The sequence below is a fragment of the Pseudorca crassidens genome, chromosome 12 (genome assembly GCF_039906515.1).
Source record: "Pseudorca crassidens isolate mPseCra1 chromosome 12, mPseCra1.hap1, whole genome shotgun sequence".
In the NCBI taxonomy this organism is placed as follows: Eukaryota; Metazoa; Chordata; class Mammalia; order Artiodactyla; family Delphinidae; genus Pseudorca; species Pseudorca crassidens.
Window position 1 is genome coordinate 73,847,707 of NC_090307.1, and position 285,684 is coordinate 74,133,390.

General features: G+C 48.2%; 7 protein-coding genes, 2 long non-coding RNA genes and 1 other non-coding gene across 31 annotated transcripts in view; 3 read left to right on the top strand and 7 right to left on the bottom strand.

Moving 5' to 3' along the window:
* Positions 1–18,255: 18,255 nt before the first annotated feature.
* LOC137203733 (uncharacterized) lies at positions 18,256–22,028 on the top strand. Its single transcript, XR_010933269.1, has 3 exons — positions 18,256–18,435; positions 20,008–20,143; positions 21,471–22,028. It is a non-coding gene; the product is annotated as an uncharacterized lncRNA (long non-coding RNA).
* A 2,481-nt stretch (positions 22,029–24,509) lies between these two features.
* Positions 24,510–30,871, top strand: FICD (FIC domain protein adenylyltransferase). Of its 4 annotated transcripts, XR_010933270.1 has the most exons (6): positions 24,522–24,689; positions 25,158–25,250; positions 26,094–26,440; positions 27,223–28,807; positions 30,005–30,091; positions 30,184–30,871. XR_010933270.1 is itself a non-coding variant. In XM_067700468.1 (4 exons), the coding sequence occupies exons 3-4, from the start codon at positions 26,140–26,142 to the stop codon at positions 28,296–28,298; spliced, it is 1,377 nt and encodes a 458-aa protein (XP_067556569.1). In that variant the 5' UTR covers positions 24,522–24,689; positions 25,158–25,250; positions 26,094–26,139; the 3' UTR covers positions 28,299–29,635. The 4 variants fall into 4 exon arrangements, 2 of the variants coding, with proteins under 2 accessions (XP_067556570.1, XP_067556569.1); XR_010933272.1 differs by lacking the exon at positions 30,005–30,091; XM_067700468.1 differs by lacking the exons at positions 30,005–30,091; positions 30,184–30,871 and having other exon boundaries at positions 27,223–29,635.
* A 102-nt stretch (positions 30,872–30,973) lies between these two features.
* SART3 (spliceosome associated factor 3, U4/U6 recycling protein) lies at positions 30,974–80,140 on the bottom strand. 10 transcript variants are annotated; one of them, XM_067700447.1, is made up of 23 exons: positions 79,680–80,139; positions 72,379–72,515; positions 68,029–68,145; positions 66,942–67,110; positions 64,178–64,594; positions 55,814–55,940; positions 54,248–54,352; positions 52,088–52,272; positions 50,724–50,829; positions 49,097–49,221; positions 44,419–44,574; positions 43,584–43,722; positions 42,993–43,100; positions 42,222–42,299; positions 42,045–42,103; positions 40,986–41,095; positions 38,012–38,157; positions 37,091–37,167; positions 36,337–36,505; positions 34,232–34,692; positions 33,556–33,708; positions 32,590–32,780; positions 30,974–31,924 (listed from the first exon to the last, which is right to left on the bottom strand). In XM_067700447.1, the coding sequence occupies exons 5-23, from the start codon at positions 64,487–64,489 to the stop codon at positions 31,762–31,764; spliced, it is 2,970 nt and encodes a 989-aa protein (XP_067556548.1). In that variant the 5' UTR covers positions 64,490–64,594; positions 66,942–67,110; positions 68,029–68,145; positions 72,379–72,515; positions 79,680–80,139; the 3' UTR covers positions 30,974–31,761. The 10 variants fall into 10 exon arrangements, with proteins under 10 accessions (XP_067556548.1, XP_067556549.1, XP_067556550.1 ...); XM_067700448.1 differs by lacking the exon at positions 72,379–72,515; XM_067700449.1 differs by lacking the exons at positions 66,942–67,110; positions 72,379–72,515.
* ISCU (iron-sulfur cluster assembly enzyme) lies at positions 65,874–72,351 on the top strand. Its single transcript, XM_067700470.1, has 5 exons — positions 65,874–66,050; positions 67,566–67,679; positions 68,563–68,673; positions 70,223–70,301; positions 71,819–72,351. Exons 1-5 carry the CDS (start codon positions 65,937–65,939, stop codon positions 71,902–71,904), a joined length of 504 nt encoding a protein of 167 aa, XP_067556571.1. The 5' UTR covers positions 65,874–65,936; the 3' UTR covers positions 71,905–72,351.
* Positions 80,141–89,959: 9,819 nt separating the features above from the next.
* TMEM119 (transmembrane protein 119) lies at positions 89,960–100,199 on the bottom strand. 4 transcript variants are annotated; one of them, XM_067700464.1, is made up of 4 exons: positions 100,025–100,199; positions 99,047–99,111; positions 98,058–98,228; positions 89,960–92,103 (listed from the first exon to the last, which is right to left on the bottom strand). In XM_067700464.1, the coding sequence occupies exon 4, from the start codon at positions 92,089–92,091 to the stop codon at positions 91,243–91,245; it is 849 nt and encodes a 282-aa protein (XP_067556565.1). In that variant the 5' UTR covers positions 92,092–92,103; positions 98,058–98,228; positions 99,047–99,111; positions 100,025–100,199; the 3' UTR covers positions 89,960–91,242. The 4 variants fall into 4 exon arrangements, with proteins under 4 accessions (XP_067556565.1, XP_067556563.1, XP_067556564.1 ...); XM_067700462.1 differs by lacking the exons at positions 98,058–98,228; positions 99,047–99,111; positions 100,025–100,199 and adding exons at positions 93,365–93,451; positions 96,229–96,307; XM_067700463.1 differs by lacking the exons at positions 98,058–98,228; positions 99,047–99,111; positions 100,025–100,199 and adding an exon at positions 96,229–96,348.
* Positions 100,200–102,859: 2,660 nt separating this feature from the next.
* SELPLG (selectin P ligand) lies at positions 102,860–136,154 on the bottom strand. Of its 2 annotated transcripts, none has more exons than XM_067700466.1 (2): positions 115,018–136,154; positions 102,860–111,524 (listed from the first exon to the last, which is right to left on the bottom strand). In XM_067700466.1, the coding sequence occupies exons 1-2, from the start codon at positions 115,067–115,069 to the stop codon at positions 110,137–110,139; spliced, it is 1,440 nt and encodes a 479-aa protein (XP_067556567.1). In that variant the 5' UTR covers positions 115,070–136,154; the 3' UTR covers positions 102,860–110,136. The 2 variants fall into 2 exon arrangements, with proteins under 2 accessions (XP_067556567.1, XP_067556568.1); XM_067700467.1 differs by having other exon boundaries at positions 109,409–111,524; positions 122,427–136,154.
* Positions 136,155–136,306: 152 nt separating this feature from the next.
* Positions 136,307–220,290, bottom strand: CORO1C (coronin 1C). Of its 3 annotated transcripts, none has more exons than XM_067700458.1 (11): positions 220,134–220,290; positions 189,038–189,237; positions 167,114–167,236; positions 147,541–147,670; positions 144,768–144,949; positions 143,467–143,586; positions 142,362–142,466; positions 140,738–140,883; positions 138,711–138,768; positions 138,364–138,609; positions 136,307–137,266 (listed from the first exon to the last, which is right to left on the bottom strand). In XM_067700458.1, exons 1-11 carry the CDS (start codon positions 220,234–220,236, stop codon positions 137,147–137,149), a joined length of 1,533 nt encoding a protein of 510 aa, XP_067556559.1. In that variant the 5' UTR covers positions 220,237–220,290; the 3' UTR covers positions 136,307–137,146. The 3 variants fall into 3 exon arrangements, with proteins under 3 accessions (XP_067556559.1, XP_067556560.1, XP_067556562.1); XM_067700459.1 differs by lacking the exon at positions 220,134–220,290 and adding an exon at positions 219,712–219,836; XM_067700461.1 differs by lacking the exons at positions 189,038–189,237; positions 220,134–220,290 and adding an exon at positions 219,712–219,828.
* Positions 220,291–222,557: 2,267 nt separating this feature from the next.
* Positions 222,558–222,630, bottom strand: TRNAE-UUC (transfer RNA glutamic acid (anticodon UUC)). Its single transcript has one exon. It is a non-coding gene; the product is annotated as a tRNA-Glu (tRNA).
* Positions 222,631–242,522: 19,892 nt separating this feature from the next.
* On the bottom strand, positions 242,523–244,338 carry LOC137203740 (uncharacterized). Its single transcript, XR_010933273.1, has 2 exons — positions 243,798–244,338; positions 242,523–243,667 (listed from the first exon to the last, which is right to left on the bottom strand). It is a non-coding gene; the product is annotated as an uncharacterized lncRNA (long non-coding RNA).
* A 1,518-nt stretch (positions 244,339–245,856) lies between these two features.
* The window catches only part of SSH1 (slingshot protein phosphatase 1), a 62,080-nt gene continuing 22,252 nt past the window's right edge, over positions 245,857–285,684 (bottom strand). For 2 of the 4 annotated variants that reach the window (XM_067700473.1, XM_067700471.1), the window contains exons 3-15: positions 279,257–279,360; positions 275,527–275,591; positions 274,960–275,081; positions 270,244–270,312; positions 269,095–269,160; positions 266,318–266,512; positions 265,054–265,147; positions 264,200–264,328; positions 261,707–261,753; positions 259,866–260,012; positions 258,119–258,319; positions 255,267–255,810; positions 245,857–251,981 (exon numbers count right to left, since the gene is read on the bottom strand). In XM_067700473.1, coding sequence (XP_067556574.1) covers positions 250,755–251,981; positions 255,267–255,810; positions 258,119–258,319; positions 259,866–260,012; positions 261,707–261,753; positions 264,200–264,328; positions 265,054–265,147; positions 266,318–266,512; positions 269,095–269,160; positions 270,244–270,312; positions 274,960–275,081; positions 275,527–275,591; positions 279,257–279,360 — 3,010 coding nt within the window. In that variant the 3' untranslated portion in view covers positions 245,857–250,754. Of the gene's footprint in view, positions 251,982–255,266; positions 255,811–258,118; positions 258,320–259,865; positions 260,013–261,706; positions 261,754–264,199; positions 264,329–265,053; positions 265,148–266,317; positions 266,513–269,094; positions 269,161–270,243; positions 270,313–274,959; positions 275,082–275,526; positions 275,592–279,256; positions 279,361–281,400; positions 281,478–285,684 lie in introns of those variants that run through there. The other 2 variants (XR_010933274.1, XM_067700474.1) reach the window with 2 other exon arrangements.

The window sequence follows — 285,684 nt, forward strand, 5'->3', positions numbered from 1 at the left end:
GTGGGGAACCTCCACCTCTCTCCCTTGGTAGTGTTTAGATGGAGCTGAGCCTGCCTCCATCTCCAAGGTGAGCCCATGACCCAGGTCTGGCCAATCAGAGTGATTCAGTGGTAGGCATGCGACTCAGGCTAAGCCAACGAAATACAGCCATGAGACGTTTGCTAGAACATCTGAGGAAATGGCTTTCCCTTTCTTTCTGGCTTACTAAACTAGTAAGATAAAAGTCTGGTGCTACTGGCAGTCATCTTCACTGCTGTGTAGGGAGAGCCTGCCTAAGAGCACAAGCCAACCTAGGGGAAAGCAGAGATAAGAGACAAAGAGACTAAGTCACAGTGCCTTCTGGTGGACACCTGGATCCAGCCATGCCTGAAGCCAGGCCCTGGAGTTTTCAGTCCCTTAAGCTAACAAATCACCTTGCTTCAGCCAAACTGAACTGAGCTTCTGAGGTTTTCATTCAAAAGAAAACTGATTCACACACTCTGGCTTTGTCCCCAAGATGAAGACAAGGAATTGGAGGAAAATCCCCTCTCACACTCAGACACACAGGCAAGGACATTACTGGCTTCAATAAATTCCAGAATGTCAGAGCTGGAAGAGCCACCTCATTATACAGAGGAAGAAACTGAGGCCAAGAAAGTGGACTTGACTTTCCCAAGGCGACACAATAAAGTGACCAAACCAGGACTCACACCCAGTTCAGAGTTCCTCCCTTTACCTGCCGGCAGTGAAGGCATCCAGCCACGTAACACATTCGAGGAGCCATGCAACAGCATCCCCCCAGAACACACCAAATCAAAGTGGGACCTCCCTCTTCCCGTCACACTGCCTGAAATGCCACCAGAGAAACCCATTGCTCTCTGTCTTCTGTCTTCAAGATGCATCTTTTACAAATGCATAAACCCAGGGAAGGAATTACACCTGGGCTTATTTGTAGAGGGACACAGCTAAAGAGATTGTGAATTATCATTGGGCGGCTTTACAGTGGGGAATGGGACCACGACTGGCCTTTCCATTTTCACAGAAGGATTTGCCTACAGCAGACTGAAAGCAGAGCTGACACATCTTTGGGAAGGCCATGCAGAGGGAAGAAGGAGGTAGGAGGAGCCCATGGTCAGAGGGTGCCAACTTCCCCGGTTCGCCTGAACTCAGATGGGCCAGCTAGAAACATGAGCACCACACTCTGACACAGGCTCTAGACCACACACCCCTTCCGGTAAGAGTCTGAAGGACTCAGCAAGCCCTAGTCACTCTTTCTCGGTGGTGAGAAGGGAAGAGAACATCATATTTTGCCCTTAAGAAATGGGCATCGGGCTTCCCTGGTGGCGCAGTGGGTGAGAGTCCGCCTGCCGATGCAGGGGACAGGAGTTCGTGCCCCGGTCCGGGAGGATCCCGCTGGGCCTGTGCGTCCGGAGCCTGTGCTCCGCGGCGGGAGAGGCCACGGCAGTGAGAGGCCCGCGTACCACAAAAAAAAAAAAAAAAAAAAAAGAAACGGGCATTGACATCTCTTTACATTATTAGAAAAAACGCCCAGCCAAGAAATAAGCCACCACTTTTATTTATAGTATATTTCCCAGAACTCAGAGAAATGCCGTGCTATTCTGCATAGACTTCAGACCAAAGCATAATTTATCACAATACATCATACGTTACAGTACATGAAACTCCCCCTACCTTATAAAAAACATACAAGGAATTTCTCGCTCTTTACATAAATTACTTAAGAACATTCCTGTTGAACACATCATTTTGAAAGGATTTCCATTACTTGGAAGAGCTATTTCCGTCAGTGGTGATCTTTGCAAAGGCTCAGGGAACAATTAAAATGGGAAAGTGAGAAGGAACAAAGCACTCGACAGGAAACGACCCATCCCAGATCAGCCCAGAACAGGATGTGTTGTTCTAACCACAAAATAAGTCACCTCCTTATTGAATCCAGTCTTTCAAAGTGGGTGATAGAAGTAGGAGCAATATTGTCAACAACCTAAGGGCAAGGACTGTATCTAATTTTGTTCACCATTGTATCCCTGCCACATCATAGATGCTCAGTAAATGAGTTGAAGGAGGGAGGGAGGGAGTCTATACAGAATGCAAATGTAGCTGTTATCTACTGCTATAATAATGCTATGTAACAAACATCCCCAAACTTCAATGATTGAAAACAACTATTTTTATTACTGCTCACAAGTCTGCAGGTTGGCTGGCAGGTCTGGCCTCAGCTGAGCTCACCCACGTGTCTGGCAGTCAGCTGGCTGTTGGCTGTTGGCTGATGGCCTCAGCTGGAACAGCTGGGCTCTCACACGTGCCTCTCACATGCACATGCCTTTCATGTTCTGGTCTGGACACGTTTGCCGGCTAGCCCAGGCACATTCTCATGGTGACTGCAGGAGTCCATTAGAGCAAGTGGAAATAGGCAAGCACTTTTTCCAGCCTCTGCTTGCATTATGCTTGCTAACATGCCATTGGCCAAAGAAAGTCACACAGTCAAGCCCAGAGCCAGAAAAGGAGGGGAGTGAGCATTATAAAACGAACTGCATAAATACAGGTAGAACATTAATTGGGACCATTAATGCAACCAGCCTACCACAATATTGATGCCCGATTCCCACAAACGCCCACCCTCACCCCAAACCCCACCCCACATTCAATGATCTTAAGCTCATGAAAAGAGAATAGAAAACAAGACTTTACTGACCCCCTTCTCCATATGGAAAAAGTAAGACCCCACAGTCAGGCTCTTCAATTCGAGTCATGTTTAGTTAAACCAGTAGTTGTAAATCTTAATATCTACAGGGACAGGCAGGTACTAATTGCTGAGCCAGACCAGGCAGGGAATGGGATGAATCAGAGACCATCACCCTGTTTCCCCAGGGGTGGAACCTCTGCCACCCAGGCCAACAAGCCTCACAAGAATACAAGCCTGGGGCCGCAGCTCATCTGATTACTTCAAGAGAAGCTGGAACTAGGCATTTTTAAGTGAAATCCTATTTTCAAATTAGCCACTATTTTAAAAACTTTTAAGCATAATCCGGGCCCCCCCCAGAAAATATAGCCATGAGGCAGACCCAATTGTTAGGTCTGCGTGTACCAGCTCTGATTTCAAACATTGTATTTTGGGGATCTTTTTTTTTTTTTTTCAGTATGCGGGCCTCTCACTGCTGTGGCCTCTCCCGTTGTGGAGCACAGGCTCCGGAAGCGCAGGCTCAGCGGCCATGGCTCACGGGCCCAGCCGCTCCGCGGCATGTGGGATCTTCCCAGACGGGGGCACGAACCCGTGTGCCCTGCATCAGCAGGCGGACTCTCAACCACTGCGCCACCAAGGAAGCCCTATTTTGGGGATCTTAAGCTCAATCTTGAGTTTATTGATTTTGCTTCACCGTGAGTGAAAGGTCAGATGTTTTCCAAGGAAATGAAGGCAGGAACAGTGTCTGTCTTGTTTCCCACTCAGTTCCGCAACTCTGAACAGGGCCTGGGATGTAATACTGGTCGGGAGGAGGATGGCGGGTGGGGGGAGAAATTAACACAGAGCATCTCCTACACATTATGCAAGCATTTTACGTATGTGCTATGGACCGAATTGTGTCTACCCCACCCCCCAGCAAAAAGTTCATACTTTGAAGCCCTGTGACTGTATTTGGAGATGGGGCTTTTAAGAAGGTGATTAAGTTAAATGAGGTCACAGGATGGGGCCCTGATCTGATAGGATTGGTGTCCTTATAAGAAGAGGGAGAGACACCAGATCCATCTCTCTCTCCCTCTGTCTCAATCTCTCTCCTTTACCTCCCTCCCTCCCTTCGCCCTCCCTTCCCCTCCCTCCCCCTTCTCCTGCCCTCTCCCCCCACCCTGCTCTCTGCCCCCCTCTTCCGCCCCGTGTACACAGAGGAAAGAGCACATAGCTAGAAGACGCCATCTGAAAACCAAGGAGAGCACTGTCACCAGAAACCAACCCCGTCAGCACCTTGATCTCAGATTTCCAGCCTCCAGAACTGTGAGAAAATGTATTTCTGTTGTTTAAGCACTGCCCCTGCCTGCTGCTCTGCCCCAGTCTCTGTATTTTGTCCTGGCAGCCCCGGAAAACTAATACAATACATAATCCCAGTTGATTTAAAATATAGAACAAAGGCATGAAATAGATAAACCCTCAACACAGAGAAAGGAAAACACCTGACATTTGTGTCTTATTTTACAATTTACAAAGCCCTGGGGCAAGGGGTGGGGGGGACAAGTAGTTGCCTCCGTTTCTCAGATGAGAAGACTGGGGCTCAGAGAGGCTCAGAGACTTGCCCGAGGTCACACAGTGATAAGAGAACACGAGTCAATCCAGAATTTTTTGATGTCCAGTCTTTCCAGTACATCCCGTCTTCTACCTTAAACCTGGTCTGTACCAGACTATGTTGGTGCTCTGCTTAGATCCAATCGGATCCCTTTTTACCTTTACATTCACTCCCACCGGCCAGTCCCTGGGACTCTTCTTTGGAGCACCGCCCTCGGCTGCTGGAGTTTCTCTCCTGGCACCTGCAGGGGCCAGAACTGCCCAAGTGTTTCTCCCAGGCAGCCCTTAACTGATGACTGCCAGGTGCATGTGTATGGAAGCCCAGCTCTCTTCCTAGGCATTGGGTGACTCTAGGATGGGACTCACACACCAGGGCTCCCCTGTGGGATCAGGCTAAGGCTTCCCTCCACGGGACTTTGCTGAAGTTGTGCCTTGTTTGGCATCCTCCCTTTCCCGGCCCTGCCTTCCTCACTCCCCTGGGACACGTAAATCCTTGTCTCCAGGTCTTCTGGAAAAACCAACCCAAGACCAAGTCCCCTTGGCTTTATTGCCATTTGGGTGAAAGACCTGGGCTTTTGCCCCAGTTTGTTTTGTTTTTGTATACAGATTCATTTGTATTATTTTTAGATTCCACATATAGGTGATATATAGTGTTTGTCCTTCTCTGTCTGACTTGTTGCGCTAAGCCAAATATTCTCTAGGTCCATCTATGTTGCTGCAAATGGCATTATTTCATTCTTTTTTATGGCTGAATAATATTCCGTTGTATATATACACCACATCTTCTTAAGCCAGTTGTCTGTTGATGAGCACTTGGGTTACTTCCATGTATCTTTTAAAATTAGAGTTTTAATTTTTTTCTGGATATATATCTAGGAGTGGAATTGCTGGATCATATGGTAGTTCTATTTTTAGTTTTTTAAGGAACCTCCATACTGTTCTCCATAGTGGCTGCACCAATTTACATTCCCACCAACAGTGTACGAGGGTTCCCTTTTCTCCACATCCTCTCCAACATATATTATTTCTTTGGAAAAATATATATTTAGGTCTTCTGCCCATTTTTTGATTGCGTTGTTTGGGGTTTTTTGATATTGAACTGTTTGTATATTTTGGAAATTAACCCCTTCTTGGTTGCATTGTTTGCAAATATTTTGTCCCATTCTGTAGGTTTTGTTCATTTGGTTGATGGTTTCTTTTGCTGTGCAAAAGCCTTTAAGTTTGATTAGGTTACATTTGTTTATTTTTGCTTTTTTTTCTTTTGCCTTGAGAAACTGATCTAAGAAAATATTGCTATGATTTATGTCAAAGAACGTTTTGCCTCTGTTCTTTTCTAGTTTTATGGTGTCATCTTAGATTTAGGTCTTTAAACCATTTTGAGTTTACTTTTGTGTATGGTGTGAGGGAATGTTCTAATTTCATTGTTTTACATGTAGCTGTCCACCTTTCCCAGCACCACTTGTTGAAAAGACTGTCTTTTCTCCGTTGCGTATTCTTGCTTCCTTTGTTGAAGATAGGTGTGTGGGTTTATTTCTGGGCTCTCTGTTTGGTTCCATTGATCTGTGTGTCTGATTTTGTGCCAGTACCATGCTGTTTTAATTACTGTAGCTTTGTAGTATAGTTCGAAGCCCAAAAGGGTTATACCTCCAGCCTTGTTCTTTTGTTTCAGGATTACTTTGGCAATTCTGGGTCTTTTGTGGTTCCATATAAAGGGAGGACTTCTTAAGCATGATATAAAATCCAGATATACAAAGAAAAACCCTGACATATTTGACCACATCAAAATTTAAACCTCTATGTAGCAAAATTAAATAAATAAATGAAACAGTGCAAAATAACCAACAGAAAAAGTAACTGCAACATACATGACAAAAAAAGCATTAAAAAAAAAAAAGTCCTTCAATCCATATGAAAAATTGTAGAAACCTAACCGCCCCAAATTGAGGTAAGGGCGTACAAGTGCAATTTCAGAAGTATACAAATGGCTTCTAAACTAATAATCAAAGATCCATAAGTTAAAACAGTGAAGTGCTAGCTTCCCCTTGTTCACTTGTCAAAAATTCTAAAGGTTAATAATATTCAACATCAGGGAAGCTATGGAGTGCAAATTGCTTAGCAGCTTTGAAGGACAACTTGGTGACAGTGATCAAACCGGTAAGTGGGCAAACCCTTCAACCCAGGCATTACACCACAGAAAATTTATTCCCCAGAACTATTTTCACAACCAAAGACTCTTAGGTACAAGGATGTCCACTGCAGCACTGTTCATTAGAGTTGTGATGGTTACTTTTTTAATATAAATTTATTTATTTATTTATTTTTGGCTGCGTCGGGTCTTCGTTGCTGCGCGCGGGCTTTCTCTAGTTGTGGCGAGCAGGGGCTACTCTTCGTTGCGGTGAGTGGGCTTCTCATTGTGGTGGCTTCTCTTGTTGCAGAGCACGGACTCTAGGCATGCGGGCTTCAGTAGATGTGGCTCGCAGGCTCTAGAGCACAGGCACACGGGCTTAGTTGCTCTGCGGCATGTGGGATCTTCCCGGACCAGGGCTCGAACCCATGTCCCCTGCATTGGCAGGCGGATTCTTAACCACTGCACCACCAGGGAAGCCCTGATGGTTAATTTCATGTGTCAAATTGGCCACGGGGTGCCCAGATTAAACATCATTTCTGGGTGTGTCTGTGAGGGTGTTTCCAGGTGACATGAGCTTTGGGATCGGTGGACTCAGTAGAGCAGATTGCCCTCCCTGGTGTGGGTGGGCATCATCCAGTCAGTTGAGAGACAAAAGGCAGAGAAAGGGGGACTTGTCCCTTTTTTCCTGCCTTGCTGAGGGAGCTGGGACATCTCATCTCATTTCCTCCCGCCTCGGGCTGGGATTTATACCATAGGCTCCCCTGGTTCTAAGGCTGGATTACACGACCAGCTTGCCTGGGACTCTAGCTTATAGCTGGCAGATCGTGGGACTTCTCATCCTTCATAACTGGGTGAGCCAATTCTTCATAATAGATTATAGATAATGAGATAGATGATTGATGGAGAGATAGATGATTGATAGAGAGATAGAAAGATAGATAAAGGATAGATGATAGGAAGAAAGAAAGGAAGGAAGGAAGAAAGACAGGTAGACAGACAGATAGATGATTTACAGATGACATAGATATGAAAGAGAGACAGCTCTCCTACTAGTTCTGGTTGGTTCTATTTCTCTGAAGAACCCTAATGCAATAGTGAAAACTGGAAACAGTTTCACCAAAAGCAGTGTCTTTTGCACATGTGGTTGATTTAGGAACATGATCTCAGGGAGCAGGGGTGAGAAGCGATGCAGTGAACGGGAAAGGAGGAAAAGTCGACACAGGCTGCAGTATCAAGCTGGCCACTCCCACCTGTGATGAGGGGCTCACCCCCACACACACACCTCTACCTGACCAACTCTTTTCCCTGCTCTCTACCTGGCTCACTCTTTCCTTTTCCTCCTTTAAGGACCAGCATAAATGTCCCCTCGTCCTAGAAGCCCACCCCTCCCCCAGTCATCTGACATAAAGCCCATCACTGCACTGTATTCTCTCTCATAGCACCTGGTTTGTAGTAATCACAGGACACCCTCTGAGTTTACTTATTACTGTCTGTTAGTCTCACTAGGACAGATCCACATCCTGTTCACCACCATATACACAGCCCTGGACTGGTACATATTAGACACCGAAGATCTGTCAAATGAATAAATCAGTGAGGTCACAGTTCAGAGGTCATCAGTGGTGGGCTTTCGGCGCCCCCTGGAGGCTGCCTTGGGCGGGTTCCCTAGAGCAGGTCCTAAGATAAGAATTTGTGCAAAAGTGGCGTGCTAAGAATTTGTGTAAAGGTGATGTATTAGGGAATGTTCCCATGACAAACCAGTAGGCAAAGTCACATGGAAGGTAGCCTTCACTCAATCCCCCAGGGAGCTCTGGGGACATTGCAGGTCACATCTTAGAGTTGACCAGGTCAGAGGCGAGGGAGCTGAAGTAGTTATCCCCCCTCCCACACATCTCTGTCATTGATTAAGGGCTGCGCACAGGGTAGGAACATAAAGTCAAGCAAAACGGATTCTGGCAGTCTGAGGGCAGTGTGCTGGCAAAGAGACACAGGTGCTGGTTGTTGGAGAGATAGCACTGGAAGGCAGTGTGCCTAAAAACAGTAAAGGGATCCAGGGATGCTAGCAGGGCACTGATTATGATTGCTGCAGAGGCATTAGGAAATGGGCAGAGTGTTTTGGGGTTGGCAGTGATCGGGAGGTTGCTGTTAGCATATGATACCCAAGGACCAGGGATGCTAAAGACTGTACAGTACCCCACCCAACCCCACACAATGAAATATCGTCCCACCCCAAATGTCACCCCCATAATGAACATTTATCTGCTTCCAATCTCTCATTTGACAGATGAAGACATTGAAGCCCAGAGAGGGAAAGTGACTTGCCTAAGGCAGCACAGCCAAAAAAGACACAAAGCTGGGGGACAGAATGCTGGTCGCTTCACAGTAGCCCTTGATTCTTAATTCCTCCTGAAACCTAAAAGAGAACATTCTAAGCTTCAAGTGCAAAATCCCTTCTGGAATTCTAGAGGGGGCAGCCAATCCCATGTCCTGGCTGAGTGAAGTGAGGAGAAATCAGACTTGAAGACCTCGGAAGCTAGTGCCCAAAGCAGAAGTACAAACACAGATAAGGGAGACAGTTTTCACCAGACAAATTCACACCCTGCTCAGTTTAGACATTAAAACGAACTAACTTAATTTCATGCCATATGCAAATCCTTACCAGCTGTTGGCTCTGTAATCACAGGAGATTAAAGTAATAACTAAACAAGAACAAAAACGCAGCAAATACAGGCTCTGGGCAAGTCCTTTGACAGCGGGTTTTATGTTCCTGGAAACTAAGCAAGTACAGAGCATTTATGGCGGACATCTGGAAGTAGCTATGTGGCCAGACGCCTGCCATCTCCTTCACAGAAGTGCTTGCAACGATAATAAATAATGGCTAAGGACTGATGTGGCCGTCGTGTACCCTGAGCCCTCACGGACCGTGAACATTTCCATCCAGATGCCACGGCTTCTTTCCCATTGTCAAGGTTCAGCTCAGTCCAGCCATCTGACCAAGTACTCAGAAGGAGCCAAAAGGTGTCTCGGGCTCAGTGAGTTTGAGTCCCACCCCCTCCCTCCCGCCCCGGAACCAAAGGGGCAGGAAGATGGCTGCTGGGTGGGACAGGGCGGGTGGTCTTCCAACCTGAGGGCCCCAGTTCTTCTGACTGTCCAAGCTAATAATCATAAAAGCCAACATTACCAAATGCTCACCGTGGGCCAAAAGCCAAGCACGCCTTCTGTGCATTATCTCAATGGTTCCCAAAGTGTGGAGGATAATTTAAAGTCATTGGTTCATTTATTCACTCAACGAACATTTGTTAAGCACCTGTTATGTGCCAGGCACTGCGCTGGAGCGCTGTCTGCAAGTGAAATGCACAAAAAAATTTGGCCTTGTTTAAGAAGTTTAATTTCTGGTGGGACAGACACTTTTTAAATACAGTTACAACGTGTGTTGTAAAAACACTTCGCGCCCGTGATGTCACCAACATCGTTGCCTTAAGATGAAGCTCTGTGTTTAAAAGTTGATTTCAAGAAAAATGTTAAGTAAATAATAAAACAGTTGATTCACAGGTGGGCCAAAAGTGTGATGGGGTTTCTTTTCCCATACAATCCTGATATAGGTTTTATTGTTAGTCCCACTTTGCAGCTAGAGAAACTGAGGCTCGGGCAGGTGGAGTAATTCGCCTGAGGTCACATAGCTGGGACATGGTGGAGTCCACATTTGAACCCAGGTCAGTCTTCAGAGCCAGTGTTTTAACCTCCAGGCTGAACCAAGGCGATCCATCAGGTGGCCCGTGTCACTCTAACGTCAGCTCCCTGCTGTCAGCTACCAAAAATCCCTTCGCACATGGCTTATATCTCATGAAGGAGCAGGAAGGGCCAGGGTTGGGGGCATCGGAAGAATCTGCTCCCTTCCATCCAGCTGCAACCCCGGGGGCTAGTTTGGCAGCTGCATCTCCAGACAATGAATTGTTCTTAAAGAGAATGGAGACACCTTTGTTGGAGAAACTATGGAGAACCTTAAGGAAGCAAAGAATAAAAACTCTGAAAGAAGCCAGTCACAAAAGACCACATATTGTGTGATTCCGTTTCTAGGAAATGTCCAGAATAGAGAAATTTATACAGACAGAAAATAGATCACCAGGGGCTGAGGGAGGATGGTGTGGGGAAATGGGAGTGATAAAAGAGATGGGGTTTCTTTGATGGGGGGCGATAAAAACTTCTAAACTTGATTGTGGGGCTGGTTTTACAACCCTAAATATACTAAAAACTATGGAACTGTATACCTTTAAATTGGTGAATTGTCTGCTCTGCGAATTATATCTCAGAAAAGCTTCTTTTTTTTTCCTTTTTTAAGTTGCTTTGGCTCTAAACTTATGCATCCAATTCCTCCAAACCCTCCATCATCTCCCTGATTAGGGCTGCACTTATTTCACAATAATTTTTAAAGAACATTTCCTCAATACCTGAATGAGACCCTTTGATGTCCCTCCAAAGCCCTCCTAGGAATTCTTATCTATTTGAAGGAGAGGACTGCATTATTAAAATCTTAGCTTTCTTGCCTACCAAGGCACCCATATCAATTTCCATGTCTCCACGTTACTATGGCAACAGGAAGTTTTCAGGAGAGCTTTAGGGGTGTGTCCAAAGGGACGGTGATCTGCACCCAGGCGGTCTGCAGCCTTCTATCCAGCATCCCCCAGGTGCTGGCTGCCTCGCTGACAGATGCTGCAGGAAGGGCAGCCTGGAATCAGGTGAAGCAGGGAAATCTGGGGATGCAGGCAGTGGCACCTCAGGGTCCACACTCCATGCTGGCCTAGTGCACCCTGAGTCACCATCACCAAGCGGGAAGAGGAGAGGGTGTTGGTCACATCTTTTAGAAGCTGTGGTCTAAAGCAGCATCTTGAGTACCGGAGCCGGTCTCCATGTCAACACAACCATATTTTTAGGCAGGGGTAGGCAGCAACTCTGGCCAATGAGAGGAACATGGCCGGAAAGCTTTCATTCAGCAACAGCTGGGGGAAAGGCAGTTGGTAACTGGGAGCCCACTGTTCTCACAGGTGGAGAAGGTCACACATGCAGAAGCCCAGGGGACCTGAAGTCCAGGCTGTCGGGCCGTTGGGCAGACCTCTTGGGACTGAGTAGGGGCAGGGGCAGTGGGAGTAGGGTAGGCAGCCTCCAAGATGACCCCCAGTGATCTTCACCTCTTGGTGAACCTTAGGTAGTCCCCTCCCACATTGCACCAAGCTTGGTCTGTGTTGTGACCCAGAGAGCTAGGCAGAAGTGACAGTGTGTGACTTCCAGAGCTAGGTCATAAAAGACATCATGTTCTTCAACCCCAAACTTTGGGAGGACGTGGCCACCATATTGTGAGGAGGCTCAAGCAGCCCTGTGGAGAAACATACACGAGAGGAACTAGAGGCCCTGGCCACTGGCCAGCCCCATGAGTGAGCCACCTTGAAAGCAGATTCTCAGCCCAGTTAAGGCTTCAGCTGACTGCAGACCCAGAGTGGACATTGTGACTGCAATCTCAGGAGACACCCGGAGTCAGAACTATCCAGCAGAGCTGCTCCCAGATTCTTGATACACAAACTATGTAAAAAATAATAGAAGTTCATCGTTGTCTTAAGCTGCTAAGTTTGGGGACTGTTTGTTACACAGCAATGGATAACATACAGAATGGATCCAGATGCCCCTAGGATAGCCAGAAATTGAGAAGAAAAGATGGCTTTTTAAGATAGTTCCCTCCTTGCTCCTCATTCCCTTTCCAAAAGTACTTTTACATAAGAAAGGGATGTACTGGGACTTCCCTGGTCATCCAGTGGTAAAGAATCCACCTTCCAACGCAGGGGACACGGGTTCCATCCCTGGTCAGGGAACTAAGATCCCACACGCCCCTAGGCAACCAAGCCTGCACACCGTAACTACTGAGCTCGCGCGCCTCAAATAGAGAGAGCCTGCGTGCCGCACACTACAGAGCCCACTCGCCCTGGAACCTGCACGCCGCAACTACAGAACCCACGTGCCCTGGAGCCTGTGTGCCACAACTAGAGAAGAGAAAACCCACAGGCCACAACTACAGAGAAGCCCATGCACCACAATGAAAGATCCCGCATGCCTCAGTGAAGATCCCACGTGCCACAACTAAGACCTGACGCAGCCAAAAAAAAAAAAAAAAAGTGATCTACTGGTGTATAAGGAATCCAGAGTTTTGGATTTGTGTCCTGGTTCAGTCCTTCCCCTCTATCAGCCTCAGTTTGCCCACCCGTAAAATTGAGGAGCTGAAGTGTAACTTGTCAGCTCTGCAATTACAGGGTCTCAAAGTGGTTAAAATCTGAGTTCTGAGTCAGGAGGACTGCTTGTGAACCTTGGCTCTGCCACATGCTTGCTGTGTGACTTCAGGCTAATTCCCTAACTTCTCTGAGCTTCAGTTTCACCTTCTATAAAGTGGGTTTAAGGATATCTACTTCATGGCATCGTTACAAAAATCCAATAAAATAATACATATAAACTACTTAGCACATGGTAAGTGCTTAATGAATGGTAGTTATCACTACCAATAATGAGATAGTGTGACAGCTACAATTATTTCCACTTATAGTTAAGATTCAGAGAGTTTGAGTGGTTGCTTCTGGGTGGGGGTGAGGGCAGCAGGGTTACAGGGATTGATAGACTTGAGGGAACTTTGGAGGTTCCAGTACTCTTCTGTATCTCCTAAGGAGTTTGCATTACATAAGCATCTACATTTGTCAAAATCATCAATGGTGGACCTAAGATTTGTACATTTTATTGTACTTTTTTGTAAGTAAACAAATACTGAGCTCTAGATAATAATAAAAATGCTGAAGTATTAGGGGAATTGGGGAGGACTTTATTGGTCTGGAGCAGGCCAAGGTAGGGGGTGTATTTTTAAAAGTTCCCCAGATGGGGACTTCCCTGGTGGTGCAGTGGTTAAGAATCCGCCTGCCAATACAGGGGACACGGGTTCGAGCCCTGGTCCAGGAAGATCCCACATGCCGCGGAGCAACTAAGCCCGTGCGCCTCAACTACTGAGCCTGCGCTCTAGAGCCTGTGAGCCACAACTACTGAAGCCCGCGCACCTAGAGCCCGTGCTTCGCAGTAAGAGAAGCCACTGCACTGCAACAAAGAGTAGCCCCCACTCGCCGCAACCAGAGAAAGCCCGCGTGCAGCAACGAAGACCCAACGCAGCCAAAAATAAAAATAAGTAATAAATTTATTAAAAGAAAAAAGTTGCCCAGGTGATTCTTTGAGAAACTCTGCGCGAAAGAAACTTCCACACACGTGCCCCAAAAATCATACAAGAATTTCACTGCAGTGCTGTTCGTAATGGGGAAAGATTGGACGCAATCCAAATGCCCATCAACAGGGAAATGGGAAATTGCTGTATATTCTTTAGGAGTACGTACATACGAATGAAAGCAAGACGCCGTGCATGGGTATAGTAAGCTTTAATTCAAGCGAGTGGCTACCCCTGGGAGGGGATGCCATGGGGCTTTGATGGGGGAGGGGATGCCATGGGGCTTTGCAGGGTGCATTGCTAATACGATACGGTATTTCTTAAACTGGGTGGCAGGCACACAGGTGCTTGTATTATCCATGCCTTCTGGGTGTCTGAAATATTTCTTAATTTAAAAATAGATGTGCAGAGAAAAATGTCTTGCATATTCGTGCATGGAGTTTTTTCGTTCTTGTTTTTTTGGGCCAGGCCACGCAGCTTGTGTGATCTCAGTTCTCCGGCCAGGGATTGAAGCCACACCACAGCAGTGAAAGCCCGGAATCCTAACCACTAGGCGACCAGAGGACTCCCTGTGCATGGTATTTTTTTTCTTGTTGTTGTTTATTTGTGCCTTCTATTACATCTATAATAATCCCATCTTGCTTTTCAGAAATAAAGTCATTGGTTAGTTAGTAAGAAAAACAGGTTTTAATTTTTTGGAATTAAGATATATGGCTTCCCCAAATGACTCGCTCTGAGAACAACACTTCTGAGTGTTGCATGTCTGAGATCCATTCGATGGTGAAAATCAATTCAACACCGAATGACACGAGAAACATCCTAAATCCAGAGCATGAGCCATCAGCCCAGGGCCACCTCCACGGGGTCTCCCAACCCCTGTCTCTCGGGGGTGATGCCTCAGAAACTGGGCCTGACCTTATGCTGAGTATGTATAAGAAGAAGAATTGATCAGTAGTCAGGGAGGAGGGCTGCTGGGGCCTCTTTTTTGACAGCAGCATTAGGTTGGAAGAAGGGGGAAAAGAATCCAGGCAAAGGAATAAGAGGAACCTGCAAGGGAGGAGAGAGAACCAGTGTAGGTGTATTTTCTTTTAAATGAAGGTGAGTCATTTGGAATTCGACTCTGCCAGGAGGAAGCACTTGACTGCTGTTTCTTAAAGACGCAGAAGGTGTTTGGTTTTGTTTGGTTTTGTTTTGCATAATGGACACATTTCCCAGGCGGCCACTTTCCAGGTTCTTTGTCAAGTGTCAAGGTAAGCTTTTAGAAAACTCCTCCATGGACCACGGGGAGGCAATTTCCACCCAATACAGAATGCTTAGGATGGACAAAGCCCACTTTTCAGTATTGCTTCAGGGACCATATTTTGTGCACAGCTGAATGTAGACAAAATAGAGAAAGAAAAATTGAGTGGATCTCCTGACAGGGGGATTGAATGGAGGAAGTGATTACAGGTGAAGTACTGCCCCCTGATGTCCACAGACAGTAGTGCAGCCATTTGCTGAGATGCTCTTTTGTGGTATTTCTTCCTGTGTTCCCTACCACCATCTCCTGCAAGTTTGAAAAGCCTGCAACAGGGATTACAATCTGGCAGCCCGCTTTAGCCAGTGGGCAGACAGGCCAACTGTTTAAAAAATAAAGACATTTTGCTTTAAAATCTAGGCCTGACACTTCTTTGGAAAAACTGGAAAATCTGTCAGCTTTTGGGCTGCACCCCAGCATGGTAAATGTAGGCTAGAGCTGAGAAGCTGCTGCCCACTTTGGACAAGTGTTCTCACATTCTCCACACTCCCCACCTCTCCCTAGTGTCTCACTTCCAGGCAGTATTTCTCATTATCAGCTCTCATATAGCTTCTAGGTTTGCTACCATGGTCTAAGCTCATTCAAGAGTTTACACTTGGCGTTCCAAGGAATGGAGAGAGGATGGTGCCTTTAAAAGCAGGTGATTACATCACCTTATGACTGGGAGGGGACGGAGGTCTACAAGCTCCATGACAGCCCACTCAGCAACGGTAAGTGCCCTGCTCAAGGTTATCCAGCCAGTAAGTGGAGGACCTGCATTTGAACACACACGTCCGTCTGACCCCAGAGCCTCGCTGCTCTCCACTCCATCAGCTGTCCCCCATAATTAGCTGGCAGAGAAGGCCCTCCTCTGGGGAAGGTGTTTACAAGGACATCACTGCTTGTGCCATCCGAAGTGAAATTCGGGGCATTCCAAGATAACAATGTTCATGGCCTTTGTTCAAAAGACAGAAACAAGAAGCCCCAGAAATAACCACCCTCCTGATTGTGTATCTTAAAAACTCCATGGTTTGTCCCGCTTTGGTTATTTCTTGTTCAAGCCAACAAAATTTCTCAGCATCTGCTAAGTGCTGTGCTCCATGCCAAGGGCTGGGAGTTGGGGGAAGTGGAGGCCAGTTAGCACATATAAACAGGGAGCCCAGAGGGCAAGGGCCAGAGCTGTTGGGTCCCTCACCTTGCAGTGTGCCCCCTTCGTGACAGTAACCTCTGGCCTGGGCCTGGACGCTTCCCTTTGAGCTCTGGGTCAGTGGCTTCCCTAAACTGGAATCAGATTGAGACCCAGAAGAGGACAATGGGGTCTCTCCCCAGTGGTTGGAGTGACCTAGCTGCTTTGACAGTTTCTTCTGCAGATAACAAAGCAACGATGACTTGGTGTCTTTTCTGGAAATAATTGCAAGAGCAGATACTTATCAAGTGTTTGTGCCAGATGTCCTCACACAAAACCCTATGAGGAGGTGCTGTCAACACACCACCCCCGTCTTACAGAAAAGCAAAGGGGAGATGAGCGAGGTCAAGTCACCTGCTGAATGTAACTCAGCAAGTAGCGGAGCTGGGATTTGAACCCAGGACTATGTGGCTCCATCGGTGACACCCACAACCACTGCCCAGTACTGGCGCCCCAGGGGGACTGTATATCACGGAGGAAGGAGGTCAAATCTTGAAGTGTCAGGCCTCCTGCAAATCCCAAACTTGAGGGCAAAAGCGAGGAAGCCTGTTTGTCCCCATTTTGCAGGTGGAGGAACTGAGGCCTGGAGTCACTTGCCCAAGGTCACACAGAGCAGAGGTGACAGAGTCTGAATTTGAGCCCAGGTCTCCCTGACTCCAGAATCTGTACTGCTAACATCTGAATGCTTAGCATTTCTGGGCGTGTCCTGAATGTTTAATTTCAATATTTGTGAATTAAGATAAGGTTTTTCAGCTCTCTGCTTCCAGGAAAAATCCTCTGTCTCTCTAGGAAGCAAGAAACAGCCAGGCTCTTCTCGAGAGGGTGCAAAGTAAAAAGTCAGGAGGAAAAGAGAGAAGCTGAGACACGGGGGAAGAGGGCAGCCCTGGTAGCACAGAGAGGAGGCTGGGAACGCCAGGCTGTGAAGTCAGACTACAGGCTGGACAGGTGTAAGCCATCAGCACCCTCGTTTGACGCCAAGGGAAACTGAGGCCCAGGGGAGCAGCCCCAGGTGAAGCTGTGGGTTAAATCCACTCCACATGCCTCCACTAATGGAGATCGTTGGAAGACTTGTGTGTCCTCCAAGCAGCACGGAGCCTAAATAATAACGTTTGCCCGAGTTGTTTTCTAGGAACTTGGAGTCAGCTGTGTGTAGTTCGAGCTGAGCCGGTTAAGACTGGATGGGACCACCCACCCTTCAACGGGGATGGGTGAGGGCCCCTTTGAACTTGCCCAGGCCTGTAGCTGAGTTACAACTGCGTAGAACTATCACAGCTATTTCCGATCACCCTTCCCCACGCTCCCCACACCTGGAGCCGCCCTGCTGCTTTGCTATTCATCCCATAAACACCCTGAGCCCCTTGCTTTGGAGGAGGCAGATTGGAGATTTGTTCTCTCACCTCCTTTCTTGACTGCCTTGCAAGAAATCGTCGAACCCAAGTTCGTGTGCCCAATGCACGGTGAGGCCAGCCAAGCCAGAACGTCGGAGGTTGGAGCAGAGGAAGGTTTACTGCAGAGCCGAGCAAGGAGAATGGGCGGCTCATGCTGAAAACATCCCAACTCCTGTTGGTTTTCAGGGAAGAGTTTTTAAAGGAAACCTTTGTGGGGAGGCCTGCAGGGTGCACGACTTTCTTCTGATGGGTGCACAGCGAGGTGGTCCAGGGACCCTGTGCTCAGTGTGAAGCCCCATCCTGCGCCGGGTGGGGGCCTTCGTTCCTGTAGAAGAACCAGAGGTGTGTATCCCTTGAGGAGGAACTAGGACTCTGATTATCGCACTATCATTTCTTTACTGAGCCTCCTTTGTTTCTGCATTCCCTTCTTCCTCTAATTAGGGAACGTCTAGGAGGCTGAAACCTCTTTCCTACACATAAGAAATGAGGGACACGGAAAGGCTTCTGGACCCAGGAGGGCTCTCTTTGCTGCACATCTCGGCATCTCAGCGTTTTGGCTTTTGTGTGTCAGGCAAGAACCTGGTTTGGGAGTAGATTTGGGGGACCATCCAGGAGGTGAGTCCAAACACACCTATTACCTGTGACTCGTCAGCCCCTCACTGGTGCTGGGAGCCTGTGGACGAGTCCCGGCAGCTCCCAGTCTGATCGTGTCAGGGACCCTCCCCTGGATCTCCCCAGCGAGGTGCCACTGACCTTTGGTGCTTATTTTTGTTTTGCAACAGAGATGGTTTGGGGGCTTGGGAGTCTGGAAGACATCTTTGGGGTGATTAATCTCGTTAAAGAAACACACCTGTGCATGGATTGTCTTTGCAGTGATCACCCAGTCATGGGCTGGAGGCCCACCTGGTAGGATTTTGGAGCCGACATAAAAGACTCACAGCTACCAGGTACTCCATACCTGGGGGAAAGGCCTGGGGCTCTGGGTTTTGGTCTTGTTTGTTCTGGTCTGGTCTTATCTATGTCCGTCTGTCTGATGGCCCTGTTAAAGGTGGGCTACTGGGGCCTGAGCTTCTTGGTGCCTGTAGCAAGGACCCTTAGAAGGATTTCGTTGCTGTAACCACCTGGAAGCAAAGCCCCTCCAAAATGAGAAATGTTAACTCAAGTCCCCTGTGCAGCCCTCTCGCTGCATTCTCCCAAATTGGGAGACTTTGAGTAATGGATCCATGGAAAAGAAAAAAATGGTTTGTTTTGTTTGTTTAGTGACACTGCACGGCCACAATATCCTTTAGACTCCGGAGCAAAATGGTCTGAAAAAGAATCCTTAAATTACAATTCTACAACTAGATTTAGTTTGTAAATGGGAAGAAGAACGGGATGAGCTGCATTATATACAGTCTCTGACGTTGTATCAGAGTAAACCTATGCAGAGGAGATACAGGGTTATGGTCCAGCAGGAAGGGGAGACAGAGAGACCTCTTCTGCTCGATTCAAATGCAGGGAGGACCACTTGCTGTGAAGTCAGTCAGACACTGCGACGGCTCCTTCTCTATCCCCAGACGATGGTGTTCCTGCTTTTTCATTGCCAGGGTCTGAGCCACAGCCTCAGGCTCGAGTTCCGCCCCCTGGTCTCCAAGAGTCAACAGATAGGAATGGTCTCCCCCTCCCGTACCTGCCAGGGAGCTACCCCAGCTCGGGTGGGGCAATCTCCCTAAGCTGAGTCCCCACTGGGGGTGTGGATGCTGAGACTGGGTAGCCTGTGAGACGGATATGGGTCCACTCTCCCTTTTCAACTTCAGATTTAGTTAATTGGGAGAACTATATGCCAGCTTACAGAGACGGCCCAAAGAGAATGGAAGATCTTCTTTCACCGATCTTTGCAACCCCCAGCCCAACCTGGGCAGATGTTCAAAATTCCCTGTGGTTAGGTCCAGTGGTTAGGGCGCTCCGCGCTCCCACTGCAGAGGGCACAGGTCCCATCCCTGGTCAGGGAACTAGGACCCCACGTGCCGCGCAGCATGGCCCCCCCCCCCCAGACAAAAGGTTCAGGCAAAGTTTATGAAGTACCCTCCTCATTTCAGAAGGACATAGAATGGTGCTGGATAAAGCCACGGGAGAGGCAGATCAGCTGCACACGGAAATCGCTGGTAACCCAGTATGAGCCATGGCAAGTGTACCAACAGCAGACCCCAGTTGGGAGGTGAATGCTGGGGATGGGCTAGAACTTGAACGTCATGGAGACTGCATTCTTGGAGGGTTGCCAAGAGGGCGCCAAGCCAAAGAAGCCTCAGTGAAGTACAGGAGGTAAAAAGGAAACCGAGTGAGGGTCTTCCAGAATTTCTAGACTGGATCTTTAAAGCCTACAGGCATTATACAGGTATAGACCCTGAGGCTCCACCGAATTTAAAGATGGCTAATATAACTCTTATTGGTCAGAGCACCCCTGCTATACAGAGGAAATGACAAAAGGTGGAAGGGGCTTTAGGGATGCCTATGTCTCATCTTGTTTAAATTGCCTTCAGAATTTTTCATGGAAGGGACCAGTTCAGGAGAAAAGGGAACGATGGAGAATAAAACTGGCCACTCCACTGGTGACTGCCTTGACACAGGGAAGAGCCGGACCAAATGGATGACCCCCCACGAGGGACTCAGCAAAAGGTAAGAGGCCCCAAGCTCCCACTTGAATGGTGCATCCGATAGTGGGACCCCACCAGCGTGCATATTGTAAACAGGAGGGACCCTGGAAAAGCGTCCCATCCTCAGTAAGACTTAAAGGTAAACAGTTGGTGTGCCAGGTGATGAAGAATGACAGGTTGATTGACATCTATACACTAATATGTATAAAATGGATAACTAATAAGAACCTGCTGTATAAAACAATAAAATTAAAAAAAAAAAATGACAGAGGTTCTTCTAAATCCCATCGAGTCCATCAGTATCTCGCATGTGGAGCCCCGGATGACTGTGCCTGTGTGGGGAATCAGCCTTTGGATTTTCCGATTGATACGGGGACCACTTACTTTGTCTTAAACACCTGGCCTTCCAAACTTTCTTCTGAGACTGTTAGTGACTGGGGTGATGGGAGAAACCTTGAAAAAGCCCCTTCTCCAGTCACTAGACCGTCAGATGGGGAAACCCGTCTGAAGCACGGCTTTCTACGCATGCCTGAATGCCCCATTCCCCTTCTGGGACAAGACTCACTAAATGCCAGGGTTACCTTTGCATCTGGGCAAATAGACATTCATGTACCCCCTGAGCAGGCTCGCCCACTGCAGACTCTAGTGTTCCAACCCCAAAAGACAGCCTGTGACCATTCCGGAAGAGATACTGCAGAAGGGGAGCCAGGAGGTGAGAGGGGATGGGGGTCCTGGGAAGAGAGCAGAGACTGCTACGCCTGAGACATTCACCCAGTGATCCCTAACCCACACACCCTGCTCACTACTTTGTCTGGAGGCTTTTGTTCGTTTCCCATATTGGAGTCGAAGGATGGCTTTTTTTTTTTCTTTTTGCATACCCTTGGGTTCTGACTCCCAAGAGTTGTTTGCCTGCAGATGGGAAGGTCTAGATACAAGAGTTAAAATACAGTGCTCCTGGACACTGCTTCCTGGGGGCGGGGGGATGGTTTAAAAATTCCCCCACGATGTTGGGAGAAATCCTGGCAAAAGATTTGAGGGAGCTTCCACTAAGGAAGGGATCCCTGCTCCAGTATTGTGGATGATCTTTTGATTTCCAGTAAGACAAACGCCTAGGACCAGAATACAGTGTTGACTTTGAACTTCTTGACTGAAAGAGGCTATCATGGGTCCAAAAAAAGGGCAGAGTTCTCAGCCCTCTGTTAAATACTTGGGTTCTGAACTCTCACAAGGATAGAGAGACTTGCTCCCCGATAGAATGGAAACTCTAGACCCCCGGGGATTCCTGGGGGTGGCCGGGTTCTGCCCCATGTGGATCCCCAACTTTGGACTCATAGCAGAACCCCTCTTAGGAAGCTCTTAGGGGAGACGAGGAACCTCTAGACTGGAATCTTGGAAGAATAAACATCTGGAAAACCAGCTCCATCCTCACTGGACCAGACCTTATGAGGAACATGATGGGGAAACAGAAACCATGCTTTTGCTGCAGGAGAAAAACTGCAACCAAGATCATCCAAACCTTGGCTGGTTCCAGACCCCCAACAGTGACTTCTCCAAGGGGGCAGGTGAACCCCTTCATGGATCTTAAGTTTCTTTTCAGAAAGAAGCTGCAAGAAGGAAATCCAGGTGAGTGGGATTGCTGCAGAGGTGGCTTTGGTAATTCTCAGAAGGCAATTTAAATAACTTGTTAGATTACCAGAATGATTGTTCTCTTTTGTTATGCCTTCTCTTGGCTTCTAATCTCCCAGGCTTGGAAGGACAATTCAGTGATTACCTACTTTTGCCAAAGTTTGAGAAGTGCTAATCCCTTTAGCTGCTGGACTTGTGATCCAAAACCTTTTTTCTGTATTGGATCATTCTGTATTGGATCCCTTGACTGTGCCTGTCATTAATTTTTTGACTCTCCCTATCTTCACTGTGTCTTCAGATGTAACATATCAGATTAGGCTAATAGAATTTCCTGTCCCCTGTTTTTTCTTGACTAAGCTGAAATTTGGTCCTCTCCTCATGTCCTTGGATTTTTAAAGAGCTGGTGTCTACCCCTGGCAAGGTTCTACTTTGTCAGGATATTGTAGAAACTGTACTTAATTTTCCCAGGCTATGTCCCTTCCATATTTAATATCTAAGAATGTCAGATGTCTGACATTCTGTGTGCCCCCCTCAGGGTACATCTTCGTCTGTGGTTTCAGTTACCAATCTTGGGCTTATAAGTGCCTTGACAGCTGGTGTGTAGGTAGTAATTGTTTATTAAAATCAAAATGTTAACTTGAATCCAGGGATAAGAGAATATTTTCGAGTGAGTACTAAGCAGTTTGATTCCACAAGCTGCACCTCTTATCAGCAGGAAGTAGCCAGAATGGTTTTTGCCTTTATTCCTCAAGATTAAGGAATGATCAAAAATAGGGGGAACTGCCACCGTGAGTTAAATCCATTTCACCTGTTTCCACTAAGGTTGTTTAAGACTTGCCTGTCCTCCAAGCAGCCCATAGCTAAACAATAAGGTATTTGACCAAGTTGTTGTCTAGGAACTTGGAGTCAGCTGTGTCTCGTTCAGCTGAGCTGGTTGAGACTGGATAGGACCACCCACCATTCACCTGGGAGTGGGCAGGGGTCCATCCACCATTCACCTGGGTATGGGCGGGGGGTCGGTGACCTTTTGAACCTGCAGAGGCCTGTAGCTTACGCCTGTGCAGGATAATTATCACACCTTTTTCCAATCACCTGCCCCCTGCTCCCCATGCCTCCGCCTTGCAGCTTTATTCTTCATCTCCTAAATATCCGGAGCCCCTTGCCTTCAAGGAGAGGCAGATCAGAGATTTGTTCTCCTGTCTCCTTGCTTGGCTGTCTTGCGAATCAGTCCTCTTCGTTGCAAACCTCAGTTTCTCAGCATTTTGGCTTGCTGTGCATCGGACAAGAGGAGCTTACTTTGGTGTCAGGCCTTCTGCAAAGCCCAAACTTGAGGGCAAAAGTGAGGTAGGCTGTTTGCCCCCATTTTACAGATGGGGAAACTGTGACTCGCTCAAGGGAACACACAGCCAAGGTGACAAAGTCTGAATTTAAGCCCAGGTTTCCCTGACTACAGAATCTGTACTGCTAATATATATTTTTTTTGACTCAGGTACTATAGCATTTCTGGGCGTGTCCTGGATGTTTAATGTCAATATTTGTGAATTAGGGCTTCCCTGGTGGCGCACTGGCTGAGAGTTCACCTGCCGATGCAGCGGACATGGGTTCGTGCCCCGGTCCGGGAAGATCCCACATGCCGCGGAGCGGCTGGGCCTGTGAGCCATGGCCGCTGAGCCTGCGCTTCCGGGGCCTGTGCTCCACAACGGGAGAGGCCACAACAGTGAGAGGCCCAGGTACTGCAAAAAAAAAAAAAAAAAAAAAATGTGAATTAAAATGGAGCTTTCAGTTCTCTGCTTCAAGGAGAAAACTTCTCACTGTCGACTGAAAAACAAAACATACAACCTGAAAGTTGAATTGTTCTTGTTCAGGGACATTACTGACGACTGCAGAGTCTTCTCAACTCTGAAGAACTGTTCCAAAGAGGTAAGGGAGGAGCCAGGATATGAGTTTTTGCGGGGGGGGGGGGGGGGGGGCGGGGGGGGGCGGGGGTGCAGTTGAACACTCAGAAGATTACTGCTAATCACAAAAAGCATCTCAAGTGAATGAGTTTAGTGCCTTTCTATAAGAAGATGGAAGAATGTAGGCTCATTGAAATTGTTCCTTTGATATGCATCTTAATTATCTAGAACCAGTATCCTGTTTTTTTCCATCTTGAGTTGCACCTAGGGCACACAAACCCTCTGGGCAGCTGCAACGTAGGATGGCTTGAGGGATGGCCATAATCCATTGTCTACCAGAATGGCAGGCAAAGTTCTTTGCTTGCCGAAATGGCAGGCAACATTCTTTGCCCACACCGGGAAGCAAGAGAACCAGCCAGGCTCTTCTCAAGAGGATGTAAATTTAAAAGTCAGGAGGAAAAGAAGGTGAGAGACGGGAGAAGAGGGCAACCCTGGTAGGACAGAGAGCAGGCTGAGAACGCGGGGTGTTAAGTCAGACTAACAGGGTGGACAGCTGTAAACCATCAGCATTCTCACTTTACACCTAAGGAAACTGAGCCCCAGGGGACTGCGAGAGGGGCCCGCGGAAGGAAGAAACTTAAGGGAAAGACAGTTGGAACTTCGAGTTTTCAGGCCGTACCCAGAGCGCCCCAAAACCGCATAGGCGGGGATTTTCCGCACCTGGGGCTCCCGCTTGTCGCTCACGCCCCGCCTCTCCTATTGCTTATTGGTCCTTTCGGGCACGAGACCAATACAGGAGTCAGCCAATGGGAGTGGCCCACGGCGCGTCTTTCCCGGGAAAGCGGAGGCAGAGCGGGAACCCGGAAATGCGAGGCGCAGACAAATTGAGGAAGCCAATACGCTGCGAAGAGGATGGCGGGCCGGCCAATGGAGAGTCGCCGAGGGCGGGGCCACGGGCTGACGGCAAAGGTCTCCGGAGCCGGCGGCCAGCCGAGACTGCGAGTGCTGAGAAGGCGACAGCAGAGCAGGGCCCGGTAGTGGCGCGAGGTGAGGAGAGGGTGAACCGGGAAGGGTGCAGCGAGCCCTGGGTGGGGTTCGGAAAGCGGCGGCTTCTCAGAATGACCTTAGTCCAGTGTCCTCGCCTCTTGGAGCCTGTTTCCCCCTTCCTAGCTAGTGAGGGCTGAGAGATTCATGCCCCCAGAACGCTCGTCCTCCTCGGGAGAACTCCAGCCCCGCCGAGGAGCCCGCGCCGACCACCTGGACGAAGCAGTGACCCACACCCTCTTCCGTACCTCCCCATTAGAGCTCGTACTGCGCCTTTTCAGATGTTCTGTATCAACCGGCCAGGCTCCCCCAGAAACCTTATCAGTCAGTTCTGGGTCTTGGTCCAGTACCAGGAGCAGACGGGATCGGGTACTTGGGCCCTGGTTATGATAAAAGAGGTGAAGACCTGGGTACTCTGGGCCCAGGTGCACTGGGAATTCGTTCCCGAATGCCGCTGTTTATTCCCTGCAGGTTGTCTGGGAATTGACTTGCTCTCTGTGTATCAGTTTCTCTCGTCTGTAAAGTGGAGCCTAGGGGCTGCTTTCCTCCGTGAGGTGGTGAGGGGTAAGTGAGATAAGGCATTGCTAGCACTCAGCTCAATGCCCCGCACACCGTAGTTGCTTAATAAATGCCTATTGTTAGTATGATGGTGTTTGCAGACCCGATCCCTCCACTCCCACTGCCAGCCCCAAGCACCTGCTCATTGTCACAGAAGGCAAGTGGTCACCCCCTCTGGCCCACAACCTGAGTTCCTCTTGAGATGCTCAGACTGCCCTAACTCTAGGCGGGATGCCTCCTGGACAGGCCAGGAAAAGAAGGCCAGAGCGGGGAACAGCATTGTGGCTAATACCAAGGTGAGGGCAGGAAGAGCTGACTGCCCAGGTGGCAATAAATCAGGCCTTCAAACAGTTGTACTTACCAAAGAATGAGCCTCAGAACTACCTTAGCTGTTCTGGACATGTGTGTTATGTGTCTAGGGCACCCAGTGTTTGGGGTCAGGGGCCACAGATTTATGTTTAAGTGGGGAGGCTTTTGAGCCATAACCCAAGGCCGTCACTTGCTCACTGGGTGACTCTGGGCGAGGGCCTTCACCTCTCTGAGCCGGTCTCCGCTGGAGAATGGGGCAGCCTCAGTTCCTGTTGAAGATTGCAGGGGAGGGTACGTGTGAGGTCCTTAGGGTTTAGCACAGGGTCTGGCACGCAGTAGGTGTTTAATAGCAGTTGGGTGGCAGCACTGTTTTTCAGTCACACCGCCCTGGAGGCAGCACCTAATCCTTGCCTCACCCCCACCCCCTGGTCACAGTGAATTAAGAACCGTGGGGTCTCTAAGCCTCCCCTGAAGCCAGAAATGTGTCATCAAGGTATCGGTTCCCCTGCTTCACCTCCTGCAACTCCTGGTTCCTTGCAGATCCTGCCACTGTGGACATGTGCAAGGGGCCCACCCCTGGGTCCAGATGACACTCATGTCGATGGCTTCAGTGATGGCAGTGACTGAACCAAAATGGGTCTCAGTCTGGGGCCGCTTCCTGTGGGTGATACTGCTGAGCATGGCGCTGGGCTCCTTGATGGCCCTGCTGCTGCCGCTGGGGGCCATGGAGGAGCAGTGTCTGGCTGTCCTCAAAGGCTTCTACCTGCTCAGGAGCAAGTTGGACAGGGCCCAGCCTACTGTCACCAAGTGCACCAGACCATCCACGGAGCTCAGTGTCACCTCCAGGGATGCAGCACCGCTGGTGGTCAAGACCAAGGCCTCTGCAGGTAAGACTGGCCATCTCGCCTCGACGCTCGCGAATCCCACAGGTATTTAGAGGGCCAGCTACGTCGTGTGTGCGGGGTACAGGGTCAGCCCTGAGCTCCTAGCCAGACAAGGTGATAGGTGGCTGAGACACATGTGGTGATACGGAAGCAGAGGGAGCCGTAGGAGCACACAGGAAGGCTCCCTGGAGGAGGGGATGCCTGAGGAGAGACCCAAGGGAAAAAGGTTTGAGGGGAGAGTGTTCCAGGCAGAGACCACAAGGTAGGAGAGCCCTGGGCACTTGAGGAACTAAAAGAAGTCTAGGAGGTGTGGCTGGCACTGGGAGTGGGAGGGCCAGCAGAAAAGGGCCAGAGGTACCGCAGGGTCCAGTTGAAAACCAGGGCCTAAAGGGGCAGGGGTGGAGGCAGGGGGAAGAAGGGACCCGCACCTCCAGAAGAAATCACCAGAACGGCTGCGAGCTGGAGCAGAGGTAGGGGAGGCCCGCCTGACAGGAGCTGCGGCCGTAGGAGAACACAGCCACTCAAGGACGGCAGGTCAGAGGAGGGGGCCAAGGAGCCCGGCTGCTGCCCCCACGGTAGAGAACGGCTCTGGGGCTGAGTGGACAGCGACCAGCACAGGGCCCCACTGGGCTGTAGGAAACAAACCTGTCTGCACATACAGGTATGGGAAGGGCATGTACAACATGGCTGGATAGAGCCCCCTGAGGCCATTGAGAAGACCAGCTGTCAGGGGTGACGCCGCCCCTGAACGTCCTCTGACCCACACCTCTTTGACTCTTTTCTAGCCAGCAAGTTAGAAGCCAAAGCAGCTTTGAACCAAGCCCTGGAAATGAAACGCCAGGGCAAGCGGGAGAAAGCCCACAAGCTCTTCCTGCACGCCCTCAACATGGACCCGGGCTTCGTGGACGCGCTCAATGAGTTCGGCATCTTCTCAGAAGAGGACAGGGACATCATCCAGGCTGACTACCTGTACACCAGAGCACTGACCATCGCGCCCCACCACAAGAAGGCGCTGGTCAACCGCGACCGCACGCTGCCGCTGGTGGAGGAGATTGACCAGCGGTACTTCAGCATCATCGACAGCAAAGTGAAGAAGGTCATGTCCATCCCCAAGGGCAACTCGGCACTGCGCCGGGTCATGGAGGAGACGTACTACCACCACATCTACCACACAGTGGCCATCGAAGGCAACACTCTCACCCTCTCAGAGATCAGGCACATCCTGGAGACCCGCTACGCCGTGCCGGGGAAGAGCCTGGAGGAGCAGAATGAGGTCATCGGCATGCACGCAGCCATGAAGTACGTCAACACGACGCTGCTCTCCCGCATCGGCTCTGTCAGCATCAGCGACGTGCTGGAGATCCACCGGCGGGTGCTGGGGTACGTGGATCCCGTGGAAGCTGGCCGCTTTCGCACGACCCAGGTCCTGGTGGGCCACCACGTCCCGCCCCACCCTCAGGAGGTGGAGAAGCAGATGCAGGAGTTCATACAATGGCTCAACTCGGAGGACGCCATGAACCTGCACCCGGTGGAGTTTGCGGCCCTGGCCCACTATAAACTCGTCTACATCCACCCCTTCATCGACGGCAACGGCAGGACCTCGCGCCTGCTCATGAACCTCATCCTCATGCAGGCGGGCTACCCGCCCATCACCATCCGCAAGGAGCAGAGGTCCGAGTACTACCACGTGCTGGAGGTGGCCAACGAGGGCGACGTGAGGCCGTTCATCCGCTTCATTGCCAAGTGCACGGAGACCACCCTGGACACCCTGCTCTTTGCCACCACAGAGTACCCTGTGGCACTGCCAGAGGCCAGACCCAACCACTCTAGGTTCAAGGAGACGCTGCCTGTGAAGCCCTAACGCTCTAAATCCTCCCTTGGTGGCAAAGGATGTCCCGGGGGGGAATAAATCCAAGAAACTCAGCAATTCTAGAAACCTAGTCATCTCCCAGAGTAAAAGAAGATGGGTAAGAAACCTAAACATTCTTTACCTCCAAATGCTTCTTTAAAGAAGAAAACTAAGTTATTAAGCCTTGTCCCTAAGATAACTTATAATTGAGCCCAGTTATTTATTTCCCTCAGAGCTGGTTAAATGTGTGCTGTCTGTGCTGGTGGCCCCGATCCTTGGGGTGGCCCCAGCAGGCTTTGGGGGCATCAGTGCTCCTTGTGTGACCAGAACACAGGTTCTGGAGCAGAATCTGCACTGAGGTGGGGTCCGGAGGAGTAACCCCTTGCAGCCCTTTCTGGAACCGGCAGCGAGGGTCTGTGACTACCTGAGAGAAGTCCGCACGGCTGAGGAGAACCCGGTCGCAGTTGTGAGAAGTGACTGAAAGCTTCCTTTCGTACAGGCGTTGGCTCCCCTACCAAGAGGTTAGTGTTGTAACTAATCCTTACCGGTAGAGCAAATTTGAGATATGAAATGAACTTTTACAGTATATCTAGTTAGATACCTCGCTTATTTCGAGGAAGGTTCTTTGAGCCATAGTTTGCAAACTCCGGTACCAGAGGCTGTTACTTTGCCACGTCGGCCGTTTCTCTAATTAAGAACAGGGGCGTGGCTAGCCTGGGTGCTTTGCTGGGTGCTTTGTATTGTTTCTCACATCTGCAGCAATTCAGACCAGATGTTTCAGTCTAAAGGTTCTTCTGGGTTTGTCACCTAACAATTAAATCCTGCTGCAAATCTGAAGACAGACGCCTCGTCAGTACCCAACAAGCATTTGTGAGGAGTCAGAGCGCCTGTTCACAGGAGCTGAGAACACTTTTGACCACAGCCAGGATGCGTCCCTTTAATCCACTCACCTGCCCCACAGCCACTGTCCCCTCAGGGAAGCAGAGCAGATTGCCTTGGAGTGGCCTTATGTTCCTAGCGACTTGTTAGAAGATAAACTGTTACGTGTAACTAAAGCCAGGCTTCCAGGTTGGCTGCTGCTGCTTAGTCTGAAGGAGCACGGAGTAATTTTCTGAAAGATTAGTAAGTGAAAAGATGTATGAAATGGCCCCAAGGGATAGTTATTCAAACCTTGATAAAAAATATTTTTGTATTGGTATGCTGCCATAAGGTACTTCTTAAACCTTAACTCTTCTAATCGTCTTGCTCTTTATAAGCACACCAAGGAAGCCTGACTGACAGAAGTGCTTGCTTTGTACCAGAGGGAGAAATTTGCACTTTAGCTATGTGAAGGGTATTATTTTAACAAATTACTATGTGAAGGGTATTATTTTAACAAATTACTAATAAAGTATTTTGTTACATAAATGCCTGAGACTTTGCTACCTTATTCAAGAGATGTTCCCACCCATCTATCCTAAGGGGGAAGGAGGGATTCTTTCAGAACTTTAGCGGTATTCTTTATATTGTTCTGGGAGAAAAATAGATCCAAGATGGTAATTATTTCAACAGGACACCGAGACAGAACTGGTTGGTTACGTTGACAGGGATGTATCGCTGATCTTGCACTAAGACACGAGTAGCTGAAATGGTTTTTCATGTATCAATACCATCAGTTTCCCCCCCCCCCCCCAGGACTACATAAACCCACTCCTACGTTTCTGAAAATCTATTTCTAGAACAGTCAACACCCTGCACCTGAATCGGGTCCTGCTCGAGTCTGAAAGGTCCACCTCTGTAACAAGCCCCTGTGGACATCTGAGAGGGTGAGGTCAGATGTCCACCACGTGACCTGGATTACTAAGGAAAGGTCCATGGCCCCTTGGTCCCCAACTGACCCACATCCTCTCACCCACAGAACGGGCCTCTCTGCAGGGAAGTGGATGGCCGGCCACCCCAGAGAACACAGGTTCTTCTGACTGCTCCACAGCCGCTGCTTGAATTCAAAAACACCTAACGTTCTGTGCAGAAGATAAAGATGAGGTACAGAGAACCTATCAATTAAAAAACTTATTTACAAAACAACATGAAATTGGAGATCTGCCTGGATGGTTGATAACATTAAGGTATTACTGCTAATGTTTCTAGAAATGATAAAAACCAAGGCCTTTAAGTCCTTAGAGATACATGCTACAGTATTATTAGGTGACTATCCCTCCAGAACACAGGATACAAGAGGGGCAGGAGGTGGAGATGAAGACGGGCTATGAGCTGAGCAATGCTGAAGCTCGATGACAGGCACACGGGGCTTAGTTTACTACTTATCTGTTTCAATTGTTAAGTTAAAAAATATAGGAAAGCCTGAATGATGCATAAAACCTTTAGAAACAGATAAATGAGCTGATTTTCATGACATAGGAAAGAATTCCGATTTTTTTCCCCAGGGTGCCTTTTATAAAGTCAGTTTCCCTACTGAACTGCTCACTTTCAAAGCAATAAATACTGGATAAAAGATGTGGGTAAAAAAGCTTGAAAGCTGTTAAGTGCCAAACTGCTGTAAACTGAAGTTTAAAACCGAAGATATCACAGCAGAAATGGTTTAAATCAAAGTGCCAAGCGGATTTGACTTACAAAAGTTCTATTTACACACCCATTAGGTAAACCAAGGTACACCCATTTCAAAATACATATTTGAATGCACATCTGAGTACCTTTCGACAAGAAGTTTTTAAGAGAACTTCAGTTTAATAAACAAAGCTAAATGGGGAGAATTTAAGTTTGCACTCGACAATGCTATTTAAACAAAACCACAGGGCTGAAACTCAGTATTTAGACGAAGACACAGTTCACTAGTCACTAGGCAAAGAAAAACGTCCATAGCAGATGGCGCACAGAATTCCTATACAAATGTCACAAGTATTTTGCTTTTAGGAAACAAAACAGTGGGTTGACGTGTCATTTACAAATACGTAATATAAAAACGCACCGCCCCCGTGAACAAAAGCCCATCAGATGTTTTATGTGATGCCCCTTGCCCCACCCCTTTACTAAAATAGGCCATTCTGGTGAATTACTAACATCTGCCTTTCTGTCTTTTAAAAATTAAAAGAGTGACGGGCACATGTGCTGTGCAGGGTGTAAGAGAAGTGTCTTATAAAAAGGGGACCAGAGGTGGCCAAAAATATTTGGACAAGGGGGATCTCAAAACGGTGTGTTCGCGTTTCACATCTGTTTCTCACTCTTTAAGACACATCTTAGGAAACTGCACCCTGCGCCCAGCCTGTGGAGTGACCATTTTCATCCTCTCGCCCTCAATATGAGGGAGCACTTAAAGCCTCTTTTTTCCTTGGACACCCTTTTCCCGTCCTACCTAAACCAGAGCAAGCGTGTGGTCACAGGCGCTGCACTGGGTCCTGCACAGCCAGGGCACAGCTGGGCACCGGGCGTCTTCCCGGCCAGCATCAAGTAAGGCATTTCCCTTCTCGCACAGTCCCACTCACTTTCTCAGAAGCAACTTGGCAAAGTCGGCATTGGACATCTTGGGTACCTCGGTGGCCGCCGGCGGTGGGGCAGGGCCGTTTTCAGCCTGGGCTGCGGTGGCGCTTGGGCGTTGCAGGGCGCGGGGCAGCAGAGAGAGCTGGGTCCTCCCCTTCCCCCGCCTGGAAGAGCAAACAATGCACGGACCTTCTGAGGCGACAATTGATGAAAATAAGCCAGGACGGTCTTAGATCACCGCAAGGTAAAAGGTGAAAAACAAAAACCAAGAAGGGTAATAAGACGAGCCCTGTTCTCCCTGACTTCGGCTATCAGGTAAAAATCACTTTAACCAACTTCGCCTTTTCTGCAATTTGGCGAGGGCCACGTCTGTGTAATACCGTCACACATAGGGTGGATAAAAATGGCTGTAAACTTACAGACCTCACCAAATAACCTCGCACCCTGCTGCCTCATCCCTGTCGGGTGGGAACAGAGCTTCTATCTGGATTACAGGTGGAGATATAGATTAGCACGGCAAGCACATGGCTGTCAGGTATGGAACCTACACATGGATTCACCTGCCAAAGGGGACTTTAACGTAATCACTGTCTAAATAAATCAATCACCAGTGTAAACCGGCGAACACGAGAGAGGGTCCCACTTCCAGACTGGCCCTCAGCGTGGACTTGCTGCAGACACCCTGCCCTGGGAACGAGCGTGAGCGCCCCAGGGACGCCAGGCCCTGACCTCCCGTCTGAACTCACTGTGCTAAGGGGAAACTCGGTCACCGTGGTGCAGGCCAGGACGAAGTCTGCACCAAGGAGCACACAGAGCACACAACACTTACGCTCCGTAGATCTGCCGCGGCACCATGGCGCCCCCCGGGGCTTTCCTTGCCTCTGGCTTCTCCGGAGCCTTCCTCTGAGGCGGGTTGCTGATAGCCACTTTGATGACGTTCTCTTTGATAGTCATGCCATCCATCTTCAGGACGGCCTGAGACGCCTGGGATTCGTTTTCGTACTCCACGTAGGCCAGGCCCTGAAAGTTTGCAAAAGCCCGGCCAGGTGACCCGACCCTTGGGTTCCCTCCCCACCACCGCCATCCTTTGTCTATAGGTCTCACAGCCCTAGTCTCCCTCCCTATTTCTGCAACTAACTTCAGATAACTTTTTAAGTTCAGTGCATCTTGTGCTTGCTCCAGCCAAAAAAAGAAAGAGAGAGAGGGACCAGCATAAATCTAGCAAATGGATGAGGTGTCCTGGACACAGGTGAGCCCCGATATCCCTGTGCCTGGGGACGCCCTTATTCATATTCTTCAACTCTCGATTAACCTGGATAAACGGGACGGGGGTTGAGAGGTCAACCAAACTCTTCTTAAACAACTACTCAAAACGTCGTCAAGGATTTCACAAGAGATTGAGGGGACCGGAGAAGGGGAGGACGTGGTAAGGGGGAAGCCAGTGCAGGGACCTGGGGAGATGGCCAGAGGCCTAGTGAAAAGTGGGGTCCGGGCAGGAGGGAGGAGACTGCAAGGGGGGGCACCTCACCCCAAGGCCCCACAGCCTAGGAGCTGCACTGGAGCCCCTGCTAATTCGTGGTAGTTTTTCTTCAAACACCCTGTTCTTTTAAGTACAATGAGCCACATCAGGTTCATCTGACTCCAAATGCAAAAGGAACCTAGCGCACCTATCCTTCTGTTAACTTCTCGTCTGCTTCCTAGTAGACAGATCAGAACCCACTCTAGAACCAAGTAACCTCTGAACAAAGGCTCGCCCAGACTCCGGGAGGCGACTGCCGTCTGCCCAGACGCTGACCTTGGGTTTGCCGGCCCGGTTGGTGACCAGCCGGATGTCCTTCACAGTGCCGTGGGCCTTGCAGATCTCTTCTAGTTCCTCTTTCGTGCAAGAGAATGGCAGGCCCGAGACGAACAGCTTGTGTTTCTCCAGGGCAGTGCTGTACCTGAACACCTACAGGGAGGAGTGGGGAGAGGAAATGATGACCCGAGGCCCAACCCAGCTCCCCACGACACAGGGTCAGGCCTCGTCCACAGGTCTGGCCCAGCCAGAGCCGGCTCCGGGTGGTGGGAACTGTCAACTCGCCCTGGGCAAGTCACTCAACTTCTCGAAGCTTCCACTTCCTCCTCTGTAAAATGGCAAGTGAAGCCACTTTTCCCAGAGCCTGGGTGACGACCCAATGAGGTGACATACAAAACACCTGGCACAGTCCCGTCACTCCTAACCCTCCAGCGGCAAGCAGCCATCACACAGTCCCTAACTGGACCGTCCTCTGTCAAGTAATGCCGGTTCGAAGTGACCCAGCCCCGAGTTGAGACCTCAGTGAACCACAACAGAACTGACCCGGTTAACGCGGAAGTTTCGTTCTTAACAAATGTTCCACGTGTATTCTAAATATGAGTTGCTGCAGGAAAAGAGCGCTTACCCCGTCCTACCGCAACCCTACGTAAAGGCGTGCTTTATTCCACAAACCTACCTTGAAGTCTGGGTTTTTGCTCTTGTCCACACAGGGGGAGACAAACATTGGCCGCCCCTCAACGGTCTGCCGATCCAGCTCCAGGGCCCGCAGGGCCACCGCCTCCTCTTTAAACTCGACGTAGCAGTAGCCCCGGAAGTCGCCACGGTTGCTATAGATGGGGCGGACCTCGACCACATCCCCGCAGGCCTCGAAGAGCGGCCGGAGCGTGGCGGCAGGCTCCTGCAGGCCATAGGGCAGGTTGCTGACGAACACGGTGACGCCGTCCTTGCTGCTGTCGTGCAGCACCCTGGGCACATCCCTCCTTCGGGCGGCCGCCCGCTGCTCCTTCTGCTCAGAGGGAGGCTCTGCGGCCGCAGGGGCGCTGCTCCCAGAGAGGCCCGGGTCGGCTTCTGGGCCCAGCTCAGCTTCCCCAGTGGGAGGAACGCTGTTCTCCACCCTCCTGCGCTTGGAAGGCTGCTCTACAATAGGTCGGGAGAAAAGCAGTGACTATTAGTTAACTAACCCCTTCCTGTCAGTGTAAGCGGAGCAGCTGGCAGGGAAAGGGCTCTTCCCCCTATACGCCCCGCCCCCCACCGCCCTCTGCCAGGTCTCTCTTGACCCGCCTGACTCATCCCACTCCCTTCTGGGCCCCAGTTACATTCGTGTGAGGGGACGAACTCAGGTGCAAGTGATAACCTAAGTCCTCATCGGCCACGCTTAATCATATGAGAGGTCAGTGGGTCTCCAAGTTGGGCTGGCAAATCCCAAGGACCCCCATCCTAGACAGCCCAGGGCAGCAAGGGGAGGATAGAGCCTGGGGACCGCGTGTAAACAAGCACCTCCGGTGACACTGAAGTATGTGCTCCCCGGGGCACGCCTGGAAGCAGTACAAAGTGGTGCTACAGTTCCTACCCACGTTCACGATTGTCTTCTGTCCTTCAACAGAACTTAACATTATACTCCAACCCACTCTTCCCACTGCCTCCAGGGGGACAATACTGAAACCCAACTGGTGAGGGTCCCCTGCTTCCAGACCTTCCCATCAGTTTCCCACTGCCTTCCCGATGGAGCCTGACTGTGGCACGCTGCACTCCAGGGCACTCTGACTGGGCCTGCTGGCCTGCCTGCTGCCCCAGCCTCACCCACCCCAGCACCCAGCCCTCTGCCATGCATCAGGGCCCAAAGCCAGACACTTGCTGCTCGGAGAAAATGCCAGGCTGTTCTGTGCCCTGTGCTTTGCTGACCCTGGCTGGCTAGCCCCTTCCCTTCTTTGTCACACTCCTCCCCCAGATGCCAAGGTGCAGCATCACTTCCCCACAAAGTCTTTCCTGCAGGGCCTCTAGTGTTTTCCCTGGCCTCCACCATGATTCACACCTACATCTCCCCAAGTCCCTATTACACGTCACTGCGGTCACAGGTCCCGTTTGCCTTCCCCTGCTAAACCAGAAGCCCCAAAGCGCAGTGAGCTACCCACGATCATTTCTGAAGGCCCCGAAAAGACTCGGGGAGAAATTCTTAGTCAACTGAACAATGACTCCATTACTATCTCCCTCTGGTTGACAACTCTGAACTAGAAAAATGTTTAGTGTCCTTTAGTGTCTAGAGACAATTCTTTACCTTGACTGGTTTTGCTGAAACAAATCTGACCCACACCTGCCCACGCCTGAAATGCCAGGGGTGACAAACACTGGCTGGAAAATTCTACCTGTCAAAACCATCAGGTGGGGACAAGTAAGGCTGGTGTCACTGCAGGGCCCGGCTGCGGCGGCGGTGCGGGGCGCCAGGGCCTGAGGATAAGGCAGTGTCCATGCTCGAGGAGTGACGGGACAGGGTGGGGTGTGGGAGCCCACGGAGGGAGAGGAGGCACCACTCAGGAAAAGGGCGGTGGTGTCAGCAACAGGGTAGGGAGCGAAGCCCAGGGAGTGCAGGCAGGGCTGTGTCTGGCACAGGGCCTTGGAGTCAAGCTGGGGAAGACGGCACCCACGTAGAGGGCAGGCAGGGACAGGGAGGGTGGTGGGCACCTTGCAAGCAACTTATTCTCAAATGCAAGAAGGTTCTCCGTGCTGCTCTGCGCCCTGTCTGGAGCTCCGGGATGTCCCAGGTGACATCCGACCAGGCCTCACCTTCCTCATCGTCGCCCCACTCTTTTTCATCATCCTCATCAGCTTTGCTCTTGTCCGAGCCTCTGGTCTTCTTCTTCTTTTTCAACGCTTTCTTCTCTGCCCGGGCCCTCTTCCGTTGTTCAACCTTTTCTTCCTCTTGCTGGGCGAGGGCTGCTTCCTTCTCTGCAGCCTGGAAAATCGGGATATGACGCATCACTGTACGTGGCGATTACATGAAGTCTACTGACTCGTGATGGAAGAGGTGGGAGCACAGGGAGGATGGCCACCGCCCGGGAGAAGGGAGGCGACCAGGAAGAGGAGGAGGAGGAGGGCTGCTCCCAACCTCCCCAGCCTCTTTAGGCTTCTTGGGAGCCGCATCTCAAGTCTACGGTATGTCTCACAACATCCCCATGAATGACTCACCAAAAGAAAGGAAAAAAAATCTATGAAACTGAGGCCCTGATTTATTTGGGGGTGTTCACGCTCCAATCGCTAGGCTAAGTATGTCAGGCTCCTTTTTTAGCTTCTTCGTCTATTCCAATAACCTTTAGGGCCAAAATTCCTGTTTTGGATTTGTATCTATCGTTGGGGCTAAAGTTTTAAGCCGATCTAAAAAGACAGGCTTAAATGTTGATTCAAACATTTCATAGTTAATACTCTGAGTAAAAGACATTTCTCAGGACGACCCCAAAGGTTCTGACAAGGAACATTCATACCAAACACAGTCAAAATAGTTTTCAGAGGTTCAAAGACTTGAAATAAAGAGCATCGTTACCTTAATTCTCTGCTCATTAACGCGAGCCAGTCGAGTTTCGGTTTTCTGAACAGCTATATCCCAATCTTCTAAAGTACCTTGAGAGGAAGAGAAGCAAACTTTCACTTCTTCAGATTTTGAAGGATATAATAATAATATAAAATTTTCTCACTGTCCCGCACCTCCAGAAGAAAGCTCTTCCATCGAACAGTAGCAACTGGAGAACCGGCTCCCCGTTTAAGAAGATTTCATTAGTATAGGTTTCAAGTTTCAGAATTCAAATAGTCCTTCCAGGTGTGTTTAGAACATCCGTTCTCTTTTAGAAAAGAGACTTGAAAACCAGAATAGGTTCTATTATGGGCTCTCTGTGGCAAAGATTATGAAAACATTCTAATGCAAAAGGTACAAGACACCTGTACTAAGACCGAAAGATTTTAAGAGCTCCTCAAATGAGAAATGCTGGGGTGTTTTCTTACTGTTGTTGCTGTTTGGGTGTCTATCTCCAGTTCTGAGGGGTTCATACCCCGAAATCCAGACTAACGCCCATGGAAACTCAACACTGAGGCTCTGAAATCACGAGAGGCGCACACGTGACCAGGGAGCGCATTTCGCCGTGTGCCTCTCGGCGCTGTGCTGGAGCACAGTCTCTCCTGATTCCCAGGGAACCCTTGGCAACGCCTGCAGGTGGTTCTGGTGGTCAGGACTGGGGGCAGGAGAAGCGCTACTGGTACCTAGTGGGTAGAGGAAGGCCAGGGATGCCGCACACAACAGCCCCCACCAAAGAGAGCCTTGAGAGGCCTGCGCTAGAGCATCGTCACGGGCCCCCTGGCACGTGGAGTCTGAGGAGGGCTACAGGACTCCCCCCTCTCACTGGCGAGCACCGCCTGACGGTCGCATCAGAGAGGCCTACAGACCTGAAACCAAATGGCAAAAGGGACAGACCCCAAGCCAGAGGCAGCGCGCCGAGGTCCCCACCTTCTGTCCTCTCCATGGTGAGCAACACCTCACAGACGTGTTCTGGGTAGTCGCTGGTGCACTGGACGGCCCGGTGCAGAGCCTTCCTGCAGTGCTGAGTGTCACCGTGGGCCCTAAGGCGGAAAACACACAGTTGGGGACACCAGCACACAAAGCGGAAGGCGCAGAGGGAGGGCTGTCTTCACACAGCTAACATGCGTCAAAGCCCACCGCTTCTGAGATGCCGTGCTCTTTGTGCTACTGATACTTTTAATGCTTTCTCCTTTTCCCAGAGAGCCCCTCTAGTCAAAAATGAAGGCTTTCTTCTAAGCCACTCTTTCCCTTAGCAAGTCAGTGCTAGTGGAACGCACTGGGGACAGTGGTCCTCAGCCAGGTGTTCTGCCTTTACTGCATTCACATGTGCAACACATGGGGCAATCCAAGAGCTGTGGGTGACTTGATAAAGTCCCTAGAGAAATTCTAGGACACGGTCCCACTCGAGGGGAGAGACACTGACAGAGGGGACTGTCAGATTTCATGCCTAGAGTCAGATCTTCCTACACTGACATGGAAATATATACTGCTCATCAGGATAGTATATCTAAAACAACATTCTGTTCATCCCAGCAGTTATGAGATACTTATGTTCTCATTTCTGTTTTAAAATTTTTTATAAATATACATAAACATTGTAAATACATATTAGGACACTCAGAAAAAATTTAGAGCAGCAGTTCAGACCCCTGAGGGTCTCTAAGACCCTTTCAGGAGGTCTGCAAAGTCAAAACTACTTTCATAATAATACCAAAACATTTACTGGACTTTTTCCACTGTGTTGACATTTGCACTGAGAGTGCAGAAGCTACAGTGGCTCTTAGCACAAACCAAGACAGTGCACACCACGTTAATATTCTGTGTGACAAATGGGATGCACACATCAAAGCACCTCTTTATACCCAAGTACAGTGGCTGTAGCAAAGAAATAATGGGCTACTGTTTGAGTTGCAAGCTGGACTAGTTACTTTTTTTCATGGAACATCATTTTCACTTGAGAGAACAGCTGAGTGACAAAAACTATGGTGATTCAGACCTGGGTATTTGCTAGACATTTTCAAAAATTAACAAAGTGAGGCTATAAGTTCAAGGAAAACCACTTAAGAGTTTTTGTTGACGGTGATAAGACTGGAGCTTTCAAGTGAAAATTAGAGCTTTGGAAAATTTGTATCTGTAGAGCTTTGGAAAATTTGTATCTGTCACCGTGAGTCTGACAGCTTCCTACTTGTAAGGCTTTTCTACAAAGATCAGTGCAGATATAACAAATGGGATAATGAAACACATCAATATTTGGAAGAGCTGCAGGACTTAATGAGTCAGCATTTTCCACACACACAACGCATGTCACAGAATCATGCGCGCGTAAAAGGTCTGCTCAGTGCAAAACAGACCAATGGATATTAATGCAACAGAGTGAAAAATTCATTGATATGGCTTCAGATTCCAGAATGCAAATGACTATGACTTGTTAATAAATTTTGCTGTAGTGTGAAAGAAGAATATCTGCAATTATCTGAAAAATATCCCCTTCTCTTTCCTAACCTCTTATTTGTGTGAGGCCAAATTTCCTTCATCTTCAATGAAAACGTCACAACAGAGGGGACGCAGAAGCAGACGTGAGAATCGAGCTGTCTGCTACTGAGCCAGACTAAAGATACTTACAAAAGTATAAAACCAGCCCACGTTCTCACTGCATTATTTTGGAGTTTGGAAAGCAGTCCTTTCTCATAAAAATGTTAAATGTAATGAATTTATTGTGAATTTTAAATGAGTATTTTTTAATTTCTCGGTTTTATTTTCTAACATGGTAAAAACATTAATAAATATACCTCACATAAACAAAAGCTTTTGAGGGGGTCCTCAAATTTTAAGAGTGTAAAGGGGGTCCTGAGACCAAAACATTTGAGAACTGCTGATCTAGAGGAATATTCAAGAAGTTTTAACAGTGATCTTCTCTGGGGAAGGATTTTAAGACTTTCACTTTCTTTCTCACATTTTTTTAAATGTTCAATTTTAACTTGAGCACATAACTATTTTTTTTTTTTTTTTTTTTTTTGCGGTACGCGGGCCTCTCACTGCTGTGGCCTCTCCCGCTGCGGAGCACAGGCTCCGGACATGCAGGCTCAGCGGCCATGGCTCACGGGCCCAGCCCTCCGTGGCATGTGGGATCTTCCCGGACCGGGGCACGAACCCGTGTCCCCTGCATTGGCAGGCGGACTCTCAACCACTGCGCCACCAGGGAAGCCCACATACTATTTTTTAAATCAGGGATAAAAAACCAAAATGTTCAGAACAGAAAAAAGATGTATTTATAGATATGCAATGTCCAAGATATACTGAATTTAAAAGCTGGTCATATTCTTTATACCTTCTCCATGTTATAAACATTATTTAAAATAATTTTAGAGGTTTAGAAAATGTATACTATAACTGCATCATCATTTCTTAAAAATTTAAGCATAGGAAAGTCTCAAAGAACATACCCAAACCATTAACTAATGGTGGTTGTATGTGGGCCTGTCACTGCAAAAAAACCTGGGTTTTTTCCTCTCTGCTTTTTAGTATTTCCTACTTTTATAGACAACGCAAATACAAAAAATAAACAGCTCCCCCGAAAGTCAAATAAAACATTCATCTCCAAAAATCAAAACAAACCAAAATAAATTGAAAGTAATGAATTATACTCCAATAAAGATGTTAAAAAAAAAAAAAAGTAATGCGTGGCTCTAAGAGCCCAGGCACAGAATATTATCTTTGGTTCTCTGTAGCCCTGTCCCATAAACCCCCGCCACCGAGGAGAGACAGGAAGATAAAGAGAAGCAGTGTACTGCAAGCAGGCCCAGGCTGCATAGGCAGGGGGCGTGCGGGTCACATCTGACAAGCACCGCCCCCAATCCCGGCCGGTTACCTTTCCAGGTTGTAATACTCAAGCCACATGTTGGCATACTTGGCGTTCCCTTTGGTCATGATGCTGTCCCAGAGCTCCCGGGCTTTCTGCATGTTATTGCACAGTCGAGCCTGCACGCATTAGCAGACTGAGTTAGGAGAGGACTCAGACCTTATGATGGTGACACTTGTTACAAAACACTTCAGACGCACATGGCTAAAAACCTCCCACCCCAAAACTATCAGCGTTACTTAACTCCCTGGACACTCATGGGCCACCCCCCACGACAACAGCCCAGCCCAAGCATGTCAGCCTTTTTGCAGCAACAAGCCTCAGGCTGCCTGCCCACGTTCGCCTCGAGAACCACACTTGGGAGCCCACAGGCACTCACGACAGTACTGGCCAGGCGTTTTTTATTTTTAACGAGCTTAACTGTAAGTGTTTTATTTGAAGGGCAAGGCAGAGAAAGAAAGATGGATCGAGGAGCAGATGCCGGCTCTTAACTTCTGAGCCGCAGTTGCTGCATCGTTAACATGGTCTCCACACAACCATCCCACCCACCAACTACCTGATACCTGACTCTCCCCCAGAGGACAAAACGTTAGAATTTTACAATCCTACGAGCTGATTATGGGCAGGGTTCACGTCTTACTCACCTTGGGGTCCTTGGTTCAGCAATAACATTCAACTCATTTTATCCTCTGATTATTTGTGAAACTGTCTGCCTTCCACACTAGCTTAAAGCCTTACTAGCACAGGGACAGGGTTTATCTCATCCCCCGGCACACAGGGATAGGCCTGGCAAGCGGCTCATGCTGGGAACGTGCTCAACAATGGGGCACAGCGCGGGAAGGGAACACACAAGTGAGTGCCTGGCATTCAGACAGCCGCTGCGCAACTTTGAGCTGGGAGCTAGGATTCTCCCTAAGATAGAAACGAATGTGTGTCAAGCAAGGAAATAAACATGAATCCTTACAGGGCCTAGACCGTCACCTGGGATCCTGACTCAGCTTCGGTCACACTATCGGACAAAGGTCCCTCAAAGGGGGATGAAACTGACAATGTGTCAAAAACACTTACCTCAATCCGAGCCCAGTTCTGCATGATCAGGCAGCTTGGATCTCCACTCTCACTGAAACCTTGAAGAACAGAAGTAGACGAAATCAGAAAGTAATTGAGAGGCAAAGCGCCTCTGACTAAAAAGGTACACGGAGCAGAAGAGGCAGCACGAGCGGCCGCGGCGGGAGGCCCACTTACGCTCCTCCACCTCCTGCTTCAGGTACTCCAAGGCGCGGGCGAACGCAGACCGCAGCTCCTCCAGCTCTTTACTGGAGTCTGTGAGAAAGTGCAGAGAGGTTCGGCTCGAGGAAGCCACATGCCACGTCTGGTTTGTTCTTTTCAATCCTACACTGAAGCTCCCTGGCATCATGCTGGGGACACGGAAATAAAACTGCCAGGCCCTGCCCTCATCACACAGTGGGGGGAGGCAGATACAGGAAGACAGCACATCACAGACAGTACGAGGACAAAGGTGACACGGGCGCCATGTGCGGGACCACAGCAGAGGGGGTCTCCCCGAGCCGGCAGAATGGCTAAAAGCTCCCTGCATGAGGAAGCAAGCACCAATTGGGGGTGGGGGCGTGTGGTTCTGGTTGCTCTTTTTTTTTTTTTTTTTCTTTTTTGGAGGAGGAGAGGGGAAGGCAGGGGATGCCATGGACGTTCAATGATTTAAAAGGAACGCAGCAGTCCCATGTAAAGAACTATTTAGGATACACAGAAGGGAGAGAAGGGAGAAATGAGACTAAAGAAGCTGGCAGGAGCCAGTGTAAACCATAAGGACCATTACTCTCTCCCTTTACAATACACGGCATGATTCGTTACAAACTGAAATAGCTAAAATTTCTGAGAAAAAAAAAGTTACCAATATCACTTGCCCCACCATGAGATATCTGGGCAACTGGGACATCCTACCAAAACACATGTTAAGGAAAAACTCAGTTCTGATAGGAAACACATAAACTTCAATACCTTGTTTGAAATCGACCCTTCTCCTCAGGTAATCAAGGTACGCCTGCCAAATCTCCACATAATCAGTGGCCTGGATGAAGCCAGCACTCAGAGCTTTCTCGAAGGTCACTGGAGTCGAAGAAAAAGCCAGGATTTGTGCCAATTCAAAAAGAAGTTATCAAGATGATTATAAAAACTGCTACTGACTATAAAATTCCATATGGCTTAAATAGTAATAATGGGATGCAACACAAGTGAAATGAGCTAGAGAGAAATGTTCAAAAGAAAGGCTACTACAGTGGTGTACAAACTGTGTTCTAGGAAGGGCACAACCCACAAGGTGCCCTGCATTAAAGTGCTCCAGGCCAAGTGAGTTGGTGAAAAGACCATGACTCCCTGGAAGATCACAATGAATATTAAGACGTTAAAAAGTTCTAATAAGTCAAAAAATACAACTACTTCATATCTCCCATTTAGAGCCCTTCTTGTCACTAATACCCGATATCCCAGAGTAACCGCCTGGGGAACGCTGATTTAATAACTTTTGTCACAGCTCAATGTTTCTGACTCGGGACAAAAAGCTTAGAAGTCTTCCCACAAAAACATCCGCACCCGAAATCACTCGATGATCAACTCCATGTCTTTCCATGGCCAAGAGGTACCGACTCCACAGGGCAACTGTCCACGGGCAGTTTCTAACAGCGCGACTGTGTACAGATAAAACCAAATCCTTTACTTTCAGCTGCCGATCCTATGATAAAGAATGCCAGGGTCAGGAGAGAAAATTTTATTGTTAAGACTTCACCATCCATGAGACATTCCCAGCACAACCGACAAAAGACATTTCCTTAATATGACTGGTTTCTTCAACAAAAAAATCACAAGGGGTTTTGCAGGAAAAGAGGAGAGAGGTGGAGAGGGGAACCTACAGATCAAAGAGCTTTAAGAGACACCAGCCAATCCTAATGTATGGATCTTGTTTAGATCCCGATTCAAATCTGTTATACATGCACAGTGAAATATTTACCATCAAAATGTGATTTCTGGATTTGCTTCAAAATAACGTGGAAGGGAGGAAAATAGGTAAGGAACCTAGTAAGACTGTAGATGAAACTAGACTAGTGCCATTAATTAAGTGTTGAACCTGGGTGATGGTTAACTGCAGTTTCATTTTACTAATGTGTCTACATTTATGTATTTACGTTGTTCCATGATAATAAGTTAAAAGAAAAATTAATATGTTATAAAGTCCACAATAGTAAGGCTATGCAAGAATTTTTTTACAGTTATCAGTTTAAAATAACTTAAAACACCAGGAGACTTCCTTAGTGAGTCAAGCAGAGAGAAGCAGCATGCAGCTAACTACTGGCACTCTTTCTGATTTTCTTTAAATGGAACCTAAATTGGTAAAAAATAAAGTGAGATTAGAACAGGTAGGTTATCTTACTAGGTACTGACTGTAACGAATCCATAAGTCTGGGACAAGGCAGTTCTCGACCAGAGCGCGCTCAAAGATCAGCTGAATGCGGGCGGGGTCTCCAATTTTCATCTCAAAATCGATGTATGCTTGATATTCAGCCAGCCTGGGTGCTTCGGCTTGCAACTGGGGCAAAGGAGAATGGCAGTGAAATTGGAATGAGCTATGTGACACTGTCAGAGAGCACACACAGCTCCGTAGTAAATTTTGGTGAGAACGGCCACACCAAGATAAGAATCACCAATCCCCACTCTCAGAACCTCTGCATATCAGGTCTATAAATTGATGAGCAGAAAGTGAATCCAAAGTGCCTCTTCATGGCAATAGTTACAAAGGCTCCGTAAACCCTTTTTAAACTCCATCCCCAGACCACAGGGAATTTAAATCTCCCATCAATCAGGAACTGAATGAAAGAGAAACATCTTTGCCAACGACCACTGCTAACCATCCTTTCAAAACAGATATCACTTTCTGGGCCTACTGAGTGGGGTGAATGCAACCATACCAGAGTTACTTGGTGCCCTGTGCTATTTCAGGTTCGTCACTCCAAATACCAGCTCCTGCCAGAGTACAGGTATATGCAGGAGATGGAGGAGGCTATGCTCAATGTTTACTGATCCAAAGGCATACAATTAAAATTCTTTTTAAACAAAATCCTCTTATTCAACTTGTTTTCTCCTCAGCCACACTCTGCTGAAGGTCAAAACAAAATTCAACTGCCTGAGGATTTCATGAATGAAGCTTTGTGAAATGCAACTAAATACCAATCATTTACATGTGAAAAAGGGAGAGGGAGCACATGCAGACCAGAGAGAGAGCACGCATGCTCTGAACTTAGAAAGATGATATTGGAGACTCAGTTTCTACTAATAATGACAAAATCAGTTACCCAAACACACTGTGCCACTGAAAATACTAGATTAAATATTAAAAAAAAGCTTCTTGCAAATCAACAACAAACTGGCCAAGAAACAAGAAATACTGCAAACAAAATCTAAGTGAAAGTGGTTAAGCTAAGGGAAGGTTAAGCTTTTGCCAGTTTAAGAGATAATATTAAGAATTTGATCTTGGGACCTCCCTGGTGGCACAGTGGTTAAGAATCCGCCTGCCAATACAGGGGACACGGGTTCGAGCCCTGGTCCGGGAAGATCCCACATGCCGTGGAGCAACTAATCCCATGCACCGCAACTACTGAGCCTGAGCTCTAGAGCTCGCAAGCCACAGCTACTGAAGCCTGCACACCTAGAGCCCGTGCTCCGCAACAAGAGAAGCCACCACAATGAGAAGCCCACGCACTGCAAGGAAGAGTAGCCCCCGCTCGCCACAACTAGAGAAAGGCCGTGCGCAGCAACAAAGACCCAACACAGCCAAAAATAAAATAAATAAATAAATAAATTTAAAGAATTTGATCTTTACAACAATCGTAGGAAGCAGCTATCATTTCTATAACCATCTTACATTCGAGGCAACTGAGTCACAAGGAGGCTAAGTACTAGCCCAGAGATAAAATTCAGACTTGAGGCAGCCCATCTCTCAGAGCCTGTGTTCTCACTCACCAGGCCGTGAAAGATACCAGAAACAGAGCCAAGAAGCCCAACAAACCTCAAGCAGGATAAATACAAAATAATCCACATCTGGACCCACTGCAGTGAAACTGCCAGACAGCAAACCAAACCAGTGAGACCTTAAAAGTGGCCACAGAACAAACAAGGCTTTCCTTCCAAGAAGCAAGAGTCAGACAGCTGACTCAGCAGCACGACAGAAGCCGAAAGACAAAAAGATATATTTAACTGCCGAGAGAAGAGAACTGTCAGCCTAGAATTCTATATCCTGAGAAATTAACTCTCAAGGAGAGCGAAGTAAGGACCTTTTTTTTTTTTTTTCCCCTGTACGCGGGCCTCTCACTGTTGTGGCCTCTCCCGTTGCGGAGCACAGGCTCCGGACGCGCAGGCTCAGCGGCCATGGCTCACGGGCCCAGCCGCTCCGCAGCATGTGGGATCTTCCCGGACCGGGGCACGAACCCATGTCCCCTGCATCGGCAGGCGGACTCTCAACCACTGCACCACCAGGGAAGCCCCGTAAGGACCTTTTAAAACAAACAAAAACTGAGAAAATCTGTTACAAGCAAATATCCAGTGCAGGAGATGCTAAAGGGCAGACTTTAAGCAAAAGAAAAGTGATTGCAGGTGAAAGATCTACGACGTGAGAAGAAAGAGCAAAGAAAATGGGAAATGCATGCAATAAATGTAAACAAACTGGAACTGCAAAATGCAGCATTAATAACGATGCCTGTGGGTCAACTAAAAGACAAGAAATACAAGAAAACAAAGCGTAAGTCTGAGGGGTGGTAAATGAAGTTAAAAGTATTCTAAGACCAAGAAAGGGGAATAAATGCCATTTACAAATAATATTGTGTGTGTATTGTCAACACATAAAATCTCCCCAAATCTATAAATTATTAATAAGGATTGAGCAAGTTTGATTGAAAAATTAATATTAAAAAACTGCATTTTATATACCAGGAACAAACAACTAGAAAAGGAAATCTTTAAAAAGATACCATTTATAATAGCATCAAAAAAACACTTAGAAATACATCTAAAAATGTGTTCAAGACACTGGATAAATTTATAAAACTTTATAGACAAGACTTAAATAGCAGAGGTCTATACCATGTTCACAGATTGGAAGATTCAATATTTAAAAGATATAAATTCTTCCCCAAATTGATCTACAGATTCAATGCAATTCCAATCAAAAATTCAAGGGAATTCCCTGGCAGTCCAATGGTTAGAACTCCATGCTCTCACTGCCAAGGGCCCGGGTTCAATCCCTGGTCAGGGAACTAAGATCCTGCATGTGGTGCAGTGAAGAAAAAAAAAAAAAAATCAAGTTTTTGTTTGTTTGTTTGTTTGTTTTGGTAGAACTTGACAAGCTGATTCTCTATTTAATGGAAGTACTAAGAGCTAAAGAACGCCAGGACCCTCTTGAAGGAGAACAACATGGATGGGACTCATGCTACCAAAGATCGAAACTGAATTATAAAACTATCGTCATTATGGCAGTGTAATATAAACCAGTGGGGCAGAACAGAGAGCCCAGAAATAGACCCACACAGAAATGGAAAGCTAACCCATGACAGATGTGGGGCAGCACATGAGTGAGGGTGGATGGAATTATCAAAGTCAGCACTGGAACAATTGTTTCTCCATATGGAAAAACGAAACTGGACCCTGCCTCAGACCATACCCGAACATCCATTCCAGAAGAAAACCTAAAGATGAACGACAAAATATAAACTTTCAGAAGAAAAACAGAACGAAGTATATTAGTGACCTCAGAGTATGGAGAGATTTATTAAGCACAAACCCTAAGGGAAAGAATGACAAATCCAATTAGATTAAAATTAAGAATTGGTCTTCAGGGCCTCCCTGGTGGCACAGTGGTTGAGAGTCCGCCTGCCAATACAGGGGACACGGGTTCGTGCCCCGGCCCGGGAGGATCCCACATGCCGCGGAGCGGCTGGGCCCGTGAGCCATGGCCGCTGAGCCTGCACGTCCAGAGCCTGTGCTCCGCAGCGGGAGAGGCCACAACAGTGAGAGGCCTGCGTACCGCAAAAAAAAAAAAAAAAAAAAAAAGGAAAAGACAAGCCACAAACTTGGGAGGAAAAAACTGTAATACATACAACCAAAAGTATGGATTAAGACCCAGGACTCCTACAAATCAATTACAAAAAGACAAACCAAAAAAAAATGAGCCAAAGACTTTAACAGGTACTTCAAAAAAAATTTAAGGAAATCTGAATGGCCAATAGGTGTGAAAAGATGCTCAACGTCATTAGTTATGAGGGAAGTGCAAATTAAAATTATAATTTCAGATCCATCAGATTGCCTAAAATTTAAGTATGTCAATAACCCAGGTTGGCAGAACAATGAGAACTCTCAGATACTGCAGGCGGGAGTAGCAACTGATAGCCTGGAAAACAGTTCAGCATCACCCTAGGACCCAGCAATTCCATTCTGACGTAAGAGAATGAAACTCTTTTTCATGTGTACCAAGAGATACGTCCAAGAACGGTCAGAGCGGTACTCCTCCTCCTAGCAAAACACTGGAAACAACCCAACCACCTAAGAACACAGATAAATAAATTGTTTATACACAGACAACTTTACAGCAGTGTAAACAAATGGACTAAAACTATACTTATCAACATGAGTAAAACCCAAAAAACATGTTGAAAGAAAATATACAGCATGATTCCATTATATAGAAGTTCAAAAACAAGCAAAATTAAACCATATATTAATTAAGGATACGTTCATAGGTTGTAAAACTATAAAGAAAAGCAAGGGAATGATTATCACAAAAGTCAGGAAAGTGATTACCTCTCGGGAGAGGGAAGAGGAGGCTATCGGAGAGGGGCACATAGGAGACTTCTAAGGTACTGGCAATGCTCTATTTCTTAACCTGGGTGGTGGGTACATGGATGTTCACTTTATTATTAGGATGTAAACTGAATGTACACATTTATACACTCTATAGTATATTTCACAATAAAACAAATGTTAAAGATACTGTTTTACTTGCAACTATCAATTAGGGAAAAGTTTGTAGAGAGACGTTTACTGTAAAAGAGACGAACACTTACCAGTGTTTCTTCATAGGGTTTATATTTCTCCAACTGCTGTAGTGCTTTGTTATAGTTCTGAATTACTGACTCTGGTATGGGGTCTTCTGACCATTCTTCATACTCTGCAAACGTTGCCTCCATATCTATTGAGAGATGGATTCAGCCCATGGGTCTTGCCATTGGGTTTTATCAACTCAAACACAGAGTAAACCCTGAGACTCAGGTGCCACTGGTCCCTCCCACATCTGTGGCCACAGGGCTCTTACTGATGGAATCCTGAGCTCTTCTGCTGAGCCCTGACTTGGTCTTAGACTCTGTCTCAAAGCACCATCCTGGGCAGCCCTACCACCTAGTTAATCAATCAGAGTAAATGAAACTAATAGCAACGCTCTAAGCACACTTACCTACTGCTCCCTATGTTCTAACACTTCACATCCATTACCTCATTCGATCCTCACCACTCTACGAGGGAGGTTCTACCATGATTCCCACTTTACAGTTCAGGAAACATAAGCAGAGGGTTACATCAACTGGCCACAGTTAACAGGAGAACAAGGCTTTGAACCCAGGCAGTCTGACTCAAGTTCATGCTCTGCTCACCAAGCTGTACTGCCTCACACTGGTATGTGAGATTAAACATAGAAGCCAACTCAGCTCTAGCCTTTTCTGCTTGTCACCCAAAGATTCAACTGGAGAGCCACTTCATAATTTGTCAAATCCAATCCAAATAAACCAGAAGTAAAAAGAAATAACACCTGGGCTCAAGTAAAGTTGGCCAGAGGGGGCTTCCCTGGTGGCGCAGTGGTTGAGAGTCCACCTGCCGATGCAGGGGACACGGGTTCGTGCCCTGGTCCGGGAAGATCCCACATGCCGCGGAGCGGCTGGGCCCGTGAGCCATGGCCGCTGAGCCTGCGCGTCCGGAGCCTGTGCTCCGCAACGGGAGAGGCCACAACAGTGAGAGGCCCGCGTACCGCAAAAAAAAAAAAAGTTGGCCAGAGGTTCTGAGGGTGTGCAACGCATAACCACACCTGGGGAACAAACAAGATGGCAGCACCCAATTCTTCCCATGCTCGGAAGTCCTCCCAGCGCTGCTCATGTTCAAGCTCAAAGGCTTGGCTTGCCAAAATATGTTCACACAAAAGGAGACTCCTTCCCAAGTCCCAAGAAATTCAGATAGGAACACTTCCAATCGACTGCGCTCCTGGGCCACCAGCTCACCTCCACAGGAGGAGGATATTAGCCCACCTACAAGCCCCACACTGTTATGGAGGTTACTTCTGAAGAGAAAATGCTCATAATGGAGCTCTTACTCAATAAAGTTCCCCCAGAAAACACAGGGAGTCAGTTTCCCTATTCCTTTCAGAGACCCTCTCTCTGTCTCCCTGACAATGTCTTAATACAGGAAACTAGGGGTCAGGAAGTCTGCTTCTAGTCCTGCCCCTGACCCTCGTAACCCACTTGAGCATGAACAATTCAAGATATGTTTTTCCCCAGGGCCCTGTCCACAGTGATACTGTCCAATGAGAATACGAACACCAGCCACGCTCGCCTCATGAGATGCTGGGAAAGGCCTAATCACGTGACATGCTCCAAAGCATTCTAAGAACGACGAAGGACTGGCTGTGGATGGGTCACTTTCTCTTACCGTAGAGTGGGATCGCCAACTGTCGCCGGAAGAGACTGTGGACTTTCTCCAGCTGTGAATCAAAGGTTTGTTCCCGGTCAAAAGGGGAAAGGAAGCCAGCTATGGGCTAAAGAAGCAAATTCGTAGTAAATGACAAACTCTGGTTCTTCCTACTTCAAAAAATATTTCAGCACATCTTTAGTTCACACTAAAAAAATTCATAGGACCTCTCATACACGAGGTATTGTGCCAAATGCTGCACGAGGCTCAAAAGTGAATGTTTTCCCTAGCAAGTGTTTATGAGGGGAGAACAAGAAGGAATCCAAGAACGCAAGAGGGAAGAGATATGGGAACATATGTATATGTATAACTGATTCACTTTGTTATAAAGCAGAAACTAGCACACCATTGTAAAGAAATTATACCCCAATAAAGATGTTAAAAAAAAAAAAGAAATGTACCCAAGTGACTACACCAAGATACAGCATAAGCATCACAAAAGCGAAGCGTCACAAGTATCAAAGGATGGCGGCTTGCTTCAAGCTGGTTTTCAGGGCTGAGTTTGTCATTATGAAGGGAGGGAATCAAGGAGAGGCTCCTGGAGGAGCTGGCACCAGGGATGCTCCTACAGGCTCTCCGGAGCTGGCGAGAGAGGAAAACTGACTCCCAGATGAAGGGAGGTCAAGAGTACAAGTACAGTGGCCGGAAAGTGCATGAACACCGAGGGGAGCGTGGGAGCAGACTCCACGTGGGGTCACGACTGACACTCGAGACAGCCGCACGTGTCAGCCAGAGGCTCAGTCCCAACGCCTTAGTCCAGGGAAGGGGAGAGCACCACCGCACATTTCTCAACAGGGACACAATCAAGACGGGACTGGGCTACTTGAACCACAGTGATCTAACGTAAGGACAGGGCTCCACGGTGTACCAACAACAACTTTGTGGTCACACACAGAGTGAAAAGAGACACTAGGGAGGGGACTGTAAAATTCTATAAATCATAGTCTAGTCTAAAAAACGCAATTATGATGGGATCAAATCTCTCAGTTACTATGGGACATGATGTATATACACATATATATGTACACATACATATGTATACACACACACATATAAAATCTTTTTTTTGGAATGACTTCGTTATCCTTGTACTCTCACCTGAAACCAGTAACTAAAACAGGAGTATGTTTAAATATCAGGAAAAAATTGTAGGGTCATCTGTTTTTTTAGTCAAAGAAGACATTCTTGCTACTCCACAAAGACTCGTGATTTTATTTACTGCCCACCCACTAAGTGACAGGCAAAGACCGTTTTGTTAACTATGTTTCCCCAAGACCACTTACGAGGACAGCCCTGGGTGGCCAAGGCAAGCACTGGTCACTCACCCGCGCAGCTTCCACGATGGCACTTTCAAACTCCCGATAAGCCTCCCAGATGGCGAGTCCCTTGGTCATGTGTAACCCGACGGACGAGAGGGCCCTTTCAAACACAGAGCGGACTTTCTCAAGGCCACCTTTCTGACCAATCCCGCCGACTGAGTACTGGCCGTACTCTAGCCAAATGTTAGGACCTAAAAATGAGAAGTGTTCTATTAGTTCAGGATACGAAATGCCCAAACATCAAAACTTTTGTTCTGATGAACAACAGAAGAAATGAGCCCACCAAAAAAGTACTCATTCATGGAGAAAGGGAAGAGCATCACCAACAAGTATCCCAGGTTCCCTGTACCAACACTGCAGCCCGAAAAGAAAGTCTATCTTAATGGCCCTACTAGGTATAACCACTGAGATCTGACTCCATAAACAGTACATGCCAAGTGGTAATATGTAATACGACTGATTATAGAGCTCATTTGTTAAAATTGAAGAAATCCAGTAAAGATTTAAATGAAAATAGTTACAAATCTGAGTGACTTTTCAGAAAGACTGCAAAGCCTAGAATTTTTCAACTTTTAAATCGATTCATTTTTAAGTCTTCTGATCAAAGTGAAACACAAAATTAAAAGCACCAATCCTGTTACTAGAGATTTTAAATCTCTAAAACACAACAAAAAAGACCTGGTTACCTTGTTTCTTTCACTTTTTAAACTTTCTATATACTTACTCCTGCAGCACTAAGACCAATGAATTAAACTCTTTATGAATGCATCGATTCTTACTGTACATATTGTGCCTATCAAGTCACTTTTCAGAGATCTGAAAATAATTTTTGATGCTCATACACTAACCTTGTAAAATAAAAATACTAGAAAGATAAAGCCAACATGAGAATTACTGTGTGTTTTCCTTAGGCTTGCTTTCTCAATGAAATAAGTCACTTCTAAAAACTTAGCTAAGGTTTGTGAGCTACTCTGTTTTTGCTCACCAGTACAGAGCTGCCATATGGGCTGCAAAACGAAAATGGAAATGAACTAGCTCTTGGAGCTGAAGCCCTTAGTGAGGGTTAGCCTAGTTTACAGAGGGTCTATGCTTCTCACTAGGGGAAATGCCCACAGAGGGAGTAAGGAAAATCAGATAGGAAAAAGGATATTTAATTAAAAATTGGAAACATTTTAAAATAATTTTTAAGAACACTCTGTCCATAGCATTGTGTGATATAGTCCTCGATGTATGTAGAGAAAATATTTAGAGACTTATACCATCAAACGGGATTTTTTTCTTCTTCTTCTTCTTTTTGCGGTACGTGGGCCTCTCACTGCTGTGGCCTCTCCCGTTGCGGAGCAGAGGCTCCCGACACGCAGGCTCAGCGGCCATGGCTCACGGGCCCAGCCGCTCCGCGGCAATGTGGGATCCTCCTGGACCAGGGCACGAACCCGCATCCCCTGCATCGGCAGGTGGACTCTCAACCACTGCGCCACCAGGGAAGCCCCCATCAAACGGGATTTTAAGGGAGGGAAGGCATCCACACTTCACTTTCACTGGTAAAATGTCAAGACCAGCAGACAAGGGATCTCCGTGGTAATGGAAGATTCTGCATCTCGATGCAATGGTGGGATAAAATATCACATTGTGTGTATACAATGTGTGTATACACACACATTGTACCAAGGTCCATTTCCCGGTGTTGAGTTTGTACTATAGTCATAAGATATTGGGGGAAACCGGATCAAGCAAGTACATAGGACTTCTCTGTACTATCTTTGCAATTTCCTATAAATCTATAAAAATGTCAAAATTAAATGTTTAAGTTTTTTAGTACTGGAAAAAAAAAAAGCCTTCTGTCCAAAGCTTCTAAAAATCCAATCAATGTGTAAAAGGTAACCCTTAGTCATCTGGAAATACCAGGTAAGTTCTCCCTGCCAGATAAATGGTGGGGGTGAGTATATTCACCTCCTTCCTTCAAATATTTCTTCTACTTGTATTTTAAAACCTAAAGCCTCAATTGAAAACCACAAACAATGATAATAATAAATGAACTCCAATCTTTCCAATCGCTGGACGAATGCTCTTTACTGGGTAGCAACACCTCACAGTACAATCCACGGAGGCAGAGTGATGCTAGATGAGCCCACCTGACACCCTCAGAAGAGCCCGCAGGGAACTTACAGATGTAATCCTTCACTGCTTTCTCGAAGAGGTCATACACGTGCTCTCTGTCCAGGCCGTCCAGGGCCATGCTGATCTCGTCATGCAGCCACTCCAGCCAGAGCTCTACAAGACACCAGGGTCCCCTGCGTTACCACCCCCAGCACCAAAGGGCGGGCTGAAAGCAGGGACTGCACCGTGAGGCATCAGCACGAGTACGGTTCATCCACCTTATACAACCTGGCCCAGTTCACAGAAATTCAATTCTTAAAACCTGCACCAAGCACATAGAAGGCTTATGCTTCCAAAGAAGATCAATCACTAAAGTCATAATATCCCTAGAGTGGCTGGGCATTTTATATTTTGCGAAGCACTGATATATTTTCTCATTCAATCTTTGTCAAAAGTCTATGAGGTAGGTGACAGAGACATTAATAACAATGGCATCTATCTAAGCATTTACAACATGCCAAGCATGTGTTAATAAATGTTGTGCACAGAATGGCTCTTCCAATCAATGTACTACAAGGCAGAAACTACTGTTATCCCCATTTTACTGCTGGGAAAACTGAGTCTTAATAAATTTGTTTATTCGTTTATTTATTTTTGGCTGCACTGGGTCTTCGTGCGGAGCGCAGGCCCTCTCTGGTGGCGGCGAGCGGGGGCCACGCTTTGCCGCAGCGCGCAGGCCCCTCACTGTGGTGGCCTCTCCCATTGCGGAGCACAGGCTCTAGGCACGCAGGCTTCAGTAGCTGTGGCTCGCGGGCTCTAGAGCGCCGGCTCAGCAGCTGTGGCGCACGGGCTTAGTTGCCCCGTGGCATGTGGGATCCTCCCGGACCAGGGCTTGAACCTGCATTCCCTGCACTGGCAGGCGGACTCCTAACCACTGCGCCACCAGGGAATTCCAAAACTGAGTCTTAGAATGTTTATATAATTTGTTTAAGGTCACACAGCTAGAAAGACATATAGCCAGGCAAACTGATTTCAGCTTCTATGCTCTGCAGTTATGCTTTGTGGGAGGGAGAAGGGGACAGAACTGGATCTAGGACCTGTGTTTTCCAACTTCTCCCTAAAAGATCAATTATGTATATTCACGGAGATGTAACTACAAAGATGCTCAGTGTAATTATGTTTCAAATAAGCAGAAATAACCTAAATGCCCAACTACTATGGAACAAATAAGGTATGAAACATTTAAATTAAAAATTATTTATGAAAGTTTAGTTATAATACATTTACAGTTATCTGTTTCTGAGAATGGATTAAATACACAAATACTAGAACAGGAAACAGAAAGGAAATGGGGGAAAAGTTTAATTACATAGAAATATTTTATGATAAAGTTAGGATAAAGAAATTAGGATTCAAAACATGAGTCAGTATCGCATGACCACAAGTATGTTTAGCAAAAACTAGAAGAGGATAAACTAAAAATCGCTGACTTTGGATGATGGGTTTTCTTCTTTCCATTATACTTATATGTTCCAAATTTTCTATAAGGAGCATGTCCCACTTTCAGCACTGAAAAAAAAGGGCACTCTTCAATTCTCTGTGTTTATAAAAGCAGCCCAACTGTGGAAGCCTTACCTTCGGTCAAAGGAAAGATCTCGCTCATCTTCTGGCGGGCCATCCTCACTTTGGTAAGCTCCCCTTCCAACCGAAGCAGCCGGATCAGGTCCACGTGGCAGTTGTAGTCATAGACGTTGATAGACAGCTAGAAGAAAAAGGAACAGAAGTTGAAATTTAGAATGCCATCATCAAAATAACTCAGCTTTGGGCTTCCCTGGTGGCGCAGTGGTTGAGAGTCCGCCTGCCGATGCAGGGGACACGAGTTCGTGCCCCGGTCTGGGAGGATCCCACATGCCGCGGAGCGGCTGGGCCCGTGAGCCATGGCCGCTGAGCCTGTGCGTCCGGAGCCTGTGCTCCGCAATGGGAGAGGCCACAGCAGTGAGAGGTCCGCATACCGCCAAAAAAAAAAAAAAAAAACACTCAGCTTCTTTCACCATTGGTGATGACACATGTCTGCCACAAGCACAAAATATGTGCAATGTGGGAGAGCCACGAAAAGGGCAAGGCAACGTTTACCTTCAGGAAGAGGGAGAAAAATCCACAAGAAAGAGCTTTTTATAATAAACTTAACGCTCTTAATTCCTGTCAGAACACATGTGGGTTCTCTCTGAAATACAGAAAACATTCTAATGAAGCAAATAAACACAAAGTATGACCTGAGGCAAGTTATTAACTTTTCTAAGCCTCCATTCCCTCATCTGTAAAATGGGATACACCACTAGGTTCTAGCTCGTAAGGTTCTTGTGAGGTTTTTTTTTTTAATAGAGCTTTATTGGAGTATAATTGTTTCACAATACTGTGTTAGTTTCTGTTGTACACCAAAGTGAATCAGCCATATGCATACACATGTCCCCGTATCCCCTCCCTCTTGAGCCTCCTTCCTACCCTTGTTATCCCACTGAAAGGTAATTTAGTATCATGCTGTAGCACGTGCCAGGTACATCAGTAAGAGTTCTTTTCTTTTACTAAACAAACAAACAAATGAAAACCCCTATCGGGAGAAACAAGAATGGCAACAGACTGATGAAGCTGAGTGATAGGTACAAAAACGTTTATATTTCAAGTTAAAAGTTAATAAATTAAGATAACTGCTTCCAAAGCTATCATACATCTGAGGCAAAGGAAAACTAAAAGAACTTGTCACTAGCAGACTTACTCTTAAAGAATAGCTAAAGGAATTTCTTCAAACAGAAAGCAAATGATAAGAGAAATCCTGGAGCATCAGGAAGGAAGAAAGAGCAGAAATATGGCTAAATACAATAGATGATCCTTCTCTTCATGAGTCTTCTAAATCGTATGATAATGGAAATAAAAATTTTAAGGCTATCTGATACCCAAAACAATGACATTTCAAAGGAGGAATGGTAAAGGGACCTAAATAGGAAGATTTCCACATTTCACTCAGGGGTAAAAACATAGATACCATGTAAGTCAAATATACTGAAATACCCAAAGCAACCACTGAGAAACTATATAAAGCAATACTCTAAAAATCACTATAAATAAATCAAGCTGGAATACTAAATGTTCAAATAACCCATACGAAGGCAAGAAAAGAGAAACAGGAGAACAAGCAACACAGGAAACAAACAGAAAATTTAAAAATGTCAGGCTTTAGACCTAACGTATCAATAGTTACCTTCAAAGTATATCATCTAAACATACTAATTAAAAGACAGAGAATGGCAGAGTGGATAAAAACACAACTCACCTCTATGCTGATTACAAGAAACTCACTTCAAATTCAAGGATGTAGGTAGGTTCAAAGTAAAAGGATGGGGAAAGATACAGCATGCAAACATTAAACAAAAAGAAGCAAAAAGTGACTATACTAATATCACATCAAGTAGACTTTACAGCAAAGAAAATTATCAGAGATAAAGTGGGACATTACATAATGATAAAAGGATCAGCCCACCTGGAAGAGAAAACAATCCTAAAAGTGCACGCACCAAACAACAGAACCTCAAAACAGATGAAGCAAAAACTGACAGAGCTAAAAGAAGAAACAGACACAACAACCACAATTATATTGGGGATTTCAACATCCCCCACTTCAGCAACTAAAAGAATTACCAAACAGATAATCAGCAAGAATATAAAAGAACTCAACAACACCATTAACCAACATGATCTAATTGCTATATATAGAACACTCTACCCAACAATAACAGAATAACACATTTTTCTCAAGTGCCCAAGGAACATTCACTGAGACCACATCCTGGGCCATAAAACAAACCTCAACAAATTTTTAAAAACTTAAATCATACAGAGTATGTTTTCCGATAACAACAATCAATTACTGTAGGAATATCTCTAAATGCTTGAAAATTAAGCAATACACTTCTAAATAATTTATGAGTCAAAGAGGAAATCTCAAAGAAAATTTAAAATACACAGAACTCAATGAAAATGCAAACACAGCAAATTAAAATAAGTGGACTGCAGCTAGCACAGAGTGGACAGGAAAACTTACAGAACTAAATTCAATGTACAAAAAGAATTATACACCAAGACTAAGTGGGAATTATTCCAGGTATGCAAGGCTAGCTCAATCTTTGAAAAGCAATCACTGTAGTCCACTATATATCAAGCTAAGGAACAAAAATCATGGTATCAATTGATACAGAAAATGCATTTGACAAAATGCAACAACCATTCACGATAAAAACACTCAGAAAGTTAGGACTTTATCAAAATTAAAACTTTTTGCTCTGTTAAAAGACTCTGTTAAGAGGATGCAAAGACAAGCTACAGACTGGGAAAAAAAATTTACAAACCACATATCTGACAAAGGACTAATAATATCTAAAAGATATAACTCCAAACTCAACAGTAAGAAACAAACAATCCAAATAAAATAAAAAGTAGGCAAAAGACATGAACCAACATGTACTGGGTTGGCCAAAAAGGTTTTTTGGGTTTTTCCGTAAGATGTTACAGAAAAACTCGAATGAACTTTTTGGCTAACCCAATATATCCAGGGGACACAGATGGCAAGTGAGTGCACATGAATAACGGTCAGGGAAATACAAACTAACACCACAATGAGCTATCCTTACACACCTATCAGAACGGCCAAAAGGAAAAACAGTGACACCAACAAATGCCAGAGAAGATGCAAAAAAACTGGATCACTCATACATTGCTGATGAGAATATAAAATGGGTACAGCGACTCAGGAAACTGTTTTCGGCAGTCTCCCATAGAATTCAACACACAAGTACCATATCACCCAGCAACTGCACCCTTGGGTGTTTTTCCAGAGAAATAAAACCTATGTTCACACAAACATCTGTACAGGAATGTGCATAACAGCTGTATTCCTAACAGCTACATCTGGAAAGAACCCAGAAGTCCTTCAATGGGTGAATGGGTAAACAAACCATGGAACATGCACGCCATGGAATACTACTCAGCCATAAAAAGGAACAAATAAACACACAGCTCAGATGAATCTTGAAGGAATTATGCTGAGTGAGAAAAGGTCATCCCCAAAGGTTACATACTATATGATTCCATTTACATAACATTATTGAAATGATAAAATTGTAGAAATGGAGATCAGATTAGTGGGTGCTAGAGGTCAGGAACTGTGGCTCTATCAGGGCAGGAGGGATCCTGAGGTGACAGAGCCAATTTGTGTGCTGACTTTGTCAACGTCAATACGTGGGTTGTGAGATTGTACTATAGTTTTACAAAAGGTCACCAGTAGGGGAAACTGGGTAAAGAGTACACAGGATCTCTCTGTATTATTTCCTGCAACTGGAGGGAAACCTACAATTACCTCAAAATGAAAAGTTTAATTTTTTAAAAAGCTTTCAGGGACTTCCCTGGTGGTGCAGTGGTTAAGAATCCGTCTGCCAATGCAGGGGACACAGGTTCGAACCCTGGTCCGGGAAGATCCCACATGCCGCGGAGCAACCAAGCCCATGCGCCACAACTACTGAGCCTGAGCTCTAGGGCCCATGAGCCACAACTACTGAAGCCCACGCGCCAGGAGCCCATGCTCTGCAACAAGAGAAGCCACTACAATGAGAAGCTCGCGTGCCTCAAGGAAGAGTAGCCCCCTCTTGCCACAACCAGCGAGAGCCTGCGCGCAGCAACGAAAACCCAACACAGCCAAAAATAAATCTTTAAAAGAAAAAAAAAGCTTTCAAACAAGTTGGGGTATGGGGTTACATTAAGTCTATACACCACGACTAGACTACTATCTACTCTTCCAACGTCTGCCACATTTCAGCAATAAATATTTCCCTCTCCAGAGATGACAGATGACCTATAATTCGTTCGACTAACACTGCCATTTCACAATATACTCTTAGTAATCTAGACCCTAGTTATTGCATTAAACTGCACACAGGAGGATCTGTCTCAGCAGGTAGCAAGTCTCAGCAGTAAGGAGTTAGACCACGGAATTGACACGGGACAGACAAACTGACCAACAGAACACTAGAAAGCGCCCAGAAACAGACCCACGCAACCAGAAAGTATATCACAGAGGGACACTGGGTGTATCCACTAAAATGAATTCATGACCCATGACCATAGCCCCAGTTTGAAAAATACTGGCTTAGAGAAACTCTTACAGGGTTTGAGACTAGCACAGTTTAACAGTAACAATGTTCCTTGTAGCTTGTTTGTAATAGGAATAAAAAAAACTGTAAGCAATTCAAATGCCAGAACAACCAATAAGCTGTGGGCTACTCACACCCTGGTGTCCTGAACACACAGCAGTCAAAATGGATAACCTGCAACTGCAAGAACACGGCTGAATCTTAGAAACACACTGCTGAGTGGAAAGCAGTCCCGGATGATTACACATTGCATGATACACTTTTTTAAAAGCTCAAAAAAGCACAAAAGTGGACAACATATGCTTAGGAATGCATACTTAGAGGATAAAACTAAACATGTTTTAAAAGAGAAGGAAGCACTCAAGATTCAAAAAAGCAGTTACCTGGGTTTGAGGAGGGGATGGAGTCAAGGCAGGGCACTGGCACCGGGGAGAAGCCGCGGGGACGGGCAGCAGTACTGATGAAGTCCCCACTCTTAGAGCAAGGGGCAGAGCAAGGGTGCTCATCTCATTACCATCCTTTAAAATTTACAGATGTGAACTGCTTTGTACAGATCAAATTACACACAAGTAGGTAACAAAGAAGAATCAATATCAGGTAAGCCCATGACCTATAATTTAAAAAAAATCTTTTAGCAATGTTCTCCTGCTCATGATTTATAAAACTTGACAGGCTGAACCCACCCCATGATTATGTGATAGGCTGTAAAAGGACAGGACGAGGTCAGGACACAAGTGTTCTAACGTCCACGGGTTCTGTTTCCCCGTCTGTACCGGAAGGCACTGGAGTACACCTCTGCATCTCAAGTGGACTGCCATGATGCACTGATGTCTCAAAATTGGCTGTCAAGTGTGTCACCCAAGTAACCACAGTGAAAGAACTGAAGATCATGGAAGATGTACTCTCCTCACGAAGGAGCAGGCGCAGTTCTCCCTGTCACCCCATCACTCGCAACTCACCTGGGTCTGAATGTGTTTTCTGAGCGTGAAGGGGGGTGGGCAAGTCCTGCCTAGCCAGCCTGAGTAATGTCTATGCAAGCGGCCCTCCCGTGAACACCAGACGGAGGTCAGAAGAGAAACGTAGAAAACTCACTGAAGTAAAGGAACTGTCTCTAGGATGGTTTTTGATCTAAATTTCTGATTTTTAGGCCCAAATAATGAAGATACTATATATGGAGATGTGCTCTGAGAGCACGTACATTAAATGCACACTGACATGCATTTAAGAGACCTTCCAGAGTGTTCAACCAGCACTGACAAATGAGCACGTGTGCCGGTCTAGTCTGGTCTCAGAACACTGTTAACGACAAAGGATGCTTTAAAGAAAGAGAAGGCTTAGCCAACGTGCAAGCGCTCTGCAAATTAAATTTCCTAACTCCCTAACAGCACAACCTGGCCCTGGACTGGGGGCGGAGAGGTGACAGAGAGGCCTGGTGGAGAGGACACTTAGCTGCAATCACAGGAAAGGGGGGGGAAGGAGAAGGGAGCAGGTCCCATCACTGCATCTACCGTGTGTCAAACTGTGCCTGGAGCTTTACACACCTCTTGTCACTCAAGCTCCACAACAGCCCTGTGAGGGAGGCACTACTACAACCCTCCCTTTACCAACTGGCACAGCAGGCTCAGAGCGCTGACATGACCTGTAAGACCATGAGGTGCCACTTTTAGTTTCAGGCCAAAAACACAAATGGTGGGAAATCTCCGCTTTTGTTACATGGACAGATACTACTAACTGCGAGCTTTCATAAACACACTCAGGGCGAGAACTGGAATTTGCAAATACGACAAGGCCGAGGGTTTCACAGACCTCTCTGGAAGTTACCGACCATCGTGCTCCACCAGGAGAGTCATTACAGCAGGAACTAGAGGCTGTGGGATTAGGAGGAGGTGGGAGGGAGTTTTGGAAAAATTGAAAAGACCCTCCGGAAAAGAGGATAAAGCCAGAGGCTCTTCAATTCACCATCACCTGCCAGATCCCATCCTGTGTGGTCACCTTTGGTGGCCTGAGGCAGGGCTGGCAACTGCACAATACCAGTAGGCCGGTGGCCTCTGCCCTGACCCACCCTCCTCTCTAGTAAGCTGGGTACCCTCACCTCATCAAGGACTTAATCGCTCTGCTTCCAAGCCTCCCCTTCCCCTGAAAAGGTAATCCTCTTTCCCCTACCGAGTAAGCTAATGGCTCATTGAAAGGCCCAAGGCCAGAAGAACAGATTTCCACCAGGACAGGGACACAGTCCGCCTGGCACCTCGTATCACACTGCTGAATGAATAAAAGACTGAATGGACTTTGGCGTGCTTATTTATAAAAAGCAGAAATGGTAACCACCTGCCTACCCCCAGCTGGTTCAGATGCAATGACAAGTGGGACAGATATACCAAAAGATAATATAACTGTTTCACAACTTAACAAAAACATCACCTCGAGAGAGGACGTTATAAGGAATCTCACACCCAGCGAAGTGAGAAACCCAGGCTAACAACCTCACATCACTAAGTAATTTCATAGCCAGTGTGGCATTCAGTCCACAGACAACCCTGAAAAATTCAAAACCCCTTACGAGTGACTAAGCAAATCATTTCATCATTCCTTCTGTGCCTCAGTTTCCTCATCTGTAAAATGAGAATGTGCTCCATCTGTTTGCCCCTCCAAATCCACTCCACCCTCTCTCTTCCCCGTCCTGTGACCCACTGTGTGGACCACACTGATGAGGTCTCTGGCTGTCTTGCCTCCAGCAGACGGCACCAGCAGACTGTTTGGAGAGAGGCAGAGCAGTAGGTCAGGGTACTTCTTCCCCACCCCAATCCCTGATGGGAAACTGGGGCCGCACCCCTGGAACAAACGTCTCACCTCCTCTCAGGTGTTGTTTCCACACAACTACTTGCAAAACCAGTCCCTCCCATCACCTCTTCAGGCCTAAAGGTGGACACCTAAAGGTCCTGCTACTACTAGCCCTGGGGTACCGAACCTTTACTCCTGATTTCCCTGCCCTAGACACAGTAGTCCCTTTACTGACCTTTTCTCAAACTTTCTTAATTTGAATGTGCCACCTACTTCTTGCTGGAATCCTAGATTACACAAGAGATACCACCACCTGTATCTCATAAGGTTATAGATTAGAAATCACGTAGCTACTAGTGCCAGGCCCCGGGCTTTAATTACCATTATAACAAACCTATGTGCGGAAATCGCTTCTCCCAATTTACAAATGAGGAAGCCGAGGCTGAGAGAGATTAAGAAATTCGCCCAAACGCACGCAAGGGTGGAAGAGCCAGAACTAGGGCCTTAGGCTCCAGACGCTGTAATCGCTCCCTTTCCATTTCTATTATCACCGTCACCATCAATATTTTCCCGACCACGCCATAGTTCATCAGCGTCGTCATTCCTACAGGCAAATAACTCTCTTTTAGAAATAAAATTTTATTTCTCGTGCTGGACAGCTGAACGGTGTGGCTAAAAGCGGGAGTTCTGGAGTCGTTTCAAAGTTCAAAGCCTCTCTCGCCAAAAGCCTGTCTCGCCATTTGCAGGAATTGTAATCTTGAGCAAAAGAATTCCCTCCACCAAGAGCCTCAGTTTTCTCCCATAAAACGGGAAATACACTGCTTCTTCAGCGGGTTCTTGCGAGGGTTCAATGGGATAACGGTTGCAAATCACCCGGCAAGCAGTAAGCGTTCGAAGGACGGGAGACGCGCTGATGAATTGCGCTTTGGCGGCCTTGGCGGCTTTATTACCGCCGAGGACAAGGGAGGCGGGCCGGGGCCTGGGAACCTGAGGGAAGGAGCCCGCCGCCCACCCCCGCGCTCACCTGCTCCTCCAGCCGCTCGATCTCCAGCTGGTTCTTCTCCTCTTCGTCGTACTCCCACTCGTACTCCCCCGGGGAGCTCTCGGCCGAGGAAGCCATGGCGTACTCCTCATCTCCATCGCTCTCACTCACGCCTTCCTCCTGCTGGTCCCACTCCGGCCCCACAGTCTTGTACGTCGCGGCGGCCACGGCCCGCGATAACACCTTCCTCCTCGTCCTAGCCTCCTTAGCTTCAGCCTCCTCCCCCTCGGCCTTGGGCCCGGCCTTGGGCTCAGCCTCCGCTTCCGAAGCCGATGCTGCTGCCGCCGTCGCCATCTTGCGCTTCCAGTGACTCGCGGGTCCTCACTCTGCCGCCGAAGACCCACTGAAGTAGAAGCTGCCCGCGGCGCGCGCCTGATCAAAACCGCGCTCTCCTGCCACCTAGAGAGAAACTGTGAGCCACGGATGACGCCGAAACCTCGAAATACACGAAACTCATGCTATTTTATATACTTTTAATAGCTCTTGTTGGAGGAAAAAGAACTCACTAACAGGGCATGTGTTTCGCCACAACTTCGGACAGAAGTTGGGTCCTTAGACAGGAAGTGGAAGCCATAGAGGAAGTCATGGAGTGAGCGTGATGATTGACATTAAGGGTTTGCCGCCATCTTGAGAAGGTCAAAATGATTCTTGGAATTAATGCCTTACCACCTATTCTGACCTGGCGCGTGGTTCAGTCTCCCCAGTAACTGAGCCTCAAATGCAGAGAAAAGTCTAAGTCCTCGGGGAAGGATCGATTGCACCATTCATGAGAAAAACTCACTTCCCAAAGAGATTCCTCCCCTTTATGTAATGCCTGGTGCCTAGCAGTTAAAAACACGTGCGTTTTCTGGTTTTATAGGATCATATTCTGCAAACCAATATTAATAAACTACATTAGTAAACATTTACTTAGAATCTCTTCATTGCCATGCCTTGTCATATAAATTGTGACAGTTTGCTTTTTTATATAGAGAGAAATAGAGTCAAACATACACACTTTTTAAAATCAGGGCAAAGTATTCGTTTAGCTAAGCTTTCCACTTTGACGCAGGAAAGCCTTGGTGTGTCTATTTATTGCCTTTCTCCCTCATTAGCAAGCTTAATTATGTCAGAAGTTATATGTTTTTCTTTCCGTTGGATTCCCAAAGCACCCCGACAAAAAGTAGATACTCAACACATATTTGCTCAATGGATGAAAGAACTGTCCTTGAATTCGTACAAAAGGGAAGATCGAGGTTTAGAAAGACGCTGTCATTCACCTAGGATCACACAGCCAGTTAGGAGCAGAAACGGGATTCCAACTCAGGATTGTTCAAGTTTGAATCCCAACTGAGTCTAACTCTCCGGGCAACCTAGGACAAGCTACTACACCGCTCTGATCCTCAACTTCCTAAGCTGCAAAACAGGGCTAAGAAAGGCGGACTGGTTGATCCTCTGCGCATTCCGGCGGTGGACTTTGTGAACGCAAACTTGGGTCCCGAACTCCAGCCCGAAGCCCCTCAGATCCAGAACCCATCACGGAGGACAAACTCTCCTGCGACTCCAGACCTTTGGCCTCCGCGCCCCGCCCGCCCCGGAGGGGCGTGGTCAAGGCGGGACCAAAGCGCGTACACGTGCACGGAGCGGAAGGGCTCAGGCGCGAAGTCGCCGGGACGTTAGAGGGAGCGCGCTCCAAGCTAGGAACAGACTCGCGCACGCGCCTCGGTCTCGCACTCGGCCTGCGCAGGCGCAAGCCCGCAAGATGGCGGCGGCTGGAGCAGGACGTTTGAGGCGGGCGACTTCGGCACTGCTACTCCGGGCCCCGCGTCTGCCGGTCCGGGAGCTGTCAGCTCCGGCTCGGCTCTATCACAAGAAGGTAGGAGCGGGCGGGACCGGGCGGCGGCGGAAGTGCGAGGACAACCGAGAGTGCGGGCATCCTAGCGGAGGCCCGGCCTAGGAAAGACTCTGCGGGGCCTGGGAACTGCGGGGCCCGAGAGGCCCCACTGCGACCTAGGGTACGGGCCGCCCCGGGCCCCAAAGGAGAGGCCGCCCCTCGCGCGAATCCGCCTGGACTAACTTTTCCTTCCTGCGCAGGGGCACTAACCGCGCCTGAAATAAAAATGACAGCTCCTGCTCATCTAATGGCCACTGCCCGTGGGCCCGGCCTCTGGCCGCGATCTCGTGCATCCAGCCTTTAAACCCCCAACAGCCCAGGAAGCAGGGTCCTGCAGTGACTTGCCAGCCCGACACACAGCGGCGCGGGGTCCGGCTTCAGCCAAGGCTACCGCCCTGGCCAGGTGACCTTGGGCAAGTCAGTGCCCTGCGCTGAACCTGTTTCCCCTCTTGTCAAATGGGGTCTTAGCAGCCCCCCGTACTCGAGACCATGCCTGCGGAGTCCTCGGCAGGGTGTCTGGCACAGGGAGGCCACTTAGGGTGATGTTACTGTTGCAGGAGCTCAGAGCCTCCGAGTGGAGATGGACATGTAACGAACAGTCATAACGTTTTAATTTTTGTTTTCTGTTTGGAGTGGTGGTGAGCTGTGAGTAGAGATAGGTGCATAGGCAAAGTCCCTAAACATGAGACTCTCTCACTCGGGAACCGGTTGACTAAAGAATGCGGTGAATCAACCCGGGGCAGAAAGTCCAGATTGGACATTATCTTGTAGGTCCTTGGGCTTGGAGTCAAAATCCGTGGTTGGATAGCTGGGGTGGAGGTGGGGGAGGGGACTGGAAAGATCGGGATACTTACTGCTAACTAGTAAACAAACCTCAAGGTTTTTAAAGCCTTCCGTGTGCCAGTTTGAATAGATGTTTATTCTGTTCTGGCTTCCGCGCGTTTCCCCACGGACTTCACTCCTCCCCGCCCCAGGGATGTGTGTTGTTGACACAAGCCTTTCTACCACCAGGGTGCGCTGCTGCACCAGAGATTTCAGGGCCCTGAAATACAGTAATGAGATATTTATTTATTTTCGCACACAAAGGGACGTATTCCATAGCCTTGTTCCTCCTGTAACAGTCTCCTTGAGGCTTCTGGGAAACCCTTCCATTTCTGGACCATACTTACTTTTAGGATTTTCGAATAGTAATCATTATCCTTTGAGAACAGATTTTCTTTGGAAATTACAAAAATGCTGTTTGAGCCCAACTCTGGTGACTTGGGTGGTTAAAGGTCAAGTAATTATTTGTGGTTCAAAACCCTGCGGAATTAAGACAGGATTTTGCTGATATTTCGCCACTCTCTGGAATCTCTGAATTCATTCCCAGGTGAAATTTGGTATTTAGTGATGGCCTGCCAGGGTCAGCTTGCTGACTTCAAGGACTTTGCCATCAAAGTCGGGGAGACCAACAGCAAAAAAGAGTGACTGTGATTTCTGTTCACCCTCTCGTTTCAGGTTGTTGATCATTATGAAAATCCCCGAAACGTGGGGTCCCTTGATAAGACATCTAAAAATGTTGGAACCGGACTGGTGGGAGCTCCAGCGTGTGGTGATGTCATGAAATTACAGGTACCCCTGGTTCCCATCTTTACTGGTGGTAACGGTGACCCCTTTGCTTGTACAGTGCTCCATAGTTGACAGCAGTGTACAACATTGCATCTGGTCCCCATCTCAATTCCTGTGAGATGGGACAAGTCAGTGTTATAAATGACTCGAGCAGGGGCTGAATGCTAGTCATACTAGTAAACTACGCTGACCCTTTCTGACACAGTGAACTGATCTCACCTTTGTGCTCACTGTACCAGCCTAAATTCCAGTTTAGCTAAGTGAAATCTTTTGTGAATTTTACCAATCAAAGGAAAACCACAACTGTTCAGTTAGCAATCCCCAAAGAGACAGGAAACGCAATAAATCAAACCTCCCCCACGTTGGAGATGACATGCAGGTAGTGCCCGGCGCTCTGGGTGAACCATAGCTTTCTCCACATCTCCTTCGTCACCGTGGTGGGCAGCTCGCCAGACAGCTTCATGACTATCTTGGAAAACAGAAACAAGGCAGGAGGGAACTACTACATGCAGTCTGGCACCAAAGGAAAAAGCATTATCCAGAGACCTTTACTGCAGACTCTCCCAGTGTTTAAAGACGCTCATTGACCCAGCAGCTGGGAGGAGAACCTCAGAGCCAAAAATCAGGCTAGGGTTGGGGGCGGCAGGAGGCATAGTTTTTGGTTGATCTTTACTAGCTAGGCCTGTATAATTCTGTATAGTTCCTGCTTTTATCTTCTCGTCACTGAGCTCTTTGGAATAGAGGAAACTCAGTAATTAGTGCCCAAACTTTTAAGTGCGGAAAGCAGGACCAAAGCTGTCAGGGAGGGAGCGCCCCGTGGGCCTCCATGAGCACCAGGTTCTATGGGGCACACCAGAACCTCTGCTAACTCCTGCCTCTTTTCTAGATTCAAGTGGATGAAAAGGGGAAGATCGTGGACGCCAGGTTTAAAACATTTGGCTGTGGTTCTGCGATCGCCTCCAGCTCGCTAGCCACCGAATGGGTAAAGGGGAAGACGGTAGGTTCCTGCAAACTAGAATTAAGTCACATTCTCCACAAACCTGGCTCTCAGTTAAGGGAAGGGTCTAGTGAGTGTAAACAAACAAACCAAAAACCTAAGATTTTTTTTTCTAAATATGCTAAGAATTTTCTTTTTAATTTTGCTTACCGAGGTTTTTATTAAATTCTTCTCCACGTTGGGAATTACGGATAATTTTAAGTGTTTTTTAGTTTGGGGTTTTTTGTTGTTGATCATTTTTATTTGGGGGTTTTGGTGGTTTGTTTTTAACTAAATCGAAAAAAGATCCTCACTTCCCCCTCTAACATAATAGAAGTGAAAAGAAATCTTCGGCTTTCTCCAGGGTCACCGCTGTTATCATTTCTTAGAAGTCTAAGTCTGCTCTGGGGCAGTTCCGTTGTGGTTTGTTTTGTTTGTTTCCTCCCATTGTGCTTCAGGAGGGAGTGCAGGTGGCTTACAAGGATTCATGAAATAACAAACTAGCCTTTCTAAAATCCTGTCACCATTAAAACCTCTCAGAAAAACCAAACTGCAGGTGCTCACCTTTGCAGCCCCAAGGGCCCAGGTTCTGGGAGCTGAGTCACAGAGGTGTGTGCCAGGCCACATGCCGCCGGCTCCCTGTGGCTCAGGGCCTCCTGGCCGGCAAGGTCCTCAGGGCTGGGGAAGCAGAGACCTAACCTGTTCTGGCCGGAGGTGGCTGTGAAGTGATTTGTCCAGAACTATCCTCAGGGAAAGAGGAAATGAGGAGACAGGGCACCTGTGCTCCCAGGGCCTGGCCCCGTGAATGTGATCAGAAAGTGGGGACAGGGCCTTTCTCTGACCCTGAGAGACTCCCATCTGAGTTTCCAGCAACAGAAGTTGAAGCATAATTCAGTGGAGTTAGTGGACTTGGGAGATTGGCGGGCAGGGGGGGAAATCGCTTTCCTTAAGGCAGCGGGGCTCCGTTCCATGTAGGCCTGCCTCCTGTTATGCCCCTGGGCTCTCGACAAACCCCAGGCATCCTTTTTAGTCCGCCTAGAGGAGAAAGGTTCTCCTTGGGGCAGGGGATGAGCCCCAAGAGCTCTCCTTCCAGGAGCTGTCTGTGCCCTTGGCCCGGGTGCTGCCAGCCTGGGTGCCACCCCTCCTGCCTCCCTGACGCCATCTAGCACTTAGGGTTGACGGGATTTATTCTGAACATTTAGTATAAGGACACCAGAGAAGCTGAGAGTCACAAAACCAGCGTAGAACATCACTGCCTTTTAAAAAAGGCTCAAGTTGCTGGCCTCAAGCAGATCCCTCAGAGACTCCTCCCAGGGTCCACTCCTGGCTCGTGGCAGCATCTCTGCGGGCCTGGCTCACCCCAGCTGAGCAATGCCGGTGCGTGTACTTCGTACTTGAGGAGCCCAGCTGCAGCCTGGACGTGGAAGTGGGAGTCCTCTGTCTGGGGTTATTAAATGGAAATCGTCCCCCACCACTACCCTGTCGTGGGGGCCTCTTTGGCCCTTTCTATTTTCTGTCCCACCAGATAGAGCATCACTAAAACTTCCCGTCTGTCCCATCTGCCTCTCAGGTGGAGGAAGCCTTGACCATCAAAAACACGGACATCGCCAAGGAGCTGTGCCTCCCGCCTGTGAAACTGCACTGCTCCAGTAAGTGTCCCCTCCAGGATGGCGATGGGCTTGGACAGTTAGGGCAGTTTTGTAATGGCATCCACTTGATTTGTGACAGGGGAACGGCGAGTCCTTTCGGGTCGTGGAGTCCACCTTTACAGCCTCCGAGGGTTACAGCTCATGGAGTCCGTTCTCACAGTCTCCAGAGGGTTAGAGCCCAGGGTCTCACTGCGGCCTCCAGGGGAGTCCTGCGGGGGTGGTGTGGGCCAAGCATCGTGCCGAGCACGTTGTGGCCTCACTTCTAACCCTCAGGAACGTCCTCCAGTCCCCAGAGGTGTCATTACCTCTCCCCACACAGAGGAGGAAACGAGGGCTCAGGTTAAAGCCCTCCAGTCGCACAGCTCCTCAGTGGCAGGGCCAGAGTCTAAACCCCAGTCTTTGATTCCAGAATCTGTGCTGTTCACCCGGCTGTGGTGAAGTTGGGACCAGTAAAGGAGAAAATGCCGCTTTCACCATAATCCTGTTTGTTGTGCATTTCCTCACTTCCTTTGCAGATGCCATCGCTGTCGGGGTCTGCATCTGTGTATATGCAATGACTAAGCCCAGTTGTGCAATATCCCCCTCTGCACTCTCCCTGAGAGAAAGTCCAGATGCCTTAAGGCTTGTACTTGGCTTTCCATTTCAGTCTAAAGCTTTTCAAATCTCAGCCTTCTAGGGCAAGGAGGTTATGGGAAAACAGTAGCCTAAACTTATTGATGGAGATTTACTGACCAAATTAGTTAAAAATCAGCAGAGGGCCAGGCCTCCTGCCAGGGTAGGACTCACAAGAGAAGAACTGAGTGCCGCGGCAGGGATGGAGGTCTGCTGAGACCCGAGTTCTTTCCACTTGCGCTGGGATTTCAAATAGCCGTGAATAAAGGCCATAGCTTGTAAACATTTTCACATGGTTTCAGAGGAACCCCCTGCCTTTTCATTAGGCCTTCTCGGGTACTGAAACCTTTAGCCAACGCTCTCTGCTGTCATTCCAGCTCTCTCAATGTTTATTTTCCCCAAAGCCTCCCTTTTAATATCGACTCCAAAATAAAAGTTTCCACACTTGGGATCACTAGAGAGTGCCGGCAAATGCCATCCCAGGCACAAACTGGCACGACCTAAGTAATGCCATCCAGCGCCACCAGCACCCACCGCATTTATCCTGACTTCCCTGAGAGCAGCTGAGAACCAACATTTGTTGTGTCTCTCCTGTGCATCAGACACTTATGTATAAAGCCCTCACCCTATCCCAGCAAGAAAACATGATCGTCCAAGAGGCTAAGGAACTACCCTAGAATCTCGGGTATTTGCCGCACAGTCTGTCCCCAGAGCCGCCCCGCAGGAGGGATCCGGCTCAGGAAACAGCCATCGGCCTGCAGGCCTGCTCCTCGCCCAGCACCCTGGTGAGGTGACTCTGTTAAGCCTGTCCCAGCACCACTACCTCAGCTCTTAAAGATTCTCTTCCTAGGACTGTTCCTGCAGATTCTAGAAACTTAGGCTCTCTTTCGTTCTCTTACTTCCAGTGCTGGCCGAAGATGCCATCAAGGCCGCCCTGGCTGATTTCAAACTGAAACAAGAACCCAAGAAAGGAGAGGCGGAAAAGAAATGAGCTCCCGGCGAAGCTTCTCGCAGGTCACGTGGGCTGCTTACCCCCACCCCCACGCCGTGCAGTCACGTAGGTGTTCAGAAGCCCTCGCACTACAATAAAAGCACTATGAGATCCGCACAGCATTTGCTGTTCACATTGTGACTCTAATGCAAGCAAAATACACAGTCTAGTTGTTCTGAATCCTGTGGTTTCCTGCAGCTCACTTTCATCGCCTTAATCTAGCGTATGTCTATTTTGAATTATGCATATGGCCCCCAAACTGAAATCAGTAGGTTTGGGTAGTCATGAAGTGCACAGATATCTGATTTTACCGGAATCTATTTTGGGGAAGGTTACCAGTAGAATGCCTTGGTTAAGATTATTTGGTAGGACCAAATATTGTACATAAAACAGATTTGCATATATATAATAAATAAAGGAATATAAGGCAGTGTTTGCCTCTGGTAAGCCTTGTCTCTTGGGTCCCTCACTCACCTCACAGGGCTGCCCTCGGCCCCTTGGGGTTTGTTCACAGATGCTGGACGGTGATGACTCGTGCACCTTTCCCAGCAAACTGGGCAGTAAAGACCAGGCATGGAGATTTTAACAAAGCCAGATGTCGATAATGTTTTCTGAAACAAGGCGGAAGATGAAAGGAGATGGCCATCACTTTTCATTCTTTACAATATAACAGGCTGACAACTCAAAGTCAGTCCAGAAGATTCTGTCTGTAATTTCACTAGTTTGTGAAATCCTGAAATCTGAGCAGCAATGGCTTGGACGCTACCCTAAAGCTGTGGACCAAATCCACAGAGGCCTGAGGGGTGAGGTTTAGATGCCGACTCCTAGGCCCAGGGCTCTGCTGCAGGTCTGGTCAAGTAGTTCCAATACCCGACTCTTGAGAACCTCCTGGGTGGTTCTGGGTGGAGGTGGGTGAGCGAGGCCCCTGGGAAGAACCTTCTTTTGTCCACACCTGCACAGCTGTGACAAATAGTTCACTGTGAACTGTCTACAAGTACAGTGACCTCAAGTTTAAAAACATACGTCCCTGGCTCAGGGACAAGTAACAGCTGTTCTAACCACTGTTCCTCCTACCCATCTGGCCCCAGGGTGGACAGGCAGGGGGTGCCATGCTGAGGCGCCCACAGTCACGCACCAGCTAAAAGCCCCACTAAAGGCCCAATTTTCTAGTGAAACATGATCTCAAAATGCCAGCTAAGGCTCAAATCTCCAACTTCAAAAGTAAGATGCTTTTGTTTTTCCCGATGTTCAGGCATAGGCTGGCTGCCTCTTCTCTTAAATATACCTTCTTTGTTTAAAAAAAAAACTCTGGGTTCTGGGGAAGGACACTGAACTTCAAAGGCCCTTCCCCCACCCCACCCCCCAGCCTGCGGGGAAGCCCACAGAGCAGGGCCTTCATCAGAATCTCAAATTAGAGCTGCTGGGTGGAGCCATGTCACATTGTCCCATGTGGCGTGTTCTACTGTTTAATTCACAGTCCCTCTAAGGCTGCGCTTCTCTCTTTATTATATGTGGCCGCCCTGCAATTCCCCACCGCTGTTCTTTGTGACTTTTTTAAATGAGACATTTTTGTCCGGGTTACATCCTCTGAGAGCTGAGGCTAAACTCTACACATCAGAAGCTGCTTGTAAACAGCCACGGCACTATCACCAGAATAGCCCAAACCTCAAAATACGTGGTCGTGCAGCTAAAAGCAATGAATATTCTGTTTGAAGTTCCATTAAGAACACAGCTAGCTTCAACCACGTGAGGGCACCGTGCCCCTTCCTTGGGTGAGCTCAGGTCTAGAGATCTTGGCATCCTGTGGACCTCAGCACCTCCACATAAACTCTTCCACGGGGGACCCCGCCGTGTAACTCACAGCAGGCTCACACACCCGTGCTCTGAGCCAGACTCATATTTGTAATCCCGTCCATTCTCGGGATGGCCCCCTGGGGTGGGCATTATTTCAAACAAGGAAACTGGCTCAGGAGGTCAGCAACTCCCAAGCCACGAGGTTGGGCTTGGGCTGGGTGACCCAAAGGCCATGCTTCTGCCTCATTTCCTTCTGGCAGAACTCAACACCGTCCGGGGCTCACCTGTGCCTTGAGCATTGGCGGGAAGGTGAACGCCCACGCCGGGTGAGCCCTGATCCATTCATTTGGCCAACCCACCTCCACGCGCCACGGCCCTGCGCCTCAGTCATCCAGGAGCCCAGTTTAACTCCAACGCCTGATTAAATCTGACGCTGTGTGGGTGGGGCTTGGGCACTGGCATTTTTTCAAAGCTCCCCAGGAGTTTCCAGGGTGCAGCCTTGAGTGAGAACCACTGTGAAGTGCTCTGCACTCTGCAAAGCAGTTTGCTGAAATGATTTCCGTGGGGACTCAAGGTCCTGGGAGAAGGTGTCACTTCCCATCTCCAACCTCCCTCTCTGCCCCTCCCACCCCACACATCTGCCGTAGTCTGGGCCTCCATCGTCTCTCTCCTAGCCTCCGCATTGGCCTCCCTGCCTCCAGCCTCACTGCTGGGATCCATTCCCCACTCTGACCCTGTCCCTCCTCTTTTTGAAACCTGTCCATGGCTGCCCGTTGTCCTTCTGACAAATTCCAAACCTCCTACCACATCGATCACTTAGCTCCAGCCACACTGAACCTTCCCTTCAGGCCCTATGCTGCACCCCCCGCCCGAATGCCCTCGCCAGGCATCTTCCCTTAACCTCCACTCAGCCTAGGAGCCTCATCTCAGATCCCACCTCCCCCGGGAAGTCTCCCCTGATTCCCCCAGGCTGAGCTAGGTGCCCTCTCTGTTCCTACAGTCTCTTGTCCTTCCCTGAGCCCGTAAATATCATGGATGGGTTTTGTACTTTGCTCTTTTCTTATCTTTCTACATCATTACTCAGAGATTCTTTTTTTTTTAATAATTTTTTTTCAATTTTAAACAGATAATATACTATTTTCAAAAATTCAAACAGCCTGAAAGGGAACAGGATGATACGTAAGTTTCCTTGCCACCCCTACTAATTCCCCAATCTCCCTCCTCAGAGGCAGTCTCTGGTGCTTGTTTCTTAGGTGTCCTTCTGGAAATTTTCTAGGCATATCCAACTATACATGTGTTTAAATAGACCCTGGTTTTTACACAAATGGTAGCACACTACATATACTTCTATATCTTTCTGTTTTCCTCTTAGCTGTATTTCTCCATATCAGTTCCTGTAGACCTGCCTCATTCTTATTAATAGCTACCCAGCATTCCATGTATGATGGTTCATAATTTAGTCTTCTACTGATGACAGCAATTCAATTACGGGACCCAGCTTCTGGTACAGCTCTTGACTTACTGGGGCTCCATGAATGCTTACTGAGTGGATGGATGGAGGGTATGTGAGTGGATGGATGGGTGGGTAGATGGATGGGTGAGTGGGTGGGAGGATGGCTGGATGGAGAAACAGAGGCTCAGAGAGGTGAAACGGCTTGCCTCAGATGACACAGCAAGGAAGTGGTAGGTTAGAGCTCCAGCTGAGGTCCTCTGCCCACCTCCCACCCCCACCATGGCTATGACCACATCTCTAATTTAACCTTTCCTAGATGTTATTCCTGGATTCTGGCCACTTGGGACCACATCAAAATGCACTTTCACAGCTTCCCATTAAGAACTGTCCTGTCAAAACTAGCTGTCTCTATCATGGCATCTTCTTAAAAGGCCAAGCAAATGAGGGGTGACTTTTGATGACTAAGGCCCCTTGAACTTGAGACAAGAGAGTAGACTCTGTGTCCATCCTCGTGATGGGACAGAAGACTTTCAGGTCCCACTGTGTCTTGGCAGAGTTAGGGGGACCCTGCAGATGAGCCCCAGCCCCAACCGGAAGATGGATGTGGAGCACATCTCTCATTGGTGGCTTTGGGGCCTGTCCACTTGTTTCCTCCATCCCTCAAGATGATATCAGCCAACCTCCCCAGAGAAGACTGTTTCTGCCCAGCAGCAGGGCACAGCAGAGTGAGCTCGGCGCGCCGGTGTCAGAGCCGGTGGGTTCAAACGACGCCTACCCCGTGTGACCTTGAACAAGAGACTTCAACCACCCCAAATCTCCGTGTATTCATCTGCAAAATGGGATGATAATAGTACCTACCTGGTCTGGTTGACATGACCATTAGATGAGATGAAGCATGTAAAGCATGTGGCATATAAAAAAGAGTGCAGGGCTTCCCTGGTGGCGCAGTGGTTGAGAGTCCGCCTGCCGATGCAGGGGACGCAGGTTCGTGCCCCGGTCTGGGAAGATCCCACATGCCGCGGAGCGGCTGGGCCCGTGAGCCATGGCCGCTGAGCCTGCGCGTCCGGAGCCTGTGCTCCACAACGGGAGAGGCCACAACAGTGAAAGCCCCGTGAACCGCAAAAAAAAAAAAAAAAAAAAAAAAAAAATTGAAAAATAAATAAATAAATAAATAAGAGTGCAGGGCTTCCCTGGTGGTGCAGTGGTTAATCCACCTGCCAATGCAGGGGACACGGGTTCGAGCCCTGGTGCGGGAAGATCCCACATGCCGCGGAGCAACTAAGCCCATGTGCCACAACTACTGAGCCTGCGCTCTAGAGCCTGCGAGCCACAACTACTGAGCCCATGTGCCGCAACTACTGAAGCCCAGGCGCCTAGAGCCTGTGCTCCGCAACAAGAGAAGCCACTACAATGAGAAGCCCGCACACCGCAACAAAGACCCAACGCAGCCACAAACAAAATAAATAAACAAATTTAAAAAAAAGAAGAGTTCATAGACGTTACTGTGATTGTCATGATTACGCATGACTCTTCAGCCCTAGCTACATACCAGACACAGTTGCTGGGTGTTTTATATAGATTAGGCTCATTTATTCTGCACAAAAATCCTAAAATTCTATGATTATCCCATTTTACAGATGAAGAAACTAAAAGGTAGAGGGATGTGTCCAAGATCACAGAGCCAGGAAGTGGCTGCAGCAGGATTCCAGCCCAAGCTCTTAGCTTGCGACTGGTCTATTCTCTCTACTGCTGTTATCGTTATTATTGTTAGCATTGGTCTTATTATTCCTCATAGCAACTGTTACTATTACTACTATTGTCACTACTACTGCTACTATTACTGTTTTTAAAATACTATAGGGAATTCCCTGGCGATTCGGTGGTTAGGACTTGGTACTTTCACTGCCGGGGCCCAGGTTCAATCCCTGGTCAGGAACTGAGATTCCGCAAGTCACGCAGCATGACAAAATTAAATTAAATTAAAAATTAAATGAAATTAACACAATACAATAAAATAAATGTAAAGTAAAATACTATAACTTCCAGGCTTCCAATCTATGATGTCTTTGCCTTGAGACGCACCCTCCCAGCAAGGCCTCCAAAAGTACAGAAAGTCGTCGTCTGGCTGTCCCTGTGCAGGGGACACACAGACGTGACTTCTGTCACACGTGGCTTGATGGGCAAGCTCACTCCACAGTGCTTGGTCAGACACAGGGCACAGCCTCAAATACCACCAGCACCCTCCCCGCCCAGCTATCTTTGGAAATGTCGTGTTAGACACTCCAGCCCCTGGCCTCATCTCAGAGAAGCCCAGATCCCGGAATAACTCCAGAAGGCCCAGGCCCCACAGCTGAGGACAACCCTTAATGCCCCAGAGCTGCTGGTGCAAAAGAGGTTCCAGGGGCCTCCATCTGCCCCCCGGGGCCTCAGGCTGATGGATCAGAGGGAGCCCCAGTGGGGAAATCAGCCTGGACCCCCCCCCCCAAACACCTCCCATCACACACGGCCCCTTTGAACCGAACCACAGGATATGAAGGTACAACCTTGGATGGGGACCTAGGGACATGGGTTCTAATCCCAGCTCTGCCATGAGCTCTCTATGGGACTGTAGGCAGGTACCTAACCTCTTTGAGCCTTGATTTCCCTTCCTGAAAAATCAGCAGGATACTAGCTCCTAAGTCAGAGGTTTGTTGTAAGGATTAAAAGAATGATCCCATGTAAAGTAAAAAAAGCACCGTGCCAGGCATGTAATAAGCACTCAATAAATGTTAGCTATCGTCACCATCATCATCATCCCCGTCATCACCACCATCACCCCCATCATCAACACCACCCCCATCATCGTCACCATAACCATCCTCAATACTATCACAGTTGTCATTGTCATTATCATCACCACCACCATCGCCATCATAATTAGCAACATCATCATCACCAACATCAGCGGCGGCAACACTGTCACCATCGCGGTCACTGCCATCATCATTGTCACCAACATCACTGCTATGGACTCCATTGCACCCCCCTCCCCCAAATTCATATACTGAAGCTCAAACCTCACTGTGACTATATTTGAAGACAGGGTCTTTAGGAGGTAATTAAGGTTAAATGAGGTCATAAGGGTGAGACCTTAAAAGCAGAGGTCTCTCCACACGCGCTCAGAGGCCACGTGAGGACAAAGCGGCCATCTATGGGCCAGGAAGAGAGCTCGCACCAGAAACTGAGCCCTGTCAGAACCTCGACCTTGGACTTTCCAGCCTCTAGAACTGTGAGAAAAGAAATTCCTACTGTTTAAGCCGCGCCATCTGTGGTATCTTGTTATGGCAGCCCGAGCGGGCTGATTCATCCACCATCACCATCATCATCACCATCGTCATCCTCATCAGTATCAACATTATCACCCACGTCATCAACACCATCGTTATCACGGTCATTATCATCAGTATCAACTTTATAAACACCATCATCACCTTCACTGTTACAGGTCAGATTCCCCAGAAAGTTGACTCAGATGGAGTTAACGTGCAGGGTGTTCATCCAGGAGTGTTCCTGGGATCAACACTTGTGGAAGCCTGGTTTGGAAAGCAGGAGTGGGCAGAGGGAGAAGGTGGGCAGCAGGGCAGCCCCTCCAAAAGTCTCCGCTGACCCCGTGGTGAGCTCTGAATCTGATGGCCCCTCGGCGTCGTCCAGGCCCCTACCACTTACAGTCTCTGAATTTCATCACAATATTGGGTCTGAGACTTCATCTTCTCACTCTTTCTTCCAAAGGAGATTTGCATCTTACAAGAAGACGAGCGAAAAGCCAGGCTTAGTGTAAATCATTAATGGAGGAATCCCAGGCATCTGCTGGGCTTACCATCTGGCGGCAAAGGAGCTTTGGGGGAGTTTCTCACACTGTCTCATTTGCCCTTCAGCCCCGGATTCTCACTCACTTTCCTACCACAGCAGGCCCCTGGGGACCATCTCCCTTCAAGTGGGTGCTCATCCCTTCCAACCCCGAAGGCTCGGGCCAGCGTGGCCCTGCTTCCTGGCAAGTCTTCTGGGGCGGCCGCCGGGATCTGAGTCTCCTCTCGACCTTTCCCACTCTTTTTCCTAAGAAGCTGAACCAAAGGACAAGCTGCTCGTGCAGGCCAGTCCTTTTCTGGCTGAGCAGAGGGCCTCAAGGGACAGAGCCTGGGTCCGCGAGGCCTGCGCAGAGCGGCTATGGGCAAGTGTGGGCCTCTCCCATTTGTCCCCCTCCGACGGTCAGCCTGGGAGGGGCCGTTGCAGGGTGAAATGAGACCATACAGGCGAAGTGCCCAGGACAGCCGGGCACACAGTAGGTGCTTATTAAATGCTCATTAATCCACAGGACAGGCCCTTAGCAGGCAACACAGGGCAGGAGAAGGAATCACGAGGGGGATCTCGTCCCCTGATTAATGTCAGGCAACAGCTTCCCATCAAGCCTCTCTCTGGCCTCCAAGGCCCTGCCTGTCCCCGCTTTTGCCTCCCTCAGCCCACTGGCCTCCCTGCTGTCCCTCAAACTCACCAAACTCATTCCCACCGCAGGGCCTTTGCACTGGCTGGTCCCTCTGCCTGCAGCCCTCTTCCCAGAGCTTCCCAGGGCTGCCGCCTGCATCCAGGTCTCACTTCAAATGCCACCTCCCCAGACAGGCCTCCCCCACCCACCCTGGCATCACACTGTTCACAGCCGTCCCAGAGCATATCGCTCTGGATTTCTCCTCCTCAGGGAAAGCATGCCTGAGGATTCATGAAATCTCGGATGCCTAGAACGGTAACTGCGTACAATACAGGAGTTGGTGCCAAAGCCTTATTCTGGCCACAGTCCCTGGAAAAAGCTAGGAGGCAAGACGCCCGTTCCTTACTCTCTGGGCAAACCTTTCTCCCTCTCTGTATCTGCGGTTCCTCTGTCTGCAAAACCAGGGGGCTGAACCCAATGCCTCCATATTCCCTTCCAGCTCAAACAAAAAGATTCCACATCCTTGGATAACTTCTCATTTTAGCCCATAACCAGCTCACGCCAGAACATGATTCATCTCTGCCGCTTTTGCCTAGCAACCCAGCCCTTCTCCCCACACCCCGGACCAACCCCGCCCCCAACCAAGACAAATTCCTGCCTCACCACACACCCGCCCCGCGCCCACCCCTCCTCCGGCACCCCAGAGAGGAATGCGGGGCTTCAAGATCCTCCCCTGTCTGTCTGCCACCAGCATTTTAATGCACCCTCAGAATGTCTCGAGCTATGTCTGGAACCAGATGGGGAGGGGGGCTGGTCCCCCCTGGGATTAGCACAGGAAACGGCAGCAGAAGTCAGGCAGGCGGAAAGCGCTGACCCAGCACGGGGAGATCATTTCTATTCTGATGCCTCACCCTCCTCTACCGTCAGGCTCCTCGGGCCTGGAAAAGTGTCTGTGTTTAGGGAGAGAGAAAGAAGGGACAGGGAAAGTGGACGAGGGAGAGCGAGGTTCCGGGCTTGAGGCAAAATCAGTTCACCCAGATTGTCCCAGGGGTGTCTCCATCCAGTGCCCCACGGTGAGAGAAAAGAACTGTCTCATCTTTGTAGAGACTGGAAAGCATTTGATAAACTTCAATACCCATCTGCAACTCAAAAATCCTGGCAATCTAAGAATAGAAAGGAATTTCCCTAACTTGAAAAGAGGACATTTACCAGAAAACTACAGCAAACATCATGCTCACGGGAAAACTTTGGAAGCACTCCCATGAAGACAGGGACAAGGCAAGGATGTTCACCACCACCATCACCTCCACCATCACCTCCGCCACCTCCACCATCACCTCCACCAGCATCTCCGCCACCTCCACCACCGACATCTCCATCCACGCCCACCAACATCGTGACCACCTTATCACCATCACCTCCACCACTCCATCCCCACCGCCATCACCTCCACCAGCACCTCCGCCACCTCCACCACCGCCATCTCCACCCACGCCCACCAACATCATGACCACCTTATCACCATCACCTCCACCACTCCATCCCCACCGCCATCATCTCCACATCTACCACCAGCATCACACAAAAAACAAGTGAAGGGCATAGACAGGAAGTGAGGAAACTGTCACTTATGGCTGGATCATCTACCTAGAGATCGTTCTTGAATGAACACTGACAGAGTCAGGTGATCTGCGCTGGAGACCAGACTTGGCCGTTACCTTTCTGGGTGGCTTTGGGTCTGTTTCCCCATTTGTAGCTGGAGTGGTAGGACTATACCACTTGTTTGCAAACTCTGCTCCACTGAGCCCTAGGGGCCCCTGCAGAGGCGGAAAAGGGGGCAAACAGGTGCCCTCTGGGTATCCCAACCCCCCCTTCCAGGATGCAGCTCTGCTTTCATTTAACTTAGGATTCCTGGGAAGAGTTTGTTCAAACACAGGATTCTGCAGCTCAAAAAGCTGAAAATCAGTGGGTACCCCACCAATACACGTGGAAACTAAGGAGAGAAACAGGTAATTCATAGGAGAGGAACTCCGTGAGGTTAAAAGCTCCTCTCTTACCTGTAATCAGAGAACCGTAACGAAAACAACAATGGAATACCACTTCTCATCTCTTTGACTGGAAACTCACAGTGTCGTCAAGGGTATGGGGAAACGGAACCACACTTAGACCAAGACAGGGATGGAAATTGGTGACGCATCTTGGAAAAGTCTTTTGGCAACAACTCTGAAAACGCAATGCTGGTACCCTTTGCCTCGGCAAGCCCCCCAGTAGGACCTGGCGTCTGCAAAGACACCCACGTGCAGGATGGCCTGGGAACCATGTGACGACTCAAGGGCCGTCCAGCTCTGCCGCCTGTGATCCCTGTTCTCCAGCTCGCCCAGGTCCCACTCTGCCCGACACCTGACCCAGAGGCACCCTGAACTGGCTCTGTTCTAGGGATACCTGGAGCCCGGGTAGCAGAAGTCTGGGCTCACACTTCAAACAGGTGACTCCCAGGTGTGAGTCCCCTACGCCAGGGCCGCCCTTTCCCCTAACGTAAGATAGAACCGCAAGGAGGACGAGCTGCCAGGCCAGACCCAGGACCTGAGCCCTCTCCCAACTCACCCGCTGTGTGACAAGTCCCTTCGCCCCTGGGGTACCGCATCCGTCAACAATTTACTGCGCAGGGACGCTCCCTCGTTGGTTCAAGGAAGCTGATCAAACCGACTTCGTAGTGATTTTTCACATGAAATCATTTATGTGAAAAGCAAACTGGGAAATGTTGACGATAGGTTTTATGTCCAGACCCTTTCCCCAGAAGCGAATCCTCTCTGAATATCCTCCCACTCAACAGGACTACCATCTCCTTAAGCCTCCCGCAGCAATGGGCACATAAGGGGTTTCCCTTTTCGTCACTTATTCTAAACAACGCTGGCACCAACATCCCATCTCAGGGCCCACACACAGGTATTTCTGTAGGCAGATTCCAGAAGAGAATCTCTGGGGCAAAGGACCAGGACACAGACAACCTTGGTAGACGTTGCAGTACGGCCCTCCAAAAGGCCCCCCTCTCTCTCCCCGCAGTCTACTCAAAACCAGACAGTGCGGAGATCAGATCCGTACAAAGATGAGGTGTTCTTCTCTTGTGAGAGGCCAGGGGAAAAATTCAGAAGTGTCTCTAACTGGCTCCCCAGTGGCTGGCCCGGTCCTTCCAGCCAGAGCTCGTGCTACGGGCCAGGCTGCAGGGAAATCGGCCCTCGGGCCCAACCGGCTCGACTTACCTTAGATGGAAAAGGGCTTCCTGAGACTGAGGGTTTGCTCAGATGCTGGAGAGACCGTCGAGGAACTGGGAGAACTCGTCCAGGGGTCTCTTAACGTGGGGGGAGGTTGATCTCCCTGGGGATGGATTCGAGAGGGTAAAAAAGCCAGGTTCTTCCAAGATCTTCTCGTCCAAGAATTGAGTGATTCTTTTTACTTCCGGAAAAATGGCGTCCTGCAGCCCCTCCCCCAGCTGCTGACAATAATGGCTCACACGGGAACAGAGCTCGAGGCCCGCCACTGGGTGGAATCTTTAATCCAGATCAAGCCTCCTTCTTCCCTTTGTGGGAGAGGCAGCTGAGGTCCAGAGAGGGTGAGCAACTTTCCTCAGGCGGCACAGCCAGGGACTGGGCAGAGCCAGACCTCCACCCCGGGGCTCCAGACCCAGGGCCAGTGCCTGCCTGGGTCCCCACCTCCAAGTTCACGCCTCCAGAGAGCTCAGGGCTGTGAGCTTGACCCTGGACCCTGTGGACTCTCGGCGGCGTCCCCATGCAGCGTTTGGGGCGGGAGCAAAGCGTTGGCTGGCGTTCGACAGACTACCTTGGTCATTCCCGGGCCACGTGGCTTCGCAGACCCCTTCAGCACACTCGGTAGTGAGGGGAGACAGGCCGCCTGCTGGGTGGTGGCGCAAGGGGCTGGGGTGCCACCCTCCCCCCACCGGAGTGCCCGCCCCACGCAAGGCGCGCGCAGGCGCAGTTTGTGAACAGGAGGGGCCAGACTCCGCTGCCAGCGGTGGTCAAAGCCCTCTTTCCTGCCTTTCCTCCTCGTAGACCACAGTGGATGCAGCCCCCGGCAGCTGTGGTGACGCCCCTGCCACCCGCTGAGCTGTGGGGTCACATGGAAGTCTGGACACATTGGCTTTGGGCCCCCTACTCCAACCCCATTATTCTGCATTCATGCACTCATTCATTCATGAATAGGCTTGTAGGCCTTGTGGAGCTGTGGTTAGAGCACTTCCTATGGGATACGACAAGCGCAGGACGTTCAAAGCCTGGCTCAGGGTCTTTCTGGCTGCGTGATCTTGGGCGAGTCACTTGGCCTGTCTGAGCTTCCGTGCCTCCCTCTAGAAGGTGGATAATATCTACACCGCCCTCAGCTTTGTGAAGACACAGTGTGTAGGAAGTGCTCAGTGCCACACTTGCCACACAGTGCATGCTGAAGCAGTGATGGAAACAGGCCCTCGTGGTGGGATTTAAACCCTGAGGAAGGGCACAGGTGGGAGATTTGGGGGCTCAGGGGGTCTCTCACGTGCTCAAGCAGCATTTTCTTATCTGATTCTCACAGCAGGGCAGGACCTGTGGTTTCACAGGGAAACACTGAGGCTCCGAGAGAGGGCGGAAGTTGCCCCAGGTCACGCAGTCTGGAGGTGGGACATGAATGCTGGGATTCGAACCCCAGCCTTTCGGAGATGTAGACACCTTCTGCCCTTCCCCCACGGTGCCTGAAGGAGTTTCTGGCCAGTCTAAGCATTTGGTTTGTTTTATAGAGGGAAACACAGCAGAGAGGGGAGGAGAGATGTTCCAGGTCATCAGGCAATTAATCCCACTGGGTCCCCCTCCCCTTTCCAACCTAGAAATAGCCCCAGTGCCTGCCCCAGATGGGCCCCAGTCCCTGGGCTCCCCAGCCCGTGTTGCCGGCCACGCCTCCAGCCGTGCCTGCCAGACAACGTTCAAGCCCTGGCTGGGGTCACTGCACCCCAGAGGGATAGGGGGAACAGCTGCAGCATGACCCCTAGCCCCCACTGGTCGCCAAACCCCTGCAGAGGGGCCCACAGGGTGAGGGTGACTTTTCTCCACCCAAAGGGCCACAGCAGCCTGTCTGTCTCTGGACACGTCCGTCACCCCCTCCGTGGAGTTCACGGGACTTCCCTGGCTGCTGGAAGTGCTCAGATTTCACCAACCCTTCTAGGACCCTCTGCCCTGCCCCCCAAGAATAGATGTTTAGACTCTAAAGATCCAAGCATCTAGAATCGCTGATCTCTTGATTCTGAAGCTTCCAAACCTAGACCTGGAAAGAAGAGGTAACTTGCAGAACAGCCAGAACTTTAGACACAGAAGTTTCCCTCTTTTCTCTTCGTGGGACACCGCACTTCACAGTTTACAGCTAACAAAAGCTCACATTCACTGAGCACTCGTGGGGGCCTGTTCTAAGCCCTTTAAGGGAATGAACTCAACTCCCACCAACCCTCCAAGGTCCCGTTTCACAGATGAGGAAACTCAGGCCCAGAGAGGTTAAGTGACTTGCCCAAGGTCACACAGCTGGGAGGTGGCAGAGTTGAGATTCCATCCCGGGTCATCTGAACCCCTAACCACCAGGCTACCCTGCCCTGCACCTTGTAAAGTGCATTCACATCTATTAACCTCACAGTACTGTGGGGAGACAGGGCAAGGGCTGTGGCCCCAGCTTTACAAGTGAGGAGCCCATAGTTCAAAAAGGTGACATGCCCAAGTCACACAGCTAGGAGGACCCTTAATTGGGTCTCCTGGTTCCTTATTTCCGTATCCACTACCTCCCCCTTCCGTCGCTGTTCCAATCCCCCGTATGCAACCCCAGTCTTTTCCCCTCTCCAGCCCCTCCAGCTGAGTCGGGCTCCCCAAACCCTAAGGGAGAGGCCGCAGGTAGACACCCTAAACCTGGACCCTCCGGCCCGCCAGGGCACCCTCAGTGTCCCTGCAGGTCCCCAGCGGCTGGTGGGACTCCATGCTGAGCATCGCAGAGGCCTCTGGCATCAGGGACCCTGGCAAGAGCAGATTTACGAGCAGGACTATTTTATACTTTGCAGCTGCCGCCATAAACCCTGCACCCGCCTGGGGAGGGGGAGCAGCTGCGGGGGAACCTCCCGGGCCCTGGGGCCAGCACCAAATCCTTCCTGCTATTTCTGAGCAGCCGGAGGAATCCTGAAATTAAAACCTCCTGAAAAAATGTCAAATCCCTATCCCACTCCAGACAGATCCTTCCCCCAAACCAGATGAAGAGCCAGGAGAAGGCAGAGCAGAGCCAGACACAGCACAAGACTGCCCACTGGAGCCCCAAATTCTCACCCGGCTCTGGACGAGACCCAGCCTCAGATGCCCAAGTATAAAATGAGGGGCTGGTCTGAGGCTCTCTGAACTTCAGCGGTTCCCTAAAGTCATGTAGCTCAAACATTCTCACTCTTTAAGATTCTATGCTCCAACTACTGGCTGTGTGACCTTGGATAAATTACTTGACCTCTCTGAGTCTCCATTTTTTTCATCTGTAAAATGGGGAGAACTAACCATCATCTCATTAAGAAGGTTGGGAGGAAGAGATAAAAATAATATCAGTAGTTCATAGCACTATTTGTAATAGCCAAAAGCTGGAAACCACCCGAACATCCATCAACTGGTGAACAGATAAGTTTTCATACATTCACACAAGGGAATACTACTCAGCAATAAAAAAGAGGGAACTATTGATAGATACAACAACATGAATGAATCTCAAAATATTTATGCTGAGTTAAAGAAGCCAGACCAAAAAGAAAAGAAAAAAAAAAAGAGTACACACTGCACTGTATGGTTCATTTATACAAAACTCCAGAAAATAAAAATGATTCATAGTGACAGGAAGCAGATCAATAGTTGCCTGGGGACTGGGGTGGGGGATGCAGAGGAACAGTAAGGAGAGATTACAAAGGGTGACGGATATGTCCATTATCTTAATTGTGGTGATGGCTTTATACACATATGTCAAAATTATCAACCTGTACACTTGAATAGGTGCATTTTATAGTGTGTCAATTATACCTCGGTAAAGCTGTAAAAAGTAATATGGGTAAAGCGCCAGAAGTGAATAACTGTCCATTTTTAAATGGAGGCTCTGCCTGTTATTAATCATTGTGGCTGCATCTGGATGATTCTTTTATGAAGTTTCATCTCCTCCACGAGAATATAGCCTCAGATCTGTTTTGTTAACAGTTTCTCCCCAATACCTGGCACAGAGTAGGTGCTCATTAAAGAATTATGGTTGGAAAACAAAAGATCTAGGACCCTGCTACTCGCTCCTGGGCCACCTTGGAATCCAGAGTTTTAATTAATCCCAACGAAGGAAAACTGGATGATTCCAAGTGGCTATGAATGAAAACAGAGACAGGCACTGGGCAGTCACTGTCATCACCCCGGGAGGCAGGGTGGGGTTGGAACAAAGAAGGGGGACCCAAGATGAAATGCAATGGATACAAAACGCACGTGCCCACCCTACCATCAGCAGAGGGGCTCTACTTTTGGACCACAAAGTAGAGGCAGGAGCTTCAGTGCTGAAGAGTCCAGGCTGAGGAGCCATAGACCTGGGTCCAAACACCAGCTATGCCCGGCTGTGTGACCTCAGGCAAGTCACTACATCCTCTGAGCCTCAGTTTTCTCATCTGTAAAATGGGGGTAATGATATTACTCCTCTCTCTGTAGAGTGTGGGGAGGGTTAAATGTGGTTATGGATGTGTGGGCACGATGCCTTCCTTCAGCCTTACACACATGCGCACACACACGGAGCACTTGCTATGTGCCAGGCACCGTGCTGAGTGCTAGGGAGACAGTGGTGGACAGACCCCCAGGCCCCTCTCCTCGTGGACTGTGAATGTTGCCTGTGACAACTGCCTGGCCGCACCCTCAGACACGATGATTTCATTGGTCTGGGTGGGGTCCAGGAGTCAGGATTTTTAAAAGCTCCCAGGTAATCCCACTGTGCAGGTGGAGAGCCCTGCCAGGTGGGGTAGGATCATCCTCTCTTTACACACATGGAAACAGAGGCCCAGAGAGGTGAGGTGATTCACCCAAGGTCACACAGCCAGGAAAGCGTGGAGCTGGCATTGACCCAAGTGGTCTCACCCCAGAGCCCAAACCACTCTGAGCACCCCAGGAAGTTAAGGATGATGTGCTCAGCACACAACGGCCTGGGAAGTGTGGGTTCTGCCCCTCCTGCCCACACCCCGGACATGACCTCAGCCAGATTATGCCCAGCCTGTCGAGCGATCAGAGCAGCGCAGGACATGGGAAAGAGGGCTCTTCAGCAACCCCCAACCCTACCACACGTCACCAGGAGCCCCATTCCCACACGAGCTAGGGTTCATGTCTCGGGGTGGGTTTGCTCACCCTCCCTCTCCCCCTCGACGGCAGCAGCGGGCCTGGCCCCAGGACAGACTCTCAGGCTGGGGGCCGCCGTGAGGTTTTACAAGCCCTGGGAAAGTGGGGCCCTGGTTGTGCCCTGGCAGCCTCCCGGATACCTGGGAACACTGGAACCCCTCACCCACACGCTTAAGCCCCATTCTCCCCCCCCCACCACCCCCCACCCCCACTTGGCCCTAGCCACACACGCTCCCACCACGGTCTCCCTCCGCGGCTCACTCCCCGCTTGGTGCCAGCCAGATGTGTGCGCATAAACGGCCCCTCCTGGGTAACTCCATCAGAGGCGGGAGCAGAGCGGAGCGGCTCTAAGCCTCAGTGGTAGTGGGGCCCTGCTGTTCCCTCCCCAAGCACTTCCTTCATTGTCACTCGTTCATTCATCGGAAAAGCAGTAGAGCCCAGCGGAGAACTCAGACTCCAGAATTAGACTGCAGGCCGGGAATCTTGGCTGTGTGACCTGGGCAACTGACTTCCCCTCTCTAGACCTCAGTTTCCCCATCTGTGACATGGGGATAATAACAGTGCCCACCTCGTAGGGTTGCCACGAGTTAATGATGCCCCCTGTTTAGAGCAATGCGTGGCACATAACAGATGTCCCTTAATTGTAAGCAATTTTTATCATCCTTGAGCGCAGGGGACTGTGGAAGAGAGGCTGGGTGCGGGGCATCCAGGAGGACTCCCAGGAGGAGGGGACATCTAAGCCAGAAGCTAGAAGATGAGAGTTAGCAAGGCAAGGAGGGGGGTGGAAGGGTGTCTTAGGCAGAGGGAATAGTAGCTGTAAACGCTCAGAGGTGAGGGAGAGGTTGACCCCTGCACTGGGGCTCAGACCACCTCCTTTATCCCCCCCAGCAGTCCCTGGGGACACAGGCTGTGGCTAAGGCCACACACTCCACATTCTCTGGAGGGCCCACTGGGCACCAATGGGGAGCCACTGACCAGGATGCTGCTGATTGGGAGATGTCTCCCCGCCTGCTCCCCAGGGATCGCCAAAGTCCGCTTCTGTCTTACCTGGGTTTTGCCTGTCGTGAGGAAGCTTCATGCACTTCCCAGCCACACCCCAGCGCTTAGGACCCCGCAGGAGTTCAGGAAGAAGGAGAGAGCCTGTCCCACCCAGAGAGGTTGAGTGACTTGGTCCCAGCCACACAGCATCCGGGTATTCGGTATCTGTATTTCGATTCTCCCTACATTCTTGGGCGGGAGCCTGTCTGGGCTGAGAGAGGGAGGGCCCTTCCCTACTGAGCAGGACAGTGGCCATTGTGTGTTATGAAACCCAAACCCCGGCCCCCTCCGGATGGATGTGGGGTCGGCGGAGGAGAGGGGCTGCAGGAGGATGGCCTCCCTGCCCCCATCACCCCAGGGATCCAGCACGTGCTCGCAGCCCAGCCGCATCTGGATTCCAGCTGGCAGCTCCAGCACGGAGGGGGAGCAGTGGCCGCAGGGATGGCCATCAAAGGCGGGGAGGAGGCTGGTGGGCGAGGAGACACAAGCCAGGGCTGCCTCCAGCCCCACGCACCACTGGCCAAGGGTGCGGCGAGTGTGGCATTGTCCCTAACACCCGGGCCAGTCCTTAGCCGCTCTGCAGGGTCAGGGGAAACCGAAACCTCAGCCCCAAGCCCCTCCACTGCCCCTTGGGGGAAACGGAGAGGTGGTGGCTCTCCTACAGACGCAGTAAGTAGCAGAGGCATGCGTGGAACTTGCCCCTGTGGCCACAAGCCCAGGGCTGATGGGGCACAAGCTCCGGCCCCTGTTCCCATGGGCCATCCATCCCGCCCTCCGTTTCCCACACCAATCTGCCCATTCAGCCCCTGGCCCCAGAACGTTGCCCCACCCCCATGGAACAGCCCAGGGAAATGCTCCCCACCTGCCAGCTGATTCACTCCTCCCCCGCTACCGCCCCAAGAAAACCAGTGACGCTCAGGCCAGAATAAAGGTTTATTGTGCTAGTTTGTTATAACCTAGCACCTGGAGAGTTGTGCAGAGGTTGGGGGGAGGGGGGACGGAGGGATGGGGAAGAGGAACCCCCCCGCCCAGAGCCTCCCCAAATCAGGACGGAGCTCAGGCTCCCTTGTCGAAAACTAAAGAATGCTATGGGCACAGGCTGCCAGGTGTGTGTGTGTGTGTGTGTGTGTGTGTGTGTGTGTGTGTGTGTGTGTGTAGGGCAGGGGGTCAGGGTTCCCCTGCTCCAGCCTGTTGGAAACCCTCCCTGATACCCTCAGATTCCCCCAGAGTGGGGTCCCCTCACACACAGCCCTGCCCCCCACCACTTCTAGGTTGCTCTGGGGCCCTGGCAAGAAAGTTCAATTAATTTGCCCCATGCCCACAGCAGTAGCAGGATGAGAGGCAGCCCCTGAGAGGCCGAGCCTCCACCTCCACAGCCTTCATCCCGGACCAACCAGGAACTGGGGAGGGGGCGCCCTGGAGCACACCTGGAGCTGTAACTTCCAGAGTGTTCTCTTCAGGATTTTACTCTGTAGCTGTAAAACAAAAACAAAAGTACTCCGCGGCCAAAAGCTTTTTGGGAAAGGCTAAGCGAAATCAGATTCCATGGGCACCTTTACTGCGGGACTTGTCAGAGCCTTGGGGGGCTCCAAGGGGGGTACGCAGAGCAGAGAAGCAATGTTTCCTCAATTCATTCACTGGACCTCAAAATCTTTCTTCCAGGGAACCCAGTTTGGGAAATGCTCACTTAGGAACCTGTCGTGATCGGTGCAGGACCCCTCACGGAAGCCTCCTGACTGATCTTCTGCGGCACCTCTCCCTGCTTCAACCCCAGGCACCTCTGCATCTCCCATCTGTTCAACCTCTTCCAAACCTCCTAGTTATCCTGTTTCTCTTTCCTACCTCGATGGAAAGCGGCGACATTTGCATTGTCACAAGGGACCTGAGACATATGTTTCCCAGCGGACGTGGCTGTGACAGGGACACATCCTCAGCTCCATCTCCCCAGAGGAGCTGTACTTTGGGATGTAGGCCTTGGGGCTGCGGGGACAAATGTTCTCGAAGTGGATGAGATTCCTGAGGGTGGAACAGAGACCAGCATCTCTGCCTGTTATAGTAGGATCAGACGTGCCGGGATTTGCCGCGGGGAGTGGCCGAGTAGGGGGTGTCAGAGCACGGTAAGGGCCGAGGACCTTTCTGTGCCCAAGGAGGTGACCACCAGGGGTCCGACAATCAGGGCCGGCAGCCCTAGAGGCCTGTTAGATGCTGGGGGGGACACTGCCGCAAGCACAGGGGTTTTCGAGGGAACCAGCTGGGCCCGCAGCTCCGAGGGCTAATGAGGGAGCTGCTTCTGGCTCCCCTTGACCTTCAGCAGCTGCCACAGCCCCATCCGCCTGCGCCGAGCAGGGCTCCTCTGGCGGCGCCTCTGGTTTCTCTGCCGGGACCCCGTGTCCCTGGGCTTCCTGGTCCGCCTCCCGGCTGCCCTTCTCCTCTTCCTCCGACTTGCCCTCCATCATCCTGGCTCCGTCTCCCATGCCCAGGGCGGCCCTGGCGGGAGACTTGAGGTTCTGGGTGGCGGCGAGGATGTCAGCCTGGAGCTGCTGGGAGGAATCGCGGGCCTCGTCGGGCCGGCCGTCAGGGGCACGGTCGGGGACCTCGCTGAAGGCCCGGGGGCCCCCGGCCCGGTCACTCTGGTCCACGTACTTCTTCTTAGGGAAAGATGAGGGGTAGTAGGCAGAGGCTTTGTGTTTCTGGCGGGTGATAAGAGCGGCACAGATGGTGAACAGCAGTAGGAACACCAGGGAGCCCACCACGGCGATGAGCATCACGTACTGGCGGAAGAAATCCACGATGCCGTCCAGGAAGTTGGTGGGGGGCTTGGGGCCCGCCAGGGGCGTGAGCTGGGGCCCCACCGAGGTGAGGCTGAGGGCTGGGGTCCGGGGCGGCGGGAGGCTCGGGGAGGAGGCCGACGCGCCCTCGGCCTCCCCGCTGCCCGCCGTGTCCTCCAGGAAGGTGGCCCGCAGGGACACGGAATAGGACGCCGTGGGCAGGACCCGCAGGAGGAGCAGCAGAGACGCCGTGAGGCTGGGGGCCGCCGCGGAAACCATGCTGCCTGGAGCCTGTGGGGAAGCGAGGCAGAAGAGACGTCAGGGCGGGGCCCCAGCCTCAGGGGACCCCAAGGAGGCGCAGCAGACACAGAACCTATTCCAGCAAGTCGCTTTCCTTCCCCGGGCCTGAGCCTCCCCACCATACAATGGACCCCATCCCGGGGTTTACACTGGTCCCCCCGACTTCCCTCTGAGCTTCTGGAGGGCAAGGGCTAAATCTTGTTTATCTCGGCACCCTCAGGGTTTTGCATCATACCTGGTATACAGCAAGTGCTCAATAAACGCACATTGATGGAGTTGGCTGAGTGAATAACTCACCCTTTCATTGCTTGCCAGGTGCCAGACACTAGTTTACCTTTCTTACATGGAATTTCTCATTGATTCCTGAGAACTGCCCAATAGGGCAGGCACTACATTCTCCCCATTTTCCAGGTGAGGAAACTGAGGCTCAGAGGGATTAAGTGACTTGCTGAGGAAGAGCTGGGGTTTGGATGCAGGCATGGAGGGAGAGAGGACGGTAGGGCTCAGTGAGTAACTGAAAGAGCTGCCCCCTCCTCTGGGAAGCCATCCTCGGTGCTCCCAGCTCCTCTGCAGTCCCGTCTCTGGAAGATTCATAGGTTTTGAAGCATCCCGATTCTGAGCTCAGCAGAGGCCTGTGTGAGCATGTGCCCCATGGCTAACCCCCACCTCGAGGCTCAAAGCAGGGCCTGGAGGCCCAGAGGGAACCCTCGTGCCTGGAACAAAGCTGGAGCCTAAGTCCTGTGGCCGCCACCAAATGGGATCCAGATGAACCCCGCACCTCCCTCCCCCCGCTGGAAAGCTCCCGACGTGAAGCCCCCAGACCCTCCCGGCCCAGACAGCCCGGCTGACTAATAAATTCCTTATGGCCCAGCTTTACGCAGCAGTCGGCTTCTAACGCAGTACATCTCCCAGCCAGTGTGAGTGAGCCCGGCCACTCAGACAAACCCAGGAACCCCTTCCTGCGCACCCCAGGCTGCCCCTTGAGAGCCTCTGCCCCACCCAGCAGAGGGCACAGGACTCTGGGTGGGGCTACAGGTGCCAAGACGGAAAGGCCTCACGATGCCCTGACTGAGGTGCCCTCTCCAGGGGATGGAAACGGGGAGACAGAGGCCCAGAGAAGGCAAGGGGCAGGCCCCAGGCCACACAGTGAGTTCCCGGGCTGGAGCAGGAAGTCAGGTGCCCAACGTCTTGGCGGCAGGTCCCCTCGAGCGCCCAGGCCTCAGGACCAGCTCCATAAAGTGGGTGACAGTACCGACTCACGCTGACTTGCGGACTCAGAAGATGATGTAGGAATGACATGGGGCCACTGAGTGGCTTGTTCCAAGGGACCCGGGGCCACCTGATGGGACACGAATTTGGACAAACTGGCTCAGATGGCAAAACACAAAAGATAATTCCCAGGACATCAAATGAGGCAACACTCACCCAGGGTTCATTTTAAATGAGTTGGTCACTGTGTACTTTTATCACAGGTTACTCATCTGAGCCCCTTTTGTGGGTGCAATTCCAAAGAAGCCCTGGGCACTAACATGGTCTCCATTTTTCAGATGGGGAAACAGAGGTTCAGAGACAGACAGTGACCTGCCCAAGGGCACACAGATGCTAAGTGTCAGAGCTGGGATTTGAACCTTCTTCTTTGTGACTCTGAGAATTCACACACACACACACACCCTGCACACTCTCTCTCGTGTGCCTCAGGCTGGCCCAGGAATGGGCTCACATCACTGGCTGACATCACTTGTCAGCTGGAACCAGGATCTGAGGTGTTCCACAAAGTTTAGGAGCCTTCCTGGGCCCTCCACTCTCTGACACTTGTTAGCAAAGGTTCCTTACAAAGAGCTTTGATCTTTGGGGTTTTTCTCTCTTGCCTTCCCCCGCCTTGTGTCAAGCCCGGGAGAGACCTTTCATGGTGGCAGCTGAAACTTCTCACCATAGACGGCAACTCTGACCAGTGGGGCCTGAAGACCAGGGGCCTTTCCTCGAGGGACAGCTGTGAAGTTTCTGTACTGAAGGTCTGCAGGCAGCAGAGTGATAAGGCCGGTTAGGCCAGGATTAGAATCCCAGCTCCATCTGGGCCTAGCTTGCTGCCCGGGCCCTCTGGGCCTCACTTGCCCCATTTGTAGACTGGGGGCAGCGTAAGGAGGTAAGCACAGGGCCTGGCTCACTGAGCTGTTAGGACCGGATGAGATCACATGCAGAAAGCGCCTGGCGCAGAGCAGCTGCTCCCCGAGGGAAGGTGAAATTCAGAAGCAGTCGAATTTCTACCCCAGCAGAGATGCAGGATCAGCCAATTTTCCCACCCCAGGTTGACAAATGATGATTATTCTCACCTGATGTGTAAATGTGCTCCTTGTCTCCCCCCATTCTCCAGGAAAGAGCAACTTTCTTACCTCGTTGAGTGAAATCTCGTTGAGCGGCCAGTGAGAAATCCAGGACCAGACACACACACACATACACACACACACACACGCACACACACACACACACACACACGAATGTGAGGCAGTGAGTCAGACAGAGAAAAGTCCTCCTTTCCCCTGGATCCTTGGGGCAGGGGCAGAGGATAAGGAAAGAGGCCACAGAAACTACCTCTGGATCTTAAAGGCTGAGACCCCGACTCTCAGAGTCCCTCACACCCACCACAACCCTCCCCACAGGGCTCCGGGGGAAAGGTGCCGGCAAAGTGCGGGAGCCGGCCGGGCCTCACAGGAGATGGCTGTGTGACCCTGCTTGACGAGCCCCCTGACCCTTCTGGGCCTCAGTCTTCTATCTGTAGAATGGGCACCCTGGCCTGGGCTGCTCTGAAATGATCGTTCTGCCCATCAGCTGCCCCCACCTCCTCCCTGCGTCCTCATTTTTTCCAGGATGTGGAAACTCACAGGCCATTAAGAGGTGGGGTCAGGCCATCCCCTCTTGTTTAACCCAAGAGGAAACCCAGGCCCCACACTCGGAAAGGCCTGCCCAGGGTCGCACAGCCAGTCAGGGCAGAGCCTGACTGGAGAGGCGGCTCCGAATACCTGGGAGGAGGTCACTTCCCAGCTGTGTGTCTTGAGACCAGGCAGATCACCTCTCTGAGCCTCGGTGTCCACATCTGTGCAATGGGGATAAGGCCACCTTCCTGGACTATTGTTAGGACGAGAAATAGAGGTGGCTGGCACAGTGTGGATGGCAAGTAGTGGCACCACGTGACTATCCGGGACTCCTAGCTGGGAGCAGGGACTCTCTTCAGAGCCCAGCTCACTCACCATAGAGTTTATCGTTTTCAAATGTGATAGCCCCACTTGAGGTCAGGAATAGGCAGATGAGGCAAATCCATCCCTAAGGCCAAGTCCCCCAGCACCTGAGACTGATGGGCCAGAGTGGCTGCCCCACCCCCATTCAGAGACTGGTGGCCAGAGGGGGAGGGGTGGCCCACATAAACCTGGCTTCAATTAGTGGCCTTGTGGGGAGGGGTTCTGGCTGCAGCTCTGCACCCCCTGCTCTGGGGCAGCCGAGGACAGGGACCTGGGCCCCTTGGATGGGAGGCCTGGGGAGGGACGGGCGTCCTGAAGGCTCAAAATCGACACACACATGCGCAGAGCGGCGGCAGCACGGGCGCACAATACACAGACACAGCACAGGCACAAAGACACAGACGCATAACATCTCGACACCCCAGATTGGCCACCAGCACAGATACACAGAGGACACACGTGGACACACAACGGGCTGGTTCTCTGACATGTGCACATATGCACCCCCTGACCTCCCCCCGTGTATCCCCACGGACGGGACCACCCCCATCCATACCACCCTCCCGCAGACCCTGGGAGCACCTACCCTGGTGCCCACTCTCCAAGAACAACACATCCCCTACAGCAAGACCCCAACTGCCCACACACAACTGCACACACGCAACACTCCGGCCAACCCAGCACCGCACTCGGGAGGCATCCAAGGTGCACACACATCCCGCCACCCGCCCCCTTAGCGCAGATCACACACAAGTAGGCAGCAACCAACACACACTCAAAGCTCACACACACTTAGAGAAGCCCCCCAAAGCACTCACACTGGCCCCCTAAACTCCAAGACACACCAGGCTCCCTGGAGAGAGGAGGGGCCCCCAGGACTCACCAGTTCCTCTGCACACAGGGTGTCCCGCCAGGTGGAGCAGAGCAAGTCCGTGGCAGTGCCCTGTGGCCGCGGCTCTGGGCTGCCGTCGCCCCGCCCCTTTCCTCCCGCCTCCTCCCGCCTCCCTTCCTCCCCTCGGCAGGGCCAGCTTGATTTCATTAAGTGGGTTTGGGGTGGGGACAGGGGCAGGGGCGGGGCCAAGCTCGGCCACACACACAGTCCCCCCTTGCTCACACCCGTGGGCGTCCCCTCCACGCCCCGGGAACACCAGATGGGGCATTTCCTCCCTGACCGCTGGTCCCCAGGGCAGTCTGAGGATGACAGACACACAGACAGGGCCGTCCTGTGGAGCACCCACGGCCCAGAGAGCTGGGATCCTGCCTCCCCTTCTGAAGGGGATGAGGTCAGGGAGGTTCCGAGGTCCCTGAAAATGAGAAGGAAAATTCCCCGCACTTGGTTCCAGCTGTGACTCAGGTTTTCGAGACTCAGGGTGCAGAGTGGGAGCCGGGCTGCATTTAAGGGATGCATGGAGGGTCAGGCCTGAGGCAGGGAGCGAGTCCTGGCACCCACTGTCTGGCCCTGGTCAGGCCCTTTCCTTCGGCAGGCCTCTGTTTCCCCATTTGCAGGGGTGGGTGGGAAGCCCTCTGGGTTCCCTACGGCTGTAACATCGTGAGATCTGTGGCCTCGTGATATCCCAATGGAATGGGCAGAGCAGGAGTCGTGGCCCCATTTCCCAGATGGGGAAAGTGAGGCAGGGTGAATTCAAGAGGCTCACGCAGGGTACCGGGCCCTCTGGCAGACCTGAGGCATCCAGGGGGACAGTAGTCCTTTGCATTCCTTCGTTCCTGCACCATTCATTCATTCATCCATCAAATGCTTAATGAACACCTGTAGAGCACCAGGCGCAGTGCTGAGCAGACTTCAGAGGTATATCAGAGCCCAGCCCTCAGGATGCTCGCAGACTTCCAAGGAGAAGCACACGTATGTAAATTATTTTTTTACAAAACAGAAATGGGTCTGTGGCAGGAGAGAGGCCAAGGGCCCTAGGACGGAGAGAGATCCCCTGAGAGAAGGAGGCAAGGAAGTCGCCCTAGAGGATGTGGCTGTGAATGAGCAGAGTCCCAGGAAGAGGAGACCCAGGAAGGGCATCCCAGGAGGAAGGACCAGCGTGGATAAAAGGCAGGTGGCTGGGAACGCCACGCACGGACAAGGGGCTGTAATTAAACTGGGCTGGAGCATGAAGTGGACGAAAGGGAGGAGCTGCTGATTAGGGTGGGAGCAGTCACCCAGGCAGGGCTGAAGTCTCAGAATGGCATTCATCCATGAGGCAGTAGGGAGCCAGGGAAGGTTTGGAGCAGGGGGAGTACGTGAATGAACAGATCATGACCACCCTTTAGGAACCAGGGCCCTAGGTTGTAGCTATTCCCTTCTATGGTCCCAGCAGCCCTGACTCACCTGCTCAAAGAAGGGGCAGCTGTTTGGAAAATAAAACTAGAAAATTTCCCATCTTCTCTGAGATCACCCCAAACCTTGCATCCTAAGGGAATGGGGAACCGTCCACCAATGGACACACACACACACACACACACACACTCATGTGCACACAGGCCCCCTGGGGCAAATGGCTGCCCACAGACATGTTGTAACAGCTGAGCCCTCTTGAAGATGGCCAGGGGGTGTCCCAGCCCCATCTTAGACCAGATGGCAGGTGAGCAGGAGTGGCCAGACCTGCCCCAGGGCCCACCGCCTGGGGAGGAGCCCCTGCCCTAATAGTCTGAGGGCTGAGGGGGATTGGATCCCACGAGATCAAGGGGCAGAGAGGTACAACTAACCTGAACAGGGCCTGCTTCCAGCACGGGTGGCCCAGAGGCCCCAGACTAAGTCGCGGTCCCATTCTGTGTTCCTCCTTTGGGGCCAGAGCAGCCCCAGACCGGAGACAGAGAGACCCAGGTTCTAGGTCTGCCTTCACCAGGTCCTGCCCCATGGGGAGGCTCTTTCATCATCTGTAAAACAAGGATAGAGAATTTTTTTCTGTTCACAAGGCTGCTGGGAAAATCCGGAGTCAGAGGGTGTAAACGTGCTGGACAATACAAAAGCACTGGCCAGGTGCCAAGTGTATAAGTTTCCTACAGCTGCTATAACAAATATCACAGACTTGGTGACTTAAAACCACACACCATTATTATCTTAGCGTTCTGGCAGCTGGAAGTCAGCAATGGGTCTCACTGGGCTAAAATCAAGGTGTCGGCCGAGCTTTGTTTATCCCAGAGTCTTCACAGGGAGAATCTGAGTCTTTGCCTTTTCAAGCTTCTAGAAGCTACCTGCATTCCTCAGCTCACAGTCATCTTCCTCCATCTTCAGAGTCAGCTGCAGGGTCTGAGTTCTCACGCTGCCACCTCTCTGGTTCTCTCTTCCAATCCCTCTTCCACTTTTAAGGACCCTTGTGATGATACTGGACCCACCCAGATAATCCGGGATCAGCTCCCTAAGAGCCTTAGCTTAATCACACCTGCAAATCCCTTTTGCCAGGTAAGGTGACAAACTCATATTACAGTTTTGAGGGATTGAGATGTGGACATCTTTGGGGGGGGAGGGCATTATTCTGTCTCTCACACCACGGTTGCCTATGATTACTTGTTCCCTGCAGAGCTGGCTGGAATCCTCCACCCTCCAAAGCACTGGGTTTTCCTCCCCCCATAGAACCTATCATTGTGCGTCAAACCCAGCGGGTTCCAGAAGACCTTAGGGGGAGAGAGGTGAATGAGTAAGCAAAGCCCATTCAACAGATGTGGAAACTGAGGTTCATGGCGGCGTGACCTACCTGGGATCCAACAGCATGTTGGGGATCAGAGCGCTTGCTTCTCCACCAGCCCCTCTGTGTCTTAGCTGGAAGTGAAATTGCCAGGCTAGTGACCCCGTTAAAGTGTTATCAGACCATGTTTCTCACACACACACACACACACACACACACGCACACAAAGACACACATGATCTCCTTAAGCCAAACATCTCAACCTTCTACCTGAGGACAGAAGAGCAAAATGTCAGTCACTGATGGGAGAAAGAAGGATCCCTGAGTTCCAACCCCCCCTCACGCATCAGCTGTGTGTGGCTGGGCAAACCTCTGCCCCTCTCTGGGCTGCAGCCAAATGTGGGGTCAGTCTAGGTGCCCACCACAGGCCTGCCAGTGGTAAGGTTCCAATGCTGTAACTTTCTAAATTTTATTCATTCTACAAACATTCCTTGAGCATCGATTTTACACCCAGCCCAGGGTCAGGCCCTGGAAGACAGTGATGAGCAAACACAGGCACCAAGAGAGGAGACCTGCAATAAGCAAGTAAACAAAGAAATGAATATCTGACTGCAAACTGAGCTAAGAGTTGGGATGGGGCATTTCTGGGGCTATGGGAGGCCAGTCTTGGGGGGCTAGTCTAGTCCTGGAGCTCCTGGGGACCTCCATGAGGAGGTGAAAGTAGAGTCACTCATGAAGATGAGGAGGTATTTAGGAAGGCAAGGGTGTGGCAGGATTCCTAGCAGTGAGAATGGCATGTGCAAAGGCCCTGAGGTAGATGGGAATCCAGCACCTTCAGAGCAGTTCCTGAAGATTATTGAATAGATGAACTAGGTGTATGGGGTCCGGGAACTTTGCCTGTTTTGAATACCGCCATAACTCCGGCATCTAGGATAGTGCCTGGAACACAGTAGGTGCTCAGTAAATGCTTGATGTCAATGACCACTCTGCCCTCCACTCTCACATCCCCAGGCTCCAGCCACTCCTCATCCATCCTGAGGGACTCACGGTCCACATTCTCCAGCTCCAGGACCTGTTGAGGGGTCTGGCCCGGGTGACCCCCATAGTCCGCAGCACCGTGGCTCCAGGCAAGGGCAGGCCTGGGGCATGGAGGTGGCCGGGCCACTCACTTGCGACCTGCATGTTCAGAGGCAGAGAGCCATGGGTCGTCTGCCCAGCCTTGAAGCGATTCAGAGACCCCACCCTGTGCCCACCGTTCCACCCCACCCCACCCCACTGCACAGCCAGGGCCGAGGAGGAGGGAAAACCTCACCCAGACTTGAGTCTCTGCCAGAGTCCTCGCCGGGTTGAGCCTGGGGAGGGCCGCCTGGCCCACCACAGCCCCCAGCTCAAGCCTCTTGTGGGCTCAGAGCCACTTATAATTATACAGCCCCCGAGGCCACCGGGGCCTGCTCTCCAGGCAAAAATATCCCAAGGCTTTCATGTGGCTGAGAGGTCCAGGCTGCAGCTAGATCACAGCACAGGCCTGGCCTTCGGAGGGACACCCGTGGAGCAGAGGCCTCCAGTCGGGGGCTCCAAGGAGGCAGAGTGTGTGTGAGACCTCCCCAGGCCTCAGTTTCCCCATCTGTAAACTAGAGATGTTCTTTTATTCCCTAGCTCTTTCCCAAGTGTCTCCACGTGCCAGGAACTGTGCCGGGCCCAGAGAGGGCTGTGAACGAGACAGATGCTGACGCACCTCCGCTCGGGCTGTTCCTCTGCCTGAAGTGCTGCCCTCCGTGGGCCCCCACGCCTGACGCACCTGCACATCATCACCACCTCCACGAAGCCCTCCCTGAACCCCAGCCTCTGGAGAGGGAGATCAGCAGCTTTTTCTATGCTCCTGCACCCCCATTCCCTGCCTAGAGTACACTGGCCCGTAAAGGCCTGTTTCCATGTGCCTCTAGACTGTCAGCTTCTCTGGTCCAGAACGAGGGCTTTTTCTGTCACTGTATCCCTAGCACCAGTGCCTGGAACACAGTAGGTGCTCAGTAAATGCCCCTCCACTGGCTGAACGACTCTAGTCCAACCTGACCACGTTAAAGATGGGGAAACTGAGGCCCAGGGAGGGGATTCACTGACATAATTTTGCTCTGTTTCAGGGAGCTCCTATCAGGGGAGACAGTTGAGAAGCAAGTCAGCTGGCAATTCAGAAAGACAACCTAACACTGCAAAATGCTATCAAGGAGATAAAAAGGCCGAGGAGACAGGAAATATCTTGGGAAGGGGCAGGGGCAGCTGTCCGGGCAGCTGTTTTAGCAATTGTGGTCAGCGCTGTCTTCCTGGAAGAGGTATCAGCACTGACATCTGCAGGATAAGAGGAATCAAGCACTCAAGGAGGAGAAGGAACAGCTTCCTGGGCCGAGGAAACAAACAGCAAATGCAAAGGCCCTGTGGTAGAAAGGGGCTTGGCATGAGGCCTCTTCCAGGGAAACCAGACGGGGTGCTGATCAGTTCTCACCAAGGAGTCATTCGAGCTTGGAAATTGAGAGACCTGCTTTCTTCGCTCCTGGCTCTACCCCTCATGCACTGTGTGACCTGGGCCTCAGTTTCCCTTCCTGCACCAGGAAGGGTCAGCGGAGGCTCCTCCAACCTCTCTCTCTGTGATTCGAAGTGAATTTTCCACTTGTTTGCCCACCCCAGCAAACAACCCAGCAACACGGGGGGAGAAAAATATCACAGCCACTTTGGAAAACAGTCTGGTGGGTCTTATCAAGTTAACCATGTGCTTCCCAGATGAGAGAAGAAGAAATCTCTTCTCTCAGTATTTCCCCAAGAGAAATGAAAACACACATTCACACGAAGACAAAAATGTCCATAGTCGTTTTATCCATAAGAGCAAAAAAACCTGGCAACTACCCAAACGTCCACCAACAGGAGAATGGATGAAGAGACTGTGGTCCATGCAGTGGACACTTTCCCCCAGTGGAAGGAAAAGACGGGAGGTGGACAGTTTGAATGAATCTCATAGACACACCAAGCAAAAGAAATGGACCCAGTCGAACACAGACTGGGTGATTCCATTGACAGGAAGTTCTAGAACAAAGGCAAAACTAAGCTACGGGGACACAAGTCAGAAAAGCAGTTACCCTTGGGTGGTGTTCACTGGAAAGAGACACAAAGGAAACTTCTGGGGCTGCAGACGTACAATGTCTGGGTGGCGGTTACGTGGGCACGTGCACACAGAAAAACCAAGCTGCACGCTTCAGACGGTCGTGCTTTACGTAGGTTATGACTCAAAGTTTTCTTTAAAAATTAAGAACACTGCATCTCTCTCCTTTTTTGTTGGGGGGGGGGGCACCAGAGCCAGTAGGATCCTTGGCTTCCTGTGGCCATGGTGGCCTGGCCAGCTGCACGCTGCCTTGTAAACATTTACATTCCCCAGGGCCCTGTGCAAGGAGCAGTTCCGTGCACCCCACATGGGAGCCATCTCGGAGGGCAGGAATGTAAACACGCACCACCGGCTGCAGACCTGGCCTTGCTCTCCTGCTCTGCCAGCTGCCCACGGGGTGCCCTCGGGCGGGCACTCCCCAGGAGCCCTCGCTGCCCATCCCCACCGTCCATCACAAGCAGGAATTGAGATGATTCTTTTGAACTGCCTTTGCAGCACTGTTGGAACTGGGTTGGGGGGGCTGCCTGTCTTGGAGCAGAGGGGCAAAGTGGGGAGGGCTTGGAGCTGGGCTTCAGGGCCCCTAAGTCACCCAAACACTCAGTACATCGTCTCATGTGTCTCCTGCTCTGTGTCCCCTCACTTTACACTGAGATCGTCTGTCCCGTCTTCCCTCTCTCCCATCTTTCCTCTTCTCCCCTCCTTCCTTTCTTTTTCCTGTCCTTCCCTTCTCTTTCTTCCTTTTCTCTCTCTCTCTCTCTCTCTCTCTCTCTCTCTCTCTCAGCAAATCCTTATTGAGCACATACTATGTGCCAATCACTGGGGCTACAGCAGAGAACACAGATGAAAATCCCTGTCCTCACAGAGCTTGCATTCTAGTGGGACTGGAAAACGATTGAAAAGATAACTTGGTAATTATATACAGTATGGAAGATGGTGGTAAGGGGTATGGAGGAAAATAAAGCAGGGAAAGGGTAATGTTCAAGCAGAGACCTGAAAGATGTGAGAGAGTGAGTCAGGGAGATGATCAGAGAGGAAGAGCAGTCCAGGCAGAGGGAAGAGCAAGTGCAAGGGTCCTGAGGTAGGGGCGCCTGGAATTTTCAAGGCGTGGAAAAGAAGTGTCCAACGAAGCTGGAGCAGAGTGAGTGAGCGGGAGAGTAGGAGGAAGTGAAGTCGGAGGGCACCAGGGCCAGATCGGGCCTCTGTGGGCGTTGGCAGGGGCTTTGGCTCTATGAGTGAAGGCCAACCATGGTTCCCCATGTGTGTGAGACCCTCTCCTCCCCCTGCATCCATCCCCTCTCCTCTTTATCCCTGATGCCACACACACACGTGCCCTTTCTCTTGAGGACCCTCACCAAGAGAGGGCTCTGGGTCCCACCTCTGGGGAGGCGAAGGGACTCCACGTAAAGCCCCTGCGAAGCCCATGCAGATCCCCAGCTCTCCCCTGGCCACTGGCTTCTGACTCAGCTGGGACCAGAAACATGGCTCCCGGGGCTCCCTAATGAACCAGCTCTCCTGGCAGCTGCATGAGTCAGCCTTCTGCACCTGAGCCCAGGGACAGCTTGACAGAGAGGGTCTTCCACAACCCCCAGATCCATCCGCCAGGAGGGACAGGGCCACATGGGGGTGACAGCAAGGAGGCAAAACACACCCAGGGTGAGCGGAGACCACCTGCCCTTCAGGGACCTCTGGGTTCTGCTGCTTCAGAGCTGGGTGACCTTGGGCTAAGTCATCCCACCACTCTGGGCCTCAGTTCCTTCATCTGTAAAATGGGGGTAATGGTAACACTCACTTCCTTGGGTTATCGTGAGAATGCAATGAGCCTTGGTACCTGGCACTAAATACATACACTAATAATAACAACAGCAACACAGGTGGCACCTCGGACTGACAGTCTTTCTCACAGCATTGGACAGCAGCAAATCCAGAGGCCTGGCATACAGCAGGCGCCCCATAAGTTTCCTGGACGGAAAAGAGCAGAGCAATTACTCACCGCAGCCCTCACCCACCAGCAGGCCAGCCGGCGAGGAGGCCCCCATCCTCGGAGGGGTGAGCCCAGAGGCCCAGGCTGGCTCCTACACCTGCCCTGCTGCCGGGGCCCTGAGTGCGTGTAGCGGATTGATCTCTCCTGGGTAGGGTCCGACCTCCCCGGGGCACACGCAGGCGCTGGCCATGGGGGAAGGGCCCCCGACAGCTAGAAACATCTGGTTTGAATTGTCAGTTGGAAGCACCAACCAGGCAGTTAAGGAATTTGTGAGCTAATTTTAGGCCAAAAGACGGCGAGCTCAGCAGGGCGGGGGTTGCTAGGCAAACCACAGGGGCTGGGGGGACAGGCCTGGGGGGACGCGGAGGCCTCACAGTTCCCCTCAGAGGGTCCACGACTGCCCCATAGCCAGGGACTATCCCTCCAGGGTGGCCCCAGCTGGGCCCCTGCAGTGTGCCAGCCATGTCAGAGCCGTACGAATAGCAAGGACCGTTCTCCCCATTTCTCAGGTGTGGAAGCGAAGTCTCCAAGAGGTTAGAGTTGCCCAATGTCCAGCAACTTGTAAACAGCAGAGCGGGCATCCGAGCCCAGTCTGCCTGACTCTGAGCCTCAAATCTAAGCTTCCCTTGATTTCTGCCAGTCACGTGGCCTTGCTTCCATTCTCACACCCTCGCCAACCTTCCTTGCCCATTTGTCCATTCAGTAAATGTTTCCTGAACCCCTGCTGTGTGCCAGGCACTGTGCAGTGAAAAGGAGAGAGTGAACGTGAGGGACAGAGGGCCCCGCCCTTGCACAGCAAAAATCCATATATCAAGAACGTCTGTCCAGATGGTCATCTGTACCTGGAAGGGGAAAATGGGGTTGTCCTCAAGAAAAGTTGGGGGCAGGGATGCATAGAGGGCCCCTCTGAAGAGGTGACATTCAAGCTGAGACATAAAGGATGAGAAGATGCCAGTCACGCAGACATCTGGGAAGAGGATACCAGGCAGAGGAATAGCAGGTGCAAAGGTCCTGGGGCAGGAGCATGTGAGTAAGAAAGAACAAGAAGTCTCATGGGGGCCGGAGCGGAGTGAGAATGAGAGGTGACAGCTTTCCTGCACTCATCCAGCCAACACGTTTGTCAATAGGTGATATGGGGGTCCAAGCAGGGCAGGAGTCGTGTTCCAGAAGCTTCAGCTGGTGGAATTAGGTACCCCACTGTCCTACAGATTCATTTGTATCCAGTGATTTGCTGAGGGGCCACTGAAACTCTGGGGGAGATCCCTTGAAGCCTGTCCCTCTAGGGGGCCTGGAGGCTGGACACAAGGCGGAACAACAGGGTCTCCTGGAAGGACTTCCCCAAGGGAGGGGGCAGCCCAGAAGCCGTGCTGAGACAGGAGAGGACCTTGATTCATCTGCCCATGCCCCGCCCCCCCCGCAGGGTTCATGTGCCCGGGAAAGTGACTAGTCTTTGCCCCTCTGGTTCTCCAGTCTCCTGCCCTGGGCCTGTTCCTCTCTCCTTCTTTCCTAGGAAAACAGTTCCAAGGCTGTCCCCCTGCCAGGCTCAGCGACAGCATCCTTATTTTGCCAGCCTCAGGCATGGGGCACTGGCTCTGCCAGCCCCCCAAGTGGCAAGAGCCTGGGTAGCTAGGGCTACAGCCTTCCAGCCACCAAAAGGAACAACTAAGTTCATGGCCACACAGAGGCCCCTCTGGGTTTCCAAAAACTTCTGAGAAGGGGAGCTCCGTGGGGCTCTCACTGCCGAGTGGGAAAAGCAAGGTTTCTCTACCTCAGCACCACTGACATTCGGACAAGACACTTCTTTGCTGTGTGGGGCTGTCCTGTGCACTGCAGGATGTTTAGCAGGGTCCCTGACCACCTGCTAGATGCTAGTAATGGTCCTCCAAGTAGCGACAATCAAAAGTATTTCCAGACATTGCCAGATGTCCCCTGGGGTGGCAACGTCGCCCCCAGGGGAGGACCACGGGCTCAGAGCCTTCCTGTGTGGGCACTAATAGCTAAAGAACAATGGCTTTACTCACTAGCTGGGGAGACCTGGGACCCTCAGACTTCCTAAACACTTACGGTTTTGTTCCGTACATTGAAAAATATTAGGGAAACACAGAAAAGTCGAAAGAAGCAAATAAAATTCGCCTACAATCCCACACTCGATGGCTAACCTCTCAATAACTTGGTGTACTTCCTTCCAGTCTTTTTTCTGCATTTTATGATCCTAACAGCTATGGCTTATGCAGCAATTACCCCATCCCAGGCATCGGGGAAGGCTTGGCTCAGTGGCAGGTGGGGGTGGGATATGGAGGGAGGGTTTGGGGAGCCTTTGCCCAGATCAGCTGCCAGATGAACCACCCGCAGGGCTGGCAGCCCCCCCTCCAAAGGGACAAGGGACTGGAGTAAACTTAGCATGCCACCTCCTGACCCCCATTTCCTGTCTACCCTCCTTCCTTCCCTGCGCCAGAGCTGAAGTCAGCAGAGTCTGGTTTCTTAGCAGTGCGACCTGCTAGAGCCAGCGGTCCAGCTTTCTGGACCTCAGCTTCCATAGCAGTAAAGTGGGATAATAATTGTCCCAACGTCACAGGTTGTCGTGAGGCCTGAATACGATCAGGCAGATAAAGCATTTGGCGTGGGGCTGGGCATGGACTGAGTGCCCAGCAAATTCCAGCTCCTGTCCCAGCCATCTCTCTCTGTCCTGGGTTCCAGCTCTGCTGTGTCATTGCTTTCTGCAAGCTGGGTTCGGCCTTGTCACTCTCCCAAGTCCCAATGCCTTCCCTCAGCTACCAGAAGCCACAAAGGGTGACTGACGGGGGACTTCCAGATGCCAGGACAGGTCTTCAGGGGTGGGAGTTTGGGGCATGGGATTCCCCCAGAACCCCGCTGTGATCTCAAGGATAGCGTAACTTAGTGGTAAGAACGTGGCTTTCTAATCCAGGTCTGGGTTCCAATCTCAGATCCTCATGTAAGACCTGGGACAGGTGACTTCACCTCTCTGAGCCTCAGTTTCCTCTTCTGTAAAATGGGGAGAATCCTAGTTCCTCCTTCCTAGGCTGTTTGAGGGGATCCATGGAGATGAGGCAGATTCTCATGCTCAGTGGACGGATGGGGAGATTCAGGGGGTGATGTTCAAGGGCAAGGGGAGGTCTGGACAAGGGAAAAGACACACTGAGATGCAGGAGCCAGCCTGTACCAGTTTCTGAGAGCCAGCTGTCAAATTTTCAGAATTTTGTGAGTCAGTTGTTTCACAGTTAAATTACATTATATTAAAAACCAAGGTCCTCAATACTCAAAACTCATCACTGCCTCATGATTTTACTACATCCTACTATTACCTACCCTGTTGGCATTATTTACCTTTTTGTATCATCTACCATATAAATGGTTGGTTTCTCAAAATCAGCCATGGGAACATTTACAGCAAGGAAATTAGCAAGCACTGCAAATCGTACCTTGGGCACCAATCCACCCAACGAGCCAGTTGTTAAATGTATACCAGCACCCCACTGGGTTTGGAGCTGGGTCCTGTTTGAACCATCCCTCCTTCATCCTCAGAGACTGGACCAAGGGAGCTCCAGGCTGCCGTTGGCTCCAAGAGCTGGTGGCGGGCGCCCCCTGGTGGCTTCTTCAAGCACCCACCATCCCTGCTGCTGACAAATCCTGCACCTTGAAGAGAAGGCGGCAGAGGGGTGGTCCTCTTCCAGTAGAGATAGAGAACCAACGTCCTGGAGCAGAGGCGCTCCGGGAGCCCTCAGGGGAACGCAGAGACCTGCTCCCTGCCCAGATGGACGGGGAAGCAAGACCCCAGAGGGACTGCCCAAATGTGCCCCCAAGTCCTTCAGCCTCTGGGTCCCCACCGCCGTGATGTGGCGCTCCCCCCGACTTTTCTGATCACTGCCAAAGGCGAAGTGAACTCCTGTTGTTCCCTTAGGAACCGGCCTCCTGCAGGGTCAGTTGTTCCCGCCCACGGCAGATAACCCTCTCCACCAGCGCCCCTGCCGAAGCACCTTGAACACAACTTCCTGTGCATCACACTTGTTCTAGAGGTTCGGGGTGGGGTGGGGGAGGGTAGAAGCAGACAGTTCTCTGCTTATCCCTGATTCTGTCCCCCACGGCCCTGCTGCCTTTCGTGTTCCTCCTGCCTTTCCAAGGGAACAGTCTCTCCTGTTCCCCCAGCCCGCCTCTCCAAGCTGCAGCCAATACCCCTCAGATTCAACATTTTCTCTGAACTCTCTCTCTACAGGTTATGCCCTGGAGTGGAGGAGTCCTGCATTCCCAAAGAGGCCCCTGGAGGTATTTTTCTAGAAGAGAAAAAGTCCCCTGAGATGAATGTTTTAGAAGGTAGAAATGTGTGTGTGTGTGTGTGTGTGTGTGTGTATTGTCCTTCTCCCTGTACAAAAATGACTAAAAGGCACTGGGAAGCAAAAATCAAGAGTTTGAATCCCAGCTCAACCATGGTCAGGAAGTAAGCCAGGCTCTTCACTTCTCTTAAGCCTTTGGTTTCCTGATCTGACCCTCAGGGTCCACGTGGGTTTCAGTGCTTAAATAGGGCCACCCACTGTCCTGATTGCTGGAGCTGAAAGTCTTATATCCCATGATATAGGACTTTCAGTGCTAAAATCAGGGCAGTCTCAAACAAACCGGGACATCTGGTCACTCTACACTTAAGTCGGGGACAAGCTAACTTTTAGAGCCTAACCCAGCCAGCTGCCTGTTTGTAAACAAAGTTTCAATAGAATTCAGCCAAACTCATTCATTTATGACACAGAGTCAATCGCTGCATTCACGCCATGATGACAGAGTCGAGAAGCCTGCCAAACCCGAGATATTTATGGTCTGGCCCTTTAAGAAAAAGTTTACTGGCCCCCAACTCTACGTGACAGGTGGTCAGTTGTAGGAAGGCCTTGTAGGATGTAGCCAGGCTCCCCCTGTGAGGAGGGGCCGCTGGGTGTTAACGGGAGATGGGCCCCATGTGGAACAGAGGGGTCAGGGTGGGCTTCTGGGGAGGATGGCGTTGATGTTTAGAGGGGTATCTGGCTGAGATTTGGCAGGGGAACCAAATTCCGTAGGCTTGAACTGGGTCACGGGAGGTGCTGAAAAAAGTGGTTCCTGAGGCCAGCACCCTCTGTCCTCCAACAGCCTGAACCCCGCCTCCCTGCTGCCCAAGGGAACAGCAAGATGCCCCCTGAAGTAACCGCAACAGCCCGTGCTGGGGTCTTCCTGAGGGGCCTGGGGCCGGGCGTGAACAGCAAAGGACCAACTCCCCACCTGAAGGAGGCACCTTGGTACCTTGAAGAGTTCGTTCAGCCATCGCTTGTTTACCAAACATTTACTGAGTGTCTGTGCTCTCCCGGGCCCCTGAGCTGGGCCCTGGGAGACTTCGGGGAAGAAGGCAGAGCCCACCCTGAAACAAGGCCACAGGGGGAGGCGAGGGAGGGCGGGACGGGGGTCACTCTGTCACCAGATGGAAGCTCATTGGTCCACAAAGTCCCAGAGAAGCCTGCAGCCTTGGGCTTTCCAAGCCTGTCCAGCCGTCACATGCCCAGCCCTCACCCTGGGCTCCTGGGAGAGATACCCCAAACCGGGAGTGACAGGAAATGAACTCAGGAATGGTGTAACCCCCCCAAAAGTGCCCCCTTCCTGTGCAGTGACCATGGCCACCAGAAGAAAGTGGCAGTGGGGGTGTGGGCAGGGAACGCTGAGTCCTCCTGGGCACATGGGGATGAGATTCCAGCAGCCGTGGGAGGCATTAGAGGGGGTCAAGAACACATGGGAGAAAAAAAAAAAAGAACACATGAGAGGCAGGGAGGTGGAGGCGGCCTCTCCAGCCTCCACTGGAGGCTCCGTTTGCCAGGCCTGGTCTGGTGCCTGGACCTTGACTGTTCTCAGTCCCGTGTAGGGGGGCCAGGGTTCCCACCCTAAACATTCCCATCCCCAGGCGGCTCCAAGGAAGCCCGGACCCATGGCATAGAGCCTGGGTATGCGTGGCGGCCCAGTGAGGCCGCCTGGGGGCTGGTCCTGCTCAGGCAGCCCGGCCGGGAGCTAAGGGAGGAAGCTGTGCAGGGTGAGGTCATCCCCCTCGCGGTCCTCCCCAGACCCCGCCTTCAGGCCCCGGCTCTTGGCCTTGGGCAGGCCCCCGTTGGCCATGGCAGCTGGCCCCTCACCCCCCTCGGGCAGCAGGGATGAGATGCAGACCATCTCGGTGGGGGAGTAATTGCGCACGGGGTACAGATGGTTCTTGCGGGACAGGCGGATGGCCAGCACCACGGTGCATATGAGGAAGATGGTGGCCACCAGGGCCAGGACGAGGATGGCCAGCAGACACTGCTTCACCGAGCTGGGGTCAAGCAGGCCCTCTGTGGAGCTTGGGGTCACAGAGCTCCGGGGGAAAAGACTCTGACCATTTTTCCATTTGTAGATCAAGTTATCAGATGAATTGCCAACTGCCACAATGGTGCTCTTGGGAGGGTCAGAGGGCACAGCGAGGGCTGTGGTTAGGCCCCTTGTGGTAGCAGGTCTTGTGGGCAGGGTCTTCACAGTGGCTGGATCTGTGGGCAGGGCCCCTGTGGTAGTGGGCTCCATGGAAAGAACTGCTGTGGTGGCCAGTTCCGTGGACAGAGCCTCTATGACTGTGGGTCCCATGAACAGGGCCTCTGTGGCAGTGGATCCTGTGGACAGGGCCTCTGCGGACAGGGTCTCCGTGGCAGTGGGTTCTGTGGACAGGGTCTCCGCGGCAGTGGGTTCTGTGGACAGGGCCTCTGGGGACAGGGTCTCCGTGGCAGTGGGTTCTGTGGACAGGGTCTCCGCGGCAGTGGGTTCTGTGGACAGGGCCCCTGTGGACAGGGACTCCGTGGCTGTGCGTTCTGTGGCCAGTGCCATTGTGCTTGCTGGCTCCGTGGGCAGGGTCTCTGTGGACAGAGCCTCTGTGGCTGCAGGTTCTGTGGCCAGTGCCGCTCTGCCTGCTGGCCCTGTGGACAGGGCCTCCACTGCAGCTGATTCTGTGGATGGAACCTCCATGATGGGAGGGATTACAGTGACTGGTTCTTTGGTCAGAGTGACCAGTGTGACCGGCTCCATGCTCACATTCCCAGTGGCTGCCCCTCCTGCATCCAGGACAGCAGGGTCCCTTGTGGCCACCTCCAGAGTGGTTGGCTCAGGTGTTAAAGGCCTTGCAGACTCTCTCTGCTCCAATGTTCCCATCACAGGCAGAAGCTTGGGGGCCTCGGTGCTATAGTTAAGCATTTCTGGAGGGTCCGTCTGTATGTCATAGTCATATATGTCGGAGTCGTCCTCATCCACTTCTCTCCGGCCACGGACAAGCAGGGGGCCTGGGGCCTCCTTGGTTCCATCCTCCCAGGTCTCCCACAGCTGGAGGCTGCTTCCAGGGCCCAGCAGGGCCAGGAGCAATAGGAGTTTCAGAAACATGGCACCTGGAGGGGGATACGGACAGAGGGATGTCAGGATAGCTGTACCCCTGGACCTGCCAAGCGCCCTCGATGGCCACAGCTGGGAGCTCATCTGGCCTGGGGCACCCTTGTGATCCAGCACATGCCTGGTGCACAGAAGACCCTCAGCAAATAGCAGCTATTATTACTTATCAACATCAATGACTCCGTCTGGGGGGTAGCCCTTCAACTCCCTCTACATGGTGCATAGAAATGTGTTTGCCTCCTTATTCTTTTTTATAAAAACTTTTTATTTGTGGGCAAGACAATCTACTGGGGTGCGGGAAGATAATATTAGATCTTCTAGTTATATTAACTTTTATGTCACTTCTTAATTTCTATCTTTGTATACATTTATAATATATTATGAGTGCAGTGGTCCTTGTATACAATTAATAAACAGGCCAATGTTCCTATATCGTCCACTGATGGGGTCCATGAGCAAGTTTGGTGGCTGCAGGTTTGCAGGATAAAGCTGTTCATTTGGCCCTTTGAGGCTTCTCAGAGTCCGATCCTGACTCTTCTCTCCACATCATTCTGTTCCACTTTTCCTTATCTTGGCTCCCATCCCACACAGCCCTGTCCTGTCCCTCAGATTCTCGGTTTTCTCATCCTTTATTGGTGTCTTGGCTTGGCCCAGTTCCCTTTGGCCGGGTCCTCACTCACATGATGGGGATGACAGCACCTATCTGGAGACTATTGTGAGGATAACATGAGGTGATACCTGCAAAGCCCTTAGCACTTTGCTCCCATCTCCAGCTCCCACAAAGGGCAGCTACTTCAGTTCTTTCAGTAAATCTATCCCATAAGTCCTCAAGGGCCCAGAGCCATCAACTGCTCTATCTGGGGCCAGGAGATAAACTCAAATCTTTTCTGAAGAGGCTGTCCTCAGCGAGTTGACAGTCATCTCATTTGCCTGTGAGTAGGGAGGGCCACTGTCCATCCTGGTATCACCCCTCAGCCTCCCGAACAGGTAGCCAGAAAGGGCAGTGCCTTTCCCTTTGGACATCTCATTGATCTTTCTACTTGGCCTTGTGAACGCTCACGCCCTCTGGATTTCCCTCTCTCCCCTTACGCTCCCCCTGGCACTGGCTGGTATCTGTGGGATTCAAAATCTTGCAGCTGAGACTCCTGTGGTGACCAACAGCTGTGTTCTGGGGCAGGATTCATATATCACTCGATTCCCTGACATAGCACCCTTCAGCAATACGCAGTCCCAGGCACAGTGTCTGGGGCAGAGCCTGGATAATTTCCAGTACCTTTCCTTGTTTGTTTTTTTAATTGGAGTATAGTTGATTTAAATGTTGTGTTAGTTTCAGGTGATACAGCAAGGTGACTCAAGTATACATATATTGATACATATATATCTATTCTTTCTCAAATTCTTTTCCATTTATTCAATAGCTTTCCTTGCACTTCATGTAATTCGGGGCAGAGAGCAATTGTTCATCATTCTTTGAGTGACTGTAACTCACTCATGGATCCCTCAGCTTCTAGGCTCAATCCAACCTCTCACATGTTAGTTAGAATTATGATGGTTTCTAAAATGCCAGCCTGATTTTATCTTAAAATAATTTCTTAAACCAAACTTGATGATATTTGCACCAGACACATCTGGCTCTCACAGTTGTCCTCACTTTACTGAGGAGGGATGAGACTCAGAGAGGTAGAGCCACTTGCCCAAAGCCACACAGCTGCCGAGTGCCAGAGATCAGATTCGAAGCCAGCGAGGACTCAGGAAGGCTTTGTGGAGAGACCCGATCTAGTTGGAGGGGCAGAAGGAGCAAAGGCTTGGAAGACAGCTTAGCTTGATGGGTTTGTGGCTGCTGTTGGGGACCCAGCTGGGGAATGGAGGGCCAAGTAAGAATAAGGAGGACCTTGAAGGCCGTATCACCCAGAAAGGTCAGCCCCCTCTGTACTGGGTGCTATGAAGGGCACAAGATTGAGGGCACAGATTCTGGGGTCTAACAAAATGATGTTCAAGTCCCAGCTCTGTCCATTACAAGAGGAATGACTTTGACCCAGATCTTTGCCTTTCTGAGCCTCAGTTTTATCTGTAAAATGGGAACAACAAACACTACCCATCTCACAGGGCTGTTGGGAGAATGCAATGAGATGAGGGATTCAAAGGTTCTAGGCTCATCAGTAGGTGCTTAATAAGTGTGTTATACACACACGCACACGCACACACACTCTTTGCCTCTGAACTTGCCTTTGGGAGGCAGACTGTTTTGCACAGGGGGTCGAGTTCCTTCTTGGGGGAAGAGAATATGGCCTAACCTTGGCCCCACTTTCCGGCAGGTGGGGGACTTTAGGAATAAGCCACCAGCTCTGGGACATATTTCATAACTTGAAGACTCACACCCACCACCCCCACTTGGGCAGTTCTCGGTTCCTGGAAGGCAGAGCCCTCAGTCACTTCCTGGAAGCAGAGAGGGAGAAACAAAAACAGAAGATGCAACCCACCAGTTCCTGGGTCAGGGAGGTAACTGGGCGAGTCAGGGAGGCTGGGAGGGTACTATGGAAGGGACCAGGTTGTGTTCCCCAATGTGGGCTCTCCCCCTGCACCCACCCCCACAGTCCCCTGCACACAGAGGCAGCCTGGGGTGGAGGAGAGACCACTTAGCCGCTGTGTAACCTGAGCAGATCGCTTCACCAAGTGTGAGCCTCAGTTTCCTCATCTGTAAAATGGGCGATACTGTCTCAAAGATGAGAATGGAATGAGATGCTGTAGGGAAGATCCCCTGATGCTGGCATCCAGCAGGGGTGCTATGGACAGAGGAGCAGAGGAGAGGGGGGCCTCCAACTCAGGGAGAGTACAGAGATGGTGACCTCCCTACCTCCCTACATTAGGGAAGCAGTTAGGGAAGCTGCAAAGACCTGTGTGAGAGCAGAGACCTCCCCGCCTCTTTGGGATGCAACCGTGAGCACTGGGGAAACCAGCATCTCCCTGCCTGGGCCTGTCTACGGCTACCAGCTTATCCCAGACATCCGCAGTGTTAGCACTGAAAATCCCTCGTCCCAGTCAGTCCCAGGCAATCCAGGTGCCTAGTACCTGCCATACTGTGGGCTTCAAGGGGAAGGGACCAGGGACACAGCAGCCTCTAGCCAGGCCGTGGCTGGGCAGGCTTCAGCCCATGTGACTGAAACCCACATGGCTTCCAGAGGCTCTGTGGCTCCAAAGAGGCACGCAGTTAACAAGGAGAGGAGCAGAGCGTAAGCACTGTGTATGGCAGGTAGGATAATAACTTTAATCTGTGTTAAAACACACTTACGATGCATTATAAAACCCCCACTGCGGATGGATCATTTCAGTATCTCATCATCTGGGGGCCTCATTCATCTTCACTCCAGCACTCGTTGCTATAGTGCCCGTTACACAGATTAGGGAAGCAAGGCTCAGGGCAGTGAGGTCACTTCCTTCAGGCCCCACCTTTCACCTCTTCTCTCCTCTGATGGCAGGAAAACAGTCACTTACCACAGGAGTGGGGTGGGCAGGGCTCAGAGATAGGCGCAAGGAGATGCCACATCCTATTTTGCTTGTTGCTTGCTTAACGGAGGAGGTCAGACACTGCCCGGTTCGTCTTCACCCGAAACCAGGGTGCTTCTGCCCCAAGCCCCACCCAGGCTGTGTGGAGGAGTGAGCTGCCAGGGGCCACACCCCAGCTCCGGAGACCGCACCACATGGCTGCCCTGGACCACTCAGGAAAGGTGCTTGTAGGACTCAAGAAGCTTGGGACCTCCCATTTGGAATCCTGAATCCCAGGAGTCCCAGCGTTCAAGAGCTTGAAATCTCAGGATCCAAAAGACTGAGCGTCTCAGCGTGTGGGTTGAGCAGGCTCGAGAGAGGGGATCCAGCGGGGGCCCAAGTGTCCCCCCAGATCGCAGCACAGGTCTGAGTCCTGCTGCACTGGACATGTAACCCAGCAGGACCCTGTGGGGCCTTCCCAGGACAGACCCCTCCCCCATAGCCTCAGCTTTAGCTCCTCCCTGAAGTACCTAGATAACAGTATCTGATGCACATTTCCTGAGTTGTTTTACAGATGCTAAACACAGCCCCACCCCGATGGAAGAAATTAACTACTTGATGACCCCAGACCTGGCGCATGAGGATTGAGAATGTTAACCCCTGTGATGCCACCCTGTTACCTCACCATCAACCAATCAGAGAATTGTGCACGAGCTGACCACAGTCCCTGGAACTCCCCTCCCTCACCTGGCGTTTAAAACTGCTTTGCTAAAACTCATCGGAGAGTTTGGGCTTTTTGAGCACTAGCTGTCCTAGACTCCTTGTCTGGCGCCCTGCAACAAACGCTGCACTTTCCTTCACCACAACATGGTGTCAGTAGATTGGCTTTACTGCACACAAGCGAGCAGACCCCAGTTTTGGTTTGGTAACAGACAGGACCTGGCCCAGCTCAGGATCAAATCCAGTAACAAACCAGATCCAGTCCCAGCTCTGTCGCTTACAAGCTGTGTGATCTTGGGCAACTGAACACACCTCTCTGAGCCACAGGTTCTTCACTTGGAACACAAGATACCAGTAGCGCCTACACTTTGTGGGGTTGTTATGTGTTAAAGTGAGCTGATCCAGGTTGAGCGTTTAGCACAAAGTAAGTGCTCAATAAAGGCCAGGTGTTGTCATTGTCATTCTGCATGTAGGTCCACATCCCTGAAAAATCTACAACCCTGGGACAGCTTTGACACACTTCTGACCTTGTCAGTCAGAGAGAGCTGGGGCCAGGAGCCCCAGAAACCTGTCTCCACAGTAAGTCCTGGGTGCCATACACAGCCTTGGTCTCCTCTGGTTTGTGTATCAAGTGTAGACAATGTGCTGGACACTGTTCTAAGAGTTATGCATGAACTATTAGCTCACTTGGGCCCCACAGCCTCCTCGTATTAACCCCACATGAAAGATGGGGAAACTGAGGCCCACTTGGTGCTTACAGTCACATGGCCAATAAGAGAAGGAGCAGGAACTTAAACCTGGTTGGTCTTGCTCCAGAGCCCTTAAACCTGGTTGGTCTTGCTCCAGAGCCCACCTCATAGTCACAGCTCTGTACCACCTGTGAACATGACCTGGCCATTCTCCGGAGCCGAAGCAAATGCTGCCTCCTCCAAGAAGCCTTCCCAGATTGCCCAGGCATCATTAGTCCAGTTGTTTAAACCATTTTTAAAAAATGTTTGTTTACTTTCAAAACATTCATTCCCATCAGCTCATAAACACCAAGAGGACAGAAACCACAGACATCTTACGGCTCACGCTACACACCCAGGGCTTAGCAGACAGGCAGGTGCTTGGTGGGCGCTGTGACATTGGCCCACTGGAGCACAGGCACTGTGGCTGCCCTACTGCCCCCACCAGACCACAAGTCTCCACAGGATTCCTGGCCCCCACAGGCCTGGCATCCTGGGGGCTCATTAAAGGCGTGTTGCAGGAGTGGACACAGGAGTGAGGCTGGGCAACAGGCATACTGTTGCACAGGACGTGCCACCTGCAGGATTTTGGCCTCACATTTGTCATCCTGCACTTCCCAACCTTTTCTAATCAATTACCCCAGCCCTATCAAGGAGCCTTTCCAGACATTGCTTTTCCTAATTACCACCTGCCCCCATGAAATTTTAATACTGCAGATAAATCTGTTGAATGTTCTGTGACCCTTTACAGGGACACAAACCATAGTGATAGCTAAGATTTCTTTTGCCTTCCCTCCCACCCTCCAAAAAACCCACCTCTCAACTGTCGTACCTAAATTTGCTAGCCTGGTACGGAGGAAGTGAGGTCCTTTCACAAATGAATTCACTGAGACTTACACCTGGTTTTAGTTTAACACTGACAATTTTCAGGGGATATCTGTCTGTCTGTAGACAGATGGACCAACACACAGACACACACCAGCCATCTGTAACAGAGAAGCATAAGCCCGACTCCATCTTGTATTTCTGTCTTTAAAGGATGGGGAATATTTCAACTATCCCTAAAGAAAGTCCTCTGGGGTGCATGTTGGATAAGTGGTCTGATTACAGCTATGAACCCATGAGTAAGAGGAAGATGATATTTTATTGTAACAGTGTGTGGCCACAGTACCTGTTAGGATCTAAGGAATGGTGGCCTTTGAATGGCTCTCTAAATTACAATACAATCCTGAAATTAGAGCTATTCTGTGAAGAAGCAGGGAAGAATGATAAAATCCCCTACATGCAAGCATTTGCGCTATTACATCAGGATGAGAAAAAGTCAGACAGTTGTCGCCTTACGGTGTAAAGGCTTGAAAAGAAACCCGAGGCAAGAGCTGTCACACAGGAAGAAAAGGAAGGGAACAAGAATGAGGATACATTGCTCCAAACCTTAAACGCTCCCCTGGCTGAGCTGGGTCCCAGCCACTCCAGCCACTATGCCAGTACTTCCACCTCTTCCACTGCCTCCCATTCTTCTTGCTCCAGCCCCAGTTCCCAACCCTGGGGCTCAGGGAGTGGTCAGACTGGCTCCCTCTCCTTATAGGGATCAATTACTTTCCTGGGCCCAGGGACCTTATCTGGTATCACCATCTAAGACCCAACAGGGCACCCAATTTGGACTGGGAGCCATCCCAGAGCAGGGCAATTACCCCGTAGGGTGCATGAATGAAAATGGCCACCTGGCTGGGTTTCTGTGCATGCACAGTCCCTTGTCAACCTTGGACTTGTTTAATTGGACAATCCTCCTTATAGGGAGAATCCTTTCCGAATGACAGAATTGTTTGCTTCCATTTTTGCCACCCATCACCCTTCCTGGACAGACATACACATTCTTCTCAACATGATCCTTACAGGAGATGAAAGGAGGATGGTCACTGATAAGGCCAGGGAAGAAGCGTACCAGCTCCACCTAATGGGCCCAAATGGTACACCCAAAGCCCACCTGGCAGCACCCACAGTTGAACCAAATTGGGGTCCTCAGTGAGGCAGCAACGCCCTTTTTAGAGCACTGCCCTAAGTGCACCTTGGCAGGGCTTTGAAAAGGGGTCCCAAAACAAAAAAGTCTGAAAATATTCAAGAAATTCAGCACAAATCAAATGAAGACCACTCTGAATTTTTGGAAAGGATTTATCAGACCTACAGACATTATACTGATGCCAATCCCAAGGGCCCTAAAAATACTAGAAAGGTAAACATGAACTTTATCGGGCAAAGTGCCCCAGATATCAGGAGAAAGTTACAAAAATTAGATGGTGCATTTGGAATGAATCTTTCTCAGTTGGTAGACTTTGCTTTTAAGGTATTCAACAGCAGAGAACACAAACAGAAAAAGAAGGCACAAGGTGAAATGTACTTTTCTAATTGTTGCATTGGATCCCTGGAAGACAGGAGGCTCTGAGAAAGATAAGCCAGCACTAGGTAAAGAACGATGCACTTACTGTAAAGAGAAAGGACACTGAGAGAGAGAATGCCTGCAATTAAAGAACAAGAGGGCTAAAGACGTGGAAGCAACGTACATGTCCAACAACAGATGAATAGATAAAGAAGATGTGGTATATATATATATAATGGAATACTACTCAGCCCTAAAAAGAACCAAATAATACCATTTGCAGCAACATGGATGGAACTATAGATTATCATATGAAGTGAAGTAAGCCGGAGAAAGACAAATATCACATGATATCATTTATTTGTGGAATCTCAAAAACAAGATACAAAATAACTTATTTACAAAACAGAAATAGACCCACAGATATAGAAAACAAATTTGTGGTTACCAAAGGGGAAAAGGGTGGGGGAGGGATAAATTAAGAGTTTGGGATTAACATATTCACACTACTATAAATAAAATAGATAAACAACAAGAACCTATTGTATAGCACAGGGAACTATACTCACTATTTTGTAATAACATATAAGGGAAAAGAATCTGAAAAAGAATAGATATAAATATATGTATAACTGAATCACTGTGTTGTATACCTGAAACTAACACAACATTGTAAATCAACTATACTTCAATTAAAAAAAATTTTTTTTAAAAAGGAGGGCTAAAAAAGGAAAGGAGTGGGGCCTCTCAGATGTAGAGAGGGAAGAATGTTTAGATGATGAATGAAGAGACCCAGGGGCTCCTCTGGATTTATGACACTCAATTCAAATATCCCCACAGGAGCCCCAGGTAAACCTGACAGTGGGAAGAAAACTGATTGACTTTCTGGTAGACACAAGGGCAACGTATTCCATGCTAAACACTAAGTTGGCACAGAGAACATCCCATCTACCCCAGTCACCGGGGTATCAGGGGAAGTACAGAGCTGACAATTTATTTCAAACCACTGGAGTGTCAATTAGGAGATCTGATATTAAAACGTAGTTTCTTGTACATGCCTGAATGCCCTATCCCCCACCTGGGCCAAGATTGCCTCTGTAAACTGAAGGCTCAAGTGACTTTTTCACCAGGACAACTTGATATCAGAGTCCCACCAGAACATGCTTTAACACCTACAGAGGGCTCTCCTAGAAAATTCAGAAAAACAGACAGAACTTGATCCCCCTGAGGTCTACAGAAAGGTAAGATGAGAAGTGTGGGCTGACGGTGCCCCAGGAAAGGCAAATTATTCCTCAATTTGGATTGCTTAACACCAAAGTGACAATGGGCTTGCTTCTGTCTACAAGTATAACCCGACAGGTATCATATTGATTGGAAACTACTCATTTATCTTGGGATAAGGCCTTGCCAGTTGCCCTGCGACAGATTAGAGCGGCTCCCAGAAGCAAGCTTAAATTAAGCCCTTTTGAAATATTGGATGGTAGGCCATTATAGGTGTCTGTCCAGGCAGGAGAATCTGTAGCCAATAGGTCTGCAGACTTGGACTTGCAAGCCATCAGAAGATCTTAAGTTGCTGTTAAGATCCTACCAGCCTCCTACCAGATAAGTAACAATGACTTTACTCTCCCATTTCACTTGTACTTGTTGGAAAGGAAATGCTTTAATAAAGCTATCTGTGTGGCCAACAGGGGAAATATGCAAAGACAGCTCAGGGCAGAGCAGCCTAGGTGCCCTCATCCCAAGTGCTGGAGTTTATATATATGTTCAAGTGCTTGTCTAAGTGTTGTGACAGGGCCATAAAAAGGGGGAGCAGTATCCTCATAATGCAAACTGCTTATACCCAGCCTAGGACTCGGGAATACTACCAGTTCCAAGTTGATAAATTCCATTCCACCATCACCCCCTCCTTGCCCCTGTTCAGCAGGAAGTAGCCAGAGTGGTCGTCGCCCCTTATCCTGCAAGATTGTGGAATGGAATTGACAGTAGGGAATTTTAACAGAGAAGAACAAACCTGACTCCATGTTGGATCTATTCCTTTAGCTCTAACCTTTGTGCTCTGTTGCCTCTGCTTAGTCCTACTGGCTCTCCACCTTTGTAAAAGAATGTCATCTATAGGTTGAAATATTCCCGGGCTTGACCTTTAAAGGTATAACACTTTTCCATTCATATAGAGATTAAAAAGTTGCAGAACAGAAAATAACAATTGTCTTGTTGGAGGTTTACAGGAACATCGCAACCAGAACTATGTGGACAGCTGCAAGAACAAAGGATTCCAGCACCAAGAAGTTTGCAACAACCAGCCACACCCCCTCCCCTTTTAGGATACAAGAAGCCTGAATTCTAACTCAGGTAAGAAGGTTCTTTGGGACACTAGTGGGCCATCTTCTCAGTCTGCTGGCTTTCCAAATAAAGTCACTATTCCTTGCCCCAACACCTTGCCTCTTGATTTAGTGGCCTGTCCTGCAGCAAGAAGTACAACAGGTAACAATCGTATTTCCTTCTAGCCAGAGGCCACCCCCACTGTCTTCCTGCTCCAGCTCAGCAAAGGAGACAGAGAGACAGAGGCCTTGGGTCTTTGTGGGCTCCACGAGCGTCCTGCAGCCAGATGGGGCCACCACAAGTCCAAGCTCGGCCACCGCCCAGCCATGCTGCCATGGGCTGCTGCTTCCCCCCTCTGAGCCTTGGTTTTCTCATTTGTAAAAAGGGGGCAGGGTTCTCAGATGATTCCCTGGCCCCTCTGAAGGCCTAGGTTCCCAGGGAATGCTCAGCCTGGCATCCCAGCCCATTCCATTGAGTTTCAATCTCCCCTGTCTGCCGGCCACGCCCAGTGAGGGAGGCATCTACCACGTAGGGTGTGGCCTGCCTGGGGGGCCGGGGAGCCACCTCCTGAGGAAAAAAGAATTCCAGGAGACCAGAGCCTGCCTGCCCTGATCCTTGTCTATGGGCGTGTGTGTGTGTGTGTGTGTGTGTGTGTGTGTGTGTGTGTGTGTGTAAGGGGACACTGCTTTAGCTACCAGCCCCCCACCATTCTCTTTTATGCCCCTAAAGCACCCCAGATACAAAAGTAATCAGAGTATTCTAATCATTATTATTTTCTCCTTTGCTAGCAGTAGTATCTTAAAACTAATATTTTAATAATTTGCTGTGGACAAGCACCATTTTCTCAATCCTATAAGAATGTGAAGAACACAGTTTGGAAACACTGTTTTTATGGACCCATAGCCTGAGCAAATCCCTTCACCTCTCTGGGCTTTGGCTTCCCAACCATGAAAGAAGGAGTAGGATGATTTTTAGGGAAATGCTCCTGATTTCTCCAGTTTTTTGAATTCAGAGTAGCCCCTAAACCTGCAGCTGCTGGCAAACCTGACAGGAAAGGCAGAGCAGGATCCGGAAGAGACAGCAGAATAAGGCTACCAACTCCAGGCAGACCTCAATCCCGAGTGCCCAGGGCTTTGGGGTGTCCTTTCCAGTGGCTGCAGCTCAGGCTCTGCCCAGGGCTGCCCCCCAGCCCGCCCTTGGCTGTCAGGCAGGCCTGCTGGTCCCTGGAGACCCTGCCACCCAGCCACTCCCTGTGGTTTTTGCAAGCTGGTACTTACCGTGCTCAGCAGAGCATGAGATGGCTGCCTCGTGGGCCCAGGAGAAGCGGCTTCTCTGCTTTAGTAACAAGGACCCAGCCTGTGCTGCCAAGCACGGCTGTGGCACCTCTGCTGTGGTCTCAGACCGCTCCAACCCCCAACGGCCGTGTGTAAAAGAAGGAAGCAAAAGTGTGGTTACTCAAGGCCACGTGACGGCCCACACCTCCTTGTTTGTTGCAGCTTTGGGGACGTTGATCAAGCTTGGGTGTGTAGTAGGAGAAAGGGCCCTGCTGAGCCCGAGGCCACTCTTGGGTTCCTGTAACCATGAAAACACCTAGAACCACATGGAAACTTGCGGGGGAGGGGTAGTTGGTGGGGGAGGGGTCGGCCCAAGCTGAGAAATGCCACAGCACTACTCCACGGGGATGGAGTGTGGAGGTGAGAGGGCACCCATCCTGGAAGGGAGGGAGTGACCAGATGCAAAGGAGGATGGTGGGGAAGCCAGCAAGTAAACAGGTAAACAGACCGTTAGGACACAGTGTGGTCACGTCACCCCGGGGTGAGCCAGGGAGGGGCCCCTAACCCACCCTGGGTCGGGGGGGAGTTGTCAGGAGACTCTTCCAAGGAGAAGTGGCCCTTGAGATGACAAGTAGGGGTGGGCTGGGCGGGCAGCCCAGGGGGAAAGCAGCAGCCCAAGGAGAGCGTAGAGCAGGAGCCATGGCCGGGAGGCCTGAGAACGCACAGACTCTCAAGGAAGCCAAGGAGGAAGGGCTGTCTCCCAGGGTCTGGCCAGTGGCTTTGTACAAGGTGGGGCTCAGGACACATGCAGAGAGAGGTTCACATCCTGCCTTGCACACAGGTTGTTTTAAACTGAAAATCAGAGCCCCAGTGGGTTGTTCACATGACAGAACCTTGATCACTTTAGGAAGCTACAGCTGGAAGGGGCCCAAAACTCAGTCTGTACAGACAGGGAAACTGAAGTCCCCAAAGAGGAAGGGAGACACTCAGAGCTTCCCGCTCCTCCCCAGCAGGTGGGGGAGTAGCCAGCCCTCCGGGGCAGGGGCTGAGAAACTCTGAAAGCCTTACCCAGGAGAGGAAGGCCACTCCCCGACCATAAGCATTCCAGGTACGTCTCTTCTAGCCTGGGTTCACAAGCACTTTGGGGGCGGGACAGTCTCTCTGCTAGGATCTGCCCCGGATGTCCACCCCGAATCCCAGCGCATCCTGAACAACAGCCCATCACCAGACCCACAGGTGTGAAGCCGATGGCAAGATCCCTAAGATGCAGCGGTCAAGGAGAGTGAGCGGACCAGGAGTCAGGGACCTGTGTGACCCTGGGGTGACTTCCCCCCATCCAGGTCCCAGTTCTCTATCTATAAAATAGGAAACCTCCAAAGATGGAAGGTCCTCCAAGAACTGGGGAGGATGCTGATGGCCAAGTCAGAGGGGCACGAGGGTGGCTCTGACAGGAACTTCCAGCGGGCCAATCGCCCACCTGTCAGGGTGGAGAGGGGAACATCCATGACTTTGCAGCAGGCAAGACCCAGACTGTCTGGGCTGACAGTCTACACAGAGCGTGACTGACCATCCCGGCCTGCCCGGGACTGAGTGGGCTCCTGGGATACGGGACTTCCAGTACTAAAACTAGGTCAGCTCCAGGCAAAGTGGGATGAGTTGGTTGTCCTAGAGCAGGGACCAGCCCCTCCCAGGCCACAGGGCCAGGGGACCTGATCATCTGTTCTTTTCTGAATGGGGTATCAGAGGCTGTTAGCTTCACCTGCGGCACTGGGGTGGGGTACTGGCCAGGGGGTCTACAGCAAGCAGGTGCAGAGCCCCGCATCTCCCAGACGCCTCCTTTCCTCCCTGACCCCCATGCAGCTACAAGCTGCTTCTCAGAAGATCTGGGCACAGCCTGGGGAAAAGTTAATTCTGCCACTGTCCAGCCCCCAGTCCCTTATGCCCCTGTGAGCTTTGAGAACCAGCCAGGAGCAGTGCCCTGGAAGGGACCACTCTCAAGATCAGGGGCCTCGTAACTGGCGTTTTACAAGCTGCGTGACCTAGGCAAGTCACTTCTCTGGAGCCTCAGTTTCCTCACCTGCAAAGCCTCGTAATACAAACGCTTAACATTTCCTTGGCCTCTGCTCTGCGCCAGACGCTGTGCATCTATCCTCTTGTAGGCTCACAGCAGCCTTTGGAGGTGGGGATGCTGAGACTCAGAGCAAGGCTGTGCCTTTCTCAAGGTCACACAGAGTCAGCCGCAGAGTCCAGGGAGACAGAAAAAAGCCCCCAACCTCCACCCCTGGCCTGGGATCGTGCTGGCTGAGTATTTGAGTGCTGGTGCATCTTCTCTATACCAGCAAGTGCTCTATGTAAGGGGGAAGGCAATAACTTAGCAGCAGGTAAAGCTATGTCAAGGGAAGACTTGTGCCGCTAAATCTGCCTTGCAGAGGAGGAAATATTGCTAAGAGGATACTGGTTCTTGGTGCCTGTGCGAAGACCATAAAAGTACAGCACACCTCGTGGCACATAAACACCTGTAAGATGCAAGCATTCAAAGTGAGCAGGTTTCCACTTCCACAAACGGAACCCAGAAAAGTACTCCAGAATGCCCTCAAAGATTGAAGCAATGGTATTTCACCTAAGAAACACTGGGAAGAAACATTCACGTCCCATGCAATGGAAACCTGTCCCCTAATGGGATAAGACGCAGGTGTTAAAGTCCCCTCTATGCTGAATGCCTGTAAACTCACCCCTTGTTAGGTGTAAAAGCAGGGGTATAAGAATGTAAACAGCATACTTTCAGGGGTGTGGGTGCTTAGAGGATGGACTGAAAAAAAAGCTTACAGTGCCCTGTAAGCATGACAGTGGCCCTTCCTATTTTCCTTTTCTATAATTTTAAATAGAAAAATGTATATAATGATGTATATGTCAGCTTTATTATCAGGAAACAGATTTTAAATTCTACAAGGACTTTACAGACACCCTACATTTCAGGATGGCTAGACAATCTGCTGCTTTTGTCTGTTTCTATCCTTATGGGGTCTTTGGGGGACAGCTCCTCCCACCCCCTAAGCTTGTGTTTTTCGGGGCTGCCAGCCATGGTTTCCCAATGCCCCCCGGCCACAGCGATGGGACCAACGATATCACTTCTCCAAATGCTCCTCAGCCTGACTACGGAAGATCTCCGTGGAAGATTCTCTGGAGGGGTTTAGGAACCTGCTCATATCACAGACTAAACTCTCAAGAGAACAATGCATTCCCTAGAATAGAATCAGGGAGCTTTTTCTGTAAAGGGCCAGAGAGCAAATCTTTTCAGTTTTGTGGCTCTGTCAATAACTATTCAAGTCTGCAGTTGTAACATGGAAACAGCTGTGGTCCATATGTAAATGAATGAGCATGGCTGTGTCCCAACAAAATTTTATTTACAAAACCAGGTGGAATTCATTTACAAAAACAGGTGAATTTGTCCCACAGGCTGCAGTTTGCTGACCCCTGGCCTAGAAAAATGGGAGTCACTGGCTATGAGGAGAACCAGATTGGAAAAGGGACCCACCTGGTCCCCACTGATGGGCAGAAAGAAACACTGGTCCCCTTAAGACTACACTGCTGGCTTTCTCAGTGCAGGGCACATTTATTGAGCCCTGACAAGCGCCGGGCACTGGGATAAGCCACAAGCAGGACACACACTGTCCTTGTCCTCTTGGGGCCTTCAGGTTAGTGGTCAGGCCCAAAGCTACCAGGTAGGGCCACTGAATGCAGCCAGGTAGAAAACACAGCCCTAAGAATCAGGAGAATTGGGTCCTTGCTTCACATTTTCTGTGTGTGGCTTTAGGGAATTCACTTGAGCTCTCTGAGGTTGGCTCATCTGGAAAATGGAGATTTGAATGCTTAGTGCAAAACAATGGAAGGACTCAGTTAAGGCCTGAGAGTAAACAGGTAGGGCTGCCAATATACGCAGAGGCCAACTGCCTCACCTCTTTGACTCCCTGAGTCCATTTACCCTAAAACTCAAGAGCAAAGCCTGCCATAGGTTTCAGGATGCCATTCCTCAATGAATAAGAGCAGAAGCCCCTTCTTTGCTCCAAGTGCAGGAACTCTCTCCCTATGCAGGTTTCAATGGCTCCCCATTGTTTTTAGAATAAAGACTCAAATCACCAGCATGGCTGGCAATGCTTAACCACCCCCCTCACCCCTGGTCTCATCTCATTCACATGCCCCCTTGTTCTCTGCTCCGGCTCTTTTCTAGCTCCTTTTATGTTTCCCCCTGACACAGGGTCTTTGCATGTGCAGTTCCTGCTGCCTGGAGCAGTCTTTACTGGTCATCACCTGGGTAACCCCTCCCCACTCTTCAGACCCAGTTCATGTGCCCCCTCCTCAGAAAAAGCCTGTCCTGCCCACCCTGCCCCATTCTGCAATCTCAGAACCCTGTGCCCCTCTCCAATGTACATGGGATTATCTAATAAATGTCTATTTCCCCCGAAGCCCCAGGAGAAAACCATGTCTGTTTTGTTCACTGTGGCATCTCCTGGGCCAAGCACAGAGCCTGGCACATAGGAATAAAAACTGCTAACATTTATCAGGTGCTTCTCTGTGCCACAGAGTGTCCTAGGCTCTTGATATATGCTAATTTGTTTCATCGTCACAATTGCCCCACGAGGTAGGTACTATTAGTATTCCCATTTTATAGATGAGAAAAACCAAGGCCCAGAGAGATTAAGTAATTTGCCTAAGGTCACACAGCTAGTTAGTGGCAGAATCAGGGTTTGAACCCAGGCTGTCTGATTACAGAGCCTGCATTCAATCAGATAAAAGGTTGTTGAATAAATATGCAAGTAATTCCAGCTTTTCCTGGCTGGGCCTGCCTGCGATGACTGGTCCAAGGGGATGCAATGCTCCCCACCACCCTCTAACCTGAAGTGAGCAGCTGGGGTGTGGAGCAGGAATTACAATCAGCAAAGCCAATGGGTGTTAAGTTCCTTTCTCTACCAGAGTCCAGTGGTGGGCTAGCCTGGGAACAAAGGCCCATTTATGGGCCTTTTGGGAAAATGTGGTCCTGGGCATTAACTAAAGCCTGTTACTGCTGGAGCAGCCCCATCTTAAAGGGAACGGCGTGGCTCCTTGGGCCGCCAACTGGACGACGAAGGATTTGATATCCAAACAGTCCACAATCTCCTTATACTCGGACCCTCCTAGACGATCATTTGTGCGCTAAATGCGGTCGTGCTTCCGTCAGCTGATGGGCAAAAGTGCCGCAGCTGCCACATGGTGACGGTCACAGCCTCACGGTGGGCACCCAGTCCCAACGGCCCCACCACTGCCTGTACAGCTCTGCTTGTGCAGAGGCCTATCTGGTTGTTGCTCCTTAGTCGTTTCTGGTTGTGGAGTGCGGTGGGAAACCGTCCTTATGAAACTTAATACCATAGAGACAAAGAGAACATTAGGTGGCCAAAGCCAGCAGAACTTAGCTCCATCGTGGTATTCACCAGACATAAGCTGGTCAGTTATTGAGGAAAACGAGAAAAAACATACAAACAAAAAAACACTTGTGGACTTCTGGAAATATGTGGATAGGCAAGGACAGGCCAGGAGTAGCTGAGATCCAATCATCTTTGTAATTTGCTGGGGACCCGTGGGGCCCCTCCCTCACAAGATGTCCACTTCCTGTAGGACCCTATGCCCATTTCCCTGAAAATGGAAAAAACTGCAGGAAAACGGGGGTGGCGTCCCATAGAATCATGCCTGCCTTCCTAAGTGGCCATCATGCCTCCTAGGAAGCTGGGCCTCAGGGAAGGGCCCAGGTGGGCCAGACTGCAAAACCTGTGGCTTCCTCTCAGACAAACACAAGTCCAGCTGGCAGCGCAGCAGTTTTCAAATTTACCCACAGGACACTTTGTTCAAGTGAAAGCAAAGGTCTCATGAAACAGAGAACAGGGATATTCTAATAAAAGGCCCAGCCCTGGAGAGGCAGAGGGGAACCAAACCCAAATGCCTGCCCTTCCCTTCTTCCTCCCCACACACCCTCTTTGACCCAAGGGAGGGCTCACAGGCTGCCATGGGTTGATTTGAATGTCCGAAGGGGAAACGGCCGCTTTGGGCGCCACCACAGCCAGGACGTCATTCTGTTAGGGGAACCAATGACCCAAACTGCCCTCCCTGGCAAGGCCCAATAGTAACCACTTGCATGAGTTGCCTGGCAACAGGACCTCCTGGTGAGGAATGCAGAACTGACAAGCTACCACCAACCAGAATAATTCGGGAAAGGCCAGGAGACGCCGGTCCATATGTCCCTACCAACCTCCCAGAATCCTTCTCGCTGGAATCTATCTTGGCTGAGTGACGCGTGTGCCACCGGGTAGGACCATGAGTCAGAATGACTGGTCAGAGACGACCCGGAAACTAACCCCATCACCATTAAACCCGAGACCGCGAGCCACGTGGCAGAGCAGTTCTGGGTTCCCTCACCCTGCTGCCCTCCACCTGGGCATCCCTTCCCAATAAAGCCTCTTGCTTTGTCAGCACGTGTGCCTCCTCGGACAGTTCATTTCTGACTGTTAGACAAGAGTCCACTCTTGGGCCCTGGAAGGGGTCCCCCTTCCTGCAACAATTCCCCTCTCAAATGGGAACAGAACTTTGAGGAGTTCACGTTCAGCCCGATTCTGGCTGCCTCTCAGGAGCTGGCGGCTGGGATGGGAGTCTGCAAAGTAAGCCAGTCCTCCAGAGTGGACAGGGACTCTCCAGGGCTCACTGGGTCAGCTTAGGGTGGACAGTGGCCAGCGCAGGGGCTGGTCCCAGGCCTAGAAGGCCAGATGGCAGTCAAATCTAAAGTGCTCCAGACGCCATGGGTTTTCCAAGGAGCACAGCAGCTGAAGAAATCAATGTCTCCAAGGAGCCACCCCAAGCCTGGGCTTGGCCCTAAAGGTACAAAGATGAAGAACTCTGGACCTCGGAACTCAAGGGGCTCTGATGAGGGAGACAGAGCTGCATGAGGCAGGAGTTTTGGTTGCAGACAAACTCAACTCAAACCGGCTTAGGTGGCAGTAGGATTCCTGGGGTAACTCGTGCAGCAGGATCTCGGGCATGGACTTAGGGAACAGAAGGGACCCAGAGCGCTTTCTCCATCACTGTGTACCTGTCCTGCCTGCTAGCTCCCTGCACCCCCAAATCCCAGGCCTTCGTAAAGGAGAACTCAGATTTGCCGGCACGGAAGGTGGCGGGCTCGCTGGTCCAGCCTGGGGTGGATTGTGGTCAGGGGAGGGTCATAATCTGGAAGCAAAGCACTGTTGCCCAGATAATCCCATAGGTATCCCCATCTCAGATAATAATGTCTATATTTTCAATTCACTCATTCAACAAGTATTTATTCACACCATATGCCAGAATCTAGGGATACCACAGTCAAGTTCCCGTCCTGTTCTCATTCAATTTGGGAGAGACAGAAACTCAATGAGTTGATAGAGCTGGTGGTGATAGGTGTTATGAGCCCTGCAGACACTGGGGGTGGGGGGAAGGATGGGTGGTCCAGAGAGAACAGCACATGTGAAAGCTCAGAGGTAGGAGGCCTTGTGACAAGGGGACATCAGGAGACGAGGTCAGGAGGTCGAGGGCCAGCCTCAACTTACTGTGAGGATCTTACAGCCCTTATTGAGTGGGATGAAAAGCCAATGGAGGGTTTTGGGCCTAAAAACAGGAGTCAGCCAACTTTTTCCTAAAGGGCCAGATTGTAAATATTTCAGGCTTTGTGACCATTGGGTTTCATTCTAACTACTCAACTCTGAGGGTGCAGAGTGAAAGCAGCCATAGATGCTGCTCAAACAAATGGGCGTGGCTATGTTCCAATAAAATTTATGGACACTAAAACTTGAATTTGACGTAATTTTTACTTGTCACTGGGTTTTTTCCAGCCATTTCAAAATGTGAAAAAGCTCTTCTTAGCTTGTAGGCTGTACAGAAACTTTCAGTGGGCTGGATTTGGCCTGTGGGCCTTTGCTTACCCAACCCTGCCTTCATACCTTAAGAGGTTACCCTGGCTGCTGTGTGGAGAACAGACTAAAGCAGAGGACAACAGGAAGCTTGGTTTGGAAGATGGTTAACTTTTACGTGTCAACTTGACTGGGCCAGAGTACCTAGAAATTTGGTCAAGTACTATTCTGGGTGTGTCTGTGAAGATGTTTCTGGGTGAGATGAACATTTGAATTGGTGGACTGAGGAAAGCAGACTGCCCTACCCAGCGTGAGTGGGTAGGCCTCATCCAATCAGTGGAGGACCAGACTGGAACAGAAAGGCTCAGTAAGCAGGAACTCCTTGCCTGACTGCCTCTGAGCTTGGTTTTTTGCTGCCTTTGGACTCAAACTGAAACACTGGGTCTCCAGTTGGCTGACTGGAGATATGGGAACTTGGCCTCCATAATCATGCAAGCCCATTCTTATAATGAATCTCTCACTATGTATATGGACACATCTTATTAGTTCCGTTTCTCTGGAGAACACAGTACAGAAGAAGCTCAGCTCATTTCAGAGATGATGGGGGCATGAACTAGCAGGGTTACAGCAGCGGTGTGAGAAGTAGCTGGAATATGGATGTATTTTGAAGCTGGAGCCAACACGAGTGGCTGAGAGGAGACAGGAACCAGCTGGGAGGGAGGAAGGGGCAAGTCAAGGGGGCTCTCCTAGGGAAAGCTGAAGAGCTGGAGATGAGAGGGGAACCACTTGTGTCTCTCTCAGAGATCTTGACAGATTCTGTTCTAGAAAACATCACTCTGGAAGCAAAAAAGGGAACAGGCGGGCAGAGGTAGAGGAACCAGTTACAAGGCTGTTCAAACAATAGTCTGGTCACTCTACAAGGGGGGGTTTCTGGCAGGTGCCCAGATGCCCATATGGGAATCTCCACCTTGCCGTCTTTTGTGACATTTAATCCACTGCCCTGGTAGAAACTGGCCAGGGCAGTGAGAACGCGCTTGTCACGTTGGGAACTGCGGTTGAGAATGGCAGTACGTTAACCAGGAGGTGCTTCGTCTACCTTCTACAATCCAAATAGCATCTTGGCACAGAAACGAACCTGCAACAACTTCCTATTATGTATGGGGCAACTTCCCAGTTCTCAGACCTTGTCGCTTAGAGCTCCAAAGCTTGGATTTTGTTGCTGAAACCCTGAAGGTTGATTTCTCGACCTTCAGGGAACTGAGCTTCAGTCCAAACAATGTTTCCTGGCTGGGCCACTTGGTCACTGGCTCCACTCCAATTTTCTGCAGGCCCCTTAAAATCTCGTATTTCCTCAGTGAATGCCAAGATGAATGGAACCATGGTGGGGAGAGGTGGTTTAGAAACGAGTAATGAGAAGATAGCAGGGCTGTGAAGAGGTGAAGGCTGCCCTGCCCCCTCAGCTGCTGTAGCACCTCAGGGGCCCCGGGACTCTGTGTGTGACCCGTTCACACTGTGATCGGTCTGCATCACCTGGACTAGTTGGCCGTGAAGGTGGGGAAGGTACTAACTTTGTGTTTGAAGCCCTCAAGCAGAGCACCCGACACCAGGCCAGCTCCTTGCTCTTCCCCTTTCAGACACTGATGACTGTCCGTTTCTTTCAACCCAAAGCTTTCCCTATACCCACAACTGTCTGCCGGGCCTTTGTCTGAATCGTTTCTCTCCAGGGCTGCTCCAAACCCACCACATCATCCTTTCCAAAAATATTCATTGAGTCTTTCAGATCAGCATGAGGAAGCCTCCATTAAAACAACAACAACAAAAACCTCAGCACCTAGTGATTTTGGTAGCAGAAGAGATCCGTCCACTTGCTTTTCAACTGCTTCCCAACCTCCTGAGCTGAGTGCTTCAGTGGATTAACTTCCGGTCTGACCCGGCTCCCCGGGAAACTGGACCGGCACTGCTCTCCCCTCACGGGAGCTGGGTTCCTCCCCGCAACACTCCCCGCCCCCCATTCATGAACTCAGGCTCTGAAAATCAGCTTTCTCACCCAGTTTCATTTCCATGCAGTAACGTGAAACTACACTGAATCTCAAAGAGCCCACCAGCCTCTCAACTCACCTTCCTCAAGGTTGCAACCCATCTACCAAACTTGGCAGCCACCTGACCCCTGAGGATCTTTGGACCTGGAGTAATTTCTCTCCCTCCACTTTTCCATTCCAGGAACTTGCCCCAAGCACACTATGACTAGCGTCTCCTAGCAAACTCCTTCCACTTCTAAGTTTGTGTTAAACCAGTTGCTGGTGGACTAAATTCCTGGAGGTGGGACAAAGAACACTGCTATCTGCACGTCAAGACCCTCTCGGACTTAAAACTGGACACACTCCACCAGGGAGGTGAAACCATCCCATTCAAACAGAGGCGGCAGCTGGGACTCGGATTAAGCATACTAAAATATATTATCCCATATTGTATTGGTTGGAAACATATTTCCCGGTTTCTGTGGCCTTTGCTTTTTGGACATATTGAATATGTAATTCGATTTTTACGCAGCCAACCTATCTTTTCCCTTGTGATTTATTCTATTGCCAGTCTGAAGTCTAGATAAAAAGGGACTTATTTTTACTTCTAAATTTGAAAACAAAACTACTGACCCCATTAACCACGGACACTGGTGTTGCTGGGAGGCGGTAAGGAGTCCCTGCCCCCAGAGCGACTTTAATGTCCCACCACTTCCTTCCCCACCACTGACTTACGATGACTGCTTTAAGGTACCATTAATTTCTCACTCATACATTACTTTTTTTTTTTTTTTTTTGTGGTACGCGGGCCTCTCACTGTTATGGCCTCTCCCGTTGCGGAGCACAGGCTCCGGATGCGCAGGAAGAGCGGCCATGGCTCACGGGCCCAGCCGCTCCGCGGCATGTGGGATCTTCCCGGACCGGGGCACGAACCCGCGTCCCCTGCATTGGCAGGCGGACTCTCAACCACTGCACCACCAGGGAAGCCCCATACATTACTTTTAATAACTTCTTTCTGGGAATAAAGACATTTATAGGAAATTTAGAAATTCAGAAAAAATCCAATTAATGAAAAATTACCCACAACTGCTACCCTACATAGCAACATTTGTGGTCTTTACCCTACACAGAAATATTCATTATTATCAATATAGGCACATATCCCTCAAAGGGTTTGTCAAAAACAATCTATTCCGGGGTGGTTAATAACTGAGCCACCATCTGCTGGACTAATATTCACTCTTCCAGTTCCCAAACATGCCTCCTGCTACTGTCCTTGGGACAAAATTCCCAGAGGTGAAAATCCTGGGCTAACAGGTAAGAACGTCGAAAACTGATCTACCCTGTCAACCTGCCCTCGGCAAGAGTACCAATTTACACACGCTCCCTCCAGCAGTGGAGGAAAAAACATTTTTCATGTGAAAAAGGAACAAAGGGCACTGTGCAGCTGCCCACCTGCAGAAGGAGAGGTGTGTGTCCTTGACCGTCTCGGGTCTGTGACCCAATGATGGCTTTAGGACGTGGGAATGTGCTATCAGCAGAAAGTGAAGGGCTGCTTCGAGTTAACTGATTCTGAAGAGCCAACCAAAATTCTTCTGGACACAGAACACCAAGTACAGCAAGGGAAGTAGGCTTTAAAAAACGGAAGTTCTCCCTCGACGGGGCCTGGCTGGCTGTCTGGGGCTAACGTGGTAACCCTGGGTCTTCTGGCAAAGGAGCAAGGCGGCCAAGGTGAGAAACCAGTCGGTCGTAAACGCCCCACACCACGCATCTGCCCCCTGACTGGGGGCACTGAGGGGCTGCAGACGGAAGCAGCCGACTTCCACTTCCTGCAACCACAGAAGGGCTGACAACGACCCTGGCCGCCGTTCTCCTCACAGACTACAGCAACTTCAGGAAGAGGGTGTTTGAGGACGGGAGGCTTTGTGCCAAGTAGTCATCACAGTGACATTTAGAAAAACCAAATGGAGGGAAATTCTTTGCTACCATCACTGAGATGTCATGGGACAATGTTTCAGTGCAAAAAGGGAAGAGGAGAGAGGGCCAAGAAATTCAAGTGACCTTGAAAACCTTCTGCTGGAATAAAAAGCACAGCTAAGCCAGGAGTACTGGGCTTCCTACTGAAGAAAGAGCTGCTTTCCAAGGCCCCCATTCCCAGGGAATCAGCTTGTCGTGGGACCCATGGTGGCCGTGCAGTGGGCTCCTTGGGTGGCCAGACGTGGCTATTCCTCTCACTTGAACTCTACGCAAGTCTCGTCCCTCCTTCACAATTCGGGGCTCATCCAAACTAGGCTATCTGCCCCAGATCCGCCCCTGGCAGAGGCTGGAGGCAGGACAGACCCCACTCCATCTGCGGAACCTGGGGCCCACCCACATGTGCCCCGTACTTACCCCCTGAGAGGGTGGTTCCACCGAGTCAGAGACGCTGGGTCAGGCAGCAAGCCGTGTGCTGCCTCACAGACAGTGGCGTGCGAAATAAACACGGACACCGTTTGGTAACCAATGATTTTTTTTTTTTATCTTTGAAAATGGAAGCAAGTGTTTTGACAGAATACGATGGCCGCTCTATAAGAGCCGATCTAGGAGTAATTCACTGGTTTTCCTCTGGGATAGCACGGATTTAAAAAAAAAAGGCAAAACAGGAAAAATAATCCACAGAGCTTGAGGCGCCCACTGAGACTGGCAGGGAGCCCGTCCATTAAATAAGCCTACACTACACACTAAGATCAGGATAACTCGCCCTCACCCTCCTCTTCTCTCCGAACCGCATTCCCTACGGTGTTTCACCGCCATCAACAATTTTGTTCACTTAATTAATTGGGTGTCTGAACCTTAGAACACTTCTGAATCTTAAAAATGAAGGTCCTCAACAGATTATGTTGATAAAGAAACACATACAGGTTTGAATATAAATCACTATTATTGTTTTCTTAACACCTCATTATCCACTTTAATATTTAAAACACACACGCACGCACCCACAAAACCACACCAAACATTCAGATGCCCTGAAACCATGGAGACGGCAATCCCACGACTGGTAAAGAACACGGTACCTTCTTCTCTATTCAGACACGAGGACAGCTTGACCATGCAGCCCAACCCACCGACGCCACGCTCTGCCTCAGCCTGGGTCCCTGCGCACAGACACTTCCAGCCAGTCCCAAACCGTCCCCACGCCAGCAAGAGCACGTGCAAGCGTCCCCGCCGTGGTCCTAATGCTTGACACGATTCCCGTTCCACCACAGGCCCTCAGCCCTTCCAAAGCAGAGGCTCTTTAAATCTTGTTCCTCAAGCACGCACTCTGAGAAAATGGAAATGGAGAGAAGTCCCAGCTAACCCAGGAGTGGGGCAGGCCATGGGAGATCAGTGTCTGGCCGGGGGCTGGGTAGTCTCTGTGCTCAGATCCAGCCACAGTGCAGCTGCAGGGGGGTGCGGGGGAGTTCGTGAAGAGGGTGCGCAGGGACCAGTTGCACCATCGAAGCTACAGCAGACGTCTGCTTCCTTCTCGACCCTCCTCCCCAGTCTCAATATCAATATTCAACAGCACCCTCTGGCCTCAGCTTAGCAGAATGCAGTTAGCACCGAAAGGCAGGAGAAGGGAGGATGGCCGAGGGAGCCCTGAGAGAGGAGGCTGCATACAGGAGGGAGAAGAAAGGGCAGGAGCTCCAGGGGTGTGGGGGACCTGTCTAGCACAGCGAGGGGGCAGCACGGGACACGCGGGAAAGCAGAAGATCACGTGGGGTGAACGCTTCCCTCCAGGTTCCCTAGTCTGTCTCACCCCATCCCAGGGTACTCGGGAGCCAGGCCAGCTGCTGAAAGGGACAAGAAGGAACACCTCACAGCACGTGTGCCTCCTCGTCCTGGACACCCTTGTCAAGTACTGACCAAAATCTGGAACATGACGTTAAAGTGATGAAGCTAATAGATTCTATGTGTGTAACAAAACCGCAGAAACACATGCTAGTTTAGGTTCGATTATAATCATCTGAAGCACAGGATAACCAAGAAGCAAAGTTCCATTCTGGTACAACCACCCAATTTCTAGAAAAGAGAAAGGAAACGATTCGATATGAGCTTTTTTTGATCAGAAGACTCGATGGAAAGGGAGGGGTGGGAATATGAATCCACGTGATTTTTCAAGTCTTCCTTTTGTACAGTCATTAAGATGACCAGGTTTGTGCTGCAAAGAAGCCAGCACAGAGTGGCTACTGCTCTGATTGTTCTCAGATGAATGTTTATACAAAATAATATCTTCATTTAGTTTATAAACATACACAGTGCTGTCCCTTTCAAATTAAGGAGAAAAAAAAACCCCACACACAAATACTGCAAAGTAGCAAAATACAAAGAAAAAAAAGCTACTTTTGGTTTTGGCAACATTAAAAAAAAAAAAGAAATATAAAAAGCAATGTGGCATTGGTCCCTGTTTGTAAAAAAAAACCAAAAACAAAAAAAAACAAAGGTACTTGGGCAGGACACTGAATCAGAATTGGTTGGTTTTCTAAAATTCAGAATATCTGGGATTATCAAAGTAGCACTTTTGTCTTTTAGAAGTTCACAAGTCACATAACACTTAAGACATCAAAAAAAGCTTTCTGGTAAAAAGCTCAGCTTTTAAACCACATTTTGTTTCTGCAAATTTGGGAGACGAGTTGAGTCCTTACTGGAATGTGGCCTATCGCTGGTCGACAGATCTGAAATGTCTCCAAGGGGCAGTGCCTCCCTCTCGCCCTCCCTGGGACCACACCAACTACCAGCCACAAGCGCGTTCCTGCTCCGTCTGCGGGGTGGGGGTGGGCCTTCAGGCTGCTATCTTTGCCATCTGCTGTTCTAACTTGGAAATACGCTCATCTTGATTGCAGATTGTGTCTTTTATAGATTTGATCTCTTTCAAAATCTCATCCAATTTGGCTTCATTTTGCTAAGGAAACAAAAAAAGAGGGGAGGGAAGAGGATGACTAAAAAGCAGCAACGTTCAGCACAGGTGGAATGCACGGGGTATAACTGTGACCTCCCATTTTGGAAGTGGCAGGCTGCAGCAGCCCGGCTGAGCCTTGTAGGAACGCCAGGAATGCTGGCTGGGCCAACTGGCACCCACAGCAAAGCAACAGTGTATCACGGCTCCTGGCCCCACCTGTGCGCCTACCTGGATGGAGACTCCTGGGACACAACGAAACTGCAGGAAGAGACTGATCCTTGCAAGGCTGCCCCACATCCCAACCACCCCGATCAGCCAACTCCAGCAGGAGCATCTTCTATGTGACCAGGGTGACGGGTGACCCGCCAGAGGCTACTGAGCTCCTATCAGCTCCTAGAAAGGTCCTTGGGAACCACATCCCTTGCCCTGCCTGCTCCTCTAAAGAGCCTGAGTTTCTCCCTCATGGAGCTGATTCTTCTGCAGGAAACTCTGCAGTCCCCAAAGGTGTGGTGCCTCATGTGGCTTGCTCGGTCACAGTCAAAACACTAGCTCCTGAGGGCACTTTGCCTCTTGTCTCTGCCACCTCCACATGGACAATTCCCGGCCCCTCCTGGCCCCCAGAACTCCATTCTACAGCCTGCCGACACCAGCCCCCTCTCCTCCCTGGCTCGACCCTGCTCTCCCGTGGCCACAGGGGTCTTCACTGTCAGCCTCTGGTCTCCATCACTCCCCTGAAACAATTCTTGCCAAGATGCCCAGGATCATCTCTGCCTCTAAGTCCCACTCACCCCAGATCCTTCTGCCACTCAAACACTTAGCAACTTCTAAAATCTCTCACCACTCCCTCCTTCCTGGGACCTCATCTTCCCGGCATTGGTAACAGACTGACTTCTATCCTGGTCATCATAAAAAAGAGAGCTAAAGGAGTCAAACTCATAAATGTCACGTGATCAAGGTGGTTCCTACAAACAGTGCCTGTTACCATTACTGAACCCCATCCGTCCAGCGGGGACAGTGCCCGCAGACGCCCAGGCTGGCAGGCGTGTTCAGGAGGGCCAGGCTGAGCCGGCCCAGCACGCCCCAGGCCCTGCGGTCCTTACCACGCTGGCCGTGTCTGCGGTCTTCTTGGGGACGCTGATCAGGTCGCACTTCTTGTTTGCCGTGGGCTTGCTGTCCAGAATGTTCTTCTTGACCACCTTGAGGTCCCTGTTTTTGCCGGGAATGTATCCGTGCTTCAGGGAGATGAGGAGTGGATCTGCATTCCTCCCCTCGAACCACTCTTCCGCCTCCAGCGCCGCTTCGGGCCCCGCCGTGTCAGGGTACAGGTCATCCTGGAAAAGGTCAGACTACACGAGACACAGTGGAGAAATCCACAGGTAAGGAAGGGAGCTCTGGGATTTTTAAAACCTTTTAAAAACATGGATTGCCTAGACAACTGGGCACTTACCTTCCTGGGGACAGTCATGATAATAGGCTCACACTTTCTCTCGTGAAGTTTGAAGAATCTTCAAAGAAGAAATAAAGGCAAAGTTGCATTAAGTGAAACAGGAGGCCAAGTAACAGGCTTAATAATTCACTCGTACATTCTGTGTTTGCCCATCACCTCATCGGACGCATCGTGGGGAGCAGGTAGAACTCAGCGTTCCCATTTCACAGAGGAGAAAACAGAAGCTGAGAGGAGCTATGCTAGGGAACAGCGGATAGGAGACCGAACAGAGGCCTATGCATCATGGTGACAGCCAAGTTCCAATTACCTGGGGGCAAATCAACTGTGGGGAAATGATTAACACCACCGACAATGAGCCGCTTATGAGAAAATTACCAAGCCGGAAGACAATGACCAAGCCAGAAGACAGTGAACACCCATGTCTCAGAGAGTACCTATGACCTGGATGCCACGTCTTCTGCCAACGTGAAGTGGCTGAACTTTCGTTAAGTGTAAATAGGATTTTTAAAAAGGAAACGAAGACAATCCTAGGAATTAAATGTTGGCATCCGAGCAAACCACATCATGCATAACACTCAAGAAAAATCTGGAATTATCCAGGGTGTGGGAAGAGTAGGAAGACCAAGCCCAAAACCTGTGCGGCTGGCCTGGGCTGGATGGCCAGCTCCACCCCCCACACCTGGGCATGTGCCCACCTGACCCAGCCTCAAGCCCACATGGGGGGTAAACCAGCACCCGCCTCACAGCACGGGTACAAAGAGAAAGGGGATCCGGGCCGTGTGATTAGCACAGCGCCCAACACGTAACCAACGCCCCAGAAATACTGAGTAACCAGGAGGCGTCCTGAATGACTTCCTTATACAGTCATCCCTCGGTATCTGCGGGGGGTGGGTTCCAGGAGGCGCTGCGGACACCAAAATCTGTGGATGCTCAAGTCCCTTACATAACATGGCATAGCATTTTGTATTCTAAGTCATTCTAGATTACTTACCATACCCGGTACAACGTAAATGCTATGTGAACAGTTGTAAACACAAAGTAAATGCTACGTAAATGGTTTCCCATGCGCCACAAATTCGTTTTGCTTCTTGGAACCTTCTGGAACTTTTGTTTCCAAATAGGCTCAACCCTTGGATTTGGAACTCGCAAACACGAAGGGCCGGCTGCGCCTTCTAAACTTTTGGATGACAGTAAAATAAATGTGTTCCCAAATCCTGAATGTAATTTTGAAATTCAGATTCCATCTGTTTTGAACCACATTTTGATTAGTTTGATTTAAACCACAATTTAGAATTATCTGTGACAGCTTTCCTTCATTACTCTAGCTATAGAGTTGAAGGTATTATTAAAAAAACAAAAACAAAAAGAACCGTGCAGTGATTAATATTAAAAAAAGGGCTCATAAAGATTTCTTATATTTTTAAAGATGTAAGTGTCAATTATTTGCGTGACCAGGTCAGCACGCTTAGAAAAATGTCCATATAAACGCAGCGCTATAAAAACTCCACAGAGTAGTCCAGAGAGGCGGAAGTTACAACACACAGCCAAGCTTCCTAAGCCAAGCTAACCTAACACCCGCTGTAGAACTTTGTTTCTCTAGTTTCGGATCTGCGGGCTCCACAACCCGGTTTGGAACCTGGCTGGTCCCTCTGCAGGGCAGAAAAACCATCCCTCATTTCCATCCCAGGGAAAGGCTCTTCCTGGTTGCCTCCCAGGGGACACTGGCCACAGTCGCAGCCTGAAGACAAGCAACGATGGTTTCACTACTTAAATCAGGGTGTGATACGCCCCAGTGAAGCCTCTTAACCGCTGCATTTCAAGTTTATCATCTGAAGGATGGGGAGGGCACAGCTGGATGAAATGATTTTGAAGAGTTTCTTCTTGCTTTCAAACTCCACGTTTCTAAGAACAGGCAGGAAACAAGATACTAATTCTACGATTCTACTGCACACACACAGGTAGAAAGACTCAGGCGTGGACACGAATGGCGTAAGCAGGCTGAACACTTTCCGATACCGATTCTTTACCTGGCAATCTCACATTTGTTGACATCGAGTCCCCTCTTGGGCATGTAACCCATCCCCCTCTGAGGTTCCTTGCTGCTGAATGTGTTGAGGTAGTGGACATACGGGGATTCGTTTGTGATCTCAAAATAGCGGATACTGCTGTCACCCTACAAGGAATCGGAGACAGGTTTGCATTTCACGTTAGCCGAAATATCTGATTTAGGTGGGTGTCTCTCTCCTCTATACACCCAGCACTGACTGGGACTCCGCTACGCTGGCTGACCTTTCCTCCCGTTAGGAGGCTTGCCTCAAGCACATGATGGTTTCTCTTCCTGGCAGAGCAAGCCCTCGCTTGTGCAAGGCTAGCTCGCCCTTTAAACAGCCTCCTCTGCCTCCTCCTGAAGGTTCTGACTTTCCTGCACTGAGTCTGGCCCCAAGTCAGAGTCGGAGCAGAAAGGTTAACACCTCCGCCCAACAACTGCGCCACAACAAACAAACAGCAGACCAAGAGGGGCTAGCGGGCAATTACTGACTTTTCAGCATACCTCCACGGGCACAGACCTGAGGGCGCTAACACCAGACAATCGGATAATAAGAAGTAAGATTTTTCTAATGAAGAGACATTAGTTTTAGTGAGTAACCTTTAACTTCAGAGGAGAATGCTATCCCATTACAATGCGTCAAGTTCTGTGATAATTTGGCTTAGAATGGTCAGATTTTTTTGAAGACCTGAAGAACGTGCTAGCCTCTCTCAGTGTAAATAACTGTCTGCACAGTTACATGAACCTGAACAATGAAGGCAATCCTGCCTGAGGGGAGAGATGTGTGTGTAAGAAGAAGTGATGAATAGCTAGGCGGTACTCTGCCCTAACAACACTCTCCTTTCTCATATTTCCATTTGTTTCAAGGATGTAACTATCTAAAGCAATGGAAGACAAGCTAATCATACACTATTTGTTTTCTACATACTCACAGTAACTTTCCACCCAGTGTTAGTAACATCTGGGTAACAATGCAGTCTATGGCAGCTGTTAACATCTCAAGTAAAATGACTTTCAAGGAAACAGACAAGATCTCAGTTTCTAAATAACTGACCTATAAAAATGTCAAGCAGGTCTGCAGCCCACTCCATCAACTGTGAACAGAAGTAAAACACCCCCAGCTTCATCCCCAGCAAGGGACTATCTGACATGTTTGGGGAAGGGAACATATCAACAGCTCCATTTGTATTAATTCATTTATTTCAACTACAAAAATTCTAAGGGAAATTGAGCCTACAGAAGAATGAGGAATACTGAGGTCTTTACCTTCTAAAATGAAGTAACAGTAATGATAATAAAGCTACCAACACTTTAGTTAGGCAGAAATCATCAGGCAGCAGGAAGGTGTCCTGAGTTCAGTGTGGGGTCTTCTTGTAACGACTGTCACCTCCTGACACTTGAGTCAGGCCATGTAATTGCAAGGCCTGGGCCTTAACACTGAATTCCAGGAGCGAGAACCCTCTGGAGAGTCTCTGAGGCCCTCAAAAGCTTATACCCATGGAGCACTTTTCTCTATACAATTGCTCATCTACTACATCTCTGAAGGATAAACTTTTCTTCTTACAGGATTAAATTTAAGATCAAACAGCAAAATTACTGTTTACCTTTCCACATAAGTAAATGATACTGGTGTCGGGGTCATAGAAAGGTAGCAACACCCCATTGCTAGTGTCCATTTCATGAAGAGCAATTGGTTCCTCCATATTTTTCTGGGGAAAAAAAAAACACACACACGCACACACATTTTTAAAAGGTGAATTTTTTTTTTTTTGCCATGGCTCACGGGCCCAGCCGCTCCGCGGCATGTGGGATCTTCCCGGACCGGGGCACGAACCTGTGTCCCCTGCATCGGCAGGCGGACTCTCAACCACTGCGCCACCAGGGAAGCCCCTAAAAGGTGAATTTTTATAAGATGATACATTTTTCAGCCCTAATTAAGTTAGCCATTTCCCTAAAATAATGGAAGTTTAAGCAATGCACATATGATATTCACACATGTAATTACCAACAGGAATACTGGATGAGATCCAACTCACTGAAAATTGTGTTGATATGGCAACATAATGCACACATCAGTGTGATCCCACGACAGAGATGAGAGCCCATCTCCTTTGTGACTGCTTTCTTTTTTAAAAGTACTTTTTTCTTATTACAAAAATAAACTCATGTTCTTTTAAAAATCAGAAGGTACAAGGAAAAACATAAAAATCGTCCCATATTCCGTAATCCCACGGTCCAGTCGGGGGTAGAAACAATTACCATTTTGGCCTATTTCCTTCCAACATAGAAGCACACACAGATTGGGATCATACCATATATGCAGTTCAGTACGTGTTTCCCACTTGTGCTGTCATGAACATTTTCCCAAGCATGACTATTTTGATTTAGACATTTGATCATGTTCTTTAGGAAATATTTTAACTAAGTTTAGAACTTATTTCCCAAGTCTAAAACACTGGATTCTTCACGCATTCTTTCTAAAATCTACAGTCAACAGAGACTCCTTGGGAGTATCAAGAATGCATTTTTAAAATACATTTCGCAGTAAGTCTCCAGTGAGGATGAGAACTTCACATCCAACTTAAGACAAGCATGAGTTCAGCAAACGACACTGAGAACCCTATCATCTACTGCCCAACCCAAAGGCCCGCTCAGAAAAGAGAAAACTCGAGGCTGGGGAAGGGGTGGCAGGGCTGGGAAGGGGCGTACCGGGTTCCAGAGGGCCAGCTGCCGCTCGCTCATGCGGCTGAAACCAGTGGTAAAGACGTTGCCGTCAGCCAGAAAGATGGCCCTCATGGGTCGGGCTCCTTCATGTGCTTTCTCCTTCTCCTGGGCGAGAGAGCAAAGAGGCAGCTTACACAGTCAGACTGCAGGAAGGAAAAGTGGGGGAAAGCGGGGGCTCAGACAGTGAACCCCGCCACCCCACATGGCACTCACGTCAAAGGTGTGTGTGTGTGTGCGTGTGCACGTACGTGCACGAGCGTGTCAGTACTGGCCACCTCCCCTCCCTGAAGGAGGAGGAAACAAAGCGACACCAAGGGATCTGGCCAAGGCCCCTTGGCTGGTGAGCGAGCAATCGCGCCAGGTCTGGACTGAAAGGCCTCAGTCCTTCCACCAGCCCCTGCCACCAACCCAAGTCCAGGCTCTGCAAAAACAAAACACACGAAAGAGCTCTGCCAAGCCTTTGTTTCTCAAGAGTATGATGATAACCTGAAGGTGGACGGTCGCTACAGCATCTCGCAATTTCACAGGACAGAAAGTGGAGTCTGGCTAACCCGTTCCTTAGCCTCATCTCTTCAGCGGGAGCCCACCAGCCCCACCCCTTGGAAGGTTCTAGTGGAGAAAGCACGGGGTGTGGGGCCTTGATAAGCACCAGCCATGCCTGTCACTCGACTCTTGGGAATTATCACCGGCCAAGAGCCACCTTCTCAGAGAAGGGCCGTGACGAGGCAGAGTGGGGTGGAAGTGAGGCACCTCTGGATTCGACACTTGCAGTATCAACCTGACTAAAGGCCCGAGTGTCCATCTTTTGCTGTGATGTGTGATTCTGTGGAGGCCTAGCTCAGGTGGCAGAAACGGGGACGCTGAGCTGTGGAGAGAACCCATGGCATCTTGTCAGGCCCTTTAAAGACCGACTGGGGAGCAGCGGAGGGAATCAACAGATCCACCTGCAGTCCTAAGCCAGCATGCAGTAAACTCTGTGGGTTAGCTGCTCTAGACGTGCACATTCTTAAGCAAACTGATAAAAAAAACTTTGTTTCTTTGTGAGAAATGGTCGCCAAGTGAGAGGGAAGGCTTGGGTAAAAGCTAGAAATGCACCGCTCTGGAGAGAAGGGCAACTGGGAGACAGAAGCCTGGCCGAGACTCTTCTGATTCACAGTTTGGCGTCTGCACACAGCAAAGGTCCACGGACTGGCAGTCCCAGCCCCTGTGGTCTGCCTTAAAACGCAGAAAGTTCTCACTCCCTAAAGCGCTACACATACTGGGGCTTTTGTCCTAGGAATACTTACAGCAACAATCTCCTGTTTCCTAGGATCGATTACTCGCACTTTCTTGTCTTTGGAGGCTGTGCAGATCAGACTGCCGTTCCGGTTCCAGCTCACATTGTAAATCATGTCCGAATGTATATCGTCCAGGTTTAAAAGGGCTTCCCCCGTCCCCACGTTCCAGATGATGATGGTGTTATCACAGCCTGAAAGCAAGCAGGGATAAGAAACGCCTGCACAACAACAATTTGTGAAAACTATCGATACAAATACAGGGAGGATAAACACACCTATGTATTGAAATGGGGATGCTAATTATAAGAAGCCTTACTTACTGGCAGTCAAAAACTGATGCGACCAAGAAAAAAAGAAATTTGTGTAAAAGAAACACATTAAAGGAAAAATACAGCTTATGAAGTTTGGGCTCATGTGAAACAAACAAAAACACCAACCAACCAAAGAACAACAGAAAAATAGAACCCTATGGTTTTTTTTAAGAGTTAACTGGGCTGGTGGACCCTGAGTGATCTTAAGTTTCCTTTTCTAGTAAAACAAGCATCAGAACGAATACAGCTTCTTTTTTTTCCAGAGGAACTAAAAATAAAGGGTTTAAATGGTGGTTTAGGAGGCTCAAGACAAAGACTGGATGGCAGGTTATTCCCATCAACCATGCTGTTAAGACATGGTCTTGCACAAAAGCATGGAAATTACAAGTGAAGGGAAATGCCTAGCCATCTGCTCACAGCAGATCTTTATCTTTAAAAGGAGAGAAAAATAGGCCAAGACTGGCCTGATTTGAGAAGCACAAACTGTCGTCAACTGTCGTCAAACAGGCACGTGAATTCAGAACCTGATCCCCAAAGAGACCACAGGTCCACTGAGCCACAGCCCCTCAGCTCTTCAGCTCCATCCTCCCTTCCCTCCAGGGCTGGCCCCAAGTCCCCGAGGCCCCTTTAAAAAGAGGCACCATTTGCTGCTTCCAGGACATTAGCTCAAGGATGAAGCAAAATAAGGGACGGACATCCTGAAGATGGATTCTTGTCAATAAGCCAATTCTGCAAGCACTTAGAAAAATTAGCCACCAATAACTAGGACACCTACGTTACCTAGGGTCGGAAGTAGGAAATGGGTGAAAAAAACTGTACGACAGACAGTATGAAAAGTTGGAGCTAAACTCTGCGATGGAGATTTGACCCATCCTCTGCCTCGTTCATCATAGGCAAATGAGTAACTTCAGCCACTGTGGATGGATCACGTAGTCTTAAACTATGCAAAACTATGCACAACGCTGCAATCAACCATTCTCCTCTGCGTGTAAAAGAGAGACTGGGCTCAGTCTGCTGACGATACCCTAGATTTGACCTCGATGAGGCGGCCAATAGGGTATTTTCCATGAGGGAATTCCACCTTTGGAATTGTTTTCTCTCCTTATCAGACTGAGGTTCTGAGTAGAACACTGGAAGGCTTCCCAGTTATAGTCAATTGTGATTTAAAAAAAGAGAGTCTTACTTTTTTTTTTTAAAGTAGTTCTTGGTTTCAATAGGTACCAGGCATTAGATTTTTAACTTAACTCACTACGTCACAAATACCTTTCATACCCAGTTAAAAACTGACCTGCTCCTCTCCTTTTTACTGGTGAGGAGAAAGATCTTTAAAATTCTACCGCTAACATTAGCACTGCTTTTTTACTAAGCCAATCTTATTAAGGTATAGTTTGCATGAAATACAATGCACCTATTTTAAGTATACATTGACTAAGTTTTGATACATGTACACATTCATGTAGCCATCATCAGAGTCAAGATCAACATTTCCATCACCCCACAAAGCTCCTTCCTGTCCTTTGTATTGCTTCTATAAAAGCAGATAAAAATCTCAGATTTTAGACAAAGAAAAAGATTTCTTTAAGATGAAACTTGGAAACTACACAAGTGGGAAACCAATAGGAACACTAGGACTTGGTCACAAGGGTTCACTGCAGTGCTGTTTAACAGTGAAAAATCGGAAACAACCTCAGTGTCCAAAAATAGGGGACTGACTAAATAAACAGGTATCCAGACAATGGACTATTAATGGAGTCATTAAAAATATCACACAACATGTAATGGCACCTGAAAAGGACCACAGTGTACCAGCAAGTGCAGAAAGCAGGTCACATGTAAAGTGTCTGAACCCATCTTTGTATGTAAAATTGTTTATGGGCACAGAAATATCTCTGGAAAGAAACATCAGAAGGGTAATAATGATGTTTCCTCCGGGTGGTGGGATTGTAAATGATTTTTCTTTTCTCCCTTTTGTTTATATATATTCTCCATAGTACACGTGGACTACAAGTATAAGGAGAAAGATGAAAGTATTTTTTAAAAGGAAGGAGGGTATTTGACTAACAGGATCACCCCAAAGTTGGCAGCAACACCAAAGCTGGAACCCAGGGCTCCTGGCTCCTACTCGGGCTCCTTCTACTACATCAGGAATAACTACAACTGAGGGCCATGGAGGCATGGAGGGCCCCAGCAGGAACCACGACTCTGCTGAAATGTGATTATATAAGTAAGCATGTGTCTGTTCCTAATTCTAGGCAGGAAGTCCACAGCTTCCATTGGCTTTGCCCAAGTGGCCTCGACACACACACATGCACACGGGTGTTGGGGAACTCCCACATTTAGGCACCCTGTCGTGGGTTCCAATGATCTGCTTCACAACTGCCAGCACAGTCAGCATGCGTCTGTTGTTCCTTCCACACAGAGGCCACGAGAAGTGAGGGCAAGGAGAAAGCAGAGGTCAGCTCGGCTCCTACCTGCACTGAGAAGCACGTTGCGGGCCGTCGGGTGCCAGGCCACGATGCCGACTCTCTTTGAGTGGCCTTCTAAAATGACCACGGGCTCAGTCAGGGAAAGGGTGAGTCCGTTTTCTGGGATCTGCCATACCTGTTGGCAAAGGAAGAAAGGTCATCCACATGAAAGCGGTCGGCTTTCATTATCACATTTACTGTGACCATCCAGTGTGAAGCCTTGCTCTGCATAAACAGAACATACAGTGGTCTTTGGATGAAAGGCAGAATGTGGTGAAACACGTACAGCTGTTTTTCAAATGCAGTAGGAGAGCAAAGAGCAGAATATCCATAAGGTCTAAAAATGTTAGACCTCTCTGCTTTTATTTACTATTAGTAGAGATTTTATTTTAAATTCCCTGTTAATGGGGCTTCCCTGGTGGCGCAGTGGTTGAGAGTCCACCTGCCGATGCAGGGGACACTGGTTCGTGCCCCGGTCCGGGAAGATCCCATATGCCGCGGAGCGGCTGGGTCTGTGAGCCAGGGCCGCTGAGCCTTCGCGTCCGGAGCCTGTGCTCCGCAACGGGAGAGGCCACGAGAGTGAGAGGCCCGCGTACCGCAAAATAAAATTTAAAAATAAAACAAAATAAATTCCCTGTTAAGTTCAAAACTCTCCAGTTAGAAGCATACCAAAAAATTGAAAGAAAAATACAAAATGACTGAAGCACCCACAAAGAGACGCATTGGAGTGAAAACCCCTAGCTAAGTCCATGATTCTTGAGGGGAAAGCAAACTCCATCCACCAAACCTTCTTGGGGGGTGGTGCAGTTTTTCAAACATCATATTTTCTATAATTCTACATTGAGAAAATGAAAAGATAGCTAATAGCTTTGTAACATGTACTAAAGAAATCTTCTTACAAAAGAAAAACATTAATTGGACTTCAGCAAAATTTAAAACTTTTGTGCTTCAGAGAACACTGTCAAGAAAGTGACAAGACAACCCACAGAATGAGAGAAAATAATTTGCAAGTCATATATCTATCCGAAAAGGGACTTTTTTTTTTTTTTTTTTTTTTTGAGGTACGCGGGCCTCTCACTGTCGTGGCCGTTGCGGAGCACAGGCTCCGGACGCGCAGGCTCAGCGGCCATGGCTCACGGGCCCAGCCGCTCCGCGGCATGTGGGATCTTCCCGGACCAGGGCACGAACCCGTGTCCCCTGCATCAGCAGGCGGACTCTCAAACCACTGCGCCACCAGGGAAGCCCCCGAAAAGGGACTTTTATCTCGAATATTTAAAGAACTCTTACAACTCAACAATAAAAGGAAAATAACCAAATTTTTTAAATGAGCAAGGAATCTAGATGTTTCTTCAAGGAAGATATATGAAGAGCAAAAAAACACATGAAGAGCTGCTCAACATTATTAGCCATCAGGGAAGTGCACATCAAAACCACAATAAAACATCACTTCATATCCACTAGGAGTTTGGAATCAAAAAGACAGATAGCAACAAGCACTGGCAAGGGTATAGAGAATTCAGAGCCCTCATACACTGCTGGTGGGAATGAAAAATAGTGCAGCCACTTTGGGCAACAGTTTGGAAGTTCCTCAAATGATCAAACACAGAGTTACCTATGACCCAGCAATTCTACTCCTAGGTACCTACCCAAGAGAAATGAAAACATATGTCCACACTAAAACCTGTACACAAATTTTATAGCAGCATTATTCATAACAGCCAAAAGGTGTAAACAACCCAAGTGTCCAGCAGCTAATAAATGGATACACAAAATGTGATACATGAAGGAATATATGACCACAGAAAGAGATTAAGTACTGACACACACTACAACATGGATGAAGCTTGATAATGTTAGGTTAAGTAAAGAAGCCAGTGATGACAGTCCGCATATTGTAGGATTCATGTATATGAGATGTCCAGAAAGGAAAATCTATAGAGACAGAGAATAGATTAGTGGTTGCTTAGTGCTGGGGGTGGTGGAGGGGTGCAATAGGTAAAGAATACGGGGTTTCTGTTTTTGGGGGGGTTCTTTTTGAAGTGATGAAAACATTCTACAATTGTCTGTGGTGATGGTGGTACATATCTATGAATATACTAAAGACCACTGAATTGTACACTTTAAATGGGTAAGCTGTATGTGAATTATACCTCAATAAAGCTGTTAAAACCAGATATTAAGTAACATTTAAGTTTGTGAACAGGCTAAAGTTTAAAACAATTATCTTCTTCTGTATGAAGATCAAAATGAGTAAATCTTCTACCAAAAAAGATCTTATGGAACTAGTTCATAACAAATTTAGAACTTGCCAGGGGGAAAAAATCATACTCAGCAGTGGAACAAGTGAGAAACAGAATTTTCCCTTGTTGGGGATTTTTAAGGAGGAGACAAACAACTGTCTGTTTTTGACTGCTTGGTGGAAAGGCAGAGTCTGAATTAGGAGTGGTTAAGGTTCAGCTCGGTTCTCTCGTCCTGAAAAAAATCAGAACAAAAATGTTGCCAGTCTGAGGACTGCAGGAAAGTTGTGAATTAAGCGATCGTTCATAAACCTGCCTTCTGAGGGCATAAGTTTAGGACGTCACCCAATTTCCCCTGCACGCTCATCTTTCAGCAGATTTTAAACACGGCAGATATGAACAAGCATGGAAGGCAAAGGGAACCTACCTTGCCTCTCCCAACCCCTCACCCAGACCACTGCCTCTCTCCACCAAACATAACAGACTCCGAGCGTGGGCATCTGTTACCCTCCAGAGCTATCTGTTTGCTTTCACCTATTTTTATTCAAGGGTTTATGAACAGTAAAACTGCTCCACATTGAACTTGGCTATTTGAATGTAAAGCAGGACTGAAACTGTGAATAGAAGGAACAGAAAACAACTACTGGTTTAATCAAAGCACGAAGTCGGCAGAGAAACAATTATGAAACGAGACTTCAGAGACTCAACAGGAAATGCATTTTGCAATATGAATTCCGACTCACGCTTAGGACGGAAAGCGTGGTAATTCCACCTGCCGTCTCCAGGGGGCACTGTGACCACGGGCTGCTGGGTTTTCCCACAAGGATAGTAAAACCTTCACTGCCTCAATGACCGAGATTAAGCAGTGTGTTTTCTAAATCCCTAATGAGGCGTGGAGTGATGGGAGGCTTTGGATATAAGCAGCATTTCCTGTCTTAAACATGAGAGCTCATAATGGGACTTGATCTTTTCCTTTCTCTAGCTTCTTCATGCATCTTTTCCTTGGATGGCGAGGAGATGTTAATGATGGAACAAAACGTTTATTATATAATTTTAAAAATGAGGAAACTCTCTGTCCCTTTCTTTATCTCACTTTTGGCAGGTTCCATGGTTCCCTCAATGAGGCTTGTGTATTCCATCCAGGCACCTAACCCATCTCACTACCTCGGTTACTCACCTGTGCAGCACTTTTCTTGAGTAGCCTTAACGCAGGCCCATTACCAGGCAAGTGGGGAAGGACAACTAAACCCAGGTCCCGCTCTCAAAGGGTTTACGGTCTAACAAAGCAGAGCTGTCTATGAGGCCGAAAGTCAAAAAGACAGCAAAGACAAGCAGTTGGATGGAGAATGGGCTCTGGAGCCAAAGAGACCCTGGTTCAAATCCTGCCCGGGCCTTTTACTGTGATGGTCCTCGGCAAACAGTTCAACATCACTGCACAGGGAAGCATCAGTACCTGTGCTTCCTAGGGCTGCTGTGAGGACTGAGTTAAGAAAGTCCTGGAATAGTGCCTGGCACACAGTCTGTGCCCCCAGTACGGTGCAGGGGTGAAGAATATCCTGATTCTGCTACGTATCAGCTGTATGACCTTGGGGACATTCACCTAACCTACCTGGGCCTTGAGTTTCCTCGCCAATAAAATGGGAGTAATAAAGAACCTGCCCTCACTGGGGTTGTCTGGAGACCGATGTGGTAACATGAATCTAAAGCACTTAGATGGGACTTCCGTGGTGGTGCAGTGATTAAGAATCCGCCTGCCAATGCAGGGGACACGGGTTCAAGCCCTGGTCCGGGAAGATACCACATGCCGCGGAGCAGCTAAGCCCATGCACCACAACTACTGAGCCTGTGCTCTGGAGCCCGCGAGCCACAACTACTGAAGCCTGTGTGCCTAGAGTCTGTGCTCTGCAACAAGAGAAGCCACCGTAATGAGAAGCCCTCGAACCACAATGAAGAGTAGCCCCCGCTCGCCGCAACTAGAGAAAGCCTGCGCGCAGCAACGAAGACCCAAAACAGCCAAAAATAAATAAATAAATTTATAAAGAAAAAAAAGAGATGGAAAGGGAGAAGGAAGGAAATCAACGATCCAGTTTCAAAATAAAAAACACAGATGCAGAGAGCAATTTTCTAAAGAGCTGATGCTCCAAAGAGGCTGGCTGAGGGGCTGACAGGAAAAAGTCACCAGAGTAAGAAAGATAACACCGGCATGAGGATTCCCAGAGGCAGGGGAGAGTGACCAGAAAAGCCTGTACGATGAAATGCAAAGACAGTGGCATTCCGGCCTCTGTGGGGAGAAAGGCGGCCTGTGGGGAAGGGCCGGCACATCTGTAAGTCCTTCCACACGAAGCGGACACAGCCCTGCTTCGGGCCTGCTGGCCCTGCTCACAGGCCTGTCAGTACGCGGCTCTCTGCCCTCTGTAGGGCTCTCTGCTGCAGCCGGCAACGGCCTTCCAGTTTGGACTGGAGAGGTTGCAGAAGTCCCATTCGGTCCCTGTTTAGTTTTCTTGTGCATAACCTGGGATGCAGCCTGGTGTGGTGGAAAGGATGCTGGCCTGGAGCATCAGAAGACACGGTCTCCACCAGAGCTGGGACACTAACTGGATGTGTCAGCATTAAGAAGGGGCCTCACTTCCAGGAGCCTTGATTTCCTTGTTCCATACGGAGGACAGCAGCGGCTCTGCCTCCTCAGGGGTAAATGCAAAGGTCAAATGAGCTGATACATTCTGCACCCCCAAGCACTACCCGAATGTGAACTACTGCAAACGGGGTGACCTTTGACAAAACTGTCACCCCCTGGGCCTGCGTTTCCTGAGTGGTAAAATGGGACACACTCCTGCCTCACTGTGCTGTTAACAATGGTTAAATATAATCACCACATAAACGCTTAAAACAGCACTTGGCAAAAAAAGGATCTACTATATGTTCATGATTATTTTTCTTGCTGGAACTGTGACCCCTATGACCCCGACATGTAATTTCAAGTCTGGACAGCAGGATTCTATGGAATGAAATTAATTTGTCTTCAAATTAATTCAGCCCTGTACCCAACTGCAGGGCTGTTTATATCCAAGATATCATATGTGTGAAAGCTCCAGTTCATGCCCGGGCCAATTAGCACAAATGAGATCGGCTCTGATTTCCAGGCTGGTCCGTCAGCTTCTCTCTGTTCCGTGGCTGCGGCTAGGACTCTCATACCACTCGGCTCTTCCAAAAACGTATGCAGTGAGTAGAGAGGAAAAGTGGCATCAAACACCCTCTGCTGTGCCCTGAGTGGGCATCTCAGCACGGCAGCCACTACAAGCTATCCCCTCTCCTCCTGATTTTTTCTTTTCTTTTTTTAAAAATAATACTGTGTATTCCTGGAATTTTCTATGTGGACAACACATTACTATGGCAATGTTTTGTCTTGTTTTGTTTTGAAAGAAAGGAAAAAAACCACAATTAGTCTCTAGGGCTTCCAGATGAAAAAGTGAATCAATCGGTGAAAACCCAACATGGTTCTGGAAAAAACAACTTTAAGCATCCATTCAGGAATGACTATATCACTGGCATCCTTTTCCCATGTGAATTTCTAAATATGGAAAAAGGACAGCTCAAGAGAACAGTTCTAACAAGAAAAAAAGCGAGGAAAGTTAAGAGTGGGTTTCTCTCAAGTAGTCATTTAAAAGTACATTTATTTGATGGTTTTATTTCTCAAACACAGCGCAAATTTAATGCAAACACAAAGTGCTTCCAGACACTGCCTCCCTGTTTTAATCACCCATCGTGAACTTGCTACCAGGTTAGGCACTAGAGTTACAGCAATAAAAACGGCTATTCCCCCCAAACGCCACATTTTTAAAATGTAGAGGAAACCAATTCCAAAGGCAGAATTAAGGAAAGAGCTGATCTAAAGAGACAGGGAGAGTCTGAGATTCTGCAGCAGCTGCAGAGCAGCAACCCCCCTGCAGAAGCCACTGATCCAACACCCCAAGGGGCAGGATGCAGAGAGTCAGGACATCCCTAAATGAACCATGACACTGAGAACAACATTGGTTTTGAGAAAATCAAGAAGTGAGAGTTGGGTTCCGATGTGCCAAGGTTATAATACCCACTTGGCCAATGGCCCAGACGCAATCTGTACAGAATGGAAATAACAAGAAGTCCTGCTGAATGACTGAGTAGGACCAGAGTCCTGGGGAATGCGCTCCCATCACCAACCACATCACTTCTACCTTTATTTCAAGGCAAAAACTGCAATAGGAAAATTTACAACAGAAGCAAAAATGGGTAAAATAGGGAGTTTAGGGCTTCCCTGGTGGCGCAGTGGTTGAGAGTCCGCCTGCCGATGCAGGGGACGCAGGTTCATGCCCAGGTCTGGGAGGGTCCCACGTGCCACGGAGTGGCTGGGCCCGTGAGCCATGGCCGCTGAGTCTGCGCGTCCGGAGCCTGTGCTCCGCAACGGGAGAGGCCACAGTGCTGAGAGGCCCGTGTACCACAAAAAAAAAAAAAAAAAAAAAAAAGGGAGTTTATTTTTGTTGATTTCCACAGGAGTTTAAGACTGATTTGAGAAAAGGGAAAAGTGTCCATTTAAACTTCATCATTTGGGACCAATCAGAACATCTAGGTAAAGGCAAATAAGATGCTCCTCCTGCAAGATCTTTCCCTCTCCCAGACTCTGGAAGAACCAGTCAGGCAGCGCCACTGTCTGAATTCGCCAGTTTTTGCATCTGTGTTTGCAGATAAGGGACAGTGTTGAATCAACATCATTCACTAAACTTGCCTTGCCTGCTCTTTATTTATTTATTTTTGGCCGTACCACTCAGCTTGTGGGATCTTAGTTCCCTCACCAGGGATTGAACCCAGGCCCTCAGCAGTGAAAGTACAGAGTTCTAACCACTGGTCCACCAGGGGATTCCCCTTGGCTGCGCTTTGTATTATTTAAACACTGTTATTTTCTTAGAGCTAAAATTTTCCCAAGTAAAATACTTAACAGCTACAATTGTTAAAACTTTCTGTGAGGAGAGTTAGAAAAAAGAACTCACAGTACCAAAAATCTGGAAAACTTAGGAGCAGCGTATAGTTTCTGGGAAGAGGGGTTTATATCATTGCTATCTGCTCATACAAAACATCACTTCAAAAGTAGTACACCATGGGGCTTCCCTGGTGGCACAGTGGTTGAGAGTCCGCCTGCCGATGCAGGGGACACGGGTTCGTGCCCCGGTCCGGGAAGATCCCACATGCCGTGGAGCGGCTGGGCCCATGAGCCATGGCCGCTGAGCCTGCGCGTCCGGAGCCTGTGCTCCGCAACGGGAGAGGCCACAACAGTGAGAGGCCCGGGTACCGGAAAAAAAAAAAAAAAAAAAAGTAGTACACCAGGATTCCCCTGGCGGTCTAGTGGTTAAGACTTCATGCTTCCACTGCAGGGGGCACAGGTTCTGATCCCTGGTTGGGGAACTAAGATCCCACACTACATGCCAAGCAATGCGGCCAAAAAACAGAAAACAAAAACAAAAACAAAAAAAAAAAAGAAAAGGTAGTACACCAAAGGCAAACCATGCCAATATAATTTACTTTTTGGCTGCTTAAAGAAGCCATCTCTAAAAGATGGAGGAATGTACCATAAGGCTGGCATTCCCTCTCTAAAACTGCAATCAATGTAACATGACTGCCACAGAATCAATTCTCACACAGTGAATAAATCACTGCTTAAATGCAGAGGACATAATGGAATTATACTATAAATACAAAAAGTATTTTTTTTAAATTAAGTTAATCATTTTACAGATCATTTGGTAAATTGGTTCTACTCTGTTTTTTTCTACTGAATTATTTGCTAAAGATATTCTTACTACCATGAATCCACTATAAGTATATATCAAAACTCACTGTGAAAAAACAGTAACTCATTATACTTCCTGGATCCTCTCAATTGGCTTGTTTTATTTAATTTAGTTTTTTAAGCATGTAAGGCAACTGAGGCTGAGAGCATTTAAGTGACCTGGGCTTATCTCAGCATCCTTTCTCTACTGGAGCTGGACCTTCATATTCATCTACAGTTGCAGGTCCTGGGCTATTACTACCAGGAGGCTACGCTTGGGAAACTACAGAGAACTTTTCTGCTTTTTTTTTTTAAATTAATAATGTTGCTGTTTGAAATCATTTGATTTGTTGTACACTGGTCCTTCATCTTCAGGAGAACAAAAGGGAAAATGAGGTATTAAGAAACAGGTGGGGAGAGGGCATACAGCAAAAGCAAGAACTATAATTCTGCAGCCTATGGAGGGAAAAACCACATTCACGAAAGACAGACAAAATGAAAAGCCAGAGGACTTCGTACCAGATGAAGGAACAAGATAAAACCCCAGAAAAACAACTAAATGAAGTGGAGATAGGCAACCTTCCAGAAAAAGAATTCAGAATAATGACAGCGAAGATGATCCAGGACCTCGGAAAAAGGATGCAGGCAAAGATCAAGAAGATGCAAGAAATGTTTAACAAAGATCTAGAAGAATTAAAGAAGAAACAAACAGAGATGAACAATCCAATAACTGAAATGAAAACTACACTAGAAGGAATCAACAGCAGAATAACTGAAACAGAAGAACAGACAAGTGACCTGGAAGACAGAATGGTGGAATTCACTGCCATGGAACAAAATAAAGAAAAAAGAATGAAAAGAAATGAAGACAGCCTAAGAGACCTCTGGGACAACATTAAACGCAACAACATTCGCATTATAGGGGTGTCAGAAGCAGGAGAGAGAAAGGACCAGAGAAAATATTTGAAGAGATTATAGTCGAAAACTTCCCTAACATGGGAAAGCAAATAACCACCCAAGTCCAGGAAGCACAGAGACCCAGGCAGGATAAACCCAAGGAGAAACACGCCGAGACACACAGTAATCAAACTGACAAAAATTAAAGACAAAAATTATTGAAAGCAACAAGGGAAAAACGACAAATAACACACAAGGGAACTCTCACAAGGTTAACAGGTGATTTCTCAGCAGAAACTCTACAAGCCAGAAGGGAGCGGCATGATATATTTAAAGTGATGAAAGGGAAGAACCTACAACCAAGATTACTCTACCTGGCAAGGATCTCATTCAGATTTGACAGAGAAATCAAAAGCTTTACAGACAAGCAAAAGCTAAGAGAATTCAGCACCACCAAACCAGCTCTACAACAAATGCTAAAGGAACTTCTCTAAGTGGGAAACACAAGAGAAGAAAAGGACCTACAAAAACAAACCCATAACAATTAAGAAAATGGTAATAGGAACATACATATCGATAATTACCTTAAACGGGAATGAATTAAATGCTCCAACCAAAAGACACAGGTTCGCTGAATGGATACAAATACAAGACCCATATATATGCTGTCTACAACAGACCTACTTCAGACCTGGGGACACATACAGACTGAAAGTGAGGGGATGGAAAAAGATATTCCATGCAAATGGAAATCAAAAGAAAGCTGGAGTAGCAATACTCAGATAAAATAGACTTTAAAATAAAGAATGTTACAAGAGACAAGAAAGGACACTACATAATGCTCAAGGGATCAATCCAAGAAGACGATATAACAATTATAAATATATACGCACCCAACATAGGAGCATCTCAAGACATAAGGCAACTGCTAACAGATATAAAAGAGGAAATCGACAGTAACACAATAATAGTGGGAGACTTTAACACTTCACTTACAACAATGGACAGATCATCCAGACAGAAAATTAATAAGGAAACACAAGCTTTAAATGACACAACAGACCAGATAGATTTAATTGATATTTATAGGACATTGCATCCAAAAACAGCAGATTACACTTTCTTCTCAAGTGCACACGAACATTCTCCAGGATAGATTAGATCACATCTTGGGTCACAAATCAAGCCTCAGTAAATTTAAGAAAATTGAAATCATATCAAGCATCTTTTCCAACCACAACACTATGAGATTAGAAATCAATTACAGGGAAAAAAACGTAAAAAACACAAACATGTGGAGGCTAAACAATACGTTACTAAATAACCAAGAGATCACTGAAGAAATCAAAGAGGAAATCAAAAAATACCTAGAGACAAATGACAATGAAAACACGACGATCCAAAACCTGTGGGATGCAGCAAAAGCAGTTCTAAGAGGGAAGTTTACAGCAATACAATCCTACCTCAAGAAACAAGAAAAATCTCAAACAATCTAACCTTACACCTAAAGGAGCTACAGAAAGAAGAACAAACAAAACCCAAAGTTATCAGAAGGAAAGAAATCATAAAGATCAGAGCAGAAATAAATGAAATACAAACAAAGAAAACAATAGCAAAGATCAATAAAACTAAAAGCTGGTTCTTTGAGAAGATAAACAAAATTGATAAAACTTTAGCCAGACTCATCAAGAAAAAGAGGGAGAGGACTCCTATCCAAAAAATTAGAAATGAAAAAGGAGAAGTTACAACAGACATCGTGGAAATACAAAGCATCGTAAGAGACTACTACAAGCAACTCTATGCCAATAAAATGGACAACCTGGAAGAAATGGACAAATTCTTAGAAAGGTATAACCTTCCAAGACTGAACCAGGAAGAAATAGAAAATATGAACAGATCAATCACAAGGAATGAAATTGAAACTGTGATTAAAAATCTTCCAACAGGGCTTCCCTGGTGGCGCAGTGGTTGAGAGTCCGCCTGCCGATGCAGGGGACACAGGTTCGTGCCCCGGTCAGGGAAGATTCCACATGCCGCGGAGCGGCTGGGCCTGTGAGCCATAGCCGCTGAGGCTGCGCGTCCGGAGCCTGTGCTCAGCAACGGGAGAGGCCACAACAGTGAGAGGCCCGCATACCGCAAAAAAAAAAAAAATCTTCCAACAAACAGAAGTCCAGGACCAGATGGCTTCACAGGTGAATTCTATCAAATATTTAGAGAAGAACTAACACCCATCCTTCTCAAGCTCTTCCAAAAAATTGCAGAGGAAGGTACACTCACAAACTCATTCTATGAGGCCACCATCACCTTGATACCAAAACCAGACAAAGATAGTACAAAAAACGAAAATTACAGACCAATATCACTGATGAATATAGATGCAAAACTCCTCAACAAAATACTATCAAACAGAATCCAACAACACATCAAAAGGATCATACACCATGATCAAGTGGGATTTATCCCAGGGATGCAAGGATTCTTCAATATATGCAAATCAACCAAAGTGATACACCATCTTAACAAACTGAAGAAGAAAAACCATATGATCATCTCAAGAGATGCAGAAAAAGCTTTTGACAAAATTCAACACCGATTTATGATAAAAACTCTCCAGAGAAAAGGGAACCCTCTTGCACTGTTGGTGGGAATGTAAATTGATACAGCCACTATGGAGAACAGTATGGAGGTTCCTTAAAAAACTAAACATAGAATTACCATATGACCCAGCAATCCCACTACTGGGCATATACCCTGGGAAAACCGTAATTCAAAAAGTCATATACCACAATGTTCACTGCAGCTCTATTTACAATAGCCAGGACATGGAAGCAACCTAAGTGTCCATCAGCAGATGAATGGATAAAGAAGATGTGGCACGTATATACAATGGAATATTACTCAGCCATAAAAAGAAATGAAATTGAGTTACTTGTAGTGAAGTAGATGGACCTAGAGTCTGTCATACAGAGTGAAGTAAGTCAGAAAGAGAAAAACAAATACCATATGCTAACACATATATATGGAATCTTAAAAAAAAAAAAAAAAAAGGTCCTGAAGAACCTAGGGGCAGGACAGGAATAAAGATGCAGACATAGAGAATGGACTTGAGGACACAGGGAGTGGGAAGGGTAAGCTGGGATGAAGTGAAAGAGTGGCATGGACATATATACACTACCAGATGTTAAACAGATAGCTAGTGGGAAGCAGCCGCATAGCACTGGGAGATCAGCTCAGTGCTCTGTTACCACCTAGAGGGGTGGGATAGGGAGAGTGGGAGGAAGACGCAAAAGAGGGAGGAGATATGGTGATATATGTATACGTATAGCTGATTCACTTTGTTATAAAGCAGAAACTAACACACCATTGTAAAGCAATTATACTCTAATAACAATGTTAAAAAAAATAAAAAATAATAATAATTTAAAAAACTCTCCAGAAAGTGGGCAGAGAGGGAACCTACCTCAACATAATAAAGGCCGTTTATGACAAACCCACAGCAAACATCATTCTCAATGGTGAAAAACCGAAAGCATTTCCTCTAAGATCACGAACAAGACAAGAAAGTCCACTCTCGCCACTATTATTCAACATAGTTTTGGAAGTCCTAGCCATGGCAATCAGAGAAGAAAAAGAAATAAAAGGAATCCAAATTGGAAAAGAAGAATTAAAACTGTCACTGTTTGCAAATGACATGATACTACACATAGAGAATCCTAAAGGTGCCACCAGAAAACTACTAGAGCTAATCAATGAATCTGGTAAAGTTGCAGGATACAGAATTAATGCACAGAAATCTCCTGCATTCCTATACACTAACAACGAAAGATCAGGAAGAGAAATGAAGGAAACAATCCATTCACCATTGCAACAAAAAGAATAAAAACCTAGGAATAAACCTACGTAAGGAGGTAAAAGACCTATACTCAGAAAACTATAAGACACTGATGAAAGAAATCAAAGATGACACAAACAGATGGACAGATATACCATGTTCTTGGATTGCAATAATCAATATTGTGAAAATGACTATACTACCCAAAGCAATCTACAGATTCAATGCAACCCCTATCAAATTACCAGTGGTATTTTTTACAGAACTAGAACAAAAAATCTTAAAATTTGTATGGAGACACAAAAGACCCTGAATAGCCAAAGCAGTCTTGAGGGGTAAAAAACAGAGCTGGAGGAATCAGTCTCCCTGACTTCAGACTATACTACAAAGCTACAGTCATCAAGACAATACGGTACCGGCACAAAAACAGAAACATAGACAATGGAACAGGATAGAAAGCCCAGAGATAAGCCCATGCACCTATGGTCAACTAATCTATGACAAAGGAGGCAAGGATATACGATGGAGAAAAGACAGTCTCTTCAATAAGTGGTGCTGGGAAAACTGGACAGTTACATGTAAAAGAATGAAATTAGAACACTCCCTAACACCATACACAAAAATAAACTCAAAATGGATTAGAGACCTAAATGTAAGACTGGACACTATAAAACTGTTAGAGGCAAACATAGGAAGAACACTCTTTAACATAAATCACAGAAAGATCTTTTTTGATCCACTTCCTATAGTAATGGAAATAAAAATAAATAAATGGGACCTAATGAAACTTAAAAGTTTTTGCAAAGCAAAGGAAACTACAAACAAGACAAAAAGACAACCCTCGGAATGGGAGAAAATATTTGCAAATGAATCAACGGACAAAGGATTAATCTCCAAAATATATAAACAGCTCATGCAGCTCAACACTAAAAAAAGAAACAACCCAATCAGAAAATGGGCAGAAGACCTAAATAGACATTTCTCCAAAGAAGACATACAGATAGCCAAGAAGCACATGAAAAGCTGGTCAACATCACAAATTATTAGAGAAATGCAAATCAAAACTACAATGAGGTATCACCTCACACCAGTTAGAATGGGCATCATCAGAAAATCTACAAACAACAAATGCTGGAGAGGGTGTGGAGAAAAGGGAACCCTCTTGCACTATTGGTGGGAATGTAAATAGATATAGCCACTATGGAGAACAGTATAGAGGTTCCTTAAAAAACTAAAAATAGAACTACCATATGACCCAGCAATCCCACTACTGGGCATATACCCAGAGAAAACCATAATTCAAAAAGACACATGCACCCCAATGTTCATTGCAGCACTATTTACAATAGCCAGGACATGGAAGCAACCTAAATGCCCATCGACAGATGAATGGATAAAGAAGATGTGGTACGTATATACAACAGAATATTACTCACCCATAAAAAGGAAGAAAATTGGGTCATTTGTAGAGACATGGATGGACCTAGAGACTGTCATACAGAGTGAAGTAAGTCAGAAAGAGAAAAACAAATATCGTATATTAACGCATATATGTGGAACCTAGAAAAATGGTACAGATGAACTGGTTTACAGGGCAGAAATAGAGACACAGATGTAGAGAACAAATGTATGGACACCAAGTGGGGAAAGTGGCAGGGATGGGGGTGGTGGTGATATGAATTGGGAGATTGGGATTGACATATATACACTTATATGCATAAAATAGATAACTAATAAGAACCTGCTGTATAAAAAATAAAATAAAATTCAAAAATAAAAAAAAAGAAGCAGGTGGGATAGAAGATCAAATACTTCTTTAAAATTTTATTTCAACTGCTGAGTTGTTAAAGCATTTTGTAATTACCCCAATAATAATAACAAATGATTTGGGAAACATTAAGTGATTAAAATATCAGCACCATAGTTAAGGGAGTGAAAAAAAACTAGGAGGAAGATTTATCCCAAAGCATTATTTAATTTACAAAATGTTCACTCGGGCAATACCAATAAAGGGGCAACGTCAGAGGATTCTGGGACAATGGTGGTGTCAGTGGCAGCACAGTTTTGGGATCTTCCCAAGTTCCTCAAGAAAAACACAGAGCAGGCAGATAACAAAACAAAAACACAGGGACAATATATACACAAAACTAGGTGATAACCCAAATGCAAGTGTGTGGAGGAAAACCACCAACAGCCACACAACCCGTGTGTTGTCGGCCTCTGTGCGAAAAAAATCATGGGGCAGCAATGGGGTGCCCCACAGATCTGAGAAGAGCAGGCCAATATGAGGCCACAACGGAAACGGGAAGGAGCTTTGCCTTCTCCAACAGCAGGTGAGAACAAGGACCTGAAACGAAAAAGGTATGAAGGGGCTGGAGAAATCTAAACCCCAATACCCTAGACACCAACCAGAGAGGACTCCCTTCTGAGACAGGCCCACACTGAGTGGAAATTCCAAGAAATGGAATCAAATCTGAGCAGGACAGAAATAAGATGGACAAAGGAATCAGAGAGACCAAAAAAAAGCAGGTCAGGAAATCTGACAGCAAGCCACCATGTTTCTGAACACTACCTGAAAAGGACAGAAGAGGGAGCTCTGTGAAGTTAGAACAGCTTTATGAAGGAAGCCAGCTTCTGAAAGCTCGGGAAAACTAAATTCACATAAAAATAAGAGAGGGAGAAGAAAAAAAAAAAATCAAGGCTCCAAAATTACTAGGAGAAAAGAAAAGAATACATCCCTGCAGACAGTACAAGAATGCGAGTAAGACCAGCTCCAAAGAAAGATAAAAACTATCACACACATTTCGAAAGACATTATTAAGAAAACAATACAAGACAGGAAACATAAATCAGAACTTGAAAAACTCAAAAGTAAGGTGGCGGAAATCAAGAAAAAAAAATAGAAATAAAAGGAAAAGTACTTTAGAAACGAAGACTAACAAAGAAGCTAAGAGCAAATAAACATAAATAATGTCCCCAAAGAAATAAAAGGTAAAAAGCAGAAAAATTTTAGCCTAAAAGAAATGAGTAAGAAAAAAGGTTTGGAGAGAAACTGACAAATATCGAAGATAGGTAAATAAGATAAAGCATTTGGATAACAGGAGTCCCTGAAGGGAAAAACCAAAGCAAAGGAACAGAACAAATACTGAAGACTCTAAGTCAATAAAACTTCCCTGCCGGGGCGGGGGTGGGGGTGGGGGGCACCTGAAACCATATATTGAAAGAGCACATCACACACAGAAATACCAACTCAGAATAACCAACGATAGTCTAGTAAAATTACTACATTTTAAGAAAAAAAAATCTTATGAACATCTAGGCAAAAAGAACATATAGTCTATAAGGAAAAGAAAATCAGATTTTTTCTGATCATCTGATTTTTTACAGCAACACTTTATGCCAAAAGAAAATGAAATATTTAGATACTCAAGGAAATACTGCAAGCCAAGAATTTTATATCCAGAAAAATTCACCTTTAAGTATAAAGGTCACAACAAGCTATTGTCAATATAGAAGAACTTAGAGAATACAGTTCCCACGAGCCTTTCCTATTTGATTCCATCCCTTGGAACTGCTCCTCAGGGTGGGGCCTGTCCTGGAAGGGAGCCCTCTCTGGTTGGTTTCCAGAGTACTGGGGTCTAGAATCTACTAGAGAAGGAGCTTCAGATGATCCAAGTGCCTTTTTTTTTTTAAACTGCTTTCAGTAATCATAATGGTGGTGATACTCTTAGTATTTTTAGTGTGAGACTATTGTATGTATACTGTGAAAAAGCAAATGAGATAGATTAGGATATTCTAATTCATCCTGAACTCCTGAGAACCAGGATTCTTGGTGTGAAAGAAAGGAGCAGAGATGTATTATTAAAGAAGTTAGGTAAAAACTATACAGTCCTGAATTTGAACTGGAAAGATTAAGACGAAGTCACAAGGTATTATATCTTTAAATATATATGTATATTCTAGCCAAATTTACTGCAAAGTCTTAAAAACAATGATTGCTACGGTAACAATGAGCATCCCTAAGCACTCAGAGAGTGATCTAGAAACTCCATTTTCCATTAAAACAAACCAGAGCTTCTGAGAGAAGTGGCGGATTTGAGGTGTGGGGTCAGGGATGGGCCTGAGACACCTGGACATACAGAAGAGCAAGGAAGCAACAGAAACAAGTAGGGTCACTTCAGAAGGACTCAGGAACTGTGAAGAGGTTCCCATTAACACAGACTGAATCCCCTGAGCTTTGAGAAAAGAATTGTAACAGATTGAAACCCATTCAGTTCAAAATGAAATGAAAGGGGGAAAAAAACCTCCAAATGAAAAACTAATTGGTCACCTTCTGAGGAAGATAAAGAACCAATTCATTATTTTGAAAACTGGGTAAATAAAAGGAAAGAATCAAGCATTTATCCTGCTTTCCTATATGAACTATACTCCTGGGTAACTAAACAGTAGATAAGAGAGAGCATCACCTTAAAAATTTTACCAGCTGAAAACTGAAAACAAAATCACAGCATTTAATATCACCATTTTGAGACCCCCTAATGAGTTGCTGGATCTAGGTGCTGGGCATCAATCACAAATCAAAAAACAGCAAAAAACCAGGCATCTTGACACCTCGTGCCTCCTGAAGGGAGACCAGAGCACGAGCTCTAGGCTTGTCAAAGGGATGGAATCTGAATCTAATCATGCTCTAGCATCCAGCTGCCAACTTGCAGGGAATCTGAAAGACAGAGTAGCAGGTTGAACTGGACCACGAGGGTGCAATCAGCAAACTCTGGACTTCTGGAAGCAACAGGTCAAAGATCAGGCTTCTTCAACAAGAAAAGGATGGAGGAGGAACCTGTAGATTAGGAAAGACTTAAAAGGCATATCAAGTTTTTAGAACTTGGAAGACTAAGCTCTAGCGTCCAGAGACGCACACTTGAGTGATTAAAACCACAAAGAAAGGCAAGGAAGTGAGTTTTACTGGTTACTTGGAGAGGGAGGGGTGGATGGGGACTGGGATGGGGCACAGGGAAGAGACTGAGAAGCCTGGGAAAGTTCCATTTCTTGACCTGGGTGGCAGTCACAGGGTGTTCACTCAGTAATAAACCTCCTAACTCAGTTCACTTTTTTTTTTTAATGAATTTATTTATTTTTAGTTTATTTATTTTTGGCTGCATTGGGTCTTTGTTGCTGTGGGTGGGCTTTCTCTAGTTGTGGCGAGCGGGGGCTACTCTTTGTTGTGGTGCGCGGGCTTCTCATTGCAGTGGCTTCTCTTGTTGCGGAGCATGGGCTCTAGGCGCGTGGGCTCAGTAGTTGTGGTTCGCGGGCTCTAGAGCGCAGGCTTAGTAGTTGTGGTGCACGGGCTTAGTTGCTCCGCAGCATGTGGGATCTTCCTGGACCAAGGATCGAACCCGTGTCCCCTACATTGGCAGGCAGATTCCCAACCACTGTGCCACCAGGGAAGTCCCTCAATTCACTTTTTCACTTAATTGAACTCACTTAACTGCTCGTTTAGTCTGTTTTATAATACAAAGGTTTTTTTTTAAAGGGCAATGTGACCAATAATGCTGGAGATGGGGAGGGATGGATCAAACCCGCTTCTCCAAGAAAGGTTAAGACTCTCAGTTTAAGATTTGGGCATCAGGTCTACTGTTCCTTCCCCTTAGCAAAATGTGTCTGCAGCCATTCAAATGATCAATTTAGCAAGGCATGTTAAATGGAACAACTCCTTTTAATAGCAGCATATTTCTTTAATACACTTTGGCTGCCAAAATCACGAGATCACAGGAGGAGTTATCCTTAGCCAAAAGTCCATGAGGAAAAATGGGTAAACGTTTAAATGGCACAGTTCAGGAATTAATTTCCTTTTATGTAAAATAACTGTAATTAACAAAGCCTTCCAAACAATGTTTCTAAGTCTGGTTCAGTGCACAGAAAACCAAGAGGGGGATAACCAGAGTGCAGGTCTTGCAGCTCTCCACCTGCCAGGTGTGAGGCTGCCTGAGGGACGACCTGCATCCACTCCAGGCATGACTTCAGGGCTCCCTGTCTGCGCTCTTGCCCAGTCTTTGCAGCAGATGTTGCGCTAGGATTAAAAATGGATCCAAACTCATAATTACATTTGAAGGCTAAGAAGAACACAATCAAGAACAAGAAGCTTCACATTCACAAGTACTCCAAAGCGTGGTTTCATTCACAAGTACTCCAAAGCCTGGTTTCATACATAACCTACCTTTGGAATCTAAACCGGGGAACATACAGAACTTACTTTAACAACCTTTCAAATTGGTTATTTGTATATCTGCATAAAAACGACTTCGTTAACCAGGGTCCACTAGACATTAGCTTGGAAATAAGCACCTACAAAAACTCTTTATTATCTTTCAATATCTGTTTCACATTCCATCTATCTATATAACCTTTGGCATCGTATTTCACTGTAATATGCACTGTAATATATCATGGTAGCAATTTTATCTCTCCTTTTTTAGAGGGGAGGAAGGTCATGTGGTGTAACGGCATTCACAGAATTATTTGAAAGTCATTTTACTTTCCCTAAAATCTTCCCATCAAGCAGATGTGTCAACTGTTAACAAGTATGCGCACACACAGAAGCAAAAGAAGGAAAAAGACAAGAGAGTACAACTCCCTGATATAAACTTGTAAAACGGCTTATCTGCAGTTAAACTTCAGTGTCACTAAATTCTTGTATAGTCCAATGGACAATCAAAGCTCTATGATTTTCTGCATTTCAAGCCTACACACACACACACTCTTTGAAGGCAGTAGGTGAGTCTCGCTGGCCTGTGTGCCCGCCACACCGAGGGAACTTACCATAACCGTGCAGTCCTCTGAGCCGCTGGCAATGACCTGATCGTTATGTGGGCACCAGTCTATGTCCAGCACTGGTCCTGTGTGACCACACACTGTGGGGTAGGATTTGTCAATTCGACCAGTCTGAAAGGAGAGAGAAACAGACCTATTATGTAACATCAATGCCACAGAGTTCTTATGTTTTGTCAGACCCACTTCTCCTTTATTACTTCTACCCCAAACTCTCAAGAATCTACAAATTATGACGTTCATATCAGCCAACGTCAACTGTTAAGAAATGTCAACTTGCATTTCTAAAAAACAGTTACTACCAAGGATACTCCATCAAATCAAGGATCTACATTTCCAGAACCACAGAGATTTTATTTAATCAATGGCATTAATAGACACAGCAAAAGAGAATACAAGAGTCTTTTCATCACAATACAATTCTAACAATAGCCTACTGTAAATTATAGGTGTGTTTTTACTGTTTAAAAAAAAAACCAAACCTGGTATTATTCAAAATGTAAAATATAACCTTTAATATGATAAGCTAATGCCCTTGAATATACAAATTAACAGTTCTGCAAGTGGATGGCACTTCCAGTGAGCAAGCAAAGTGAAGGTAATGAAAAGAAAAGCTTTAACCACTGCTCAGCGGCCGAAGGACATAGTACGTTTCAACGTCTCGGTCTCTTCCATCAACAGAAACGCCAGCTGGGCCTTCTAATTAACCAGCTTAGCTCTCAGCCATTACCCAGATCCACATCTCATTAAGAACACAACTTCTAATGTTGGTCATAGCAACCATCACAACGTGCTCATGTTACACACTTGAACCTAACCAGCCAATCTGGCTTATCGGACCAATTTTGTCTGGTGTTAACCAAGACAAATGCTATTACAACAACAGCTGTACAAAGGCTGCTTCTTTTTAAAAAGGTTAATGCCAGTCCTTGCTGACGTTCTTCTACATATGCTAAACGCAGGTGAACAGAAAGGAATCACCACAATGCAAAAGTGAACCTATTTTTTGGTTGATGCTACTCTCCTGTTATGGCCAGCTGTCAGAACACGGGGGCAGGCTTCTTGGAAAATTTTCAAGATCAGTAAATTTGGATTTCTCCACTTTGACTTGACTGTGGAAATCTCCAGAGAAGCAGTGTGCTAAAGCACAAAGACCACAGGCTCCAGAGTCAGACAGATATGGATTGAAGTCCAGGCTCTCTTGGTTAAACAGTGTGTGATCTCAGACAGGTAATCTCTCTAAGCTTCAGCTTGTCATCTGTAAAATGAGTAACAGTAATACTTACCTCCCAGGATTACCGTGAGGAGTAAATGAGAAATGAGGTAAATCATAACCTAGCATTACAACCATCTGTATAAGGTGTGTAAAAAATTAGAGTACCCAGAGCACAGTAACTAAATTAATTAGAGTACCCAGAGCACAGTAACTACTCAATAAAAAGCTGGCGCTTACTATTAGTTCTTCCTGTATAATGTTAACTTACTCAATCATTAAAGAATTACAAGCGTGTGTTATCCGTGAACTCTGGGCCAGACACTGAGCTGAGCTGACACAGAGGTGAGCAGGGCGCCCTCCACGTCCTGGCCGAGCGTGGAGTCCATCTAAAGCTCCAGTTACAGCGCAGCACAAGACGTGCAGCACCAGGACAGGCCCAAGGCGGCAGGAACACAGAAGAAGGACATTCAAGCAGCTGTGCGGGGGCTCCAGCCTTTGGGAAGGTTTTCTGCGCAGAAAGGTGAGTTCTGAGTTGAGGTGTGAAGGTGCACCAGCCTACGGACCTGAGGCCTGGGTTTTTTCACACGCTCCCCCTTTCTCTTGCAAAACTAATTCAACCCAGAGTTTCGGTCTCCTGAATTGCATCACCAAAAACAGGAATTCATAAACGAAAACACCAAGGAAGAAACACAATATTACAGAGAACCTGGGTCTTGTATGAGAAGCCACGTGGGTCACTGACAGGCCGAGAAGCAGTGAGGGTCAGGGACCAGGCTGCCAGGGCTGGGGTGTGGCGCTGCCATTTTCTCCCGAGGCTCTGGCCAAATGACCTCAGTTTCTCACCTGTAAAATGAGAACGCTAGAATTCTTTCTTCAAGAGCTGATGTGAGAATTAACTGAGACAATCAAGGTAAAGCACTTGGTATCGCCCCAGCACCTCTAGTGCTCAAAAAACGTTACCCAAAATTTAACAACTGCCGGAATCCATTCTACCAACACCCCTGACCGTACCCTTCCTTAAAGGAGGAGCTGCTACTAAGCACCCAAGCCAGGTAGTTTCACCTAATTCCCCCTGTGAGTGCTCCTCCCCTGGAGTTCCTACCCCACATCATGGTCTACTACTCAAGGTGCTGGCGGTGACCTCACAGGTGTTTTATTTTCTAGTATTATTACTGTTTTATTATGTATTATTATTATTTAAGCTATAGATATAGTTACTCTCTTGAATGTGTGATATTTAGTAATTTAAAACATTCTGAGACACAAAGGCCAGGTTGAGGTCTGACACACATTGCAACAGACATTCCAGAAGGAGAGAATGCAAGAGAAACAAAAAACTGAAGAGATGAAGGCTGAGGATTTTCCAAGTTTAACTGAGGGCATAAGTCTTCAGATTGAAGAAGCACAGGTCCCAAGTAGAATATCCTAGTGCAATTCAGAACACCTAAAACAAAGATAAAATCTCAAACCAAAGCAGCCATAGAGAAAAGACAGATTACCTACAGAGAGAATAACTAGACTAGCTGTGAGCAGACTTCTCAAAAGCAAGTACAGAAACAAAGACATCAGAAACTATCTCAGAAATGGGAAGAAAAACAACCATCTGTGCATTCTATGCCCAGATAAACTATCATTCAAAAGTGATGACCAAACAAACAAACAACAACCCCAACATTTTTAAACAAAAAGATACTGAAAATTTACCATTTAAAGACTCTTATTCAAAGAATTAAGTTCTTGGACTTATCTCAAAGAATTTCAAAATTAATTTCAAAGAACTAAGTTCAAGGACTTATTTCAGGAAAAGAAAGTGAACCAGAAGAAAGAACTGGGATACCAAAACAAGAAGTGAGCAAACAAATTGGTAAATGTGGTCAATGTGAATAGGCATTGACTGTATAGAACAGTAGTAATTATGACTAACTGGAGTACAGGTAAGACAAGGCAGAACTAAAACACTAAACAACAATAACATGTAAGATAGAAAGATATGATCAGAATTCAAAGGTTTCAGGGCCCTTCCCTAGAAAAAGGCAGAAAATTTGACTAGTTTTAGACTTTAAGTCATGTAAGTATGTTAAAATTAAGGGTAAACACTAAAAGAGAATATATAACTTCCAAAAAGTGTATGGAGTGGTAGGAAGGTTAGTGGAATTTTAAAAACTCATTCAATATAAGAGAAAGAGGAAATAAAAAGAAAAAAGGGCAAGAAAAAGCATGAAAGCTAGAAAGCACAAAATAAGATGGTGGAAATAAAACCAACCATAAATCACAAACTGCGGTAAATATGAATGACTTAAACTCACCTGCTAAAAGACGAGGTGCTTCAGATCAGATTAAAACCAGCTATAAGACACATTTACAAAATAATAATACAAAAAGGCAACTAAAGGAGGGGAAGAGATATAAAAATATGTACCAGGTGGTTATACCAGAACAAATAGATTTTAAGGTGAAATGCATTATTTAAGATTACATTTTAACATTTAAAGAAACAAATCAGAGAAAAGCTATAGTCACTATGGACTTTAACTCATCTAACTACATAAGCTTCAAAATAATTAAAGCAGAAATTGACAGAAGTACAAGGAGAAAATGACAAAACCATAATCTTAAGAGATTGTAATAAAGACTTAAGAGATCAAACAGACAAAAATCAGTATGAATATAAACGGCTTTAACAAAAGTAACAAGCTTGATCTAACGGATATATACAACTTGTAGCCAACATTTTATTTTATTTTTTATTTTTATTTATTTATTTTTTTTGCAGTACGCGGGCCTCTCACTGCTGTGGCCTCTCCCGTTGTGGAGCACAGGCTTCGGACGCGCAGGCTCAGCGGCCATGGCTCACAGGCCCAGCCGCTCCGCAGCACATGGGACTTTCCCGGACCGGGGCACGAACCTGCATCCCCTGCATCGGCAGGCGGACTCTCAACCACTGTGCCACCAGGGAAGCCCATAGCCAACATTTTAAAACACACATTTCTTTTTGTTTCCAAGCACACTAATAAACATTTTTTTTTAAAATCACCAAATAGAATACCACAAAGCAAATCTCAAAAACTACCAAGGAATCGATATTGTACAGAACATGTTCTGAGTACAACGCAATACAATTAAAAATTAACAGAAAAGTACAAGCCAAAAATCTCCAAAGCATCTGAAAAGTTTGTTTTTTTTTAAAAGTGTTTGCCAACCTATCCAAGTCCTCGACATCACTCCTACCCTTCCTACCGTACCAGGAACATAAACGGTATCAGCCTTCTTCTTCTTCTTTTCTTTTTTTAAAAAATGAATTTATTTATTTATTTTTGGCTGCGTTGGGTCTTCGTTGCTGAGCGCGGGCTTTCTCTAGTTGTGGTGAGCAGGGGCTTCTTCGTTGCAGTGGCTTTTCTTGTTGCAGAGCACGGGCTCTAGGTGCACAGGCTTCAGTAGTTGTGGCATACGGGCTCAGTAGTTGTGGCTCGCGGGCTCTAGAGCACAGGCTCAGTAGTTGTGGCTCACCGGCTTAGTTGCTCCACGGCATGTGGGATCTTCCCGGACCAGGGCTCGAACCCGTGTCCCCTGCATTGGCAGGCGGATTCTTAACCACTGCACCACCAGGGAAGTCCCCCCAAAATTTCTAATTTACTAAATAATTCACATAGAAAGTCATAATAGCCAACAGAAAAAGGTTAAAATTGGTCAGTAAATACATGCCATATCAAAACTTGTGGGATATAGCTAAAACAAAACTTAAAATTCCAGATGAAATAAGTAAGCTCCTAGAAAATGTGTGATGTATCAAAACTCCTTCAATAAACAGAAAACCTAAAGAGACCCAGAATCATAAAAGGACCAGTACTGTGGGCTTCCCACAGTGCAGTGGTTAAGAATCCGCCTGCCAACGCAGGGGACACGGTTCAAGCCCTGGTCCAGCAAGATCCCACATGCCGCGGAGCAACTAAGCCCATGTGCCACAACTACTGAGCCTGCGTTCTAGAGCCCGCAAGCCACAACTACTGAATCCCACACACTGCAACTACTGAAGCCCGCGCACCTAGAGCCCATGCTCTGCAACAAGAGAAGCTACTGCAATGAGAAGGCTGCGCACCGCAACAAAGAGTAGCCCCCGCTCGCCACAACTAGAGAAAGCCCGCATGCAGCAATGAAGACCCAACGCAGCCAAAAATAATAATAATAAAAAAGAACCAGTACTGTAACTCCATACATCACTGCCCACCCAAAATCAATCAGTAAATACCAAAAATAATAGGCCCAGATGGTTTTACAGATGAGTTTTCCCAAACATTCAAGGAAGAAATCATCTCAAACCAGTGTTCCCAGAGAATAAAAAATAAAAGCGCACTGCTGAACTCACTACATAAGGAATGTACCACCTTGATATGAAGGACAGTGTAAGGAAGAGAAACTTAGGGTTATGTGACTTATAAATATTGATGCAAACTCCCCTCAAAAAAGGAGGGGGAAAAAAAGTAATGCAAATTCAGCAGTGTGGGTTGTTCTCAAAAAACACAAGTAAAGTGAAAAGACAAGTTGCAGATTGGGAGAAGATTTTGTATGTACGTGTGTGTGTGTATATGCATACATATATACATGTATGTATACATAAAATATACACCTGACAAAATCAATAAACAACTTAATAGAATAAGGGGCAAATGATATGAACAGGGATCCACAGGGAAGGAAGCCTGAAAAGCCAACAGATGTATGGCAAGTACTCCATCTCACTGGTAATCAGGGAACTGCAAATTAAAACAATAAGGTAATATTTGACACCTATTAAAATTGGCAAGAATTTAGAAGTCTAAATACAAGTGCTGGCAAACATGTTTGGAAAGAGGAACTCATAAAAACTACGCACAGGAGAGTATCCTGCTACGATTCCTTTTGAGAGCAATTTGGAAACAACTGGAGCTGAAGTTGCCCGCCCCTCAGCAATACCACTTCTTGATGGTCTGTGCGAGAGAAACGCTCCCATATTTTGCACAAGGGTATTCATGGAAGCACTGTTGGAAACAGTGAAAAAAGCAGAAGCAATGTAACTGTCCTTTGGTATGAGAATAAATATCACTTATATAAAAGTTTAAAACATACCAAATAATAGTCTATGTTATAGGTACATTCACATGTAATAAAGTACAAACATATGATACATACCAACTTTGAGGAGACAATTACCTCTGGGGAAGGAGAAAAAATGGAAAGCAGAACGGTAGTTTAGCTACGTCTGTTATGCTTTACTGTTTTCAAAAAAGGGAGATATGAAACAAACATGGCAAAATATTAACATCTGTTTAACCTTGTAGGTGAGTACATGAGTGTCCTATTATTTTGTTTCCTATTTTTAAAAAATAACTAAAATATAATAAAGTTGAGAAACACACCAATATATTGTTATTAATTTACATTAAAAAAAAATCTATGGGACTTCCCTGGTGGCCCAGTGGTAAAGAATCCGCCTTGCAATGCAGGGGACGTGGGTTCGATCCCTGGTCAGGGAACTAAGATCCCACATGCTGTGGGGCAACTAAGCCCGCATGCCACAACTACTGAGCTCACGCACCTCAACTAGAGCCCGTGAGCCGGAAACTACAGAGCCCACGTGCTCTGGAACCCACGTGCCGCAACTACAGAGCCCATGCACCCTGGAGCCTGTGCGCCACAACTAGAGAAGAGAAAACCCACAAGCCACAACTAGAGAGAAGCCCACGCACCACAGTGAAGATCCTGCATGCCTCAACAAAGATCCCACGTGCTGCAACTAAGACCCAACGCAGCCATAAATTAATTAGTTAATTAATTATTTTAAAAATCTAAAAAAAAAACCCTTTAATCCCAAGGAAAAGAGTTTTTCTACCTGAAATGTTTTATTGTATCCCAGGGTCTTTGCATTCGGAGGCTCACCCCAGCACACCCCATCTGGCATCCTTGATGGCAGAGTATAGTCAGTGAACTCTAAACATCCAAGGACACCAAATAATTTTTTTCAATCTGGGCTAGGAAGAGCTTTTGCTCAGATATACAGCAATTTTGAGGGGAATCTGGTAGTACATTAATACTAGTTGCTCTTAATTATACTCAGAAGCTTACTAAATGACTTTTCTTTTTAAGGTTAAAATTATACAACCCTGGCCAAAAGTAAATAGCTACTCACCAGTATTCTTCAATCAAGTAAGATATCTGAGAATAGTAAGAAGCGTTTCTGCCATTCTCAACTCAGCCCCGACAAGTCTATAGCATAAAAGTAATAAAGAGCCCAACAGTTTCACGGGAACTTGAATGTAATTCAAAAGACAACTGCCACTTATTTCCCCCCTTTCTATCAAAAACAAATAATTAGTAATAAAAATCGCTAGCACTTTCAGAGTGCTTACGTTACATGCTAAGAACTGTAGGACAATCTTTTATGTGCATTATCACAACTACCTTCATGAAACAGCAACCCTATTATTCCCACTTTCTAAGTAAAGAAATAGGAACAGAGAAAACCAAGAAGCAGACGTCTAAAATACCACTGACAATCCTACTAGGTTTCTACAGAGAAAGAAAATTTCCACTATGCCATGGGGTTGTGAAAAAGGCACAAGAGTAATGTTGAAATTAGTGGCAGCTGGTCATCAGAAACACAAGTTAATAAAAAATGATACCCTGCAAACAGCTGCTTCCTCTGGTTATAACATCATCATAAATCCTTACAACAAATAAAACAGGGAAAGTAGCATCATCCTGCAGCACAACAGAAAGGGAATCGACTAAATGTCTGACAGTGATAGAGGAACAAAAAGAAGTAAGAGAAAAAAATGCCGTTTTAAATGTGCAATGATGGGTTTACACACAGGGTGTGCTCCACACACAGTCAAGTTATCAGCTGCTGTGATTCCAAGGGCTTGCACCTCCAAATAGCTTCTTACCCATAACAAAATCAAACCTAAAGCACAACAACATATTTCACCCATAAGTATGTATCTTTAAAAGGGCGGAGCTGGGCAATTATAAACTGCTGAGAGCTCAAGTCCACGGAAACTGAAGGAAACCATACAGTAACGGCCTTATATGGTAAAGATGAGGGCACATCACTTCTGAAAGTCATTTTGCCCTGGGATCTAATGAGAATGCATTTCTCATTCATAATCATGACACATCCTCATTTATCATCCCGTGAATAAACCAAGGAATCCATGTCTAATTCTAGATTGTGAAGGACCATTCAGAAAGACATCATTGCAAGTCATGGTGACAACACGGCTTACCTGCACGTCTAAGCAGCAAGTTTAAATGAATGCTGAGGCTGGGAGAAAGACTGACAAAAACTTAATAACACCTTTTAAAGTATCTTTTTTGGCTGAACAGTGATTTAATAACTACTCATCAATTTCCCAAGGGTTACATATAGAATAATTTCATTTACTAACAAATCAGTCCACTGTTTCATTAAGGATGCATCACCTCAGTTACATCATCTAGAATATTACTACTTTGCTAGCATGGAATTGAAAGTTTAGCTGAGACTAGCCAGTTGGAGATTCAGATTTCTTGCTTTAAATAATTATTCAAATGTATTGATTACTTACTAGTTATCCCGATCACATGCCATAGAGCTTTTATTGTACCTCTCTAGCTAAAACTCCAAGGGATGAGAATTACCAGCAAGTCAACTCAAGTGGCGAAAATGACCAACACCAAGGTTCCCAAAGGCTCTGGCCCAGACCCCAGTTCATACACTTGTGGGACGCTGGTGAAATAGGTCAGGGCACTGACTTAAGGACTATTATTATCTAAAAGATCCGGTGGCCTGCAGGAGGCCCAGCAATATGAGCCCCAGGGAAAATGCAGCCTCCAAAGTGTGCGTACAGCTGGCACGAGGGAGAGGTGTGACAGCACAATTTCCATGTGGCGGCCCAAGCTGAGGTTGATGGCTTTGACATGTTCTGGCTAGCAACCCTTACAGTGGCAGAAAACCACCTAGACACCGGCACTATCATTCACTTTGGGTATGGGGAAGGCCCTCAAAAATTTCAAAGCAGCCAAAAGCCTCAGCAGAGCTCCTGGAGACTGATGCTTCAACTAAGCTCACAGAGTTAGGCAATACTCTCCTCCTACAGGCTCGCTTTCTTTCTTTCTGGAGGGGGAGGGGTGAAAAATCAAAATTGAAGCATCAGTAAATACATATCTTTGTAAAACTGCTCTAAGAAGGAATGTTTATAATTTTAAATAAGTTGGCAAAAACATTTCCTCCTTAGGCATACAAAATTCAATGTAACTCTTATGAAACGATATTTCTAGTTGTAAAGGTATTTCCCATTAGTTTGAATAGGAAACCACAACTGCATCCATTTATATCAAATAGTGTACCTTATTTTTTTTTTTTGGTAATTTTATTTTACTTATTTATTTATTTTTGGCTGTGTTGGGTCCTCACTCCTGCACGCAGGCTTTCTCTAGTTGCAGCGAGCAGGGGCTACTCTTCGTTGCAGTGCGCAGCCTTCTCATTGCAGTGGCTTCTCTGGTTGCCGAGCACAGGCTCTAGGCACACAGCTCCAGTAGTTGCGGTGTGTGGGCTCAGTAGTTGTAGCCTGCGGGTTCTAGAGCACAGGCTCAGTAGTTGTGGCACATGGGCTTAGTTGCTCTGCAGCATGTGAGATCTTCCCAGACCAGGGCTCGAACCCGTTTCCCCTGCGTTGGCAGGCGAATTCTTAACCACTGCACCACCAGGGAGGTCCTATCTTACTTATTTGTCATATCTCCTTTCAAAAAGGCATCCATATTTAGGAAGTGCACTCATCCCACACGCCGAAGACACTACCGTTCAATCAAAAGAATTCTAATATATACAAACAGACACGTACAGAAATCTTCTCATAGATGTTTCTATAAAGGAGTTCCACCCTAGGATGTATTTTCAAGGAAGCTAATGGCGTATTTTACAGGTGCAGACATTTTCACCCTCCCAAAGTCTCAAAATACAACATTGGGATGCTTCCCATATGACCTTTGCATTAATCATTCAGAATGATTGTTTCTTAGTGTAAGACAGACCCCTCACATGGTAATTGTTTTCGAGCCACACATTAGCTCACTCAATATTAGACTGAAGATACTACCAAACTGGTGCCAACGAGGCTCAATCTAATAATTACTGGTTCCTTCCAAAAGTAACATTGGTTAAAGCCACATAACACTTTACCCAGCAGGCTTACTCTTTCTCACAACTAACATACATTTCCACAAAGTTAAAAAAAAAAAACTCCTATGGTGCCAAAAAGTGACACCCATTACTTTTATCACTCAAATCAAATATTCCCCTTTCAGATGCTCAGGGTATTCGACATACAATGTCCTTCTAGTTTACACTCTGGATTCAGTTCTAGAAACGCAAGCTGGTCTGGGGCGGTGGGTTGTGATCGCTTCCTAGGCCATCTCCCTCAGCTAGTCCAGAGCAGGAAGCTCCCTCCCAGGACCTCCCTCCAAACTTCTCATCTGCATTCTTCTTATAATCCAGCCACTTTATAATCCATTACTATAATCTGAGCTTATTATTTATCCAAACTGGTTACACCACCCTCAGATGTAAGGCCCAAACAGGCCCCACTCCACCCCCCACCCTGACTCAAGGAACAAAGATTTTCAAACTGTTCATTCCCTACTTTATATTCATACAGGTTTTCATTTTAGGAAAAAATGCTCATCAAAATCACTTGATGTGTCCAAAGTTCAGTAACTTTATCATATTGTCCATACATTAAAAGATCTTTTCAAAGGCAGAGATAATACCTCATTACTGGCCTTGGAGTAATACCCTGAGAATTCTTGAACCCTCCACAAGGAGAATGGTTAAGTCAAACATGTGCTCGGAAGCAAAGGAAAAGTTTGCAGCCTGGGCATAAGGCCTCCATTCATATTGTGCAGAGTTCAAAGGAGTCAAAAAAGGATATCTATTGAAGTGGGTTTTCGTTTTTTTTCAACTTCCTTTTTCTTGGAACAGTATTATTTATGTGGATACATGTTCCACTGCAATCTCTTCAGGCCCTGCTCCCTCACAGGGAGGAGCTACAGTGACAGTGGTCGTGGCACAGGGGAGAGACTGGCCAGAAGAGCAAGACAGGGACCCCTGCAGCTTACCAGGAAGACCGATGCACACAGTACAGGGCCTGCTGACAGGCTGGTCACCAAGAGTGACAGCTCGTGGCCCAGGAATAAAACATTCTGGGGAGGTTTTACTTTAAGGGAACCAGAAACGCCAACCCTGAGGGTGAGAGGAGGTGCTCTGGAATAGCACATAGAGATTGGGTTACCGGGTCCTGGAAAGTAAGCCAGCCGCCACAGCTGCCAGGGAGAGGCAGCATGGTGCTGAGAGCCCTCCCCTGCCTGTGAGTGAAAAGGAACAGTCTTTACGGGCACAAGTGAAAATGCCAAGCAAACCATTTTGGCATCACAGGTCCTCTTTAAAAACTGCGTTGAATAGTGAACAGACCATTTTAAAAGTCCATTAAGAACTTGAGGGCAGTTACTATAAAACTATGGATATTTTATTATCACAAAGCAAAAAGGTGGAAGAGCTGGCATTTCCTTACTCAACCACACCTAAATACACAACAGCAAATGGAGAAGCTCTATTTCTTAACTTCCTGACTTAGCAGAAAATTTATAAAGCAAAACCCTCATCAATGCAGACAAGTAATTCCACACGATCCCTCTGGTCTGAGAACAAAGAAAAACTAGGAGCCCAAGATGAGGCAGAACCTAGTCAAAATACAATTCAGCTCGAAAGGAAAAACTGGAAAGCAAAAGAACTATCGAACTAAGTGCAAATACAGGAAATTAAAACAAAGCATTTAATATCCAAGCAGAAAGGAGAGTAACTTGTTGCCTAACCCTTGGTACTGAGTGTCATCTCCAATGACACTGGAGATTCCTCCCATGGGACCCTTGGTGAATGAGGAAAAGCCCCAGAGCTACCCCTTCCAATCCCAGCTCTGCACTGGTTTACCCACAAGCCTCAGAACAAAAACCCACCCTTCTTGAAGTGGGGATGAAAAACAGAAAAATATCACAGCTCTCTTTTTTCTTTTTCTTTAGGCAAATGCCTTGGGCTGCATGGCCGAGGCAGCTCACATCTTGCAGTGGTTGTAAACAGCAGGAGGACTGGAGCAGAGACCCAATTCAGTAGCCTGTATCATTTACTCCCGACTTAAAGCTCAGCCAGAAAGGAAACCCAAGTCCCCGTTCCTCTGAGAAAGCCAACACGTGCTGTGCTCATCACTTGCCCTCCAGGCTCAGCCTTCCCTGGACTCAGCTCAGGTCCCACCCCCAACTAGCATGGAATTCAACTTGGTGAGAGCAGAACGTTTACTACATATGGTTATAAAGAGGCTTCTGGACAAACGGGGACAGCAGAAATCTGTCCATTGCACCTGGAGTCTATTTTAGTAGAGTAATCAGTATTCAGAAACCTGCTCTTCGCTGCTTCCCTGACTTGGGTCATCATCACGTTTATACAAGGCGGCTTCTGGCAGCAGCACTTGCCCATGTGCTCAGCCCAGACTCACGCTCCAGAAAACCAGGAAAGAGTTAAATGTTCTTTGCACTTGACTCAGTGGCTTCCCCTCACCACACACTCCCAGATCCCACCATTCTCCGAGCCAGGCAGCCAATCAAAACAAAGGAAGGAAATGATCCTGGCCGGCTGACAGCCCCAGCGCTCTGATGGCCATATATGGTAAAAACCACTGTCAGAGCCCTGTCAGGCCTGCAGGCCGGCTGCTGTGGACATATCAGTGAACTGCAGCAGCGTGAGAGGCCGGCCAAGGAAACACACAAAGGACAGGCTGCTTGCTCATCTCCAGGGAAGGGGGTAGGAGGAAGGCAGGGGAGGGGAGGGGGGAGCCGTCATCTGCCAGGGCACACTCTGAGTCACAGCCACTCACTGTAATCAAAAATAGCCCCAGGGTACATGGTAAGATTCCTTCTGCCAGGACTTTGTGCTCCATTGTTAACTGGGGGTGAGTAGGGTGTCCCCCTCCCATCCCCCCCCCACCCAACAAGACTGTGGAAAACAGTCACTGGGAGCAGATGAAAAGGTCCTTCTGTGGCACTTCATGTGGTAATGAGGCCGTGCAATGCTCGTGGGGCTGGCAGCTCGGAAGTAATTTGGAAGTCATTGTTCTGCACCTGGTGCCCCCCACCCCGCATCCTCCACTGCTGGCCCTGCCCTGCCTCCCAGCCTTTCACAGCCCACACAATTGACAGTTAAGGTGCTCAGGGTAGCAGACAGACAGCATCTATTTCAGGAGGCGGTGAATGGGCATCCCAGGACACATCAGGACACTGGCACTGAATAAAAGCCCCTGCCCATCACACCAAAGCTACCCTGTGCCAGATGTCCACATCTGTACAAAGGGCTACTAGCATCGCCACCCTTGTCCAAAATGGGGCACCGCTATTTGTGGGAATGGAAATTGCCTGTCAGCAGCGTACAGTAAGGGGGAGGCGCAGCCAATGCAAATCCAGCAGGTGCTGGCAGTAACTGGGGGTCACAGAGAAAAGCACCATCGGGAGACTGCCATTTCTTTTGAACTAGTCCATGAAAGAAGGCACTTATCAGCACGGCGCCTGGCACTTAAAGGAAGCCCTCAATGATGTGAGCTGCTGCGACTCCATCACTGCCACTGTCTACTCGCAAGGCACGGTAGAGACCAAGCACTTTCCAAACCTTGAGACAATTCTCCGAGCTGCCAGAATCAGAGCCCTGACAGGCTAGTGTTTTTGTTATTAAGTCTTCTAATCCCAGAGAAAGAATGCAAAGGATTAAGTGTCAATTAGACCACGGTTTCTATTAAAAAATCTTTCACACTCAGTGGGAAAAAAATGTTAATCAAAAATATACATGTACAGGGCTTCCCTGGTGGTGCAGTGGTTGAGAGTCCGCCTGCCGGTGCAGGGGACACAGGTTCGTGCCCCGGTCTGGGAAGATCCCACGTGCTGCGAAGCGGCTGGGCCCGTGAGCCATGGCCGCTGAGCCTGCGTGTCCGGAGCCTGTGCTCCGCAACGGGAGAGGCCACAACAGTGAGAGGTCCGCGTACCTCAAAAAAACAAAACAAAACAAAACTATATATATATATATATATATATATATATATATATATATATATATATATACACACACACACACATATACATGTACAAACCAAATAAAGATTCAGAGACCTAGGTTCTAATCCACGGAAGACCCCACAGCTCCAGGCAGTCACTCAGCCTGAGTTTTAATTTCTGCAACTGTAGAACAGAGGTATGACAGCAACGCCACCGTGTGCAAAAACTAAGACATCATATATGAAGGGGACCCTCCAAGCACATTCTGATGTCACTCTGGAGCCTTATTTTTATGAATATAACATGAAGTCACTGCCTTTTCCTGAAGCTGAAACAGTGGAAAGATGCCACGTAGATCCAGTTTTAACAAAAATCCTAAAATGCAGAGCAGTGCTTACCCTGGTTCTTCTCCATATAACAGTGAAGGAAAACACTAGTTTTGTACTATTTACACTGGAAGTGAAGGAAAAAAAGAGCCAAGAAGTGTGTAATTTTTCTACCAAAAAGCTGTCCTACAGCTCCTCCCAATCCCCCTCCAATCAAGCATTCCATTTCTCCAATACGAGAAAAGGCCATCCCAACGCAGAAAGAAGGAATGTGGCCCGCCCCCCCCCCCCCCCCGTTCTTCGCCCTCCTGGGAACAGAGCCCCTCTTCTAACACATCAGTTTAGTGAGTTGGTTGGGCTCCTCTTCTGTTTCATCCCTGGCTCCTACACTCAGGAGAAACCCAACTTCCAACAGAACCTTCTCTGTGACATCTTCCTTGAGCCTCATTTAGAACTCATCTCCCATCGCTGTGTCAGAGCCCTTTAGACACAGACAAACCTCCCCATTGGAGAGATCGAGGTCAACTGTTAGCAAAGCTTTTTTAAGAGCAAGATTCGAAACAGGTCCTGGCACAGAGCAGGTGCTCAAATGTCTGAGAAATAAGTATGTGAATGAATTAATGTAATTTTTTTAAAGTACTGTTTTAGATTTCACTTAAGCTTAAACAACAATTCGCTCTTCATAGAGCTTTGGTAATATTTCTGATATTACTACTACAGAATCCCTCAATTATTCATTTAAGATTTATTATAGAATGCTGTATATCTATATGTATGTATCTATCTATACAGATTTTTTTTTAAAAGGAGAGGTGGAAAGAGTGTTTAAAATTATCCAAAGGCCTTTTAGGCCGCTTTGAATTACTCATTTATTTGTGCATTGTGTGACTTAACATTATTGAGTCAAGTGCCACATCCTGAGAATACAGCTGACCCTTTAAACACAGGTTTAAACTATGCAGGTCCACTTATATGCAAATTTTTTCCAAAAAATATGTACTACAAGATCCATGGTTGGTTGAATCCACAGATGCAGAACCATGGATACAGAGGGCCAACTGTAAACTTATATATAGATTTTCAACTGCCAAGGGGTCTGCACCCCTAACCCCCGTGGCAGGTTTTTCAAGGGTCAACTGTACATGTTTTAGTTATCACTGCTGCTTAATGAGTTACCCTAAGATTCAGCTACTTAAAACAATAAGCATTTCTCATCTCACACAGTTTCTGTGGGTCAGGAGTTCAAAAGCAGCTTATCTGGATGGTTCTGGCTGAGGGTTCTCCTGAGTCAAGGTGTCAGCTAGGTTTGCAGGATCCACCTTCAAGATGACACACTCACGTGGTTGGTAAGTCAGTGCTGGCTATTGGCGGGCGGTCCTATGGACCTCTCCACAGAGCTGCTTGAGTGTCCTTACAGCATGAAAGCTCCAAAAGAAATAAAGAAGCCAATATGCTTTTATGACCGAGTCTCAGAAGTCACACTCCATCAATTCCTCCATATCCTAGTGGCTACACAGGTCAGCCCTATTTAATGTGGGAGGGAACCACACAACGGCAAGACACAAGGAGGCAAGAACCATTGGAGCCCATCTTGGAGGCTGCTACCACAAGAGAGTAAGGTGAGATGCTGGAGAACCCTACCATACACCCATCCATTTTGTATCCTCCATCCAAGCGAAGGTCAAGAGATCAAGAGCATATAATTCCAACCACCCTCCCGTTATCTGTTATGTGGCTAAGAAAATAATTACATTACAATGTGATAATGCAGCCTGTGGTACTAGTGGCATGAGACAAGCAGCTAAGGAATCCCAGAGGATGATTTCCACTGTCTCAGCAAATTGGAGATAAAATTTGAGTTGGATACTAAACATTAAGAAGGAGCACTTAGAACACTGACTGAAATGAATCAAGATTTCTTCCTCAATAAATTTCTTCTTCAATAAATATGACAGAAAAATACACTAAAGCAGCCCTTGTCAACCTGGGTTCTGTGAAGGAATTAAGTCCTAATGCCCTAAGGCAGCTACTTTATGTAATGGATTAATTTCTCTCCTATCCATCTATAAGGCTTAGCTATGTCCCTTTCTTGAGAAAACTAAGAAAATATTCACTGAAATGATTTTCTGTAGGGGCTGAATTCTTTCACAAAACTCTAGTTGAGAAAGACTACAAAATGAGTTGAAAAGATAGTTCACAGACATAAATAAAGCAAGATCCCAAATATTCCCACACACAGTTCTTAAAATATATGGGAGAAACATAACTGTGTATAAGAAGGCACCTCACAGCTACACCAGAGGAGCAAGAAGAGAGAGGAGACAGTGACCCAAAAGGCTGACAAAGACTTGGCCACACCCATCCCATCATGGCCCAGAGCAGAGCTGCTCTCCTAGGCAATTACTGGGAAGATGAAATTAGCCATCACTCCAATCCTCCAAAGTAAGAACAGTCAAGGGAGGAAGGGAGAAAGCGATTAGGGAAGACAGGAGCCCTCCAATTTGCATCCTCCCTCCAAGCGGATGTCAAGACATCAAGAGCATAGAATTCTAACCAACTCCCTCAACCCTTGCTCCAGGTTCACTGGGATCTGAAGTTTTAGTGTGTATGTGCACGCCTGTGCCCACACACATCTAACATTGCTGTTTGTAGGAGCCACCGTGGCTCACAACAGGGATGGGAATGCCTTGGTCTCACATCACGAGCATGGCTCCTGCACAAGGAGAGGCTCGTTCGTGCCCTTCGTGCCCACGTGGTAGCGCACAGGGGGCTGGAACCTGTGTGCTCCTGACAAGGCAGCTTGTGTAGTTGTGGGGAGAACGCAACGGCCAAAACCACAAAGCCAACTTCTGTTCAACAAGACTGATATTATTCATCCTATGAAAGACCAAAGAAGAAGAAAATGTACTAAGTCACACCTTGAGAAGTCATGACTGAACAGCATGCCACAGCTTGAGGGAAGCATGACAAAAGAAACCCTGAATCATGTGTGCTAATCTAAATCGCCCCACCTCAGGGCTGAGCACTTTCCGTATTCCCCCAGCAGTGATCTCTTAAAATCCTACTTTCTCTAATAAAACCTTTCGAACAAAAACCTCATAAACCATACACTTAAATAAACATATATGCATTCCTAAGCTTACCTCTTGCTGTGTATGTGTCAATGTATTTGTCTCTACCACTCTTTCCATTTTTAATTGGAAGTCCTGGAAGACAGAGACCATGATTCTCCTGGAATCTAATCATAAGCCTCACGAGGTTGCAGTAAGTCCTACTTACTGCTGACGCTAACTAACTTTGAAGAAGAATTCATGGAAGGCCATGCTTTAAAATGGGAGCCTTTCAGAAAGAGTCACAATACATCTTAAGATCAGTACACACATATTCAATATTAACATGGACAGAAAGCCCCCAAAGCATCACTAAAACCAACCTGGCTGACTATAACCAGGAAAAAAAAAAAGCAGCGGGGGGACACAGACAGACAGACAGACAGACACACACACACACACACACACACACACACACACACACACACACACACTCTGCCAGAAGTCTCTTGAGATAGTGATTAAAAACCATACCTACTTCCTTAAGTTCATGTTTAGAGAAATCCTAGACTGCCATCAACACGTACAGGAGCCCAGTACACACCCAGAGCATCATTTCCCACAATCTTCATTTCAAGCATCACTTCTTATTATATGTGGGAATTTGGTTTTTCTTTGCCTTTAAACAAAAGCAGCACCTCATTGTAAAACTATTTCAAACTTGCCAAGACACTGAAGTTGTAGGATCTCTTTTCCAGGGCAGAGTCCTGTACTAGGATCAGTGGGTTCACCATGTACTCAGGTCCCCAATGTTTTCGTCCTTCAAGGTTGCACTTCTAAAGGTGAGACAAACACCGCAGTACCAGCAATCTCCTGGGGGCCGGGGAAACTGACCACAATGAAAAGCAGATGCAGTGCTCCTGGAGAGCAAAGATGGCACCCAGCAGACACTCAGTCTATAGACAATCAAACTACACGTGCATAGTCAAAGAACAGTGAAGACCTCGTACTATATGAACAACGAAATATCTGTAAAAATGTAAAACTTACGATCCGTATTCAAATCTTCATTATTATACTAAAATTATAAGGAAATAGATATCCAGAGGGCAATCAGCCCTTTAACGCAGGCAGAAATGCAGGTTTTCTGACAACGTGGAGCATAGTTCTATTTTCTAAAAGCCTAGATAGTAAGTAGTCAAGGGACAGGGTCTTAGGAAGAAAAGAAAGGTGGGTGTCACCTGACACTTCAGGGCTCCGGGCTAGGCCCCGCCATCACAGCGGATCCTTCTAAGACCTCCCGAGACACAGAACTGTCTACAGGAGCCACAGACCACTTTTCTTTGCTGGGCTCAGCCTTGCCCTTTGAGGAAAAGCAGCCACGAGGAAAAAGGCATCTACTTCCCAAAGTTATGTGTTGACACTAAGGAGGGAAAGAAAAGGAATAACAGTGTTTCCTTTGCTGAATTTTGGGTAGCAAACCACTTTTTTTTTTTTTTTAACATCTTTATTGGAGTATAATTGCTTTACAATGGTGTGTTAGTTTCTGCTGTATAACAAAGTGAATCAGCTATACATATACATATATCCCCATATCCCCTCCCTCTTGCGTCTCCCTCCCACCCTCCCTATCCCACCCCTCTAGGTGGACACAAAGCACTGAGCTGATCTCCCTGTGCTATGCGGCTGCTTCCCACTAGCTATCTATTTTACATCTGGTGGTATATATAAGTCCATGCCACTCTCTCACTTTGTCCCAGCTTACCCTTCCCCCTCCCCGTGTCCTCAAGTCCATTCTCTACGTCTGTATCTTTATCCTGCCCCTAAGTTCTTCAGAGTTCTTCAGAACCATTTAGAAAATCACTTTTATATAGAGCCCCTCACGTTACAGGTAGAGATATGGGAGAGCATAAGGACAGAGTGACATATCCATGTCTCACCACAAGTCGGTGACCAAGACAGGATTGAACCCCTGGCTCCAGACCCATGTTCCTTCCTCGATGCCACACTGACCCTAAGGGCTCAATACACACACTTTAATACACAAAAATCCCAGAATACGTGTGAACCTGTCGATTATAAAAGTCGATAACCCCAAGTACTGACCTTATTTCCAATGGGTGTCACTGGGCTTAGTTTATGCCAATGTCACCTCTTCCAACACAAATTAATATTTAAGGAGTAGAGCCACACAGAATGTATTATAAGCCTGGGAAAAAGACAGACCCTCGAGGCTCCTCCAAAAACCAATGTTTCGTTCAAACATGATAATTTCTGAAGCAACTTATTCTGTCCCAATTCCTAAACAGCTGGTTGAAGAACAAAATAATAAAACCTATTTATTACGTATTGGTCACTTAATGCAACTGAAAACCAAAGCATAAGATCCAGTTAGCTTAGGACCTGCACACAGGGCCCCCTTAAACAGTATAAATGTAACTCTAAGTTTCCCACGGTTTGTGAAAGCAAAGGTGGACTCACAGAGCCTTTTGTGAATGTGGGACTTGAAGAGAACTGTCTGAACTTGGAGGAAGATTAGCCGTTCAAAAGTTTATTTGGGGCTTCTTAATTGGCTTATTCTCCTTCTTTGAAGCAAAAAGTCGTAAATTTATCCCTATTGAACTCAAAAGAGATCATGGTACTTCAGTGCCTGACCTTGGTTGACAAGCTGAGGTGTCTTCTCAGCTGGCTGCCATAAGACCCACAACTGAAAAGTCAAGTTTCCAAATGCTCCTTGCTCTTGGTGAACAAATCGACTAGAAAGTCGTGGAGATCAAACGCGACTGGCATTAAACTCCAACCCAAACTCCCAAATCAGGTAAGTACAGCTACAATAGTGTAATGTATTGTTCATCACTGAAACAACAATCTCCTCCACAAAAGCAAAAGTATCTGAGTAGAAAATTTAATTTCAATTTAATGAAAAGATTCTCCTTTAAAACTTGATTAACAACTTCGCCAATAAGAAAGTACGTTTGGAAACATATGTCAGATTTGTTCCCCAAAGGCATCCATCTCCTCTGTAGTGAGATGGTTCTATTGTGTAATATCACATCAATCCAGCCACTGAGATACAAATCAGATGTTAAAATAAAACAAGTTAGTCATGAGCATCTGAGAGAATGAAAAGTACAAGAGAATTGGAAGTTTTCCCAGCAAGAGTTTTCCTAAGGAAAAAACACCAAAATACAATACTTTGACAGAAATTCATGTTACTGTAACCACTTTCAGAATCACATGGTCCATTATGATGAGACATGCCTCTACTAGGCATGGCTCAGACTCAGGGAGACCCACTGTTCCCAGCAGAGTGGAAACAGCTGTAACATGACCCAACATCTGCATCCTTATCATTAGGGCTCAGGACTCACCAAACTTATTTTCCTCCTAAAAGCTAATCAGAAAATGACTCTTTCCAAGCTCTCTCTTCACAGTGTTTCCCACCCCCCATTATTTGCAATTCTGGGATTTCCTGTTAAAGCTAGTACAGACTTTCATCTACAATTTTCAAGAACAGGCAGAAAATTACAAATCTCCAATCTTCTCCCCTATACTGGAGAGGGCTCTCTGGAAGGATAAAGTCAGAAGAAGGGAGAACTAGGAAGCCCAGCGGGTTCAAACTCACACAGAACCACTTTCAATACAGAGCCTTTATTTCCACCGCTTGTTAACGCTGTTTAGATCCTATGCTGAAACCTACTGCTGTCCAGACTTGAAATCTGCATTGTTTGCGGACATTTTCTTGAGCCCTCATCCCATTTACCATTCAAAACCAAAAACAAAGCAAAACCGAAAAGTCTCAGTCCTCATGACCTCACACACAAAAAAGATTCCCTTATAATCTTATCAATTTCTGCCCATTTAAAAACATAACTGTTTCTAAAATTGCACTTTTGGGAAAAACTTTTATGAAAAGTGGATGATTATGAACCAAATCTTAAAATTCCTGTGCCTGTCCATGCTCACAGCATCATTATAAGAATCTTTTTCATCCGCAGAGAGCACACCCAGAACAGAATTTGCCATTCTGTTTAATGATTCTCTGTCAGAGAAAAACTGATGTGGTTAGTAAAGCGTGTGGAACTTAAGCTCAATTACATCCAAGTCTAATGTTCCTAGAAATCACACAATGCTTAGTGACTATCAATCTCCAAAATCAATCTATTACTGACTAAACAGAGATTACCGGAGGGTGTCTCACAGGATGGAAAGTCAGATGACTTACCTTGTGCAAAGGGAGTACAAGGAACGCTCCTCCCCCACTCGCTTCTATGATTATGGCAACGAATCTGGGATTGACAGCACAAAAGGAACTATCCCAGGTCACTCGAGAAACCCGGATATCATCGTAACACTGGTCATTTTTCACCGCCTGTCCAAATACATGGCGAAACTTGCTCTGTCGTACCACTCGCCTCATCGTGTCTGTGGGAGAACAAAAAGTATATTAAAATCATGCCCCTGAGTGAAAGCTTTACTTTTACAAATGAAAAGCTGAAAAATAACAGAATGGTATGGCATTTTGTCTGCTCTTCTAATACGTAGCCAAATGGCAAATCCAAATTTCCTTTAGCAGCACGTAGCCAGAGAAAACTGCAAAATGTGTCAGGGCAAGAATGACAAAGAAATGAAAAATTCCTAACTCAAGATCCAGAAACAGCTCAACAGTTTTAATTTCAAGAGAAAGATCAAGGTAACGAATGAAGGGAAGTAGCAGGATACAAAATTAATGCACAGAAATCTCTGGCATTCCTATACACTAATGATGAAAAATCTGAAAGTGAAATCAAGAAAACACTCCCATTTACCATTGCAACAAAAAGAATGAAATATCTAGGAATAAACCTACCTAAGGAGACAAAAGACCTGTATGCAGAAAATTATAAGACACTGATGAAAGAAATTAAAGATGATACAAATAGATGGAGAGATATACCATGTTCTTGGATTGGAAGAATCAACATTGTGAAAATGATTGTACTACCCAAAGCAATCTACAGATTCAATGCAGTCCCTATCAAACTACCACTGGCATTTTTCACAGAACTAGAACAAAAAAATTTCACAATTTGTATGGAAACACAAAAGACCCCGAATAGCCAAAGCAATCTTGAGAACGAAAAATGGAGCTGGAGGAATCAGGCTCCCTGACTTCAGACTACACTACAAAGCTACAGTAATCAAGACGGTATGGTACTGGCACAAAAACAGAAAGATAGATCAATGGAACAGGATAGAAAGCCCAGAGATAAACCCACGCACATATGGTCACCTTATCTTTGATAAAGGAGGTAGGAATGTACAGTGGAGAAAGGACAGCCTCTTCAATAAGTGGTGCTGGGAAAATTGGACAGGTACATGTAAAAGTATGAGATTAGATCACTCCCTAACACCATACACAAAAATAAGCTCAAAATGGATTAAAGACCTAAATGTAAGGCCAGAAACTATCAAACTCTTAGAGGAAAACATAGGCAGAACACTCTATGACATAAATCACAGCAAGATCCTTTTTGACCCACCTCCTAGAGAAATGGAAATAAAAACAAAAATAAACAAATGGGACCTAATGAAACTTCAAAGCTTTTGCACAGCAAAGGAAACCATAAACACCACCAAAAGACAACCCTCAGAATGGGAGAAAATATTTGCAAATGAAGCAACTGACAAAGGATTAATCTCCAAAATTTATAAGCAGCTCATGCAGCTCAATAACAAAAAAACAAACAACCCAATCCAAAAATGGGCAGAAGACCTAAATAGACATTTCTCCAAAGAAGATATACAGACTGCCAACAAACACAGGAAAGAATGCTCAACATCATTAATCATTAGAGAAATGCAAATCAAAACTACAATGAGATATCATCTCACACCAGTCAGAATGGCCATCATCAAAAAATCTACAAACAATAAATGCTGGAGAGGGTGTGGAGAAAAGGGAACACTCCTGCACTGCTGGTGGGAATGTGAATTGGTACAGCTACTATGGAGAACAGTATGGAGGTTCCTTAAAAAACTACAAATAGAACTACCACATGACCCAGCAATCCCACTACTGGGCATATACCCTGAGAAAAACATAATTCAAAAAGAGTCACGTACCAAAATGTTCACTGAAGCTCTATTTACGATAGCCCGGAGATGGAGACAACCTAAGTGCCCATCATCGGATGAATGGATAAAGAAGATGTGGCACATATATACAAGGGAATATTACTCAGCCATAAAAAGAAACGAAATTGAGCTATTTGTAATGAGGTGGATAGACCTAGAGTCTGTCATACAGAGTGAAGTAAGTCAGAAGGAGAAAGACAAATACCGTATGCTAACACATATATATGGAATTTAAGGAAAAAAATGTCATGAAGAACCTAGGGGTAAGACAGGAATAAGGACACAGACCTACTGGAGAATGGACTTGAGGATATGGGGAGGGGGAGGGGTGAGCTGTGACAAAGCGAGGGAGAGGCATGGACATATATACACTGCCAAGCGTGGGGTAGATAGCTAGTGGGAAGCAGCCGCATAGCACAGGGATATCAGCTCGGTGCTTTGTGACCGCGTGGAGGGGTGGGATGGGGAGGGTGGGAGGGAGGGAGATGCAAGAGGGAAGAGATATGGGAACATATGTATATGTATAACTGATTCACTTTGTTATAAAGCAGAAACTAACACACCATTGTAAAGCAATTATACTCCAATAAAGATGTAAAAAAAAAAAAAGAATGAAGGGAAATTAGCCTTTCAGAGGTGGGTGGGAATGGAAAGACAATCCACTCTAACCCGCCCTCCCCTTTTACAGATAAGGAAACTCCAAAGTGAAGTTATCTGACAGATCTGAAACTGAGGAATCCTTCCTCCCCCAAATTATGATATTGTGGCTTTTTCCTCAGTCTGCCAAGGCAATTTTTCCATTTTTCAGCTTTTTCTCCAGACATCAGCACTCTGGTCTGAGAGCGGAGACTGCTCACGAGCGTTTCCACAAGACCAACTACATGCAGTGGAGAATTCAGCACAAGCAAACCACCCTTGCCTTCAAGAGGCTTCCAACACAGGCAGGACAATCAGAGCAACTCGGAACCAAACTCCTGGTGCTGACCGCTACCAGAAGTCTGACTGCTACCATGGGACAAAAGCCAGGTCTTGGAAAAGAGTAGCAAAAATTTTAATGGAAAGTAGAGACGAGGATGACAAGTGGTCTGACGCTAGCACACTGGACCTCTTAAGAGAGCAAGAAGCGAAAAGCAAGGGGATGGGCTAAGAGGCTGTGATGGTGAGCCGGGCCTGAGAAAGGCCTGTACTGATCCCGGCAGCGGCAGTGAGACAGAGGAACAGAAAAACTCAGGGAGCGTAACGGAAACCAGGATGTCAGAGCTGATCACTCACCACAGCCACTTCCCAAGTAAACCAGAGGGCCTAGGGGACAGGAAGTGACACCAAGCTGGTATTCCCAGGCTTCCTCATGGGTCATTTCGGACCCCAACTTCCACTGGGCTGTCCAACTGACATGTGCACTGACAGCGCTCAGGCTTTAGGATCAGCAGCCCCACCTGCCTGAGGTCTCCTGGGCTGCACCACAGCGTCCTTTTCCCGTCTGCTAATGCCAGGGCATTCTGTTCACGCAGGCTAGGGAGGAAGGAGCCACGAGAAAACACGAGTGGAGATGGAACACAGTCAAACCTTCACAGCTCAGCTGAAAACAAGTGCGCCTGATCCCCAAGGACAGGAGGGCTAACTAACACCTGTCCACTCATGCCAAATGGGACACATGTGGGGCTGCTGCTAATTCCTCCCCTTGAATTCCCTTCCTCGTGGCTCTGGGCCCACTGCTAAGCACAAAAGGAGAGAAGTTAGTTTTGCCAGTCTCCTTCTACCCTTTCAAGGCATGTGCAGAAGCGGCCTCTCTCCAAGCCTAGGGCGTGTGGCTGGGCTGAGGTGACAAAGCCTTGGCAGGCTGGTGAGCAGGCGTGTTCCTCAGCCCAGCTGCTGCCAGACCTTCCCAGCTGACCACCAGGACCAGAGGCTGAGAGCACCTGGTGGAGGAGACGGCAAATGACTTGCTTCCGCTTGGCCGGGGTCCTCCATGTGTGAAACAGTATGAATACTTCTCAAACTGGAGGAGATAAGACAGCTTCCATGAGGTGGTGAAAACCAAAAGAAAAGCACATCCACACAAAAGCCAATGTACAGCCAGCTGGTCTCAGGATCCATTTCCCTACCCGACCATCTGCACAAGTGAGCAGAAGCCGGAATCCCTGCCATTACCTTCCAGCAAGTGTTTCAAAAGTAAAGTTAACAAAGAAGAAGGGGGAATTACACCATATACCAAAGAGTTGATATCCTTCATATATAAAGTTTTTATAGATTCCAAACATGAAAATCCCAGTAGGAAATTACACAAAGTACATGAAGAGGTAATTTACAAAAGAAACACAAATGGCATTTTACCTCCACTCCTTCCTGAAATCCTAACAAAATGACAGGAAAGGAATAAAAGCTGGTATAAACACCAAAGGAAAAGCGAAAGGACACTGGAAAGGAGCCTACAAGAGAGCAAATGTGACCACAAAACCGTGGAAGAGGAAAGCTGTCAGGCAAGTGTAACTGACAGAAGTGAGTGTTCTCCACTCAGCTGCGGTCTCAGGAGGAGCGGCTCACAGAAGGACACCAGGCCCACTGTGAAACCGCCGAGCACTCAGAAGGGAAACAGACGTGGGAGAGGGGCTGCAGGGAAAACTGACCAAAAACCTAATAAGGAGCAGCTAGACACCCAGCTCTGCTCCTGAGTGCTGCACCATCAGGGGCCACCCCTCACCCGTCCCAGAAGCCACAGGGCAGGCCCTGGACAGAACACCACCAGCACAGGTGAGCACGGGTACCAGCAGGTACCACACAGACGACCTGGTCCTGTACAGGGGAGCCTCCAGCCCCGTGTTCTGGAAGCTCCCAGAAGGCTGGCTGCCTGGCTGAGATAGCACCCGCCCTGCCCCACAGGAAGTCAGCCCTCACCACCCTCTGTGAGGTCCACCACCCACCCAGCCCCCCTACCCACACAGGCACTGGGGTCAGTTTTTTGGGGCCCACTAATCAATGTGAACGGACATTTGAGGAAGCCCTTCAACCTGAAAAATGGAGACAATCTTTCCTCTTCACTCAAATAGGCCAAGATACCATCTAATCTCACCAACAATATGAATATTAACATAAATATGGAAAGTGCTTTGAATGTCTTCACTGAAAGACATCACACAAATCTGCCGGCTGGTTGACACACCTTTAAAAGTCATTTCTGTATTACACAGAGTGACGTATGTTACACAAATTTTCATCTAACTACACGAAGTCAGAATGATAGACAGGTTCTTTTGCTACAACCATGGAGGACAGTTAGCTATAGAGCAGAGAGAGTGAGAAAAGCCGGGGCTCCCGGAGTGCTGTGCTGTCTGGGCCAGGCCATTCACATCCAAGGTCGAATCTGATCTGGGCTCAGCTGCCCACATGTGGCACAGCTGCTTTTGCTGTGCACAATAGAGAAAGGCAATTAAGAGGGCAGGCTCCAGAGTCAGGCAACCTTGTGAGTGAGAAGCACAGCTGTACCATTTACTTCCTGGCCGTGGTTCAGTAGGGCAAAGTCATAATCTCCTTAAGTGTCAGATTCTCTATCTGGAAAGGGGTACATTACATATAAAGTTAAAGTGATATTAAATGAGCACTTGCTAATGGGACTATAGCAGGAGATGATTTCGTTGAAGTACCCTGTCTGGTTAAAAACACATAACTAAATACACAATAAATGTCAGCTATTGTTATCATCCTAGTACTTAACATAAGGTAATCCAGATTCAAATCCCAGCTCTGCCACTAACCTTTACGACCCTCCGTTTCCTCATCTATAAAATGAAGGGGATGATACCCATCATAAGAATTAAAAACAACATCTGACAACCCAGGTCCAGATGGCTTCACTGCTGAAGTCTATCAAATATTTAAAGAATTAATACCGGTTCTTCACCAATTTTTACAAAGAATAGACAGGAACAAATTTCCAAACAAATTTTATGAGGCCAGTATTACTCTGATACCAAAATCAGACAAAGACATCACAAGAAAACTAGACTAATATCTTTTATAAATATAGACACAAAAATCCCCAACAAAATACTAGCAGACCAAATCTAGCAACATATGAAAAGGATTATACACCACGACCAAGTGGGACTTATCCCACAATGCAAGGTTGGTGTGACATCTGAAAATCAATTAATGTAACATGTATCAATCAGATAAAAACCAAAAATCACATGATCATCTCACAGAAATCTGACAAAATCAGAACAAGGACAGACATATAGGCCAATGGAATAGAACTGAAAGCGCAGAAATAAATTCATACATCTTTGGTCAAGCGATTTCGACAAGGGTACCAAAACCATTCAATGAGGGGAAAAATAAGTCTTTTCAACAAATGGTGCTGGGACCATTGAATAGCCACATACAGAAGAAGCTGGACCCTGACCTCACATCATATAAAATAATTAACTCAAAATTGATCAAAGATATAACTATAAGGGCTTAAAACTTTAAAACTCTTGGGAGAAAACATAGGAATAAATCTTCATGACCTTGGATCTGGCAAAGGATTCTTAGATATGACAGCAAAAGCACAAGCGACAAAATAAAAAGTGTACAAAATGGACCTCATCAAAATTAAAAACCTCTGTGCTTCAAAGTCACCATCAAGAAAGTGAAAAGACAACCCACAGAATGGGAGAAAATTTTTGTAAATCATATATCTGATAAGGCACTTGTATCTAGAATATATAAAAAATTCCTACAACTCGATAATAAAAAGACAAATAATCCAATTTAAAAATGAGCAAAGTACTTGAATAGATATCTTTCCAAAAAAGATACACAAACATCCAATAAGCACATGAAAAGGTGCTGGACATCTTTAGCCATTGGGGAAAGGTAAATCAAAACCACAATGAAGGGCTTCCCTGGTGGCGCAGCGGTTGAGAGGCCGCCTGCCGACGCAGGGGACACGGGTTCGTGCCCCGGTCCGGGAAGATCCCACATGCCGCGGAGGGGCTGGGCCCGTGAGCCATGGCCGCTGAGCCTGCGTGTCCGGAGCCTGTGCTCCGCAACGGGAGAGGCCACGGCAGTGAGAGACCCGCGTACAGCAAAAAAAAAAAAAAAAAAAAAAAAACCACAATGAAATACCACTTCACACCCACTAGGATGGCTAATATCAGGCCAGAGAATAACAAGTACGGATGAGGATGCAGAGAAATCAGAACCCTCATACACTGGTAGCGGGAATGTAAAATGGTGCAGCTGCTTTGGAAAGCAGTCTGGTAGTTCTGAAACGATTAAACAGAGTTATGATGTGACCCTGAAATTCCACAACTAAGAATATACCCAAAAGAAATGAAAACAGGTATTCACACAAATACTTGTACAGGAATTTTCATAGCAGCGTATTCACAACAGCCAAAGGGTGAAAACAACCCATATGTTGGATATCCACTGGATGAACGGAAAAACAAAATGTGATATATCCACACAATGGGATGTTATTTGGCAATTAAAAAAAAAAAAAAAGTTGGGGACTTCCCTGGAGGTCCAGTGGCTAAGACTCTGAGCTCCCAGTGCAGGGGGCCCGGGTTCGATCCCTGGTCAGGGAACTAGATCCCACATGCATGCTGCAACTAAGAGTTCGCACGCCACAACTAAAGATTCTGCATGCCGCAACTAAAGAAACTGCATGACGCAACTAAGACCCAGCGCAGCCTAAATAAATAAGTAAATATTTAAAAAATAAAATAAAATAAAGTACTTACTAATACATGTACAACTTGGATAAACCTTGAAAATATTACGCTAAGAAGCCAATTACAAAAGTCTACATATTATGATTTCTATTCACACGAAAGCCCAGAATAGGCAAACCTAGAGACACAGAAAGTAAATTAGCAGTTGCTTGGAGGGGAGGAAGCGGTACTGCGGAATAGCAGGTTACAGCTAAAGAGCACAGGGTTTCTTTCCGAAGTGATGGAAATATTCTGTAATTTGTGGTGACAGTTGCACATATTTGTGAACAAATTAAAAAGCACTGATGTACACTTCAAGTAGGGTGAGTTGTATGATATGTGAATTATACCTCAATAAAGCTGTTCTTTAAAAATCTGCAAAGTACCTAGCATAGAATCTGAAGCATAGTAATAGGCACTGTCCCATAAATGTCAACAATTGTTATTTAAGAGACTGCTAATAGGTTTCCCTACCCAAAGGGAGAAAACCGAAATCAATTTCCTACTGATTATGAGCCAAAAGTATGATTTTCACGTTAATGAACTAGTATCAGTTATCAAGGAACCTTTACAAAATTTTATGTTCTCCCACCTCAGTATGCTGTTTACTACAAAAAAAAAAACCCTCTTCTCAAGAAAGAGGCCTGCATTATCAAATGGTATTAGTGTTTCACCAATTTTTTTAAACGCTTGGCTATAAATTTCCAAACGTCATATCATCAAACTTAGGCGTTCTTTTATTAAATATCTTGTTCCAAATTATACAACTAGAGTGTCCCCAAAACTAAAGCATTTTATAAAGAAATCTAATTTTCAGTTATATTAAAAGGAGTAAGTGAAAGAATCCTGAACTAATACATAGACACAAAGTCCAAGGATAGAGTACATTCAATTTTGTGGGGGTGGGGGGTGGCACACCCCAAGGCATGCATAACTTCCCCCACCAGGGATAGAACTCACGCCCCGTGCAGTGGAAACCCGGAGTCTTAACCACTGGACCACCAGGGAAGTTCTCAATTTTAAATGTCTTGTCAGAGTTCAACCTTGGAGAGGTTGCCTGCTCATTAGGTCTTTCAAGTACAAATTCTTCAAACTGCATAGGGCCTTTTCTTAGCAATTATCACAGTAATAAAGGATCCTCGTAGTAATAAGGAGGGAGACAATGTAGCAACAAGTCATTCATTAAGCAAATGAAAGAAATGTTTACAAATTTCAAAATAAACTGATTTTAGAAAAAATGCAACGTGGTTTTTAATTTCCACAAAATGTTGGGAATTACAAACCCTACCCAAGGCCTTATAATAGGCCTGCCCAAATTTCCAATAAGACTGGGACTATTCTAGAATGGTTTTCTTTATAATAAAAACTGAGGTGTCTTTGAAAGACAATGTGAGAGCAGGTTGAGAGCACAGGCCCAACTCTGAAATGCTCTCTCTAAGATGTGGTTGAAACCTCAGTTTTAGAAACAAAGACACATGTCTCCTCTGCCCAAGTTTCTAGATGATACTGAAGGCCAAGCAAGAGTTAAGTCTTGATTGTCCAGCAGCCATCGTAGTAAACCTCTTTTTAGTTTATCTATCTTTTTTATAGTCACCATGCTGTACATTACATCTTATAACTGGAATTTTGTACCTTTAGACCCCTTCACCCATTTCATCCACCCCCCTAATCCACCACCTCTGGCAACCACCAAAATGTGCTGTCTCCATGAGTTTGGGTTTTGTTTTGTTTTTGTTTTCATTTTTAAGATTCAACATGTTAAGTGATATAGAGCAGCAGTCCCCAACCTTTTTTGGCACCAGGAACCGGTTTCATGGAAGACAATTTTTCCATGGACCGAGGTGAGATGGCGTGGCGGGGATGGCTCAGGCAGTAATGCGAGCCATGGGGAGCAGCAGATGAAGCTTCACTCGCTCGCCCACCACTCACCTCCTGCTGTGTGGCCTGATTCCTAACAGGCTGTGGACCCCTGATATATTGAAATGTTATTTGTCTTTCTCTATCTGACTTACTTCACTTAGGATAATGCCCTCAATATCCACCCATGTTGTCACAAATGGCGGGATTTCCTTCTTTTTAATGGCTGAATAATATTCCATCATACCACATTTTCCCATCCATTTATCTGTTAATGGACACTTAGGTTGTTTCCACTATCTTGGCTATTGTAAATAATACTGCAGTGAACACAGGGGTGCAGATATCTTTTCAAGACAGTGATTTAGTTTCCTTTGGATAAATACCCAGAAGTGGAATTGCTGGATCATATGGTAGCTCTATTTTTAATTTTTTGAGGAACCTCCATACCATTTTCCATAGTGGCTGCACCAATTTTACATTCCCACATAAATTTCTAATGAGTAGATAATATATTCTTGTTTTCTGCTCCAAATAAAGAAAATCTAAAAGCTGACTACCAAGATCCACAATACTTAGCAGCTCATCTAAGGAAACAAAAATGATTAAAATTTTCGTTACATGTTGGGTAAACATCTTAACCAAGAACAAGCTGTAAAAATAAGGTCCATGGTTTAAGGACTTATTTTATAAGCATCACAGTAAAGTTTGATAAAAATCATTCTCAGAAGAAAATTTCCATCTTACAGTCAGTTGATCATCCTCAACCTCCAGGGGAGTGTGAAGGCATGCTTCTTATGGTACTGCCTAGTCAAGTTACAGAGAAAATTTATTGCACAGGCCATACAAGAAATGTGTTGGGTGTTGGGAGGGAAAAATGTAGACAAGACAGGGTGTTTACAATACTGTAATGGCACCAAATAAAATATACTCAAAACACCTGAATAAATGTTACTACCTTTTCTCTATTCTCTCTGTCTACTTCCATCAATCTCGTAAAAAATGACGACAATTTTGACATTTTCCTGTTTAAAGATTCCAGCAGATGCACTTCTATGGTTTGTATGAAAGGAAACACATCCTGCTAGGTACACATACAGGAAAACCCCTACTAGCAGCAAAATCCTGCTCGGCACATTAGCTGAGACCATTCCAGAGCGTCAATTACTCAAGGACTCAGAAGGCTGAGCACGTCCCCTAGCCAGCAGCAACCACAGGAGACTCCAGAATGTCCCAATAGGGAAAGAACACATTCCCTCTAAGTTGATGCTTTTCTGGCCCTTTTTAATGTGGGAGAGATCGGACACGTTATTTAATAGAAAGTGGCAAGCAGGACAGCAGAGGAGGAAACAAATGTCCCGAAATCAGCTATTTAAATGGCAATGCCAACAGTTAAAAATTCTTTGTAAGAAGTTAGAAAGGTAATATGTAAGCCTACGTAGAAGACACATTCACAAGAAAGCAGACACCGAAAGGAAATACGGGAGGTGCTCTGATTAAATACAAAAATTCAACGTTCATCATTTCTGGATATGAGACGGCTGTGCTTTTTTTTGAATGTCCTTAAACAAAATTCATCAGTGACACTTGAAGAGTTCACCTAACAAATCATTTGTACTGCATCCAATTCCTTAGTTAACAGATTCATATATGAGATACTCAAGAAAAATACGCCTAATTTACCTACTTTAATAGAAGTTGTTTTACGAAGGAAGAAAAAAGACCGCATGCAACAATTTGCTTTATATAAAGCACAGCAGAAAGTCAGATAGATACACAACATTCCTCATACACAGCAGCTAAGGCTGAAAGGTTTGCACTCCACTTAAGACAACTGACTGCAAGTATGGAACAGCCCTTATGTTGGTTCAGTTTATCATGACACCAAGAATGGCGAAAGTAAAGGGTGAAAATTCACGCTCATTATAGCCTTCCAAACGCTTTCATCCCATTATCCACCCAGGTACTAGGTTAAAATGCCAAGAAGGAGGCGTACCGACTCTAAGTGCACTTTGTTTCGACTCAAGAACCCATTATCATTTTGGTTTTTAAACGTTTCTTGGAATGAAAAGACAAAGAAATGCAAGTCGGATTTACCAAGAAACATCCAGGCTGGGTCCTCACAGAAGCCTGGAGTAAAAAGGGTCACCAGTTCCGGACTTTCATTTTCAGCCCAGAGACACTGTGTGACTTGCCCAAAGACAAAGGACTTTGGAGAGAGATACGATGACCTCGAACCACAAACTATGGAGCAATTCAACTTTTCACCCCCTGAACTTTCATACTTTTTCAGTGATAAACTCCACACTCACATACAGTTTGGCTTTCCCACGTCAGCCAGTGATGCCTCTCAGAACCGCTCCATGGGGTGCTGCCTCCACAGCTCACAGTTCCACCTGGCCTGTTGGTGCCGTTTTTAAATAGGAAACTGCGCTTGGCTCACACTTTATACAATACACAAACTGGCTGTTCGCATTCAAATATGCTGAGACCAACGAGAGAGAGCATTAGCTGTGCCAAAGGAAACCAATCTTTGCTTCTGACTGAAAACCCTCAGGCTTAGGCCAGAGGGCTCTGTGCTCAACTGTCCAAGAGCCTGAACCGACATGCCTAAAAGGCTGGAATCAACACATCAAGAACAAGTTCTAAAAGGTGAGGTGCAACGGACAGGCTTTTACTCTTTTTAAAGCTTTCTAAGAAAAGGACTCGACTTTCACACTTTACAATTTTATACTCATTTTAGGAACTGGTTACAAAAAGAAGTGGGGGCTGCCTGCCATCAACACAGGCACTCCCCGCTCCCCGATGACAGAGTGAGACGTGCAGCTCTGAGAGTGACTGCTGAAAACGCAGTCTGACAAGAGACCAAATGAGCTATGTACGTACATCAAATCACCGCGAGGCCCACTTTAAATATCTTACAATTCGGTGTGTCAACTACACTCAGTAAGGCTGAAATTTAAAAAAAAAAGAAATGAGCGTGACATGGACAGCAAAATAACAACAGATAAAGATCCTAAATACAGAAACCCCAAATCCTCAAATCCACTCTCTCACACTTGTATTAAAGAGAGACCCTTTACAACTAAAAGATGCCCAAAAAGGGCCTGGAACTCCCTTAAAATAAAGAAGAATGACACGACATGAATTTTACAGTTACTAACACATGAGATTACAAGGTTGTAGGGGTCATCTCTAGCTCTTCAGTGACAGAGTTTTTTTTTTACTACATTATCAAAGGAAGAGCAGATTTTTCAGAACATAATGTGTCAGGATGACATGTTTACAATCTCTCTCCCAGTTTTCTGCTTATCACCAGCATCTTTATAAACACACCCACTATACCCCTCCCTGGAGCTTTGAGAAAGGACTGCTGAAGAAACCCCATCAGAGACAGCAGCAGGCGTTGCCTGCCCAGACAACGCGGTGGAACTGAGTAGAATCCTCTGAGCTGCTAGCATCTCACTGAAGTGCCCCACAGGAGATCAGGCTCGGAAGCTCGACTCTGCCTCTCTCTTCAAAGAGCCAAATTAATCCCAAGAGCTCTCATCCCAACTGAAGAACTTTTACCGCCATGACTGGCCCAGCACTCTCACTTAAAAATTAATGACGAAAGTGTTTCAAAATACTCTTTCTATACTGATGACCTACTTTTCTTATCAACAACTGGGGGAAAGCACACTGTGTACGACTGTTCAAACTTGTTAAGTCTGTTTCCACTACTTAGTCAGATGGAGTTTCTCGGAATAAAATTTTCATAATTCTTTGGCAATATACCTATACCAGGAAATGAAATTACTGGACTCCAAGATCTTTTTGTGGGGTTTTTTTTAAGGCATTTTTATGAAGACCCTCGTAAGGCTAGCCATAGCAAAAGTAGCAATGTCAAAAAAAACAGAGTAATCTCATTCAACTGAAGAATTTCTGTCTTCCCTTTTTTTTTTTTTTTTTTTTTTTTTCCCCCGGTACGTGGGTCTCTCACTGTTGTGGCCTCTCCCGTTGCAGAGCACAGGCTCAGCGGCCATGACTCACGGGGCCAGCAGCTCCGCGGCATGTGGGATCCTCCCGGACTGGGGCACGAACCCGTGTCCCCTGCATCAGCAGGCGGACTCTCAACCACTGCGCCACCAGGGAAGCCCTGTCTTCCCCTTTTAATACCCTATACCCTGGGCAAGCAGTGATTAAATAAACATACTCTTGACCATATTTCAAGGGGAGGTAAGAGTAGGAATAACTCTGGCCTGGATACAAGACTAGCTTATCCTGACACAGTCACCTAACCACTAAATCATTTTAGTCCTATGGTTGGTTGTTTCTTCATCTATAAAATAGGAGAACTAAAATAAATTATTTCTAGGGTCCTATTATTAATATAATTATTATAATCTAAAGCCTACAAATCTATAGAGAACGCTACTTTCACTGGGATCCAGTTCACATCCCCTAACAAAACACACACAATTCAAGGAGAACGGAGTTAGCAGCACCCACGGGGTTATACACAAAACACATAAAATCGACTGTGAATGCTGAAGAGGTCTTTAATCCCAGTCACTCATCACGCATTTATTCAACAACTATTTACTGAACTCTGACCGTGCGCCTGGCGTGATGCTAGACGCTGCAGATGCAATGGTGAGCAAGGAGATGGGCCCGGCTCTCACGAAGTTGACAGTCTCCAGGAGGAGACACCACAATCAATTATTCACACCAACGTCACTGTGCTGCTGCGACAAACACTGGGACACAGAAGTTCACGGGGGCAGGGAGTCAATACAGGACAAAGAACCACTTCTTAGGAGCAGCTCCCAAGAGCCTTCTCTTTACAAGTAGGGTGTCTGAAAAGAGCAAAAACATAGCGAAAATATTTAAATTACTTATTGTGCCTTTTCAGATTAATAACTGGATCTGTGGCTTCAAAATTAAGGTAGTTTGCCCACAGAGGTGCCCAGAGCTCAAAGGTAAACATATTTAACAGGGGCTTCCCTGGTGGCACAGTGGTTAAGAATCCACCTGCCAATGCAGGGGACATGGGTTTGAGCCCTGGTCCGGGAAGATCCCACATGCTGCAGAGCAACTAAGCCTGTGCTCCACAACTACTGAGCCTGCGCTCTAGAGCCCGTGAGCCACAACTACTGAGCCCACTTGCCACAGCTACTGAAGCCTGTGCGCCTAGAGCTCCTGCTCTGCAACAAGAGAAGCCACCGCAATGAGAAGCCCGCACACCGCAACCAAGAGTAGCCCCCGCTCGCCGCAACTAGAAAAAGCCCGCACGCAGCAATGAAGACCCAACGCAGCCAAAAAATAACCATAAAACAAAAAACATATTGAACAGGCTATTTGAAAATGAAACTAACACTGTTTAAAATAAAAATGAATTTTCAGCCATCCTATAGAAAAAGCAGCAGTATACAGGCATACACAGCTCAACGATATTGCAGGTTTGGTTCCAGACCGACCACCGCAATAAAGCAAATCTCAAAATAAAGCGAGTCACAAGAAGTTTTTGGTTTCCCAGTGCATATAAAAGTTATGTTTACACTATACTGTAGTTATACACTATTAAGCATACAATAGCATTATGTCTACAAGAAATGTACACACCTTAATTTAAAAATACTTTATTGTTGAAAGCCAACTATCTAATCTGAGCCTTCAGAGAGTTATAATCTTTTTTCTGGTTGGGGGTCCTGCCTCTCTGTTGATAGCTGCTGACTGATCAGGGTGGTGGTTACTGAAGGTTGGGTAGCTGTGGCAATTTCCTTTTTTTTTTTCTTTTCTTTTCTTAGTTTTTTGCCACGCTGCGCGGCTTGCTGGACCTTAGTTCCCCGACCAGGGATTGAACCCGCGCCCTCAGCAGTGAAAGCACAGGGTCCTAACCACTGGACCACCAGGAAATTCCCGGCAATTTCTTAAAATAAGACAACAATGACGTATGCCACATCAATTGATTCTTCCTTTCACGAAAGATTTCTCTGTAGCATGAAAAGCTGTTTGATAGCATTTTACCCACACTAGAACTTTTTTTCAAAATTGGGGTCGATCCTCTGCTGCTGCTTTATCAACTAAGTTTATGTCATATTCTAAAGCCTTTGTTATCATTTCAACAATCTTCACAGCATTTTCACCAGTAGAGTCCACCTCAAAAACCACTTTCCTTGCTCATCCATGAGAAGCAACTCCGCATCTGTTCAAGTTTTATCATGAGATGGCAGCAATCCAGTCCCATCTTCAGGCCCCACTTCTAATTCTACTTCTCTTGCTATTTCCATCCCATCTGCAGTTACTTCCTCCACTGAAGTCACCCATGACGACTGGAATTAACTTCTTCCAAACTCCTATTAATGTTGGTATTTTGACCTCTTCCCATGAATCATGAATGATCTTAATGACATCTAGAAAGGTGAATCCTTTCCAGAAGGTTTTCAATTGACTTTGCTAAGATCCATCAGAGGAATCACCATCTGTGTCAGCTACAACCTTACAAAATGTATTTCTTAAATCGTAAGACTTGAAAGTCAAAACTCCTTCTTGATCCATGGACTGCAGAGTGGATACTGTGTTAGCAGGCATGAAAACAACATTCATCTCGTGGTACCTCTCCACCGGAGCTCTGGAGTGACCAGGTGAGTTGTTAACAAGCAGCAATATTTTGAAAGGAATCTTTTTCTGAGCAGTCGGTCTCAATAGTAGGCTTAAAATATTCAGGAAACCATGTTGTAAACAGATGTACTGTCATTCAGGCTTTGTTGTTCCATTTATAGAGCACAGGCAGAGTAGATTTAGCATAATTCTCAAGGGCCCTAGGATTTTCAGAATGGTAAATGAGCACTGGCTTTAACTTAAGTCACCAGCTGCATGAGCCCCTAACAAGAGAGTCAGCCTGTCCTTTGAAGCTTTGAAACCAGGCATTGACTTTTCCTCTCTAGCTATGAAAGCCCTAGGTGGCATCTTCTTCCAGTAGAAGACTGTTTCATCTATGTGGAAAATCTGTTATTTAGTGAGCACCTTCATTAATGATCTGAGCTAGATCTTCTGGATAACTTGCTCCAGGTTCTACATCAGCACTTGCTGCCTCACCTTGCACTTTGATGTTATGGAGACAGCTTCTTTCCTTAAACCTCATGAACTAACCTCTGCTAGCTCCAAACTTTTCTTCTGGAGCTTCTTCACTTCTCTCAGCCTTCACAGAATTGAAAAGAGTTAGGGCCTTGATCTGGATTAGGCTTTGGCTTAAGGGAATGTTGTGGCTGGTTTGATTTTCTCTCCAGACCGCTAAAACTTTCTCCATATCAGCAATAAGGCTGCTTTGCTTCTTATCATTCCAGGTTCACTGGAGACCTTCAAGAACTTTTCCTCTGCATTCACAACTTGGCTAACTGGCCCAAGAAGCTTAACTGTAAGCCTATCTTGGCTTTCGACGTGCCTCACTCACTAAGCTTAATAATTTCTAGCTTTTGATTTAAAGTGAGAGACATAATACTCTTCCTTTCACTTTAACACTTAGAAGCCAGTGTAGGGTTATTAACTGGCCTAATTTCAACATTGTTGTGTCTCAGGGAATATGGAGGCCTGAGGAGAGGGAGAGAGACAGGGGAATGGCCAGAGAGCGGAGCAGTTAGAAAACACATTTATTGAGTTCACCATCTTATTATGGGCGTGATTTGTGATGCCCCCAAACCATTACAATGGTAACATCAACGATCACTGATCACAGAGCACCATACCAAGTATAACAATGAAAAAGTCTGAAATATTGCGAGAATTACCAAAATGTGACACAGAGACATGAGGTGAGCATATGCCGTTGGAAAAAATGACACTGATAGACTTGCTGGATGCAGGGTTGCTAACAAACTTTCCATTTGTAAAAAACACAGTATCTGTGAAGTGCAATAAAATGAGGTGTGCCTGTACCTCTTGAAATCTTACTGCACCTTCAGACGAATTGTTTTGTCTGATCCTTTTTGGTAAAATTACAAACTATTTCCTTATCAGCACACCTCTCTTCTAAAGAGGGGAAAAACAAAAAACTCAGAATATCAGTGTCTACAACAGAGTACAAGAAACTGGGGAAAATGTAGTTACTACCAAATAAATACTTTACCACCACCCAACACCTTCCGAAGGTCTCAGTTCTTTAGGGGGAAAACGCCACACATCTCCTTTTACCAATAAAATGAAAATACCTCCGGGGAAGTGGAGACAAACAAAACTCACTTTAAGGAGGAAACACTTGGGCTAAGTATTTGGGGAGTGAATTCTCTATTACTAGAAGCTTTTACCAGCCTTAGCTGGTAAAACTGTAACCTTAACCATCCCAATTTCCCTCCAAACTGGATAAAGATTTGAAAAGAAAATCATAGTCCTTAATCCTTTATGTTAAATTAATTGGACTGCATAATAGTAACTACTAAAAGAGAAATTCCATACGCCTCAAATGAAAGCAGGAAGAATCCTTTTCTAAGCATTTTGAGTAGAAGGTTAGCAGAAAGATCAGGGGCTTCCCACCCCTAACAGTACTCTTCTAAAAAACTACATTTACAACAAACAAACTACATGTATGGTTTGTAGTAACCTCTAAAAACGGCCAGAAATAACACACACAAAAACGCAGCTACAGAATGATTCTTTTTTTGTGATCACATGTTACTAATAAGATATAACCAGGGCTTCCCTGGTGGCGCAGTGGGTGAGAGTCCGCCTGCCGATGCTGGGGACGCGGGTTCGTGCCCCGGTCCGGGAAGATCCCACATGCCGTGGAGCGGCTGGGCCCGTGAGCCATGGCCGCTGAGCCTGCGCGTCCGGAGCCTGTGCTCCGCAACGGGAGAGGCCACAGTAGTGAGAGGCCCGCGTACCGTAAAAAAGAAAAAAAAAAAAAAAGATATAAGCCAAAGCCTACAGATTTTCAAATTTTAATATTGCACAAATGAACTCCTAAATGATTCAACAGCTGAAAGGGTGCCCAATTCACCCTTTCTTAACGTACTTGGTTCTTGTCAATTTCTCAAGTTAAATGAACCCAAGCACATTAAATCCTTGGAGATCCAGGAGCCACTGAAATGAGCTGAGACCTGCCCTGTGATTCCCCTGGGGCTGGGCCTAGGGGCCCCTCAGCGTCCAATGCAGACACTTTACAGGCAGTCGATTAAAAGATAAGAAACTCGAGGAAAGGAGAAAGACAAGAAAGGGAAATTCAGTTTTTTCGAGGGCTACCTTAACTTTAAATCCTCATCTTGATACAAATTAGGGTTCTTCCCATATCTGTTTTGACAAACTCTCCAGCTGAAGGCACACTTCCACTAGGACGTTCCTTCATGGATTCTTTCTGAAGTCGAAGTTGCTAACCAAACCACAAATCAAAGCCCTAAGAACTCCATGCCACCAGCACTTTCAATTTATTCAAGAAGTTAGGTAAATTTGCAATAAAGTACCAATATGTGATGCCACCCTATTTTTCATCAGAATTCACACTTTAAATAACCAGAACTCCAAAATTTGCTTTACAGATAAAACGTTTCAGTAAATAAATGTGTGTATATGCTAACACACTTATTTAAACGAAAATCATGACTAGCTTATCATAAGATAATTTACTAGGCAAATGTTTACAATCAGTAGTCCTTCTACACCACAGAAAATTTCCTCTTTTCCTTTCATCTTCTAGGAAAATGGGAAGACTAACAATCACTACCACAAGTGTACCATGTAAAACTGAAATTCAATTATTCGACTAACATTTACTGAGCACCTACCATGTGTCACACAGCCCACTTGGAAACGGAGGCACAAAAACATTGTGACACTCTGCCTTCACAGAACGTGGCTAGTGTTCACTTTCACAAAGTGGAAAATAATAATTCCACACTTATGTTTACTTAAAATTTCTACTCATTTAACCCAAAATGTAATTAGGAATAGCACAGAAATCAATAACGTTAGGGACACCCACAAATTACACTTCCAGCTACCTTTATAGCTCTATATCTAAACTATGCTTACCTTTTACACAAACACACCTGTATAAACGTGTATTCTGTTCTCATGACCCTGGACAATCTGGGCCATCTCCCTTATCCATTTGACACTACTCTTCCCCAATTACACCTCCTCTGAGTCAGCCCAGCGCTATTTCACAAACCCTCGGGCAGGGCCTCAACCCAGTGTCCCAGAGACACTGACTCCCCACCACCCTGTCCTCTCAACCCCCGCAGAGCTCAGGCTCCACACAGAGAATTCAGCGTCAAGAATTACATACTTGGGGGCTAGAAGAAGCTTGTAATGTATTTTTAAAACTATTATATCTTTTAAAAGTAAATCAAATTATTAAGCCTGCCATTAACACTTTGTGAACAAGACTTTTTCTAACTGCACCAGAAAAATCAAGTCCCTGATCCTTATCACACTTAGCATCATAAAATGCTTGAATAAGACGTTCTTAAAAAACAGACAATCCAAACCCTTCAAAGAGGCAATAACAAAAAGGAAAGATCAATTATTTCCCTCTGAGGAAAGAAGGGGCTTTGTGGTAAGAGTTTATAAAGGGACAGAGATATAGTCAGGGACCAGCACACAGCTCTGGTAGCACAAGTTGCCCCAACTCACAACCATTACCCTGCCCTGATCTACTTCTCAAAGGTCCTGGAAACCAGTCACTGCTAAAACATAAGACCCTTTCAAGCTGTGTTTCCCAAATGAAAAGGGAGAGAAAAAAAAAGGATCCTGTGTATTTTGAAAAAAGCTGAGCAGATTCACTGTTTTCGAGGTTACAGGAGGAACCTTTCTAAAGCAGGCAAGGCTTCTTCCCGATTCCAGCAACCAGGGCTAGCCTTCTATATGGGCTCTGTCTGACCCCACTCGCCTTCCTTCAATTTTCCCCTTGAAACATTGTTATACTGACTACATGCCAACATTTCAGAGAGATGATGTTTATCAATAAGGAGCTTCCTTTGTAAAAATATTAACACTGTAGCTCTAAAAGGGTTGAGATATGAGTGAAATAAGACAAAGCCCATAGTCCTTCTAGCACTGAATAACGGTGCTAGCCTAGTAGGAACTGTAGCCATCCAGGAGCACATTAGCAGAAATGAATTTGAACCATCTGCCTGGCGACTACTATTTAAAGGAGATCAGCTTAAACCAGGGGAGTGGAAGCTTCAAGTTAAGAGAGAAGGAAGATGAACTTGGAGGGCTGCTGTGGCATGGATGCCACACAGCCTACACAGACAGGCATCTGGGGTGGAGCAGGGTTCCTTACTTCTTTGTCACATGACTCCCAGCTTCCAAGATCCAGAATTCAGCTATCATCATTAACAGTTTAAAAAGCTGTGCTGTGAATTAAACAGATTTCTTCAGTCTAGGCTGGGAACCTACCCACCACTGTAACACTGAATCTGTACCCAAAAATGCCTTCTCAGTTCCAAATAACTGAGTTAGACTTTGGAACACAACCCAGTCCTGGGTTGGGGACTGAATGTACACGTTGCCTCCAAAACAGAAGCTGCCTCTGGGCTCTCAACCTTTCATGGTTGGAGAACCACATGACTCACAACTATCCTTCGCAGGTAAGATGTATCATTTGTTCCACTTGACGATGTATAATAATTCAGCCCAGTGCACGTACGATAGCTCTATACTGCATAAGAAGACCAGGGACGTTTCAGGGTATGTATGTATGTATGTATGTATGAATGAATAAATAAATAAATACTTCCAATTTCCTTTTTCCTATGTAACACTGTAAAGCAACAGCGGTTCCCATTAAGAGAGAGAGCCTAAGGGATGGTTACTCTATTTCTAAAACAGACAACATGCATCTTATTAAATATCACCCCAAAGAGCTGTGGTCAGCACTTGTTGGCTCTGGCCTTTCTCTTGCTTGCCAAGAAAAACTCGGATGACATTGTTAAGCTAAAGACACTACTAACCGCAAAATTAATTCACCATCTAGCTTGTAAAGTGACTAGTCAGTCTCCTAATAAATCCTTCTGCTTAACGGAGATGATAGCTCAAGTTTATGTGTGTTTCTCAGTCACCGCTCAGGCAGCATTTGAGTTCTTACATTAATAAACCAGCCTCAATTCTTTAAGTTCCTAAGAATGAAAGGAATTAGTCTTTAACTAGAAAAGAATGCTTGACCATTATGAAAAGGAATTTAAGTATCTTTCATGTGAAGTAAGCAAATAATGGTGAGTAAACATTCGTCCTACAGAGGGGGAGCTTGTGAATTTTGTCAAGAACCCCGACAATGTCAAGAGTGGAAATACACCCCCAAAGGCTTCACACTCCCAACACTTCCCTTCCCATGTGTGTTTATGGCCGTTCACGAAACTGAAAAACTAGAGCTTTGTTCATCCAGAATGAAGGCCTCAGCAACTGTCAGGACGTGAGGACACACATATGAGTCCACAATGGGGCAAAAAAGGCTCTTACACCGAACTGCCATGTGCCCAGATTACCAGGCTGCCTTGGTTCCCCAGAGATAGAATGACCACGCTGTGAAGTAATGATCAACTTCTGCCAATGCCACGGGCTTTTCATTATGCCTGTCTGTAGTTCCAGTACTGGCTGGATGTTGTTCCTGTCAAAATCAGCCTTTTCATATATGGATGGCTTAATGGGGATGACCTTTGTGATATTAATTGGTCTTTGAAACACCCTAGATAAATCCTTACCAAGACTGCATACTGCATACTAATGGTCAGATTGCATGATTGAGGACACAAAAAGGGATCAATAAAATACTGTCAAGGAACTTTACATGTAAACTAGGAAATGAAGTCTACCAAAGGCTTTTCCAAGAGATTCCACGTATTTTCAAGTTTCCCCAAACTGCATCTAAAAAGAAACCCTGAAAATCTGGACCAAGCTTCATAGTTTAATATATGTACGATCTGAAGATGTGAGGTGGGGGGGGAACCCATTGGTACTAATTACCAATTGTGATGATGAACTGAAGCGATAAACAGTGAGTAGGCTCAGTTTGTAAATCTGGCAAAAGACTGTGGCAGAAGCTTAAGAGGGAATTGTTGCATTGGGTCAAGGACTAAAACTCAGGGTAAGAACACTGGGTTCACACTGTTTAAAAAAAAAAAATACACACCATAGTATAAATCCACACCACCTACTACAAAAATGAATTCACACTACCCATGGAAGGAGGTGGGGGCAGAAGGGAGAAACAGTCAAGTTCCTGATCTTGGGCAAGTCTTTCAAGCACCTGTGACCACAGTCCCCTCGTCCATCAGATGAGGAACAAGGCAGCAAGGTACCTTCCGCTCTGGCTGTGATTCAGAGTCACCAGGGAGCTGGAGCCCAGGCAGCTGGACTGACCAAGGTCTAGAGCTGATCCTCACGGGCATCAAGTTGAGGACCTCTGGGCGTGAGAAATAATCTCCCAACCCCCCAATATGATATATTTTTCAAAAGGTGGTGAGATACTGGGGCTAAAAATATGATCCATTATTCATAATTTTTTTTAATGTAGATAACTGCATGACCGAAGGGGGAAAAATATGTATTGTGAAATACCCACCTTCAGTCATACAAAATACAAGCCTTTCTACTCCCATTTATAGTAGTTTCTCTCACTCCGATCTTTGCATTAATTTGATTTTTCTTGACCATGGCAAACAGGAGGAACAATTTTTGTCATTAATGTAAGATTCAAATGACAGGCCTAATTTAACATCCCATGAGACTAGGGAGGCTCTCTTCCCACACAGAATGTTACATTGTATCACAATGCTGCCATTCACATCATACTCAACCCCACGAGCATCTCACACCCTGCAGTGCAATCTCCTTCCAAACCCTAAAAAGATCAATCTTTTGCCAGGAACTAAACCTTTTCCCTTAAAATAGACAGACAGACTGAATAGAAGCAAAAGGCCTGAATAAGAGAAGTCTGTCTGAATAGACATTTCCAATTCAGATAGATGGCCAAAAACTGCCTCATTTTTAACACTACCTTCCTATCCTAAAATTAGACACTTTTTTCCTCTCCAATGATTCAAGTTTGATTTGAAGTCTAAAATGCTGAGGCAGGAGGGGGAATCCACACAACAATAGCTTAATATCAGAAATAAAATATATTAAACTTACCCTACTTGATTCTCCCGAGTTCCATTCATTAACAGACATTTAAGGACTTCCCTGGTGGCGCAGTGGTTAAGAATCTGCCTGCCAATGCAGAGGACATGGGTTCGAGCCCTGGTCTGGGAAGATCCCACACACAACTAGGCCCGTGCGCCACAACTACTGAGTCTGCGCTCTAGAACCCGCGAGCCACAACTACTGAGCCTGCATGCCACAACTACTGAAGCCCGCGGGCCTAGAGCCCATGCTCCACAATAAGAGAAGCCACCGCAATGAGAAGCCTACACACTGCAAGAAAGAGTAACCCCCACTCACTGCAACTAGAGAAAAGCCCACGCGCAGCAAGGAAGACCCAACACAGCCAAAAATAAATTAATTAAGAAAAAAACCAAAACAGGCATTTAAGAGTGAAGACAAAGGGAACACAAATTTATTGGGTGTCTACTCAAAACCCAGCAAGGTACCGTTAGCATCTCCATATTACAGAAGAGGCTCAGGGAGGTAGGTTAATTGACAAAATCATAGCAGAGAGTGAAACCCACCTCAGTCTGGCTCTGAAGGTCTGCACCCTTCATTGCCTCAATTTCTCTAGACAGAACTCTTAGAGCAAGAAACTATGTAAGTACAGATAGCTCATTGAGCCTAAGGAGACAAAGAACAAATTTGAAATTTATTTTTCTTTTTACTGCCTTGCCACAATCCAATCACTTCAGTGAACACACAGAAAACATACCCCAAATGGCCAACTGGTTTCTCCTAATTCTCAAGAAGATACTAAGTGCAGTATTTTTAATTAAAGTATTAACCAGATGCTCTGAGAGAAGCAATAGCACGAACAAAAGAATGAAAAGGAAGGAAGTATGCACCTCTAAAACCCAATTTACACCCACCATCAGGCATGCACTGGGGTAGTTCCAGCACTGACTGCCTCAACACCACCAGGCTAAGCCTGCTGCATTTGGTCTTGGTAAATCATCCCAAACCAAATGTGCTCCCTGGCCATCTGCCCTGCTGAGAAGGCTGTGCGCCAGTCATCACTGTTTATTAGGGGGAAAGAACCTGGACAAGAATATTCTGCCCTCAGGAAAATGTTTCAAACACTCGGTTTACATCTGAGCAATTTTTTGGTAAGAGCTGGAATTGGGTGCCAGAAAGGCAGAGAGGAATTACCCCTGTACTTCACGTTATTTTAACATAGGCAACAAAGGTGTAAATAATAACCAGAGAAACCCACTGACCTCAGGATCTTTCCAGTTAACGTCAATAAAAATAATCTTTCATTCAGCAAATATCCAGTAGGCACTAGAGACCACTCTCGGTCTGCTTTCCATGTGAATTTCTCTCCCACATTCTGCCTTCTATGGGAAGGCGCCTTTCAGACGGTAGGTTCAAGTTCAAATCCAGTTCCTGGTAGCAGACAGGAGTGATGAATGTCTGATGAATGAGAGCAGGGACAATGTCTGCCTGTGAGGGCTAAGGAAGGTTTCATGGAGAATCCCAAAGGACAAGAGGGATTCACCAGGTGTAAGGGGAGCCGAGTAGTAAGCGCATCACAAGATCTTAAGGCTGGACAGTTCAGGGAGTGGCAATGGAGATGAAAACACAGGAAGGGGAGCAGTGAGAGATGAGACAGGCTGAAATCAGAGCTGTCCTCATCCACCACCACATTAAGTCTGAACTTTAACCACAGACAATGGGGTGGGAGACCACGAGAGGATTTAAACAGGTAATGACATGTTCCCTGATGAACCCTTTTTGATGTAGAACTAACTCAAATCTTTCCCTAATCCTTTCACATTTGTATTTTAATTTATATAACCAAACTACCAGTGAGGATGTGATTTAAGGTCTAAATAATTTCTAACTCATTATCAGTTTGGACTCCATTATGCATAAATTAAACTTCACCAAAATTAAAAACTTCTCTACTTCAAAGGACACCATCAAGAAAGTGAAAGGAGGGACTTCCCTGGTGGTGCAGTGGTTAAGTGTCCGCCTGCCAATTCAGGGGACATGAGTTTGATCCCTGGTCCAGGAAGATCCCACATGCCACGAAGCAACTAAGCCCATGCGCCACAACTACTGAGCCTGCACTCTAGAGCCCTCGAGCCACAACTACTGAAAGCCCAGGTACCTTGAGCCCGTGCTCTGCAACAAGAGAAGCCATTGCAATGAGAAGCACGTGCACCGCAAGGAAGAGTAGCCCCCGCTCGCTGCAACTAGAGAAAGCCCACGCGCAGCAACAAAGACCCAGTGCAGCCAAAAATAAATTAAATTAAATTAAAAAAGAAAAGAAAGTGAAAAGACAACTCAGGACTTCCCTGGTGGTGCAGTGGTTAAGAATCTGCCTGTCAATGCAGGGGACACAGGTTTGAGCCCTGATCCAGGAAGATCCCACATGCTACGGAGCACTAAGCCCGTGCGCCACAATTACTGAGCCTGCGCTCTAGACCCTGCGAGCCACAACTACTGAGCCCATGTGCCACAACTACTGAAGCCCACGCGCCTAGAGCCCGTGCTCTGCAACAAAGACAAGCCACCGCAATGAGAGGCCCGCACACCGTAACGAGGAGTGGCCCCCGCTCTCCACAACTAGAGAAAGCCCGTGCACAGCAGCAAAGACCCAGCATAGCCAAAAACAAACAAACAAATAAATTTATTTAAAAAAAAAAGATAACTCACAAACTGTAGAAAATGTTTGCAAGTCATATATCTGATAAGGCACTTGTATCTAGAATATATAAATAACTCATAACTCAACAACAAAAAGATAACCCAATTTTAAAAAGAGCAAAAGCATCTAAACAGAGGTTTCTCCAAAGAAAATATACAATTGTCCACTAATGACTTGAGAAGATGCTGGACATCATTAGCCATTAGGGAAATGCAAATCAAAACCACAATGAGATACCACTTCACACCCACTAGGATGGCTAGCATCAAACAGTCAGGGAATAACAAGTGTTGGCAAGGATGTAGAGAAACGGAAACCTTTATACACTGCTAGTGGGATTGTAAAATGGTGCAACTGCTTTGGAAAAGTCTGGCAGCGCCTCTAACAGTTAAACACAGAGTAACCAATATGACCCAGTAAGTCCCAAGAGAAAGCAAAACATATATCCACGCATAAACTTGGACACAAATGTTCACAGCAGCATTATTCATAATCGCCAAAATGGAGAAACACCCAAACATCCACCAACTGATGAATGGAAAAACAAAATGTGGTATATATCCATACAATGGAATATTTTTCAACCATTAGAAAAAGAATGAAGTACTTATACATGCTACAACATAGATAAACCTTGAATACACTATGCTTAATAAAAGACACAAAAGACCACATATTGCATGATTCCATTTATATGAAATGTCCAAAACAAGGGAAATCCATAGAGACAGAAAATAGATAAGTGGTTGCCTAGGGCAGGTGAGGGAGAAGAATTGGGGGGAGGGGGGCGGGGGACCGTTAATGGGTATGGGGTTTCTTTTGGAGGCAATGAAAATGTTCTAAAATTGTGGTGTGGGACATCCCTTGGGCACAGTGGTTAAGAATCTGCCTGCCAATACATGGGACACAGATTCGAGGCCTGGTCTGGGAAGATCCCACATGCCACGGAGCAACTAAGCCGTGTGCCACAAGTATTGAACCTGCACTCTAGAGCCCGCGAGCCGCAACTACTGAAGCCCGCACCTAGAGCCCGTGCTCCGCAGCAAGAGAAGCCACCACAATGAGAAGCCCGTGCACTACAAAGAAGAGTAGCCCCCTCTCTCCGCAGCTAGAGAAAGCGTGCACACAGCAATGAAGACCCAACGTAGCCAAAAATAAATAAATTTATTTTTAAAAATTAAAAAATAAAAAAAAATAAAATTGTGGTGATGACTGCACAACTCTGTGAATATACTAAAAACCACTGAATTGTACACTTTAAATGGGTGAACTGTATGGTATGTAAATTATATCTCAATAAAGTGGTTATAAAACAAAGAAGATTCCATTATGTGCCACTGAAATACAAAATAAGCTCTCAAAAGCAGTGTAGAATCTTGTTCACTCATTTTAAAGCATCTGAACTAGGGCAATGAAAACCCAGAGAGATTCTATTACTTAACATTCTAGGTACTAGGTCATACTGAAATATTCATGAGTATTTCCATGTTTTAATAAAGAAAAGGCATCTTAAGTTTAAAAAGACATACAAGTGTCAGAAAAGAGCTCTGACAGGAATAAGGTGACACTGGGAAGTCACCAAAAGGAAACAACAGGATTTGTACCCTGAATCTGAAAGTGGCACTCAAATTTATTATTGTTCCACCTCTGAAAAAAGAAGTCAAAGGTAAAACAACCTGGTTAATATAATGTTTCTAAAGCACCGTTTGTGACAAATCAAAGTATTAAGAAATAATTCGCCATCATACAGAATTTCCACACCCCCAGTGACATAACAAAGAACTGATCACTTATCCTTTTGAACGTTCTGTTTCATAGGCATCTGAGTGACTCTCCTCATGGTTGGAGTGAATCTCAAAAGTGACAGCTGCGTTAAGCATAAAACTTACATCAAAAAAATCCAAGTATTTAAAAAGTGTTGTATGTCATGTGTGAAGGAAGTCAAGAAGTACAAACTTCCAGTTATAAAATGAATTAAGTCATGGGATGTAATGGACAACACGGTGACTATAGTCAATAATAATGCAGTGCGTATTTGAAAGTTGCCAAGAGAATAAATCTTAAAAGTTCTCGTCACAAAATAAATAAAAGTAACTCTGTATGGTGACACACCGTAACTAGGCTTATTGTGGTGACCATTTCAGTGTATACAAATATCAGATCATTATGTTGTACACCTGAAACTAACATAATGTTACATGTCAATTATACCTCAATTTTTAAAAAATATAATGAAGTAGCACACACACCGAAAGTCCCGTCAACCCTGAATCTAATCCCAAATTATATATAAAGTAATAGACATAACTTCTGATTAGCACAATCTACAGGTAAAGTAACAAATGATCATGAAAAATTCAATACTTTGTGCAGTGATCTCTCATTGGTATGAGTCTATTAGAATCCATCAAGCTTTCATGTACCTTCCGCAAATAATGAAAAACAAATACGGACAGGGCACATTCCAGATTTGTCAAAAAGGTGTGTACCCAACCTTTATACCCAGTACACACGACATTTACCACAAAACATGGCACCTCAAGGCCTAATATACAATTCCCACTTTTATTTCACTTTCCCCCCCTATTTATTTATGCAACCTCTCAGACCCAAGAGTTACTATTAGGCTTCATATCCAAACATTGTGACTCTGAAATGTACCTCCAAGCCAAAAAAAAAAAAATTAGTTTCCTTAGTTTTCTGAAATATACAGAATCAAGTCCAAAATAGATTTTTCCCATTTCTTCAGTTTTATAGGGAATGAAGAGAGTGCAGTCATATAAACAGATATCTATTTGCCTTCACAACTGAACAGACGGTGCAAAGCAACTGCTTATACTTAATCATGTTTCTGTCTATTCTAGCAGGCCCTGGTGTCAGGAGAGCTCTGCCAGATAAGGACAATGAAATGCATTATTACACAGAGTGACTACGAGCCCTACAAGTACTGTTTGAGGATGTAATCCCGGGCAGGAAGGCTGCAGTGAGACGGCCTCATATTATATTTTGTGATAACTATTTGCAAAAGTAAACACATTCGCCACCGAGTACCAGTTTAAAAACACGCACTATATTCAATTCTGTTTTAATGTATTATAGGAAAGAAAGGCCTCTTGCTCTCCTGGGGGAGATGAGCGACTTGCAATTTGCTTCTCACACTGAATCCCACGTTTGCAACATGTAGAGCAAGGACTTCAGACACCACAAAACAAGGACAGCCTACATTAAGGCCAAATATAGGATGTGATTCTAAACCGCGATGCAGTAAAGCGTACGTTTCCTTTTCCAGCAATCAAAAACCCTTTGAACACTCCCAAAAAAGGACGGCAGGGCCAGCGCCTCCCTGCAAGAGGAAGCCCCTTTCTTCTCGGCTCTCCCCGCAGCCTGCCACTTCCCAACACATTCAAGTCATTTGAGAGACACAGAGCTGTGTGCGCGCGCCTGTGTGTACAGGCGGGAGAGGGCTCGGTCCCTGCATTTCCAACCTCTACGTCTGAGTTCATCCTCAGTCATTTAGGCGCAGCGGAGCCCCACCTGCACCTCGCTCCTTCTTACTGCGTCCCTCGCCAGCTGCTCCGCTCTTAGGCGAGCGTATCTCTGAATCACCCAGTTCACGCGGACGCTCCAGGCCCCCGACCCTGCAGCCTTCCTGCCCCATTCTTCCTCTCCCAACCCGCCCCCCCGCCCCTCCCCCGCCACTCCCAGCCCTCCGCTCCCAACGCCCGGCTCATCCTCCTCCCGAGTCGCCCCCACCCACATCACCCCAGCTTCAGCCCTGCCCCACCCTTCCCGACCCCCAACCCAGCTCTTCAGGGCCCAGAGCCGGCCTCGCACCCCAAAGCTGGCAACCCCCAGGCCGGACCACCGCCCTCGCCCCTCCCACGCAGGGACCAGCTCCCCCCGGCGCCACGTGAGCCCGGCCCCTAGCCACCCCCCACCCACTCGCTCCCCAGGGCGGCTCAAGTCCCGCCTCCCAGGCCTGGCGCCCCCCGGGCTCTGCGCCCTAGCCTCTAGCAGCCCCTCCCCACCCAAGACCCCACCCAAGCTGGCGGAGCCCTGACCCCTAAAATTCTTCCCGGGGCAGCCTCGTCCCCCCTCAGCTCCTCGCCCGGCCAGGGTTCCGGATCCCTAAAAGTCTCCCCAGGGCAGCCTCCTCCCCACAGGAACCTGGGCTCACTCTCCCCAGGCCGACCGGTTCGGTCCCCAACTCCCTGCCCCCCCGGATCCCAAGTCTCCCGCGGCAGCCCCTACCCCTATCCCATGTACACCGGCCAGGGCGGACCCCCGGCCCAAGGATCCGCGCCGCGCGCGCCCACCCAGCCCTGTCCGCTCCACCGGGCCCTGTCCCACGCCCCGCCCGCTCCTGTCAGCCGGCGCCGGCACACGCTTAAAGGACAGGTCCGTCCGCCCGTCCGGCTCGCTCCCAATCCGCCCCGCCGGGCGCGCGCAGCTCACCAGGGCTGAGGTGCCTGAGGCGCCGCTGCCGAAGTCCCCGCTGCAAAGCCCGGAGAAACCTCCAACCGCTACCGCCTCCCGCCTGGCACTGAGCGCCGCGCGGGGGAGGGGCGCGGACAGCCGCCCCCGCCCCCGCCGCTGCACGCAGGCCCCGCCCCCGCGCCGCACCGCGCCCAACCAGGGCCGCCAGGTTGCGGAGCACCACGCCCACTTCCGGGAGGGGAAGCCCGCTTCCCACCCGGCGTTCCACGCCTCACTCTTTCTAGCGTCCCCTCTGGTCGCGCCGAGGGATGCAGGAGTGCCGCGGAGGAAGGCGGTGCCCAAGTGCAAGCACCGCCCGCTAGTCCTCTGAGTGGCCGGAGGGCCAGGCCCACTGACCCCAAAGAACCAGGAGCGGTTACCTTAGAGCCCCGCCCACTGACCTGTTCGGCTCGGCAGGGCCACATCCCCCGGCTCCTCAAAAATTCCCCCAGAGTCCCTTAAAACCGTAACATCAGCTCCTCTGAACCCCGCCCATTGCCCCATCCAAACCCCTTGCCAGCCTCCTGGCTCCCTAAGCCCAGCTCCCCTCTCATTCCTTCAGAACAGGCCCTTCTGCGTCACAAACCCCGCCCCAATTTCTAGAAGCCCCGCCCACGGGCTGGTAACCCTATTCGCAGCATCGCAAGTCCCGCCCACTGCCCATCTAACAGCGTTAATTCTCCAAGCCCCGCCCAGAATTCTCGAATCCCCGCCTCTGGCTCCCGAAGTTCCGCTTCTGCTGCCCTCACACCCTCCCACCACCACTTCTGGGGATTCGCGACGCTATGATCCTCCTTCCACTAGACCTTGTCACTTTGCTAGCACAAGGTGGCGGCCCCTAGGCCGGACCACACCCACATATCCCCCCCCCACTACACAGAAGGGCCTATCTTGACCCAATTTCGCAGGTGAGGAAATGAAGGATACAGGGTCCCTCCCTTCTTTTTCCTGGCCAAAGACCCTCTCTTAATAACTGGGCGGCCCAGGCCTGAAAGTCAGAGCACCGGGATTCCAGTCCATCTCTGTTGCTGTCAGACTGTGTGTCCTGAGGCAGTTCCCTTCATCTCTGTGGGCCTGAATCTCCTGACCTGTAGCGTGAAGTTGTCCTCTTTATAGCCAGAGTTCCTTTCTCACATACCGAGCTCTGAAATGCCAAGGTTTGGGGAAACTGGGACTGATGAACTGAATGAACAAAGCAGACCTGCTGATGGGGTAGGCTATTTACTTCCCAAACCAAGGCCTTTTTGCAGTTCACAGCGGGGGAATTTTTCATGTTAAGCATCAGCCACAGAAATATGTGTTATGTAAATCAGGGCCCACCTGAACCAAAACAGCTATCACAGCAAATTACTTCTCTCTAAGCCTCAGTTTCTTCATCAGTAAAATAGGGATAATAGCAGATGCACCTTGGGAAGGATTCCATGAGCTCCTGGTTAGTAATACACTTAGCAGGGTGCCTGACTCGGCATAAGCCGTCAGTTAGTCATGACACTAAAGATGCCTCTCTGGCAGCATGACAGAAGAGAAAAACATGGACTGTAGATTCTGACAGACTCGGCTTTAAATCTAGGCTCCACGTCTTACCAGTTGTGTGACCTCAGGCAAATCACTTCCCCTCTCCGTGCCCTGCTCGCCTCGTCTATACAGTGGGATTCGTCTAAATGCTTACCTCAGAGAGTGGTTTTGAAGATTCAGGAGTTTAGATTCAATGAATTAAATCATGGTGAAGTATCCAGCATAGTGCCTGGCATACAGTAGGTATTTAAAACATGTGGATCCCCATCTCCCAGTTCTATAAATGATAAAATTAGAAGTAAAACTTCCCAGGACATCAATTCCCCCAGGATGACACCACCATACTGCAACCATAGAATACGCTGAGAAAGATCCCAAGGCCTTTGCCTTCCAGTTTTATCCTTAAGGTGGGGGAGGTGATTCTTGCACAGAAAGCATCTAAAGCCAGAAGCAATGCCACCTCACCACACCTGACCCAAATGTGGTCAGTGGAGAGCTGCTACTCCCAGAAGCAGCTGGAAAATTGCATAACTCTTTGCAAACCCCTCCTCCCCCATCATCCCATTGTTCTTGAATTCCTTTCCTTCGTGGGCCGGAAAGGAAACCTTGGTTCTGTCCAAACTGGCCCTAAATGGAGAGATTCAGGTCCAGGTAAGATGCTGGATTTGAGAGTCTTTTCCTGCTCTCAAAACCTGATTTCTGAAGTAGCCTTAAAAGATTGATGCTAGATGAAGATGAATTTAATGATCAGGAAAAAGAAAAATGATTCCATACCCCACATGATACACAGGCCAGGTCTTATATGAAGAAGAAAGAACTGTGGGACCTGCATTTGGAAGCTCCTAAGCAAATCATTTTTCTAGTTTCTCTTAGTAGCAAATGGAGACCTTAGCCTTAGGTTGCCAGGGCAACATGGAAGCTGAGTGGATTAGCCCTGTGGAAGCATTTACAAATAATAATACTATTAATTAAATGAGTGACTGGAAGTAATCTCAGATTACTAATCCGATGTGTATAAAATGGATAACTAATAAGAACCTGCTGTATAAAAAATAAATAAAATAAAATTCAAAAATTCAAAAAAATATATTGTGTTAATTTCTACTGTACAGCAAAGTGATTCAGTTATACATATATACACATACTTTTTCATATTCTTTTCCATTAGAGTTTATCACAGGATATTGAATATAGTTCCCTGTGCTATACAGTAGGACCCTGTTGTTTATCCATTCTGTATATAATAGTATGGGATGCCTTTTTTTTTTTTTTCTTGGCCATGCCACAAGGTGAGGCATGTGGGATCTTAGTTCCCTGACCAGGGATCGAACCTGGGCCCCCTGCGGTGAAAGTGCAGAGTCCTAACCACTGGACCACCAGGGAATTCCCTGGGATGCCTTTTTTTAAGTAAATGTTAGATTTTGAGATAATTGTAGGTTCACATGCAAGTATAAGAAATAATACAAAGAGATCACATGTACCCTTTACGAGTTTCCCCCAGTGGTTAACATCTTGCAAAACTATAGTATAGGGAGACGCAAGAGGGAGGAGATATGGGGATATATGTATATGTATAGCTGATTTACTTTGTTATACAGCAGAAACTAACACACCATTGTAAAGCAATTATACTTCAATAAAGAGGTTAACAAAACACTATAGTATATAATATCACACTCTGGATATTGATATCTTGATACAATATACAGAACATTTCCATCAACAGGAGGACCTCTCACACCCACACCCATAGCCACACCCACTTTCTTCCTGCCCCCATCCCCTCCTTAGCTTCTGGCAACTGCTCATCTGTTCTCAGTTTCTATAATTTTGTCATTTCAAGAATGACAAATGAAGTCGTATAGTGTGCAACCTTTGGGGACTGGTTTTTCTCAGTGTAAATCTCTGGAGATGCATCAAGGTTGTTACATGTTTGTTCCTTATTATTTTTTGTTGCTGTTATCTTTTCATTTTTCTTTCGTTCTTTTTTTTTAAAATAAATTTATTTATTTATTTTTGGCTGTGTTGGGTCTCGTTGCTGCTTTCTCTAGTTGCAGCGAGCAGGGGCTACTCTTTGTTGCGGTGCATGGGCTTCTCATTGTGGTGGCTTCTTTTGTTGCAGAGCAGGGGCTCTAGGCGCACGGGCTTCAATAGTTGTGGCTCACAGGCTCTAGAGCGCAGGCTCAGTAATTGTGGCACGTGGGCTTAATTGCGGCATGTGGGATCTTCCTGTACCAGGGATCCCCCCTGCATCGGCAGGCAGATTCTTAACCACTGAGCCACCAGGGAAGTCCCTTTTGTTCCTTATTATTGCTGAGAAGTATTCCACAGATAGAGCAGAGTTTGTTTAACCCTTCTCCCATTGAAGGACATCTGGGTCGTTTCCAGTTTGGGGCGGTTTATTATGAACAAAGCTGCTATGAACATTATACACATTCATGTACAGGTTTTTGTGTGAACGTAAGTCTTCATTTCTTTGTGAAAAATGTCCAGTAGTACTATTGCTGGGTCGTATGGTACAGGCAGACCTCAGAGATATTGCGGGTTTGGTTCCAGACCACCACAATGAAGAAAATATCACAATAAAGCCAGTCACACAAACTTTTTGGTTTCCCAGAACATATAAAAGTTATGTTTACACTGTACTATAGTCTATTAAGTGTGCAATAGCATTATGTCTAAAAAACAATGTACATACCTTAATTTAAAAACACTTTATTGCTAAAATATGCTAACCATCATCTGAGCCTTCAGCGAGTTATAATCTTTTTGCAATAGTCACATCAAAGATCACTGACCACAGATCACCGTAACAAATATAGTAATAATAATGAAGAAGTTTGAAATATTGCAAGAATTACCAAAATATGACACAGAGACATGAAGTGAACAAATGCTATTGGCAAAATGGCACTGTAGACTTGCTCGATGCAGGGTTGCCACGCACCTTCAATTTGTAAAAAATGCAATAAAGTGAAGCACAATAAAATGAGGTATGGGTGTAATTGTATGTTTAGTATTCTGAGAAGCTGCCAAACTCTTCTCCAGAGTGACCGTATCATATTACAGTCCCACCCACCTGCAATCTACGAGGCATTCAGTTTCTCCACATCTTCACCAGCCTTTGGTGTTGTCGCTATTTTTTATTTTAGCCTTTCTGATAGGTATATAGTGATACCTCGTTGTGGTTTTAATTTGCATTTCCCTAATGGCTAATGCTGTTGAAAATCTTTTCATGTACTTATTGCCATCTGTATATCTCTTCGTGTCTTCTGCCATTTTTACTTTTTATTTATTTTTTTTAAATATATTTATTTATTTATTTTATTTATTTTTGGCTGCATTGCGTCTTTGTTGCTGCATGCGGGCTTTTCTCTAGTTGCGGCGAGCCGGGGCTACTCTTCGTTGCGGTGCGCAGGCTTATTGCTGTGGCTTCTCTTGATGAGAAGCACAGGCTCTAGGTGCGCAGGCTTCAGTAGTTGCGGCATGTGGGCTCAGTAGTTGTGGCTCGTGGGCTCTAGAGCACTGGCTCAGTAGTTGTGGCACACAGACTTAGTTGCTCCGCAGCATGTGGGATCTTCCTGGGCCAGGGCTCAAACCCATGTCTCCTGCATTGGCACGTGGATTCTTAACCACTGTGACACCAGGGAAGCCCTCTTCTGCCATTTTTAAATGGGACTGTTTGGTTTTTTACTGTTGAGTTTTGAGCATTATATATATGTATATATTCTACATGCTAGTCCTTTGCTGGATATGTGGTTTGCAAATATTTTCTCCCAGTCTGTAGTTTGCTTTATGTTTTTTCATCCTCTTAATGGAGTCTTTCACAGAAAAAAATGTTTTCAATTTTGATGAAGACCAATTTATCAATTTTTCCTTTTAGGAATCATGCTTCGGTGTTAGATCTAAGAATGCTTTGCATGTATCCCAAAGATTTTCTCCAAGGCTTTTTTTTTTTTTTTTGGCCGCACCACACGGCATGTGGGATCTTACTTCCCTGACCAGGAACTGAGCCAGTGCTCCCTGCAGTGGAAGCGCAGAGTCTTAAGCACTGGACCACCAGGGATGTCCCTCTCTTATGCTTTCACTAAAAGTTTTATAATTTTACATTTCACATCTAAGTCTGTGATCCATGTTGGATTAATTTTTGTCCTACTGGTGTTGTGGGAGCATCCATGAGAAAATGTATCTATGAAGAAAATGCAACTTGCATGCTTGGCTTAGGGCCTGGCATGTGCTGGAGGCTAAGTCCATGCACAATAGCCCTGCTGAATTGAGTTGCTGGTAGAAGCCCTGATGTAATGACTGGCCCTGCCACTTCCTGGCTCGGACAACTTGGACAACTTATGTTACCTCCCTGGGCTTCAGTTTCCTCATCTCTTTAATGGGGAGAAATAATACTAACCTGTGATTGTGTTTGTGAGAGTACCTGCCACAGATCTTTAATACAAATAAACACTATGATGGAGCTTGTATTTATTAAGCACTTAGTCCTCACCAGGCCCAGTGTTACTAACTTGCTAGGCACTAACTCTTTGAATCCTCATACTAAGCTGATGAGAAATAATATGGCTTTTAAAATTTTTTATTTATTTTATTTACTTTTGTCTGTGTTGGGTCTTTGTTGCTATGTGCAGGTTTTCTCTAGTTGCAGTGAGCAGGGGCTACTGTTCATTGCAGTGGCGTGGGCTTGCGGTAGCTTCTCTTGTTGCGGGGCACGGGCTTCAGGTGCACAGGCTTCAGTAGCTGTGGTTTGCAGGCTCTAGAGCGCGGGCTCAGTAGTTGTGGTGCATGGGCTTAGTTGCTCCGTGGCATGTGGGATATTCCCGGACCAAACCTCGAACCCATGTCCCCTGCATTGGCAGGCAGATTCTTAACCACTGCGCCACCAGGGAAGCCCTAATATGGCTTTTTTAAATCAGCATTTTACAGAGGTGGAAACAGAGGTTTGTTACACAGCAGGAACTAACTGATACAAACTTGACCTCAGAACAGGTATTCTACTCAGGCTCAGTAATTCCACTGTCAGAAATTTATCCTAAGGCAATAATCATGGTGACATGCAAAGATACAATCAATTCTCATTATTCTATGTAGTTATATTCTATAAAGTCAACAGAAACACTGAGCAAGTGAATATTGAATCATTGCTCCTAGGGGAAATAAAAGGTTAGGTTCCTACAGGCTTCTGGCCACATTTTTGCCAACCAATCAATATATAACCTGGTTTTATGTGTGCTTTGGTTTAAAGACACCTTATTTAATATGTACTGTACATTGCTGAATTTTATACATATATGTATTTGATTTGTTAACACTGAACTCACAGCCAATAGCACCATAACTCACGTCTGAATGAAGCTAATCTAACACATATACTTCCTCCATAAGGCACATCACAGCCTTCTTGTCCTTAGGAACCCTAGACAGCACTTTATCACTATGCTTAGGGGCCATTTTAAGTAGCAAAATCATGCCAAAACACACAAAGGCTAAAAATGTGGCACTAAATATACCAGGAAAGGATACTTGTTTACAGTACAAGCTGAAACAAGACAGAGCTTTGCCTCATTCAACCTCAGCTGGCAATGTGTGCACTGGGTGACAAATTTTCCTCCACTCTGTGCATGCACATGCCCACAAATGACTACAAAAGGACCACGAGTATGGCTTTTGGGGTCGCAAATTTTAACGAGGAGTTGTTGAATTTGCAAATAATGAGGATCAACTGTATACGTGGAAGAATGTTTATCACACGACTGTCTGCTAGGGAAACAGCCCTTGACACAAACAACCAGAGGAGATGCATTCCAGGGCAGGGACTGGACAGGATGCTATAAATGAAGGATACAACCAAAAAGACAGATGGGGCTAGGCACAGGAGAGAACGCACAGCAGCCAAAAACGTCAGTACCTCTCCCCGGAGGCAAAAATGACTTCCCAGAACCCAAGCACTGCCCTCTCCTTTCATGGGATCTATGGTCTCTGCCTCCATGTCTCCACGTAACTCCTGTACAGCACGAATCAGGGAGTGTGGCCTCATCCTTTTCCCCCTATGAATCCTGACTATTTCCAGGCCTCCAGGAGTCACAGGAAGTTTTTAAGCAGGAAAAATAAAAGAATTTCATGGAAGAATATTTGTTGCTTAATGGTATGTAAAAATGTTCCAGATGCTGTTAGATGAAAAAGGCAGGCCGGAAAACAGTATGTCCCATTTTTATAAAACACACACACACACACACACACACATTTTGTAATAGTATTTTGGAGGACTTCCCTGGTGGCGCAGTGGTTAAGAATCTGCCTGCCAATGCAGGGGACACGGGTTCGAGCCCTGGTCCAGGAAGATCCCACATGCCATGGAGCAACTAAGCCCACGCGCCACAACTACTGAGCCTGCGCTTTAGAGCCCACGTGTCACAACTACTGAGCCCACGTGCCACAACTACTGAAGCCCGCATGCCTAGAGCCTGTGCTCCGCAACAATGAAGCCACCACAATGAGAAGCCCATGCACCACAACGAAGAGTAGCGCCCGCTCGCCGCAACTAGAGAAAGCCCGCGCGCAGCAACGAAGACCCAACGCAGCCAAAAATAAATAAATAAATTTAATTTAAAAAAATAGTATTTTTGCGTCTGTTCATCAATGATATTGGCCTGTAATTTTCTTTACACAGATTGTAACAGAAATTATCTCTGAGTGACAGGATCCAGTTATGGGTGAGTCTCCTTTTTCCATTTCCTGTCCTGTGTTTCCTACTTCTTTTGCAAACTGCATTCAACGGCATAAAATTGGGAAAAAGTTCTCTTTTTTGAAGGGGGAGGAGGAATTCTATCAATTCAAGGTGTTCTATCAAGACCCCAAGCCCAATGTCACCTTTTGACAACCTCAGCAGACCCTAGCTGGAAGAATTTCCAGACAATGCTCCTGTGAAGATTTTTCAAAATTTAAACATGAATCTTGGCACAAAAAGTGCTCACTCATCCGCGTAAATCTCATTATTGAGGTAGTAAACCTTGCAACTGTCTGCAGCGGCATGAGCTGCAGCTTCCAAAGCTCAACCTGGCTGCCCCTCCCAAATCAGATGCCTCAGACTCACACAAAAAGGGAATTAGTGTTCATTAGTAACAACAATAAAGGCTTAGACCAGAGGTTCTCAACCTGGGGCAGTTTTGCTCCCCACCTCCCCCTCCAAATGTCCCTCCACAGGGACATTTGGCAATGTCTGGAGACATTTTTGGTTGTCACAACTAGGAGGGTGCTACTGGCGTCTAGTGTGTATAGGCCAGGAATAGTGCTTGATATCCTGCAATGCACAGGACAGCCTCCATCCCAGCCCACAAGAAAGAAATCTTAGGTCCCAGGAGTTGGTAGTGGTGAGACTGAGAAACCCAGGGCTCAGATATATGGAGCCTTATTAAGTCTAGCTGGGCTAGGGGCTTTATAGGAAAGATCTCGCGTAATCCTCACAGCAATCCTAGGAGATAGGGCCTATTACATGCCAATCTTACAGAAGAGGAAACTGAGGCTCCAGGAAAGGACGGAACTTGAGATTATGACTCCATCCTGCAGAATCAAGATCCTAAGATCCCGCAAGCTGCACAGCGTGGTCAAAAGTAAAAAACAGAATCAAGTTGAGTTTCTGACTTGATGGAAACAAAAGAAACCAATTGCAGGAAGGCCCCATGCTCCCACTCTCCAGCATCAGGGCTGCACTTGGAATTTCAAGGACACCGTGCTCTCCTACAGAATCAGGAATCCCTGAACACACAGAGAGAAATCACACCAGACTGGGGTCCTCAGGGCCACGGGACCCCCTCTGTCAAGTGGTTTGGATTTTGTTCCCTTTCCATTTACAGGTTTTGATCGTAGCCCCCATCAGCTGCTGCCTTTCCCAGCAGAAAAATTGGGTGTAAGATCATCTCTCTCCCCAAGGAAGTGCACCTCCTTTTCTGAGAGGCGAGAATAAATGGCTGAGATGGGAGAACGAACGCTGTGAAACAAAACACAGACACTCTTGCCACCAAAATTGCAAGTAGCAGGAAGGAACCGTGCGACACGGGAGTCTAGGCAGCTCTCCCTCCGCGTCTGCATGATGCTGAAATTCTTAAGGGAATGGGTGGCAATAGCTTTTATTCAAGCAAATGCTTTCTGGTTTCTACTCTGTGCCAGGCTCAACTGTGTTCAGTCTAGGACTTCAGATGACGAGCACTTCTTTGAAAGGAGGCCAGACCTCCAAGGTGGGACAGGAGAAATGGGGTTTGTAACCCACAGAGAGGCTTCTATGAGTCCCTATTCATGTCTGTACTGAACTACATTTTCTTCTGTGTTGGGAAAAGCAGCAGAAGGGAAAGCTATGAACGTGAGCTTTGGAATCAGCCCTGGGCTCAGAGTCCAGCTCTTTCACTCTAATTAGCTGTGTGGCTCTAGGTAAGTTATCAACCTCTCTGAACCCCAGTTCCCTCGTCTGGAAAGTGAGCATTGTTCACTCAACATGCTTTGAGCCCAGATGTGCCAATAAATGATTTCTATGATCTTAATTACTGTTCAAAATCCCATCATTTTTCATTTGTTCTTTCCAATATCTCTGCCAGGGCCACTGTGGTAGATTGTAAAAATGCAAATTATTCTCCTCCATCTAGCCATGCCCTGTGGAGCTAGCTGCTCTCCACTCTGGCTCTGGCTTTAACCATGTGACTGGCCTTGGCCAATGGGACATGAGCAAACACAACACATGGAAATGCTTGAAAACTGTGTGGAGCTTGCCTTGTCTTGTTGTCCTTGGATCCCAGCCACCCAGGAAGAAGCAGCTAGCCTGCTTGATGGTGAGAGTCCCAAGGCCCAGACATCCCAGCCAGAAGCTGCCAACCACCAGACGTATGAGTGAGGACATCCTAGACCATCTCGCCATGAGCCAACCTTCCAGCTGACCACAGATGTAAGCACAAACCTACAGCCATCCAGCCCCCAGAATGGTCACCTAAATAATATATATTGTTTTAAGCCACTAACATTTTGGGATGGTTTGTTATACAGCAGTAGGTAACTGATACATAGCCCTCATCCTCCCACTTTCCAGACAAAGAAACTGAGGCTCAGAGAGGCTTGCCTGAGGTCATGGAGCCAACACACAGTCTCTTTCCCCTACACCATGCAGTGAGGCACCTTCTGACATCTCTGGCCCCCTGATGCAGGACCAACTTTTTTTTTCTTTGGCCACACCGTGTGGCTTATGGGATTTTAGTTCCCTGACCAGGGATGGAACCCAGGCCCTCAGCAGCGAAAGCTTGAAATCCTAACCTCTGGACTGCCAGGGAATTCCTATAGGGCCAATTATTGATAAGACAGCTGGCAGGGTGACAGCTGTGTTCACTGGGTCAGCTCAGTGGTCTGCTGGGAGAGCTGGGCCATGCCCTTGGCCTCATTAGCATGGAAGACCTGTAATCAACTGCTCAGAAGCTCTGGAGAGATATGTCTAGCCTGGTGCATGGGGTGGACACCCACACAACAAGCTAGAGGATGTAAACTCTTCGAGACCCTACCATTCACCGGGGGACCCTCAAATGTTCACCAGTCCCCTCTGTGTCCTAGCCACCTCTTCTGTGTATCTGATGGCGGCATTAGGGGGATGTATGACCTTTCTAAAATATGTATGAATGAAAAAATACTTTGCTTGTACAAGATGGAATAAAATAGCAAAAAAAAGTACCCAGCAACTCCCTTTACAGGGCATAACCTATGTTACAGACTCTGGGTACAGCTCTCTTTATGCGTTGCCTAATTTTATCCTTCCCTAAACCCCATCATGTGGATCTAAAGCTACAGAGTTGAAAGAGCACTGGCTGAGGACTCAGATCGCCCGGGTTTAAATCCTGGCCGGGCCTTTTTACCAGCAGGAGATCTAACTTCCCTGTGCCACACCTTCCCCATCTGTAAAATGGGGGTGTGATAATAGCAGCTGCTTCATGGGGCTGGTATGAAGACTAAGCGCATTAATGAATATAAAGTACTGAAAACAAGGTCCAGCATGTAGCTGGCACTCAGTGCATGCCAGCTGTCATCATTAACACTACTTTACGGATGAAGCAGTGATGAGGCTCAAAGAGGTGACTGCACTGATTAATTTCACTTAGCTAAGTCGACGGTGAGCCGAATCGTGGACCCTAGCCTGACGGACTCTGATGACAACTCCATCATGCCTGGAAGTTCCAGGACCATCTGCCCACCACCCAGGGTCCTGCCTCTGCAGCCAGAGTTCCTGCCCCAAAGTCAAATGAGGACTCGCTCTTTAAGTTCCTAGCTACACAAATGGATTGCAGGATGGTTCCTCAGAAATCCACACCCAGCCTTCAAAACCCAAGGGAAAGACCTTGTTACAACATTTATTACACTGCGTTGGAATAATTTGCTTTTCTGATCATCTTCCCTCACAGAGATAGTACCATATACTACGGGTCTCCCGTGTGCTGTGTCCATATGCAGACATTGCCTTATTTAATCTGCACCACCACCCAGCAAGGTACATTGATTATGCCTAGTCTACAGGTCAAGAACTGAGGCTCTGAGTGGTACAGGCATTTGATCCACAGCACACAGTTGGGATTCAAATAGGAGTCTGTCTTATTTTGTGATGTGGGCTCATTCGAGGCACTGCAGGACCTTTTACTACCAACAGTAATAAACTCAGTACTTGTTAATTCATGCCAGGATCCAGGTCCAGTACTGTTTCATAGGCATATCTCATTTAATCCTCAAACCACTGCAAATAAATACTATTATCTTTTCCTTTTAGAAGAGGAAACTGAGGCTCAGAAAGGTGCAGAAACCTGTCCTGTGTCACAAAGCTTGTAGACAGGCTAGCTGGGATTTGAACCCAGTACAAACTATAACAACTGTGGACTTTTTACTCCATCTGCTGCCTCTGTGAATAACTTCAAGCACAAAAACTATAACTTACACTCCTTCGAACTGTCTCAACAGTGTCTGAAATGCTAAATAAATATTTACTGAGCATACCAACAACTGAATGAATGGAGGGCTTGGTATCTCTCCAAGCGCTCAGGCAGGTTCCTCGGGTCTGCGCATCACGTGGGGAATCTTTTGAGCACATGTGCCAGAGAAATGGAAGCCGCCTTGCTCATGATAACCCATATCCTGGTTGCATGGCCTCTGATGAAATATTCCTTTGCGAGCCAGATGTTTTTGCTTCCACTCCTTAAAAAGCTTTTGAGAATTCAGAGAAAGCAAGGAGCAATTCACTGACAACAGACTGGGCTTTCTCTGCTGCCCGGCTCAGGTTATTAGATGGTTTAGCTGGCCACAGAAGCAAGCTGTGGACATCTCTCCCTGGAAGGGCTCACGGCCACAAATCAAAAACCAATCTTCACATGGGAACAGTTTGGAAAGGGCTGTTGGTCACGTACGGGGCTTTCCAAATGTACTCCACATGCCCAGAGCTGATAGGATCTCCTATCAAGAGGTCACTTTAGACCACCAGGTCAATTACATGTCAAAGTAAGTGCTGACAATCTGGCAATATAAAAAGGAAAGATGGGGACTTCCCTGGTGGTCCAGTGGTTAAGACTCCCCGCTCCCTATGCAGGGGGCCCGGGTTCGATCCCTGGTCAGGGAACTAAGATCCTACATACCGCAACTAAGCACGCGCGCCACAACTACTGAACCCGTGTACTCTACAGCCCGCAGGCGGCAACTAGAGAAGCCCGTGCACCACAATGAAGACCCAGTGCAGCCTAAATAAATACATTAAATTAAAAAAAATAAAGTACGTGGTAGCTATACCCCAATAAAAATTTTAAAAAATAATAAAAAGGAAAGAAAAAAATGGCATTCTGCATCATGAGTCTAAAGAATGCTCTAGTCTTTGGTTTAGTATATTAGTTATCTACGGCTGTGAAACAAATCAACCATAACATATTGGCTTAAAACAGCAAAATCATTTATCATGTCTTGTGGGCTGGGGATTTGGAAGCAACCTCCCTGCGTGGCTCTGGCTCAGGGCTTCTCATGAGGTTGCAGTCAGATGAAAGCCAGGGCTGCAGTCAGCAAAAGGCTTGCCTGAGACCCCACTCCTATTTCCAAGTTGGTCCACCTGCATGGTTGACAAGCAGGTGGGGCTGTTGGTGGGAGGCCTCAGTTCCTCCTCAGGTCTGATTGAGTGTCCTCAGACATGGCGGTTGGCTTCCCCAGATCGAGAGATTCAAGAGACCAAGACAGAAGCTGCAATGCCTTTTATAACTTAGCCTTGAAAGTCACACACTGTTATTTCTGTCCACTCAGGCCAGCAAAATTCAGTATGGAAGGTGACATTAAGGGTGTGAATATTAGGAGGTGTGGATCGCTGGCCCCCCCCCCTTGGAGGTAGGCTGCCATTTCTGAGAACCAGGTCTAAGGAAAGACGGCAGGTGCTACAAATGTTTTAGGCACGAAGATGTTCATCACAGCATTGTTTACAATAGTAAGAATTTGTAAACAACCTATGTGTCCTTCTACATGAGATTGGGTGAGTCGACTTCAGCACAGCCACACAACGGAATAATGATTACATATGTGCAGATGCCCAGAGGAAAACTGGGAAGACATCATCCCACTTTGAGCAATGGTTATTTCTGTGAGTGGGCATGGGATTGAGTCATAGGGGAAGAAAACTGAGGTTCAGGGTGTCCCAGTGTGGGACTGAGTGAAGTAGGAAGGAAGCTAGCTCTTCATTTATAAATCCATCCTGCTGGGTTCTTTCTCCTCAACACCCCCAGAAAATTGAAGCTGAGCACCTTGGTTTCCGAGTACCTGTGTGGCTGAAACACTCTCTTAACCAGGCTATCATTCCAAACAGAGGTTTAGCAGCCAGCTATAGGGTTTAATCCCAAGTAGCAGACTGCCCAGCTAGATGTCAGGGGTCAGCTCTCATTCACTTCTCTAATCCTCTCTGTCACCTACACCAATTAAGACACTGAGGGTCCTCTCCAGCATCCAGGGCAGGAAGGGCCATAGGAGACTCCTTCTCCTGTTAATTACGAACAGACGTTCATCCCCTGCTCCCTCCCCCTCCACCGGTTCAGTGGAAAATGATCAGCCATTTTCTTGATCCCCCGACACATTAATTATCCAGGGATAGCAAAGAAAATGAGACCCTTTCTGGAAATCTATGGCCCCATGTGTCCCTATTTCCCTACCGCTCCTGGATCTCAAAAAGCTTTTAGTGGATGCAAATACAGGTTTCTTCCAGCCAGATTGCTGCAGTCTCCCTGCAGATCAAACTGAGTCCTATCCCAGAGCCTGGGACAATTTTATCCCTAAAGAAGAGGCTGATAGGGTGAGAGAATTGGATGCCAACTCTTCCTCTGCCTCAGTCAGCAAACCAGAGGCGATAGAGAAAACGAAGAAGCCTTCCTGCTATAATCTGGACACAGATGAAGCAGTTTGGCAAATGAGCACAGGTTTTGGCAGCAGACAGACCCCGTTTTGATTTCCGTCTCTGCCAAAGACGTGCTGTGTGGCCTGGGGCAGGTCACTCTGTCTCTCTGTGCCTCCCCTGCAGCACTTTACAAAGGGTAGAGTAATAAGGCCTACCTCTCATGGGTGCTGTGAGGTGCAACGAGATCACATTTAAATGCCTTGCAAAGTGTATGGCACACGATGAGAGCACAGTGAACGGTCGTCAGGATTATACTGTTGGATTATACAGTCACAGGACACCATATTTGGGAATGCGGTGACGACAGGATATATGTGTTGTAAGTCTGGAAATACCAGCACTAAACGAGTGGCATTCCGTGCTCCTTCTCTCTGGCTAAATTATTCCCACTTGGAAATCGTGGTGCTTGTTTATCACTTTGTGGTTTGTTTAGTCCCAAAGGAGGAAGAGTGGGGGACGCACCTTGGAGTCAGAGCCAGGGGGGCTGGACTCAAGACCAGGCCCTGCCAGCCTAGGCGGACCCGTTGTGGAATTAGGAGAAGGTGCCCAAAGTGACGGGGGCAGATTGCTGAACTCCCCTGACCTCAGTTTCTTCACCTCCGAAATGGGGTTAAATAAGACACAGCCACCTTGCTGGGACGTTCAGATCAGCTGTTGGATCTGGTGTAGACGGTCAAGCAGGTTTCAAACCCCAATTATTGGACCTCACTGAATTAACTGCACCTGCTCTTCCCCCAGTCTTTAGCACCCCATCCCCATTTCCCCTTAACCTGTGACCAGGCTAGGGTTTTCCCATCTCCAGGAAAAATTTCCCTTCCCCCCACCCAGCGTCACCTTCAGTAACAGCCTTAACTCTTTCACCAACAAGCTTCTCAAGAATTGTAGCGACTTCGGGCAGGTCACTTTGTCTCTCTCTGCCTCCCCTGCAGCACTTTAAAAAGGGTAGAGTAATAAGGCCTACCTCTCACTTCCGGTCGGCCAGGCCAGCTGTCGCTGTCCTCTTCTCTCTCTCCCTCCCATTCTCCCGAATCTTCTCTTCCCAAGGTCACCAGCAACCTGGCTGCATCCAGGGCCTGCTGGTCCTGGTCGACAGGTGCCCGGTGATCCCGGCCCTTTTGGCACTGCTCACCCCTGGCTTTGCTGCTGCTCCTCTGGCAACCTCTCCGATGTCAGCATCTCCAGGGCCCTCCTCCGGCCCCTTCTTCTTGTATCTGCATCCTCTCTCAGGTGTGCCCATCTATTCCCAAATCTCCACCTAATCTCCACCCCACACCTCACTGCCAGCCTCCGGGTCCAAATATCCAATGGCCTCCCGGACACCTCCGTGTGGCCACTGCACCAGCACCCCAGACACGAGCTCGTCCTCGTCCCCCACACCCACCTGCCTCCCTCCTAGGTTCCCATCTTAGGCAACAGCCCCGCCATCCACTCAGCTGCCCAAGCCAGAACAGAGGAGCCATCCTTGGCTTTCGAACCAGTCACCACAATCTATCAGTTCAGCCTCCTGCCGGGCTCCTGAGATCATCCTCTCATCTCCATCCCCGTCACCTCACTCTCATCCAGCCCATGCATCCATTCAGTGGGCTTTTATTGAGCACCTGCGGTGTTTCTGGCACCATGTCAGGCGCTGGCCACCGGCATCTCTCACTGGATTCCCGGCACCCCATCTTCACTGGTCTCCTCCTCCGAAAACATTTTCTGCCCAGAACCCCGAGTGATCTCTCCAGCACAGTGCTGTCCATAGAACTTTCTGTGATGGTGAAAATGTTCTACATCTGTACTGTCCAATATGGCAGCCACATGTAGGCACTGAACACTTGAAATGTGGCTAGTGCAACCGAGGAACTGAATTTTTAATTTAATGAGCCATGTGTGTATTAGTTAGCTTGGGCTGCCATAAAAGAATTCATACTGAGTGGCTCAAACAAAAGAAATATATTGTCTCACAGTTCCAAAAGCTGGGGAGTCCAAATTTAAGGTGCCGGCCAATTCAGTTCCTGGTGAGACCTCTCTTCCTGGCCTGTAAACAGTGTCCTTACATGACACAGAGAGAGAGAGAGAGAGAGAGAGATCTGTGTGTCTTCCTGTTCTTATAAGGGCACCAGCCCTATAGACTTAGGGCCCCACCCTTACAACCTCATTTAACCTTTATCTCCCCTCCCAGGCCCCATCTCCAAATACAGTCAGGTAGTGACTTAGAGCTTCAACATGACTTTGGGGGAGGGTGGCACAAATATTCAGTCCACAACAATGTGGCTAGTGGCTACCATAGCAGACAGTGTGGCTCAGGAGGAAAAACCAACCATGTCCTTCCACAGTATGCAACCTCCTTGGCTCCCCAGCTCCCTTGGGATGGAGTCCAGACCCCTGACAATGGCGCACAAGCCCCTGCAGGGTCTGCACCTGGCCCATAGCTCTAGGCTCTACCTGTTATACTGACTGCTTAGAGTCTGTAGAAGCCAGAGTGCTGGCCTCCACCTCTGGGCCTCTGCACCAGCACCTCCCTCTGCCCAGAACACTTGTCACCTCCAGCTGCCCACACACCCCCACTTCTTCACCTCACTCTGATTCCCAAATCGGGGGTCCCTGTTTAGACTTGTGTGAGGGGCCCTCCTCCATCGTGTGTGGAAGGTTTGGGTCACAGACAGGCTGGGCCAGTGATGCAATGTCCACATCAGCTGTCCCTCCTCCCCAGGATGTTCCCCGGGGATAATGCAGAAAGGTGGTCTCAGCGACCTGAAAGTGGTGACCAGAAATAGGAGCAAGGACCCCCTGGCCATTCCTCTGAGAATCCAGCCCTTGCAGGGTTCAAGGAGATGGTCTGAGGAGGCAGTGTTTCAGTGGAAAGAGCAAGGGGCTTTGAACTCAGGCCTGCGGCAGGGGGAGGGGTGTGCTGGGCCCTATTTCTGCAACTCTCTTCCACCCACTCACGACCCTCTTTTATTTGGGGGGGAGGGGGAGCGGCGCGTGTGGCAAGCGGGATTTTAGTTCCCCGACCAGGGATCGAACTCATGCCCGCAGCACTGGAAGCACGGAGTCTTAACCACTGGACCGCCAGGGAAGTCCCAGGACCCTCATTTTCACATCAATAAAATGGGGTAACAACACCTCCCGGGGAGGGTTACTGTGAGAATTCAATAAGGGAAAGGAGGTTTGTATGGACCAGGCAGTGTTATTATAATCCCGCAACCTTTCACAAAATGAAGTCTTGTCTTTGAGTTTTATGGGTGGAAGGTCAAAGTTCAAGCCATGATGGGAGAGATAAGGAAACCGAGGGTCAGAGAGGGCCAGGAGTTTGCCTAAGTCACTAGCAAATGGGCAGCAGTACTGAAAATGCAGATGTGAGGATGCCCCCGAGGGATAACTGTCCAGTCTGCAGGTCCGATGGAGCGGAGGGACACCCCCAAAGGTGCTCACCTTTTCGAGTGGGGGGGTTCTGCCTTCCTCCTTTCGGACCTTGGAACTAGTGGGTCCTTCCGTGGGGAATCGGAGGCAGAGATGTCTCCCGAGGTCCCCTGCGGGGCGCACTGGAGATGGTGCACCTGGAGGCCGGCAGGCACGCTAGAGGCCGGGGGCTCCGGGAGGCCCACGCAGCGCGAACTCTCCTGAAGACCTTACGCAACAGCCGGTGCGGGTCCCGGTGGGCGTCTGCGTGGGGTCGGACGGCAAGGCTCCAGCCACACGCTGTAGGCGGGGCCGCGGGAGGCAACGCCCCGCTTCCACCTCCCCGAGCACCGCCTTGCCCTGCCCCGCCCCGCCTCCGGGAGCTGCAGAAGGCTCCTTGATGGTCATTTGCCATCCCCGGGAGGCTTCTGGAACCGGGGGTAGGTGGATAAGGGTAACAGGGCTCCCCCTCCCCATACTTTGTGAGCATCTAATAACAGCCCAACCCTAGATGCTACTGACCTTGTGTCTTTCCCCTACCTCTCCTCCCAGGGTGGGGGAGGCGACTGAACTCCCCAAACCACGGAACTCAGTGTCCTTCGATTGTCCACTGCCTCTTCCTGCATTCAACAAACAGATCTGAGGCTGAAGTCAAGACCCTTCTTCCCACCACTGTGTGCTTTGAGCAAGTGACTGCCCCTCTCTGAGCCTCAGTTTACTCATCTGTAAAATGGGGATGACAGTAATACCACTTTCATCGTGGTATTTCAGGATTTGATGAGAAAACAAGTAGGCCCTCAGCAAGGGAGTCTGTTATTGTTGTGCTCTCCTCCACTCCCCCCAGCCCCTCAACCCAGGAGCCCCCTGCCTGGTCTACCCAGACGCCCAGCCCTGCTGGTTATTTGGGGTTGCATAGGGAGAATGGCTAAGGCCAGAGCTGTAATCAGCAAGATATAGGCTCTGCTACGTTGGACAAGACACTGGCCCTCTGTGGGCCTCAGTTTCCCCATCTTTGCAAGACAGGAGCTGTAAAAACTGAGAGACAGCAGTGCCTGGTGCATTTATGGAGTGCCGACAGTATACTCCACACTTCATCTGCTTCCTAACAACCCTAGGGGGTTGCCAGTGTCAGCAACAGCCCCATTGTACAGGAAGGGAGGCTCAGAGAGGTGGGGTGACATGTTCACAGTCACACAGCTAGGAGTAGCGGTGCTGGGCTTGAAGCCTCACTCTCCTGTCTGAGGACCTTGGGCCCCTGGGAAAGCAGGGCTAACTCTGGAGGGACTTCCTCTCCCCCTCCCTCCTCCCTCCTTCCCAGCCTCCACTGGGAGGTGTGCCCTGGAGGAGCAGCTGCCACCCCACCTCCACCAGGCTCAGCACAGAGGCAAGGGCAGGGCTGGTGCTCTGTCTCCACCTCATCAGAAATGGGATGGAAAAACACAGGAGAGTCGGCCTGGAGGGGAGGGCGCTCAGGAGCTGGCGCTGGCTCTCTGGGGCTGCAGCACAAAGAAGTGAAACAAGATTCAGTTCCTTCGGGCATCTGAGCACCTACTGTGTGCCTGGCACTGAGTGGGGCCCGAGGGGCGGGTGGGAGAGTAGGAGCCATCCCTGCCCCCAAAGAGCTCATTCTCCATCACACAAGCCGTCCGTTACTTCACTTACTATAGGGGACTCACTATGTCCCTTCATTCACCACCACTGAGCTACGGGTGCTGTTATCATCCCCACGGGATGTATCTGGAAAATGAAGCCCAGAGAAGGAAAGTGATTTGTTTGAGGTCACATAGATAGTCCATTTCGAAGCTGAGAGTTGAATCCTTTTTTTCTCTACAGTGCTGTTTACTGAGCCTCAATTGTTTCTCTACAGTGTTTACTGAGCATCTACTATGTGCAGTCATTGTAGGTCATCTCCAACCCTCCCCACAGAGGGAAACCTCAGAGTGGTTAGGTAATTGGTTCAAGATCACACAGCCAGGAAGTGGCAGAGGAATGATTCAAACTCAGGCTTGATTCTCCCAAACTTCTCCTGGCCTGAGAGGGGGAAAAGAGATCAGCTCCACCATTCATTTGTTTATTCATTCAACAAATATTTATTGAGCATCTACTCTGTCAGGTACAGGCACAGGGTGGATCACAATAAACCTGCCCCAGCCACTGCCCTCAGGGGGTCCATGGTCTTGAGCATGCCCATGGGGTACTCGGACAGAAGAGCCACCTCTTCCAGAATTGGGGCGGGACGAGGTGCTGCCAGGGATGGCTTCCTGGAGTTGGCTCTGGAATCCTGTCTACCTTCTGGCTGGGCAACCCGGCCCCAAAGTCATTTACCTTCTGAGTGTCTTCATCCGAAAAATGGTGACAAAGTCCACCTTGTCCAGTGTGGCTCAAGAAATGTCACCTGTCATTACTCACATTATGGTCCCAACTGAGCCCTCACGGCAGGGCAGAGAAAGTGGGCAGGGAGGGAAGGGGTGTGACACCATTGAGGTCTAGGCCCTGGTTGGGGACAGGCAGAGGGCACCGAGACCCTGGGAGCCTAAGAACATGGGGCAAACCAGTGAAAAGAAACCCCAAAGGCCTCCGGCAGGGAGTGGCTGCAGGGAGTCTAGGGCCAGGTCTGTGACCTCGGGGGGGACCACTAGGACCTCCAGCGGGAATGAGGTCAGGGCTGGGGCCCTGTGATTAGATGGGAGGAAGGGACCCCCCAAGATGTTCAGGAAGCAGCAGAGGGTGGGGGTTTGGGAGGGTGGAAGATTCTGGGCTTAGAGCTCTAGTGTTGGTATAACCTGGGTTCAGATCCCATCGGGCACTCATTACGGGACCTTAGGCAGGGGAAGGCACCTCTCAGCCTCAGCTTCCTCCTCTAGAAAACGTGTTTCTAATCCCTGCATGGCCAGACGGAGTCAGATCATGTTAACAATTGTTTTACTTCACAGACGTGTGTACAGCGCGTACTGTGAGTCAGACGCTGCTGCACGCACTGCACTTTCTGCCTGTGTATCTTCAGTGAGAGGTACGCGCTCCTGCCACCACGAGGGCAGCTATCGGCACTCCTCTACATCACGTGACTGTGTTACAATGACTGCGCTTGACTTCCGAATCAGGAAAAATGACAATAACAACCAGGAAAGCAAATTCCATTTGGGGAGCAGGCCAGAGCCTGGGGCAGCTCTGGGAGCCTGGCTGTGGGCTGGACCAGGATAAGAATTCGGGACGGCCCGGTCCTGCCAGGGCTGTTCTCCAGGACCTCCAGGAAGAAAACCAAGAATTGGGAACTCTCCTCTATGGGAAATCTGTCTGTCCTGGAAGAGGCCAACGTGCGTGTGTGCGGGTGTGTGTGCCTGCGTGTGGGTGCAAGTCTGTGCATACGTGTGAGTGGCGGCGGGGCGGGGCGATGTCCGGGCCCTCACCCATCCGCAGCCCCGCTGCCAGCCGCCAGCCTCAGCCATCTGTTGTGGCAGATGTTTGGCTGTCCATGGCAACGCCAGAACAGGATGTACCTCTGGATTGCAACAGGGACAAGCCCACACTCACAGGCCGCCCACACCGTTCCCTTCCCCAAAGGCCTGCTGCAAAGAACCACTTGGGTCCAGGTCGGGGACAAATGGTGTTTGTATCAGGAGACAGGCAGAGCTGGCATCCTCCGAGGGGTCAGTGGCAGGGGAGGAGGAGGACGCATGTGCACAGCCCAGCTGAATCCCTCCTCCAGTGGGCTCGTGTCGGTTTCCCTCTGCCCTTCAGAGGATGCTAAGGAAGCAGCGTGGGCAGAGCAGCTGCCGTCAGCAGGGCTGGTCTGTGGGCATCGGATCACTGTCTTTCCCACGATTATAGCAACTACTCACGGAGGGAGTTCTTTGTGCCGGGACTCGTGCTCAGTACTTCATCTAGCAAATAATATCTACATTCACGCGCCTTCACTGTGTGCTGATGACACAGCGCTAATCTTTGTAGCAGCACTATGAGGTCATTCCTGTTTTTCAAATGAGGAAAAGGGGGCACAGAGAGGTTAAGCTAGTGATCTGGGTCACAGAGTGGGTGAGTTAGGGAGCATGACCCTGGGGTGTCTTTCTCCAAAGCCCTTGATCAGCGTGGTGACGCTGCCAGGACCGGCGACATAATTTGCAGGGCCCAGTGGGAAATGAGAAGGCCTGGCCCTCATTAAAGAATTAAAGACAGTGACAGCAGAGCATCGACCAATCACAGGGCCCCTGTGAGTTCAGAGTCCTGTGCAGCTGCCCAGGAAGCCAGGCCCCAAGTGCTCAGGGGGTGGGCACAGTGGCCTGGAGAAGTTCACACGCCAGGACAGTGAGCCCCTACCTGGCACCCCTGAGCCTCAGTGATCTGAGTGCAATTTCTGTTCCAGGGGGCCCATGTTACCCCATCAGAGGGGAGAAGAGACCCTCCCCGCAAAATGCTGTGCTGAATTCCCTAGAACCATGAGCCTGGGAGCTTGGAGGGCAAATTGCAGCTCAATGCCAAAGCATCCTTTTATTAAATCTTTACATTTTCCTTTTTAAGTATGAAAGTAACATAATAATCCTGTTGCGGAGATTTTGGAATAGATAAAAGCAAAAAACGTCCACCTCGAATCCTCCCCATCTAACCCCATTGCTGTTGGCAGGTGGTGTATTTCCTTCCTAGCTTTTACAGATGGGCTTTCCATCAGGACTGCCAGGGGGTGAAACAGACGGGCTCCTCTTTGTCTCGGGCAACTGGCACATGGCAGGAGCACATGAATGGGAGAGGATGACGGAATGGATGGATGTTACAAAGGGGCCTGGTCTGGATGACCTTTCAGATTCTTCTGGTCTCTAAAAAGTCAGCATTCATTGATTCCTGCATAGTAAATGCCTGGGGTTGACCTAGGGCTCAGTCCAGTGTGCCAAGCCCAGTGTGCTGGGGCCCCAGAGGTGTCTGATTCATGTCCCTGTCCTGGGAGAACGTGGTTTAGGCGGTCATGGGTGTCCCCAAGCTTTCCCAGCCTTGGTGAATGAAACTTGGGCCCCATTTTCACAGCATATTTCGTTCATTTACTCTCATCTGATATTTACTGAGTGCTTACTACGCACTAAGCACATTAAGGGCTGTCTTCTTTGGAGAGAAGATGGTGGGGTAGAAAGTGTATGAGTTTGGAGTCAGGCACCCCAAGCTTCTGTCCCTTCCTGGCTGTGTGGCCCTTATCCAGGTGACCTAAGCTCTCTGAGCTTCCACCTCTTTGTAAAACAGTCACATCTACTGTGAGGATCAACTCAGCAACACACATGAAACACCTGCGAGCAGTAGATGCTCAGTGCAGTTTACTTCCTTTTCCCCTCCCTCCCCTCCATCCCTCCTGCCAGTACCAACAGTAAGAGCTGCCACTGACTTACTCAGCGAGTGGTGTGCCAGGCAGAAGAGGTCTGCATACATTACCAGCTAATTCTCAAATTATTGCCCCCTTGAGGTAGGTCGCATTGTCCTTCACCCGTTGCGACATCCTATTTCAAAACCAGAGGGAGCTCGGCACCTCCAACCGCTTGTGGGAGAATCTGTCTCTTAGGGTCAGATTCCCGTGCATCCTTTTCTGTGCTGCGGTTTCTGCTCACGCAAATGCTGACGCTCGGCTTGCTGAAACCATTTACAAAAAAAGGAATTTGGGGCTAAAACGGGACCCTTTGCAAGTATACTTCAGGGTGCATAAGCAGCTTCCCTTTAAAGGCAAAATACGATGAATCCGATTTGGGGGAGGGAAACACACCTTGTGCCGCCCGGATAGCCTTCGGAGCACGAAGTGGGTCAGATTTCCCAAGGGCTGGAGGCTTCATCTCTGACTCGGATGTTTCCTTGCTGGTACTTACAGGGAGATCAGAGGCAGCTTCAGCTCGCCGCTTCCTACTTCTGGGGTGGGGCGCAGCTCCCAGAGGGTTTCAGGTGGGGAAGGAGCAGTACCTCCTGGCTTCACCACTTTTTAGATGTAACCTTGGACAAATGACTTACACTCTGCAGGCCTGATTCTTCAACTGTAAACGGAGGGTAATGTCAACAGGGCCTTTGGAGGATTCAACGGGATTCTTTAAAGTGCTGGGTACGTGGAAGGCTCAGAAGTGTGGTTCTGCTCCCTCGTTGAGGGCGCAGGGGTGGGTGAGTGGTGTTTTCTGGGCAGAGCTCACTTTGTGCACTGCGGCTGGACATCTTTGGAAAGTGCTTTCCTACCATGAAGTGAATCCTTTTGAAATGCCACGTTGTCCTCCATGGTCTGCTTTCTGGAACCTCTTCCAAGCATCTTGCCAAGAGGGGCCTCCCCCACCCCCCCCACCCCCAGCATGCAGCTCCTCCCCTGCACAACCACGCCCCCTGCCAGCGAGACCTGGGATCACATTCAACCTCAGGATTGCTACTAGGAGGACGAAATCAGGATCAAAGCAGTCAGTTACAGGAAGGTTCTCCGAGGACTTGAGTGAAAGAGTATCTGATGATCTGGGAACACCCACGTTCTGCAAGGGCGATGTGGGTGGGTGTTGTCTCCAGAACGATGTGTGGAATGTGATTGTAACTAGCAAAGGGAAAGCCTACTCAATTGCATCACGTTCTTATTTCAATGGTTTCTAAACGTGGCATCAGAATTCCCAGGGAATCCATGGGAATCATACAGAGCGCTGGGCCCCACCCTCAGCCTCTGTTTCACGTTTGCAGCCCGAAAAGAATTTGTTAGGTGTCTCCAGCCTTTCCTAGGATGAGCGTCCTGAACCATGACCCTCAGTGGTTCAGTTCCAAAAACCTCTTACAGAGAGGGCTGCATTACAGCTTGGTGGTACCAACGAGTACAGTCACGCCACTCACGTCTTGCTTTGATTTCCTACTGAATAAGCAATTCCTAACCATACTTTGGCTTCACGTGTAGATTTTCCTAGAAGGGCTCAATGTGGTCATCGGCAAATGAGAGTAATCTGGTCCACCTGACGGTTTTAATTCTTTTTGTAAAGTGAAAAACTTGCCTTCTGGTCCTGTGAGTCCAGGTGAGGGGCAGAGTAAGTCTAGGTGAACTAAACAAAGTCTTCTCTGGATCCACAGGCGCTGGAATTTCATGGTCACGTCAAGGCACTAGTGGCAGATGGTCAGTGCTCACCCACGTGACTCGCGCGTTGGAATGTAATGTGTGGCACCCAAAGGCGGTGAAGAGGGAATGTGAGTCCCATGCTCTTTGCCCTGCGGCACGGCTAGATGCACAGAACTCCAAGAAGGCAGGGTTTTCTGTTGGAAGCAGCCTGACTTGGCTTAGACACCAAGGGAGGAGAGCCACCAAAAGCTCTGACCTGCCGCAGACTGTGACCTGAGCACGAGATGAGCCTCTGCTGTGTCCAGCGACTGGGATTCCCTGGGGTTCCTGCCCTGGCCGCTAGCCACAGTGAGCTCCCACTGTCCCCTCTCCCGTGTGAGCAGCTAAGGTGGTTCTGTTGAGCACACCTCTAGCTTTAGAGCTTGTGCAGGGAGAGATGCCACCCCAAGTCCAAGTCCCACCCTGGGTGGTGGGGTGGAGGGACGGGACAGGTGTTTTTGGTATACGAGTGACCACCCACAACTGGGCCTGCTCTTCCTTACTGGCGAGATCAGGAGGAAAAAGGATGATTCCTGCAGGAGCTGACCTTCTTCCCCTGGTTCTTTCTTTGGTCTCACCTGTCCAGGTGTTTAGCATGGGGCCCAGCATCCGGCAGATGCTCAGTCAACACCGGCCATCACGATGACGAAGCTGCAACCGAGTCTCCTGGCAAGGGCGGAAGAGGCTGTTGCTTTTTGCCACAAGTTTGGAGGTCATCAGGCATTTATAAAGAAAAAGTTTATTTTCATCACAAGAAGCACACAGACTATATACAGTACACACCAACAGAAGTAAAAAAAAAAAAAGTGCATTCTGCATCTTCTACTGCAAATTCACAGTACAAAAGATACTGCCTTTTAAATATATAATATAAAAAAAACAAGAAGAAAAACAATATAATAAAAAAAAATCATTGATATCATAACACAACACACTGGAACCCACTGGCGGCTTCTGAAAACCAAAGGGCAGCCCATCTTGTGGAGCTCCTGATGGCGGTCTGTACCTGCATTTTGTTGCAAAGAGCTCAGGACACCAGTAGAGAGGAAAACAGGGGGGCCTAGGTGGTAATAAAAACTCTACTGAACAGGAGTACAGTTGCGTGATGGGGGGAACAGGGGAGGGGCTGCGCTGCGGTCCAGGGGGAGCCTGGATCGCGCCACCCGCCCCGGCTGGCCAGCAAACCAATCCCGTTCTTTTCTCGCTTACTACGGACCGGGCCGTGGCTGAAACTGTGCCCGCCTTGCCAACAGAAACCGCCAGCGCCGTTTCTAGCAACGCTCCTGGCCTGGCTGCGGGCAGGTGCGAGAAGCCGCACAACAGACCAGCACAAGCACGGGGCAGGCAAGCTCCAGCCCTAAAAACGCCAACCACCACTGACGAGGCAAAGTATCCAATCACAGAAGGCGAGAGCTTAACAGTTGCCCATAAATACACAGTATTTGTAAACTATTATTAAGGCACTCGATTGTAAAACAATAATTACAGTGTCAGGAAGGAGGCAGGGAGGGAGCGGCCATCTCCGTGAGCAGCGCGGCCGACAGAAAGGACAGCAGAGGACCGGGGGTCTGGTTCTAAGACTCCTGCTAAGAGACCGACACAGGCCGGGGCTGCAGCACCCACTGCAAGACAAAGACGAGGTGGTCACATCCACACCCACCGAGGGCAGCACCGCACTGCGTCGCTCCAGACCGTTCAAGGTGACCCGCTTCATAGCTCGGGTGACACAGTGTGCGTGTACGTGAGGGAGGAGGGATGCACGTGATGCTCTGATTCAAGTGATAAGATAGACAGATTCAAATATATATATTTGTGCAGAGTGAACTCATACACATACGTATTCAACTGCAGAGCAGACAATAAAAAGACCAAGGAGCTGAGCATGGGGGTCCATAAGTACCTTCATTTGGCATGCCGCGTCGGGGAGACGCTGGGGGTGGGACAGCAGCCGGTGACCCTGCACCACGCTGTCCCGATGTCACAAATCTCCTGCCCGCCCGGCTCCCCTGCCGGAGGTGAAGGGGCGGCCGTCACTGTGCCGGCCGCGTGGGTGCGGGGAAGCCCTGCCGGGTGGCGAGCCAGAGCAGGGTTCTGGGAAATGTGTTCTGGCGCCAAGCGTTTCCAGCCAACAGACAGCAAGTCGCTCTTCGGACACTTTGGGTGAGGTTACTCACATGCTCTCGACTACGTGACAGCATTTCCTCTCACTAGGGAGCAGGGGATCCATCAGCCTCCTGGGACGGCACCTGTGCACAGTGCCGACGTACAGGGTTGTCCTGACGATGTTAATTCTATGGCCTCTTTGGTTCCATCCCAGGCATCCTCTGGGCTTATCCAGGAGGGAAAAGGCTTTAGAAAGGGCTGGAATGCTTTTTAGCTGGAGAGGGTGGGATGGAGCGGAAGGGAGCTGGACAGAGTAACCTGCTCGCCTGATGGACCGGGTACCTCCACCCAGCAGACAGCTGTCTGGCAGCCGAGAGGTTGGCACTGGTGCCTGCACTGAGACCAAGGAGGCAGGTGAGACTGGGGGCAAGAACCTTGTTGTCAGGAAGTTCATGGAATGATGCACATTGCTCCAAGGCCCTGAAGTAGCTACAAGACAAAGACATGGAAATCGGCAAGGTCAGGTCCCGATCAAGGGCAGCACGGTTTCCCCTCTCTCTGTGACCACCTCTCCTCTTCGACACAACAAAACTTGATGAGAAGACCTCCCCGTATCGTTGCAAGAGGAAGACCTAGAGGAGTTCGCTCTAATTTTGGCATGCCACGTGAATGAGAGTGCAAGGGAGGGAAAGGTGAGGTGGAAGAGGAAATGCAGCTGAATTCACAGGGTACTGGGCTTATTTAGACAGCTTTTGTTCTCGCCGAGTTCGACAAAGGCATTCCACGAAGATGGCGGTCACCAAAATCAGTGACTTTCACAGCATAAACCACTGCAGCCTACATTCGGAATTTCCCCATCTGCTAAGCTTACGGGTGAAGCACTGGTCAAGACGTGGCACAGCTTATGGTGTAAGCTTTCTTTTCAGAGACCGGTAGGAATCTGTCTTTGCCAAGGTGTCTCCAAGCCTGGGAGAATGCTCTTGTCTTGTTAGTATAACATTTAAAATAGCAATCTGCCATATGTTTGTGTGCCACTGATCTGGGTCTCAGAGAAAAACCTTCACCCTCTTCTCCAGGCTACAGTGTCATCCATCAAGAACGCTTCATTTTGCTCTGATGATGGGCACCTGGGCCCTGGTCTCTTTAGATACCGATAGACTAGCTCCTGACAGCGAATGGATAACTTTGCCAAAAGCCAGAGACCCACTAGTACTCGTAATCCTCCTCCCACCCTTTAACTGGGTAAGGAAAATTATGGCTTTCAAAATTAAGGTCTTCAAAACTGTATCATACCCAGGCATGGTTAAAAAACCAACATAAGCCTGGCATCATCAAATTTAAAGAATTATTTTGACACAAAAGTTGATCCACCACATGAAATTTAATTTGGCAAAACACTGAACCTGATATATATTTTTTGAGACTGTGCTCTTGTTGGCTGAGAGAGAGGAGGAAACCCAACTGGGTTTTCCGCAATAAGTGGATAATCACCTTTTAAGCTGATTTCAGTTGACAGTGGTGGGAAAACAAATTCCGATAGGGTAAAATAACGTATACTTTAATAAAAAAAAATAAGGCCAGGGAGAAAAAGTTTCTGGAGAGAGGGTTTTTGCAAAAACTCTACCCACTAGTTGAAATACGGACTAGCCTTCTTCCTGCAGACCCTGCCTGGGCTACTCTTGGGGGCCCGGTTCTGACCAGCGTAAGAGGGTGACTCATTTACCCACGTTTGGAATTTGGCTGGCCCTTGAAGGATTTCTAGTTTCACTGGCCAGGACTCGGTGAAAGTTTTCTATAAAGAGCCTGATCGCAAGGTAGCTAGCTTAGGCTTTGCAGGCTACATGGTCTCTGTCGCCTATTTGTTAATTTTTTGATAATCCCTTAAAACTATAAAAAACAATCTTAGCTCTTGGGGCCATACACCATGGTTTGCTGACCCCTGAATTAAACTTAACAGACCTCTTCTCTCTCTCCAAAATATTTTAACATCCTGCCTTGCTGGCCAACATCAGAGGAGTCCCTCCACTCAAGATCCTTGGAGGGACTACTCCCAGACACTCAGGACCACGCGCTGTCCTGCCCACTGGGAAGAGCCGCAGAGAAGCAGGAAGCAGCGTTCTCACCGCAGGAAGGGGCGACTGTAAACGTCTGCCAGGGCTTCCCCCAGTCCCACTTCTCAGAGAAGCTGCTGCTAAGTTGTTCCTTGAGAGTGACTGAGCGTTCCTCACTGCTGAAATCTCCTTTTCCTCCCCAAACGTGAGTACATGTGACCTAATGAACCTGAGTGCTGGGGCTCCTGACGGGGTGACCCACATCTCAGAATCCCCGGCCCCGCCAGACACTTGAGTCCCTACGAACCACAACACGACCGCATTGGGTTCCGCAGCAGATAAGACTCAACGATACTTTGTGGGTCCTTCTCCCCAGATGGGGGACAACTGAAGACTGACCTTTAGCAACAAACTGAGGACCCCACACACATTTCCCCCCACCTCACCCCAGGGCTGGCCAGACACACGTCACTCAGCTGTGACAACACGCCAGGACAGGCAAGTCAGCTGCTCAGAGGACCTCCACTCACCCTGGAGTTGGTCTGACAGCAGCATTAGCGCCTTCGTGTCACTTTAACTAGCAGTGTTCGGCGCAGGCACCTTAAAAGTCTTAATACTTTTCGGGGTCCTGACAACCGCACAACAGAAAGTTCTCTTTCGGAAAAATCTTTTCTGACACAGCATTTTTCCCTGGAATGAGCCTTGGTCATTATTGGAGTTTAAAAATAAAAAGCAGAGCAGGATCAGAGGTAGGACTTCTACTGCCATCCAGGAGTTTTCCCAGAAGGGCCTGAATGAGCTAGGACACGTGCCGTGGTGGCGATGCCAATGCCACAGCTATTCCTTTGCAGGTTGTGCCGGAGGATGTTTTGTTTTTTGGCTGTGTTGGGTCTTCATTGCTGTGCACGGGATTTCTCTAGTTGTGGCGAGCAGGGGCTGCTCTTCACTGCGGTGAGCGGGCTTCTTATTGTCGTGGCTTCTCTTGTTGCGGAGCGTGAGCTCTAGGAGCGCAGGCTCGGTAGTTGTGGCGCACGAGCTTAGTTGCTCTGCGGCATGTGGGGTCTTCCCGGGCCAGGGCTCGAACCCGTGTCCCCTGCATCGGCAGGCGGATTCTTAACCATTGCATCACCAGGGAAGCCCCGTGCCAGAGGATTTTTGATGTGTGTGCATCGCTGTATAAATGCTCTTCTTAACACACGAGAAGCACCCGGAACACCTCATTTGGAGTCAGAGTCTACTGGTCAACAGCTGCTGGTTCCCCCAGGCCACAAAACCAATGCTCCCCTTTCTTCTTGTGCTGTATGTTAGGTATTGTTGTTTCTTCTTCTCCCCTTTGCCGCAAGAGGGGAGGAAAAGTAAGGATAACGCCAATTATTTAAAGGAAATCAAGACAGAAGGGGTGGACCAAAATCCACAGTGAAACTAAAGGAGGGATCACAGAAGTCCAAACGCAGCCAAAGGCGGGTCAGCTTTTGCTCATCCACGAAGGGCTTTTCAAGTTTTCCGGGGCAGATTTCCCTGATGGTTTAGAGGTTGCAGTTGGGTTCCTGGGGGCCACTGGGGGCTCATGCAAGAAGGAAGACTCGCTCAACCTGGCATCCTGGGAGTCAGCCACGGTGGACACGTCGGCCTCACTGGACAGGTCCTCCGTCGAGAGGTTGAGGCTCCCGAGCTTGGCGAGGGAGTGAGAGCGCTTGAGCGGGGACGAGACCGTGAGGCCCGCCAGCCGGAGCCGGGTCTCGATCTCCTGCGTGCGCTGCTTCACCAACCCGGGCTTCCCACGGACGCTGTGGATGCTGTCGCTGCTTGAGCTCCGGGTCAGGTTGGAGCTCATGGAGGATGAGGTCGGGGTGTAGCAGATGGTCTTCAGGAAGTCTTTTGAGAAGTGACTGGTGTGGTCTGGGCGGCAGAGGAAGAGCGGGGGGCTCTTCAGTGGGGCTCCTTCTGACGGAGGGGGGCCAGCCTCGGGCTTCTCGTCGCCCTGGGCTTGGCCAGGCAGAGCCGGGTCCTGGCTCTCCTCGGGGATGCTGGCCTCCAGCCTGCTGGCGGGGCCATCCTTGCAGGGGGCCGCCAGGTCGGCCGGCGTGCCCTTCAGCCTCTCCAGTTCTTTGGTGTGCTTGCGGACCAAGCCCGCCTTCTGCAGCTGGATGATGGATTCCTGGTGCTGCATCAGGTAGCTGTTGGCTGTCGGTTTCTCGGCTTCTTTACTGAACAGGAGCCGCAGGTCCTTGGCTGGCTTCGGATCTTTCTTGGGTGGCGAGTCGTCCTTCGCTACTTCCATGTTGGGAGCGTTCTTAACACAGTGAGAATTCTTCAAAAGGAGGGACTTTGGTAGGACTTTGTGAGTCTCTCTGGAAGGTTCCAAAAGGCTGGCTGGTAGCTCTGGGGCAGCCCCAGCCCCAGGGCTACTGATGTCTGGCCTCCTCGAGCCTGCTGGTGGTAGGCATGGGGGAGTTTCGGTTGGGCCAGAGGACAGTTTCTCTGAAGCTCGGGACCTGCTGGCCACATGGGCCATGGGGGAAGACGTGAGGTGGGGCAGGAAGGTGGGCTGGGTGCAGATGGCGGGAGCACCGGGGTTCTTGCATCGCTCCCCGAAGGCCTCGGGAATCCCGCTGGCTGCAGGGTACATGCAGTCGGCGCAGGATTTGTAGGAAGGCTTCACTTTGTTAAGGATCCCAAAGATCGCATCGTGCTGAAAAGGACAAGAACATCGTGAGGGCGTGACGCAAGCCTAAGCCCGAAAAGTACAAGAAGGGCAGGAGGCAGGGCTGGGGCAGGCACTGGGCTGGCAGTGCTCTCACTTCAGCTGGGGCTGGGATACGGCCCTCTCGGAACCCATATGACCGTGACTAATGCAGGTTAGGGATGAGTTAGAGACACTGAATCGAACTTCCCGGAAGCTACGAGCCCACAATCCTGGGCAAACCTTCGGCCACATGGCCAGGAGCAGGGCCTCCAAGGGCCTCCCTTCTCAACTCCGCCTCTGCCACTTGCACCAAATGACCCTTTCCAGCCTCTGGTGTTGCCTGGAAACCAGAGTGACTTCGCCTCACCCTCTCCCCTCACGGCCTCGTGAGAATTAGTGAAACAACATTTCTGGCACAGTAACTGTGTCTCCCTTTCAGAAAGGGTCTGGAGTCTGCAGCCTGAAGACAGCACCCTTCCTGTCTGGCACAACAGAGCACGGCTCCCAGGAACCACCATCTAACTATGCTCTTCACAGAGAGGTGGCCAAAGGCAGAAACGGTGCGGGAAAGACTCTAACACAGACCCAAACACGGGTGCCCACGACCCCGAGGAGGGAGCCAGGCAGAGGTGGGTTTCATACACCAGTGGAAAGCACGTCTGCACCACTTCCCAAGAAACGCCCTGCCTCTGGTCACTGGGGGTCTCCGTGAGCTCAACGTGGGCCTCTCCATCCCGCCCTCCTCCTGATGGGCAGGCCAAGCCCTCACTCCCTCATGCGCCCATCGAAAGGCAGCAGGGCTGCTCTTCTGGGCCAAGACCCAGCCGAGAACCGCAGAAGTGGAGGCAAGAGGGTGACTCTCTTCCCTCGCGAGTTGTTTCACTGTGAGACTCCTGAGGCGGCTGAAAACCAAGCCTTCTTGGCAAAAGGTTTCTCCCTGCCCCTCTGTCGTGTCAGGGACTCGTACCACCCTGTGTGGCAGCCCGAGGTCCCCGCAAGCTAAGGAGTCAGGGTCCGGTCCAGTCCTGGAGGAGTCAACGGGAAACCCAGCCCCGATTCCTGGAGGCTTGCAAGGGGGCGTGTGGAGAGCGCCTGGTGGGGCAGGTAGGGGGCCAGGTCTCCTGCAGGACCCTATCCTGGTCAGGATTCCTGGGGCTGGTTCCCAGGTCGACCTGTGGGGCTTGGTCACCCCTGTGGTGAGGACCGAACACAGACATTTTCCTGAAGCTTTGACCAAAGTGTCTATATGTTTGTCTCTTCTAAAACCTTTAGAATCTAACGCTCTAAACCGTGGTAGAAGCTACGCCGGTGGGAGATTTGAGAGCACCTTTCAGAGCTCATGGGGAGACGGGGGGGGGGAATTCATTCATCCAGCGCCTACTTAGGGAGCACGCCTGTCCTGTGCTAGGCCTTGCACTGGGCGCAGGGGCTACGAGCAAGGCAGTCCCTGCCCGCCCAGGGCCCTGTCTCTGGATGCCTCCTAAGCTGTGCATTTCGGTCCCTGTCCCATCCTCTGAGCCACCCCCATCTCAGATGCCTGGCTTCCATCTCACCCCATCAGTCTGCCTGCAGACCACTGCCAGAGGGGCCTTGTCACCAACCACCTAACGCCCTCCCGTGCTTCCCAGCGCCCCGGGAGGACACGCGCAGGGCCCTGCCATCATGCCCCAAGGCCCCGCGTGCCCGGCCACCTGTCCAGCTGCGCCTCAGCCACTGCCCCTCAGCCAGGCCAAGCTTTCCACCCTCAGGGGCCTGGGGCCCAGAAGATTCTCCTCCTGGCTCTCTGCGCGGCCAGCTCCGTCTCATCCCCTCCCCTCCCAGCTTACCCGTGTCACCACACCGAGCACCACCTGTGTGTCTTCTTTGTTACATCCTTACACGTTTACCTCCCATCTCCCTGTAAGACCACGTGTGCTGAACTACCTTACAGCTGTACCCCCTCACCAATCTGGCCCCGGAGTTAATAAACACAACTTGAACAAGTGAATGGATGCCTGTCTCTAGGTCCTATTCCCTAGATAATGTCACCCATCCACGCTCTAGCCAGAAAAGGAAGGCTGGGTCCTTCGTTTATCTTCTTATCCAGGCTTCTCTCGTGGTCCCCGTTCTACGACTCACAGCTACGTCATCTCGGACCAACCGAGGTACCACTGTCCCGGACAGAGAGGTTTTATATCATCTATCTTGATGGGCATTTGCTCTTTAAAGGGAAGGTGAGCGGTGAGGGAAATTCGAGAGTAATTATTATTCAGTTTGGAATCTGGGTCCTGATTTGGAGTACGGGAGATTTAACTTCCCAGTTTTGTTTGCATTATAACGTGATGATGGCGAACTCTCTGTACCAGGGGATGCCTCTATCTGCCTCCCCAGTGCTCTTACTAGATAATCACAGCTGGCCCAGGAGGTGGGTGGTCAGGCCATGGGAAATGAAGCTTCCTGCCCCCAGGCCAGGGCGAGCCAGCAGCAGAGCAGAGGGCAGAACCCAAGACCAGGCAACAGAGGACGTCCCTCCACGAAACCAGCCTCCACGCGTGGGCCACTTGGAGGAGGAGAAAAGCTGGAGGAATTCTTGATTTTCTGAGCAAGTGGCAGGCTGAGGCAAAAGCCCTGTTGCAAATAACCCACCAAGTAAGCGCTACAAGGGGCTGCTGGGGCTAATTAAGCATTAGGGTCTGAGTTGCAAGGCTAGATACTTGACGATGTCGGCTTCTTCAAGGTGGCAGCGGTGTTATTACGGTTATAGGTTATAAACGGGAGCGTTTGGGATGGAAACGACAGATCTGGGATTTGATTTGTTTCAGGAGAATCCAGGGTATGGGAACGTGGATGGGGGTGAGATGAAAGGAAGAAAAGCCACACACTGGTAAAGGCTGAAGCTGAGTGAGAAGTTATATGTTTTGGGGGGTTTTTTTGGGCCATGGCTTGTGGCATGCGGGATCTTAATTCCCTGACCAGGGATCGAACCCGGGCCCCCTGCAGTGGAAGCGCGGAGTCCCAACCACCGGACCGCCAGGAAATTCCCATAAGTTATATGTTTTATGTTTTACATAAGAAAAAAGGAAAGACTTTGAAACTCTGCCTCGGACGTGAATGAGGCACCGGGGTGAAGAGGGCGTGGGGGATGGTCACCATTCCCCAGGGGTCCCGGGTCCTCCGTCATCTACCATCCCCGTCGGCCTGCAGAATCGCACGGAAAGCCACCCACTGAGCTGGCAGAGCCAGCTGTTGCGGGGCTGCCCCCGGGGCAGAAATGGCTTGCGTGCCGCCACCCCCTCGCGGCCCCAGGCCTACCTCGAAGTCGTCCGGGCAGCTCCTCTTGCTGTTGTTGTTATTTAGGTTTTCCCAATTCAGCAGGTTATCGAGCTCAGTAACAGGCTGCCCCCACTTCCCTGCTCCCGGGGCCTCCTCCCTTTCCATCTCCTCCACCTGCGGCGACGCGCCACCCCGGGCGTGGGGGCTCCCAAACTCTGGTTTCTTCTTCACTTCCTTCTCACAGAGTCCAGGACCTCCTGGGGCGTGTCCGGCCGGCTTGGATGCCTCTGCCGGCTGAGCGGCTTCTTCCAGCAGAGCATCCCTCTCCAGATCCTCCAGGTGGACCCAGCCGCCCGTCTCGTCTCTGGGGCAGTGCAACAGGGGGTCTGAGAGTCGCTGGAGACAGCAGGGGAGAGCGGGTCCCCCCGGGGTCCCGCTGCCCGGGAACCCAGGCTGGGCGGCGGCATCCAGGCAGGGCGGCTGGGCTTCCGGGCTGCCGTCCAGGGTCTCCGGCAGGAAGTCCCCAGGCCCCGCTGGGTCATCCACAGGCTGCTGGCGCCACAGCTTGTTGTGCCGTTGTTTGCTGGGGAAGGAAGGCAGAGGAAGGTCTAGCAGATGCCAGTGCCCAAGGGTCCTGGGAGGAAGGGGGTGGGGAGCAAGCAAGGAGCAGTCCAAGGCCCGGGTGGACACCAGGGGCTCACCTGGGTAAAGCCTCTTTCGGTTCATTTACCCCCAAGAAATTCGAGAATGACGGAAATAGCCTTAGGACCCTAAGTCATCATGGCTCCCGTACATATGGCATCCCGCACGTATGACCCACGTGGGATCACGTAAACAACTTTGTCATGTGATAAGGATATCGCAGACATGGGAAGGGGGTCTGGACCTGGAATCCTATCATGGTCCTAGTGTCCCAGCTCTCCTGGCGAACCTGGTCATGCCACGGATGTTCTGTCTCTGTTTCCCCATCTGTCAAATAAGAAACCCCATCCTCTCCTACCTACGTCATAGGGAAATAACGCGGATCAAAGTAGAGAGTGGATAAAGACTTATACACACTAATGTGACCATGTAAACACGTAATGCACCTGAATAAAGCTGGGGAGATGCCAGAAAATTGGAAATATTTGTGTAGGTCAGAGAGATTACAGGTCAGTTTTTAAAATAAGTCTTCTAATGCTGTGTTATTACTTTTATGACACATTTCTTTTTTTTTTTTTTTTTTTGCGGTGTGTGGGCCTCTCACTGCTGTGGCCTCTCCCGTGTGGAGCACAGGCTCCGGACGCGCAGGCTCAGCGGCCATGGCTCACGGGCCTAGCCACTCCGCAGCATGTGGGATCTTCCCGGACCGGGACACAAACCCATGTCCCCTGCATCGGCAGGCGGACTCTCAACCCCTGCGCCACCAGGGAAGCCCCTATGACACATTTCTTAAACGTGAGGGTTAAAAAAAAAAAAGAAGAAAGAGGCTCAGAGTGAAATCAGGTAAGTGAGTCGCCTCCGTTAACCTCAGAGGATCACCAACATCCAGCGTGGTGACGGTTAAGAGGAGAAAGAAGTAAACATAGAAGGACGTGCAAACTAAGGGTCTGCTGTTGCTCTTCAACGCGAGGGAGCAACACGGTCATTCACGGCCGTCTGCTCTGTGTGCACGTTCCGCGCAAGGCCAAGTGGGCCCGCAGACGGGGCTATAATTCAAGGTCAGTGCCGTGCTGCTGTGAACCTGGCCTGGCAACTCCTGGTTGGCCTGCAAACCCCTGATGGCAGCAAATGACTGAAGGGCTACCGGAGGCGAGAGCAGAATGTGCCCCTTCCTCCTCCCCCGCCGTCCCCCTCGGCCCTGCCTGAGCACCTGTCCAGCTGCTCTCTGGTTGACAGTGAAGGAGTCCAGAGATGTCCGGAGCTGTTCTCCAGACCCGCCAGTTGCTTCCCCAAACGTGGCCAAGAAGCTGGTGGACTTAGCCTGTGGCCTCCTCACAACACCGGGCAGAAACAACCCAGGGAGGCCTTGGACAGATTGAACAGGAAAGGAACAGGGGGAAAGTGAGTCCCTAAGTCCAGGAGCGATCCACCTGGGGTCACTGGGGGACCCCTCCATGGGGGTAGGATCACCTTGCACGGGAGCCCCAGAGGCTGACAGACCCGGGCGTGCCCCCCGATCCCTGGGCCGCCCACTGGCTGTGTGACATGGGACACCTTAACCTCCAGCGTCAGTTCCTTACTCCCCACAAATGGGGGATCCCCTGTCCTCTGCAGACCTTTTTCATGGTGGGGTGGGTGGGTGGAGGTGGTGGGTAGAGAATTACAAAGCAGCTATGTCATCACTGACCGTGAGCCGGGTCTAGCGAAGCAGCTGCACGGTGCTCGTGGAAATTTTACAACAATCCTATCGGGGGATTAGTTCTTAACTCGGAAGAGGAGACTGAGGCGGGGGTGGGGGGGAAGATTGATGAGCTTCCCCTGAGCTACCAGCTTGTCAGCGGTGGGCCCAGGGCTGCCTCTGCAGTCCCTGGAGCTGCCCTGCGGTGAAGCCTGGCACGGGCTTGGCACAGAGCAGGTGCTCAGGAAACGGGGCAGCCCCGGGCCGAGACTCACACGGAGTCCTGCCTTGGATTAGAAGCCGTGCCCTGCTCCCTCCAACTGAAAAACAGCTTTACATGCCAACACAATAAGCACAGATCCCTCCTGGAAACCACTAATCAAACCCCAAACAATCGTTGTTTTTCTCAAACCAGCTCCCCCCAACCCCAAGAGGCAGGATTTTGGCTGTGGAAGCCACCGCTGGGCCAAACGGGAGCACGGCTGGGATGTGGCCGGCAGCCCCGGCCGGCTGGGCGGCAGGGCTTCTGGAGCTCGGCTCTGCCAATTCTTCTCTGCAGACAGGCACCCACCTGGCGTCCAAGATGCCTTCATACTCAGACAGCTGCCTCATAAAGCCCGCGTTGGGGCGTGTGATGCTGCGTTTTTGCTTCACGTAGTTGTAGGCTTTCTCCAGGGGCCAGCCAAATTCCTTCATCGCGTAGGCTATGACCGTGGAAGCAGAGCGACTGACGCCCATTTTGCAATGTACCAGGCACTTGGAGTGGTTCCTCCTGCAGCCGCGGGGGAGGGGGGAGAAGACAAAAGTTGATACAACTGCATTCTCTCAGGCCTGGCACAAGGGATCTTTTTTTTTTAAACCCTGAAGTTATCTCATTGCCCAAACCCTCTGAGGTCCTGATGTTTAGGCAGCAGACGTCCACACACCCTCAGTAGGAAATAACTTCACTTCAAAATCAATTAGCATACAATGGGAAATCAAGATCAATCTGGCCTGGCCTGGCCAAGTTTTGCAGGGAGAAAGCTCCCCATTCGGGCGCCTTCCCAGGTGGCTGGGATTGGCCGGGAGACCAGAGCCCCTCAGGCATGAAGCAACTGGGCAGCGAAAGGGGTATTTGCACAAGCTACTCACTCAGCTGCTAGAGCAGATGGAGACAGGGAGCAGGTTACTGTAGAGAAACAGGGTCAGCGAACTGAAAGCCACCGGGCCCCTGGCAGAGAGAGTGCCTCGGCAGACAGGAGAGTCAAGGAGCCAGCGTGAGTCCGCAGCACTTGACTTGGCCACCAGAGAAAGAAGCCAAAGGAAACAGATGGGCCAATAGGCCTTTTGTAGGGAGACGGTACCAGCCCAGGAGAGGCTGATTTAAAAGACATGGCAAGGCCAGGAACACTGTTGCTCTAGCTGTCGCCTGCTCACAAAGGTGAGGGGCACCAGGCTAGGGAGGGCTGCACCCGTGAAAGTTTATTTGTAGAGGAGGTAGGCCGGCCAGCCTGCCTGTTTACATTAGAAGCAGCACACCTGCTCGGCGGGAGCAGGCTCATTTCCTATACCCCAAGCTTAAAGTTCATCCTCAAACCTCAGGGGTTTTTTTGGACTGCCAAAGTCTATCCCCCAGGAACCCAGGGGAACTAAGATTTGGTCCTACATCATGGAGCTTTGACCTGGGTGCAAAGCAGAAGAGGAAGTGTCTCTTGAGAGCATCTCAAAGAGTTGTCTCTTTCTGGTCCTGACTTCAGTGAGACACAGCTGTTCCACAGGAGAATAAGGTGAGGACAAAAGACACGTGACAGCAGTGACAGGCTCGGGGCAGTGGGGACCTCTGATGGTCCATCCCATTCTACGTGAACAGGAGTCACACTAACTCAGGTGGAGGTGGGCCACAGCTCAGGGCATCTGCCCGAGTAGATTTCTGAGTAGATTTCTCCAGGGAAGCAGCCCCAAAGGTGCTCTGAGTCATGTACGATCCGCCCGCCCTCCTCTCTCCTCTGGCTCTGTGACTCCCCACGCACAGAGCTCCCAAGAGTGTCCGCTTGGTACGGGGGCCTTGCCTGCAGCCAGGGCTAATGACGAAACGGGGGTCAAATGTCACGGCAGGCGAAAGAGAACGAGCTCATCTGGGGACCCCTGGAGAAGATCAGTGACTTGGCCCTTTCGATGCTTGGGGTCCAGCACTCTAAAACCAGAGGCCCATCAGACGTCACAGGCCCCTCAAGCCAGGAGGCAGCTGTGTCTGGGGTCACCATTAATGTCTGCCCACCCTGCGGCTGCCGGTCAGCTTCTTCCCCAGCCTGGTTTCTCTGACTTCTCCGCCCACTTACTTTGCTTTGTTTATAAAATGGTACGCCTCGTTCCAGTGGGCGAGGAGGTCTGTGGTCTCTTCATCATAGACTCGGATGTTATGATACGCAAATAAGCCAGGGAAAAAATTATCTATTTCTCTAGTGACGTTTAAAATGTAGTCAACACTGCAATGAGAAAAAAAAAAAAGAACAAATTGGAGAATCAGAACGTGGATCGACAAAAACCAAAGTAACGACAAACTGAGCAGAGAAAAAATTAAATACACATTTATAAAGGGTCTGTGTTTGTATGGCAGGACTTCACAGTGGTGGTCTTTGGGGGTTTTTTGGTATCTTCTAAATACCCTCTACATGATGAGAATACATTATATTTATGATAAAAAACAAATTTCTGCCTAAAAAACTTATAAAAAGAAAGCTCCACCCAAAGCATTGCTGAGTAATGTTGATTCTGGAAAGTAATCACACGTATCACCTAAATACATTTCTTAACTCCTTTGAAGTTTCAAAATTCGTAACTATTACGAGTATACAGAGGCTTTGAAAAAAATAAAATAAAACCAGGGCTTCCCCGGTGGCGCAGTGGTTGAGAGTCCGCCTGCCGATGCAGGGAACACGGGTTCGTGCCCCAGTCCGGGAAGATCCCACATGCCGCGGAGCGGCTGGGCCCGTGAGCCATGGCCGCCGAGCCTGCGCATCCGGAGCCTGTGCTCCGCAATGGGAGAGGCCACAACAGCGTGAGGCCCGGGAGAGGCCACAACAGTGAGAGGCCCGCGTACAGCAAAAGAAAAATAAATAAATAAATAAAACCAATGTCTCCACTTTTAAGTAGTTAAAAAGCTGAATGTATCCATCCATTTTTTATGTCCTTGGGAACCGCCTTAACTCCTTTTTGAAACAAGGCAGGCTGTAAATAAATAAATAGTTGGGAGGGTCTGCTAACCCAGCTAACTCAGGTTCTATAGTTCTCTAACCTTAATACTTACATTCCTGGAAGACCAACGTAATTTCAGGAGTTTGAAAACACCTCAAATAGATTTCATAAGAGCAATACTTATAAATGCTTTGGAAAAAAAAGAAAAGCCTTTAAAATCATTTATTTATTCCCAGCAAGATAAAGCATGGACAGCATCACCCTATACTTTAAGATCACTTTCTCTTGAAAGAACACATCTTAACCAGTAGTTCTAAAGATATATTTTAAGATTTTGTTTAGTCTTGACTTTTAAATGCAGTAATTCAAGAATGCCATCATGTCAGACCCACAGGATGGTGATTTTGTGGCTGTGTTGTTTTTTTAAAAAATGTCCAGACATCTGTTCTTGAAGGTCTAGGTTTAAGCATTTTTTATCCCTGCTGCCGAGTCTTTCTCAGATTGAGACAGGCATGTGTTTCTGGCCAACGCTGAGCATTTAGCTGCAAGATTCCCACCAGGCTCAAAAGTACAACCACAGAGAGAACCAGGAGTGGTCCGGGGAGCAGGGTTGCTGACTGGCCCACCGGTAAGTGTGTCCACACTGGTGCTCTCAGCATCTCTGCGGGGCAGGGGGGAGGGGGGGCTCGTGGCCGCATCAGCACCCAGGCTGTCCTATACTATTTGAGGGTGATTTAGAATCATTCTCCCTGACACACACATTTCTAAACCCCAGTAAAATCTAAAACCCATGAATTATTCAGGAGGTGGCATTCTGAAGCACATCTGTTTAGCTATGCAAATCAGGATGGCAGCTGCTTTGGAGACTGGGGTGGGCAATTCCAGGCAGGCAGGCAGCGCCAGGGCTCGGCTTCGAATGGACGGCTGAGCTGAGTGTTTCTAAGCTGCCTGGAAGGATGAGGGAAGACAAGGGGAGCAGACTCACCCTGAGCCCTGCAGTTCCTCCAGATTGGATGCATTCCATTCAGAGCCCTGGGGGACAGATCACACAAACCCCCGTGAGTGTCACACGTCAGCCTCAGAGCTGCTTACGGGATGCACGGTGTGCGCTAGCCCTGACGGTGATGGCTATCTCATGGGCCCCCGAACTCAGAGGCCGATAAGAGAGCTGATACAAAGAGGCCGAGATCAGAGCAGGTTCCCCAGGAGTTCGTGGCACTGTCAGGGAAAGGGGCTGGTCGAGGAAACCCTGCCCCCTCTCATCACTCCCTTTCCTAAGACTCCAGCAGGGTCCTGTCACCAGAGGCAGTGACCTCCGACCTCCCACGCGGGAGAGGGCGCTTTCACATACCACTGATTAGAGCAGGAATTGGTTTACCTTTTCTGGGAAGTATCTGGCAATATTAAAAAAGTTCCCACCCTCTGACCTAGAAATTCCACTTACACAAAGCTACCCCGAGGAAACACCCAGAATTCACAGAGGTATATGTACAAGGATATTTACGGTTATTTATAACAAAACAGCAGAAACCACCCAAAGGTCCGACAAGAAGAGATCATATGATGGAGCCGTTAAAATAAATCATACTTTTGGAGGATATTTAATGACACAGGGAAATACCACGTAACGAAAAAAAATTTTTTAAAGCAGGATACAAAACTATATAATCAAACAGTACAGTTCTTTCCTTTTCTTTCTCTTTCTTTTTTAAGAAGCTATAAATGCATTTAAAAAAAAAAACCCACTAGATAGAAAAACAAACATACCAAAGTGTTACCAGTGACTGCCTCTGGATTTGTGAAATTGAGAATGCTTTTAAACTTTCTTCCTTCAACTTATATTTCCTAACTTTCTGTAACATGTTTTAACTTCATACTTTAAAAATGGTATTTAAAAAAAAACCAAAACCCCCCATTTCTGAGCAGGCAAAGAACACAGAAGGGAAAAACCAAGAAAAAAACATCACTTTGCTCTTAGGAAATGCAATCGACACAGAGTCACAAACAGCAAAAGCACCCTCTTGGTCTCCCTATAAGCTTCCTTTCCCGACAGGGTGGACCGCTCCAGATGCAGGGGCTGCAGGGGCCCCGATGGAGCTGGCAGCATGTGGGCACTAGCTGGATTTTCATATTGGAGGGAGAGGCTCAAACATAAAAATTCCTTTAGTATCTCTCATGGAAAAAGTGACATAAAGCACCAAACCACACTGAAAAAATAACAAAAGCTCTGCTAAGCCTGTGAGCATCCTCTTGCCGTGATCACCACCTAGTGGAGAGACGGGCCGAGGCGCCTTCAGTTCTGTGTCCACCAGGGAAAACAATCAACTTCCCAGAGAGGATTTAGAGCCGGGGCTGCTTTCAAGATTCAGCCTTCAAATCCACACATCTATATACACATTTAAGTATATATACATTGAACATTTATAGATCTATATATATAGATCAATATATATATAAATGCGTTAAATATATATTTAATACGTTAAATATGTACCACGACATACACATTTGGGGAACTACTGATTACTTCCTACAGGCAGAAAACACAGTCGTTCATGCCTTTGGCAGCAAATACACGTCCTCGACTTTCCAAGGATGTGATTCCTGCTCGAACGATGGGTACCATTTTTGAGTGCCTATGGAGACCGTACTCAGTGCTTTAAATATGTACTAACTTAATCCTCATATTCATCCCCTGAGGTACAGGATGAAGGAAAGGAGAGGCCAAGAGACTTGCCCCCGGGCACCTGGCTGGTCAGGCTGGGGAGTGGGAACCTGCTGGGTGGGTCCGGTTTCCATCGCACCGTGCTGCCTCACTAACTAGTAGCGTGCCTTCCTCTATAACCCCCTGACTTTGAAAACTTGCCAGCTGCCTTCTATGGAGACTTACGGCTTTAAGAAAATCTGACTGAGGGACGGAGTGAAGAGAGGGATGTGCAGGCCCCGCCAGCCGTGTCAGCAGGGCCTGCTGCCTCCACGGGCCCTGGGAGCAGGTCAGGGGGCAGCTTGGGGACAAGCGGGGGTGTGGGGGAGGGATGCTGCGTTTCAGGCGTTTGGTCTGTCTCCTCTGCTGTTTCTCATGTCTCGGGACGAGGAGGCATAATTCTGGGGTTAGGCGCGGGTGTTCCCTTTAGTAACTGGGGTTTTTTTAGTTCGCAGACCATCTGGAGGGGGTTTCTGTTAGTGACCGATGAAGGTGGAGGGTGGTGTGCATCTGAAAACGGTTGCCAGCCAGAGAGCTTTCAAACAACTCCCCGCAGCTCAGCTGGGAGCTGCGGTGCAAACATCTGGCTCTCGAGCAAACCCGTAGGCTGCAGGCCAGAGAAAAGGGGTCAAGAGGGGAGTTCCCGTAAAAGTCAGGACGGAGGCTCCAGGAACTCAAGTTTCTCCCCCTCTATGACTTGCTGCAAACTCCAAACAAATCAAGGTCTGATTTACGTTTCCCAAACCAGACCCTGCCGTGCGGTGTGCCTCTTACGAGATAAAGGTGGTCGAAGATGAGGGAGGGCTTGTCCATCTGTCCCAAGATAAGGAGCATCTCGTTGTCTATGAATTCCTTGAATTCTTTCAAGTTACAGTTCATCTGTTTCTCTAATTCATTACGGATCTGCGGAGTGGAAAATATTAGGAAAGGGGGTTTGTTTAAAAAAAACAAAAACAAAAAACAGTTTCTCCAAAGAAGTAATAAAGTCACAACATGAACTATGACTGTTTTCGAAAGTGTTTTTTGGGCTTTTTTCAGAGTAAGCACATGTGCACTTAAACACGCTGCACACACGCGTGGGTGGTGGGAATGCAGGCTACTCGGCCTCAATGTGAACCTGACTATGGGACGTTTATTATTTGAAAGAAGGAATTTGATTCCCTTGGGATCTTTTCTACTGAGTTGAAAAAACTCACGCTTTTCCAGTTATCAAATGTATCACCGTGAAAACGTAAAATCCATTTCACCTTGCTTTGGAAGGTATCACGATAGGGTTTATTATGTATTAATTCACAAAAAGATTGTACATGACTTTTGTAAATGGCAATTTCAACCTCTTAGATCTAGTTAGTTTAAGCTGTGACTACAATTCATTGCATTCCTTGGACAAAGGGCAACAGAAAAAAGAAAAAAGTAATCGAGAAAAACATTAAAAGGCAGTTTCATCTTGCTTTGGAAGGTATCGCAATAGGATTTTTTTACATGCACTAATTAATAAAGAGATTGTATATGGCTTTTTAAAAAGGCAACTTCAACCTCTTAGATCTACCCGACCTAGGCTGTGCTAGGGCAACAGGACACAGGGATGCCCATGACCTCCGGCCCACCCAGCAGGGAAGCGCTCTTACTTCCTTGGACGTCACGTTCTCCAGGTCCTGACTCATCATGATGCTCCGGAGTTTGGCTTTGATGAGACGCTCCGTCCTCTCCCCTTCAGTTGGCCTGGAGAGAAATCACATTCAGGAAAGCGCAGAGCCATGGGAAGCCACATGAAGCCACGGGAAGCCTGCGGTCGGCGTTCACAGAAACCCCAGCTGCTCCCGGGCTACACGGAACACGGCTTGGGCACGTTCTCAGCAAGAAGGGGAGAGGGACAGGGAAGTCGCCCAGGGGCCACCAGAGAGGACGGCAGACCAAGGGGGCAAACAGTGGTTGGGAAGCGGACTCGTCCTGCGGGTCTGGAGAGCCTCAGCCTCTCAGGGCCGGATGCTGGAACTGCCATGCGACATCCCCATGGCCCAGACCCCCTAGACTCTGCTGAGGACATCACTGTGTCTTCAGGTAGCCCATGGCCCCAGCTGCATCCGGCTCCTGTTACCTCCTTACACGCTTACACGGAACCAAAATCTATGTGTTTCCCTGCAACTTCTACGCATCAGCCTGGTTCTAACCCTGGGGCCACACGGACCGCGACAATCCTTCTTGTACGTCACGCCCCTTCATATGTTCAAAGGCATGTATCCTATCCAATGCTCTCGTAGTTTCCTTGAGGCCTCATACTACGTGGCTCCCGGTCCTCCCCACATTCAGGGGGTCCCCCTCGGTCCACAGCCTTCCTACGTGTGGTGTCCCCAAGGAACATGATGCTCTGGGGAGGAGGGTCCCAACCAGGAGAGAAGGAGAGAGCGGCTCCCTCCTTCTGGAACTAGAGTTAATGGAGCGTGGCCTCGGGCCACGTGGGGCAGCGCTGCCGCCTCAGAGCCGGCCGCCCTCGGCCTGGCTTTGTGCAGTTGTGTTTTGGGACCCAAGGAACCGGATATCACATTCATCACACTCTTATAAGCAGAGTAAGAGGCTTTGGAAATCAAGACTTTGGACCTGAGGAGGAGGGACCAGGGCACCGGTACAGGGAAGCTGATGAACGTTACGGAGCTGCTCCCCAGAAATGCATTCACACCCGAATTTGTCTATCATTTTAAAAGGCGGTGGGGGGGGGCGGTGGTCAGACCCTTCCCCAGCCAAAGACACCCACGGGCTGCAGGTCAGGAACCCCTGCGTGGGATGCTGGTTCTGGAAGACAATGGGGCTGTGACACCGTGCAGACTCGGGGTCAGGGGGCAGGCTCGGGGTTGGGGACCGCGACGGGGACGGAGGCTCCGCACTCGCACTCACTTGTCCGCGAACAGGGCGGGGGAGTCGGGCCTCGTGGACTCCAGGTCCTGCATGGCGTTCCACTCGTTGATGCAGCTCTGCTCGGAGCCAATGCAGCTCTCGTAGTAGGAGGCCCAGAGCAGCGCCACGCCCCCGGGGAAGTAGTTGTGCCTGCGTGCCACCTCGCAGGCCTTGTGGAGGACCTGCAGGGCAGACCTGGGGTGAGGAGGGGAAGAGGGTCAGGCCCGGGAGGCACGAGGGGAGCTGGGCTGGAGTCGCTCTTACATCTGAGGTTACGAGGGGGACACGTGGCCGCCAGGTACCACCGCGGGTCTCTGGGACACAGGCACCGACCCCAAGAGCAGAGACGGCGCCTGTCACCATCCCCAACGAGGAAAGGACAAAACTTTCTAACTCTCCCAATCGGGCAGGCTCCCAGGTCACTTTACATCCGCCAATGAACTCCCAGGAACTGAGATTCACTTCTGAGGCTGTGGTTACCTTGAATGTGGGACCCGCAATGCAGCTGAGCAGCTAGAAGGAAAGCATCCTCAACGTGCAGCAGAGATATGTGACTGCGTTCCCAGTCACTTAATTTCTAGCTCCCTCCCATCAATGTTATAACAGCTTAGATGCTTAGATTGCGTAAGGAAATGAGACACTCACAAGAACTAACTGCAGAAGAAGTTCTGGGAGGCAGAGTCGGGCAGGAGAAACAGTACTGAAAACGTATACGTTGGTAACAGCTAATTTACTTATCCTTTGTTTACTTCTTTTTACAAAAATATGGGCTGAGTATTTCTCATTGAATGGGGTGAATCAGGTATCAGTGAAGGGTGGATGAGCGAGGCCTTGGATGGAAAAGTTATCAGAGAACCAATGGCTCAACCACGGCGTAAAAACCACTGCAACCCACTTCACTTTCCCCAGTGGTCCACATCTGTCCTAGCTCTAGACTGGGGGAGGGAAGAAACTTGAGCTGAATATTTACGAAATTTTATTCTCGTTCTGAAGTTTTGGAAAAACCCATGGGCCTGTTTTTTGACTCGCTCGTAGAGAAAGAGATAACAAATTATCCAGGGCCATAAAGGAACATCTGGGACGTCTAGAGAACAATGAGTTCGTGATTTCCCCCCAAATGATCCTGAACTGACTGCAGGAACAGAAGACGTAAAAACGAAGCAACGATGTTAGCACGTGGCCCATGGGAGGATCCTGCATCACTCTCACTGTTCTGGAGAAAAGAGTAATTATTTTGAAACACAGGGCAGAATTCTTCTCATCAGAGGCCACTGGCTTTCTCCTGAGTCTTTTCCAGATTATCTGAGGGAGACTGCTGTGTGGAGTCCGCTGTATGAGTGGTCTGTGTGGCCCTCCAAGGATGAGGAGGCTCTAGAGTGCGTATCGGGTTCAGAGAAGGTCTGGAAGTTGAACGCAGTCTTCACCCACAGCTACCTCACCCCCCATGCAGGTGTCCAGGGAGGCCCTACCCTGCCCTGGCCCCTGCACCCTGCAGTAGGTATCCCACAGCCCGGCACCCACCCCTCAGTATAACATAGGACTCTGCTCTGGGTTTATGGCCACCTCCCTCACCAGACTTTAAACTCCAGGAGGACAGGAATTATGTCCGTTTTATGCCTCCGCAGATGCTCAATGCCTAGCAGAGCACTGCTGTTGCCCTCATGGAGCAAACTGATCACCCTCGGTGCGCCAGGGACAAGGGACCAGTGAATTTATGCTAAAATGACATTTTGTCAGCAGGGACGGCAGAAACATAAAAACAAGGTACCTCCAACAACAAAAAGACCAAACAACCCAATTAAGAGCTGGCCAAAGGACTTGCATAGACATTTCTTCAAAGAAGATATACAAAATGGCCAATCAGCACATGAAAAGATGCTCAAGGCTAATGAATTAGGGAAATGAAAACCCAAACCGTGAGATACCACTTCATACCCATAAGGATGGCTATTATGAAAAAAAAAAAGCAAAGAGTAACAAGTGTTGACTAGAATGTGGAGAAACTGGAACCCCTGTGCATTGCTGGTGCAGCTGCTACAGAAAACAGTCTGGTGGTCCCTCAAAAGGTTAGACACAAAATTACCACATGATCTAGAAATTCCAAAAGATCTGAAAGCAGGGACTCAATCAGATACTCTGTCCACCAATGTTCACAGCAGCTCTATTCACAGTCGCCAAAAGGTAGAAATAACCCAAATGTCCATCAGGAGATGAATGGATGAAAGCAGTACATCCATACAATAAATGTATTGTTCAGCCTTAAGAAGGAATGAAGTATTAAACACGGATGAACCCTGAAAGCATTATGCTGAGTGACAGAAGCCAGATACCAAAGGGCCAATACTGTATGATTCCACTTATATGAGGGACCTAGAATAGGCAAAGTCCTAGGGAGAGAGTAGAAAAGAGGTTACCAGGGGCTGGGGGAGGGGGCAATAGGGAATTGCTGTTTAATAAGTACAGAGTTTCTGTTTGGAATGATGAAAAAGTTCTGGAAATGGATAGTGGTGATGGTGTACAATACTGTGAATGTACTTAATATCACTGAATTGTGTCCTTAAAATGGTAAATTTTGTTATTTATAATATATAATAATTTATAAATTTATAATATATAATTTATTTATATATATAATATAATAATATACATATTTTTTGCCACACACACACAAAATAAACATACCTAAATGTGCTTCTAAGTAGGTGGGGTTTTTTTATTTGTGCTGTCAGCTAGGGAAGTATTTCTAAGGAGTTAAAAGTCCCTAAAACCACACTTACCACATGGCCTGGACAGACACGGGCTTGAAGATGTGCATCCTTCCTGCCGTGCTGACGCTGAATCCACTGAGAATGAAAAACAAAGGACAGTGTGGTGAGAAGTCAGACCCTCCGACCACATCCCTGCCAGACGGCGGGGGGGACAGCCCGTCGTGGACACCCTGAGGACAAGTGTGTCTCACGCTGTGTGATGAGGGACCACAGGCCACAGAGACAAGGGCAAATGCCAAAAGCCAAAAGCCAAAAAAAAAAAAAGATAGGTTCTTAAATCCGGAAGACTGGCTTTTAACCCAGCAATACAAAGTCAGCCCAAAACTAAAAGCCCAGCAAAGGGTGTGAGGCAGCAGCGGCACTGGACACCATCTTGCTTCACCTGCCTGCACTGTCCCATCCCACCCCCTACCTCCTGTCCCCCACACTCCACCTGTGTCTTTCATACTTGCATAAGAAATACATTAGTGGAAGACAGAAGTTTAAAAAGGAAAAATGTAAACCATAAGCCCATGTCGTCAATAAATCTAATTTTTATCTTTCCCTCTCAGTTCTATCTACAAGGCAACGTAACTTCTACTGTTGGAATTCAAGTAGAGATAATTTCCTCTCCTGCTTCTTCCTACTCGTGACAGTACCTGAGTATTTCCCCCCAGAATCCGGACGGCCCCCTGGCCCTGGTCTACCTGCCCAGGCCCACCTGGATGATTCCTCCTCTGCAGCCCCCCAAATGGCATCTCAAACACTGTTGCACCTGCTGGTTGTGTGTCTTCCCTGCAGCCCTCAAAGACTTGGCGCTCCTGCTGCATCATACTCATCTGCGAACTTGCAGGGACCAGCCCATGGAGGGCACACAGCGAGTGTTCATTTAACAAATCAAGGCAAATGGATGAATGTCTGTTCACTGCTGTTCTTGAACTTCATACAGCAGCAGATATCCCGTAAATGTTTCTGTTGGTACTTCGTGACCCAACTCCCTTATATCATGTCCCGAATGTACTCTGCCTTGTGTGGCTCATGGGAGGGCAATGTTATTTCTCCTGATGTGGTAAAAATGTCACACGTGTGACTCTGCTGTTAATGATTATCCAACAATGCCCAAACTGACGCATGTTTCGAAGTCTACAGTGAAAGAAGCCTTCTGAGAGATCTCCTTACCCGTCTCCGTCAAGGTGGATTTTTGTGTCGCTCCACAGTCGGAGAACCATCCCAATGGTACAGCTTTTACTACGTGGGAGGGAAGAGAAGACGCCTAGAGTTAGGGTCCACCCGCCTGCACGTGGTCTTCCCTCGCTGTGTCTCCACCCAGCCTGTCCAGCTCATGGGGGACCCACCACCTGCCCTGCGTCCAGCTGCCTAGGTGTGTATCTGGGAGAAGCTCTAAGGCTGTCTGCAAGGACTGCTCACCACTGAATTCCAGAAGATGTGGGTCTGGGATGGCCAGTGACCCCAGCTTAGAGACAGTCACAGGGAACTCTGACCCCAGCATTCTGGTGTGGCTGCAGCTCCCTAAATGCCAGGTCTCAGCTGCGGCTCTCGGGGGCCAGGAGTAACCAGCTGACCACACGCCCACATTGCAGCAGGGTTGAAGCCGCTGATGGCTGGCACACGCCTGGCACAAGGCCACACACAGTCCGGGGGACACAGGCAGGTCGTGGCAGCCACCCCCAGCCTCCTGTCCTGGCGTGACAGGGGAGGGGAGAGTGCCAACACCATGACTGGAGTTCACTTCTAGACCTCTGTTTCTGTACCTTTTGTGCAGCTGCTGTTTTAAAAACTAGTTTAATCTGCTTTTGTTTTGCCCATCCTAACAGTGAAATGATACCTGACCACTTTAGAGCCTGGCGCCGCTGAGAAACACAGAGGAAAAGAAAGGGCTTTATCAGAGGGTCTCCTCGGATCACTATGAAAACTCTTCAGGCATTTGAAAAAGAGTCTGCTTGTGAGAAACAGCCGTCACTGCCAAGGGCAGCTCAGACAATCTCCAGGGATCCTGTGCTGACATCTCTGCTACCGCCTAACAGCCCCCCAGGGAGTACAGTTACACACACGCGACTGTGCACACAGGCAGCTCTGGGGTTCAAGGAACCCACTCTCCCTCCAGAGCTTCGGCAGCCACGGGGGATCTTTTCCACCCTCTGCTTCTGTATCTGTGGGGAAGGTAGTTTCAAGCCCTTTGGGTCAAAGTGGGCTAAGCCTTTTGTGTTGGGCAAATTCTCTGGTGCCACCCTGCAGTCCTACCCATTCTTTTTCTTTTAACATCTTTATTGGAGTATAATTGCTTTACAATGTTATGTTAGTTTCTACTGTATGACAAAGTGAATCAGCTGTATGTATACATATATCCCCATATCCCCTCCCTCTTGCGTCTCCCTCCCACCCTCCCTATCCCACCCCTCTAAGTGGTCACAAAGCACCGAGCTGATCTCCCTGTGCGATGCGGCTCCTTCTCACTAGCTAACTAGTTTACATTTGTCCTACCCATTCTTGATGGGTTAATGATATTTCCTTTGTAGAGCTGCAAAATAAAATTGACGTTGAGACTCAGAGCTCCCAGGGTTACTCAGCTGTGTCGCACTGGGGAGAGGCAAGAAGGGGGCCGCTTGGAGCCCAAGACAGACGTGTAGAAAGCCCAGGCTGGAGGGTGCCCTGGGAGGATGTGGGCAGACCTGGACACTCGCCCTTTTTCAGCACCGACGACCCACACCAGGGACTGGAAATGAGGAGAGAAAACGGCACAGAGAGCTACATGGAGCACAGACTGGGGAGCCACAGGCCCAGGTCCGTGGCAGGCGGAGACGAAACGGTCCTTAGGAAACCAGGGCAGCATCTAAACTGCCCTCCTCCGTTAAGTGCAGAGATGGGGAAGAGCCTGGTGAGAGCTACACACGGTGGGCAGAAGGCCACGGAAGACTTCCGCTCAGGGTCTCAACCTGGAGTCAAGAGTGCAGACCAGAGACCAGGACACGTCTGTAACAACTGTGCCAATTCCATCACGTCCCCTTATCTGTTATTGCTGTGAGTCTCCACTAGTCCTGTAATGAGTGACAGTGAGATTTTTACAGTGAAGGAGGGCCTGTGGGTTTATATATATGGGAAGTGGGGACGGGACACGTGGTCAGGGAAACTGGGTCTTTTTAGAGGAAGCACAGCCCTGAAGGATAAAACGGGTGGGTGGGGGTACCTCTAGGGGAAGGAAACGGTCCCCGGTCCCCAGGGCCGGTGCGGCAGGGACAGAGAAGCGGGCGGGGCCTGCGCGGGGGCTGGAGGTGTAGGAAGGAGACAGGCCTGTCCTTTACGGGCTGCAGAACACTAACAAGTGGAGGACGGTGTTCGTGCTCACAGCACCCACGGTGTTCCCGAATCTGAAACAAAATAACCGCAGATGGCCCCTGCAGGGCAGCTGCTCTGATCCCCAGAGGAAGCATGTGTAGATGTGACTCCAGGGGAGAACCCGTGAGCCCGCTGTGGCTGGCGTCATCCCATGCTCTCTCCTGACACTGCATTTGGACCCCCTCTCCTCGCGGGGAGTCCTTTTGGGGGCACCTCATCTCTCTCTTTTTTTGAATAAGGAAACAAAATCTCATGGCAGGAATTTAGAAAAACAAATGTATCATGCTCTCAGCAGGCCAAAGGCTTCTGTAAGGACGAGGGCTTTGTTTTCAAGCTGGAGATGGATAAAAGCGCCCAGTTCCCGGCCCCTATGCCTGGGCGTGGGGGACGCTGCATCCGGCCCGACAACAGGAAGGTCCATGTGGTTCCCGCTCACACTCTGAAGCCTCTTGACCCATGTCCCCAGCACAGGAGACCAGCACTGGCCTTAGAGTTGGCACCTGTGCTTGGGCTGTGGCGCAGGCTGGGACAGCGGAGGGGACGCTGGCCTGAGCGCAGAGTGTGCAGCAGAGGCGAGAGGACCCAGGGAGCGGGGACACGCTGAGAACTGAGGCTGGTGCCCAGCGGGCAGAGGAGGGGCAGGGCGCTTCAGAGAGTGGGTGAGAATGAGCACGTGGGCCTGTGTGTAAAGAACGGTCTCAGGGTGCTCGTGTGTCTAACCTTCGTCCATCTAGACTGTGAGCTCCAAGGGAGCAGAGGCCAGTCTCTCCCACTGATGTAGCCCCCACGCCTGGCAGGGCACCTGGCAGGACACCTGGCAGGACACCTGGCACACTGAAAGCGTGTGCGAACAAGGGCACACCCCGTGACGGTATGAACAGATTGGTGAACGAGGGGGCACAGGGGACAACGAATGGGAAGGGAATGAGTGGGTCTACACCACAGGTCTACAATAAAAACCCAGTTGTGAGTCCCAGCTCTGTTACTAGGACGGCCTTGGTGTAACCACTCCAGCCTCTTGGGCTTCTGACTCCTTGTTTGTAAAACGCGAGTCATAGGACCGCCTACCCCACGGGGCGAGATGCTTATGAAGCAGGGGGTTAACTGCTCTGTGCTCTCTGAGCAAAGCCACGGAGATGACCTGGAGGGGGCGGGGGGCAGCCTCCTATGAGGCCCTGGTGGCTCGGGCTGAGACGATGGGCACATTCTCCAGGGAGGCAGCTTCCAGCTCAGGGCCAGAGAGCATTGCTGGGATGGATGACACATGGTGGGGGAAGTCCTGCCCCCAAAGGCCCTCAGAAAGGCCGGCCGGCCACTCCAAGAACAAACATAACCGTAACACCGTTGAACGTCTCTTTGCCGCGTGACCAACGGACGGAGGCCCGGCCACTTCTGAGGGCACCTGCCTGGGAGCACCCCAACCTGGAGCCCGGAGCCCTGTGGTCTCCAAGGGGCTCCTCGGAGCTCACCCCTTAAAGCACATCCTGACACAGGTCCTTCCAGATCCAGACTTCCCCACCAGCTGAGGCTACGGGCGCCAGCTTGGACTCATGTCCCTAAGTGAGCTGCAGAAACTCACTCAGAATGCTCCTATGTACTGGGAACGAGGTCATAAAGGAAACACCTTCCCTTTTAGTTCATTTACTTGTGACAAGCAGTGGAGTCCTGGCCACGAGTGTGGAACGAACCCCACACTTCCCCATCACTGGGCCCGTCACCCCAGGTTCTGGTGATGGTTCCCTCCATCCCTGAGCTTACAGGCTCTTTGAGGCCGAGAACCGTGGTTACTATTGCTTCTCTGTTTTCCTGGGCTGAGCCTACTGCCTCATACACAGGAGAAGGCAAATGAATGGTTTGCTTAATGAACGAGCAAATTAATGAATGATGAATAAAGGGCGTCTACTTTAATCCAGTTTTAACAACTTCAGGTTCTGCAATGAGCTCACTCGCATTAACTTATCCTAGAGGTAAGGAGAGTCGTGCACCTTCATTTCGCACACATAACAGGGTCTATGATATAACTAACCTGGCCTCCAGTTATTGGGAAATCCCAAACCTCTCCTCAAGCCTCTGACCCAGGACCCATCAACAAGTACTTGGGAATCCACGGGATATGAATACGGCATAAGGTGCTCGATACGACGCCGATCGATCACATACTTCTACATGGGATGGTCGGCCTGGAGGGCGCCTTCCTGCTTTACCTGGCTGGCTCTTGCTTGTCCTGGGGTGTTCGCCACAGCCGTCACCTCCTTCAGGAAGCCCTCCTGGTTAAGGTGCCCTCCTCTAGGGCACCCCTGATAGGACCCAGGGTTAAATCTCTAAGCACAGTGCAGACCCTGAGCTCTCTGAGAGCAGAGACTGGACCTAGCACAGCACTCGGCACACAAGAGCTAAAATCAGGGGCTCCACCGTTCCCAGTGCCTGATCACCCCATCACCTACCATCACCAGCCCCCGTGGATGTGGGACCCTGAAAACCTTCTTCCAGAAGCAACTCTTGCCCCCATCAGAGAAAGGAGCCGCCGTCCATCAGACTCACCTTTCCTTACTGGAAAAGTCGACTCCCAGCAGGATACTCTCCTCCGTGTCCTGGCGCCCGCTGCTGTCCACCACCACCATGTAGCGGGCCCGCTCAGCCCAGGCGCTCTCCAAGCGCACAGCCTAGACAGGCAGAGATGCTCTTACTGGCCTGCCTTGCCAGATGGTCACCTCTTTCCTTCACCAATCCAAGACCAAAGACTTTTGTTTCTACCTTTCCCCCGTGAGTTTAGGAATTTAGATGAAAACTCCTACGTCTCGTTTATATCCCCAGCATGAAGGATGGTACCTGGCTCAGAGGAGACCCCCAAAGTTTGTTAAAGGGGTTAACAAATGAATTCCAGTGAATGATGATTCCAGTTTAGCACAGACTGACCCAGAGACCTGACACCCCCTTTGTCTGCACCTCTGGGTACCGAGGAGCAGAGCGGGCTTTGGCTTTTGAGAACGGTTTGGGAGAACTTGCTCTGATGTAAGAGCCCCACCCCCCCAAGCCCCTGCTCGTCAAAAAGTCCCTACCAAATTTCACAATTAAAAATTAAAACTTGCCACTCGCGTCTCTTCTTACCAGCTTGATTCTATCTTCACAACGCAGAAGGTTGATCATTACTTGAAGATGTTGAGGCAGGTCCCCTGTTGGATCAATGAAGAAAGTTTAAAAAAGGTCACCCACCCATTTTCTAGGCAGGATAGGTTAGAATAGGCTGATTCCGAGGGTCTGAAAGAAGACCTGGACTTCCCTTAGTCCACTCCTGAATGTTTTGCACGAGGATGGGTGAGACAGTTTATTGCCACGTTTTTAAAAGTTGCTTTTATTTTCTGAAATAATTGCAATACGGGTTGCATAATGAAAATCTGAAAATGAAGACAAGTCTAGAGGAGAAATGTTATTAAATTCAGGCAAACATGACTTTGCGGCGGGGTGGGGGGCAGCAGAAACTATAGACACAGCTGAAGACAGGGATTTGCTAAGGGTTGGTCTGAAGGAAAAAGGACTGGGGGTCATTTCCTGCTTTCAACTCCTACATTTTCCATAAGAGAGAGACATGACTTCTACAACCAGGAGGGGAAATGTTTAAGTGACTCCATAGCGAGCAGGTACGTGCTGGGTACCCAGAGACATAATCTGATTAAACAGCAATGTCATTTTTTTCTTGCTAAAAATTATGTACTCGTTTGTTTGTACCTCCTTGGTTATTTAAAAGAGGCAGTAATGGGGCTTCCCTGGTGGCGCAGTGGTTGCGAGTCCACCTGCCAATGCAGGGGACATGGGTTTGTGCCCCGGTCCGGGAAGTTCCCACATGCCTTGGAGCGGCTGGGTCCGTGAGCCATGGCCGCTGAGCCTGCGTGTCCGGAGCCTGTGCTCCTCAATGGGAGAGGCCACAGCAGTGAGAGGCCCGCGTAGCACAAAAAAAAAAAAAAAAAAAAAAAAAAAAGAGGCAGTAATCCAGAGTCAGCTTTTGAACATCTCTGAGCGGCCCCAGGGTCCCAGGGGTGCCTCTGGGCTATAGGGACGGGAGGAAAGGTTCTCTGAGGCAGTGAGTCTCCACAGCTACGCAGGATCCACCTCACCGAAGAAGGGCTGTGTGTCCCAGGCACAGGGGCCCCCGTACCTGAGCTTCGTAACTAGCAAGGAGCGAGGGTGGCTCTAGTGCCACTTTTTTCCTAGCTTGTGTATTTCAAAAAAAAAAAAAATGTCTGCATGGGGTTCTTTCTGAAGAAATGGTTCATCTGTAAAGATGCTGATCTAGAAGAAAGTGCAGGGAGTAACTCATAGAAAATCCATATTCATTTCAATTTGTGCAACACCCTGAAGAAAGAGAATTATCTTTAAAAAAAAAAAATTACCCTATAGATCACAATTAGAACCCCAGAGGAATCAATCCATTGGATGGGTTCCTTTTGCAAAAGCATCCTTTGAATTTTAGGGGAGATTGACAAATGATGTCCAAATGGTACTTCCTGCCTCAGAGAGGAATCAGGTCGTTGGAAACGTGCCCCCTCGTCTGTTCTCTTACAGGATCCCACAGTGGAAGACACCCTACACTGGCACCACGTCCTATGAGGGACGACTTGGAGGTAACGGTCCCTGTTCCCATCTTGTCCCCAACAGCACCCTCACCTGTCGTGTCACCAGCGTGATTGGGATGGCACACAACCACCATGGCTGGTTCTGGGCCCACCTGGGCCCCACCCCCACCCCCACGATCCACTCCGAATCGCAGCAGCGCACAGACGAAAGCAGAAACCAACCCCTTAACTGATGAGTGGCTCAGTGAAAGGGACGTTTTCCACACAGTGGGACTGTCTGCTGAGATGTGCAATTGCTGACAGAGAAAAATCCCAACCCCGGCCTGGTAGCCACACACAGTCTCTGTACGTTCAAGTGTCCAGTAAGCAAAAAAAAAAAGGTACGTTCAAGTGTCCAGTAAGCAAAAAAAAAAAGGTACGTTCAAGTGTCCAGTAAGCAAAAAAAAAAAAAAGGCAGAGAATGTGAGCCTAAAGCATAGGTCAGCCCTGGAAAGAGTGAGGCTCAGCCTGACTGGACTGGCTGACATGAGCTGAATTACTTGACATGGACAGAGTGAACCCTCCACTGTACTCGGCTCAGCATGGGGCTTCGCTTAGGGGACTGTGGGTCGTCCAGGGGACTTGACGTGAAGTCTAGTCTGTGCCTGCCCCAGGGTCTACTGAGCATCTGTGGACAGTGGGCGCCCCCCGTCTCTTGGAGTTCACCAGCCCTCCTAGACCCTAGGGCAGAAGAGCCAGCACACTAGGCTTCCTTCCTACTCCCGTGTACATGCCAGAGATGTGCCAACCAGCAGGACTTAGGGTTTTTACACGACGGTTTTGCAGTCACACACAGGCTCACACACAGTACGAAAATATTCTTTGAATTAGAGGAAGGAGGTATTTCATACTTAGGGAACAAAGCTGAGCACTGGCTTTGTTTACGGGTTATGGTTAAGACACAAGCAACAGTTACACTCTTAACAGGGCAGAACCGTTAGCAAATTCAAGAACGAAGGTTCTGTTCATAGTGGTATTGTACCAGCAGTCACCGTAGCAATAATTACAGCAATGTACGCTGAGCACCTAAGAGAAGGTAAGTCTGTTTATGTGCGTAAATTTTAAATTCCACGACGTCTGAGTTACCAATATTTGATGCCCGTTGTAAAGATTAGGAAACCGAGGCTTAGAAGTTGACGATGAAGGTTCTGTACGGCTGTCGAACTGGGATCAGAAGCCACGTCTGTCTGGCTCCAAAGCAAATATTCTTACCATGAAACACACTGTCTCCTTGGGCAGGAAGATCGTTTCCTTAGCTTAAAACAGACCTAAATCTTGATTATAAACATCAGTATGTGAAAATATTGACTGAGCCTTCGTGTTTGCTATAAAATGCAAGATAGGAAGTTCTAACCTAAGCACTCAGCTCCCAAATGAGGCTGGATGACTTGAGGTGAGACAAACAAGATGATCCAAGTGACCAAAAAAACTGGCCCCAACTGCTAGCTGCTTTGACCTGCCATTGTTCTGAAAGGCAGAGGCCTTTCCAGCTCCTACTCCGACACGTGCTGCCCGTTCAAGAAGTTCCTGCAGAGGCTCCCCACCAGCTACAAAGATCCATTTGTACGCAAGTGTTTCCTGAACTCCTCTCTCCAAACTGCCTTCAGGTTCAGAGTCAAGTCACCTAAGAAAACCAGTCTTGTTACTTTGCACGCATCTCTTATGTGCTTCCTTTTGGACCTCAATTAATACTCAGTTTGATCCCCACTTTATCACTTCTGTCTACTTCCAAAAAAACAAACCCACCGTTAAAGAATAAAGACTTCCCACTCCAGTACATGCCCAAGGCTCGTAAAGAAATTCCCCAAATGAGAGTTTTCCAAAAGCTCAGAAAAATGACGTACTAGGCACGTAGGACCCCAGGGTGGTTATTTTCAAGGGGACCACATCTGGCTATAAGGCGTTCTGGTGCATTTGTTAAAAAGTCGTCCTGTAACTTAAAATCTGCAGTTAACTGATACACTGGGTAGGAAATCTTTATATCCAAACAGAAAGCTGCTGACCTTCTTATGTAGACACCGTGGCCAAAGGGTCGCCGGCTCCCAGTGCCATCTGGAAAACGTGCGTCCCTGCTCGAGAGCCTCTCCCTGCAGCTGTCATTACAAACCTGTGCTCCACTATTTCCCTGGCCTTGAAAACCAGCAAAGTGCTCACCACCAGTAATGGAGGGTTCCTCTGTGGCCCAGAAAATAAGTCCCAGGGTAAGAGCGTCAATTTAGAGCCATCACCTGCATGCTTGTGGGGATGCTGAAGACTCCGCTGGCCTTGAGGGCTGCTTCCCTGTTGTAAGAAGAGGGCTGCTCCTTTCACCATGAAAAAACTCTCACTTAAGCTGCGGGGGGGAAAAAACCAGAGCGCAGTTAGGCTGGAATTCACAGAGGAGAATGGGCAGAGACATGCTGCAGAGGAAAGGCTGGAGAGTGGCATGTAAAGTGCAAATGGGATAAAATAGCTTCTATAGTAATTTCACACCATACTCCCCCCAAACCTTTGCTACAAGCCTGCTGCTGGAGAGTTTACGTGATAAAATAATGCTTCGGCTAAAACACCCAAGGTTCTCCGTGGGCTCCTCCAGAGCTAGGAGCCCCATCCTGCAGGATGCTGTAAAGGGACCACTCTGTAATACAACATCTTCTAAAAATAGAGACCAGCTCTCTGATGAGCAGAGGGTGGCTCCCTTCTTGAATTTTTCGTACTCTTGCTGTTGATCTTTGCTTCTAACTCTCTGAACTTTTAACAACCTCACTGCTTCTTGGTGTCTTCCCTTTACAGAATACAAGGAAGATGAAATCAACTTTCACTATCTGTTTGCATCTTAAGAAAAGTGGGTGGCTATTGACCAGTTTAACTTAGTCAAGCTTGCTGTGTGGAAAACCTGTAGAAAATCTCAAGTTGACCCAATGAATTTCTCAGCAGAATGAATCTTTGGTCTTTGTTATTTTAATAAAAGCAATCACATTTATATTCAACATATAATTTTAAAAATTACAATAAAAAATTTCACTTTCACGATCTGGCTACCAAAACAAAATCTTTATCTTATGCAGAAATTAAGACTGTATAAACCAATGGACTGTATTAGCTATTAATTACCACCAATTATTTAAAAATAACATCATCTCTGAAAACTACACATAAGACACACCAAAATTAAGTGTTTTTTTTCTGTGGGGGGAGGGTTGTACCACCTATAATTATCTTCTATTTCTTAGCATCTTCCAAACTTACTATATTGAGCAAATATTAACTTTTATAAATGATTTTTTAATTTTCAAAGTAATATAAACATGTACTATACTTTACAATGCAAAAACATTTCATGTTTATTAATTTTGTAAAAGAAGATCACAAATTATAGGGAACTATACAAATCATTCATTCTCTCTTCAGCAACCAATAAACAATTTGATTTGAAAAAAAAATCTCTAAGTAACAGAAGTGCTATTTTTTTTTTTTTAATAGAAAGCAAAGCAATTCCTGACAGAAACACAAGGACATTTTCTGTAATATAAAACAGCAAAATCACCACTGCCCCAGACAGCTAATGTAAGTAGTTAAACACTCTCATCCTGGACTGAAAAACTCAGCTAAGTCTAAAATACAACCCTAGGAGCTAAGAAAACTCACCACATGGACTAGCATTTAAGTCAGCAGCTCCTGGAACTGAAAAATGGTTGTCTTCCATACTATGAAGTCCATAATAAAATCTGTTCATTTTTCTGGTTAAGTTCTCACGCTAAAAATCATGACGGCTCAAATACCAAATATGAAGGTTTCAGTTCTGCCCCTCTCATCCAGGCCTTTGAGTTACGGACAACTTGGCTTTCTCTCCTTCCTAAAGGCAACGCTTTACATATGGACAGCACTTCTGCATCTACCATCATGCATGTACTGCCAAGTCATCCTTTCCACTCTGTGAGTCCCGTATCTGTGCTGCAAGTTTCAAGTGTTGAGGAGCCCAGGACTATAAATAATGGAAGAAACGAGAAGCACCCTTTCTGTGAGGCTCACTTACCCACGGGAGACAAAAAGCTCTTCAGCATCCATTGGCCAACAGAAAATCCAGGTTGTCTAGTTTTAGCAAATTGCAGACTTACCCAACACTTTTCCACCCCCGAAACGTATCACCCACTCCTTCCTTAAAACCCTACAACTGAGTTTGCTTTCAGAACTATGCTGTTTTAGATAGACACGGATCACTTACTACCTATTCTCATCACTGTCTGAAAGACTCCAAAACACATGAAACTTCAAACAACAATCAGTTCATCGAAGCAGCTGGGGGAAAAAAATCTTTGCAAGGCATCATCAACCTGTTTTTGTTCATGAGTTTAAAAAAAAAAAAAAGGAAAAAAAAAAAATCCATACTGACCAGAAACCTGAGCCCTCTGGAAACAGCCAGCCATTGACGGTGACCTTTGCCTTGGAAATCATGGGCAAAAATTCCCCTTGGTTTCCCTTACATTTCCTTGGGGGAAAAAAAAAAAAAAAAGGAACAATGCAAAAGCATAGGCTGGTTTTATCCCATGATCACTTACAAGGCCAGTTGTTCCTCAGTGTTCCTGAGGCCAATACGGAATCACAGCCTCCCAGCTACACGTGAAGTCAGGGGGCTGTGTGGACGGGGGCCCTGAACACTGTGCCTCTGTCCTCCTCCCGAAATTAGTCACAGGCGTTTACTGTAAAGAGGAGATTTGAAGCTGCAGGGAAGCTCAGAGAACAACACATCATCCCAAGCCCGCGAGATGGTCCTGCATCTGCAGAGACAGTAAGCAGATACAGCACGAGGAAAACCTCACTGGATGACTCTCGGAGGCGAGAGGCCACAGAGCACGGCAGTCATGGGACTTAGGAAAACGAGACACAGATATTCTTTATGACCCTGTTTCCCGTCTTCTGCTCTGAGCTCACTCTGGGCCCAGAGCCTCCTGCGCCCTGTGGGCGGCTGACGTGAACACTCTCTCCCAGCCAGGGGCCAGGGCTCTGATAGGAGAGGCGCAGAACCCGATTCAATCCATCAGTCTCAAGACACCCCGCCGGGGAAGGCAGTCCCTTACGAAATCCATTTCGGGGTTGGGGGTGGGGGGCACTCGTACTTTACTAGGTTCTGGGGACAAGGAAACCAACTCACAAACCACCCATCCCAACTATGGAGAAATCAGCCTTCTGCCCAAAGATGCTGGTGCCCTGAAGAGAGCGACTAAAGCTCCAGGAGGTCAGACCCAGGCAAACAAAATGGAAAAGTCCTGACGGCGGATTAAGAACAAGTTCAGCCCCTGGCCTCCCTCCTCCATCCTCACCGCTTTTATCTCCACAATACAGATATGTCTCAGACCCCGGTTTTAGGAGATGACACGGGCTCATAATTTCTGCAGGGCACTGCAGACAGACAGGATCCTCCAGAAAACCCCAGCCCTCAGAGCAGCAACAGTCAGTGTCATCCAGAAACCAAGACACGGCAGGGGCGGGTGGGGGGGGGCCAGAAATCAGCGGTGGCGATACTTACTAACTTGGGCTGGAAACCTCTGAAGAGCAGAAGTAGGGAGCTGGCTGGCTGGAGGTGCAGACGTCAGTACAACAGAAAAGGTCCGGGACTGCCGTGGTCACATCATGAATTGAACTGCCCCCAGCCCCTGCCTTTCCCGCCCTCCAGAGAAGGATAAACGTCTGAAGAAGAGGCTGGACGGAGCCGTCCAGGAAAGCAGAGTCCCGGTCCCGATGGCGTTCCCACCCAGACGGCAAATGGCTCTGGTGGAACTCTCGTCCTTCCCTGATATTTGGGTTTAAAAAGGCCCTTGTCCCTGCACATCCTGATGAAAGAGGGCCATTCACAGGGAGCAAAACAGCTGAAGTTCCTCTAATCACTTTACTCCTACGGCTTTGCAGTGGGCCTTGGGAATGAGCAGCAGGGTGTGTATTAGAAACCGCGAGGAAAAACAGCTTGTGGCCCAGTAACCCGCCCCGAGCCATGAGGACCCCATCCTTGTTCAAACCGTCACATATCACCAACCATTCACCCAACAGTGACCGTGGGCAGCAGCCACCGTTAGTTATTGGGTGTTTTCACAAGCACCGTTTCATTCTGGAAATCCTTCGGTCGTGCTAATCACTCCTGGAGGAGGCAAATCTGGGGTGTGGGGGACGGCATTCCAGGTAGAGGTCAGCAGGTGCTCTGAGAACCTCAAACAAGGGGTGCAGGGCAGGCTGCAGCGGGAAAGCAGGTGCCGGCCCCGGAGGGTGCGGGCCGGGACTCCGAAACCCACCCAGCGGGAGCAGCTGGAAATAAAGTCAGCGTGCAACCAACCACAGTGCAGGGCAGGATGAGATGAGTCCCCTGCCAGAGGAACCCTGTAGGGCTGGGAAAAGGAAATGTCTAAGTGATGGGTTCTGGAACATTCTGTGAAGGAAGGGCACTGAGTAGACTTCTGGGAGGGCCTCGTCTGGAAGGTTCTCCCAGCTCCCAGATGATCGATTAATCCTCACACAAGAGGATTAAGTGAAACATACACTACGATTATGCTTATTTTGCAGTTGAGGAAACTTCAGCTGCAGGAGCGTAATCTTTACAAGATGGGATGAGACCCACTTCTCTCGGGCCCACGCCCACCTTCTTAACCCCTGGAACGCCCTCGCCTCTGCCCGTCCAGAGTGAGAATCAGAGCGGAGACCCTGCAGCCACCTCTGCCCTGCCTGCCCTGACGGCCAAGTTCAGCGTCACCAAGGAGTAAGGACAGGACCCATCCCCAGTCCTCCTTCCCAGCACGTGACTGCATCAGAGGCGCGGGAAAGATGCAGGGAAACATCCTCAGAGAGAGAAGACTGGGCATCAGCCCCCGGGGGGCAAGCAGCAGGGCTGCCACCATCACAGTAATGGGCCAGGACACATCAATCGGTCCTTCTGGACTGAATGGGGATCCTGGGGGGCTGGGGGGGGGAGCAGCACAGCCATGCTGGTCAAGAAGCTGCTTCTCAGCAAGAGCACCGCCACTGCCCGAGCGCCCACCACGTGGTAGAGGCCACACGAGGCTCTCAGCTGTGCCACCCTGTCTAATTCCCAAGCTCTGCGGGGAAGGCCTTCTTTCCTCTCTGACAAATGAAGGAAGCCAGCCCAGCTCCTGAAAGCACCCCGGGGAGAGCCTGGGCAACCTCATCTTCAACCAAGGCCCCTGGGGACTCTGGTACACATGGAAGTTCTAAGAAAATACAAGACACTGGTCTGGGAATCCATATTTCCGGGTTCTAATGCTTGGTCTATTCTGGGTACGTTCTGATATTCACTTACAGGGCTCTCTGTTCATTCATTCGAATAGCCGAGTATTTGCAGACCAAGGAGAACCACGCTAAGCCAGGCCTTAAGGGATGGGGCTGTGTGTGGGCAGTGTGGATGTGTGCCAGGCCACTTAGAAACATAATTCCTGAAGAAGGGAAACATCAGGTGCAGAAACATCACACTACAGAACAGGACACTAACGCTCCTCATTTCCAACTCTGGCCATACATCGGAAGAACCTAGGAAACTTTTCCTTCTTTTTTTTTTTCTTTGCGGTACGCGGGCCTCTCACTGTTGTGGCCTCTCCCGTTGCGGAGCACAGGCTCCGGACGCGCAGGCTCAGCGGCCATGGCTCACGGGCCCAGCCGCTCCGCGGCATGTGGGATCTTCCCGGACCGGGGCACGAACCCGTGTCGCCCGCATCGGCAGGCGGACTCCCAACCGCTGCGCCACCAGGGAAGCCCGAAACTTTTAAAACATATTCACGTCCAGGTCTAACGTCAGACAATTCTAGTTCAGAAGGTCTGTGACGAGTCCTCAGCATCTGCTTTTTTAAAAGTCCCAGAAATTGTCCCAACGCACATCCAGGGCTAAGAACCCCTGAACTTAACAGTAACAGAAGACACAGAGGAAACTGGCTCCCCTTGTGGCCTTCATAAGAGTACCTTACACACGGTAGGTACATGATAAATGTTTCTGCTGGTGGAAGATAACACCAATAAAAACGTGTGGTCCTCTCGGAAGGAGATTAACACAATCAGGTGCAATGTAGGGAGGTCACACTAGGTCAAAAAAACAAAATAATACCCTCCTTGGAAGCAGCAAAACAGGTTAGCAGATAATTGCACGTGCCCTTCTTCTACCAATACTGTCAGACTCACAGGTGTTCCTGCCCTTGAAAGGCAGCCCGGCATTACAGTCATCTGAGGTGACAATCATAACGAGGGATCAGACCTCTGATAGGCTCTGCTGTCGACAAAGCACTCTGGCTAACGTCAGCCTATCTGATCTTCATGAAGCTCTCCCATGCAGGCTGAGCGGGCATTGTTATACTCATTTTACAGATGACGAAACAGGAAGTTATTAACCGGTTATGATTTTAGGATTTCTGATGCTACCTCTTGCAAAAAAAAAAAAAAAAACCCCAGAGAAAATGAGCATAAAAGTATAGGCTCGGGCTTCCCTGGTGGTGCAGTGGTTGAGAGTCCGGTTGAGAGTTCGTGCCCCGGTCCGGGAAGATCCCACATGCCGCGGAGCGGCTGGGCCCGTGAGCCATGGCCGCTGAGCCTGCGCGTCCGGAGCCTGTGCTCCGCAACGGGAGAGGCCACAAGAGTGAGAGGCCCGCGTACCGCAAAAAAAAAAAGAAAGTATAGGCTCAAAAAAGGA

Excerpts from the sequence above, each read along its gene's own strand:
- FICD (XM_067700469.1), top strand. The coding sequence starts at position 26,140 with ATGACACTCATGTCGATGGCTTCAGTGATGGCAGTGACTGAACCAAAA. Across the intron at positions 26,441-27,222 it reads CAAGACCAAGGCCTCTGCAG|CCAGCAAGTTAGAAGCCAAA; the intron begins GTAAGACTGGCC and ends ACTCTTTTCTAG.
- SART3 (XM_067700451.1), bottom strand. The coding sequence starts at position 64,489 with ATGGCGACGGCGGCAGCAGCATCGGCTTCGGAAGCGGAGGCTGAGCCC. Across the intron at positions 52,273-54,247 it reads AGCAGTGAAGGATTACATCT|GTCCTAACATTTGGCTAGAG; the intron begins GTAAGTTCCCTG and ends TCTCATTTTTAG. Across the intron at positions 42,300-42,992 it reads AAGGGTCGATTTCAAACAAG|ACTCCAGTAAAGAGCTGGAG; the intron begins GTATTGAAGTTT and ends ACTTTCTCACAG.
- ISCU (XM_067700470.1), top strand. The coding sequence starts at position 65,937 with ATGGCGGCGGCTGGAGCAGGACGTTTGAGGCGGGCGACTTCGGCACTG. Across the intron at positions 66,051-67,565 it reads CTCGGCTCTATCACAAGAAG|GTTGTTGATCATTATGAAAA; the intron begins GTAGGAGCGGGC and ends CTCTCGTTTCAG. Across the intron at positions 67,680-68,562 it reads GTGATGTCATGAAATTACAG|ATTCAAGTGGATGAAAAGGG; the intron begins GTACCCCTGGTT and ends CCTCTTTTCTAG.
- TMEM119 (XM_067700465.1), bottom strand. The coding sequence starts at position 95,360 with ATGGTGAGTGAGCTGGGCTCTGAAGAGAGTCCCTGCTCCCAGCTAGGA. Across the intron at positions 92,104-95,129 it reads GGGAAGTGACCTCCTCCCAG|GCTCCAGGCAGCATGGTTTC; the intron begins GTATTCGGAGCC and ends GCTTCCCCACAG.
- SELPLG (XM_067700466.1), bottom strand. The coding sequence starts at position 115,069 with ATGTGGCATCTCCTTGCGCCTATCTCTGAGCCCTGCCCACCCCACTCC. Across the intron at positions 111,525-115,017 it reads CTGCCCACCCCACTCCTGTG|GTGCCATGTTTCTGAAACTC; the intron begins GTAAGTGACTGT and ends ATCCCCCTCCAG.
- CORO1C (XM_067700458.1), bottom strand. The coding sequence starts at position 220,236 with ATGGGGCAATGGGCGGGGTTCAGAGGAGCTGATGTTACGGTTTTAAGG. Across the intron at positions 189,238-220,133 it reads GGCCCTGCCGAGCCGAACAG|ACACGATGAGGCGAGTGGTA; the intron begins GTCAGTGGGCGG and ends GTTCTCCCACAG. Across the intron at positions 147,671-167,113 it reads CAGAGGACTGCACGGTTATG|GTATGGCAGATCCCAGAAAA; the intron begins GTAAGTTCCCTC and ends CTTTGCCAACAG.